This window comes from Anas platyrhynchos, chromosome 2, assembly GCF_047663525.1.
Source record: "Anas platyrhynchos isolate ZD024472 breed Pekin duck chromosome 2, IASCAAS_PekinDuck_T2T, whole genome shotgun sequence".
NCBI lineage: Eukaryota > Metazoa > Chordata > Aves > Anseriformes > Anatidae > Anas > Anas platyrhynchos.
In genome coordinates, this window is record NC_092588.1 from 138,532,641 (window position 1) to 138,767,482 (window position 234,842).

General features: G+C 37.1%; 5 protein-coding genes and 1 long non-coding RNA gene across 12 annotated transcripts; 5 read left to right on the forward strand and 1 right to left on the reverse strand.

The window, feature by feature from the left end:
* The first annotated feature begins 5,799 nt into the window (after window positions 1-5,799).
* On the forward strand, window positions 5,800-66,172 carry MRC1 (mannose receptor C-type 1). Of its 2 annotated transcripts, none has more exons than XM_027450673.3 (30): window positions 5,800-5,996; window positions 9,857-10,258; window positions 11,679-11,852; window positions 16,594-16,758; window positions 18,845-18,958; window positions 21,311-21,457; window positions 26,607-26,789; window positions 33,139-33,296; window positions 36,708-36,821; window positions 38,080-38,195; window positions 39,536-39,684; window positions 41,074-41,273; window positions 41,758-41,882; window positions 43,079-43,166; window positions 44,105-44,249; window positions 45,781-45,822; window positions 45,941-46,104; window positions 47,287-47,354; window positions 48,492-48,592; window positions 49,096-49,238; window positions 49,981-50,095; window positions 51,963-52,132; window positions 54,026-54,128; window positions 54,984-55,213; window positions 56,246-56,411; window positions 57,148-57,300; window positions 59,850-59,966; window positions 61,914-62,081; window positions 65,438-65,491; window positions 65,825-66,172. In XM_027450673.3, exons 1-30 carry the CDS (start codon window positions 5,930-5,932, stop codon window positions 66,073-66,075), a joined length of 4,392 nt encoding a protein of 1,463 aa, XP_027306474.2. In that variant the 5' UTR covers window positions 5,800-5,929; the 3' UTR covers window positions 66,076-66,172. The 2 variants fall into 2 exon arrangements, with proteins under 2 accessions (XP_027306474.2, XP_027306475.2); XM_027450674.3 differs by having other exon boundaries at window positions 5,855-5,996; window positions 9,857-9,971.
* A 5,015-nt stretch (window positions 66,173-71,187) lies between these two features.
* LOC101801190 (macrophage mannose receptor 1) lies at window positions 71,188-102,085 on the forward strand. The gene is made up of 30 exons (XM_005013176.6): window positions 71,188-71,378; window positions 73,076-73,474; window positions 74,341-74,514; window positions 75,211-75,375; window positions 75,535-75,651; window positions 76,574-76,720; window positions 78,046-78,228; window positions 78,436-78,590; window positions 79,509-79,622; window positions 80,341-80,456; window positions 81,225-81,373; window positions 81,816-82,015; window positions 82,403-82,524; window positions 83,275-83,362; window positions 85,189-85,333; window positions 85,794-85,829; window positions 85,922-86,091; window positions 86,990-87,057; window positions 88,615-88,715; window positions 89,102-89,244; window positions 90,652-90,766; window positions 91,804-91,952; window positions 93,457-93,559; window positions 94,603-94,835; window positions 96,497-96,662; window positions 97,983-98,135; window positions 98,817-98,933; window positions 100,368-100,535; window positions 101,189-101,230; window positions 101,653-102,085. The coding sequence occupies exons 1-30, from the start codon at window positions 71,303-71,305 to the stop codon at window positions 101,895-101,897; spliced, it is 4,359 nt and encodes a 1,452-aa protein (XP_005013233.3). The 5' UTR covers window positions 71,188-71,302; the 3' UTR covers window positions 101,898-102,085.
* A 17,653-nt stretch (window positions 102,086-119,738) lies between these two features.
* LOC101801378 (macrophage mannose receptor 1) lies at window positions 119,739-157,873 on the forward strand. 3 transcript variants are annotated; one of them, XM_027450680.3, is made up of 30 exons: window positions 119,739-119,926; window positions 121,741-122,142; window positions 123,544-123,717; window positions 125,279-125,437; window positions 126,333-126,446; window positions 127,076-127,210; window positions 128,047-128,229; window positions 129,965-130,122; window positions 130,789-130,902; window positions 131,235-131,350; window positions 131,680-131,828; window positions 133,154-133,353; window positions 135,206-135,333; window positions 136,360-136,447; window positions 137,675-137,819; window positions 139,359-139,394; window positions 139,512-139,687; window positions 140,267-140,334; window positions 141,837-141,937; window positions 143,524-143,660; window positions 144,783-144,897; window positions 145,543-145,739; window positions 146,987-147,077; window positions 148,318-148,550; window positions 149,167-149,332; window positions 149,976-150,128; window positions 150,556-150,672; window positions 154,464-154,625; window positions 156,767-156,799; window positions 157,570-157,873. In XM_027450680.3, the coding sequence occupies exons 1-30, from the start codon at window positions 119,869-119,871 to the stop codon at window positions 157,722-157,724; spliced, it is 4,263 nt and encodes a 1,420-aa protein (XP_027306481.2). In that variant the 5' UTR covers window positions 119,739-119,868; the 3' UTR covers window positions 157,725-157,873. The 3 variants fall into 3 exon arrangements, with proteins under 3 accessions (XP_027306481.2, XP_038030182.1, XP_071889778.1); XM_038174254.2 differs by lacking the exon at window positions 150,556-150,672; XM_072033677.1 differs by lacking the exons at window positions 154,464-154,625; window positions 156,767-156,799; window positions 157,570-157,873 and having other exon boundaries at window positions 150,246-150,672.
* Window positions 157,874-160,533: 2,660 nt separating this feature from the next.
* On the forward strand, window positions 160,534-197,465 carry LOC106015064 (macrophage mannose receptor 1). Its single transcript, XM_027450681.3, has 29 exons — window positions 160,534-160,694; window positions 161,776-161,949; window positions 163,115-163,276; window positions 164,209-164,322; window positions 165,437-165,583; window positions 166,395-166,577; window positions 167,404-167,558; window positions 168,800-168,913; window positions 170,071-170,186; window positions 171,054-171,202; window positions 171,783-171,982; window positions 173,291-173,418; window positions 174,804-174,891; window positions 175,491-175,635; window positions 178,171-178,209; window positions 178,290-178,453; window positions 179,188-179,270; window positions 180,182-180,282; window positions 180,633-180,772; window positions 182,135-182,249; window positions 183,407-183,588; window positions 184,345-184,447; window positions 186,024-186,253; window positions 187,499-187,664; window positions 190,892-191,038; window positions 192,205-192,321; window positions 193,748-193,915; window positions 195,709-195,738; window positions 196,350-197,465. The coding sequence occupies exons 1-29, from the start codon at window positions 160,634-160,636 to the stop codon at window positions 196,589-196,591; spliced, it is 3,963 nt and encodes a 1,320-aa protein (XP_027306482.2). The 5' UTR covers window positions 160,534-160,633; the 3' UTR covers window positions 196,592-197,465.
* A 1,609-nt stretch (window positions 197,466-199,074) lies between these two features.
* Window positions 199,075-233,376, forward strand: LOC101803217 (macrophage mannose receptor 1). Of its 4 annotated transcripts, XM_038174251.2 has the most exons (30): window positions 199,075-199,269; window positions 201,295-201,693; window positions 202,202-202,375; window positions 203,993-204,157; window positions 204,962-205,075; window positions 207,343-207,489; window positions 208,468-208,650; window positions 209,222-209,379; window positions 209,745-209,855; window positions 211,450-211,565; window positions 212,022-212,170; window positions 214,072-214,271; window positions 214,586-214,713; window positions 215,375-215,462; window positions 216,055-216,190; window positions 217,267-217,305; window positions 217,400-217,563; window positions 218,577-218,644; window positions 219,188-219,288; window positions 219,937-220,079; window positions 221,297-221,402; window positions 222,203-222,399; window positions 224,256-224,358; window positions 225,047-225,279; window positions 227,079-227,244; window positions 228,799-228,951; window positions 230,194-230,310; window positions 230,565-230,729; window positions 231,939-231,974; window positions 232,338-233,376. In XM_038174251.2, the coding sequence occupies exons 1-30, from the start codon at window positions 199,200-199,202 to the stop codon at window positions 232,535-232,537; spliced, it is 4,329 nt and encodes a 1,442-aa protein (XP_038030179.1). In that variant the 5' UTR covers window positions 199,075-199,199; the 3' UTR covers window positions 232,538-233,376. The 4 variants fall into 4 exon arrangements, with proteins under 4 accessions (XP_038030179.1, XP_038030180.1, XP_038030181.1 ...); XM_038174252.2 differs by lacking the exon at window positions 230,194-230,310; XM_038174253.2 differs by lacking the exon at window positions 208,468-208,650.
* On the reverse strand, window positions 201,700-206,734 carry LOC140001613 (uncharacterized). Its single transcript, XR_011807024.1, has 3 exons — window positions 205,346-206,734; window positions 202,693-202,797; window positions 201,700-201,868 (listed from the first exon to the last, which is right to left on the reverse strand). It is a non-coding gene; the product is annotated as an uncharacterized lncRNA (long non-coding RNA).
* Window positions 233,377-234,842: the final 1,466 nt, after the last annotated feature.

A 234,842-nucleotide genomic window follows, 5' to 3' on the forward strand; every position in this document is an offset into this window, starting at 1 on the left:
GATTATATCAGGAAGCTTTTAAGAACCTTCCTTCTACTATCGCCTGTATTGCCTGACTCAGCCTTAGCTACATATAAAATCAGGTGACTGTTGGTGAGCATCCATAGGTTTGTGTTTTGGTTCTTTCAGTTCATACATGATAGTTCTATAATCTTTCCTTGAAGTGATAGTTATATTCAGTTTGTCTGTCAAGAAAAACTCAGAGAAACATCAAAATTTCTGCCCATTTTCTGTGATTTTCTTCTTAGTTTTTAATTCTTGACATCTGAAAGATTCTGGTTTAAATACAGCTAAGTTCTATGACTTTATACTATTTATATTTGGTTTAGTTAAAGTATAGGATAGTAAAGTTCTTAAAATGATCTTTGTAAATAATGTTTTAGAATGTCTTTACAACAATATTTTACAACAATACAATCTTCCAGAAAGCTAACTTTCTGAGTTCTTTAAATATTGTGAGAATGTTGTTTAAATACTCTAAAATGACCAGTGAACTCTTGCAAAGATTATAGTATTCCTGTGTGTTGACAGAGTAAGAGCATGAGGTCTATATTAAGAGAGAAAGCATTTACAACTTTCTCACAAGTAAATTGTGATGCCAAGCATTCGAGAAAAGACACTGGAGACAAATAAGCTAGAGAGAAGTCATCTGCCTCTTCTTCCCCTGCAGAACTTACAGACATCAGGGTCTTAATGCTGGAAGGCATCTCAGTGCATGTGAGAGAAATCTTTCAACACAAAAATCTTTGGTATGTTTGGATTCTGTTTCAAGTAGATGGTTTTTTCTTGGTGGGTGGATAGAAAGTGGCACAGTTTATAGCAGTGTTCCACCTTGTTTATAAGCAGGCTGTCTTTACTTTCTGGTCTTTTTTTTTTTTTTTTTTTTTCTCTGAAATGTATGTACCTTATGAAGTTCCTGGTTTTGATAAAAATCATATACACGCTGAAGCGGTGGCTTGCCTAAGAAGAAAGACTTACTTTCAAAGTAAGTCTGTCTTGGCTGTGTTTACCTGTCTCCTAGTACATTAATTTTAAGATGTGAACACCTTATAACTAAGGACCTCTTATCTGAATTACATGATATGAATCTGATTTACAATATATTACACAAACTGGATACAATATTACAGTATATTACACAATCTGAATTACACAATACAGTCCCTCCACACAATCCAATGTCTAGCTGTATTTCTGAAGCAGGACATAATAAAATACCCTGGAAAACTGAATAAGAACTGATAAGAACACGACATGATCTATATAGACACACTGGGTACTTTACAGCCGTGGGTCTTCTTTCCTTTGCCTCTTGAGACTCCTCTATGATGACAGAAACCAAAAAACCTTCTCAAATTTCTTTACTTGACATAAACATTTGAAAACTTTTGATTGCATTTTCTGTGTCTTTTAACTATGCAGGCAACACTTATTTGTATAAGGAAGCAGAAATGCAAGGGCATGTAAGTTCCTCTTTATTTTCCTAAGGTAGGTCAGGCATAAACCAAACCTGACATGTTAGAAATCATGAGAGTATAAATAAATTCCCAATATCCATGTGTGTTTATAAAGCAATTAAAATGTATGCAAGGAATAATGACATTCTTACTTTACAGTAGAGATGGTATGCTGGATTATTTTATTTGTTTTATATTTAAAGCACAGATAAAAGTTTGCATTAGTTGAACTTCAAGTGAATATTGCACATTACATTAATGGTATCTTCAAGGGATCATTGCTACGTAAAAAATTACAAACGCCAAAATCAATTTCTGAATAACATTTCAAAGCAATCTGATTTGAAATATGAAACATTAATTTTGCCAATTCCTATTTTTTTCAGTGCCCAATAAGTTATTCATATAGCTCCTTAATATAGTGTAAGTATTGTCATACTAATGATGATGAGCTTTTTGTTCTTAATTACATGTTTATTGTAGACAACAATGCAAATGTTAGAAGACTACTGAAAGCCATCTTTTAGATACAGACTCACACATGAAATGTCAAAAAAACATCTTGGATATAAATGTGAAAGAATGGTCAATAATCCAGTTGTTTTGCTTCAAAACAAACAAAATGGGGGTATTATGTTTCAGCTCTGGATATGATTTCATTTATACAGAACTTTCCATTTTCCTGTTGACTATCAAAAGTCAAGAGCCACTGCAACTTCAGGTTTTCAGGGTATTTTGCCAGGAACAGTCACCAGTTGCAAGTACTATATGTGCCAGAACAGGAGAGGGTCTGACCTGTTTTAGAGGAATTTAGGCCTTTGTGTTCCAAATGTAAATGGCAGCTGGCTTGCTACCCACAGAGAAAGATGAAAACATATGTCTATCTAGGGCGCGTTTTAAATAGTATCCTGTCATTAGTTATTTAGCAGATTGGAGTTCTGGTAACTATTTGCTTAAAATCACTATAGCCTAAGACTTTGCTGAATCTTTTTGTCCAAAATAGAAAAATTCTTCCCCTTGCACTACAATCAGAATACACTGTTTATGTACTTGTACACTGATTCCCAAAGAGTAAGCTAGACCTAGACCTAATTGTTGAGCAGGGTGCTGCAGATGAGACACGGAGCCTGAATAAACTCATCCAGACCTGGATGACTAGGCAGGGCATGTGTCTATATATACATACATGCACCATAATCAAAACGAGTTTGAAGTGACAGTACCTCCAGTGTGTGCAAGGGACAATGAGGAAAAGGCATTTTTTAAGAATTAGGAAAAGAACCAATTCAGTGATGCAAAGATCCCAAGAAAGGCTGGAATTCTAGTTTTACAGAATCACAGAATCACAGAATTTCTAGGTTGGAAGAGACCTCAAGATCATCGAGTCCAACCTCTAACCTAACACTAACAGTCCCCACTAAACCATATCCCTAAGCTCTACATCTAAACGTCTTTTGAAGACTTCCAGGGATGGTGACTCCACCACCTCCCTGGGCAGCCCGTTCCAGTGCCTCACAACCCTTTCAGTAAAGAAATTCTTCCTAACATCTAACCTAAAACTCCCCTGGCGTAACTTTAGCCCATTCCCCCTCGTCCTGTCACCAGGCACATGGGAGAACAGGCCAACCCCCACCTCTCTACAGCCTCCTTTAATGTACTTATACATAGCAATAAGGTCACCCCTGAGCCTCCTCTTCTTTAGGCTGAACAAGCCCAGCTCCTTCAGCCGCTCCTCGTAGGACTTGCTCTCCAGGCCCCTCACCAGCTTCGTCGCCCTTCTTTGGACCCGCTCAAGCACCTCGATGTCCTTCTTGTAGCGAGGGGCCCAAAACTGAACACAAAGAGCTACTACCTTTAGTGGTAGCTCTTAGTAGCTCTTCTCACTTTGGTTGGAAGGGACCTCTGGAAGCCATCTGGTATGACCCCCTCACTGAAGCAGGCCTACCTTGACATTTAGATCAAGTTGCTAAGCTTGTACAGTTCAGTCTTGAGAATCTCCAAGAATTGTCCGATACTGTTTATTCTGTTACCTCCAAATATAGGTCATTCCTGTTGTGGCCACTGACTGCTTCCGTATTTCTATGACGCATGTAGGCACTTAGGTTATATGCAGCCCACTTTGCTATTTGAATTTAAAGACTTTTGTGGAAGTTGTACTTACATGGAAACTGAACTTCACATAATGTGTCCTTTCTTTTATTATTCTTAGCCAAAAGAATACCAAGGATTCCCAAACTAAATGCGGATGATGGTCTGCTGTTGGGACATCTGCATTATTCTCCATGGTCTGACTCGTTCCTTCTAGCACTAGGTGTTTTCCTAGGCTTCCCATAGTTGCTAAGTGCTATTAAAATAAACATGAATAAATATTAAGGTGATTTAGGAAACTGTTTTTCCCTCCACATCTAAAAGCACTTTTCAATTCCTGAAGGTTTTGGAGGTGGAAGTGGTAGAATATGAAGAAACTCTTCATTTCTGAGTTGTGCTATGATTATTTGAGTTGGCTGTATCTCCTCAGTGGGAGCACTTGGATCTTGTATTTGTTCAGCATAAAGGTTATTGCAAGTAGTTAGTGAATAACAAGTGCCAGATACTGCAGCAAGAGAATTCGTATCAGTTGGGGAAGGAGTTTCCCAGATGAGAATTCATCAACATAACGATACATAACTCTGCTATTTATGGTTGAAATACTTCTTAGCTCCTGTTTACATGGGACCACAGATGTCAATACAAATTATGAAAAGTTTCCTCTTCACTTCCCATATGTTGTCCATTGTAGGGCACAACAGAGCTCAGGTGCCTGGCTGGCATCCCTGCTTGTGTTACCGGGAGTTTTGTCATGGAATGCAAATGAGCTTGGATTTCATCTCCATTGTTTCTTCTCCTGTAAAAGCACTGTAAAAGTATCAGTTCTCTCTGCCCCGTTTCCTTCCATACTAATTTCACATGGCTGTTTGCTCTATTTTTCCACCCAGAACTTCCAGCAAAGAGGCTTTAAAAAACTTTCTATACTGACTGGAGATTTCTGAGTGCATGATGGTACAAGAACAACTGCACAACATGCACAACACACATGGCACAATTCATCAGGCATGTGTATGTGTATGCTCGGTAAATCTAATATGTTACAAAAGCCTCTATATGTAAGACAGCACTAAGGCTTATGTTTTCCATCAATTTGGGACCCTTCAGACCAAATATTGGTAACAGCCTCTAAGCAACAATGTGCTGCTCCCCACAAAAAAACAAACAAAAAGAAAACAACAAAACAAAACAAAACAAAAAGGTCCACTCAGGAAGAAGCTGTAAAAATCTCAAGACAGATTGTGCTCTAAAGGCACCTTTTCAGAAAGATTACTTAAATTCCACAAAGATGCTTCAGCTTGTGAAAACCCAGCTAGCAAGTTTCTATTTTTCCCCCCCTCACACTCTGATTGTGTGAGCAAGATTTACATCATGTTAAAAGTAGATACAGCCATGAAAGTCAGAAGAACAAAAACCTATTGAAATTTATCAGAGCTCAGAAAAAGCTGGAGAAATATTTAATGAAGTGCTTCAGTCCTTCTCTTTTCTTCCTCCAGTATCCACGACTCCCAGTAATTTTACTCATGTAGGCAACAAATCTGCTTCTGATCCTTGGCATTTAACGTTGAAACGTGGGTATTAGTGCAGACAAGAAAAATAATAACAGTTATCAGGGCTTGTTTCCAAATGATGCTGTGAAAGCCAGCATTTACAGATGTAAACCTAATTGCTCACGGCAGCTGGTGGGCAAAAAACAAGTAAACACATGCGTGGCACATTTTCATGGAAAGCCGGTGTGCTCGTCTGTAGCTTCGGCACTGATGGCTGGTGTGAGCTTGCAGCTCCGTGCATCCCCACTGGGCACCTGCCACCTGAGTGAGGGGGGGACAGTAAAATCCTGCTTTCCAAAAAGCAGGGCTCTCCTCCTGCAGTTTGGGAGAAGCCGGGGCGAGGTGGGGTTGCTGGAGGTGCGGACTCCCCTCAGGAGGCAGGAGGAGCCGTGTCCTGCTCGCTCACGGTGGACGCTCCTCTTCCCCGTCCTCCCCGGAGGGCTGATTTTCTTAGAAAAGCGAGCAAAAACCCACGTGCAGCACTGACAGGCTCACGCAGGGGATAAAAAAGAAGAAAAAAATAAAAGAAAAAAAAAAGAACGACAACAACAACAAAAAAAAAAACAACCCATCCCGCCCCTCAGCTATCACCACTTTATCACCTGCATGTGCCTGGAAGGAGGCTCTTCCATCCGCCGAGGAAAATCAGCTTAGGAAAGCAAAGTTTGAACAGCGAATTCCTGTTATTTCAAAGCACCCCATGTGACAGGATATTTCCTTATCATCTCGAGCCCAGAGCTTTCCCCCGATCCACCAGCCCTGCACAAGTGCGGAGGACCTGCCCGGCGGGGAGCCTTCTCCTCACAGCGGAGGGGCGCGACGGGCGAAGCCGCGGCGATGGCTCCCTCCCCGCTCCTGCTTCTTCTTCTCCTCGGACTTCTGCCCGGGGCTTTTCCGCTGCTGGGTAAGTGCCCGCAGGGGCTGTGCACGATCCGTCGGGAATTAAGAGGGGTCTCGGCAGGCTGTGTGCGGGGATAACCCCCGCGCAGGTGGGGGGCAGCCCCGCGGGACGGGGAGAAGCCCGCCGGCATTTTGCCCCCCTCCGTGCTGCCCCCGGGGAGCCTCGGGGTGTCGGGGAGGGCCGGAGGGAAGGTGGGCGCCACCCGTCCGTCCCTCCCTCAGCAGCCCCCTCCCCGTCCTCACCCTGAGGTGATCTGTGGGTGAAGCTGCCCCATGAGGCGGCCTTTTGGGTTTCAGGTTTTTTTTTTGGGTTGTAGTGGGCACCAAGCAGGGCAGCTTCTGGGTGTTAGAGTACCCCAGATATTGTCATAGGGTTGTTTGGGTGAAACGCGGAGCTTGCACCTCAGAATTTCTCTGATCTCCAGTGCACTGCTATATTCCAGCAAAAGTTTTGCCTCAGCCCCTCCCGAAAGCCTCCTTGGCATCCTTTGCAGTCCAGTTTGAGGTCTCCTGAAGCACAGGTTTCTAACACCAGCTTGTAACCTTTTTTTTTTTTTGCTCCGTGTAGTTAGCAGCAATCAGTGTAGGCTATCCAGTAAGCAAGAGCCTCCGTGGAGAAGAAGACAGTCATCCTACCTGCTGGCTGCCTCATTTCTTGCCCCTCTCTTGCCTCTGGCCTTTGGTGTGCTGTTGGGGTGCTCTCAGTAGGTGTTTGACACTGGTAGCCCTTCACTGACTTCATGAGTCACTTCTTAATTTACACTCATGTAATCTGTGATAGTTTGAGAAAGCTGCAAAATCTGAAGCTGTGTTGGCATAGTGGAACTTTTAAAATGTAATCTCTACTTTGGAGAGGTACTTGGTCAGTAACATTTTACAGTACCTGCCTTCTGGGGCCAGAAATAGGCAAATCAGCAGTGAGATGGGTAAAGAAAATGAAACCTTGTGGGAAAAAGACTCTATTAGGATATGCTTGGGACAGTTGAAGTAATATGCTAGATGTCTCTGGATAGGTTATTGTTGTGGTTTAACATTGACAGGCAGCTAAATACCACACAGCCACTCTCTCGCTCCCCCTCCTCAACAGGACGATGATGGGTGTGTGGGGAAAATAAAATGGAGGAAAACTTGTGGGTTTGAGATAATTTAATGAAAGAAAAGAAAATGGAATCATGGAATAAAAAGGAGAAAAAAATAGTCTCAGCTACCCTTTAGCAAATGATGTCCAGGTAACTGCTAGAATGTCCTCCCTTGTTCTTCCTTCCCTGAAGTGTCAAGCACGACATCTTATGACATAGATTATCCCCAGCTATGCCCCCTCCAGCCTCTTGGCCACCCCTAGCCAAGTGGCCTTTGGGGGGCTAAGGCCAGAGACGCAGCCTTGATGCCATGCAACCACTGCTCAGCAACAGCCAGAACATTGGTACGGTATCAATACCATTCTAACTGCAAAGCACAGCACTGTATGAGCTGCTGTGGGGAACGTTAACTCCATCCCAGCCAGACCCAGTACAATTATAAGGGTGGGATGAGTTGGTACTTATGCCTGGAAGGTTTCTATGAACCTTTTTCCAAGAGTAATTTTTGTTATATGTTACATTATATGTTACTTTCTTAGAAACTGCCATAATTCAATGCACCAGTACTTGGGATGATGCTCAGGTGAAACTTCTTGTGTACCACCTCCAGCTCATCTCTAGTGAAGAATGGCCCCCTGCTTTGGGAGCTATGACAAATGTTGCTACAGAACAGTGAAGAAACACAGTTAACAGTTGCATGAATAGTTCTGCACAGCCCATTTTACAGATACAACTCAATATATTGACAAGAAGTGATATCAAGTTGTTACAGAGAAGAGCTGGCAGGGTTTCACAGATACCTGACTTGTTTGATATTCTTGTAGACTCTAATATATCATGCAAGAAAGTATTGTGTGGGAATCTGCTTTGGTGTGCAAACAGGCAGAACAGACACTGCAGTAGAGCCATAACCTGGAGCAGCACAGGACCATGATACAAGTCAGCTGTATGGTCATGGATGTATCAGGAGCAACTACAAGGAAAAGGAAATTTTCCAACTACAGTCTCAGCCACAGTTCTTCTGCCTTAACCGCTGCCTTCTTCTACCTCTTGTTCTTCCATCCTGCATGGTGCTAACTTCTTTTTAATGCCTACTTGGCCATGTTGGCACTTTATCTGCTTATAACTCATAAGTATTATTTGCTGTCAGATCCCTGTGTGCACTGGGGCCCTTGTAAAAGCTGCTGTGTTGCATTTAAATACCTCTTACACTTTGTAAAGATACAGTCAGAAAAGCAGAGGACCAAAGATTTTATTTCCCCCCTACAGACCAGACCTCTTTATTCAGCTTTCTGACTTTGTCTCTGAAGCCAAAACTCCCCACTCTTTTGGGCCTGGGTACAGCAGTCCAGGCTTTTGACTTTGGGGTACATTTTTCACATGCCTAGTGTCCTCTAACAACACGAGTTGCATAAAACTTATAATGTTATATTAAGCCACAAATAAAATTTTAGCAGCTTAAAAGATCAAGCAGTGTTTTCCACACTTGTGAAAAAGTGTGACATTTTCTTTTAACCGGAAGCTTTAAATAAGATTTCAGGAAAAGGAGAGTTGCAAGCATTGCATGTATCATTGGGCTAAATTCTAGTACAAATGCAGAATTAAAATAAAGTTATCACCAGAAGTGATAATTATATATTTCCTTGTATTGTCTATGAGTAAAGCTGATTGGCAAAAGGCAACAATTTTTGTCTCCAGTGCTCATCAGTTTTATACTGCTTCCCAGTGAGTTGGAAGCCAAAGGACAGGAGAAGGAAACTGAACCATGGGTGAAATAAGTCTAGGTCAGCTCTTTCTCTGAGATAGGGGTTATTTGTTCCCAGATTGTTCTCCTGTAGTAAATTATGATCATTTCCACATTGGAGCCTCAGCAGAGACAGGAAAATGTTTTGTGGTTAACCTGTTTCCCGTTAAATATTTTTTTTCATTGTAAAATTTGTTTAATTTGGTAATCTAGCATTAAATAAATAATATTTCAATTAGCCTCAATCCTCGGAGTAATATAAATTAGTCTTTTTCCTAGGTTGTAGCCCAGCTAAAATACAGTTTTAAGACCTTGTGCAGTCTGTTAGAATATCAGTGAACTGTTAACTTACCATCCTAAAATGTATCTCAAGGGGATCAGAGGAAGGAGGAGAAATTCTCAGTCACTGGAAAAATGTAAGAAAGGACAAAGTAATCACCGATTACTGCAGTTGGGTGAAAAATGAATATGTTGTTCTAGCCCTACAAGTAGCTTGTTTACAAAGGGTAAAAAATAAAAATCCTTCCACTCAGTTAAGACTTCAAGGATTTCAGCAGAGCTTATGAGAGCAAGAATCTCCATCAAGGGGAAATGGAGCCTGAAGAACTTCTGCTGTAGGCATCTTCTCACGCTTGGGAGCCAGGATCAAGGAGCTGAGTGCTCAGTGCCAGGATCTGCAGTGCATGGTGTGCGTGCTCCCTCCTCCCATTAACTCCCATGGCTGCAGCTTAGAATGAAATAGTGAGTGGGCTTTTTTCCTTAGAAGGAAAAGATAAACTTTTTTTTTTTTTTTTGAAAAACAAACAAACAAACATGTTTTAAAGCTGCAGGAGACACTAGATCTGTCTCTACTGCCTTGCTCTTTTGAGTATAGGTGCTTTCACTGATGAAAGATAGTTGAAATGTCCCAAAATCTGAACTGTTGAACATTGTCTAAACAGATGATGAGATTTTAACCTCAAGAGCAGCATCCAGACTCATATTTCATTTAGATAGTAGGTAAAATTACTTCAAATAATTCTGTTGCTTTTTGCCTTACAGATACTAGCATCTTTTTAATATATAACGAAGACCACAAGCGCTGTGTACTGGCTCAAAGTTCTAATTCAGTGACTACCGCTCCTTGCGTTCAAGAAAATGAGTCACAAAAATTCAGGTGGGTCTCAGATCACCAGCTTATGAGCATAGCGTTCAAATTGTGCTTGGGAGTGCCTTCGAAGAAAGACTGGGTTCCGATCACTCTGTATCCTTGTGACAAGGCTAGCGAACTTCAGCGATGGGAATGCAGAAATGAGACTCTCTTTGCAATCCAAGGGGAAGATTTGTTTTTCAACTATGGAAACAGACAGGAAAGGAATGTTATGCTGTACAAGGGATCTGGTTTTTGGAGTAGGTGGAAAGTCTACGGAACCACAGACGATCTGTGTTCTCGAGGCTATGAAGGTAAAGTTCTATACATTCATTTCTGTATTCTAAGCTCATTTCTATGTGTATCTAATTAAACTATTTAGAAGTGTAGGAGAATTACCTTAGTCTTGTTGGTGATCAGTGAATGTGTCTTCTGGTGAAATCAGCAACACTTGAATGTGCTTTATGTTTTCTGAGGGGTTTGTTTTGCTTTTCTTTTGTCAAAGTTATGATAGATAATTAACCATAGAAGGCAGTGTTTCATTTTGAGGAAGAGGAAAGCCCGTGGTTGTTCAGAACATGTGTAGCCATTACACAACAGTTAGTGATAGCTTTGACTATTTATGTCTACAGAAAAACATAGTATCAGTGTATAGTCTGTTGGTTATGTTCCCCCCTCCCTCCTGGAGAACAACTATAAATTAGATTGTGAGGATTTAATTAACTCATGATATCTTCAGGTCCGGTATATTTGAAGGTGCATTTCTGGGTGTTTGAATTGCCTCTCAGGGTTGGTGCTGAAGTGTTAGACAAAAAAATAGGACACTTTAAATAGTTAAATATGAAAATGTACATACACGTATGTTTATGATAGTACCTGGGAATACATCTGGCCTCCCTTTGGTAAACAGAAAGGGGCAGAGGAAGGGAAGGATGCATTTTCTAGGGTTAGCACAAATGCTGATTACAGTATTAGTCCTTGACCCAGATCCAGAAAAAAATGAACCCTAGCAAGGCAAATTATCTGAAAGGAGGCAGGGAGGAGATAGAGTTATGGCCCATCTCTCCTTTGCCTTTGTTTTCTAGCAGCTCTGTGGGACAGTGACCTTGGTATGTCAGCTCCACAGCCGTCCCTATCAAGTGGTGTTCCTCTGTACATCCTCTCACCGAGGCACATATGTTGTGTGAGCACACAGAAAGCTGCTTTAGTTACTTTGATAAGTTTCATCAACTTGTCTGTCTGATGAAACAAAATTGGCCTTTTGATGGAAATTTTATTTGGGCATAGTACGAAGGAGTCACTCTCTGGTATATATCCTGCAAGTTTATACCTGTGTGACGTTGTATCTAAAACAGACAGTAATTGAGTGAGTTATCAACACAAGAACAAACAGTTGGTTGGGCATAAAAAGAAAATTGGTTAACTTTGTGGATTTTATATTTTTGATTGTTATGCATGTAAAATTTAGCATGAGAAAGCACCTGTGTTGGCTCAGTCAGTTCTGGTCAGTAGTCTTTTCTGGCCAGTGGTCTCCTTAAGTGACAAAAATTTGTCTGATTGTGCAAATGGGTATCAGCTTGGACCTAGAGAGTAAAATCTAGCAACATCCCATTTCAAGTACGGATTGGATACTAAGCTATCAAGCTTTGCTTGCTATAATATGGTCATAAAGTTGAACTGATACATATACCATGCTTATTACATCTTTATTTTAAAATTCTTGTGTCTCCTTAGATACCTACACAGTGAAAGGAAATGCCAATGGAGCACCTTGTGTATTCCCTTTTAAGTTTGGTGGCAAATGGTACGCTGACTGCACAGATGCTGGCCGATCAGACGGCTGGTTCTGGTGTGGAACCACTTCCGACTTTGATGTTGACAAGATGTATGGATTTTGCCCATTGAAATGTGAGTTTTGTATATTGAAGATTCTGCTGTGCTCTGTTACTCAGCTGCCTGTGAATACTGCTGTCCTTGTGTGCTTTACTGTACAAAACACAATCTGAAACTTTATGTTTTTTCTGTCTTCATGCAGCTTGCTATTTTTTAGGAACAACTTAAATATGAGAAAATAGGGCTCAGCATACAAAAATTGTCTGCCTTTATCCTGGTGAAAGCATGTTAATCATACACTGGAATCTGAAATTGCAGCATTTGCTCAAATAGCAAGTTAATTAGATATAAAGATATTACATTAGTACATGCAAAAGGTGGCATAGAAGTTTGTGCTGCAGAACTGGAAGCTAGAATTTAACAACTGAAAAATGAGACTTCTTCATAGAAATTAATTGCCTTGTGAACATAAGACAACTTATGTGAACTTTTTACTAAATCCTAGTAAGTGCTACATTACTTACTCTTCTGCATTACTTTTCTGTAATTAAAAGCAGTAGGAAAGGTCTATATTCTAAATTCCCTGGTTTGAGTATAGCTAGATTTTAACTTTAGTATTATGAAAATGCAGAACTTCATGTAGAAATGTTACCATTCCTTTAAGTAACTTGGAGTAATACGCTTGTATATATTTGAATTATTTTCAGTTTGAGTAAAGTTTCTCTGAACTTCCATAAAATAGATAAAATAGATACTGGGAAATTTGTCTGCAAGTTTTGTTTTTTTTTTTTTTTTTTTTGGTCATGCTGGGAAAGGTGGCACTTTTCCTTTCCTTCTTCTTTACGATTGTGTTTGGCTGTTAAGCTCCAACTGACCACAGTGAGAACAAAAGAGAAAAACATATCTTTCCTTTGATGTGAAGAAAACAGAGTGGGTTGATCTTAACTGATCTGATGATGAAGTATCAGTGTCCTCATATGATTTTCATGAATGTTGCATTCATTATTTCAGAAAAATGAAAATTGCATGCTATTTTTTCCCTAGGCCAATATACTTTTCAAGATATAAAAACATGTTGGAAATATCAACCCCATAAACAGAGCACATGCAAATCAGCTTAAGTATGCTACCTGTCTAGCATTCTTTGAGCAAGGCAAATAGGAGGTATTAAATTTTTGTTTAGTTCTCTGGCATAATTCAAGGAAATCCATTCAGATGACTGTGATTGTTTTTGGAAAAAGCTGCTTTATGCTGATTGCCTGCATGTTTCCTTCCTAATTCTTCAGTACTGGCTATAAAATATTCATGTTTAGATCATATATTTTAATGAGAGACAGGCTGGGGTAGAAAAGTTTTAGCCAGCTGTATGACTGAGAACTGCACTGCATGAGAGTGGTAAGTTGTTAAACTTCAAGAGTGCTTTTTAGACAGAAAACATCGAAGTCTTTTGTATGTTAAAGTTTATTTAATCAGATTTATGCATTGTTCTTTTTCTAAGCTATCTGGGGGGAGCAAAGGTGCTGATATGAAGACCTTTACAGCTCTTCATAATAGGGCCTGGGCACACAGTGAAATTACAATTGAACCAGTCACTTTTTATTGTGAGCAAAACCCAAACATTTTCCAGTATGAAGAGGGCTAAGATTATGCTTATTAGTAATTATTATACCCAAAAGAAATGTGGAAATTTTACGAGGAGAGGTAACATAATAGTGAGTATGAGCCCTTTAGTTGGAGCTTTATAAAGATGCTGATACACTGACAGATGAAACTTAAATCCCACAGGAAGAAACTGAGAAGTGTTTCCGCCACTTCAGACAATTTTTAATACCCTAGGAAATACTGATTCTTTCCAGGTTACACTGTGTATTTTTGAGCTGTATGTTACATTGCAATGTAAAACTAGGCACTGAGGAAGAGAACAGGTTGTACAAGGTAAGATCACCAGGAGATCAAGTCATGACGTATGCCCATAGCTGTATTGAAGTGGGCAAAAGTCCATTGAGGCTCCTCTCCTGAGAGCTGAAAGAGCTAGAGCTTCTGTAAAGTAGTAAGCCTAGAAGTAAACGAAGAATGCAGGGAGTAAGGAAATATTTAAATAGTCTTAGTCTTGCATATTAATCATTGGGCAAATTACATCCTTGCATTCATTCAAAAATATTGATTTTAAAAAAATATTACTTTTTTTTTTTTTTTTTTTTTTTAAAGTCAGGCTTTTCCCCCATGCTGGCATTTCAAGGTGTTTTGAAGGATTTTTCAGTGTGGTTTTATTTCTAGTTCAAAATACCTTGTGAATTGACCAAATAAGTTACATAGGGTGATTTACCATGTTTCTTCTGATTTACCGGAAAGTCATAATCTGAGTTTGGATCTCACAAATTTATCTAGGAAAAAAAAAAAGAGAAACACTTCAGGAAAAAACATCTAAGAGAAGATAACTCTGTGAAGGAAATTTAGTGTACTTTAGATTTTCTTTATTACTATTGACAGCATTTAGTTATATCATAAACTACATTATAAACTCATATGAAGTCTTTATTATGGGATTTTTTCCTGACTATCTGGTCAGAGAGGAAGAGATGGCAGTTATATTATGGGCTGTCTAGCAAGATTTATATTCGGTTTTCTTTTGCCATGATTCTGTTCATCTGGTTTCCAAGAATATTGGACTGAGACTCCAGCATGTTTGGGATGGCTAACTAGGCAGACAAGAACACTTGTGTTGTTACTCCTAGTCAAAGGCAAGATTTCAGCTTGCAATTTTGGAACTTAAACTTCTCAAGACCATTACTGATTTCCCGTTTCTTTTGTTTGCAGATTCAGTAGAAATACTGTATGTGATAAATCTATTAACATTTTATATATATATATTATATGTATATATATATAATATATAAAATATATATATATTTTAATTGTAATAAATATTTGCACCGATAGGGCAATTTTTCTTTCCTATAGGTTTTAGCTTGTTTGTCAAGGGCTATGAGTGAAATTCAGTGCAGTTTTGGTCTGCTTCACTTTGTTTTAAAGACTAAAGATAGTAGTCCTAGTGGAAACACCTAGTTCTCGCTAATTTCAATGTATACAAAAATGTGTGTTGAGTTCATCAGTGTAGGGATAAAGTTGAGCTCTTAAAAATTCTTTTTCCAGTTATGCAATTGTATTCTAATAAGAATTAAGCTCAGATGCTAAAATATATCATTCTAGAAAAGCGATTCCTCTTCTGGTTTCTATGGGGATACTAAACTTTAAACAATAGCATGTAGGTTTCCTAAAAACTGCTTGTACACCTTGTACTTTTTTTTTTTTTTTTAATGTTCAGAAATGAACTTTATTTTGATGAAAGACCAAAGTTCTATAGAGCAGCACCAAATGCAAGTCATCTATAAATTAAGAGAACAAGGGAGGGAGGATGAATGCCTGAGACTTGTTTTTCTTTTCTTCTGTAGTAATGGTCTAGAAAAACCCTTTTGTCAGAGACAAATTTCTTTACTTAATTATAGACTTTTAATATTACAGTCTCTATTTTATCCCAGGCATGTGCTTGTGCTCAGGAATTAAAGCTTTTGTAGAACTCAGTGTAGCGAAGCAATTTTGGCTTCTGGTAGTCATGAAGTACTTTGGATAGAAGTTATTTTGTGGGTAATGATAATTGGATGAAAGTTCCCATATTTAGTGTCTGTATTACAGTATACAATGTATTTATTTTGTTGTCTAAGGGTAATTTGAAAAGAAGCACTTCATATTGTCTATCGGATTTAATACAGGAAAAAGTGGAACTGGTTACTGACCTGCTGACATTTAACATGTACCATCCTTTGTCTTGAGTTTTGTTTATTGTACTGCTTTCCTCTTATTTACACTCTTACGTTTTCTGAGATCTCTGAATTCGGAAAAGGAAAAGACTCTTTTCTCTTAAATTTTCACAGCTTGCAACTTAAGGAGCTGATAGAGGCTGCAGGAATTTCAGTCCCTTTCCCATTGTCAGCAGACCTTCAGTGACCTCTACTGTATTCGGCTTTTGTCTTGCAACATATGGAGTGATATTTTAGTTCAGTGTTGGGACCTACAGTAGATCCTGTTTCTAGCAGAGCAAGATCATACTGTTGTATCTTGTGTTGTGGAGATTCACCTGACATGATCTAGGAAAGGCTGTGGCAGTTTGAGGAGTGTGGTTACTTCTAATGTCGGGCCCTGATAGGTGACATTTTCACTGGTTTGACATTGCCAAGATGTGTCAACTGCAGGTTTTCAACAAGATTTAGTCAAGTCATGGGACAGAGAAGAATACATGGAAGTATATCACATACATGCATAAGACAAGTGAGGAATTGCAGAAAAGTGTGAGATTGATGCTGATAATTTAAATTTTGTGTCTGTTGTCTGGGTCTAATTACCTCTATCTCAGAAAATCCACAGCCACTTTATATAGCACCCAACATTTGTAAAATAAACAGGGATTTCTTAGCTCAGAACAGTGGGCAGCTTCATGTACATCTTAGAGTCCGTCAGGTTTTAGCATTTTTCTCCATAGTTAAAAATCAGTTCTTTTGGAATGACTTTAACCATTCATCTTTCGTTTTAAACAGAAGCTTTGTTATACCAGAGAAAATAGTGGGATTGTTTCATAATGTCTGACACTATTGTCATTGTTTAGCTCAGGCCTGATATATTAGAGAACATTGGGACTCCTTTTAAACCAGTTCTGTACTGCAGTGGTTGGGTTTGTGTATTTTTTGCCGGGCAATTCATTCTATATTTTATCTGGCTTAGTCTTTGTGATCAGTTTCAGCATTTCTTTTTCTCCCTGCAGTTAATAATATCGATTCATTGTGGAATACCGATCCTCTAACAAACGTCCAGTATCAGACAAATTTTGATGCAGCGCTGACGTGGCACCAGGCAAGAAAAAGCTGTCAACAACAGAAGGCAGAGTTATTAAGCATCACAGAGTTGCATGAACAAACATACCTGACAGGTAGAGTAATATCATCCAGCAGTTTTTTAAAAAAGTGAATTATTGTAACAGTGGCACTTATATAGCATGTTCCATCTCGAAAGTCGGTATTTTGTTCAGTTCTTTTAATTAGTAGATTTAAATTGTTGTCTTGAATAATTCACCTGGAAAATTGGAAAGTTAATGATTATTTTATCCTGAATCAACATAGCCAGAAACTTACAAAAACATGAAAAATAACAACAAATAAGTAATGCAAGCAATAAAGAAAGAATTTTGGAATGCATGAAAATTCAAAGTAGTTTTCAAAGCAAAAAGGCAGATACCAAGAGTGTATCTTTTTTAAGCTACACTTGCTGTGTGTACTAGTAAGCATTTTGGCCTATTTCATTAAAGCTCTCATATCATCACTATGTGCTGAAATATGAAAAGAATGTAAAAAAAAGCAATATACAAGAGGACTTATAAATAGCTTGTTTTAATTTCAGTCTCTTTCATTATTTCCCCAAGTCATTCTCAAACTTCTCTCCTGAGAAAATTCACTCCTGAATTCCAGCTTGAATGCATTTACATTCTATAAAGAGACAGCCTTGTCTTCACTACCTTCTGAGCCTGTGCACACACATGAAGCAGTCCACTATATTACATCTATTAAGTAGATTAGAAAATACTTTGAATATGTCAAATCAATTGGGAGATAACTTTGCTATGATATAACATACATGTTGTGCTTTGTAAATTCAGAGGATGACTGGGTACTCAGTAAATGCATTTTTAACGTGATGCATAGCCTTTTCTGTGTAAGCTTCTGTTTTCAGTTTAAGTATTTTGTCAAAACCTGAGTCTTATTTACTACGATAAATTTATTGTAAATTTATTGTTAAAATTAATGCTCAAGTGAGCATTGGAATTTAGGAGTAAATTACTAGTAGGCATGTTTGAACTGCAGACTATTATATATTGCTGCCAAATGTATGTGGAAATCCATTTTTCATTCTGCAACTATTCTGGCAGGACCAGGATTTCCTGTCATGCTCATTTTTTACTTCTCTTAACCTCCACTTGTTTGTACAGAAGTAGTACTGGAATACATTACCGTGTTGTTGCCAGATCAGGCTCTGGTATGACATTGCAGTCCTTTCCAGTGTTTAACTACCCTTGCTTTTAACCTGGCCATGCTTCAAGTCCAGCTCATAACCACAGTGTCAAAGACAACTAAAATACATGGAGCAAAATTGCTTACTGGCATGATGCCACCAGTAACAGCAGAAATTAATAATATATGTTGTGCAATGATTTTCTGTAAGCTATGCAGAAATAAATTAAGTCAAAAATAATCAGCAGTCATCCAGCTAGGCATCCAAGACTTATACATAAAGCAGAGAGAGACAATTGATTAATAATTACTATAAATAATACCAGAGAATTCAGTAGGACCATACATGAGCATAATAAGTGGTTTTCAGATGTGGAGCAGAAGGTTGAAACAGCATTTGGAAACCTGACTTACAGTTGGCTAAAGAAGTGAAATCAGATGAGTCTGAAAATGCACAAGGTGTGCTGTTAAAAAGATGATTTTTGGAATGATCATGTTTAAATATAGTGTGATAAAATATTAACAGTACAATTACAATATTAGTTTACAATATTTTGTATATTTGAAACTGTTGGAAAATACACAGCAGGAAACAATTCATATTTGTTTTTTGGAAAACTGATTTTAGAAGGTTTTTTTTTTTTTTTTTTTTTTTTTTTTTTCTGACCTTTTAAGTAACTTCCAATCTTATATTTTATAATTATGCACCTTGCTTCATATTTATGATAATCAGCTTACAAAGAGCACATATGTCATTTTGTTTTCCATTCCAACACAATTCCCTACACCTAGAATTGTGAAAACTGTAAAGCTGAAATTAATCTTTTTGTATGGCCATGTAAGACTACATGTTGTGCAAGTTTAGCATAGCCACCTCAAAAGTATATTGTTAAAAGTTTAAAAAAATTGTACCGTGAAAAAGGAGAACCAAAGAAGTTTAGCTTTCAAATTCTAAATGAGTGTTTCTCTTGCCATGCACTGCTAGTGTTTGTCTTTGTCTCTGTTACCTAGGTTTGACCAGCAGGCTGAGTTCGGCTCTCTGGTTTGGTCTTAACAGTTTGAATTTCAATGGTGGATGGCAGTGGGTTGGTGGTGCTCCTTTTCGATATTTAAATTGGGTTCCAGGTAAGATTAAATGTGTTGCTAATAGGTTTAAAAGGAAAAAAAAAAAAAAAAAAGTCTTTGTGTAACAGATTTCTTCTCTTGTGCTCTATTGTCCTGCTGCTATTCATCTTGTTTTGATATTGAAAGATTCTGACTGTGGCTATAAATGTTGTTAATGACAGCCCTCATGCTAGGGATAGATTTATTATTTAGGTTTGATTTATTATTTAGGATGAAAAATGTAGCCTCCAAATTCAGAGGAAAGTTTCAAGTCATCTGTATATCTTACTTTGCTTTATCTCTATGTAAATACAGAGTAAATCTGATGCTGTAGGCCTTTTCATTTGTGTGCTTAAACTGGTCATTTTTTTGTTTCCTTTCTTTTCCAGTTTGTTTTGGTTATTTGCTTAATGATTCAATTTTTAATTTCATCTTGGATTAACCAACCCATGATAGCATGTATAGAAGCGAACATATTAGGCTAGCCTGCTTTGAAGCAAAAACGGCTGCTCCACACCTGGAGACAGCACTGTATTGAGCTCTGGTGCTGGTGTTAAGAAGCTAGCCTCCTATGCCTCAGCAGAGAAGAGGTGATTTTCCGGTTTACTATTTGGAATGTCCGTGTTAAGGTGACTTTCAGTAAGACCTTTGTTTCCTTGCCCTGTGTATTCAGGAAGTCTTTGGAAGCTAATATAAAGTTGAGGTTTGAAGTTATGCAGTGGGAATGCTCTTCATCTTCACTGAGCATGCCCCACGTATTTAATCTGCAGTAATGGTGTAAATGTACACTCCATCTTATCACCCAGTAGATTCCTTGTGTAGGTAAGCCCAAACTACATTTTAGGTAGAGAAAACCTCTTTGTAAGCTTTGACATGAATTGAACCACTGTATAAATAGCTCTCCAACAGAGAGAGCACATGAGGAAAACAGATGGGCTGACCTGCAAGTTGCTGTGAGGGTATTTATAGGTCTGTCTTCTAAGAGCACAGGTGAGAATCTGCATGTAACGAAGAGCAGAGGAAACCTGATTGTAAGATAGAGCCAAATCAGCAAGGGAAGCTGTTCATGGTTGTTAAAACTGCTGTCAACTCTCACCTATCCTGTAAAGAATTATATGAGTTTTGGCATAACCAAAATGGGCTCCATTTTTCTTTAACCCTTTAAGTTTCTTAATTTCATTCGAAGGTAATACTCTTATGTCCTTTTAACAAATTTTATGTTTGTAATGTATCCTTCACATTTTGCTTTGGTTAGCCTATATTTGTCTCATCTCTATTTTTCTGGATGTTCAGGAGTTGACTGGTCTCTCACTAGTACATTTTAAAAGAATTTGTGGAAGCTTCACATTCTTCTGTCTCACTAGCCCTTAATAGATAACAGGAAAAAACAACAACAACAAAAAGCAAAACCACAACACAATAAAGGAACTAAGTTACAAACATTTAAACTAAAGTTATGCTGGTTAGGCATTTGGGAAAGCTAACTGCCAACAGCTGAGCTTTTTTCATGCATTAAACCAATTAAATTTTTTGTTCTTGAGATAAAAATATTTTTCCTCCCATGGAAAGGACTGTAATTTAAGGTAATGAAATCATAATGACCCAAGACAAATTTCAGTGAATCTTGCACACTAAAAATTATTGTTTTGCTGTGTTTATTGTTGAGCCATTCTGACACTTCCTTGTTATGCAGTGTAGTGACTTGTTGAGATATGAAAGAAAATCCATGTTTAGTTTAATCATAGACCAGATCTTGCAAAGTTCATCTAGTTTGTTGCAGAAATGTGCTGTATGCTACAATTTCTGATTGCCTTCTAGATGTTAGATGTTAGAGCTAATTCTAATCTTCAACTGAAGAGAGCCAAATAACTTGCTGTTGTTGTGTTGTTTAGACAAGTGGACAAGAAGTTCACACTAGCAGCATAACCACTTACTATTTTTATGTCTTTTATACTAAATGCAGAATTTCACTAGCTTACCGAACAGGTTTTCACCTAAATAATATACTCCAGAGCTCAGAAAGGGAAAAAAGCAAATGAAATACGTGCACTGTAATACCTTACATTAAGACTTTGAGCGTGTGAAGAGGTCATTAAAATTGTGAACTGGATAAATATCTCAGCTTGTGGTTACTATGAGAAGAATATCTGCTAAGAGAAATGAGCTACACCATTTAGGCAAAGGGACTGTTGAGAATTGCAATTGCCAATATATTAACATATCTTGTAATTAATTAAAACATGGAACAAATTAGAATATGTGAGCAATTGGAAGTGTAAGCACGAGGTGCTTATACTTGGTTATTGTTGTTAAATATATATTTTTGAATTTCTATCTTTTTTGTTTTTGTTTGTTTGTTTGTTTTTATTGAAGGGCATCCTTCTCCAGAACCTGGAAAAATCTGTGCAGCATTAAATCCTGGCAAAGGTGCTAAGTGGGAGAATCGGGAATGCAATCAGAAACTTGGCTACATTTGTAAACGAGGAAATGCTACTTTAGAATCTTTCATTGTTCCTACAGGTGGGTTTGGTAATAATCCCCTAACAAATAATTAATGGCCAGTGTTTTTTTTTTTTTTAAATCTATAATTCTAATAGGTATTTGTTATTACAGATGGTAAAACTGACCAAAGGTCATGTCTATGCAGAATGTTGCTTTGCCGAGATTCCCTGCAAAAGTGAACAGTGTGTACTTCCCCTTTATTTTGGCCTCCCTAATTCCTGTGTAGGCATCTTTTTTTTCAGTAAGATGCAGAAGTGGTTGAATTCTCTTTCCAAAAACAAAAAGAACCGTTAGATTTTGTAGTGTCGTGGTTTAACCCGGCCGGCAGCTAAACACCACACAGCCATTCTCTCACCCTCCCCCCTCCCTCTCTGGGACAGGGGAGAGAAATGGAAAGTGAAGCCCGTGAGTTGAGATAAAGACAGTTTAATAAGACAGGAAAATAATAATAATAAAAATAATACAATGATGATAATAGTACTACTACTAATAATGTGTACAAACAAGTGATGCACAATGCAATTGCTCGCCACCCGCTGACCGATGCCCAGCCTAACCCCGAGCAGTCCGACCCCCTCCCCCGGCTAGCCACCCCTATATATTGTCTAGCATGACGTCAGATGGTATGGAATACCCCTTCGGCTAGTTTGGGTCTGTCCTGGGTCTGTCCCCTCCCAGCTCTTGCTGCACCCCCAGCCTGCCCGTTGGCAGGACAGAGCAAAAGGCTGAGATGTCCTTGGCTTAGTATAAGCACTGCTCTGCAACAATTAAAATATCGGGGTGTTAGCACTCTTCTCATCCTAAGCCAAAACACAGCATTCTACCAGCTACTAGGAAGAAAATTAACTCTGTTCTAACTGAAACCAGGACAGTAGATAGAATATAAAGGTAAATTATTTATTTATTTTTATGTGTGATTATCTAAAGCCTCATGTTCTCATTGAAACAAATCTATTTCTTCTTGTCATTTGTTCTACTTATGAAACAGAATAATTTTCACAGTGCAAGTTGGTAGTGGAATTTTTAAAAACTCTTTTAATATTTATAAACACATTTTAAATATACATACATATAAAATTATATATATATATATAAACTATTTCACCTGATTATAAAATTATTTAAATTATATATATATAAAGACACTTTTTCAGAAGAAATGTAATTCTGGCATTTGCTTAAAGTACACTGGAGAAACAAACCAGCGAGAGGTTCTCATAGCTTTATTTAGACCTGATTCCCTATTTCTATAATTTATCTTGTAGCTTCTTCCTTCGTTTCTTCACTCTTTCCTTCTTTTATCCCTTACTTCCAGGTTTATTTATTTTTCTAGAACATACAGGTGTCTCCTAAATCCGTTGACATTGTTTTGCATAGGTTTTAGAAGCAGACAAACTACTACCATATTTCCACTCCATTTATTAATATACATTATTGGCAAACCAGATGTCAATTGCTGAATTTCCAAAATATTCAGCTTGAAAAGATTTTAAAATGTTTTCTCCTGCCATAGCCAATATATAACCAGCCCAGTCAAAACCATTTAGAACAGCCTCCTGGCAAACCTGTTTTGCTTTATTGCAAATAGAAAAGAACACAAGAATGAGCTAGTGTATCGTTAACTAAATATTGAAATAACTTAATATTAATTAAATAATACTTCAGTATTGAAATCAAGCATATTTATTGCCTGAGTTGGGAAAGACTTTAGTGCATATTTTAATGCTTTCCTGAATTAAATTGCAAACTTTTGTTAGTATTTGTATACCTCTGATGACCAGATAGCTTAATTAATTTGGGCTGTCTTAGTTTGTTTAATTAGCTACTGCTCAGCTTTTCAGATTCATACATCCGTCTTTAAACACTAATGCATATAAATAAACTACTGATTCAGTTCTGGCTGCTATTTTATTTTGTTTTAAATTCAGTCTAAATTAAGTGTTAATTCAGGGCTAATGGCCATTTCCATTTTATGCATTAGGCTTTAACTCATCCCTTCCCTCCCCCACCCCAAGTGTATCAATACTTTGGAGGAAGAACACCATTGAGACAAAAGTTTTCAGTTATTCAGAAAATTACTGAGTAAACATGGTGAGGTGACAGATTAAACAGAGATTGGCCATGGTTCACATCAGAAACTATATTCCCAAATGTCCTGTGGGAGGAAGTCATAAAAAGAATGTGTGCAATCATGCAAGGTGTTAAGTGCCCTCAACTCCTAATGATGTAAAGGAAAACTCATGGCACACGATGTTTTCCTGACTAGGGTTCCTGAGTCAAAATATAAATTAATCACAAATTCATGCATGCACTTAGCAGTGTAAGCATTAAATGCAAAGGCAATCCATTGATATTTTAACACTACAATTAAGCACAACAAATCAGTGTAAATAATGTGGGATAAAAGAACACTTTAAAAACTCAATGTAATTATGCTTGTATTCATAAGAAAGTAGAGAAAAATATTTCTAGAAACTTTATTTTTGTAACACATTTTGCACTAAGTCAATGGCTTTTTTTTTTTTTTTTTTTTTTTTTTTTTTCCAGAAAAAGTTTTTTTCCAGCAGGGGGCCACATCATTATATATATAAAGTCATGTAGAATTGTAGGTTTTCAAAGCATTTGCCCTGTAGTACAGCAAAATGGATCACTAAAAAACTATTAATTTCATTTGCATAACTTTCCTATTTTTTAATTTCATTTTCTAAAGAAAGGCTGGTCGAGTGTCTACCTCCACCAAGTGACTGACAAAATAGATTTTATCCCAATCGGGCAATGTGCAATGATCTTAAAGTATTAAGTTCCCAAATATTTCATAAAATCAAATATCCATGAGAGAATTAAATGCTCTTAGTGTAACTGTTGTTACTGCTCTTTGAGCTCTCTCTTCCACAGAGAATGGATGTGTGAGAGAGAAATTTTAATGCCTTAATTAAAACTTCAGCTAGTGCTTTCATCCTTTAAACACACAAGTCAATCACTGGGAGATCTTCAGCCTTCAGGAAGCCAAGATTATAGGTTACAAAATTATTTGCTCTCTTTTTGAGGGAAAAAACAACCTCTGTTTCATTTCTGTATGTTGTTCTACAGTATACCACAGTATTCATCAGCTTGTCATCTGGGATAACATTTTTAATATATTAGCACGATTCCCTTTGTTACATCTTATTTGTTTCAATTTGCCTTGTGTCTTTTGCTTAAGTCAAAGTTCAAGGTTTAGTACCTGTTTCCTTTAAGACAAAAAACATACCATACGGCCTCGTATTATTGTGCGTTGTCTTTAAAAGAAGAGGGAAGCACAGAGTTCATTGCTGACTAATGGAAATGAAGAACTGAAGGCTTTCTCTTACTGAGAAATGCCCAGCTATGTCATCCAATAAAACCAAAAGAAACCCAATAAGACCACCAAAGTAACTGGACTGTCATACACTATTCCTGTTTTTCTGTCTGCAACAAATTCCCTGGTATTTTTGGATTTACAACCAAAAGAGTCTCCTAGCCTGTCATGGCTGCTTTAGTGTTTACAGTAATAGACTTGCAGCGTCCTTCAGTCTGGCAGAGAGACTCTTACAGATTTACTGGGGAATAAAGACCTTTGTGATTCTCTTTGTAGCCCTGTCTGAACTGCTTATATCTGTTCTATTCTGTTTACTGCAGAAGGGTGCACAGAGTGTGTTGAAGGAGCATATAAACCTAGATTTTTTTTTTTTTTTCAGAGCTGCTCTCTGACTGTTATAGCAAACCACTGTAAAATGCATATGCTCAGAGTTGGCAGCAGACATAAGACAAATCAGGCAGCTGTTTAAAGCATTGGACAAACCTCTCCAATAGTATTTGTCACCTCTGTCTCATTTCTCTGAAAAACACCATGTGCAATCAGTTTGTCTTTCCACAGTTTCCCTAGTCTCTATTCCAGTTCTTCATTTCTGTGGCAGGAGTGACAGGGCACTGACCATGCACTGAGCCCTGGGGTGACAAAGTTCAATTTTACTTGAACTTCTCATAAGATGCTGGCAGCCAACTAGTTTATAGCTGTGCTAGAAATTGGGTTCTGACAATGAGTACCTACTAATTGTCAACATATTCCATCTGCAACAGGGTACATACTTGCAAACTGGGCATGACTGATCGTGACTCAGATGCCTACTTAAATATTTCCGTGGAATATACTCCCCTGTCCTACAGAAACTCATTGCTTCTCCTTCCCCAACACATATAAGTTTATTTTGCCAACAGAATTTCTGCAAACCTGCTGTCCTTGTTCTACTCTATATATTGGTGTTTGCTAAACCCATCTGCAGATTATAAAAATGCTGCAAGAGTCATAATTTGTTTCGGTAACAGTGGTATTCTGTTTATTATTCATTTGGATGGCACTTCTCCTCAGGCTGAATTGTTTGCTGAACAGCAGTGTGGTTGTTGGCAGTATTCTGCTTTGTTCTGCTGAACTCCTAAAAGCAATTTTTTAGGCATAGATCATTTACTTTGACACTGTAATTTTCTCAATGGAGCTTTTAAAAAAGACTCCTAAAGTGGTGTTCTTATCTGGGTTTGTGCACAATCCTGTAGAATCATTTTTTTGTTTGTTTGTTTGTTTGTTTTTTGTTTTTTTTCTTCGCTAATCTAGAAAATGTGGCTAGATTAAGCATAAAATGCTTAAAGTCTGCTGACAAAAGGAAAAAAAAAACCAACACACACAGACACAAAAACAACCAACCAACCAAAAAAACACCAACAACGAAACCTTCATATATACGTTTTGTAAGCCCAGGTTCTTATCAGGTACCTATGCAACATGGAGACATGGAGAATGAAGAGTTGTGTTGATGTGAGTGCAGGAAAGTGATAGAGCACAGCTCTGTAAACTTTACATTTTGGTATACATGTGTGCTTATAAAAGTGAAAAGTGTGTTTTTGTGGTCAGTTTAAATCTGTCTTTTCACAAGTTTCAAGCACTTGTTTTCAACTGTAGTGTTCTTAAAAAAAATCTGGAAGTTTTAACTTTTGATCATACTTGTATATCATTCCTTTACATATATTTCAACTCTGCTGTTCTTCGTGAAGAAAATATATAATTTATTCATTTGTTAAATTTTTCCTTATGTAATTTTCAGTCTTTAGTTAAGAATAGAATCCTGAAATTCTTCACGGTTATTTTTCTTTTCAGAGACTAATGTGCCCATTAGATGTCCTGATCAATGGATATCATATGCTGGTCACTGTTACAGAATTCACAGGGACCCCAAAATATGGAAAGATGCTTTAACATCATGCAGAAAGGAGGATGGGGATCTGGCAAGCATCCATAATGTTGAAGAGTACAGCTTTATTATTTCTCAGCTTGGGTACCGTGAGTATTTTTTTGCAATAACATAATGACTTCTATACTAAGGAAATAATGTTCTAAATAAGTCTTACCTACTAAGGAAATCTGTTTAAAAAAACAGTCTTTATCACAGGTACAAAAGGAGAATTTTAAACTTCAAAAATATTTGGAAGGAAAATATCAATATGAGAATTAAAACTACACAGACTATGCTGTCATGGAAAAGTTGTTCTCAGTGTTAAGACTTGCATCAAACACAAGCTCCTATTTCTCTGGGTCTGCTTCTGCCTCTTTTTATACAGATTAAGCAATTTATAACCTTCTCAGAAGTTGGAAGAATTTTTACTATTAGTCTGCAAAGATAGGTGAGGGGAAACAATGGTTTTTTGGTCAGAATTTGGGAAGATGTGGATCCTATTACCAGCACTGCCATGTTCCTATATTTCATGTCATGTCACTTATATTTCTTTTGAAAAAGGAAGCCGTCTGTCCCACTATGTGGATTCAGATGTGCCCCATCTGAAATGTGGTACTTAGGTGCTCACATACTCAAGTTGTTGCAAGGCTAGTTAAGCTACAGATGCTGTGTGTTCCTTGAGTCAGAAACAACCATTCTGATGCTGAGGCAATTTTGTAGTTGCTATTGCTTTACGTGGACCTGATTTTGCATTTAGTATCAGACATGACTTTTTGATGGGGGAAACGTTCACAGCTGTGTCTGTTTCATTGCAATAACTGATCCTGTGTGTGCTTTTAATGCCAGGTAAGTTAGTTTATCCTCACTAAAAGTACAGTAAGCTGCTTTGGGCAGCATAACAGCAGTCTTGGAGCAGCAATCATAAAACAGCTGGTATGCTTTAGTTTTGTATCCTGTCCAACTCCATAGCAACTTATGCTTGTCCTCACGTTCATAGTATCATAGAATATCCTGAGTTGGAAGAGACTTACAAAGATCATCGAGTCTAACTCCTGCTCCAAATAGGACCACCCAATAAAAATCAAACCATGTGTCTGAAAGTGTTGTACAAATGCTTCTTGAACTCTGTTAAGCTCAGTGCTGTGACCACTTCCCTGGGGAGCCTGTTCCAGTGAAGTGGTCAGAAGAAGGTCCTGTTCTTTCTCAGTGAAGAATATTTTCATAACAACCAGCCCGACCCTCCCCTGTCACAGCTCCATGCCATCTCTGTCACTTGAGAACAGAGCTCAGTGCCTGCTTTTCCACTCCCCTTGTGAGGAAGCTGCAGGCTGCCATAAGGCCTCCCCTTGGTCTCCATTCCTCTGGGCTGAACAATCTATTCGATTTCAGCAACTCCTCATATGTTTTACCCTCTGCACCTTTCACCATCTTTGTAGCCCTCCTTTAGACACCCTGTGATAGTATTATGTTCTCCTTATGTTGTGGTGCCCAAAACTGCACACAGTATTTGAGGTGAGACCACACCAGTACAGATCAGAGTGGGACAATCCCTTCCTTCAGCTGACTAGCCTTGCTGTGCCTGATACACCCTGGGGTACTCTTGGCCCTCCTGGCTGCCAGGCGGTACACCACTGACTTATGTTAAGCGTGGTATTGGCCAAAACTCCCAGATCCCTTTCTGCAGGGCTGCTCTCCAGCCTCTTGTCCCCCAGTCTGTATGTACAGTCAGGGTTGCACCTTCCGAGGTGCAGAATCCAGCAGAATCTTGTTAAACTTCATGTAGCTGGTGATTGCCCAGGCCTTTAATTTGTCAAGAGCTCTCTGCAAGGCCTCTCCACTCTTGTAACAATCAACAGCTCCTTCCAATTCAGTGTCATCTACAGATTTACTCAGTCTATCTTCAACTCCTGCATACAAACCATTTAAGAAAACATTGAAGAGAATTGGCCCTGAAATGGAGCCCTGGGGAATCCCACTAGTGATTGGCTGCCAGCCTGATGTAGTCCCATTACCTATAACTCCTTGAGCCTAATCTGTCAGCCAGTTGTTCACCCATCATATTATGTATTTGTCTAGCTGTATGCTAGACCTTTTGTCCAGAAGGATACCATGAGAAACAGTATTGAAAGCTTTACTGAAATCCAAAAACATTGCATCAGCTGGATTCCCTTGGTCAACTACATGGGTGACCTTGTCATAAAAGGAAGTTTGTTGAGCAGGACCTTCTCCTCGTGAGCCTGTGTTGTCTGTGAACTATGACTGTGTTGTCCTTCAGGTATTTTTCAATAAATCCCTGAATAATTTTCTCCATAATTTTACCAGGTACTGAAGTCAGACCGATAGGCTTGTAATTACCAGGGTCTTCTTTCTTGCCCTTCTTGAAAATCGGAACAACATTTGCCAGCTAGTCAACAGGGACCTCTCCAGATTCCCCAAACTGCTGAAAAATAATTGAGAAAGATTTTGTGATGACATCAGTCAGCTCTCTGAGGCCCCTGGGATGAATTACATTGGGTCCCAACCACTTTTTTGCATGGAACTTTTATTCTTTCAAATGAGGCAATTAGGAAAGGTGGGACTTCTTGATGAGGCATTAGACATTTGAAAGAAGTTAGGCTCTAAAGGAAATTAGATATATTTTCACCATATTCCTTGGAAGCTGATCATTTCACAGATAGATTAATGCCTTTTCCAAAGGCTTTTCCAAGACTGACTGCACTGGTTTTGTAAAAATGAATGTTTCTGAAAGGCATATAGTCCTGAAGGAAACCAGGCCTCTCACATATGGCACACTCACTGCAACAGACTATTTTGAAAGTATTTTTTCCAGAGGGGGAAAACTGGAACGACTGAAGAAGCCTTTTAAGGCAGTTGTAACAGTATCAGATTGCCATTGCTCACCACTGAGATGAGAACACTGTGTTTCAGTGCATAGAAAATCCTGTCTGCATCAAACTCTGCTACAAAAGTGCTGTGCAAATAGAAAAAAGTCCATCTTTGCACCAAGCAATTCACAGTCCCATGATGAAACCAAGCAGTAAGGGGTACAGTGAGATAAGTATTGATGCCAAACTTCTTCAGTTTTTTTTTGGGATCACCCCCAAAGGAGAACTTTAGAGAGGAACATGAAGAATAAAAGAGAAGTGCATTGTATATGTTTACACAGAAGTGCAACATCTGATATTGCACAAACGTGGCCCAATGCATATCTGAGAGAGGGGGAAATAACTCAGTGATACTGTTGTTGTGGAAAAAAATGTTGGTATTTAGTCACCTGGCTTTAAAGAAGATCGCAAGTCTCTGACAACATTTCTTCTTCAGAGGAGAAAATGTTAGGTAGGAAGAGGCTTCAATAATTCTTGGTGATTTCTGATTTACATGGCTTATTTAGCTGACTTAGATGTAAATATTTTGTTATGGATTGCTGTTTTTTGTTGCTATTACCGTGGTATGAGTCCACCACAGTAGGAGCTCTTGCCACCCAGCTCTGTTGTGCTGGGTGCCAAATAAACACAGTCAGATTTTTTTTTAAACAAATAAACAAAAAAAATATTAGAGAGCATGGAAGACAGCAACTAAAGAGGGAACAAGACATTAATGAGCATGATGGGCAGTGAAATAAGAAGAACCTTCAGTTTTGGTATCAGAGGAGAGTTTAAAGGATGGTACTGAGGTGTGTTGTTGGGGGACTTCTGAACATGAAGTGCAGTCTGGAAGAAGGGGTAAAGATGACTGTTGAAGACGGAGCTGGTGTCCTGTGAGTCTGAGCCCTCGGTACTGGGGGAGAGATCATAGAATCATAGAATCATAGAATATCCTGAGTTGGAAGGGACCCTTAAGGATCATCAAGTCCAACTCTTGACACCGCACAGGTCTACCCAAAAGTTCAGACCATGTGACTAAGCGCACAGTCCAATCTCTTCTTAAATTCAGTCAGGCTCGGTGCAGTGACCACTTCCCTGGGGAGCCTGTTCCAGTGTGCAACCACTCTCTCTGTGAAGAACTTCCTCCTGATGTCAAGCCTAAACTTCCCCTGCCTCAGCTTAACCCCGTTCCCGTGGGTCCTGTCGCTAGTGTTAATGGAGAAAAGGTCTCCTGCCTCTCGACACCCCCTTACGAGGAAGTTGTAGACTGCAATGAGGTCTCCCCTCAGCCTCCTCTTCTGCAGGCTGAACAGGCCCAGTGCCCTCAGCCGTTCCTCGTACGTCTTCCCCTCCAGGCCTTTCACCATCTTCGTAGCCCTCCTCTGGACACTCTCCAACAGCTTCATGTCCTTTTTATACTGTGGTTCCCAGAACTGCACACAGTACTCAAGGTGAGGCCGCACCAGCGCAGAGTAGAGCGGGACAATCACCTCCCTCGACCTGCTAGCGATGCCGTGCTTGATGCACCCCAGGACACGGTTGGCCCTCCTGGCTGCCAGGGCACACTGCTGGCTCATATTGAACTTGCTGTCTACCACGACCCCCAGATCCCTCTCTTCTAGGCTGCTCTCCAGCGTCTCATCGCCCAGTCTGTACGTGCAGCCAGGGTTTCCCCGTCCCAGGTGCAGGACCCGGCACTTGCTCTTATTGAACTTCATGCGGTTGGCGATCGCCTAGCTCTCCAACCTATCCAGATTCCTCTGCAAGGCCTTTCCACCCTCATTCGAGTCCACAACTCCTCCAAGTTTGGTGTCATCGGCAAACTTGCTCAAAATACCCTCTATTCCTACATCCAGATCGTTTATAAAAATATTGAAAAGTACCGGCCCTAAAATGGAGCCTTGAGGGACCCCACTAGTGACCCACTAGATGGAAAGGACAGTATGGATGAACGACGAGGGCTGATCATATTCAGGTATAATAAAGACAGGAAGGAAAATAGAGGGAAACAGAAAAGAGGTGACTCCATAAAATTGACAAACTGGGAGGATGATTTTTGCAGGAACTTGATTTGTCAAAATGGGAGGCCTCTGTGTTCCTGTATCTAGCAGATGGGAGAAATGTCACAGGAGAGTTTTAAGTTGTGGGGGTGTCTATTAAACCTCCACCCAAAAAGTATTATCAGAAAAGGATTGCCTTAAGGGAGATGACTTTTAACAGTGCTTTACAGACTTCTGTTGCTAGTGACAGCAGTAACAGAATAGAAACAGCTCCAGCTTCCATTCAGAGACCACTCTAGCAGCAGATATCTTTATGGGGGGACTCACAATCCCATTTTTAATTTTCATGAGTGACTCCATTGTCAACTTGACTGTGGTCAGTCTGGACAGAAGATAATAGAGGAAGACTTCTTCAGAAAGAAATGTGGGAATAAACTGTGAACAGGAGAGTGTTGTACAAATTTTGCACAGAATGAATGCTAGCCAACGGAAGGACTATGTGTAGCTGGTCAGTGTGATCTGATTCATAGTGCTGTGGAGCAAAAGAGACATCTATATTGCCTTTAGTCTAGGCTTGATGACAGATTATATGAATTCTATAGCAGGCCTCAACAACAGGGACATACCAGAAGGAAAGCAGGCCTTTTACTAGTCATATTCAGATATCCATCAGTCTATAATTTCTTCTCTCCACAAAGGTACATTTACTTCAAAGTACAGTTCTATCACGCTGCTAATAATGGAATTAAATCTCTTTTATGCTTCTCATAATAAATGCACTTAACAAAGTCATAAAATCAGTACTACAAAGGAATTCCCTTTGATGATGATTGAGTTCACATTCTAAATGCCCATTTTTTTCCATATTCAAATAGATTTTTATTTTTTTTTTCAGAAGAAAATTAGATAATGAACATTATAGTAGCAATATGGTAGAGTACAGAATTTTAAGCACCAACAAATAAACCTCTAAGATACATCTGCTGTAAAGTAAGATAACTGATTATTCCTGCACTTCCAACTAAAAACCATCAGTTTACCCCGTTGTGAACTAAAAAAAGTCCAACAACTAGATGAATTTCATTTTGGTCTGAAATTAACAAAATTTAGGAACATGTAATGGAAAGACTTGCGAGTGCTCTGACTGTCAACTCTAAAAGACAGCACTGGGTGTGTAAGCATTAGAAAAGATGGCACTTCTACTTTCTTTGCTGTACAAAAGGTAAGAGGAAAACAGAAGGTAGAGTTTTCTTTACATATTGTCAAATCTTGTTGTTTATGTTATACAAGGGTTTTGAGCCGGAAAATGAGAACAAACCAAATTGTGCTACAACATAATTGAACACAGAGAGTAAGTGTGCTGTTTTGTACAAGGCTAAACACTTTTATTGCATTTCCACTAGAGTGAGTGGTCCTTCCTGATGACTAGGGTAGGTATGTGAAGAATGGTGTGTTGTCTTTATGAAACAGGGAGACTTAATTTCCTGTGACTACCTTTTACCTTTCTAAGAATAAATTCTTTGCTGTTCCATGAAGACAGAATTTCCCATCATATAAAAGGATTGTTATCAATCTTGTTAATCTTGTTTTAGAGCCAGATGATGAGCTGTGGATTGGGCTGAATGACTTCAAGGTTCAAATGTATTTTGAATGGAGTGATGGGACACCTGTGACGTACACCAGGTGGCTTCGTGGAGAGCCCACGCATGCAAACAACAGGCAAGAGGACTGTGTTGTTATGAAGGGAAAGGTAAAGTCATGTTTAGCTATTGATCTAATTATCTTATTTAATCTATCTTTTGGGACTTTTTCTATGCAAGAATACAAGAGTGGGGGATGTTGCTGTTTGAAGCAGCCCATTTTAGACTCTTTTAGTTGTTACTTTTTAGATGAAAGTTCCCTGTTCAAGGTTGCTAAAAGTTTTCCATTGTTGCTTCTTTCAGAAGCAAGTGGTGGCTTTATTTCAAGGTAAATGACCTGCAAGGTCCAGAGATTTCAGTATTTGCATGTGAATTTTGGAAGAAACTTGTAATTACATCGTGAAGCACGTGAACATATAAATTCTTCTCTTCAGGAATCTACAAAGATGTTTTAGATGCATTTTATTTTTTTTTTTTATTTTTTTTTTTTTACGCTTTAACTGAATATGTTGTATATAGCTACTTTAAGAAAATGCATTAGCAATCACTATTTGATGCTAAAGAAAAACGCTATCTTTAGAAGAGAAGCCTTTGTTTTCTTTTTCTAGGCAAAATAATAAAACCTGGGTCTGGGATCTAGATGGATTAGATATTGTGTTTGTGTCTGCACTGAATGTGAAAAGCTGTGAGGGAAGTGTTCAGCAATGCCATTAGAGGAGGCCTTTCCTCAGTGACTATGTGCCTACAGTTACAAGGCTGTATTTAAAAAGGCTTCCTCTAGGAATATTGCAATGATCAGTATCTAGGTGTACTGTAGGAACAGAGATAATCATCTGGTATAAAAGTCAATCAGTGCGATGTTGCAAAACAATATTTTTCCTCTTAGCGATAATTAAAAATATTGAACTTAGCACCTCCTTTAGGGTTTACCTATTTTACCAGCAGAAAAAAAGAGAATTTACCCATATCAAAGGCATCTTCTTATTTAGCAAAATTAACACTTGAGGGCTGTACTTTTGGTGAGTGCACTTCAAAAAGAGAATAGCTACACTTTTTTTCCCAACTGGCCTGAAAACTATACAGAGCTTACCTCTGTGTCGGCAAGCCCACGCTCAGTAGCAAAATTAAAGAAAACAAACTATAGTTCTTGCTTGTAGTTCCCATATTTCTCAAAATATCAAGTCTTAGAATATTCTATCATACCTAAGGAACAAATACACAAATATAGCTTGTTTTGTATTTGTATATTTTTGTATTTTTCATTGACACTGGGGAAAAAATTTTTTTATTTTTCAACTCTTCAGTATACTTCCTGGGAAGTACACTATTTAATGACATAAATATATTTAATGGCAAATATCCAAAAAATCTGGAAAGACTTCAGTGTTTATTACCTCAAAATGAGAAGCTGTTTGAGAGACTGTTGTGGTTTATCCTGGCAAGCAGCAAATTACCCCACAGCCATTTGCTCACTCCCCTCTCACATAATGGGATGGGGAAGAGAATTGGGGGAAAGAGGTTAAACTCATGGGTTTAGAGAAAGGAAGTTTAATAAGAAAGAGAAAGGTGGGAGAGAACAAAAATAAAAGAATACACAAAACAAGTGATGCATAATGCTATTGCGTACCACCAGCTGACTGATGCAACCCCAGCCTCCTCGCAAAGAAGGGCGGTATGAGAAGCTGAAAAGTCCTTGATTTAGTATAAGCACTGTTCAACAACTACTAAAATATTAGCGTGTTATCAAGATTATTTTCGTACTAACTCCAAAACATGGCACCCTACCAGCATTATGAAGAAAAATAACCTTCTCCCATTCGAAACCAGGAGAGATACTCTAGATGGAAGAAAATTGGAAGGAAAATGAATCCAAAGGTGTGAGCGTAGCAACATGGACTAATGGACTCAAAAAATGAGACTTCATTAATTTAGGGAATTTATTTATTTATTTATTTATTTTTTCCCAAGAGGTTTAGTGCCATCAAGAGCAACAGCGGTGTGTATGCATGTAGCTGATTCCGGTGTCTGCATCGTTCTGGTGCACAGACACACAGGTTCAGAAGGTGACACTGAGTGCAGAGGGAGCCAGCCCTGTGACACTTCTGGCTGTGAGGGGCATGGAGGAGTTAGCAGGTGGAGCACTTGCAGAAGGTGAAGAAGAGACTACATCACCAGTTCCAGGAAGGAATGAAGAAGAGAACTGGAATAAGAACCTTGGGAGAGCAAAGCCACAGTAATTAATATTAAAGAGGAAGGCCTGCATAGGCTACAACATCCAAATCTTCCCAAATTGAGAAGAGCTATATGTGTTTATTGGGGTTGTTCTCTCTGGGCCAAAGTTGAGATTTACAGTTGCATTGCTGCATTAAGAATTCAGCAGGGAGAAGGAACTTCACATGCAGTTAGATGTGTCTGGAAGCTTAGGATTTGTTAGGTATTTTCGTGAAAAGTTTTGCAGTGGTTAGAAGCTGGGGTGAAGTTATAATCTTTCTAAAATTCTTCTCTGTTGCACTAGTGGTCACACTCTGGTGCCAAGGGTGTAAATGCGTATTTCTTCCACAACAACCAGACCATGGTTTACATAGTAGCCGACTAAACAGATTCTTAAGGGCACAAGGATTTTTGTACTTCACTTCCTGTGTTTCCTGGGCAGTGGCTATGACAGTGTTAGACAAGTATGTAGATGCTTTGTCCAACTTACAGAATTATAGGGTCGTATGAAGTTCCATTCTTTCAGTATAGTTTCCATCGTATGCCATTGTTTCTTCTGAGAATCTGTAATATGGGGAGTAACAAACTTAATACTAGCTTTACAAGGATTTTTTTGCATCTTCTAAGGAGTTTTTGCAATGAAGTCTTCTGTTTTCTGTTATAACTGCATTTCTGCAATGAGAGATAACATCTTCCTTCCAGTACCTAGAGGGCGTCTACCGGAAAGCAGGAGAGGGACTCTTTGTCAGGGAGTGTAGTGACAGGACAAAGGGTAATGGTTTTCAACTAAAAGAAGGTAGTTTTAGATTAGATAGAAGGAAACATTTCTTCACTCAGAGAGTGGTGAGGCTCTGGCACAGGCTGCCCAGAGAAGCTGTGGATGCTCCATCCCTGGAGGTGTTCAAGGCCAGGCTGGATGGGGCTTTGGGCAACCTGGTCTGGTGGGAGGTGTCCCTGCCCATGGCAGGGGTTGGAACTGGGTGATCTTTTCCAACCCAAACCATTCTATGATTCTATGATCTCCCTTTCCTCCTACATGGTTATTAAATTAGTAGTCTTTGTAAAGATAGTGTATTGTCACCTCAAAGCATTCACTTTTCAGCAGGGTTAATAATGAAGGAAAGTGTAAGTCAGTGGCGAATCAGCCTCAGTAGAAGAATGGAGGTTGGAATGAATGGCTACTACTGAAGTTACATGTAGGTTTTACTTCCTTTAAAGGTAGCAAAAAGTTGTTAAATACTTAAAAGCATAGAGCACATAATTTGAAAGCTAAATCCAACTTGACTGTGTTGTTGTGTTCTAATGTTCAGGATGGATTTTGGGCAGACCATTCTTGTGAAAAGAAAATTGGCTACATCTGTAAAAGGAAACCCATGTCAGAAGCTCCAACAGAAGAGGAAACTATTGACACGGGCTGCCAGAGAGTAAGTAAAGGAAAAGTTGTCAGAGCTGAGCAGGCTGCTAGGGATGACTAAGAGGAGAAAATAGCACATGGATGGCTCTGCAAGGACAGACAGACAAAAAATGAGTTCTGTTTTGTCACCTTAGAATAGCTGGCTTTCTCATTTCTATGACAGATGGGTGAGGTGATACATATTAATAAGTCTAGGCTCTGACTGTCATTTAACTCTTGATGTTCCCTCTAGATTTCCGGTGCTTCAAGCAAAATTCAAACATGTTGTTCCTGCAGTAGACTATTTTTCAGTGATTGGCATTCAGGCCTTCATAAGAAATTTGCTTGCACCAGCAGTTGCTCTTTAGCTCTACCTAAAATTTTCTTCAATATTATTCACAACAGTAAGGGTGTGCTTGTCTTCATGCTGTTCTGGCAGTGCTCCTTACTTTGAAGAATTTGTTACCAGTGCCTAAGCAAAATAGATCCACTGTGCTCTTTCTGAACTGCTCGTGGATCTACCGCTGATTTGGAAACGTTCTGTTGACACAAGTGGTTCCAAAAAACTGACCGTAACTTGTTATGTCCTTTTCCCCAAAGTCTGTTCTACACAGCCACAGAGAATTCTTTGATATGAATTCCCTGTATTTGTGCAAGAGGCCCTGGGAGAAGATAAAGTGATCCGAATGCTTGTGTGTGCTGTCCTTGTTTAGAGAACTAAGTGCATACTGGTAGAAAAAGAAGTCTCCTTGGTGAAAAATTTAAGACCATCTGGGAAAATTTGTGTGAATTGTAGCTGGGTCACAGCAAACTATTCCTCCATAAGCATATTCCTGAGCTAATGACATTTGAATGACAAAACATTAGAAAAGAGTGTTAAAGGTAGTTAATAATAACCAAATGTGTCTGAGGTGCCATTCCCTTTCTGAAAAGCCAAGCTGAAATTTACTTCTCATGAGCGTTTTCATGATTGCATGCTCATGTGCCAGACAGTCCAATAGTGAACACTGAAGGCCTACAACAAAGCCTCTCATGCCTTTATAGAAGTGAAAAGCACCGATTTATTAATTCATTATATACCAAAAATTATTTTATGAATCAGAACTTTAAAAACTGTTTTTGGCTATTTCCAGCCTGCCTTAGCCAGTTCAATTGTTCCTTTGTCCAATGGTTAGCTGACAGTGTCATACATCACTTTTTCCCCATATTTTTTACATTTTTCATTTATTTTTGATAAGCAGTTTAGAAAAGTTATAACATATGTGATCACTTCATATTTATTTTCACAGGGCTGGAAAAGACATGGCTTTTATTGTTACTTCATTGGAAATACATTTGTGTCATTTTCTCAAGCAAATCAAACCTGTGAAAGGCATAAGGCTTTTTTAGCAAGTGTTGAAGACAGGTATGTGAAAACGGCTTGCACGAGGGTCCCCCTGAGGGTTTAACATCTAACATTATCAGAATATCAAAATAAAGATTTTGATTGGATGAAAATCTTGCTTGAGAGGACAGCTATCTGCAGATAGAGAATTTCTAAAGGTTTTTGCATATGCATTCAAATCTAGGAATTCAGTTTGTAGTAAAAATAGGCAATGGCTGTAAAATCATTGCTACAGATGGTTAGAATTATTATAATATAATAGAATTATATTTTCTTTCTTTAATTGCAGTGGTTTGAGCATGGATTTACTTGAGTGTAGTACACAGAATGATTCTGAATTCTCAAAAGTTAGTTTAAATGAGCAAGAGAACATCACTTTCACCTATCTGCTCTTCTCAGAACTGAGCTACTTTTTCAAAGTTAAAATGAGAATCCGAATGAGGATAGAAGGGCTTGGTGCCTGAAAATCCATCGCAATTCCATCAGGGTTCGGAGTGTGCTAAATTTGTGAGCAGCTGATACACATTATCAGATATGGCATATTGTGAAAATGAGATGGGGTTAAGAAACGAAGCTCACTGCACCTGCAGTCGACTCAGTGCTTTGTACTTTGGCTTACTTGCTTCATTGTAATTTAAATAGGTGTGTTCTAGCCTGAAAAATCTGTTGTGGATTGTAACTCTCTAAACGTAGGTAGTACTGCAGCTGTGTTTAAATTGTTTAACGATAATGTTGTAATTGTTTAATGATAATGTGGCTATACGTTGTTATGGGAAAGCCTTTTTAAAATTTGCTCTGATTTTGCAAAAACTGATTGTTTAAACACTGTAATAAACTATGTTAGATTTTGCCTCTTCATAGGTTTTTTTCCAACATAACTTTTCAGGTATGATCACTGGATCTAATTTAAGTTTTTTATTAGTTTAGCAGTTTAGTATCTTACTACTCTGGCCTTCAGTTTGTTGTATTTCCCTAGTAGTGCTGAGACTTCTTTTCTGGTTTTGGTTTTGTCTGTAGAAAGAATTCATTAAATTCAATGGTACCAGAAACTCACAGTAATATAGTAATATTCAAGTAAAGTCCTGTAAAGTTTCCTCCTTCCCATATCCTCTCCAATTTCAAGTCAGTCCACCCTTAAATCACTTTCTTTATTTGGTATCAGAAGAGAAGACAGAATATTCTGTTATTCAAACTTACAAAATAAATATTATGACTGTTTTATTTAGTTTGTTCAGGTAAATCCATCTAAAACATTCATTCAAGAAGGTACGAAGGTAATTCTGAGAAAATAAGAAACTATTAACATCTTTTAAAAAAATATTTTAATGGTATTAATTTAACAGTTGTGTTCTTTTGAACAGATACGAACAAGCCTATCTGACTAGCCTGGTTGGGCTGAGGACAGAAAGATACTTTTGGATTGGACTTTCGGATGTTGAAGAAAAGGGAACTTTCAAGTGGACTAATGGCGAATCTGTCTTATTTACACACTGGAATTCTGAAATGCCTGGTAGCTATGACTCTATGCTCTTTAATGAGTGCAGTGCTCAGAAAACATAGCTTGCCACATGTTTTTTTTTTTTTTTTTTTTTTTTGTTTTTTTTTTTTGTTTTTTTTTTTAAATTTCAATCCATAGCCCCTGCTTGATGCTATAATGAGCGATTGCTTTCAAATATACCTGGCTGCTCTGTCAAGCATGCAATGCTGTTGCTAACTTTCTGCATGGTGCTCAAGTGAGTTTTTAATGTGAGCTCAGAAAAAGCTTTAAAGTGAGGACAAGTTCAGGTTTACTTTCATTCTGCATGTCCTACTCTAGAAGATTAATCTCTGCAGACACACTGTGCCTTGCTTGCAAGCCCTGCCTGTGCAGCATATCTCTTAGTACACTTGCTCACTGCATACATAAAGTGTCTGGTCTTAGAGAAAATGGCATTGTGGGAAAGGAAAAGAGGAAGGTTTGTGTTTAGTCTTTTTAGTTAATATCTTTTCTAGATGAGTTTGATTTCCTTATTTACTATGCTGTGTTGATGAAAACCTTGCTATTTTTTCCAGTTCTAATGAAAAAATAGGAATCAATTGGGGATCTCCTCAATGTATATAAATATCTGAGGGGTGGGGGACAGAGGGATGTAGCCAACCTCTTCTCAGTGGTTCGTGGGGATAGAACAAGGGGTAATGGCTGCAAGTTAGAGCACAGGAAGTTGTGCAGTGACATGCGAAAGAACTTCTTCATGGTGAGGGTGACGGAGCATTGGAACAGGCTGCCTAGGGAGGTTGTGGAGTCTCCTTCTCTGGAGATATTCAAGGCTTGTCTGGACGCCTACCTGGGTAGCCTGCTCTGAGGAACCTGCTTTGGCAGGGGGGTTGGACCCGATGATCTTTCGAGGTCCCTTCCAACCCCTACAGTTCTGTGATTATGTGAATGGGAAGCCTTTTTTGTCTCTGACATGGTCACATCAAAAAGAGGACAGTGTCTAGCATTCAAGATTCCGGTGTGTTGTATTTGGCTTTCAGGAAATCCTCTGATCCTCAGTAATTACAGTGCCTTAAATGCTGTTTTAAATGTGTCAGGTGGAGTGCTAAGGCTACATGGACTGTGAAGCCAACAGTAGGTCTGCACATAGCCAGCTTATTTTTGAAAATCATTGTCAAATGAGAAAAATATGAGAAAATAGCTCTAAACATATCTTCAGTTTTAGAGGAGAATTAGTAGAATTGGGGAGAATTAGTAGAATTGCATGTTATAATGTTGCTTGGAGGCTGGTGTGATTTGATGTGAGATATGATTCCATATCTCACATATGGGTGAACAACAGATATATATATATATATTTTTTAATTTTTGTTGTTTGCAATGACCCCTGAAATGCTGCTTTTATGCATTCCTGTTTATAACCAGGAAGAAAGCCAGGCTGTGTTGCCATGAGAACTGGAATTGCAGGTGGATTATGGGATGTAATAAAATGTGAAGAAAAGGCAAAATTCTTATGTAAAGTGTGGGCAGAGGGAGTGACACCACCACCTGTTCCTACAACTACTCCTGTTCCCAGGTGTCCAGAAGGCTGGGACTCAAACAATCGTATCAACTTCTGTTTCAAAGTAAGTATGTTGCTTAGTTCTGAGTTAAGGTAGTTTCTATTTGCTGTGCTTATATGCAATAAAAATTGTTTTACAGAAGACTTGCTGTTTCATAAGCATCTTTATGGATTGTATGTGGAGGTCTTGTTCCCTTTTATTAAAATGCTTATGGTTTTGTTTACTCCTCTGAAGTCTGATCTTGAGGTCTGATCTTCTGAGCTTAATTTCCCATCCTTTGTCTGTTAAAATTGAAAGTACCTTTCTCTGTGTGTTGTCTTGGAGCAGGTACTGCTGTCAGCAATGCAGTCTGCTAACTTGCCTCGAAGACACTCATGTGAAATCTGTTTTTCACACAGATGAATGCTCATTAACCTTATATTCCAAGTTTCTGTAATCCCCACAGAACAAGTTAATTGTAAATGAATTGCTTTTGTGTTGCTGGTGTTTCTTTTTCTTGTGATCTGTATGGTCTACTATATCTGATTGCAAAACATGCTCTCTTTAGCCTTTTTCAAAAGGAGAGCAAAAGAAAACATGGCTTGAATCTCAACAGTTTTGTCGAAGTATAGGAGGAGATCTGGCCTCCATTAATGGTAAAGAAGAACAGTACGTGATATGGCGTTCTATTGCGTGAGTATCCGTGGCATGGTCATCCATCTGCTTCAATTACCCTTTTGATCTTTCTGAAATATTTCATTTTAGGTCTGCATTTTTACTTTAGTACATGTATAAGGTAGTCTTGATTTATTATCAACACCTGCATCAAACACACAGCAAAAAAACAGAGCTGATGAAATAGCCGTTGTAGTATGACTAGTGGCAGTCACCCCAGAAGCTAATGCTATTGTGAGATACCTCGCTGAGACAACATTTATGATCAGATATAAAAATATTTCCTGTGGATTTGTGAATATTATAAAATTACCTCAGATGCCAGTTGGTTTAGCATAAGCAAATGTACAAATAGGGAAACAGTCATGATATAAATCTGGTCAATGTTTTGTTTCATTATTTTCTGGACAAATCAGGAAGCAGAGGCAACTTCAGATTCATTTTTTTTCCATAGACAGAATGTAAATAAAGTTTATAGGTCCCTGAATTGTAAATAAATAAATAAATAAATAATAGGTGAAAGATTTCTGAATGTGTTCAAGTACTGTTAAAAAGTATGCACTTGTGATATGACCTGAAGAAGGTGGGCTCAATGAGCACATACATGTGTTGACAAGTGTGTCTAGAAAGCATGACTGAAACATGGCAGCCTTGTAAAATATTGCAACCATACTAGAATCACAGCTATGTACTTCTGGAAAGGAAGAAGTCTCAGATGCTGCATTACCATATATTGACTCAATAAATTCTGATAAATCAGTAAAGTTTGTCTGCTTACAAGAATTCGTTTAAGATGATTTTTATTTATTATTTTTTTTAATGCAGTTCAACTGAAGCAAGTATTTTTCAGCTTGGATACTGTAAATGCCTTTAAAGAGAAAATGAGAAACAGTAGGCATTGGACTATTAGAGAAAAGTAATAAACAACCTTATCAGATTTTCAGCAGTTGGATTGGATTGACACTTTCTGAATAAAGTCTTGGCCACTGTTTCAATTTATTTGAGTTAATGTATAGTGCTAAGAGCTAGAAATAGTTGTATTTTAATTGTTGTCCTCCCTCGTTATTGTTTCTAAGAGTTTTAAGGATTTTTACAGAAGTTTATCCGCTGTTGTGGATGATAGATTTTAAAAATATTGTAATGCCCTTATTAGCTTTGTTTTTATGTTTAAACTTCTTATAATTTGGATATTTATTATTTTTCTTTTTGTTTAGGAACAATGGTTATTACCACCAGCATTTCTGGATGGGTTTATATTATTTGAATCCTGATGATGGCTTTGTTTGGAGCGATGGATCTCCAGTGAGTGGTTTAATTATTCACAGGTGTTATTTTGCATTCCCCATGTTTCTCAACTGTGTGTGTTGTAGACGTCTGTGTGTAATTTTATGTTTAATGATAATCCTCTCTTGTGTCATGCTCTCTTTAGGAAAGCTTATGAATAACAATTTAATGGCTTGATTTTTTGTCTAAAAGTACTGATTTTTTTATAAGAAAATGTGCATTAAATTATTGAAAAAGTTAAATTCATGTAGATGAAAAAAGTGTGTATATATATATATATATATATATATAATTGAGTATATTGAGTAAATATAGTTTATTATCAATATATATATACTCCAGTAAAATAGTTCATCATTAGTATTTCTCTTCCTGCTAATTAGCTCTTGATCTGAAATGACCTTCATTCCATGGAGCTGAAGGCAATTTCTTATGCCAGCGTAGAAAACTGTAGAAACAAAAGTGATTCTAGAGATGTGATTGCATCTCATTCAAGGTTGGTCAAAATGTATTGATAGAATTTTACCATAGAGAAAAATGAAATTGGTATTCATGCAGGAAAATTAGAATATCAGTATTTTTGTGAGTAAAATTCCAACATTTTTGTTGTGTCTCAGCAATGTCCTACTATTTTACTTGTATAGGATATGTAATTAATTTAATAGCAAAATGTAGCATCATCATTGTTGTTAGATGAATTTTACAGAATTTATATTCTAAAAAAAGATTTCAATATTCTTCCAAGTGTGAAAAGAAACAAGTTATCTAAGCTGTGGTCCAGTTGAAATCTGAAAACAAATTTGAAATGTCAGCATTTGCAGGGGGAAGTTCTGATTTCCTTCTATCTCATAGACTGACAGTACGAACAGATTTTAGGTGTCTGATGCCGTATCTTTCCCCTCTCTCTTGTTATCTGGCTGTACAACAGAATCCTCACAAAACCTTTTCTTTTATAGGTGAGGTATGAAAACTGGGGCTTTGGAGAACCCAATAATTATCAAGGAATTGAACTTTGTGCAGAGATCAGTGGCGATTCCAGCATGCTTTGGAATGACAGGCACTGTGATTATCTATATGGATGGATTTGCCAGATAAGAAAAGGTATTATTGCTTCCTTATGCATATAATAATAATAATATTCTTGGTTGATATTTTTTTTCCATAACTTTGAGAAAAAAAAAACTTTCAAAATGTGTTTCTCAGAATGGTTCCCTGTGGAAGGTGAAATATGAAAGTGGCATAAGGATTTACCTGTCTTCAATGCATCTGAAGATACAGAGTCCCTGTGGCACCCTGCTGGGAATTCTCACAGATCTTTGTGATTTCAGAAAGAACAATGTGATTCCTCAAAAATAGGAAATGTTACTTTGAATATTAATGCTTACGTCTCAATTCATACTTACTCCAACAAATGGTATTTTGGATTCTTTTTTTTCATGAGTTGAGCTTCTAGTTAGAAGAAAATGGTTCACAAATCAGTTCACATACTTGAATTTTTATGTGTGAAAACTCCCTCCTTTACTTGGCTTAAGTACTTGGCTTTGGTCAGATAATTGAATCTATAATTGCAAGATGCAGCCTGATTTGGGGATATTTTATTTTACTTTGGCTGGGTTTTATATTCCTTTGTTGGTTTCTTGCAAAGTCTTCTTGAAATCAAATTTTGGATTCTTTTAATTTTCTGAAAACAAGACAAAATTTGTAATTTTCTTAGTTCCACAAACAGCATATCTAACTACCTTTGAGTATTTTGGAAAATGTTTAGTTAAGCTTTTTGCCACATTCATATACTGTGAGGACAGGGTGCAAAATAAATATGCCTCATTGGGCTATGGACATCAAACTACCAGATCTGCTTTATGTTGGTAAAAAGGATTTATTGGACGGGGAATATTTTATTAAGTGCCAATATCTATAAGACTCTTTTTACTACAAAGTAAATTGGTAAACCTATAAAGTGAGAGAGGTCCTGTTTTAGAAATTGTTTTCCTTAGATGCTGATGACCTCCATGATGCTATCTCTACCATGCCATAACCAAAACAATTAGGGGAATTCTTTAGCATGACATCCTCTTGCTAGAAAGAACCAGTTAATTTCTTGGGAGCATATCTTTTTCCAGTAGGATATTTTCTATGGAATTTTTTAAGAAGCTCTTTCTTCTCAGAGAAGATGGAAACAACATTAGTAGCTATGGCACCATGGAAGAAGATAACACAGCTTCATTCCTGCTATTTCTGGTTTAATCCAGAGTTCTTGTATACAAGACCTGGGGAAAGGAGGGAGGGGAAGATACAGGGCAGTCTTGATAGCGTTAATGCTTTGGGACAGGAGGTTTTCAGCATCCATCAAATACCAAATATAATTACTCAAATCAGGCAAATTTCAAAGTAGTTCATAATAGCTTGTGCTTTAGGAGTATCTTATATTTAGAGCCTCAAGGAATAAGAATATATATTTAAAAATACATATTTTTAAATGGCCAAAAAAAGATGTGGGCAACTTAGTTCCCTCTAGATTTTGTTAAAACCATAGCTAACACTAAAATTCAATGTCAAGAGAAAATCTTGCCCATGAGTCATGGTAAACACTTTCTCTTACGGCAGTCCTAATAAATATTTTTTTTTCTTACAGGAGCAAGTGTAAAGCCTGAACCAACAGAATCTCCTGCACCCAGTAAGTGTTATTGCTTATACTCTTTGTGTGTGTGTTGTTTAAATGCATTTTTAATATTCTGTTAATGAGAATATCTCGTACCTCAGGAGCAATAGTTAGCTTAGTATTTATTTTACAGAGTACACAACTACTGAGGATGGATGGATTATACATGAAGACAAACATTATTATTTCAGCACAGAGAGTGTTCCTGTGGAAAAAGGTCGTGAATTTTGCAAAAAGAACTTTGGAGACCTTGCCGTCATTGAGAGTGAAAGTGAAAGAAAGTTCCTCTGGCGATATGTAAGAAAAATCACTAGTATTATGGAATAAATTATCCAGAACAAGTGATTGTGGTCAGAAAACCTTTTCAACCTGTTGTACTTCCTACAAGTTTTATGAAAGGGAAGTCAGTGAAATTCCAATAACATTAAGCCAGATGAAAATGAAGGACAAATCCAAGTCTTTTTTTAGATTGTTTCCTATCTGAAACAGGGCCTAGGTTGGTCTAGGATTTTTTATAGAAATAACCACAGTAAGCATTAAAGAAATCCTTATCCACATTTAAATTATACAACGTCGCAGTTACAACGTTATCAGAGTATTATAGAATCATAGGTTTTCCTGTGTTTGAAGGGAACCAAAAAGATCAAGTCTGTTATATCTAGCTGTGACTGCTTATGTGTTAAGGTAAATCTTCATGTTTAATTTTAATTAATCTGTGGCTTCATTTTAGCAAGAAGTATTATAATCTTGAGCTACAGTTCTGTAATGCAGGTGAGTTAACTGAAAGTAAAGGTCAGCAGAAAAACTCAAAGTATTAAGTAACAAATCAAAACCAGCTATTAATTTACATGCAACTCTCAGAAGACTGGCTTTTGAGCTTGTCAGTGTATCTGAGATGTAGTCTACCTAGCAGCCTCTTTTTGGTCCTCAGACTTCCCCCTTTGCCTCTTCCTATGGAATATAATTATGAGGGAAGAATCTGAGTCACAGATTATGGGCAAAGAGTTTTTAAATGATGTTTCCTAGGTGACTGTGTGTTAGTTGTTGGTTTGCTGTCTTGAGACCAACTTGTTTAAATCATCAATATCCTTAAAAGTCAGATTTGAACTACTTAAATCTTTCATTGAACTGGCTGAAAAGTGTCAGTGAGATGACACAAGAGCCTATATTAATTGATTGTAGGAGGGTTCATGTCTTGCAAGGTATTTGTCAGATGACATCTGCTACAGAGGTTGTGCAAGATTTGATGATTTCACTGACTTTCAAGTAAGAAATGATGATATAGTAACAAAACTTTTTGGCCAACGTTGATGTTGTCTGAGGACTGTCAGCTGTGAGCTGCTTTAACTTTAGCACTGTAGCTAGAGAATATAGTAACTCATAACCCCTGTTAATAAATAGTTTATTACTCATTATTAACATAACAGATTTCTGTGATAAAAAGAAGAAGTGCATACAATTTTAATCGTTATATTCTAGATCTTGAAAAACGGCAAAGAGGATGCATATTTCATTGGTTTACAACTGAGTGTTGATCAAAAGACAAGGTAGGTCAATGAGAACTATCAAGCTTGCATTGTGCTTTGAAATCAAGAAAGAAGAAATCTACTGAGCAGAGAAAAAAAGATGAAATGCTTGTATGAAATTGTGGCCTATCAAAGTGAATGAGAATGTTCTTGTGTTTTACTCTGAATTCCCTGGGATTAGTATTTCATGCTTATGAAGGTTGTAAAAATGTATTAAATATATCACAGTGCATCATTATATTTAATCGGTTTTATTTTGAATCCCTCTTCTGTTGTTAGGCATACTCACCCTACTAATAATATTATTTTATATTTTTTATAGAATGAAAAAAGCTTGTTTTGAATTTTGCCCTGATCTGTTGACTGCCTTGCCCATACTCCAGTAAAATATAGCTAATATAAGGAATTAAAAAAAAATAAAAAATCTGTGTTGATACTAGTGATTTTTTTTTTCTTTAAGAAACGATCAAATCCTTTTATAGTCACCATAAGATGAGTGCTTAAGTGATGTAGCTGGTGTGTGTGCCTAAAGTTATAAAGGGTTCTCTGGGCATCTCTCTCAGTTGCAGTCTAACAGGAATGTATTTTTACATTAATATTTGATTGCCTGGCTATATTTTTTTTCTTGTCAGTTTAATCTACATTGATGTACAACTTTTTCAGTATTTCTATTTTACCTTGTGGGGAGGGAAAATTGTCACAGGAATTGCCTTGTAGGTGGTTTGTCATGACCTCACAATTTTTCCTCTGCATGGGGGAATGATCAAACATTTGGCTAGTGTTATGACTAATATCTCTGATCTCTGTAATAGGCAAAATGAATGTATGACTTGGAGAGAAATGGTGAGCACCTGGGCTCCCTCATGCTGAAATAGTGTCTGGCTTTCATGTTGGCCTAAATGGTGATTCTGGTTATTATTCCATTGGCTGCAAATTGTCAGTGTGTTGTATAAATCCAGAGTAAGCACAGCTTCAACACATATGCTATGTCTTTGCACAGAGAGTAAGTTTAGTGCAATTAGCAGGGAGGCAAATTGGTCAAACAGTGCACCTTAAACTGTGAGCAGCTTTATTAAACATTGCAGAATAACTTTTTTTCTAACATAGAAGAAAACCTACTTATATGTTAAAGTGTTTTGTTGAATTGTTTTTCTTAAGCTGGATGGATGGCACCCCAGTAAATTATTTGGCATGGGCACCACATGAACCTAACTTTGCAAATAATGATGAAAACTGTGTAGTCATGTATAAGAATTTAGGTGAGTTCTGTGTCATTGTTCCTGAATTTCATTGTTTGTGTGTTTGCGTCATAACTTTTTTCTTCTGAGAGGTGAGAGGTACCCATTCTCTCTTTTTTTTTTTTTTTGTTCTTTCATGAAATGCTGTAGTGGAAGACCATACTATTATACTATCATAAGACTTGTGTTCCTGTGTTTACCTGAAATCTAACATGAGGAAGCTCTAATAGAGGTCTGTGGTTATTATACAGCAGTTTTATATTTTTTATTAAAATTGGCCTAATATGCCACTACAAAATTGATATCTCTAGTACCTATTTCTACTCTGCTTTCAACACCATAATTAAGGTGTGCATGAAGTGGCGTATTTATCCTAGATGCTGTTACAGAATGAAAATAAACTGTGAGACTTTTAGGATTTGATCTTGTCTCTCAACTTTTTTTTTTAGAATGAATGAAATTGTTTTTGATTTAAACAATGCTTACTGTGGTGTCATACAGTTCCCCATTTATCTTACATTCAGGATTTTGGAATGATATAAACTGTGGCTATCCAAATCCCTACATATGTGAAAGGCACAACAGCTCCATAAACTCAACAGTTCCTCCAACAACATTTTCAACTCCAAGAGGATGTCATCCAACTTGGCTTTCCTTTCAAAACAAGGTACCATAACAAATAAAGAGCATGTTGGATGTTTGGCAGAACATTAACTAGAAAGCAAAGGAATGATTTAATACTACTGTTTCTTATTAGAATAAAATATTGTTTGTTCCAGAGAGCTGGTTGTTGCCTACGCACTTTGCTTTATTTGCCCATCCACTACTTTGCTTTCTAAAACTTCATTAGAAGTGGTATATAAGCATATTTACTGTAATTTATAAAAATCATTCTCTAGCCATCTCTTCAAACATTTTGATATGATTTTCCTAAAGAAATTGGAGACTTCTTGAAGTATTGACGCTTTGGTCTTCTATTTTAACAAAGTCATAATGTTCTTTCAATACTGAATGTATTGTGTCTTTCTTGACTTTAACACTGTGATATTTTTTGTAGAGTTAAATTAAAAAAGAACAACAAGAAACAGGCAGACTAATATCAGTTATGCAGAATTTACCAATATTAGTTGACCGTCTATAAAAGTCAGTTTTGCTTGTTTTTATTTAGCAATTTCAGATCAAATCTATTATATGTCTTGTTTAGCAAAACATTTTCTTGAAATACTAAATTTTTATGTAGAAAATGGACCAGCACAAAAAGCTTGCTTTAAGTTGAATGTGGTTTTTTTCTTGACAAATCTGTTATTTTACTGCCTTTTCTCCATCCATCTTTGCTTGAAGCAGTGATTTTCAATCTGTAAGAGGTGTTGGAGTAAAGATAATATATGGAGAATTTGTTCATGTTTTAGTGTTACAAAATATTTGGATCTACAGAAGATGAACGTGTCACTTGGCATGCTGCACGAACAGCTTGTATGAATTTAGGAGGAAACCTGGCCACTATCTCTAATGAACAAGTGCAAGGTACTGTAATTAGTTCCGTAGCAACTAGATGAAATGGCATTTAATCTTTACAGGATGCCTGTTGTATTTGTATAAATATGGGCAGCATTTGAATGATGTCTGCACATCTGATTTGGGTTCCAAAATATAAAATATTTAGAAATTTACAGTGAAATCTACACATGAATCTACAGAATTCTGATGTTGGCTTAGATATGCATGTATATTATCTTGGCAGCCAAAGTAATGCTTTGTCTGCCAGCTGGACCCAGCACGATCCTTTCCAAGTGATGTAGTTTCACTAGGTGGCATTAACTCGCTGCATGTCTTTCCATATTACCTCAAGAAGAAAACCTTTGGGGTTAGAATTTACTGTGTCTGGGCAGTTTGGGGCAGAGGTTTGACTGCTCATACACCTACCCACAACTCAAAGCACAGATGTTCTTCTTTTCACTATAGAAGCTGATTTGAGTGATCGGAAGAGCCACATCGGTGACTGGGGGAGATGAGCAGAGGGAAATTACCCCACATTTGAGTAAACATGGCACACATTCAAATTAAAAATTGGGAAAGATTTTAATAGATGGTAATAACACCTTCTTTTTAGCAATACTGTTTTTTACTTTTATCCTGCAGTGATGAGAAACAGATGCTGCACACCACAAACTGTTTGTGAACTTAAAAGAGCATACTGAAAAATCAACTACTGTAAAATAAATCATTGTTGTAGTCTGAGCAATTAACAAGATTAAATTTAGATTACTAACATGACTTTAGCACTACTGACATTTTCCACATGTGAAGACATGAAGAATCAGATTTTCACTTTTCAAACATATTTAAATCCTTATTTGACATAACCTGCAGAAAAGTTTTCTCAGGTAGTTCATGCACAGGGATAGAATTCTAGATAAAAGAGAAATGACCAATAAAGCTGTTAGCACAATACTATTGTTATTACAGGCAAGATATAAAGGCTTCAATTCCTGTTACAATTTCTGGCAGACTGACAATATTAACATTTGGCAAAGAAATCTATAGGTCTTATTCCTGGAAAGGTAAGTAAGTTGCATTCATTTTAAAAGACTAAGGCCAGGTGAATGGTTGATAGAGCAGACAGCAATATAAAAACGAGTGAGCTCTTAATGTTGACTAGCAATTGGCAAAAGCTGTGATATATTTATTTAGCACAGTGTTTGATATGCTGTGGTTTAGTGGGTTGATAAATACCAGCTGACCTGGCCTGCTCTGTTTTTGAGCTAGCCACACTAAGATGCACAAGAACCTTCCTGGACTGTGCAAAGCTGTGGTAATCGATTCACTTGTGATAAACAGTTCTGTTGAAACTCATTTTAAAGCATCTCTCTTGTGCATTCTGCTCCCTGTTATGGCAGTACCGGCTGTTGCCCAGGTATTCCTTTGTAAGGGGAAACACATTTGCTGTTACAGCTGCAGATGCACAAGTGGTTGGTGCTATGTTGTGTTGTCTGTATGATGCCACAGTGGCATAACCACACTGGTGAAATTATCAGAAATGTGTGGAATCTACATGGCTTTATATTTCTGTATCAGTTGTAGGACTGGGATTTAAAAAAGCATTGAGGCATTTTAAAAAGCATTCCCGTCATGCTTTGGGGATTCAACCCTGTACCAGGTTAGATAAATAGCTGAAGTGTCTAGCACAAAGCAACAGCTTTATATGTGATTCCCTGTTTATTAAACTAAAAAGTCAATTCCTTTTCATCTTATGTGTTTGTGTCATCAACAATAAATTGTTCTGTATTTCAGAAAAATACTTAATCTCTCAGAGGCCTTACACCTGAGTTCATTTACCATTTATTAAAAGTATTTTTTTTTCTTTCTCTCTCTCTCTTTTTTAAAACTATAGCTTTCCTCACCTTTCATATGAAAGATTTTGTTACTGACACATGGATTGGATTAAATGATATAAATCATGAACTGAGGTTCCTCTGGACAGATGGAACAGGAGTTTACTTTACAAACTGGGCTAAAGGCTTTCCATCAGGACATATGGGTTTCTACTCATATGATGGCCAGGTAAATAGCAATCACAAACCAACTTCTGAAATTTGTTTTTAGATTTATTCACTGGAATTTGAGATTTTACTGCTCGACTTATTGGTTTCTTGATTGCTATGATTACTTACATATCTAAAGACTTTAATAACAGCACTGTCCTCACTGTTGTTTTTCTTTGTTCATTTTTTTCCTCCCAGAAACCTGGCATTTTTAAATTGTTATTTAAAGTGTTTTACATGGTGCCACATATCTCATTGATAAAATAGTCAATTACAATCCTTCTTATACATGTCACGCACAAATCCAAATAGAGTGAAGGGCTCTGAACTGTATTAGTTCTTGATGGGATCTGTAGAGTGCTCATACGAAGATTACTTTCAGATTTCAATTCTCTGTGTCCATCAAGGCTGCGTAGCACCTCTGTTTGTCCTGCCTTTTCTAATTAATACACTTTTGAAACAAGATGGTGGGATTCCTGCCTTGTGGCATTGCCCCAAAAATGCACTGAATGAGTGCATTATCCTAGTCCCTTGACCATAGTTGTGCCTGAACTTTGAAGGTTTCTCAGTTGGCATGCAGATTGCAAGAATCATTTACAGGAAAACCTTCCCTACTGTACATTCAAGCAAAATTTGTCATTCACATTTGCAGGAAGGATATGTTTCTGTAAAAAGCTAGCCATTCAGGCTTTATGGGGGGGGGGGGGGGGGGGGGAAGAGCAAAACACTTCCTCTATTTGTCATGCAAACTGACCTGAAAGATCATAGAATCCTTCTCTTTAATCTTACATATGTATAACTTACAGCTGTGCTATGGAACTACAGCATGTTACAACACTAGCTATACATTTCTCTTGAATGGAACTCTCACCATAGAAGTCTTAGTTTTATGTACAAAGTCCTTTTCCTTTTTATCCCTAATGGAGGAGGAAAATCTGGGACAATAAATATAGAAAAGCAACTTTAAAATGTTACTTTTGGAAGGAGCAATATATTTTTATTTTTTATTTTTTGGTGAAAACTAGCAGGGTTTCTATGAAGTAATCTGTGAAAACTTGTAAAGCCCCTATTTTATAAATTTTAAATTTATTTTTACTTGACCTCAACAAAATAAGAAGTTGTCACAGTTAATACAAAGTTCTATGGAACTTTTCAGTTGGAAAGATTTAAGCCTTAATGTATTTCACTTGCAAGTCACGTTTTTCTCTGTGCATCTCCTTCTGGGCAGCAAAAATCACTAACAAAAAAATAAGCATGAATGTTCCATTGCACAAAACCATTTGTAAACAAAAAGCCTTCTGCATTAGTCACTCTTCATTCAAAATGTGCTAGCATAAATTCTAGCCATTGAGTCCATGTAAGAGAAACTGAAATGTACAGCACACTCTAAGGGTGGTATGCACAGATAAGTGGCTGACTATGAGTACGAGCAGTTGTAATTTTGCTGTTTGTGTGTTGTTACAACTTATAACAATAGGTTTAAATAAGGGACTCTGATATATCAGAAATCACTGCCTTTTTTTTTTCTTTTTTCTTTTTCTTTTTTTTTTTTTTTTTCCCCCGGAGCAAAGGTAAACACTCTTTTCTACAAAAGTTCATTTAATTTCTCCTTAACTGGTTTGTGGTTTTCCTTCTCTCCATGTTGTATGCCCGGAGATGGGAGGATGCCAGAATTTCTTTGGTTTGCCTATTCACCCCAGTGTTGTGCAAGATAGAGCAACAGTAACAAATTTGAGAAGTACAAGAGGAACAGAAACTCCATGCCATTAAAAACGTATACTATTCAATATTACAAGGATTGGAGAGTAAAACTACAGTATTATTTTTGTCTGAAGATGTAAAAGGGGGACAAAAGTTTCTTATTTGCATTTTCTAGTTATTTGTAACTGATCTTATATCTTTTTGTCCCAAGGCTGATTGTGTTGTTATGAGAAACAATCCTATTAAGGAAGCAGGGAAGTGGGCTGATGAGAGCTGTGATAACAACAGAGGATATATATGCCAAATTAATGCAGGTACTTACTTGTTTTTTCTTTTAAAATATAATCAAAGCTCATGAGTTTTCGGGCTTTTGCTTGGTTGTTAAGTGCTGTGTTTCAACATCATTTCACTCAATAAAAATACATCCACAAATTGTTTTTCAGGCAGGAACATAAGGGTCACATTTGTCAGACCAAAGGTCCAGTCTCAGCAGACTCTTCCCAGTAACTGCCATGTTATTAACTTCCTGAGTTGGAATCTGTAGCTTCATCTTTGTGTTTAGTATGACCCTTAAAATGACATTTGTTGCATGATTTTGTCTGCCATTTTCTGAACATGTTGGCTTTCAGAAGCCATTCTTTTTCTGGAAAAGAATGAATTGTACACATAGCATGAACAATCTGGAGTGTGAATGTTGCTCATCCATGTTGAACTTGATTTACTCTAATTTACCTCTAGAAATTAAATTAAAACCAGTGAAAACCTGGATTTAAATATCAGATTGATTTGTAAAGGCTGGTCTGTTATGGAGTTTTCCTTTTCTCTGGCAAAAAATGAAAAATCTGTCCAAAACAGCCAGTCTCTGCAAAACACTTATTGAAGAAAAAAATATTAAAGAAATTGTGGCCTATGCTAATCCATTTCAGTAATACTGTGTTATACAGAATGCTCCTTTAGTCCATGTTACAGATTGCTTTAATGAGCTCCTTTCCTTTCAACAGTTCTGTATTTGATTTTTATTACTGATGCTGGCTTAAAGAATTGCACATCCAACCCATGCTGGTCAGGGAATATGAAATCAAGAAAAGAGGCAGGTTGCTTTATCCTATTTGCAACTGCAGCCAAATCATAATCACCTTTAGAACAAATATCTCTCCTTTATTTTGCAGACGCTGAGCTTCTCCCTTCTACAAGTACAGACCCATCAAGCATTTTCCGTTATGGTAACAGTAGTTATTTGTTCATCCATACCAAAATGAAATGGGAGGATGCACGAAATAACTGCAGACGTGATCAGTTTGATCTTTCCAGTATCTTAGACCCCTACAGTCATTCGTTCCTGTGGCTAAAGATATTAAAGTATGGGGTGCCCATGTGGATTGGACTTAACAGTAATGTGGTAAGAACATCAAACTGGCTGAACGTGATGCTGCTCCTCTTATGAACAACTTAGAAAATGCAAAATCTTATTATCTTCTTTTACTTTTAGCTTGTTAGTTAGTCTTGGTCCTAAATATTTTTATGTATTGTCAGATTTAGAGGTTGGGGTCTCCTCTTCCATTACTCCGATTAAATTGTATAGAGTAGACATATTTTTCATGCTTGTTTTATGACATTAAACCCTGTGAACTTCCAAACAATACATTTTAGGCTGGAATTTGGAAATATTTCTTTATAGTGCAACGTTTGCTTTTTGAGATAAAATCCACAAATTTTAAGATGTACAGTGAGAATCACTTATTCTAAATAACAACATTTATTTTTCAGAAATAGTTAATTGCTTAATTCATTTTATTTTACTTGTCTGCCCTGTCCTAGTTCTTTGATACATTAATACTTTCTGGATATTAAAATGCAGCACCTTTTCTGCTTGGCACAGGTTCTAGTCATGCATTCCCTCCATTTGGCTGTGCACATGAAAGAAATACAAATTAGTGAACATAATACACTCCTTTTTAAATAAATAAAACATCCCCCAAACCTAATCAACTGAAAGATTCCATAAAGTTCACAAGCTTAGGTGGGAGATAATAAAAGGACGTTTAAAAACGTCCTTTAAATTTAAAAATTTAAAAATTTAAAAATTTTACATTTCTTGCAAAGTGGGGGAAAACAAAAATTACTAATCAGAATTTCACTCCTAAAAATATTTATGTGAAATGATTGCAACCAAATTAACAGTTTTGTTAAGTTCAAAATTAATTCAATGTCACTTCCTCTGCATTTCATTTTACTGAAAAGCATTTGTTGCTCTGCTGTATTTCTCAATGAGCAGCTGCTTGTCACAACATAAATTTAAAAGTCTGAGCAATTTGCATTTGTTATCAATTTCTAAATGAAAACTTCTGGCACAAGCATCTACATAGACATTTGACTAACAAAGAAATGGTTAATGCTTAGGGTTTAATCATTCCTGTTGTTTTGTTTTTAGACTAATGGACGTTATGAATGGATTGATAACTGGAGAATGAAGTATACTAAATGGGCTGAAGGGGAGCCAAAGCAGAAAATAGGCTGTGTCTATCTAGACATTTCTGGAGCCTGGAAGACAGGATTCTGCAATGAAAGTTACTTCTCTGTTTGCAAAAAGAATGATGGTAAGAACTTGAATTGAACCATCGTAATTACAATGACGAACTGTTTAGAGTTCATTGTGCTGGGTGGTATGCTAATATATATTTAGATGCCGTGTTTCATTTAAAGAACTAAATAGATGAAGTGATTAAAATTTAATTAGTTTGAATGGGGCTGCTTTAAAATGAAGGCCAACACTTACTAACAAAGCTAGATTTACTGTTAATAGCCATCATTTTACATTATTAGTTATATTGTTCAATTTTATTCCAATATTGTGTAAACATGTAAAAACAGCAGTCTTCAAAAATCCAAATGTAATGAATGTAGTCACAATGGTATGGTGTTGAGGGAGGAATGGCTGAATGACCAAGACATAAACTTACAACAGTGTTTACTCATAGCAGCTTTCCAGGTTTTCCCTTTATAACTGAGTAACAAATTATAGGTAGTACTGAAATTTTCAAGGACACTCCTTCAGGCCTCCTCTTCTGTTTTTAATCTGAAACTCACATTGCTCTCATATGATAATGCATTCTGCATTCCATGATAGTAGGTCCCAACCTGTATAATTAGTCATTTGGTCATATGGCTCCTAATTCAGCAAAAAGTCAGCTGTGATTGTGGGTAAAGAGTAGAGCTCAACTTAAGAATGTGTCAAAAGATAATAGAAATATTACCCCCTCTCTCTCTCTTCTCCCCCCTCCTCCTTCTTTCCTACCTTTCTTTCTTCCTTACTTCCATCTGTCATTTTGATAGTTCAAGCTCCCACTGAGCCCCCTCAGCTTCCAGGAAAGTGCCCTGAATCAGAAGGACACCAGTCATGGATCCCTTTTCGAGGTCATTGCTACTACATTGAATCTTCATCTACAAGGAACTGGGCCCAGGCATCTTTAGAATGTCTTCGTTTGGGTAAGTATCTTCAATCAAAATCACATCTTTCGGACATGCTTTTCCTCCTGTGGGAAGCTGAACATGGGGTGTGCATTTTGTGACTTTGAGGGTGGTCCAAGTGTTAGCCCACAGCATAGTTCAATGCAATTATTGCCTTAATTTTGAGGAAATGGAGCTACTGTCTACCTCTGGCACACACCGTCTTTCATGTACATGTATATGGCACCGGGCATTATAAGAAATGCGTGGCCTGCAGTGAAGATCACTAAAATGGAAACTAGGTCCTTTTACCCTGCTAGGAGGTAGTCGAGCTCATGTGTAGCAATTACTAAATCTTGTTTTAATGACATTTTTTACATTTGCATTTCTAATCTGATTTGCCCCTTGATTATTGCAGTTTTATGCCACTGGAATGAAAAAGTTACAGCTGTCTAGGCTGGATAATGTATTAGTCAGCTAGGGCTGTTGTTTCATTCTTGCAACTTCCTTCCTTGGAAAAGTGATGTAAGGTTCATTATGCCAGACTTCATATGTCAATAGTATTGATGTCTGTAGCACTGGTGGCTAAGTGACTTAGGTGTTTAGCCTCCTAGTAAAGTATGCAGAGACCTCCTTACTTCAGTCAGTGGAACTAACTACATATTATTCTTCACCTGAAGTATATTTTGACATTTGGTCCAATGAATTGTACACAAAACTCCACTGAATGGATTGTGTATGTCTCTGCTGGCAATAAACCTACCAGTGAAATGCCTGTCAAAGTACAGACACTGGAGTTGGATAAGAAGAATCTCACTCTTTCTGCTGGTAGTCAAGTTCTTTCTTGGGTTCTCAGGAATTAGTACATTACCAGCTTTAGTTTGAGAAACTGTAGTATTTCTGAGGGAAGGCTAAGTTTTGGTATGGGTTCTTTAAGTCTTATTATATTCTCCACATCAAGATTTGCATAACATTTGGATGAAGATGTAGCCCTCCTTTGGACACTCTCTAACAGTTTTATGTCATTCTTATATTGTGGTGCCCAAAACTACATGCAGTGCCTGAGGTGAGGCCACGGCAGGGCAGAGCAGAGCAGGACAATCCCCTCCCTGCCCCAGCTAGCTACGCTGTGCTCAATGCACCCCAGGGTACCCTGTCCCTTTTGGCTGCCAGGACACACTGCTGGCTCATGTTCAACTTGCCATCAACATGTCTTGGTGAGTTTCGTGCCTGGACACTTGGACTGATGCTGTCCTGCGACAGTGCTAGGAAGGACCAGAACAGGATGTCCTTTTCCTGAGTCCATAATTTGAATTCTTCCCTTTCCATTGTGCCTCTTTGCCCCTCTGGGCTTGTGGGGAATGACCTTTGATGGGCTGATGGCTCCTTTGATGAGCCTGGAGTAGACAAAGAAGGGTACTAAGTGGGGTCCCTCCTCCTTGTCTCTCTGTACTCCTTTGTGGATGTGCGGAGGATCTTTTTACAACAAACATAACAGTAAACAAACATCTGAATCATTCAGCAAAAGAGGAACCACTAAAAAAACATGAAGACTGTAGTGAAAAAAAGAGGAACATTCCATGTTCTCCTGTATTCTGCTGTCCCTACTTGCACTCTGGGTTTTGTTTGCAGTTGGGCATTTTCCAATTATATCTCGTGCATAGTAGAATTCTGAACCATAGTAGAATTTATCACTAGATCAGCTGTGATCCAAATTACTTCTATGTTTTCACTCTCTGTAACTGTGACTTCTTTATCTGAAGAAAAACACCTTCGAAAATTCAACAGCCCAATCAAAACAGTGGATTGTCAAACACAGCTGTTGCTATATACCTATTGACTGGATTTCAGTGTCACACAAGATAAGTGAGGATGCTCTTTACCCAGTATGCCACTCCATACAAAGTTGTGTAGCTCATTCTCTCTGCTGGCACACTGCAGGCTCCATGCTGTGACCTCATGTCTGCTAGAGCATCAGACAGAATGAATCATTATAGCAGAATGCATAGTGTTGCATGTGGATGACTAACAAGGTATGACACTATCTGGACAACAGATGATCAAAATGATTTTTCTTTTTTTTTTGATGGGTACAATAAGGATGTAGGAAAATAAACATGACCTATTTGAAGAGTTACACTAATGATTTATACTTCAGAAAGCCAGCAAGTGTGCTTGCTATATGTGATCTATACATAGGCACAGAAAACATGTAATCATCAATATGTAAAATTATATTGCACACAGACTAAAGGTATAGCTACTGTTTACTAAAAAGTTGTAATTTTGTTTAGAGACATATTTATAGTAAAACATCAGTAGAAGTTTATACTGGATAACATATTCGCCTGTTGTGTTGTTCCTTAAGTTGTTAGCTGCGTTGCTATTTCCCAGTGAATGAGAAAACAGTGAACAGTGCTAGTGCAATGTTATGAAAATGGTAAGAAATACCTAAGTGACAGTACAAGCTTGGAATTTGACACAGATAATCAGTAGTGAAAATAAGACTGACATCTCACAGGATAACAATAATGCATTCCAGTATGAAACTTACATCTCTAAGAGATTTTTCTCTTTTTGTGTTGCAGGTTCTTCTTTGGTATCAGTTGAAGACTCAGCTGAGGCCAGCTTTCTGACATACACCATTGAACCACTTGAAGGGAAAACATCAACTTTTTGGACAGGAATGTACAGAAATGTGGATGGTAATTTCTTTTCTTTTGACATCTTTTTGTTTGGTGAATAATTGTTACAAGCTGTTTGATGTGGATGTTTAAGATTTCATGTTACACTTCTTTAATAAATATCATGGGAAATTAGAAAAGGTTGTAGGGTCATGAAATGAAACCGGTCAATTGTAACCAAGTAGTAACCAATAACGTATAACAGAAAGACCATGCTCAGAAAGCTCGTCTTGAAGCAAGAAAAGTACTTCACAACAAAGTAAAGTTCACAGGCGCGTATAGCAGAGCATAAACAGGACCATGTTGGAAGTTAAACTAAAGTCAAATGGTTCTCAAATGGAGAAACTCTAGGCTGATGTGTTTGTCACTCCAGTTTTAGAGAGAGAATAATGTTTCTAACATTACCTCCTGTCTTTGGAATCACCATCCTGAATGACTAATCTCCCGTCTTTAGTTGTGGCTGGCCCTCAGAACTTTGCTTTGAAGCTGGAATTGTTTTTGTCTTCAGAATTTTGTAGCGTAACTTTTTCTATTTTCTGCCTAACCTGTCAGAAAGGGAAGGAAAGAGACAGCAGACAGTAGGCTACTTTAATGAAATTACTGATTATAAAAATAAATTTGCTTCTTTCTGTTTATTTATTGATAATAATAATACTCAGTTATATAGTTACTTCTGTCTAATTGATAGACCTAAAGGCTACTTCAGTTTTGTGCTACTCAGGCTAAGACTCCAGTTTAACAATGGCTGAGACAGGACTGCAGAATGGTTCACAGAATCACAAAATTGTAGGGGGTTGGAAGGGACCTCAAGAGATCATCGGGTCCAACCCCCAGTTCATAGTGCTGCCTGTTTGTTTGCTTGTTTGTCTGAGTTTTGGATTTTTTTTCCTACCATTGCCTGCTCAAATACTTCAATACACCAATTAAGGGGAAGAAAAATATTCAATTATATTACCTGAATCTTAGACAGGAAACCGGAAAGTTGTCACCAGAGGAAAAAAGAATTTGAATAATAATTTATAAGTTGTAACACATCAAGAAAAGTTGAGATTTACTCATGTGATTGATTGATACAGAAAATAGTTTTGGAAAGTAGTTCTAGAGTAGGTGTAAAACAATGCAGTTCCTACAGCAATCATAAACATGAGAGCAGCTACAGCAGGTATATGCCATTGTATAGCTATGTGGTATATAGCAACTTTAACTAAATTTAATGATTGTATCAAAATATCATACAGCGGAAAAAAGGCAGGTATTTAAAACTAAAACGAGTAAAAAATGAAGACTTATAAGAATAAAACAACTATCATGCTGAAGCTAACCATTTGCTTATCCGAGTACAACTTAAAAGTCACATGGGGGACATTTGTTTTAAATAAATAATGCTATTAAAAGAAAGTAAAGGAAAAAAAAAGGAACAGGAAGGATGAAACAGAAAGTCCCAGCATACTTGAACAACAATGATCACAAGATTTTTAAAGCAGATCTTCAGAAATGAAAATTGTGTGTGCAAAGTCAGTGGGAAGGAGCAAAAACTGAAAACCAAATGGGAAAAATTAGACTTAAAAGGACTTTAGTGGGAGCTTTGAAAAGAGTTTGAAAAATCTCCCTACATATTACTGAAATAAAGCACATTTTGGTGAAGATAAATTATGTGTTTATTTCAGGCATTTCTATAAACTGAATAAAAAATGTTGCTACACCAGTGCAATAAATTATGGGAACTTCATAACTTTGTAACTTTATTAGCCAGATTGGTCTGCAATTTCACCAAAACTGATGCTTTATCACTGGCATAATAAATCAAGGGCAACCATGATGTGTCAGGCCAAAAACCTAAATAGTCTAGTGGCCTGTCTCCAAGAGTGGCCACAAGACTTCTTAGGAAGGCAACAAATGCAGAACAGGTGGCAAAGATGGAAATAAATACTATCTTGTTTCTTTCCATATTCAATGTTTCCCATTTAGGAGAATGGCTGTGGCTAGACAACACTGCAGTGAATTTTGTCAACTGGAATGTAGGAGAACCTTCCCCTCAACAAAACGAGCACTGTGTCGAAATGTATGCTAACTCTGGGTACTGGAATAATAACTATTGCTCTTCCTACAAAGGCTATATTTGTAAAAAGCCAAAAAGTAAGTGCTACATTTATAATTTTGTTTGATGTTTTGAGTATTCTTGTGTGCTAGTAGATGGCTTTTACACACAGTGAACTTCAGCTGGGTGTTTTGTGCTTTTACAAATGCCAAAGGAAGTACATTTGCATACCAACAGAAAGAAAGGCTAACTCTTGCCAGAAAGAATTGCAGACTAGTGTTCAGATTCCTCAGAATTGTTTCAAAAAGACTGTTTTCCATTATTAACTCTTTCTAGTGTAGACATTTTACAAGATTGCCTGTCCTGTATTGATAATTGTTCAGTAATCACATTGTTAATACTGTACTTTGCATACACAAATTAGTTCCATCTCTTTGAATATATTCCTCGGGGAATCCCTTCTCAACACAGGGAATACCCTTAGCTTATTTCCCTTTGGCAGGCTCATGTGTGTACTATTTGTGAGTATGAAGCAGTGCTTCTGTAAATTGACTATTCATGAATTGTAAATGAACAATTTTGGACCTTTTGTCTCTATATTGTCCTGTTTTGAGATGATGAATACGTGAAAAGTGAAACAAATAGCATAGCTTGAATGTACTCGAATGTACAGTATAAAAAGGACATGAAACTGTTGGAGAGTGTCCAGAGGAGGGCTATGAAGATGGTGAAAGGCCTGGAGGGGAAGACGTACGAGGAACGGCTGAGGGCACTGGGCCTGTTCAGCCTGGAGAAGAGGAGGCTGAGGGGAGACCTCATCGCAGTCTACAACTTCCTTGTAAGGGGGTGTCGAGAGGCAGGAGACCTTTTCTCCATTAACACCAGCGACAGGACCCGCGGGAACGGGGTTAAGCTGAGGCAGGGGAAGTTTAGGCTTGACATCAGGAGGGGGTTCTTCACAGAGAGAGTGGTTGCACACTGGAACAGGCTCCCCAGGGAAGTGGTCACTGCACCGAGCCTGTCTGAATTTAAGAAGAGATTGGACTGTGCACTTAGTCACATGGTCTGAACTTTTGGGTAGACCTGTGCGGTGTCAAGAGTTGGACTTGATGATCCTTAAGGGTCCCTTCCAACTCAGGATATTCTATGATTCTATGATTCTACTAAACTGGAAGTGTCCTGAAATAGTAAAATGTGCACATTTGGCAGTAAAGGCATCTAGTGCATACATTTTCATAGAAGTCATGCTAATAATTTCTTACAGTATATTGCAATATCAAAAATCTACAGTTAGCAGCTGAAATATACCCACTTCCTCTACAAGACTGGATATGAGAGAAGTTTCTGCTATCCTTTCTATAAATTTGCTGTCTTGCCCGTTTTTACTGACTTACTCAGATACTCGTAATGATGACTGTATCTTGCACAGAAAATACCGCAGAACTGTCAGATATAGCCAGCCATTCAGATTTTACTTATCTGTCTTTTTACATTGTGATTGAAAAAAAGAAAAAGCAATTTATTTTCATTCTTTAGTTGAAATAGTCTTAGCAGTAGATAAAAAGTTTTACAATCAATAGCCATCATTCCTTTTTGACCATTCAGCTCTCCTCTTTGTTCTGGCATTGTTATTCACCTGTTTCAATGCCGAGTCAGTTCAAGGACCTTAAACAGATGGAAGACAGTTACATTTTTTAGAACTCGCTTCGGCGAGTCTAGAGCTGGAATGCTATGGAGTCAGCAAAGCATCAGTGTCAGCGCAGGGACTGTCAGCTGCTCTCTCAGGGGCAGGACTCAGTTGAGTCTTACAGTGCTGTAGAAATGCAGCTCAGGTTGGTGGAATTTTGCTATGATAGTGCTCCATTTGCAGTGTTGAAAGGATGTATTGAATAGCTAAATGAAGTGTTAGAAGCATCATTTTATTTAGTTGCACTTTCTGTGCCTTGCTATGCTTGCTGTTTTCTGAAGAGGCTGCAAATGCAAACCTGTGATTGAAGTTTTCTTGTAAAATAGATGCTATTTGCTGTTCCACTTACTGAGGTAATTTTTACCATAGCAATTTTAAATTCTGTAGCTGGTCTATTATATAAATAATCTAACTTTGTTTTGTAAGTATGTAGGTACTTCAAAGAACTGTTCAACAGTTCAACAGGTGCTAGTTGACGGTGCTACAAAATAGTGGCTAGGAATATTATGTTCATTGCACCTCATTCTCACTTCTTAGAAATAACAGATTTGTACCAGTAAATATAATGCTTGTTTAACAAGTAGGTGAGTTTAAAATGCAGTCATTTCATAGCAAAACCCAACCATGATGTGCATAATACACATGATCAGTGGAACACAACACTTGGTCAGCTAATAATTTTTGGCTGAAAAAAAATATCTAGGTTATTATATTCCACTTTTTCTCAGTCAAATGAAGCCATGCAGCCAGAGGATTATTTGCCAAATGTAAATTATTTCCTCCTCTTTCTTGCCAAGACTGTCTTTTACACTGTGATTTCAGACAGAAGGTAGCATTATTGTCACAGAATCACAGAATGGTTGAGATTGGAAGGCATCTCTGGAGGCAAAGATCTGAAAGCATCCAAATAATTGTGTCGAGTTTACTTTAAAGATGTAGAGCAATGTAGGTTTGTCTCTAAATGTAAAACTAGTAGTGCTGACAGTCCAGCAGTGTTTTAGAAAATCTTTGGAAGCAAAGGTTGTTGGATTATTAATTAAATCAGACAACATAAGCGAGGAGGTTGGCAAAACAATTTAACTTCCTGGGTTCACCTTCATCAGAATGAAACTTTATGCATTGATTCAACATTTTAATTGTGTAATGGTTTTATGTGCACATAACAAAATGTGGATTTTATCTTTTATAATCACCTACTTTTCCCAGCAAGCCAGATTTCATGGTCCAAATACTTAATTTTAAATGGACTACAGACATTTTAGTTTGGATATGATGAGTGCTAAGACATTTTGGAGTTCAGAAATGGATTCAGTTATCTGTTTAGGCTGGTCATCAAGGTCTCTTAGCAAACCAAATATATCACATTTGCTACATTTATATAGAATGACAAGTACAGCAAGAATTTATAATTGTATTCAGGATCATGTCTGAGCATCTCTGCCCTAATCATGTTTGAGCATCTCTGCCCTGAAGAACTTTCTTGTGGTTTTTCAGCAATGTAGGGACTCGTCTCCATGGTGGTTCATTGTTGCTTCTAGTAGTTGATATAAACACATACATAAGAGACAATAGCACAATAATCATCGTGCTGTGACTTTTGATAGGTATATGTGTGCTCCAAACCAAGGTGTATGGAGCATTTAGAGATCTGTATTACCATACATTTCTCAGAATATGATTTTTCACTATGTTTCAAATAATGTAATTAACATAAATAACAAAAATACAATAATAACATCATTCTTTTTCAATGTTTTGAAACACCAGCAATTGAAATACCGCCATCAGCTGAAATGCCACCAGCTGAAATGCCTACAAAGGGTAAGAATATTTTCTTTCAGGTAGACAAAATCTTTTCCAGTGTAATATCATAAACAAAATAAATCTTATTCTGTATTATATATCTTACATTTTCTGATGTATCTGAGTACCAGATCTGTTTCCTATGAGCATGTTAATACTTAATGGAATACAATGTACTCATACATTGTTAGCCTTTAAAAAATCAAATAATTTTATTCTATTATCTCATTCTCTTATTATTTTGAAGCAAATTAAACACTTTGTCTTCAAACATAGTGGAAAAAAAATTGCTTCCAGTGCTCAAATAGGAAGTGTAGAATAACCTCTTGATTTCTTTTTATTTGTTTTCAGCAATGACAAAGGATGAGAGGGCTCCTACTCTGAGCCATGGAAAAACAGGAGTTGTGGTTATTGTTGTCATCCTCGTCCTAGCTGGAAGCAGCCTTGTGGGCTATCTCTTCTACAAAAGAAGAAAGAATCGTTTGTCAACAAATGACAGCTTTGAGAACAATTTGTATTTTAATAGTGATGCTGTTCCTGGAACTAGTGACACGAAAGATCTTGTGACCAACATAGAACAGAATGAACATGCAACACTGTAATGTAATAAAATGAAATGTAATGTAATATGTAATGTAAAATGTAATGTAATAAAATAAAATGTGCCTTGTTTTAATAAAATTATGCAATTACAATTAAGCCAAAGCTATTTTTTCATGTGCAAATACTATATCAGCCTCTTTCACTGTGTGCATAACATAGAGCAGTGTCTTTATACCGTAACCATTTTACGTTGTGTAAGATTTCAGACCTCATGATCTGAAGACCCATGCTGCATTAGAGATAATGCAAACTAATTATTAAATGGAACGATGAAATGGCTGCAATAAAGAAAGTGAAATTTAGGTAGATCCACTTGAGAAAGCTTCCAAGGTTTGAAGTTTCTGCACCAGATTCATTTCAAACCTACATTTCATGTCATAAGGGACAGATTTACAAGCAGTTCAGCAAACACTTCACTAACTCAGCCAGCTTTCAAGTACTCCTGGAGGCTTAACTGCAGCGGTAGTTGCTAGGTGACAAGTCTGTGTTTAGGCACATCCTCTTTGAACCAACAGATGAAAAAATCCTCTCATGACAAAATTTCAGTTCCAAAAATTTCACACAACATAGAGAACCAAGAATTTAATTCTTTAGGCTAGGATTTGATCTGGTAAAATCTGTGGGCAGGCCTTTGAAATAGAAAAGTGTGGTTGATGTTAATTGCCAGAGTTGTGGCTGGCCACAAGTGGATGTGTCTGGGAGAGGTGGTAAAGGTCATGGCAAAAGTTGCTTCTTATAAGAGCAGTTATAAGGAGGGGAGGAACATTACCTATACATGTTCTGAAGGCTTATTGGAGTGCTGGGCTGTGGTGATCACATGTTGGTGCTGCTCTCCTATACCCTCTGAATAAATGGCATAGGTTTGTGAGGTGTGTGCTGGAAGTCAGGAACAATTTAGCTTTACCAATGTATCAGTTAATGCTGATTTGTTTCCTTTCTAGATCAGTTACGATTTATGGAAATCTTAGATTCCGAAGTGTGGAGTTTATATTCCTAATTTTTGCAAATCTTGTAAAACGCAAATCATACATGATTCCTCACTCGCATAAAAAGATGTGCGAGATTTAATTTTGTGGTTTCATATTTTGTTCCATGAAATAGACAGTAAAATTTGATTTATTTTTTTTTAAAAAACAGTTTTGCATTGTATAGTCTTGACAATGTAAGACTGTAACAAGATAAAATGGAGATGATCTGATCCTGGAGACATTCTGTCCTAAGCTGTTATCTTCCTGAATTTGTCTGTGGATTATGTACTCAAACAATGCCAGCTGAGTGATCTAGAAAAAAATCTGGAATTATGTATGTATGCAGGTAAGATGGGGAAATTTGTTCTGGAGTGCCCTTTCTCCTTCTGCTCTGCTCCCTTTCTCCAGGTATTTCCTTGTCTCTGTTCCTTCTGCCGTCTCTTTTTTCAATGCACAGCTAGCTGTTGGAGCATGTCTTTTCAAGCATTAGTACTTCTAATGGTCCTTCATCCCACCTGTTGGGGTTCATGAACCAGAAACTTCATAACTGGTTAATGATGTTGAAGGTGATGCCATTTCAACTAAATGGTTGAAACAGAAAGCTATGTCAAACGGGCAGTGAAATGCCAAGAGGCCCCGATTGCAACCCCAGCCTCATTGCACTGGCAGTTGTGCAAAAACCAGGCAGGTGCAATCGCTTCCCTAATGAAGTTCGGCCCTGTTCTGAGGCCCTGCACAATCTTAAGGTGGTATCTGTGCACTGAATGGTTCTTCCAGATAATAATTTGTCACATGTACATGTGACAATGGTAGCTGCTTCTGTAAAGTGCTGTGTCTGGTCTGCTCTAAGACTTTAAAGGTTTTCAGAAGATGAAGTTTAAGCCACATGGTTTACTGTCCCTCCAATTGCAATAAAATGGAATTGAAACACATCTCCCATTAAAAAGAGAAAAAAAAAAAGAAAAAAAAGAAAAAAAGATAATTATAGTTCCATTTAGTAAGCTTAAGATGGGCACTGATGCTCTAAACACAAACTTTAATGGCAATTTTTGGATGGAAAGCAGAGAAACTAACATGCTTGGACACTTACTATCTAAGTATATAATTAACATAAGATTAAATGGAATGCTAGGAACTTGTAATTGCACACACACAAAAAAAGCACCAATTTTTTTTTTTTTTCTCTTTTTCTTTTTCTTCCCCACATAGAACCTTTCCCGATGGCAACTCGTTCCTTAGGCTGTCTGAATAAAGAGCCTGTTTTTTTTTTTTTTAACTATCATTATTCTTTTGGTCATACTTGTGACAAAACTTATCACACATCTTCAGGAAGGATTGAGAGAGTTGTCCAACTGCTGCTCTCTTTCCACACCCTCATGTTATTTCCAGCATCCCTGGGCTGAGCTGGAATGCAATGGATTTACCAAACAGCATTAGGTGATCTGGCACTATGTCCACTTTTCCTGCAGCTATGCTATAATGCTTCTACCAAGTGATGGCTACATAGAGAAGTTTCTAAGATTGGGCTGCAGTAATTATCCATGTTGCTCTGTTGGTCTGAATAAAATCACTATGTCTTCCTGGGAATGATTCATATTCATACAGATGCAATACAATTTGTATCAACTTATTCTAAACCTCCACCAATTCTTGCAGCCATTCTCTACGACCAGCTGCTACTACTTCTGGGCTCAGTCAGTTGTCTTAGAAGCACCCTGTTGCTCTTCTGAGTTCTTATTTTGTCTCCTGAGTAGATGCCACTACTTGGATTTTGCTTTCCTGAAGTACTCTTGCTATAAAATAATAACAATAACAAATTTATTGACAAGATGAAAGAGAAGGGATGAATAGAAAAGCAAAAGAAACTTTTTAATAGATCCTTAAGAATTCAGATCCATAATCCCTAATTCTGCCAAGTTTCCCTATATTTCATCTTGGAGGTTTAAATAAATGAAAAATAAAAAAGTTGATGCTGTACCATGAAACTTTGTGATTATGCTATATATATGGGGTTTCTGTGTTGATAATCACAAAATTTCTTTCTGACTTTTATAGCAATTTTTAAACTTCTGTATGGAAGCATCTGGTGGGACTTGGATGGGATCGCCCATTCATTTCTGCAGGCAGATGAAGAAAGACTTGGTGGTAATAGTCGACAGCATGTAAGCGTTTGCCTTTTTGCCCATTGCTACATTTCTTGATACACTTGCACTTTATTTCTGTTTCCCCTTTTCTGCAGAAGGGTTCAGACAACAGAGAAAAGTTGGGGAATCTGCACACTGTGAGTGTAACTTCCTGCCTGGGAGCAGAGATTGCCAAAGGAACAACGCTGACTCAACACAAATCCCAAAGCCAAACCCCTCCTCAACACTTCTAAGAATTCAGACTGCTTTGCCAAGTGGAAGGTGCTGGACTGCATATCTGCCATCTTCTGATTTTCTTTTAAATTTCTGGGCTGTGACAAGGTCTTCTCAGACAAACATGGTGGAGAAGCTGACCTTTGTATATTTTACTCTCTTTCCGCTTCTCTCAGCAGATCCTTGATAACAGTCCTTTACCAAACACCAGTCCTTCTTTGGAACAGAAGTGGATTATTTTCGCCTGTTACAATTGCATTTGGTGCCTCCTGTTAGCTTTGGAGATGCTGGGACACTGTTCATAGCAGAACCACAGGATGTTACATTTCTCCTGCCTAAGTAATAAATGATATTTTTCCATTGCACATCTGAAGCTCCCAAAAAGGAAGCAAAGAAAGTTGGAAAGCTGATGTAGCAGGGTCAAGCATTCCCATGCTGGGGAGTACTAGAACACTATGTCAATGTAGTCATCTTGGCATATGCGTCATAATTTACAGAACAATTGTCCATCTGTTTCTTTGTTGAGGCAGTCCTCTCTCTTTCCTCTTTCCTCAGCTCTCGTTGTCCTTCCCAGGCTCCCATATTTTCCTTGTTTTCAATCACTGATCTGCTGGTCCCACTCTTTTCTCTTAGCATTGTGATTCTTAATCTACTCTAATTCTTTGTGTATCTTTTTAGACCAAGTATGTCATCCATCTGAATCTGAATTGGAACAATAGAAGTAGGATCCCGGTTCGCCATGTAGGTACACAGAGTTTCTATTGCCTACAATAGCAGCAATTTTCAGGGAAAGTCTTATTTTGGCTTCCATATTTCATGGAAGACCTCAGGTTGCTGTTAATAGAATATTAGGGAAATTATCCCAAAGCAGCCCCTCCTGAAAATAAGGAGACTGAGATTTTACAAAGGCCATATTCGAGGATACATAAAGCATTGCAAACCTACCCCAGGAATCAGTGCCTTTTCTCTTCCATCTCCTCTACGCATTTCTAATTCTTTTACTTGCCACAAAGGAGAGAGGTTTTTTTTCAAAGTAAACATCAAAATTTGTCAGTGTCTGAACAGTGTGTACTGCAGTGGGTACAAGCTGTCATAGACTAGATGGGTGAAAAATATGGCAGCATTCCTAATCAGTTTAGTTTTCCTCTCTAGCAATAATTGAAAACCCACCATTTTCCGGTGGCAGATTTTTTCCTCCCCTGTAACTGTGTGGTTTCTTTTCAGAATTTCATCAATTGTTGCTGTCAGTTTGGGGACGTTGCTTCTGCTTATGTCAAGAATGGAGCAAAGGAAAGCACAGGTGCTTCCTGTGGTACACAGAGTCTTCTACAGATTTTCTTTATGGAACTCCAGAAACAGGAAATTCTGGTTCTTTCTAATTCCAAGCTCATAGTTACTTGATTTGCATAGTTTTCTCAGCCATTTTTTCACAGTATTGCATTGCACTATTTTTTTTTTTTTAATCATTTATTGATCCACACAAGTCTTTTTTTCTTTTACTTTTTTTGTTTTCTTTTTCTTTTTAAAAAATATTTCCAGTAGAGAGACATTCATGTCACCTACTTCTCCACAACAATGTTCCTGAATTGCAAGGTACCTTGCAAAACTCTTCACTGAAATGTGACTTCTTAGAACTAATACATCCATGGAAAACAAAACTCTTTATTACAGTAAAGAAATTAGCTTAGAAAACAGTTTCATCGCTACAGTCAAAGGAATCATTACTTCAAAGTTACGTACATGACACAATCCAGTTCCTTATTTGCAGACCCGAACTTCCCTGTATCCGTCAAGTCAGAAAAGCTGAAAAGGATTTGTTAATCTGGGTCAGTGCAGAAGGGTTTTCTTACAAGGCACAAGCGTGGGCTTCAGCATCACTTTGAGGTGAAGGGGAGAAAGGAATGAAACACCTGGCAATGGCTGTCTGCCTGCTCCTGGCTTTTCTCTTTTCCTTTAGTACAGCTCTTCAAGTGCCTGGTAAGTCTTTGTCCTCTGTGGAGTGTGAGGGTTCGCAATTGTGCTTTCTCGTGCTTTCCTGACATCTTTCTTCATGGAGAGATAGTGCAGCTTAGATCTGATTGCAGCATGTGATTTGGAACAGTTTCATTCAGCTCCTAAATCCAGTTACCTGTATAGGCACTCTGTTTCCCTAATCTAGTTTTCAAGGAGGTGTTTGAGTGAAAGAAATATGCCAACAGGTGCGGGCATAACCTAAGGAGTGCTGAGTCTTCGAAATCAGCCAGCTGAATGGGGACATAGCTGACCTGAAATTAGTCCACTGGAGGGCAAATCCGCTCAGAGATACAAGACATTGTCCTCTCAGCAGGCACAGGACCACTGGCTGATGTGTGCATTGACTTTCTTAGCTCACATAACTATGGCATGAGTTGTTTATTGGAATCCCATTTCCAAGCTGATGTCTTTAGGAAGGACCTAGAAAGTTGCTAGTAGATTTCAGGAGCTCCTACTGCTGAGAGGCAAAACACAATCCCGTATGTGCCATGCTTTCTCCCGTGAAGCTCCCAGCTGAAGGGCTGCTGGGAGCCCGGTGCTCTTGCATAACCAGCAGCACCGATCTAACCCACAATGGGAGAATTTCCTCTGTGCAAGTTTTTGGACAAGACCAAGCTGGCCCTAACCCATCCCCTGCTAACCTGCTGAAGCTCCACTGCAGCAGAAGAGCTGTGCCAGGGGAAATGCTGTCTGGTTGTTCTGGCCTTCAGCCCTTCAGAGGAATGTCACCAAGGCTGTTTGATGGCTCTCTGGCAGCCCCGGGATGCTGGGGTTCTGAAGCCCCATTTAACTATCTCACTCCTGGTAGAAAAGTTTGGGTGCCAGTAAAGCTCAATGGCACAGCAGAGCAAGCTAGATGATGTTGCTGTCGCTTACAGGGGAGCTGAGAGTTACAAGACCAGAAGCAAAAATATTCAAGGTTTGGTGCAGGCTGAAATCTTGCCCTGTTGTTGCAGGTGGTCTTTGGAAACAAAGCTGTGCTGTGCTGCACTTCACATTTCTATTTACATTGCAGCTATTAATGGCATCTAGGACGCGTGGCTTAGCTGTGCTCAGGACTGAAGTGATGATGCTGCAAGTTGTGGTTTCCCTCCTGAGAAATGCACAAGCTGAACTCTGTGAAGAAATGACTTTTTGCTCTGTTGCCAAAAAGTTCTAAGATAAATAGCTAAAAGTGAAAATCACTGCTTTTGTTTGATGAGCTGCAAACCATGATGTCATTCTTGGCCAAATATAAAAATGGTTGAATCTTGAGTAAAATCTTTTTAATAGTTCTAAAGCAAGAAGCCCTTTTACTTGCAAAATTAAAACCTATCTAACATGCTGTGTGGTGATGAAAGTTTGAAACTTAAAAAGTTTTTTAATGGAAAATAAATGATGACATTTTTGATTAGCATTTGGAGAACAATGTGCTTTAAGGAAGGATGTGAAGATGAAAAAAAATTATTATGAGTGTTATATTTCCAGCTTCTGTGTTGCATGTATCTTCAGAACATTTTGATGAATGTCCTTGATACTGCTGATCAAACTCCCTGGATTTCTTTCTCTATTTACTCTGAATATTCAATTTTTTGTTGTAGCAAGCTGTCAAATAGCAAGTAACTGACCTTTCTCCTACTGCATCTCTCCTCAAATATTTGCATTCTGATTTTGCTTTATAGATAGTGGAAAATTTCTGATCTATAATGAAGACAGCAAGCTCTGTGCCCAAGCTCAGAACACTAGCTCAGTCATAACAGCTCCTTGTGATGAGCACAACGAGTTCCAGCAGTTCAGGTGGATATCTGCCATGCATCTGCTCAGCATGGGGATGAAGCTGTGCCTGGGAGCACTTGCCAAGGAAGACGAAGTTGCCGTCACATTGGAAACCTGCAACAGGACGAACGAGCTTCAGCAGTGGGGATGTAGAAATGAAACCCTTGCAATTAAAGGCAATGATTTATTTCTCAACTATGGAAAAGGGAGGGGAAAGAAAATCAGGCTGTCCAAAGGAACAGGCAAAGGGAGCAGGTGGAAAATCCATGGAACCACACACAGTGTGTGCTCCCAGCACTATGAGGGTGAGTAGTGAAAATTAATCTCTATTTTTAGGTAACTTAGCTGCTCCTATTTACAAAAAGCATTCCACCCCGTTTGTCATGCAGCCATCCTTATGGTACAGTGACACCAGTAACAAATGACTACAGAGAGTAACAATGCAATGCAAATAGGATTGTATACTTTTCTGCTCACCTCAGAAAGCGTGTTTTTGTCAAATGAAAGAATGAAATGGCAAAGGCCTATGATGAAATCAACAGAGAGAATGGGAAATCTTTTTGTACAGCATCACTGGAGGGAATCTGTGACTTTCAAAATCAATCTGATCCTTTTGTGGAAGAAATGGTGAATTCTGTTATATTTAAATGTTTATTGTTGTTCTGATTTGGTTTGACCATGTGTTGTCATTTATATCAGCAAGCTAGCCTGAGTAGAGATAGGACTGTCACTTTCCAGCAGTCACTTCTGAACTTAAAATATACCTTCCTCTGATTTAGAACAATAAAAAACATACTAATAGCTTTCCAAGCCTCTTCAAACAGACAGGAAAAAAAAAAAGAAAAGATCCTAAACATCATCTGAGGACAGAAATATATGTGCGATGAGCTGAGTCATGAGCACTACTGAAACAGCAGTCCAGATAGAAATGAAATGTTTGACAGAAATTTGGCTGAGGGCCAAATCAAGGCTATTTGAGAGTTAATTTTGAACATCTCGCCCCAACCATACCTAATTGGCATAACAGCCTTGTAAAACGTTGTAGTAATGAAGTATTGACCTGCTTTCTCCACATCAGCTCTTGTACAACTTGGCAGTGTCCATGGAGTGCTGCACACACTGGTCAACACCAGATACAAACTGAGTGCTTTTGATCTGTTTCTCTCCACAGATATGTATACACTGGGAGGAAATACTTTTGGTGCTCCTTGTGTATTCCCTTTCAAGCTCAATGGTAAATGGTATGCAGAGTGCATTGCTCGGAGTGATGATGCAGACTCTCTCTGGTGTGCAACTTCTTCGGATTTTGATAAAGACCAACGCTTTGGATATTGCCCATTAAAAGGTAATTTATTCAGAAAGATTTCAAGAAAGGCATTCAGTAAAATTTTCATCCTCTCTCATGGTCAAAATCTGCTCAGGATGTGGCAGTGGTATTGGACAGCAAGCTCAGTTCTGGCTAGCCTAGTTGAGCGGTGCGATATGACCTGGAGTGCCTGCTCTGCCTACTCATTGCTTCTCCAGCTGAGGAGTGGGCTTACCCTGCCTCCCAACACTGGTAGATGTGGAGAGTACTGTGAGGGTGCGGACTGGGACTGGTGGAAAAAGGAAGAGAAACCAGAGGCCTGGATGAGAAGAAAGTTAGGGCAAATGAAAGGCAGAAAGAAGTGCAAGGGATGAGGCATGTGGGATATGGGGTAAGAGGGCTCCCAAGAAATGGATGTGGAGACCAAGATTTTCTGTATGCGGAATAGGGAATAGATCAGTGAGTGGGTTGATGTGGACTGAACTGTGAAAGATGTAGGTGAGATATAAATGGAGAGGGACAGGATGAATGTAGAAAAATTAGAATTGTAAGGAGAAATAATTCATTATGTTATTAATGCATTATTAATATTGAATGGATAAAGCATGTACAAGGTGGAAAACCTACCTACCAAAAGTTACACTGTTTTAGTCAGTAATATATAAATTATATATATTTATACTTCTGTATTAACAAGTGCCATTGTCTTGTCAAATTGCTTTTTCATATTTATAGACACCATCCACAAAGACTTTTGGAAAACAAATCCTTTGACAGGAACCTACTATCAGATAAACTCAAACTCACTTCTGACATGGCACCAAGCAAAGCAAAGCTGCCAGCAGCAGAATGCAGAATTATTAAGTGTTACGGACCTTCATGAAGAAATGTTTTTATTAGGTAAAGGAAAAAAAAAGTGTTAACACGTTGATGCATGTGTTTAAAATGAGCTTTAACATGGATACATATATTCACCCTATGAAAATAGGTCCAAGTGACAAGTTTTATTTGATAACTTATCAGAGGCCTTTAATAACTTCATTTCTTTTGTACATGTAGGGCTCACTAATGATCTGGGTTTCAATGCCAAGCTCTGGACTGGTCTTGTCAACACACTTAATGGTGGCTGGGAATGGACTGGGGGTAGTCCTTTCAGATATCTAAACTGGGCTCCAGGTGAGTGTGCTTATTTGAAATGATGAAAGGCATTGGGCCAAAATTCTCTTCTCTTCCCTAAATTTCTGTTATCTAATTCCTTTGGAATCACAGAATTTTCACAGGTTACAAAAGATTATGATAAAAGTAGGGTATTACAGTAATAGGGGTCACACCTGAGATGGATCTATGTATCATCATTAATTCTGAATTACCCAGAAAAAGCAGACAGCTCATCCAAAAAAGAAAAAAAAAAAAAAAAGTGTTATCGACAAGTATTTGCACCTCATTCAATGTTTGATTTTCCACCTACAGCTTTCTCTTTGCAAGTATTGTTCAAACAAAACAAAAAACTCATGAATATTGATATAAAGAAAAAAAATAAGATAAACATCATATAAAATGCACTTTAATTGTCTTTCTCATGTATCAATTATGACATTTGTGTGATAAGTTTTGGTATCTTAACATTTCCACTATATTTCTTAGGATCTAATTCATCATTGTTCATGTTGCCACATTGTGTACTTTCAGAGTAGCAGTTGTGGCTACTGGGAAATTTAAAGGACAAGCACTCACATGGAATTAAATATGCATTTCATGTCCAGTGTTTAACAGCACAGGATGATGAGTTTTAGCAATACTACTACCCCATGGGGAATTGTGCTTAGCTGAGTTTTTATAAAGTGTTTTTCTGTACTCTGCAGTATTTCAAACATGTTGAATTTCTGCTTAAACAGTGCATGTGATAAGAGGGGTAAGTCTCATTAGTGCTGTCTCATTGTTGTCCCCTCATCACCTCTCTTGGGAATTATCACTCTGAAGAATAATACACCAGCGGCTTTGTTGCTGTGAAATACTTGCCCATTCCCTCCTGTGGTGAGACAAACATTTTCAACATTAACAGAGGGATTATCTGTATATTTTTGACTCTTTCCTAAAGGAAATCCGTCTGTGGAACATATAAAAATGTGTGGGACATTCCAAGGCAGGAATGGCAAATGGGAAAACCAGGACTGTGATCGGAAACTGGGATATATTTGCCAGAAGAGAAACTCCTCTACTGTGGATTCCTCCACTATTGCCCCAGGTATGATGGAGGATAAAGAATTCTATTTTTAATTGAGTGAGAAATACCAGGAAGGTGCCATGTATGAAATGACATGGTCCTCCCTGATGTGGGAGGACTTTCATTTTCCAATTCATTTTAAAGATGATGCCTAAATGTTGTTCAACCAAAGATACTTTTGAAAAGATCCCAGGTTACCAAAAAAGGTAGGGTCACGCATTTAGTCATGCGATCCAGATGTCAAAATACTGCTGAATATTCTGTGCTTTGCAAAACACACTAATGACAAGTCTTGCAAAAAGGTGGCGAGCCAAAGTTCAGGCTCCCTCTTCTCTCTCTGAACATTCCTGCTCTGTTCCAAAAAGAAAAAGTTGGATCTTGGGACTGGAACTTTTTCCCAATTGAGTTCCCTTTTTACCTGAGGTAAGGTAGTCTTATCTATGGGAAAAGAACAGTTAGCAGTTACTTCACCTAGGAATTCCCAGCAAGCTACTAGCTCTATCATAATTCCCCTGACAATACATATAATAGTATACAAGCTATTCACTGGCTTGGGGGATGAATGGCACATCATCCTATATACTAGGGCTGCATCCAGACAGCTTACTGACATATGCTCACCTCCATCCATGCCAGGATGTTGTCTAGGGGAATGCAAGCTTTCAAAGGGCAAAAATGTGTTTGGGGACTGTGATTAAAATTGAACAACGTGGCTGATCACTTGCCAATACTGAGCGCACACCCTGCCCTCTTCAATATATGATATAGGTGTAGACTATGTGAACCTTCAAGGAAGTGAAAGGTACTTGATGACACTAAATTCATACCAAGACATAGCTTCTGAAGAAAGTGCACTGCATTTGTGTTTGGCTGGCATTTCTAACACGTCTGATATAACAAGAACACGTCTGGGCCATCTTGTATGTGGTTTGGGCTATTCAGGAGTTCAAAGTGGTTGCCAAGGACTTGGTGTTTGCAGAGAAAATCAGAAAATCTCCACAATTCATCAAGACCTCTGTCTGGGTAGAAAAAGAGGCCCCATGTTGGAAAACATGGCTGTACCCAGCACATCATGGATTTAACATAGAGTTGTACCCTGCAAGTTTCCGTGCCAAATTAATTAGTATTAATGTCATTTTGTAAAAAGAGCTTTTGGGTAGCTCCCAACACAATATTGTACTGATGGAAAAATCTGTTTTGCATTCTTTGTGATCCTCCCAGCTTTGTTTGTCTTCTTTACCATTATGTACTCCAATATCTCAGATATCAGTTCAGGAATTTTCTTTTTGATGGACAGAAAGCACTGAGCATGGCTGCACACAAATTGTTTGAAATATTTTTTTTAGGTGATGTTAAACCTGTTAAGTGCCCCAGAGAATGGGTGGCCTATAGAGGCCATTGCTACAGAATTTACAGAACACCCAAAATATGGAAACAAGCCCAGTCATCTTGTAGAAAAGAAGACGGAGACCTGACGAGTATTCATAATATTGAGGAGTACAGTTTTATAGTGTCTCAGCTTGGGTACAGTGAGTATTTCTATTTTTTTTTTTTTTTTTTTTTTTTTTTTAATCTGGAATTATACTGTTTCTACTACTCATTTTATTCATGAAAAATCATTTTATTCATGATTTTATTTATTTTTATAAACTCCTTGTTCAGTCAACTGTAGATGTGAGACAGGATTGCTCCATTTTAAGACAAACCAATGCCAACAATTAACTTTATGTTTCCAGAGCCAGATGATGAGCTGTGGATTGGTCTAAATGACTTCAGGTTTCAAATGTATTTTGAATGGAGTGATGGGACACCTGTGACGTACACCAGGTGGCATCACAACCAGCCGACCCATACAAGGAATAAGGCAGTCTGCATTGTTATGAATAGAGAGGTACTACTTCTTCTTTCCTTCTTTTCCTTCTCTCCTTCATGCTTTCTTTAGTCTTTTGTGCCCCCCAAAAGGGAAAAGTCTGTGACAGAAATAATAATAATAATAATAATAAATAAATAAAAAAGGACAAAGGTTTTAAATGTTTTTAGGAATTTAGTTTGATTCAGAATGTCTTAGTGAGGAGGAAGACAGATGACTGGAGACCAGATTTAGAAAGACGGCATGGTGAAGCACAGGAAGTGACACACTGTGCTGAGACATGGGCTGCTTTCTAATAGTAGAAACAAATCTCCCATCCGAAATTCGTTGAAGTAACTCAACTTCTGCATTCAGCATGGATGATCATAACTGTATAGTGTTGTTATTGGAACAGGGACTTTCTTATGTTTCCCCTAAAGCATCAACACATACAGTTTTCAGCTAATCTGGAAGCTCATATTACTGGAAGCACAAAAAAATTGGTTCAAAAAATTGCAGCCTGTTTTATGCTCACTTTAAAATGACATATCATAACGTTATGGAGAAAGACGAATAATATATTTTTAATATTTTATTTTTAATTTCTCTTGCACTTCTTGCTAGTGTAGTCTGGGTAGATGAACATACTGTTTTTATAATCCTACAGTGGTGAGAATAGGGTAGAATAGAGTATTTCCTTACTTTTCTCATTAGCTGCTGAACCTTTATTATTTATTAGCCGCATGCAGCCCTAATTCTCATACCTCTGAGGAAATGTGGCCCTTTGTTTGTTGTGTTCCCTGTTTGAGAGGTTTGGACAAATTTTCAAGGTGTAGACATGCTGAACCAACCTTAGCCATATGAAGATAGAAGTGGTAATGATAATGGTAAAAATTCCTGTTGGATCCAGATTTTCACTAGATTTCACTTCTCTTTATTGTTTCTTCTTACTATGCTCAGGATGGAGCTTGGGCTGACAGTGCTTGTGAAACAAAACTTGGTTACATCTGTAAAAGAAAACCTTTGGCAGAAGAATCAGGGGAGGCTGAGGTTATTTACCCGGGCTGCCAGAAAGTAAGTGTAAAACAAAAGCAGTGAAGGGTAATTGCGTCTCACTTTCACTTCCATGATGGTAAGTATCATAGACATCAATTATTTTGACTGTTCTTTGTGGAACCCTAGAAAACTGTTAATTCATATTATTGGTACTTCTCAGATTAATGGGGATGCTTTTATTTCTTTATTTAAATAAAATTTAGAAACATTGCTCTTTTTTTTTTTTTCTTTCCTTTTTTTTTTTTTTCCTTGATTATACATGCACTTCAGTCAGCTCTCTTGCCGTGCAGAGCTGGTCCCTTCACCCATGCCAGCATGTCATTATATTTTCAGGCTCTATCTCATGGGTTGTACACAGCCATCTCAGTTCAATCAACCCATCCTGTCAGAAGGGAGGAATATCAGAGCCAACTATGTTGCAGGTTGTTTGCAGCATGGCCTTTTACAATAGCTGCACTTACACAACATGACGGCAGAGCAGGCTTTACAGGAGGAGCTGCACGGTGACTGTGAGCATGCTCTCCAGCTCCAAGCTGTAACAACCATGGCCCATTACTCACAAAGACCCCTTTCAAGGGGCAATGAACAAAGCTGTATTTGATTAGCCTCTTCATTTTGTCTCATGGCTTCTGAGGCTGATTTTGGCTTGGGCTCTGGTTTTAATGTGGCTTTTAGAAGTGCACTGTGGTGGGCAATGTGACATCCCCCCTTGCATCTCTGCTGTTCGCACTGACAGGGCTGGATGAAGCACGGCTTTTACTGCTACTCCATTGGGCAGTTACCAGCAACATTTTCAGAAGCAAAACAAATCTGTGAAGAAAATAAAGCTTACCTGGCTACTGTGACTGACAGGTATGGAAATGTAATTCTTGTCCTTTCAAACGTGCAACCAAGCCAAAAAGTCATCTCTTCCCATTTTGCAGTTATTAACAGTGTCCAGTGTTTTACCACCCCTTTGGTGGAAAATATAAAGTAGAACCAATTTACAAAATGAAACAGGGGATGGTATGTCATAAATATCAGTGTTCAAGCCACAGCTGCTACTCCCCTACACTCTTGTGGAACCCAAGAATAAAAAATTTGAGTCAACCCCTAGCAACCCAAAGCTGCCAGACTGTTTTAAAACTCATTGAATTAAAACTAAACAGATAAACGTGGAACTATTTACTTCTTGAGGATATGAACTTTTCAGACTTCTTTGTAACAGAAAGATCTGAAAAATTACCCTTTTTAGAATAAAAGCTTTTTTTCCTATATTAAAAAAATTAAATATCTAAGCCTTATGTTGAAGCTCAGTAAAACATTGTATTACTTATTTGTAAAGAATGAATAACACAAATGCATTAACCCAAGTATCATTTGGTTTATGCTGTTAAATGTACACTACAAAGAGAGAGTAGAATCACTTTAAATTCTAAACAGATTTACATTACCAAATTGTAAAATAATTTATGTAATAATAAGACCTATAATATTAAGACCATTATGCTGGCTTCAACCCATGCTTATTTTTCCAACATATTAACAATTCTTCTTAACTTTACCACATTTGCTACAATGAACTGTTCGAAGAAATGTGAAATTGCATTCGTACATTACTTTAGTGCTTATTCTTCACAGATATGAACAGGCTTTTTTGACTTCTGTAATTGGATTTAATCCAGCAAAACATTTCTGGATTGGCCTCTCAGACACGGAAGAGGAGGGGACATTCAAGTGGGCTAGTGGGGACACGGTCATCTTCACCCACTGGAACGTAGGGATGCCAGGTAGGCACTGCAGGGCAGCAGCACCTCCATGACCAGGGATGCAGAATTTCTGCTATGGCTGGCCAGAAATTTGGGGTTTAGAAGCTATAGGGTGGTTTTGAAGCTCTGCTGCCATAAATGTGCAGAAACAACCAGGCAACTTCTGTTTGTGCTCAAGTGGTTGAATTGGGAATCATGGTAGCCCATTCAAGAGGTCACCTGAGACTGTAGGTGTCTGCTGATATCATTCACTCTTTGTTGTCTGGTGGTTTAGATATTTTGGTGAGTCATAGTAAGTCATAGTATAATATAGAAGAAATCGGATTATAAATTAATTCAAGTGCATGTAGACTACTGACATCCAAATGCAGTGGGAACAGATACCTTTTAAGTAGATAGCATATGCCTTGAAAAGATGCAGCTATTTATCAATAAGATTTTAAAAAAATTGTCTTTCATGAAGGAAAGGAGCCAGGCTGCGTGGCCATGAGAACAGGAACTTCAGCTGGATTATGGGATATTCTCAACTGTGAAGAAAAAAATATGTTTCTGTGCAAGCAGCTGGTGGAGGGAGTGACCCCTCCACCCCCTGCAACGAATCCCCCACTCCCGTCCTGCCTGGAGGGATGGCATTCTGTTCCTCAGAGCAGCTTTTGCTTCAAAGTAGGTGTTTAACGTCTGAAGGAAAGCACTTGTCATGTCAATAAAAAATGTGTTTTGTCTGTGCATGGAAGGGGGATTTTACCCTGCTTACCTGGTCAGTAGTCTGCTGTAACACATCTCCAGCCATGCATGTGTGTTGAGGCTGTGTTGTGCTGGAACTGGTGTATGCAGATGGAATTGAAGTTTGGACCACAGGGACTCTGAGATGATGGGAAAAGCAGAGTTGTGACAACCAAATTTGTTAGGTGACTTCACAGTTATGGTGGCACGACTGAACTAAAGGGCAAGTGAAAAAACTTAAGGCTGGGAGACCAGAAGAAAGACAGAATGCTGTTTCCAAATTTCTGTTAATATCCGAGACAGTGTTTAACTGCCTACTTTTCACAGATTTTTCAGAGAGGAAGGGAGAAGATGGAAACATGGTTTGGAGCAAGAGATTTTTGCAGAGCCATTGGAGGAGATTTGGCATGCATTCACAGTGAAGAAGAACAAACTCTAATAGCTGGCATGTAAGTATCTGCAAAATCAACTGTTTAGGAAGGAAAGCATTTTTAATAAGTGATCTTTCTATAAGACATAAAGAATTTCTGGTGATTATTTTCTACTTTGGAAAGACAATATATGTATCTTGTCAAATTGGCAGAACTAAAGAGGTAGAGAGAGGCGAGAAAAGGGTTTCTTGACAGGCCTCTGTGTAGATGCATCTCTGTGTGGAAGTAGCCTGAATATATAAAAATGAAAGAAGCATCAGCAAAATTGGTTTAAAATGAGTTTAGTTCAAAAAGAGAAACCTGATCTTTTTAGCTCATTTGTAACAGACAAGTAGATTAAATAGTCTTGATTAAAAGAACACTTTGTGCTGTGAAAGGTGCAATTCTTTCTTTAGCTATGGGAAAAACAATGGAGACTAAGGGAAGCCAGACCTATTGATGTATTTATATAAATGTTTAACTCAAGCATATGACTACAGGCAGGTCTGAGTTTGGATGCCTAAGTTTCTTTGGGGGACTGAGACCTTCAAAAATATTTTCACTTAACTCAGAATTTATGGTATTGTGTTATCTATGATCCTCCCCGTGCAACTCTTCGTGTCCCTGTTTCCTGCCATGTGCAATACCAGGGTGTACATAAATGGAATGATTACATAATATGAATGTCTTAAACGGTACTTCAAGTACCAAAACACTGATAATGTAATGATATGTATTTTCCATCTCTGTTTTACACTGTGATTGTGGTATTTGTGCATAATCATTCAGGAAGAGGGATTATCTTCACTTGTCTTACTGGATGGGTTTAAGTGCTTTGGACTCTGATGGAGGATTTACATGGAGTGACGGCTCACCAGTGAGTAAATAATCTCTTCCAGCTTTTTTGCTCATACTCCATATATATCTTGGCAGACAGACCCACAAGTGAGTATAACCACAAGTGAGTATAAATCCTAACTTCCTAGTCCTACTCTAGGAATTAGTTTTTATCTTTTGTTAGTTTACAATCCCACACAGCAGTATGTTTTTTATAACAATGAAATAACATCACCAAAGATGGTGATACTTTCTTATAAGAATACTCTTATTTACTTATAATAATACTTATATACATATACATACTTAGAATAATACTTATATACATATACAATACAAATCCAGCTGGAGGCTGGTCACTAGTGGCATCCCCCAGGGCTCAGTACTATGGCCTGTCCTCTTTAATATCTTTATCGATGATCTGGATGAAGGGATCGAGTGCACCCTCAGTAAGTTTGCAGATGACACCACGTTAGGTGCATGTGTCGATTTGCTCAAGGGTAGGAAGACTCTGCAGGAGGATCTGGATAGGCTGCACCAATGGGCTGAGGCCAATTGTATGAAGTTCAACAAGGCCAAGTGCCAGGTCCTGCACCTGGGGCACAACAACCCCAAGCAGCACTACAGGCTGGGAGATGAGTGGCTGGAGAGATGCCAGGCAGAGAAGGAGCTGGGAGTATTGGTTGACAGTTGGCTGAATATGAGCCAGCAGTGCGCTCAGGTGGCCAAGAAGACCAACAGCACCCTGGCTTGCATAAGAAGCAGTGTGGCCAGCAGGGCTAGGGAAGTGATTGTCCCACTTTACTCAGCTCTGGTGAGGCTGCACCTTGTGTACCGTGTTCAGTTTTGGGCTCCTCACTACAAGAAGGACATCGAGGTGCTCAAGAGAGTCCAGAGGAGGGCAACGAAGCTGGTGAAGGGTGTGGAGAACAAGTCTTACAAGGAACAGCTGAGGGAGCCTGGTTTGTTCAGCCTGGAGAAAAGGAGGCTCAGGGGTGACCTTATTGCTCTCTACAGGTAAATTAAAGGAGGCTGTAGTGAGGTGGGGGTTGGTCTATTCTCCCACGTGCCTGGTGACAGGACGAGCGGGAATGGACAAAAATGTTGCGCCAGGGGAGGTTTATGTTGTATATTAGGAAGAACTTCTTTACTGAAAGGGTTGTTAGACATTGGAATGGGCTGCCCAAGGAAGTGATGGAGTCACCATCCCTGGAGGTCTTTAAAAGACGTTTAGATGTAGAGCTTAGTGATATTGTTTAGTGGAGGAATTGTTAGTGTTAGGTCAGAGGTTGGACTCGGTGATCTTGGAGGTCTCTTCCAACCTAGAGTATTCTGTGATTCTGTGATTATTGTCTATCTTGGTTTTAGCAGCTCTGGTTGTACTGATCTTTATATTCCCATTTGACATTCACTGTTAGAAATAACTGTATATATCTAGTCAAGCTAAGCTTTGTGGCCCTTGCTCTCTGACAGAACAATGCAAGGCCCAAGTCTGTACCACAGAATTTATAGATTTCTCAGGCTGAAACATCAGAGCTGAATAATCAACCTGGGGATCATAGGAAGATTATTAGATGTTTCTTTCTAGACCTTAACAGGACAAGTTCATATCTCCTGATAAAAACAAGGACAACAACTTTTCTTACTAGCATAGCTTGTAGATACACACAGCATGATGACCATTCTGTACAATGGTCAGGTCCTTCTTACAGGGTCTGGCACCAAAGCATGGATCATGAAATCAAATGATGTACTTCTTTACCAAGATGTACTTGGTACATTGTACTTGGTTCTTCTTTAACAAGATAATATAAGACAATTGTTTTGTTTCAGAAGAGTACTAATGAAGCTGTATTTCCACTATAGGTAAATTTTGAAAAATGGGCAAATGGAGAACCAAACAATTATGATGGAAATGAAAAATGTGGAGTGTTTAATGGCTACAATGATATGAACTGGAACGATTTATTTTGTGAACATATGCAGGACTATGTTTGCCAAATAAAAAAAGGTAAGATGACTTTTTTTTTCTTTTTTTTTCCTTTCAGAAGTGTTTAGAAAAAGTTAAAAACATCCTCTCCATGTCAAACCACAATGTCTGCATGCTGTAAAGCTAGTATGCCATCAAGTACAATGAAACACAGTACATTTCAATTTAAATAAAAGCAGCTGAAAACAACAAATTCATTCATAAGATACATGTGTAAGTTTACAATGTACATGCAGCATGTTGAAGAAGTGAAATCAGGTAGTCTAAATCATGCATAGTTTCTGTAAGCTTAACTTGTGTTGGCTCTAACACTGCTGAGTGTAACACTTTTTTTCCAGATATTTTTAGAAATTCTCTGAAAAAAAAATAAACAGAGTAACCTCTAGGATTTGTTTTATTGATAGGATTTTAAATCCTAACAATGTAATAGATATATTTAATTGAGAGATGTAATATACTCAGATATTGATTTATATTGCAGGAGCATCGTTGAAACCAGAACCTACATACACATTCGGTAAGTCATGTACTTCTACTAACAGAAAGAAGTTTTCATATGATGACGGTAATGTCTATTACAGACACTCTGCTTAATGATTTATCTTGCAGATTATGAATATATTGTTAGTGAAGATGACTGGATAATATATAATCATAAGGAATACTACTTTAGCAAGGAAGCAATGGCTATGGAAAAAGCGAGGGACTACTGCAAGAAGAATGGTGGTGATCTTGCCGTCATTGAGGGTGAAAGTGAAAGAACATTTCTTTGGAAATATGTAAGAAACTTGCTTTACTTCAAAAATGCACAGATCTGTCCTGCACTGAAGCATCTTTTTCACCTGGCTTTTGAAATATTAGAAACTGGTCCCCATCATAAAAAATCAGTGACACTTTTCATGGGTTTATCTACTTAGAAGCTTTACCATGATCATTATTTTGATAAAAAATTGCTACATGTAGACAAATCCTCAGTTTCTTTGTAGGAGCACTCCCAGAGTGTAACTTTCAAAAATCCCATTCTGTTTATCTGAAAGCTAGAGCTAGCTTGTTTGTTTTCCACCTCATTCTCTTCACAGAATTTCCCCCCCCTCCCCCCCAAAAAAAGAGCTTTTTCCCTCTTGTTGCCAAAATGGATTTTGGAATTTCAATAAAATATTTAAGCCAGACTAATTTCTAACAGGAAGTGAATAACCTGGTTAGGATAGTCTTTTGTAAACAGTTTTCATACTACTGAAAACCAATGATTCCTTCCTGTCCTCCACATGACTAAGTACTAAACTCCACCATTTACGTATAACATTTTGGCAAATTCTCACTGTATTTTCCTAAAACTCTTTAAAATAATGCTTTATTTTATAACCTGCCTGAGGCTTTTTTTTTTTTTTTTTAATATTAACACAGTATTTTACTCCATTTCTTTTTCATTCCATTCTGCTTTTATTTTTATTTAAATACTAGAAATTGGATGAAAATTTTACATTTTGCAGTTCAAGCACATAATCCCAGTGAATCCATGCACACTGCATACTATGTAACCGTACAACTAAAACAAAAGTATTTTTAAGTACTTGTTTGTTTGGAATCTGTTATTTTTACATCTCATTGAAGCTTTTTATTCTCTTTATTCTTATTCTTATTCTATTCTTATTCTTATTTTGTGTTTGTGTATTTTAGATTTTTTATAAAGATTGGGGAAATAACTTCTATATTGGCTTAAGTGTGAGCCTTGATAAGACATTCCGGTAAGTGAAAATATTAAGTTTGTCAGATTTATACATCAAGTGTGAATATTTGGCATGGCTGTCTGTGAGACTTTTTTTTTTTTTTTTTAGTGAGGGCATGTTCACTCAGTCAGTGCAGTGTCATTCCCTTTTCCTTGTTAGACAAGACATAAAATAGGTTGGAGATCTCTAGGGATGTGCCAGATGGTACTCGAAGACATTACTAAATATTCAAATAATCAAAACCTTCCTCCCCCTTCACCTTCTGCCTTTTTCTAGTGTCTTTTCCTGGGATTTCAAGCTTAGTAAGATGAGTCTCAGCCTCTTCATTTCTCTTAATTTCAGCCTTTCTTCTAACCTCTTGGGATGTCTTTCTTGTCTACAAGCCACAAAGACTCATCTCTGTGGAGCTGAGACAGTCATATCCCATTCTTCTCTCCACTTTTCCTGTAGGCCTCCTTTAGGTACTGGAAGGCCACTATAAGGTCTCCACAGAGCCTTCTTTTCTCCAGGCTGAACAACCCCAACTCCCTCAGCCTGTCTTCATAGGAGAGGTGCTCCAACCCTCTGATCATATTCATGGCCTTCCTCTGGACGCATTCTAGTCCATGTCCCTCTTGTGCTGGGGGCCCCAGAGCTGAACGAAGCACTCCAGGTGGGGTCTCACAAGAGCAGAGCAGAGGGGCAGAATCCCCTCCCTTGCCCTGTTGGCTATGCCGCTTTTGATGCAACCCAGGATACAGTTTGCTTTCTGGGCTGCAAGTGCACATTGCTGGCTCATGTTGTCTCACATCATTTGTTTTTGTATTATTTCTCCCTGTTTATTATGCACTGTTTATCCTGCTTGACTGAGGAATACTCAGGAATTCAAACTAGAAAAAACACCGGATCAGGTGTTCTCTGAAGTCTTTCAGACTTGGCAGATTCCCCATTTGACTGTGCTCCCACCAGCACTCTGAAGCTTTTTCATTTTGTTTTCAAGTTGTTGTTTTTTTTTTTGAGAATAAATTTGTGAATCACCAAATAGGAATTGTGTATTACAAAACTGAAAGCAATAGGTATATAATATTAAAGATCTCCTTTGTTTAATAAAATGGTTCCCAGTGTAAGGTTCAAGGATCTCTCTTACACTGAAAGATCTTATATTACATTATTATTTTTATTATTATTAGTAGTATTATGTTATAATATTATATTATATTATACCTTATCTTACTCTTTTTGGCCCCAGGAAATTACTAAACTAGGCTCATGTTTCTGCTTCTGTATTCCAGGGAAGGTGAGGTCCAGTGTTACACTGGTGTGTTTTCTTTAAGCTATCAATGCTCAGAGGCCAAGAAGGCTGCAACCACCAGCTGATTAGTTGAGACCAGTTCCAGGTCAACAGAATAGGTAGCTGACATAAAGATTTTTTTAGTGATTCCAGGTGAAAGGTCTTGCTTTCCTTTTACCAGAGAACAACACATGTTGGTAAACTAGGATACAAGAAACAAAATACCAAGCTCTAGTATGTCCTTTACAAAGAAATACTACTCTGTTCAACTAAGAATTATTATTCCCCTAAATTGCTTCTTTCAGATGGATGGATGGAACTCCTGTCAACTATGTTGCCTGGGCTCCAAATGAACCCAACTTTGCAAATAATGATGAAAACTGTGTGGTCATGTATACCCAAACAGGTGTGTGCTGTAACAACATTCAGTCTGCATGGTGTGATATAGGCTTGGGAGAGCTGAATGTTTAAGTCAGGGTCTTAGAGATTTGCATCAGATCTCAGAGAGGTGAATTAAACGTTTGAACTAAAATTCCCCTTTGGCAGTGTTATGGTTTGCAAACACTGAAATATTTCTGTTCTCAGCCAAAATATTAATATTCTCAGTTTTGCTGGAAACGTGAATATTTCTAAAGAAAATGTACATAAAAAATTACTCATTATTTCTGGCAGAGAGAAATATAAATATGGTAGTCAGTTCTACTTCCTGTGATGGATTTGTTTTAGGAAAGGATACTCTTTATCCCAGTCTCTGTTTTGTTTTGTTTTTCTTTAATTCTAATTTGTTTTCAGGTACATGGAATGATCTCAACTGTGGCAGTGTTGAATTATTCATCTGTGAAAGGCTTAACAGAACTGTTCGCCCAACTATTGCTCCCACCACACCACCACCAAAGGGTGGGTGTCCAGAAGACTGGCTTCTCTTTGATAACAAGGTGCAGTATGAAAAGTCAGTAAACTGTACTTAAAACAGACAAACAAAAATACAAAACAAACATATTTGGTTCAGTTTTTAAGTTGTAGCAGGGTTTCTAGTTGTCATAAAATATGTTCTGATCATGTAAAAATATGTATAAATGACTCTAAAAATAAGTTTTCTGATATCGAGATTATCGAGATAGTCTTTATCAGGATAGTCTTTATTGGGCTCACAACAGTTCTGAAAGAGGTCATGAACCATACAAGAACAAAGCTTCATCTTCATCTATTTTTTTTTTTTTTTGCTATGATTTAATGTTACCAAAGATGGTTGAGTTGAGTGGTTTTCCTTGTGTGGGAGAAGCAACTGCAAAGCTGTTGTATGTTCTTATTTACTTTGCTGTGGTTATCTGGCTGCCATTTATTGCCTGGACACTGTTTTGTTCCTTGCCTAACATGCACTGGCTCTTACACCACTAAAGCACCTTCCTTTGAAAATATTTTTTAGGTTCTTTGTGCAACTAAATATTTGTTAAAGTAGACCAGTTATAAGATTCACCACAATTTATGACATGAGATCATTCTTGGTCTTTTCAAAAGACAAAATTTCAGGAAAAAAGAGTATATACATTTAAAACCCAGATATTTTTGTCAGTAATACAAAGCTATAAACAACCAGTGTATGCTGTTAAGCATACACCTAGCAGTAAAGATAATCCTTGATTACATTGCCTCATCTGTCTCTCTGTCCTTCTCTCCTTCCCTCCCTCTCTTTCTTCTCTCTCTTTTGGCTAAGCCAAAACAGGATTTAAGTTTGATGGAACTCCTTCGTGTGAGATGAACTGTCTCCTCTGATAAGCTGTCTCCTCTTTCCTTCTCTCTCTCAGTTCCAGGGAAAAGAGTCACAGACAGAGATTTTTCCCTTTTGTGATGCTCACTCAACCTAAATGTTTCTCCCCTTCTTACCTCCTGGAAGGGGAGCTTCCAGGCATTCCTCTCTGCATGTTTAGATAGCATTGCATTGTCTTTTATCCCCATTTTCTCCCAAGATTCCTGATTAACTTTTCTATTGCAAACTTTAATTAACACATTAGGGTTGCTTGACACTTGATATTTAGCTTCAATAATGTCTCATCCGTATTACACATTGCTTTTTGAGGTCTTAGGCATTCCCCTGAAATGCTGAGGAACCATCACTTTGGCTTAATTTCTACTGAAAATGTTAGACTGACATATTCGTTATTTTAAGGAGATGGTAAAATATGGAGCTTTAAAGCAAGCTACAGAGGACTGTTAAACCACCTAATCTCCCCTTTTTTGGTGTAAAATATCTAACTTATCTCACTTGTTACAAACAGAAATGTTTTCACTGGAAACTCTGAAACACCATCCAACTATAGCTTTGGCACACTTCTCTTTTTCAGTGTTTTAAAGTATTCGGCCTTGATGAAAATGATACACTGACGTGGCATGCTGCACGGAACAATTGCATTAATTTTGGAGGAAACTTGGCTACTATTTCAAAAAAGGAAACACAAGGTATAAAGTACAAGTCTTTTGGTACTGAATGAGACTTCGAATAATCATTGAGAAATAGGTTAAATTAAATATTAAATTTTCTGAAATATATGCTACATTAATATCAAGTCATGTTCAATGAACAAATTGCATGTTGGAAAAAAAAGTTTGTGTAGATATTAGTGTCCGGATTAACTTTAAAAATCATATCTTTGGGGACCTATAGGACCCACAAAGGAATTTATGCTGTTCAAATATTTAGATTTTGTATTAGGGGCTTGTCATACAATAAAATGCCCCAGTACTGGAGTTCCCATGTTCCCCTGTTCCTTCTGCTCTTCTAGACCTCAGCCTGCTTGTCTTGCAGCTCAGCATATTACATTTTTTATTTTTATTTTTATTTTTTACTGAGGCCTCAAACTTCAATACTGATTGTAAGGAATGAGAAGTAATGCATATAATGAAAGGAAATGTCATGCCACAGGTCTGCTGAGGGCTGCACAGACCACTTCTTAGCTCACTCCATCAGTGTTTGTGGTTTATCCTTTTTATCTATAGCAAAGGAAGGACAGTCTTTGAATGTCAGTCTAAGCAGGAGCTAAGGGAAACAGCATTTGGCCTTCCTACATGCTGAGGTCTTAGTACATACATACTTAGTTCTTAAATAGTTTTATTTGCATTGTATCTGTTTTGAAACCAAGTCTTTGGATCTGGTTAACAAAGAAATTACTAAAGAAGAAAATGGACTGCAGTCTGTAGACTCATTTTCTGTGTGACAAGGTGTACTGTCCTGATGGTAATTTCTGTAATACCATTAAAACAATTTTCCCTGCTTCTTCAGATGATCAATAACACAGGAGAGTGGGCACACAAATTCCTCTAAAAATGTTGAAAACAACTCTATGAATCAAACCTTGTCCATATTTTTATTTTCATCATAAAATTACCTCTTTATTTAAAAAGAGAGAAAAAATCATCATCCCTTTTCCAGGCACTGCTCTATTTAGGGAAAGGTAAATTCAGTTTCCCTCTTTGTGCAATTAATCTTTTTCCTTCAGCTTTCCTCATGTCCCTCTTAAAAAATGCTGCAACGGATGCCTGGGTTGGACTGAATGACATAAATCAGGAGCATGTATATTTATGGACAGACGGAAGCCCAGTTTACTACACAAATTGGGCAAAAGGTTCCCGAAGTTATTATAGCAAGGTAAACATTAATTTATGGTTATCACTTATTCTTAATAGCTTTGGTAGATTAATAAAATGTATGTACCTACAATAATATTTTTGTAAAGTTACCTTTATAAAGTTTTTTAATGATCTTGTTGCTTCTGAAGGAAAAGCAGTCATGTGAAAGATCTACTTTCAGATATTTTCTTCAACTTTGTTTTGTCACAATTTATAAATCCAGACAGACATTTGGAATTATTGTGCAAAACTCAGATAAACAAGCAATTTTCCTTACTTTACCGTGACCGATCAGGAGATTCAAATAAACCATAGTATAGCAATACCTGCATAATTTAGTGATACAGAGAATGTCATTTAGACTTCTCTAGGAAAATATGAACTGTACAGTTTACATTTCATGGTGCTGAGCTTAGTAAGATAAATGCATTGAATGCAGCCCTCAAAAGGAGAATCTGGGTCTTCCTTTCTTATTTTCTTCCCCTTCTATACTTTCTATTAAATTTTCTCAGTTTTACAGAAACTTTTCTGCATGCTTTGAAGCTTTCAGCACTGCTATACCGTTTTGTGTTTAATTGCAAGAGAAAACTGAGTGTTTTTCAATAATTTTAAAAAGCCTAATGAAAAATACTGATTGATAGCACCACTTCTTTGCTCCTTTGCTAGCTTTACCAAGTTTCTCTTTTTGTGACAGAATTGTTTTGAGTCTTGCTGAAACAGGAAACAGCTCTGTGAGGTCCAACCTCCACTGCCACCCAGGCTAGAGCTCAGTTTTAAGCTCTTCAGGACTTCCCCATCTTACACACATGCTTTTTGTAGAAGGCTATGCCCATTTCCCTTCACAAATTGTTCCCCATGCACTTTCCTTCACTTGCTGCTGGGCTATTTTCTCTGAGGGGGTCAGAGACAGCATGAGGTTATGCTGAGATGAGGGAGGGAGAGCTGCTGCTTCCTGCTGCAGAAAACTGGAGGAGGCAAAGGAGGAAGCAGAAGAACCAAACCTGGGGTGCAAAGGGTTGGGAAATTGTCCCTCACAAAAAATTGTTCCTGCTTGCTACCTATATGCTACTGGGCTGTGGCAACATCTTTGGTTTCTAGTGCCAGACTGGTGCAGAATGAGGGTTTTAGCTCTCTAGGCAAGCTATAGTCCCGATAAGAGTTTCTGTATAACCTCCAGGAAAATAACAGAGCTCAAATGTCCTGTGTGCCATATCTAGCATATGTGCATCTACCTGTATGCACACACACACACAGATCATGTGGACAGGTAGTCCCAGATGCTTCTCCCTACCTCAGAGCTGTGATTTGCAATCCCTCCATCATGCAAGCACAAACTGTTCTACGGATGAGTTGTAAATGACTGTTGTCGTATTACTGCTTCTGACTATTTCTAATGTGAGTTCATACAGATTATCTTAATTTTACTCAGGTATGTGTGACAGGTGAGTCTGTATATCCTGTAGGAAAAGGAATGTTTCCTATTTTTCCACATCTTTTTCTTATTAATCTCATCTCACATGTAGGATGACTGTGTCTATATGATAAAGAACCCTATTGAACAAGCAGGGAAATGGAAAGACGAAGAATGTAAAGCAAGCAAAAGCTACATATGCCAGAAAAACACTGGTGAGTTTTCTTTCAATACTTTCTAGTACAGGTAATTTATTGTGGTTAATTTAAACTGGTGGTAAAATTAACTTCCCATGCTCAGTGCTATTTTAACTGAATTTAATTTAACAGTGTCACTTGCACTAGAAACCATTTATACAAAATGAACACACATTTTATTTTCTGGAGAAAAACTCTTGATCTTTTTAATCTTTCCTATTTTAAGTACCAGACCAATACATTATTATTATTATTATTATTATTATTATTATTATTATTATTATTATTATTATTATTATTATTATTAACAACAACAACAATAAATAATAATAATAATAATAATAATAATAATAATAATAATAATAATAATAATAATAATAATAATAATAATAATAATAATAATAATAATAAACCTCTATGGAATATCATGTATTTTACTATTTTTGGCAGTCAGGAGGGGGAGAAAGAGAGAGAACAGTGAAGTACTTTGCCTTTATATGGGAAAATTCTTTAAAACTGAATTCTACTGTTATATTTAAAAGCACTGAAACAACTTTGTTTTGAAAATCTGCCCTGCTTGATTTTCAGTTTTCAAGTGCCCTTTTACAGTGTTGGGAAATTTCATCATCAGCACTATCCCTTTGCTCACAGCATGCCAGTTTTACCCTCTGCTATTTTCCTTACTCTTTTTCTTATCAGAAATACACCAAATACTAGTATATCACAGAAAAAGTGGGAGGATTGTTCCCTTTAATGCCTTACACAGTCACTTTGGGAAGGTCTAGAGTTTATTTGGCACGTTCCTGGAAGTGATACAGATATTTATGTTAGAAAGTAATTCTAAAAAGAATTAGAAAAGTTTATTACAGAATGTGAAAACATGGCTTCATCACTGCAGTGTTAGTTGGGAAACATCTTAATTTGTTATTGCAGCCTCCTTTAATTACTTGACTACCATGGTAAAATAGATCCTCTTTCATTGTGATATGTCTGGCCAAGATATAGCTATGGAATTTCTTTTTATTATTATTATTTTTTTATTTTTTGTTTGTTTGTTGCAGACCCTAAACTACAAAACTCCCAACCTACGGTCCCGATGTTCGGCTTTAACAATTACGGTGATGACCGCTATGCAGTCATCAACTACAAAATGAGCTGGGAAGAGGCACAGAAAAACTGCAGAGACCAATATGCAGAACTTGCCAGCATTCTGGATCCTTATGCTGAATCCTACCTGTGGTTACAAATATTAAAGCATGGAGAGCCTGTATGGATTGGTCTTAACAGCAACACAGTAAGTCCATCAAACGCTTGTGACAATCAAACCTGTACTCCAGATCAACATAGATCAGCCAGTTTCTTGCTCAGAGGTTTTCAGGATCCACTCTTGCAGGCTCTAGTGTGAATGCTCTTGATCAGATCTATGACTGCTTGGCAGGAATCAAAGTTTTGCTAAGGTACTTGACTTGGCTCCACTTCAGAGGTTTTAAATATCTAAACATTTGGCCAAATTGTAAGTCAGAACTTCCACAGCCTGCATTTCAAAGGCCACCAAGGATACAGCTGCAGTAGCTAGTGGCTTCATTGGCTTTGAATTTTTGCTTGCTATGCCATGGCTGGGCCACGCACTCACATGTGGCAGCACAGCTATTTCTCAGGACATTCTGTGGAGCACACCATAGAAACAGCTTGGCTTAAAAGTAGTTGTTTCTTTGTGAGGTTATTTTAAGCTTGATTATTTCACTTTACAGACTAGCAGTACAAGAACATGAACTGTTGTCCAAGCAACAGGAGAGACGGCAAGCTGCAGCACAGAGGAAGGAGCAGGCCTCTGGCTGGGGGGATGCATTAGGTTGGTTTTCAGAGATGATGCCAGTGCCTGAGGGAAAGCTGCCAACAGCCAAGAGCATGAAGGCCTGAAAGGGGAAGCACTTACTAAAGGCATATAAAAAGGACATGAAAAAAAAAAAGATGCAGCTGGATATTTGTGGAAACAGAGTTGTGAGGAAATAAAGAGTGGAGAGGTAGAGCTAGCTGGAGCTTGGTGAGACATGGGGCAGAAGGAGGGCACAGTTCATGATGTGGGAGGAACCACAGTTGAACTTCATTGAGAGCAGGCACTGGGAACCCAGGATTAGATAGGAAACTGGGATGACACTTGGCCAGGGAGTTCAAAGGAAAAAGGACAGGAAAGCAACTGTTACAAAGAACAGAATAGGAGCCTGCATCTAAAAGGTGGCAGGAAGAAGGGGTCAGACTGCACAGGACAGGGTGAGAGGAGCCATGGATGTGACTGCTGTTAGTCATGTTTTGGAAATAATCATGAAATCTATTGAAAAAAGAATATGTTGTAGAGAGAAAAATACTTATAGTTAGTAGCTGGTCCTTGCAAGAGCTAAAAACCTATTACAAGTCCTATTAGCACAAGTGGGCAAGTGGCAGAGGTCTGTGGCATGTGTCACATGAAAAACAAAGACAGTATGCTTGTTTGAGTGGAACTTCTGCTTTTTTTTTTTTTTTTTTTTTTTTTTTTTTTTTTTTTTAAATATAGAAGAGCTTGTGTTAGAGGAAAGCTAGGAATAGTTTATCTGCAATCTTTATTTGATCTCTGTGTGTATGTGGAGTCCATTGATAATTTCTTCTGTGACATATTTATATTTGTTACCGCAAGGCCCTTTGTCCCTTTAGTGCACAAGCCAGATGGTGTGAATTGAACAATGCAGGTTGAATAGTGAACAAATGTCAGTAAGATCACTGTATCTTACTGTAAGATCCACTGTAGAGAGTGGAAACTTGGACCAGACTTTTATATAATCATGACAGAGGAATAATAAATTATGTGCAGGAAACTGTGATTCTGACCTGTCCTATCTTTTACATACTTGCAAGCAATCTTAATATTCTTTTAACCTAATTCATGTATGTGACATAATCTTTATTGTCATTTGCTTTTAGACTGGTGGCCGTTACATGTGGTCAGATAGAAGGAGGAGCAGGTATCATAACTGGGCCAGTGGAGAGCCAAATAAAAACAGAGCCTGTGCCTATCTAGATCTGGACGGTTTTTGGAAGACAGCATCTTGCAATGAAACCTTTTTATCTGTCTGTAAACAATCTGATGGTAGGTTATCAGTAGGAGAAATGTGATTAGGGAGGCTGGAATTTAAATTCTTCTCGTTATTTGAATTTAGGTTTTGCACATACACAATGATTGTGAGAGAAGTTTTATGCTTTGTGATAAACTATTGCTTTTGTTAAGGAAGAACACCTAGATCTAGTCTGTCTTGAACGATTTCCAAAGACCTTCACATTTCATTTCCCATGCCAGTCAATACATGCACATAATAAAGTCAACTGCAACATTTCATGCCACAAGTGGATATTTTCTGCATCCTTATTTGTCAGGGATTGCAGAATTGGTCAACCTTAACCCAACCGTAAATACATTAAAAATATATTTTACATTTCAAATAATCTTCTGTAATATTGGGAGATAAGAAACTTCACTTTGTAGAACCAATAAGTGCAGATAGAAAGAGGACCAGGGGGTAGACAAATATGGAAACATCCAAACTGATGAATTTATATTCAAGAAAAGTATAAGATCCTGCGAAATTTTGCTTGAAGTACTTTTACTGAAGTACCATAGGGGTTCAAATATTACACCTAATTATCAAATATGTTTTAAATTATGCATGGAATTTATGATCACTGTACCAGACTTCACTGCAAATGTTTTGCTCATTTAAGCTCTACTTTGCCTTTAATCATGTCATTCAATAGGTTGCTGTTTCTACTTTTACATATTTTAAGATGTATGTACAGGGACAGATACAGACAGCTTCTGTGACCTTGCTACAAAGCAGCTGGACGCAAGCCACTGGCAGTGTGACCAGACCAATACAGTCCAGCTATGCCCAATACCATGCATGCTTCTGCTGCTGTGGAGTATTGCTCATTGTGCCTTCTCTTTTCATCGTTCCTCACTCTTGCATTTCTCAGAAGGGTGCTGCTTGGTAGCTGTATTCACAGAACAAAAAATACTTAAAAAACATAGGAAATCTGAATGCTGCAAAGCACACCTCAGCAATGAATGAATGGCACTTTGGGAACCCATCCCCATGTGGTGGTGGTTTTGAGATACTTTAGGCATACTGACTAATTCTTTTTTGTAAGTTTTGAAGTTTTAAATTGCCTAGCTAAAGACAATTGCAGTTAGATTCCAGTAAGCCTTCTTTAGCACGTTGGAGAACAGCCCCATCCAGAATACATTACTATTTTACCATGATTAGTCCTGTTATTTATTTATTTATTTATTAATTGAGCCTATGGAATATTCTTTTACTGGAATCACTGCCAAAATGACAGGATTGATACGTGGTGCAGCAGTATGTTACCCTTGTCTTCTACAGCCCTACTGAAATCTGTCTCTCCTTAACAGAGTTAATCCCTAGTGAACCACCACAGCTTCCTGGAAAGTGTCCTGAACCGAAGCGTGGTAGATCTTGGATTCCCTTCCGTGGCCATTGCTACTATGTTCACACCACTTCCGAAGAAAGTTGGCCTGATGCTTCCATGATGTGTATTCAGATGGGTAAGTGCCTTTTTTATTAGTCAATTCTAAAGGTTGTTTGTGCCCAGAATAATGTGACAGGTTGCAATCTAAATTTCATTTTTGGCTTATTGTTCCATTTTTCCACTAGTTCTTGTAAAAATTCAAGCATCTCAGAGACCCATGTGGGTAGGTTTTAATCCTTTTTTGATTTGCCCATTAGGGTAGGTGGCTTGAAAGTGTCCACTTGCCTTTTTCACTCCTTCTCTGTTACACCTTATGCCTCCCTTTTCAATCCATCACCACATTGATTTTCTTGTTTGTTTTATCTGACCTTTTAATGTCTGTTCTGCATTTTGTCTTTTCTTCCTCATCTGAAGTTCCTACCCTTGTTTGTAGAGTGTTTGTATTCTTGGTCTCAATTTGTTGCAGTCCCTATCAGGTTGAAGACAGCTCATAAAAGGTAGAAATATATAAACACATCCTGAACCTTGGGAGGGACTTTTATTTTTATTATTTTTTTTATTTTTAAATCCAGAACCAAGAGATAATGTGTAGATTTATGTGTGTATATCAATTTTAAGCTAAAGTGAATTTACTCTCAAGCCTCTCTACTATATGAAAAATCTGATCATGAATCATATCATGTTTTTTTACTGAGGTAAATAATTTATAGTGGAAAATATTGCTGAAATTATATGTAATATTTAATTTATATTTTAGGTGCTTCTCTAGTTTCCATAGAAGATCCAACTGAACTGAACTTCCTTTTACTGTACCTGTCTCCACTTGCAAGTGACTTCAGAAGGTTTTGGATAGGATTATTCAAAAATATTGATGGTAATTATTTCAAAATGCATAGTGAGATGAAAATAAATACTAACTATACTAACTAAACAGGAGAATTCTAAGTAACTAACATTAAATACTAATATGTTAAATATTAAATGATTAAACAAATAAATCAACTGTTAAGTGTTTAATAGCTTTTCAGCTAAAATACTTACAATATATGCCAGCTAAAGGCCTATATTTTTTTGTATCTTTATCGTAGTTGGAGTATAGTTCAGTCTGTAAAAGATTCTAGTTTAGCACTGCTTACTAACTAAACTGCTTACTAACAGCTTACTTACTAAAATTGCTTGACAGCCAGAGTTAGTCTTAAAAAAAAAGAAAAAAAAAAGTCTAACAATTGAGAACTGAGGCAGCTTTTAACTGAAATTTATTTCTAAACAAAACAGAGAATAGCAGAATAGGAACTCACAAACTGCCTAGCAATATTTCTTAATCTATTCTTTTAAATCTTTTTCTTCATCAATTTCTGGTGGAACTTTTTGCTTTCATCCAAAAATATTTCAGCTATTTATTTGGAAATGCAGTTCAAAATTTCTCATTCAAAATGTCGGTAAAAACAAATTTAATAATGTTTTCTTTATAATTGTAATCCTAATCCTGTTTTTCACAGCAGTCTTTGAAGGTAGGGCTCCAGAACAAGTGGGCTGCTCTGGCCTTGGCTGCGGCTGCCCAAGTCTCTGTCCCTCCCCATCAGCAGTGGTGGGCACCTTGTAGTATGGTTGGCCAGGCTGATCTGTTCTCACTGAAAACTAAAAGTGTTTTTTTCCTGACCTGGCCCACTACCTTTCCACATTGCTACATGCCAGTGAAAGCAGAGGCAAAGGAAAGTGCAGCTGCAGACAGTGGGATGGAGATGGTGGCACTCAGGTGGCAGTGAGCAGATAGGATATCCTGACATGAAAGCACACCCTGAGGGAGCAGAGATGGCAATTATTTCTACTTGATGGCCCTCAGCAGGAGATGAGCAAAAAGTTATTATTAAAGAGATCTGATTCAGATTGCAAAGGCAATTGATCATGGATCCACAAGTAAAGAAAATTTTCTGAGCAGTCTGGATCCTTAAACTGCAGAGCATGGCTCACGTGGACACTCTGCTTTTCTGAAAAAAAACACAATAGGTGGGTTCTGGGCACAGACTTCAGCTCAAAGTCCTCAGGCAGCTTGGGCATTTCTTTCTTTCTTTGTTAACAGCCATGGCCCTGGAGGGTAATGGAGTTAACTTTGTCTGTGTACAGCATATGAGCATTACATTTTGTGCATTCCCATCTGAACATCTCTGACTGTTAAAAGAGTGAAAAGTGAATCCTCTGTGATGATAGATTAATCAATAATAAATTCGGTATGCAATGTCATTGGGCCTGGTAGACTAGAACTGATTCCCTACTTCATTCACTTACAATTTAATACTCTTAATTTTAGGGGAATGGTTATGGGCAGACAGAAGTGTGGTAGAATATGTCAACTGGGAGAAAGGAGAGCCTACAGTAATTTTTGATGAACACTGTGTTGACATGGATGTCTCAAGTGGAGCCTGGAGGAACTATTACTGCTCTGTTGACCAGAATTTTATTTGCAAAATCCCAAAAAGTAAGTTCTGATTTATGTTTACCACGTTATTTTAGAAGTACCAATTAACATATACCTGGTCAAACTAATCATACACTGGATACTTTTTATGTGTTGATGTTGATGCATGTGCATCTGTATTAAAGCCAAGAGTAACTTTTGTTAAGAACAGAAAAATAATGTTGGGGATTTTTTTTGTTTGTTTGTTTGTTTGTTTGTTTGTTCTCCACATGTTGTCAATGGAGTAATTCACAAGCTTTGTAGGACCCAGCCAGCCAGACCTGCATGGAATTGACTGAATCATAAGCAAGGGAGGGAGGAAAACAAAAGTATATCTTAAATGTTTTCATGTGTAAAAATGCTTTTCAAGTATAAAAAATTGAATTCCTCTATGTGAAGAATGGGTACCGTGGAGGTGTGAAAACTTTGAACAGTAAAAGTGCTCAAAGCAATTAACAGTGAGACAAAAGTTTGGGGTTGTTATAACAAACATTTTAAACAAGAATACTTGATTAAATTATTGTGAATTCTCAGGGAAAATGCTTTCATATATTATTAATCTGTATTATGTAAAATCTAATAGGAACACAAAGTAATAACTATATACTGTGTACTTAGTCTTTGAATGGTTGTTTGTGAACAGTGTATAATATATCCATATTTTAATTTTAAAGTTATTGAAGTTGAACCAACCCATGATTCATCCATCAATAAAGGTAGGTTGTTTTTTATAAGCATGTTAAAAAGAAATTTCAATATATTTCTATGCATTCATTATTTACAAGTAAAATTGCCTCTAGATGAGTTTCATTGAAATACCCATCTAACTATCACTGATGATTTTATTTTAAACTTGTTGAAAAAAAGATTTTTTTCTTTCAAACTGGGTGGCTTATTGATATTTTTGTTATTTTCTGAATAAAGTGGGGTACAATATAATGCTACTTTTAAGAGAAATGTAGGACAGATTGAGCCCAATTTTGCTCTGCCCATTGAGACTGGGTGTTGATTTTAAGTGTGGTTATGATTGTTCTGTACTTTTATAGTTCACCCAGCTGGTTTACACAGGAAAATGTTTGTTGTACACAATAGCAGTCTCTGTTCATTTGTGGTAACTGTTCTGTTTTGTTTTTCATAGCATCAAAAAGAGAAGCTGCTGCTTCATCCTCACATAGTTTAAGTGTGATGATTGTTATACTGATCTTCCTACTGCTAGCAGGAACTGGCCTTACAGTCTATTTTTTCTATAAGAAAAGACAAGAACAGAAAACAATTACAGCCAGTTTTGACAATACTATATACTGTGGTGATGCTGACCCAGGAACTCATGAATCAAGGTGTCTTGTGACCAATATTGAAGAAAATGAACAGGCAATGGTTTAATAATCAGGACAAACTTGGAAATGAATTACTGTTTCATACTAAGGACTGATTTGGAAATGAATTAAAGCACTGGAATATCAGAATTCTTAAGTTAAAGTGATTTTCTTCTATGGAAACTCTAGTTCATTTTGCACAGGTTGCTTCTTGCCTTATGTACTAGCAGGAATAAACAATCTTGCAACACTCTGGATCTGCTCTCAGACAGTATTACCTGGCAGGACTGTAGGACATGCTTATGACCCTGGAGCTACGCTGTGTAAAGGAACGCTCGGGCTGTTCCAGTCTCTGTATGGGTCCTGCATCACCTTGGGGCATGAGGAGACCCATACTCGTCACAGGCAATTGTGAGAATAAATGTCTTAACAGTCTCCAAAAAGTACCTCCAGATCTGTAGAAATCCTGAAAATGCCACTACTGATGTCCACTGACTGATCACAGGCTGGCAGAATTGCATGGGTCAGATGGGATCTCCCAGCTCACTTCACGCACATCCCTGCTTGAAGCAGGACCAGTTCCCCGCCCCAGCTAGGGAGCCAGCTCCCATGGTTATCCACACTCTTGGTGAAGATTGCTTTCCTTATACCATATTTAAATTTCCCTTGCCTTTTCACTTTTGCACAGCAAAAGACTGCAAACCTCTGAGAAAATTTTGGCTGCATCTTTTCTCTAACCCCCTTATAGTTGAATACAAGACTCAGGTCTCCCCTTAACTTATTCTCCCTGCTCTTTCACATTCTTACTGTTACCACATACCTATATATCAAGTCCCCTACTCCTCTCAGTGGCCCTCGGCTAGACCCTTCATTTTTCCACCATCCAGTTCCAGCACTTACTGCTTCATGGAGTCATACCCCTTCAGGTGCAGGATACACTTCAAATCATTGGCAATATATTACCCTTTAGACCTGCTGGGCCAAGCAGTTCTTCACCCAACTTGCAGTCGACCCACTATATTAAGACAGAGGATTTTGAAAGTCCTGCTGAGATCAAGGTAAATGACATCCACTACTTACTCCCTTTTCTGGGGACTGCAGACAATAAATTGGCATAGGAAATAATTGTTTTGGCCAGGCATAATTTGCCCTTTATAACTGAGTTCTGGCTATTTCCATTCCCCCTTTTTTGTCTGTTTTGTTCCTGGAAATCACTTCCAAGAGAATTGTTCCATAATTTTCCCAAGGACTGAGGAGAAGCTGACTGCACTGTAGCTCCCAAATCCTTCATCATTCCTGTTTTGAAGGTGTGACATCTGACTTTTCCAGTCACTGGTGCAGTCACCGTGACTTATCAGAGGTGACAGAGTGCAGGTGCCCTGTGACCACAGCCAACTCCCTCGGTATCCTCAGATACATTCCCTCAGGTCCTGTGGATGTCTATAGGTACAGCTAACCTTATCCCTAACTCAATCCTTCTGCACCATGGGTTGTACTGTTCTTCCCTAACATCTGCTGCTAACTAGAAACCTGGGAAGTGTGAGAAATGGTTGATAGCGTTGAATACCTCAGCCGTATGTCTTGCAGGTCTCCTGCCCCATTCAGCTATGGGCCCGCATGTTCCTTTTGCTGCTGAGGCACCCACAGAAATCCTCTGTGTTACCCTTCATATTCCTGGCTAGTCTGAACCCCAGCTGAGCTTTAGCTTTCCTCACTCTGTCCCAGTGTGTCCAGGACATGTCCCTACTTGCATTCTCGGAAGCTTGTTGCCTTTTTCACCTTCCATACACTTTGAGCTCTTTGATTTTCAGCTCAATCAGAAACTCCCCATGGGGCTAGGCCTGCCCTGCCTACTTTGTGTCTTGCATATTGGCAGAAACCATTCTTGAAGTTTAAGGAGGTTGTCCTTGAAGATGGAAAAGCTATCTTCGGATCCTTGGCCTTTCAATAACCTCATTCAGATTTGATTTTTCTTTGGGTCGGTGTTGTATAAATTCAGGTCAGAAAGCTCCAAAATGCAGATAGCATGCATTCTCATACTGGGATATTACAGGTATGTGCTGTAGAATTAAATATAGGAATGATACGATACTTCAGAGTATCTCATCACAAAAGTATTATTAAATCTTATTCTGTTGGTCTTTTGTAAAATTCCAGTCTTACCTGAATAAACACATTTTCCTCTTTATATAACTTATAAAGTTGAATTGAATGCATTGAATGATCAGCTATGATAAGAAGCATGAGTGTATTGTGAATAGAAATACGTTCTCATTTAAATAACAGAATAGGAATTTCAAAGAAAAGGGGGAGAATGGGCAGGATACTTAATACACAGCTGACAAAACTGTGTAAAATTTGTTCTTGATATCTCCAATACCAGTGAAGATTTTGTACCTTTTTAGGCTGTTTTTCTTTTTTTTTTTTTTTTTTTTTTTTTTTTTCCCAAAGTCTAATGAAGCTTGTTATTAGAAAGGCTTTCATAATTTCTCACTGAATTTTCCCTGTCAAAGTCTGTTTCAGTCCTGTAAATTTCATTCCAGACTTCCATCAGGACTGAGCTGATAGCACTGCATTTTATATGAGTGTATCCTCTGTGTTCAGAAAGCTTGAAAATAAACAGTTGGTTCCTATATGTAAAAATATTTTAAACATTTTCATTTTTTTTGGTGCCAAACATAAACAATCAAATGACTCAAAGATCGTAGTCTCAAGAATATATTTAATTTGACATTTTAAAATATTGTAATCTTTTGACAATTTTTAATCATGTTTAAATTAAAATATTTTACTTGTATATGAAATACATGTAAATAAGTTTTTGTTCTACTTTGATTCATTAAATAGTCATTAAAAGGTTGGTTATAAGTAAAAGTTTATGTCTTCTTAAATAGAACAATTTATCCTAAACGTAACATAACAGAAAGGAGAGATGGGAATCTTAAGGTTCTGTACTCAAAATAAGCACCTATTTTTCTTAGTCTACCATGTCCTTAAATTCTAGTAGTGATTTGTGTTTGCCATCCCATGAAAGAATGTCTCACTGTTTCTTTATTCCTGACATTTGAAAGTTTGCCTCAATAAAAGATAGTGTAGTTTAACATTGTTCATGTGCTGTACTGAATAGATAGACAGTTGTGAAATTAATTTGTGCCTTCAGGTGAGATTCCAGTGGGCAAGAGGCAGATTTTGCAGGTTTGAACTGCTCCATAAGTATAAACTTTCCCTGATGTCACCATAAATGGACACAGGAAAAGTTTGGGTTCATTTTCTCTGCTGTGCGGTTATCTGACATATCCAGCCTTCTTCCTTCTCTGATGTTCTGTGGGGCACAACTTTTAATATGATATTTGATAAATAATGGCATTTAAAATGTTTTAAGAATATGCTTAAAAGTTCTGGTTCCTCTGAGAAAATATTTACTCCCATTTCAGGAGAATGCACACAATGTGAGTGTTATACTGTATTTTTTTTATCCAGCCTTCTCACTCGAGCAGTTAGATGAAATTAATTTAACCTACTTTCAGAACTTGTTGACATAACTCTCCTTTGTAGTCAATGCTCAGGAACATACTTGTAGGGTTATCTGTTCCATGGTCCACCAGAAGTGGCTAATGATGGGACAGAGCTTCCAGAGGTGGGAGGAAGTAATGTTCAGTAATGGGAAGAAGAGGAGTTCATGCAGTGAGAAACGTAGACTTGGGTTGATAAGAGGATGGATCTGACCAGCTGGGAGAGCCAACCTGGCCAGTCCCAGTGTCTTGGCATGGCAGGGATGTTGGAAATGCTGGAGTGCAGAGAGTTCAAGGGTTGTTTTGTTACTGCAATGGAATTGGAAGACTCCTGGTTATGGAGAAGCAGCAGGGGGAATGAGCATGCTTTAAGCAGGAGCTACCCAAGATATATTTGTGTTTGTTCCCAATTTGCCTGAGTACTCTATGTTCTTTGGAAAGGCCACAGCTGGGGAAGTGAGGCTCCCTCCATACCTTGCACTGGCTCCTGATGTTATCAGAGGGCAGAGCCATCTGGAATGATGAAGAAATGGCTTCTTCATTGAGAGCAGTGAGTGTGCACAGGTTGGGGGCAGCACTCTGTAGCATCGTAACAGAGTAGAGACAGTGGGAGGGAGTCTTAGTACAAGTAGAAACCTGGGCTTTTGTGAGAGAAACAGAAAGTAGATTTGTGGGGAAGTCTCTGGAGTGATGTCAAGGAACAGATTTCTCCTAGAGAGGTATAGAGAAATTGTGTGGGCTTTTCTGCAACACATTTGGTGTCCTGGGACATGCTTGATCTGAGGAAAAGTTGCCGGTAATTTCACCTACAAAATCTGGCCAGTTTGGGTTCTACCTGCTGGGTGGGGAGAGAGCAAGATGAACAGGGAGATGAAAAGGTATATTTGGTGTATGAGTCCTGTGTTCAGTGGAGGGAACAAGAAGGATGAATCAGCCATGAGGAGGCAGGTAGGAAAGTCCATTGTAAATCCTCAAATAGACAATTTTTAATGTGCAATAAATGTGAGGTGATATACTATGATTTGCATGGAACAGGAAAAAAATCCACATAGAGACTTAACAACAGGCTAGAAATACACTCAGTGAATTCTGATACAAAAGTTTGCTATATAAATAAGCCAGCAGAGAAAACAAAACAAAACAAAACAAAACAAAAAAAAAGCAGTATTGAAATAGAAAAGCATTTAGTATTTCTTCAGCATGCTTAATTATATGATCTTTTCTTTCTTTGGAATCTTTTTGGATGTTCTGAAACTTCACATGTATCATAACAATTTCTGACAGCAGTCCTGTATGTTTTCCTTACAATTCCAGAATTTCCATTTCTATTCTAACAACACCTGCCTATTAAATGCCTGACAGGATGAACAGCTTAGGGCAGTGTAGCATAGCTTGCAGAGTGTCAAAATATTAAAAGATTTTCTAATGGTCATAAGAGGGTAGAAATTTGGCACCTCTGAAGAGGCCTATTGTTTTCTCCCTCACATTTAAAGACATTCCATAATCTTGCTGAATTCCCTGGCTCATGCCAACATAGCTTGACTCACAGTTTCTCAGCTGACAACTTTAAAAAGAAAGCATTTTTCATGAAAATATACTTCTCCTTTTGTAAGTATCCCCATGGCAGACTATTCTGGTTAAATCAGAGTTTATTTTGAGTTTAAAGAAATACAACCCTGAGTCACACCTTTTCATGAAGAAAAGTGGTACTTATACATATGTATTATACGTATAATTTACTGTTGGTTTCATTAGAGGAAACTTTCTCTGATCAGTCTTTCCTTGCACAATAGTCTTGTATAGTTTTGTATTTAATTTCAAAAGCCAGATACTATATACTCTTTATGAAGTTCATTCTGCATTTTAGTTTATGGATGTTTCCTGCATCACTCTCTGCATCAGTGTTTGGGCTTCATCAGGAACTGTAAGTGCCAAGAAAATGAAGAACTGTGTCTCTTCTAAATATTAGTAAAAATAGTCCTTATAGAATTTTGTATTTAAAAATACCTGAAATGAAACAACTGCTTTAATGCCAATTTGAGCAATAAATGCAGTTACTGATAAAGAATGCCAGAACTTTGTAATCATACCTACAATAGCCAGTCTATTTCATGAATTTGTTTATGTATACCATGAGCTAAAGATCTAGTATGGGAAAAACCCCATGCAGCTCAGTGAATGCTAAAAAATGTTCAGAGATAGTAGTGGGGTAAAATAATTATTTAACTCATGCTTTAAAATATTCTTAAAATTTTTACCATGTTTCTTGGAAAGCTGTCTGTCCATTCAAGCTCACAGTCTGCTCTTGATTAGGCTCTTGACAGAAAGTGAGTGTCATTCTGCTACGTGAGTTTGCCAATGAGAGCAGGTATGGATGTATGCAGCCCCTTCAGGTGCAAGAGGTGTGAAGGCATGGTTCATGTGGCAGCCTTCTCACTGATTAACACAGATTAACCTGGTCACAAGGCATTGGCTTACAGGTGGGAGCAAGGTGGCTCTGGGCCAGCTCAGATAACTGGATCTGCTGTGCAGACCATAAGTGGCTCTCTCAAGATGCTGATGCCCTGAAAAGCTGCAGCACCTTTTATTTGCCACTGAGGGGAGTGCTTATCAAGATTGCAGATGTGCAAGGCTCGATTCCCAGTCTGCTGCACAACATTTTGCTCAGAGCAGCTTGGCAGTGAAGCCATACCCTGGATTGTTCAGGGCAGGGCTCATACAAGAGCCCTTTTGGGGCAACACTGTCAAATCTATAGTTTCTACCAATGGTTTAAAGCAAGCAATTTTTATGTAGCAAACGAGAGTTCTGGTTATAAAAGAATATTAATTTCAAAATACATATATCTTTACCTGTTAGGGATCACTGGTACTTTCTTACCTGCATTTTCTGGATTCTCTTCTATGGCCATGATTACTATTTCAACCAACATGGAAAGCTGAACTGATGCTCCCATATTTTCAATGCCTATGAGTAAGTAAAGGATTTTGACTGATCCTGCAATCTAGATAAATTATCATCATAGCTTAGGGTGGGGAGAAGAGAAAACACACACTCTAGAAGTCACAAGTGTTTTATTCCTATTTTTTTAATAATAATTCAGTGGGAATATTTAGCATCTCAGCATTCTGTGGAAGCCTAATGTTCTGGAAATGTGCAACAACACAAAATCTCTCTTCAAAACTACATATATAAGGCTATTGAAGAGCTGTTTTATTTTATGGTTTTCTAACTATGTAGGAGAAATTTCGGATTGATTTAAATATACTTATTACTTCAGAATGACATCTCTAGCGTTTTTGTGATCTGAAATATAGTGAGTCATTGCAATAATTAAGTTTGCAGCTTTTTTTTTTTTTCTTTTCTTTTTTTTTTTTTTCAAGCTGTATAATTTGTGGTAAGTGAAGTTTTAAATATTCTAAATAGTATCTGAAAGTTATGGTGAGTGAGCTGGCTTGAGAACTTACACCTAAAGATGTCCTATTAATGATCTAAAAAGACACCAAAATATGCTTGTATTTATTGACATCAAATAAAATTAAATACAGAAATTCAAGAAAATATTGCTGAAGTTATAACTGAGATTGTTACATCTCCTGTCTGTCTAAAATCAAGACTCTTCAAACTTGATCTCATATAGACTTCAAATTAATTAATTATTGTTTGAACATACACAATACATTTTACCATACTATTTTTTGTAGAAAATATACCAGGAAATATTACTGATTTTAAAATCAGATTCCAGTCAAGGAGGCCTGATTTTCAACTGAGCATTAGTAGCATTAGTTTCAGAAGTCTAGAAGTTAGATTTTTCAGAACTTCGAAAATATCATTCTTTCCCATAGTCAAATATGATCTTTGCACTTGTCTAAAGCACTCAGAAGAAGCATAAAGTCATTGATACATCTTCATGAGATCAGTAGCAGTAAGTAGTTCTTACTCTCAAGAAGTAACAAAGCCCTGGTAGACTTCAGTCATACACAGTAATCTAAATGAAATTGCTTCTGAGAGATTGATTAGAGAATATTTTTGTCATTAAAAACAAAGAAAGAAAAAAAAGGAATATCATTCCATGACAAGTAAATAAAGCTTCTGATGGATGAAGGTACTTGTACTATGAACAGTCAAAAACAAAGTGCTTTTCTCCTGGAAGAATTTGTTCATTTTGCCTGAGCAGTTTTACAGTTTGCATGCTAACCGAAAAACTATCCCTATGATTATGTTACAGGATATTGAGTCTTATCTAAGCTTAATCCTGGGATAAATATTGTGAAACCCACACACTATGTGAAGCAGTTACCCACCTATTCTAGCCTGTACACAGTAGTAACATCACTCAGAGAGAGTCAAATTGTGAAGTTCATCTAGATAACTTCAAGAATAGCAATTATAATTCTGAATACACAACATCTGTGAAAATCTTTTGTAGTGCTGGAAATGTCAAGCTCTTAGCTGATAACGTTGCATTTCACTTCATAGTCCTAAAAAATCGGTATATAATTCTTTCATACAAAAACACATTTTGTTCTTGTGCTGTGATCTGTCATTTTCATGTCACACTAGCTCTGTTCTGTGTGTCACTTCAGGTTTTTAAGCTTCAAAAAAATCTCATTTTAGATTTTAGGATAAACATACTCTCTTTTGTTCCGGACATGACTGAAAGAAAAGTGTGAAAGGATTTTATTCCATATAATGCCATGGTAAGTGTTAGGCAGCATGATATAATTTAAAGGTCAAAGATCTTAGAGATGTATATATTCTACCAATATGAACCCGTTATCATATTCATAATAGAAACAGGGAACTGAAAAAGTCCTGCCCAAAGGCAGTGTCAGCTAAAACTAAGCAGCTGCTGACAGATATAAAATCATCTTATAAAGTTTCTGACAATTATAGTGATTTCACACGTCCCCAGGCAACATATCCAAAGCTTATTTATTAATAATGTCAGTGTGCTTTTTAATGTCACCAGCTCCTTGGGACAGCTGGGCTAGAGTGGTCTCGATGTATGCCAGTAATAAACTTGTGGTTGCTGCAGACTGGCAGTGGCTGCATTCAAACGGCCTTGTGGGAACGGTCTCTTGAATGCTGTACATGCCAAACTGGGCCTAAAAAGCCCTCTGGAAGAACGCTTGCTGGTGTGGGTGAGGGACATATGCATCATCCACTCACAGGATAGGCAGCTCTGCAGTAATGCCTCTTCATGGGCACTCTTTAATTTCAGTTAATAACTTATCAAGTTCTCATTTTGCTATTATCTGAATAGTTAACATTTAAAATAGCACAAAATTTTTCCATAAGCGTGCTGTCAGTACACCTCCCCATTCTACATAATCTTAATTACCTCTCTTTCCTTAGAGCTTGACGGTGATGCCTGTCTTTTCCTTTCTAGAAATTTAGGTTATGCCTGAATTCTTTGGTTCCTCTTTTTCCTCATTCTGTTTTTTGATATGCTGAAACCCTATCCTTTATAAGGTAGAGTTTACTGAGAATTGTACATGTTTCTGAGTACTTCAGCCAATTCTTAAAGTGCTAAGGCTAATCAAATAATAATAACAATAACAATAATAATAATATTTATTTTTATTTTTTATTTATTTTTTAAAAAGCTATATAAAGCTATATACAGTTTTGAAAATAATGCATGGAGTTGTTCTGCAGCCCACATATCATGTTTCATTTTAATATTTAATCCATACTGTTTTATGCAGTGTTGTGCACATCTTTTGCAGAGCTAATCAATGTTCATGGTATAAGAAATGATCTTGCAACTCTTTGCCCATCTTCAGGTGTTTATGTGTTTATATAGTGAAGCAGCTGACAAAATGTTACTGAAGTGAAAAGTACTTTAAATAGTGCAAGCATTTGTTTTATGTGAAGAATTATGTTCATGAATGCAGTGACACTGTCTCATGCAAAATAACAAGAAAATTAATTCTTCACTGAAGTTTTCCAAAACAGACTTACATTTGATAGACTGTGCTGCTGCCAACAAAAAGGGCAAGATTTCTAAAAATGTGGGCAGGAGCCCAAACTGATTTTGCATGCACATTGGCTTTGGAAATATGGAAATTCAGCTAAGTTAAAAGCACCCCATATATGCAGCAAATGTTTACAGATACAAATAGCATCTGCAAACGTATTTCTTGATGACGTGCCTGCTTAGGTGTGTGTTTAGAGATAAGTGTTAGTTGAAGACATTGGCTGCAGAGTATGTTGCCTTGGATAGTCCTTTAGTTGGGAACCGGCTGTGGTTCAAATCTAAAGTTTTGGCCAAGGCTTACCAGCTTGCTACAGATATTTCAGGTCAGCTGAGTAATTCTGTAATTCTAAGTGTCATGACATGAGGCCTTATATTTGAGGAGCTGAAAACATTTTTATAGATGTCAGTTAGACTTTGCAACACCATCATTTTATGCAGGTGTGGGAGTTACAGGATGTGTGGTTTGCCTGGAAGGGAGGAGGGCCTGATAAGTTGCATAAGTGCAGGTGTAGGAACAGAAAGACTAACCTTTCACTTTTCCTGTGTCCGGATAAGTTGAAAATCAGGGCAGCTTTGTGCAGTAAAAAATTTTCTTAATCACTGTAGTGATTCTAGTATGTTCATGGAAATCTGGTTGGAGACCACCAGCTCATTTCACAGTTATTTGTCAAATGCATGTTTCTACATATAGCCAGTGGCTGCAGGTTACTGTCCATCTTGTTTGTAACGACTGAGATGTTTGAGAAAGACCAACAGTAGGTAAAAGAAGTTGAAGCTACACCTCTTCAAAGTTCCCAAAGTGCTCAGTTTATCTTATCTGAGGACACTCTCCATCTCTCATCTCTTGTCCATGTAGCAAGGAGTAGAAAAGGCAAGAGGGAGGCTGGTCTAACTGTGTGCTCATGATCAGCACTTGTCCTGCAATTCTGAACCATAAATTGAAAATACGACCATGACCGCTGCAGCTCTTTTCAGGCTCATTAGTGAAGCTCAGATCCCTGGCTGCCTAAATATGGATTGCTTTAGGTATGGGTTAGGTGCCTTTCCCCAAAACAGACAATTCTGCATAGTGACCAAAGTTGTGTGCCCAGGGTAAGGTCAGGCTAAGTAAAGTAATACATTAGACAGTCCTGAGAAGTAGGTAAACTGCACTGATGGCTGAGCCTTAGGCAAAACATCTCCTGTTCCCAGATGGTTATAAATTCAAACCCCAAAAAGGCATCAAAGAAGAATAAACTGCATTGCAGTGATATCGCAATTCTCAGAATATGCCTGGAAGAACTGTGATAGATTTAGATGCCCCTCATAACAAAGAAATCTGGAAACCATTTCAGATTAAAGTCATTCCTTAGAGCAGCTCACTCTTTCACTCTTTATAGGAACTCTCCTGTGTGTAACTGCCCAGGAAATAAAAATAGGAAAAAAAAAAAGGGAAAAAAAAACAAAACAAAACAAAAAAAACAAACAACTGAACCCTACAGATCTTTTTATCATTTCACAGTTAAAAAAATCCTTTGGTAACAGCTCATGTGAATGTCTGCTGTCTTTGTCTTCTTCTCTACTGTTAATTATGGAATTTCCTTCCTCTTCCAGAAAATAGGTATGATACAATTGCAGATGGCAAGTGTGTGAAGAAAGGACTAATGACAGAGTCTTCTTTTCAGGCTGATGAAGAAAGAAGAAACTTGAATTACTACAACTCTCCGACCCCCATATGGACAGACAGATTGGTCAGGGCATGAATCAGTGTTGGGCATCTAGCTGACCTAAGAACTTTTTTCAGATGACATATACCCTTGTTATTTAATATTTAATATCAAGCTTTGGACTTCATCAATCTACAGTTAGTGGGGGAAGAAAACAGCCTTAAATACATCTTTCTGCCAACCTTCCTGCTTCAATGAGTTTCTCATATATTCAAGTCAAATCCCACACTTAGATATGGTAGAGAGCTAACATAAAGAGAAAAGCTTTAAAAGGTGTAGAAAATAGAAGTATTATCCCATGGAAAATATTTTGAAACATTTCTTTCTGGAAAGCATTTTTTAAATTTTTTTTTTAATACAGAAGGAAAAAGTGATAAAGCATGGGAAGAAAACAATGCCCATCACAAAGATAATATAAAGAACAGGGATTTTTCCAGTTATTTTTAGAACTATATACTGATATCCAGGAAATATGACCGGACAAGTTAATTTTTCTTACACGAGCTGTGTATTTAAACAATAGTCCAAAGACGTATGCTGATTATTTCCAATGGTTACTGAGGTTCAGTTAGTGAGAAGCTGCTAAAGGGTAGTACAAAAGGTTGATGAGTGTATCTATAAATCAGCAGTCATGGAGCATATGTTAGCCTTTTGTACCTCAGCCAAAATATTGAGGTTCAAATGCTCTTGGGTCATTGGGCTAGGCAGCTGTGATATGACCCTTGGGTGCAAGCCTCCCATGTGGGCCCTTCCATCCCTGAAACATGTTGCCTGCAGCCCCAGCGCTGGGACTGGTTCCCTCAGATATCTGTCAGTATAGTAATGACTTTGGCTCTGCAGTTTACTCTCTCATTTTAGCATGCCACTCTAATTTTAGCACCCTAAAACTGTGGAAAATAAAAGTTTCCATGAAGTCAGCTCCTTCTTCTCTCCATTGAAGGCTTGGGTAGGTCTCACCAACCTCTGTGAGCCCAAGGCCAATACTGCATGAGGGACTTGGTCTTCACACCAGAGATTTTTGGGCCTCACCCCTACCTCCCATGCACTCTGTAGCTAGAGTAACCTTGTTATGAGCTGCTTTGGCACAGTAAGGGGGAAAAGAAAGGGCTATATTTCGGTTGGATTTGTGTTTTGAAATGGTTCTGTACAGAAGCTGGCAGATTCAGTCCTATTCCTGGGGTGAGGGTGGCCCTGCCCAGCTGGTCATGAGATGCGGTGAAGCCATTGCAGGCCTTGGCAGATGGACTCAGGCTGTCAGTGAAGCCCAGTCCCAAATCTTCTCTTTTATTTTACTCACATCGCAAAGGATGGTTGAGTTTGTTTTTCACCACATTTGCTTGCTTTTTTAATTGATCCTTGGTCCCTTTAGTTATATGATTGATCTGAGGAGCTACAGAACCAACTTCTTCCCCCAAACTAGGGTAACATTAGTGCCCAATGGGCCTGGTAAAGCAGCTGAGAGGCCACCACAGTGGAGGGGGCACCCATGACAGCTTCTCAGTGGCAGTCACACATCTGTTGTCATGGTCTTTCCCTGTGTTCTGTGACTGCCTGAGACTTAGTTGAAACTGCATGTCGAAACCCTGGGACTTACCAGTGCCACAAACAGAAGGAGACGGAGCAGAAGAGATTAATGGTGTGATTTTTCATACATATCTGAAATGGGTGACAAATCCTTTTCCAAGTCTCTTGCTAAATAATCTGTCCAAGTAATTAATTCTTAATTAAAAAGATTTTTTTTTTCCTGGTATCTCACCCTCCTCTGCTAAACTGATTCCATTGTTTATTTTCCTGTACTTCTTGTCCTTTCCTGAGTAGATATGTAGAGTAATATATTTTCCACATAGAGACATTTTACAGCTTCACAGATGACTATTGTGTCCTTCTCCAGTCTTCCTTCCGTTGGTCTATGTTCCTCCAGCATCTCCTTGGAGTTCATGTAATTATTCCACATCCTTCTGGGTTTATGGTATTCTTTTAAGAGGAAAAGAAAAAAAGTTTTAAAATGTTAAAAAGTCTTCTCTCTCTTTTAAGATTCTTGTTACAAAAAGAAAACAGATGTGTAAAAGTCACAGACAGTAAATAGTATTCTTAGTTTGAATAACAAAAAAAAAAAAGAGAGGAGCGTTGAAAACAGAAGACTGCTTATGGTTTTATGAATTAACAAAGTGGCCATATAGAGAATTGAGGAGTTAATTTGCAGTATGCTTAAGCAAGGTGTAGAGATGTTTTAGCCTTGGAAATCCCTACAAATTCTTTATGAAATCAGGCTGGGCTGATACCAAACACTTGAAGTGAAACACTTCACAATAAGTGAAGGTCTGATGAAGTGGCTACCTATGTTGAATGTGTGAATGTACATCTTGGTCAGTAGAATATGTCACTCAAAACATATTTTGGGGTATATCATCATACAGAGTTCAAAAAGGAATATATAAATTAGATGGTTCTATCAGATGAAGAGAGCCTTTTTCTCTGAAACATATTTCCTTCACTCCTACTCAAGAAAAGATCACTCATATTTGTTACTTGTGCTTGCCAAATCTAAGTTAGAAGAATGATAAGGAGATTGTCAGAATTTTTACACCAGTGAAATGCTGTCTTGAGTTGACCAGTAGCATTATTTTTACATCTTGCTTGTTTTTGCTTTGGAAGTGTACAATGTATAACAGGTGTACAATGTTAGGCAACAGGTCCAACAACTTTCTGGTTACTCCTAAAGTAAAAAAGACTATTAGAGAAGTAGGTATTTAAGGAATATCTCCATACATCAGTGAAAAATCCATGCTATTTATCATTATCTTTCTGTTGAAGTCAGTGTAATCCAGAATTTCGCCTTCTTATAACAAATAAAATTTGTTGTTAAATCTGATTTAAGCATGTGTAACTCTCTGCTCCAGTATTCTAAGACTTTATACACACATAATTTCTTGGAGATTACTGTTAATGGTTTAATATTACTTCCGGAAATATTTCAGTCCTTCAGTCATAATATAAGCCCAGAAGGTAAGTCTTATTTAATTTTAGTATGCATCCTTTCCTTGCTTTAATTTCCATTCTTTCTTTCTCAATGTAGTTAACACTGTTGACCATTCTGTCACAATTAACCCATTTTGTGAAGATTAAAATAACAAAAACTTGGTGTATTTTTTACTTCTCTGTATCATTGCAGTACTTCATGGAGCTATGCTTTCTTTGCATGGTGTTTTCCTTGTTCTAGTATATTAATAGAGCACATGAAATTTTCCTAATTTGTGATCAATTCTAGATGTGGAAACAATATGGTCATTTTTTATTATTAACCGCATTGTATTGTTGCTAGTATAATACAGACCGGATCATATGGAGCAAATTATTCATCCCATTAAAAATATTCACAGCATTTTTTGTAGAAAATGTAAATCAATTGTATGACAATAAGACAATTGTTTTTTCATTACCTCAGAAAAAACTTGCTGTCATTTCAAAATTTGTGTCTAATTTAATACTTCCTACTCTGGATAATAATAAAGTGCAGACTTTTTATGAGTTCCCATTCTATTTAGTGAAGATTCGTTTAATAATTCTGTATTAGGGAAATGTTTTTTCATTTAAAGTTTCATTTTTCATTCGTATGTTGCTAAATTTGCTTTTAAAATGTCTATTTTCCATGTAGTACCCACACATGTAGTTTCTGGCAGTGCATAATGGACTTAAGATGTGAGGATGTCATAATTATGGTCTTCTGAGATGAAACACATGTAAATCCCAATTCTTTAGAAAAAAAGTAAATAACCAGACAATATTCCTCCTCAAACAATGTTAAAATTTGTTTCTCCCCAGGGAAAATTTTTGGTCTCCCTTTCATGATGAACTTCATGATGATGCTGCCTTTCTGCTTGATTTCTTCTTGCTTTCCATTTGCTTTCAACAGACATGCAAAAATCAAGAAAAAGAATGCATTAGCAATAGTATTTTCAGTCCAAGTGTTTGTTTTCCTTATTCAGTTTTTATTTTGACCTGTGTGGATTTTATTGTTTGAACTACTGATAAACAGCAGCTTTAAAGTGATAATTTTATCAGCCTGATATTTACAATGGATGCCAGACAACACCTGTCTCCGCTTTCTGGAATTGGCCCAAAAAAATAATGGGTAACAAAGGCTCATCACATCTCTATATCAAAATATTCAACTAAACATGGCACAGCATGACTAATTAATGCTGTAACACATGAGAGCAATCTGCTCACAATCAGTCCCTAATGGTCAGGACTGGACTACAAGCACAGGAGCGCATCAGCTGCTCTCAACCACTGCATCTGAGTGTGTGGGAAGACTTATGCTGGGACTGATACTGGGACTCTCTTCCAGCAGAGCAGATCCTAAAGCCTCTTTGATGCCAAAGGATCTCAGAGCACTTTATGGGCTCAACAGAAAGGTCTTTTTATGTCACTGTAGCTGTCAGTGAACACCTGACATCAGTGTCTGGCAGATTATTGCCTGAAAAGCAAGCATCATTAGGTCCCTCCTTTTTTTCATTTAGGCACATCAGATATACTGAGGTACAGGGTGCTGTTGATATTGCACTGTTCTTTTTCTCTCAATATTTGAGTAAGTAAAAGTTTATTGAACTGATTGTGATTTCCAGGTGAACCTCTAGCAAGTCAACTTCTACTCTATTAGTGATCAATCTCCTTATAGGATTAGTGTCTTGGATGTAGATCTAGCAACTAACACTGCAGTCTCCCTGAATTTGAAGGAAAAGAGAATTGACAAATTCATGCTAAGGAGTATAACTCTGCTTTTAACCCAGCTTCTGATCTTTTAGATCAGGAATGGCTAACCTGCACCCGCACAAATGCATCTTGGTGGGATGGTGGGGCTACCCCTGTGGACAGAATTGAGATGAACATCAGGCACGTGATGTTGCCTGATGACCTAAGTGCAATGGAGGAATAAAACAATGCCATCTTCTGCCTGGCACTCACCAAGGTCTGGTGACTTGCAATGTCAGGAGGTGTCAGGCACAGGTGTGACGATGCGATAACTTCTGGCTTTACTTTTCCTCAGAGTCTGGTCCTAGGGATTTTGATGGCCTTGATCAGCCATCCCCTTCCAGGAACCAGCACAGCGCCTCATAATTCTCCATCCTGGGCATACTGGGAAAGGTGTAAGAGCATTCAATCTGTTAACGAACCAGTGTTTGTTATACTGCCAGATGTGTCAGTCAGTGGATTGAGGAGCTGCAGAGGGCAATGTAAAGGGACCATTCCCCTTTTACTTTTTTTTTTTTTTTTTTAATTTTGCAAGTACAAAGAGAAAAAAGAGGACTGTCTCATGCTGTATCAACTCCTGAATAAAACAAGGCTGTTAAAACTCTTGACAGAATAAGTGACAATCTATCTTTTATATAACTAGGCCACATGCTGTAAGGAAGTGCTGTCTATTTGAGAGATACCAGTTCAGGCTAAAGAAAGCTTTTAAAGAAATCTTTCCAGGCAAAATGTTTGGCAGCTGATTAAAGGACTTAAAAAAAAAAAAAAAAAAAAAAAAAAGTTCTAGAAATCTCAAATGTCTTTTCCAGGAAAAGGTATTGACTTAATTGTCATTGTTAATATATTTTGTCACTGTCTGAAAAAGAAAATTCAGTTAACTTTGTCCTTTACTTCCTAACTTCTGTACCTCCTGTGTCCTTGTACTTTCTTATTTCGCAATTCAATTTCTCCTTTTTATTTTAATCTTGCAGACCTTCCCAGAGACTAACTCTCTTTCTTATATTGTCTTTTTGCTGAGTAGCCAAGTATAAAAAAATCCTGTACTTAGGAAATGCAATCGTCATGGCAATGAAGAGGAGACAATGCCAAATTTCCTTGCTATCACACTTGCTACAGGTAAAGAATAAGTATGTTGCTACACTTTGAATGATATTCTCATGCTGTAGTTTGATTTTTCTATTTAAAAGTTTTTCTAAATAGAACAAAACATTTACCTGGTAGAAATCCACTGTGCTAATGTCAGAATTTTATTCAGTTATAGGGATAGTTTATTGTGGATCAGACAGGAACACTGTGTTTTCCAGGTTTCCACCAATATGCTCATGAGTTTGGTTCTGTGATCTATATAAGATCCCAGATCTTACGCATCTGTAGATCTGCAATGCATCTGTATACATGGCATTTCATGAAATTGTGGCTGGCTCTTGGGATCACTGTCCAACAAGATTTGCATTTTCCTGTGCATTTTCATGGGAAAAATGGGGACTGTTTTAAAAATTAGACATTTTTCAGGTAGATTTGGGTCTTGGTCTCCTAATTGTATTTCTACAGAACTCGAGGTCAGTAAGGTAATGGGAATCTCATGTAGAAGGAAACAAATTTTAATAACATCCTACACAGTGAATTTCACTGAAATCCTGGTCCTTTAAAATTGAGTTCTGACTCATCTCACACATGAAAACATGAGACTGACATTTTCCTGATGGTGTTTTTTCACTGTGTGATTAAGGTGTGAAGGTGTTAGATAGCTGTTAGCTCCATGGATGTTTCTTCAGGAGAGAGAGCTACAAAGTGTTGAGATATAATTTTCTGTCTATCACCTGCTTTCTCAAGGCAGCACAGTTTGCCATCAGTTAGAAGTCCAAAGGCAAAATTGTGCTGTGTGGTCATTTTTTTTTTTTTTTTAAATATGGCATGTGACAGAATATTTCCCTATTTAGCACCCAGAGCTTTCTCTTTGACCAGCCAGCCTTTGAAACTGAGAAGGACTGATCACTGTCCTCTCTCCAGAAGGACTTTATTATCAGCAACACTCATTATACATCTTCTGGTGGAAGAAAGAAAAGAAAGTAGCATTTGCAATGTTCTCTGGCTTCTTGGTTGTTCTTTCTGTCATTCACAGTGCTTTGCAGCTGGCGGGTAAGTGCCTCCCGCTTGTCTCCTGTAAAACTGCGTGAAAGTGCTTCCGTGTTTCCTGACATTTCAGAGTTCTTTACAGTCCTGCAATAGTGCCTGTATGTACATTATTAGTTTGGGACATATAGATGGGGAGTTCTTCAGGGCAGGCAAAAAGCAAGGGCGGGATCTAGGAGTTTAAAAAAGAGAACAGACATGGAAACAGAGACTGAATTCTTAATGCCTATATTCATGTATAGTGGTAGTATCATTTCAATGACCTCAGAAGATCAAACCTAGAGAAAATTATAAGATAATTTTAAATGTCTATTTTTTACATCTGTCTTCTTATTTTTTGAACTGTTTTGAGGTGTTTGAGTAATGTTTAGCAAAATCGGTCAGGAAAAACTTAAGGGGTGGTGAAGTGTGGGATTATTTGGAGGACATTAAGGTGTTCACAGTTGATGGCTGGGCAATCCAGTGTTTACTGGATTATTCCCCTTCACTCTTTTGAACAGACTTTCTGAATTCACTGATACTGATAAAATGAATGAAGTAAAATTTGTGTGAAATAAAGTTGGAATACCTTTGGGAAGTTATTGTAGAACTGTAGCGATAATAGTACTTCCATTCCTTTAGCTACACTTCTATTGTAGATGTTAAGCAGACAGCTTTGGAGAACCAGATGTCTCCTGAGTAAAACTAGTTGTTATTGATTGCCTCAGAGTATCTATTTTTCTTAATTGTGCATAGTATCATTGTACATAGTATCACTGCAGGGGCAGAATAGTTATTTTATCTGTGTTGTAAATTATCAATTAAATTGATTTAATATTTTTGCAAGCTTTTTTTCTCTTTTTTTTTTTTTTTAATTTTTTAAGAATATATGACCCCCAGTGATAAAAAGATGTATCACTGACCAAATCAAGTTATGAATCTCGCAAACTTTGGAGGGAAATACAGTTGTATGTGTCACAAGGTACACCATAAAACAGCAGAGCACACTCATAGATGTGCCTGTATTGATTCACTATTGCTACCAATAAACTCATTGTGGGACTGAAATTAGCTCAACTATTTCTACTTTACATTGATGTCAACACTGTGGACATGATCAGTGACACTACCCAGAGAGCTGAAGACCCAATTCCTGTTACAGGTGGACCTTCTAAATTCCACCAGCCTTTTCCATATTGCCAAGTGGTGGTCAGATGCCCCTGCTATCCAGTCCTTGCTACGTTCTCAGACTGTTTGGCTTGTCAGTGCCATTCCTAGTTTTACATTGCCTTGGCTCATAGTGGATACTGCAGGTCTTGTAGGTCAGTGAGGCCCATAAACCTTCTTTGAGGCCCAGAGTTGTTCACCCACATTTATTCAGTGAAAAGGAACAAAGATATAGCTTCAGGAGGGAAAGGATAAATGGCTCAGCAAAGATGGCTGTGACCCTTCTAGGACACCTGTAAGGTCTGGCAGCATTAGGAAAATTTGCAGAGGTCAGAAGGCCAAGCATCTGAGAACACATGGAAACAGGGCAATGGTGATAGCAGTGTGGTTGAGGGAATTCACATAACTAATATAAATAAATCCAAGAAGATGTGCTTAGCTCTGCTGTTGCTACTGGCTGCCACTAGTCCACAATACAGTGACATATAATAAAGAAACACATATTCTATTGTCTACCTTATTGCTTTTTAACCAATAAAATTGGTGTTGCAACAGACTCCATTCAAAAGCATCTGATAAGAAAGCAATGCTTTCTAGTGTATGTGAATGGGAAATAGACTTATCATGTCACTTATCTTGATTACATATATTCTTTGCATTATTTTGTTTTACAGACACTGAAACATTTTTAATGTATAATAAAGTCAGCAAACTCTGTCTTCAGGCTTCTATTGCACAGTCAGTTAGAACTGCAACTTGCCACCAAGACAATGAAGCACAAAAATTCAGGTGGATTACTGATCATCAGCTCATGAGTGTGAGACTGAACCTATGCTTGGGTGTGCCACTGAAGGAAGATGAGTCTCTTATCACCCTATACCCATGTAACCAAACTAGTGAGCTCCAGTGGTGGGAATGCAGAAATGAAAGCCTCCTTGCAATTCAAGGAGAAGATTTGTTTTTCAGTCCTGGCAATGGAGAATATGATAATGTTATATTAAAGAAAGGCCTTAGTCCAAAGAATAACTGGAAGATGTATGGGACCATGGATATTTTATGTTCCCAGAGATATGAAGGTAAAGAAAATCTATTCTTCAATCCATTGCACTAATTTCATTGTGTGTTAGAGTGTTTTGGATCTTTGGTTCTGAATATTCTGATTCCTTCAGTAACCACCAGAGCTTTAGAAAATCAGTGCACTGGTGAGAGCTTTGAATTTAATTCCATATTTTTTGCATTATATAATATATATATATATAAAACATGAATTCACATATTTTATGTATATAGTATACACACTATAATATTACAGTATATATAATATACTCTATTAGCACTATTAGTATTTTAAGTATTTATATAAGTGCTGCCTTAATATAATAACATAATTGAATAGTTAATTGTGTGAATAATGTATTTCAATATACTATTATTGAAAATTATATAATCAACATATTATTAATACACCATAATATTATTCAATAATATGTTAAATAAATTAACAGTATTAAAAATATTAATATTATATCATATCATTATTAAATACCACATAATTATATATTATATTATATTATATTATATTATATTATATTATATTATATTATATTATATTATATTATATTATATTATATTATATTATATTATATGTACATATGTACATATGTACATATGTACATATGTACATATGTACATATATACTTAATTGCTCACTCACTCTTATTTGTAAGCATTCTCTAAATCACTATCGCTCGCCATACCCTGTCAGTACATTGTTGGGAGAGTATAAATACTGAGAATTTTCTTATACAGCAACATGAAAATGAAATTATACCCTCGAGAGAAAAGCACAATATGGTTGAGCTGGGAAAAGGCTCACTGTGGGTGGAGGAAGAGTGGCTTTTGTGACTCAGAAGATAAGGATGCTCATGGCATGATTATAATTACCAGTGCAATTAGCCTTTCTAATTAGCTGAAGTCTGATTGTTCTGAATGGCTTTCCCACATCCAAAACAAATGTTCTGAAACCACTAACTCGTCTTGCAGAATATTCTCAGTATTCACCCCCCTGCCTTGTATATGGGGCTGCTCCACTGTGTGTGAGGTGATTAAATGCTCACTAAAACAAAAACAGAGAAGAACCTGATGTTTACTTTTTTCCAGGAAGTAGAATATCCAAATATTAATTCCTGCTCTTGTGCATTTTATATAACTCTTGACATTGTTTAAAGTAGTACTACCTTAGGGTAGTGCTCTGGAGCTTTATTAATAGTTTCTGAAAGCATCTTGGTCAGAACAAAGAACTAGTTTTAGACTTAGCTGTTATTACTTCAAATAACACTGCTCTACAACATATATCAGCCATTTAAGTTTGGAAAGGTTCAGGTGCAATTCTGCCATTGGCATAGACTTCATATTTTTCAAACTTTTTTTTTTTTTTTTTAATTTTCCATATTGTCATTATCATTTTGTCTTCTCAGAGACTTTTACACTGCTAGGAAATGCTTTTGGGGCACCCTGTGTGTTCCCTTTCATGTACAAGAAGCAATGGTATGCTGAGTGCACTGATGCTGGCCGATCAGATGGCTGGCTCTGGTGTGCAACAACTGCAGACTATGATGCAGACCAGCGATATGGATTTTGCCCATTAAAAGGTAAGATATCTGTTCCCACACAAGCCCCCAAGCCCTCCCTCCCCCCTCCCCCCCCAGTGTGGCCTTGTAAAACCAGCACTAGCAGAGCATCAACGTCTTTATACTGATGGGTAGTTTACATGAATAGATTTAAGTAATATAGCCACATCCTACAGCACTCTACACAAAGAAATAACGTGTTGCATAAAGATGTGGAGGAAACTGTGACTGAATAATAAAATAACATGCAGTTCCCACTAATTGTGGTGGTGTTGCTGAGCAGCAGGGTAATTTTGAGTTCCTCTCTGTTTCCCAGGCAGGATGCAATCTGTCAGCATTGTACAACCTGTATAATCCCTTTCTGAGGATCCCCACTGTGATGGATGTGGGCATAAAAATAAGAGCTGTAGGAAGCTTGATGACAAAGTTAACAATTCAGTCTTTTTGATTTTCATATGGATATATAAATATTTATAAATATAAATATATATATATATTTGCTTAAGTGGTACATGTCCATTTACTGATCTTATTAAGACCTCTTCACATTGTCTGGAAAGCTGTCTTTCCATTCCCCTGACAGCTGTCTCCCATCCCTGGCATTTCTCTACTACTACTTCAGTTGCTTTCTGAAAATTGTCCTCCATTTCTGTGGTCACCTCTCTCCATCTCCCTTTATGGCTTGATGCTTGACAAATAAGCTTTGGACATCTGGCACTTCTTAGCTCTCCTCTATCTTTGTCCCCATTGCTTCTGATCAACGTTACTTCTATTATTAAAACACTCCTTTACCCCAGTCCATTCAAAATGTGCATTTGGTTTGACTCAGATCTATAATCAAATACATTTTCCAGGTCCCTGCAATGATACCTATTACAATGAGTCTAAATGGCATGTGACATAGGGTCAATGAGTAATTTTCAAATCCTTTGAAAGCCAATTCTTAGTTCTTCTTTTAATTTAACTTCATACTGGTTTTTGAGACTAATCAAGCATCTGACTCAATTTCATACTGCACTTTATTGAGCATGTATAGATCCTCAACAGATCAAAGAAGCAGAGATAATCAGGAGAGGAGCGCCACACAGCTCAGTACTACTGCAGTGCCCCAGATCTGAAGCTGTGTGGCAGGCACATCCAGAAGCTTTTAGCAGGGGAAGATTTATCTAAAAGCAGTCTGATGTTAAATTCAGTTCTATAGCTAGGTCTCACAGATCTCAGTAGGAACTGCTGCCAAGAACGAGAAGGAGATCTTATGTATCTTTTTATAGATTTCAACTACAGTATCTGCCACAGCACTCCATGCAATATATTTCTCCATGCAATCACTTCTCTTGTAGTAGTAACTCCTGAATTATGTATCTTCATGCAACAGGAGGGAACATTTGCCAGCACTACCTGTCAGATTACAGGCCTTAACTTCTTCCTTCCCTATCCTGCTTGTTACACTTCCAGTGCATTTGAAAGAATAGCACAGCCAACTTCCCAGCATTAAATGAGAATGTCATGCATAAAGAGAACCTTCAACTGGTTTTTCTGTGAGTGAATTACTATCACCTCATAATAACTATTTTCTCCACAGATAAAGAGACAACCTGGACTACAGATCTGTCAACAAATGTCCGCTACCAAGTAAACTTGGAATCTGCTCTCACTTGGCACCAAGCAAGGAAGAGCTGTCAGCAACAAAATGCAGAGTTATTGAGTATCACAGACATTCATGAGCAAATTTACATTAAAGGTAAGGAAATAAAGGAAACCCTGACATTCCGGATCTTTTCAGTCTATCATCACAGCTAAGGACTACCTGGTACAGTTTTGGCTAATGCCTATGGGCCTCAATATACAAAAGTAATAAACAAAATCTTTTAGAAATTGCAAATTTATCTCAAAATCACCGTCAACTTTAAACAAAATTCGTAGTATTCCAGCATCCTGCTAGTGTGGCAGTTTGACTTTCTATTTAGAAATATCTCATTTTATAATCTATTTTTTTTTAAGAGAAAAAAAATTCCTAAATGTAAATGAAAATTTCCTTTTTTTTCATAATACGTAAACTTAATAAATTTTGAAAGTAAGAGAAATGACATATTTATGCAAAAAGAAAGATATGTTTTCTGTCAAATGCAGCCTGGCACCTGTTTATTTATTTATTTATTTATTTAATTTGACAAATTGAAAAATGTCAGTTCTTCATACATCCCGTATCATGTCTCTAACCACCTGTGTATTTCTGGAGGAATTGCATGGAAGAAAGTCTCAGTTGTTATTCTAATGATGAATTTAAATTATAAGACTTTTGCTTGGGAGTTTACACTTACACTGCACCAATATTTCCACTTGAATATCTCCAATCTTTTAAAGTGTTTGGGCTATTCTACAAAAACACTTTAATTCTGAATTTACTCTGTGGCAACTCATTTTGCAGTAGGTGATTGAAAGAATAAGTTGTTTACATTTTACATTGATCAAAGCTTTGGAATATTTCAATTTATCAGATATCATAATATCTAAAGACATTTGTAAATAGATATTTAAGAATTGCAAGTCTTCCTATAAATACTATTAATGAATAATAATGATTAATATTATTTGCTAATAAAAAGCGATTTATAAATCTTCCTTTGGTTACTTAGAATTAACAGAAAGTACAGATTCTATGCTATGGATTGGGCTCAATAGACTGGACTTGAAGAGTGGCTGGGAGTGGGCTGGAAGCAGCCCTTTCCGGTATTTAAACTGGGCTCCAGGTAGGTGTGACTTTCCTTGATTTTGTATTTCTGAAGACAAAAGATACATACCTCAAATACTTCTTTAAATTTTATTCTCAGTTTACCTGAGCATGAGAAAAAAATAGAATGTTAACATTAAGCCACCAAAACAACATGGATTTTAACTTTTATTGTGTTAGATTTAGAAAAGGTTTTGTCTGTATTTTTCTATAGCTTTTTCTATACTAGTAGAAATCAGAAACTTCTATGTATTGCAAAATTTTTTTGGGGCCGAGAATAATAATACAATCCCCATAAACACATATTCTCCCATTTCTGGTGTCTAGCAACAATATTAATTTACTATATTTTAGTATAGTTATAGTTAGTATACTAGTATAGTTATAATTTATTATATTACTAGCAATATTACCAGCAAGTAATATTAAAAGTCAGAAGAATGAGTTACCTGTTCACGTACACTTAAATGATGATATATTAGACATCATGGAGGCATTCCCAGTACCTCAGTTCTTGTTGAAGGTGGAAAAAGCTTGATCTTTGGGGCTGTCACTTCTAGCAGTAGTAATTACTTCTGTGCATTTTAGGGCTTAGAGTTCTACTTGGCTTTCAGAAAAGTTCACTTTTTTTTTGTACATTTCCCAAAGGAAGTCCCTCTCCAGAATCTGGAAAACTCTGTGTGGTTTTGAATCCTGAAACAAAAGCTAAATGGCAAAATTGGGAATGTGATCAGAAACTTGGCTACGTTTGTAAAAAAAGAGACACTACTTTGGTACCCTCAGGTATGTTAATCTATGTTGATAATTAAAAATAAAAGCCATTATCTGAATTGCTTGGTATTCCTAATGGCAGAGACAAAATTAGAAATAAGATCTAATTTTAACCAGTACTGTTTTTGTTGTTATTGTTGCTGTTTGTTTTGTTTTGTTTTGTTTTTTCTAATTCATTTTTTAAAACCTTTGCACCCTTTCTAGGCTGTTCTCCAGTCCACAATACACAGAATGAAAGAGTCAGGTCTCCTCTTTGAATACACAGAGTACTAAGCATGAAAAAAGAGAACAAACCAAAAATTATTTTTGGAAGAGGGAAGTTAGTAAATATCTTTAAAGGAAGGAGAATGGACACATTGCAAAGATAAAAGATATTTTAAGTGAATAAGTATTTTGTTGTTGGTATTTCCCTTTGTATATATCTAGCTGCAAATTTTTCTAGATGATTTTCACTCTACCAACATACTTATCTTTAGAAACTTGTAAGCAGTCTGTTAAGTGCAGATGATGACTTCTGATTTCCCTTAACTGCTAAATAGCTACTAAGTAATGCAGAAGGTGTTAAAATTTATACATTAGTTTATTTTATTCACACTTGACTATATAATGACTCTAGAATTTGTGTTAATTAATATCTGTATTAAAACTCTTTAATTTTCCTAATTAAACGTGCCATCATGGAATCATGTTTGTGTTTAAGGTTTTCCATCCATAATTTCACTATAATAAGAATCTCCAAAGAAAATTCTTAGTTTAGAGCTTTTACAGAGAATGAGTGAAATAATTTTCAACTTCATGTCTTTTGGATAACATTTGAACTCTTCTAACACAATGATGTTTATTTCTAGGTGATACTGGGTTTATTACTTGCCCAGATGGATGGGTACCATATGTAGACCACTGTTACAAAATCTTCAGGGAGACCAAAGGATGGCAAGAAGCTTTGACCTCCTGTCAAAAGGAAGGGAGTCACCTGGCCAGCATCCGAAGCCTTGAAGAGCACAGCTTTATAGTGTCTGGGCTTGGGTACAGTAAGTGTTTCCAGGTTTATATTTGCTTGCTTGTTTTTTTGCTTGTTTTGTTTTGTTTGTTTGTTTTGTTTGCATGAAAGAAGTATCAGCTACCTCAAATGAGGTATAGGAATTGTATTAACGTGAAACATTGCAGCCAAAGACATGCAAGGACACACAAATCTGCTAGTGTTAGTGCAGTACTATCCTTTCTGCTTCAACACTGATGCCTTCATCTATGCAGCAACTTGCAGACTTACTCAACAGTCCTGATGCGTTTTGCCTTGCACCAGTGCAGGGGGCCAGGCACCCAAGTAAGAATCTTTCTCAGTGAAGTATTGTGAAATATAACTGTGAATCTGTTTTCTATGGACAAGCAACTTGTACTGCTTTCAGCACATTTGGGGAATTTACAGTGTGGCTCTAAATCATTTGATGTGCTTTGCTGGTCACCCAGCACCAAGATCAGCAAGATCAAGAGTTTCTGCAGAAGCAATGGAAGGAACCACCTACTGAAGAAAAGTGATGGAATTTGCCAGAAGGAAAAGATCAGCAGAGCAAGCCAAGGGGGTTTCCAGGCAGACAGCTGTGAAATTGTTTGGGCTTCTTGAAGAAACCTACTTAGATGACTGGATCTAACATCATGATCTCACCATGGCCTATTTTAATAATACTGACAGAAATGTGTAGAGTCTGTAGACATGTTGATACTTTTTGACCCTGACAACGATTTTGCTTTTTCCTATGCATAGAGGTAGTGAAAGCCCTAATTAACTATTTGGAAAGTGCAAAATCAAGACAGAAAATTTTTGTTTTTCATCAAAAGTAACTTATCTGCTTAGTGTCCAACCATTCTCACAACCAGCTCCTACAGTGAGATATTTTTGCTTTTGTTTACTTTTTGGTTCTGGTATCATCCCTCAGTTTAATTACTACTGAGAAAATTGTGAATACCCTTCCAGAATTTTTTCTATCTTTTCTGAATGCTGCCTAAATTTACCATTCATTTTTCTCACTTTCCTTTAATTTAGAATGCCTAAAACCATTGGATCTTACACTGATTTAGGCCAGAAGGGACCCTGAATGTCATATGGTCTGGCCCCAGCTTGCATGGCTAGCTTGAAAGTTAGATCTGGTTGCTGATGTCCTTTCACTGCTAAGTTTTGTGTAGTATCAGAGATTTAATTTATTGCCTAAAAAAATGACCTAGGCCTTGGGGGATGGACTTAGGGAGGGTTCTCTGCTTTCCTTTCTTTTTTTTTTTTTTTTTTTGAAAGACAATTTAAACATTTATATTCCAAGTTAGATCAAAACAATATTTTAAAATCTGACCAGTGGAATAGAACCTGAAAACTAACTATTCACACAGTTCCACCATTGTACATCAGCATCAGCACTCTTCTTCCAGTGCTATGAGTAAAATAAGTGATTTATTTATTTATTTAGATTAAGTACAGTGATTTTAGGTAATCCTGCGTAGACCCAGGAGTTGGACTTGATGATCTTTGTGGATCCCTTCCAACTCAGGATATTCTATGATTCTGTTATTTCATTATATCTTATTTTTGCAACACACCGAACACACTGTATTTATTGTAATATGTGTGAAAAAATTAACATTTAAAATGATCATGCAACAAACTAAATAATGTTATGTTTGATAAATTAAGGGATTATGTGTTCTAGAGCTTGAAGTTGCTAAGAAAGGGATGCAGCACCGTAAGAGGTCCTTTCTAGTTCTGTTTCCGTGTTTTAGAGCCGACAGACAAGCTCTGGATTGGGCTGAATGACCGTAAGGTTCAAATGTATTTTGAATGGAGTGATGGTACACCAGTGACATACACAAAATGGCACCTGGGAGAGCCATCCAGCACCAACAACAGACCAGAAGATTGTGTACTGATCAAGGGCCAGGTAACATTATTCAGCATGGATCTGATTTTAACATTGAAACTAAATTCTTAGCAAAAGAATAATGTGCCCTGCCATTTCATCAACCATTTAGGGCCGGGAAAAAGGATGTGAGGAGAAAAGATGAGACTAAAATATGACCATTCATTTAAATTAATAAATAATTAAAATGAAAACATTGCTGCATTGTTAAAGAATTTTTCTCTTCAAGTTCATCTAAAAGTCACCACTGAAACTGGGGCCATAAAGAAGGTCTTTGAATGTCATTTGGATATATTCTCCTCTTCCTTTTCTTCTTGTGGCAATGGTGTAATGTGGGGATCCCTGCTGCTGCCTTTGTGTCTGCTTGTTTGCCTGTCCCTGTGTGGCACAACTGCCTGTGCCTGCTCCTGCAGAACAGGCTGAAGACCAGCTCCAGCTGAAAAGAGGACAGGAAACCCAGCACCCGTATTCCCACTCATCACTACTGGCCATAGCAGTACTACCATAGACCACTCTGCCATTTCACTGAGTGTGAGAAGATTTAGCTTTGTTATCAGCTTGGGGGACTGCATAAGAAAAACAGTATGTTTCTGTTTCAGAGTGAAAGGAGAAAGAAAATTCTATACAATTTCTTTAAGTTATTCATCTTAATCTCATTGCTATTTCTTTCTTTTTCCTGCCTCGTAGGATGGCTACTGGGCAGACTATGTCTGTGAGAAGAAAGCTGGTTACATTTGTAAAAGAAAACCTGCATCACAAATAGCTGGAGAAAAGGAAAGTACTGATGTAGGTTGCACAAAAGTAAGTAAAAAAGACTGAAACATTAATTTTTCAGATCAAATAAGGCCCTTGTCTGAGAATCATCCAGAAATATTTGAATTTGCATCATTTAAATATAGAAACAATTTTTGTATTTATTATGGAATTTATCTCTCTCTCTTAATGTTACTATAAACTTTATTAAGCTACTTACAGAAGCCATTTAGAAAGAATCTAATTTCACTGCAAAATTTTGCTAATTCATAATACTTATGATTATTTTGCTTCAATCACTTAAAAATGGTATAGCTCACTTAATACATGACACTACAATTATTTAAAACTCATAAGGAGATTCTATAATTATATTACAGGGCTGGAGACGATATGGGACCTACTGTTATTTTATTGGACATGCACCAGCAACATTTTCAGAAGCAAACAGCATTTGTGAAGGAGAAAAAGGTTACTTAGCCACAGTTGAAAGTAGGTATGATAATCACTTTTCTTTGTCTTTTGAATAGGTAAAGGTTGTATGTTCCTAAATTACTCATGGAACTACTTCACAGTTCTCACACAAGGACAGACAGTAAATTACCCAAGTTACAGGTGAGATCTGTAGCTGAACAAAAAAAATCCTTTTTTTTTTTTTTTTTTTTTCTTCTGTTGTTGATTTATGTAGTGCCAGAATGCCCTTGTAAAGCCCTTCCTCTAATCCAAAGCAAAAAAAAGGAGAATAGGATTCATCATCAGACCACACAATTAGAATTTGGATAAAGGCTTTTGCTTCCACTTGTGTTACTGTGATCTCCCTTACAGGTATGAACAAGCCTATTTGACTAGCCTTGTTGGGCTGAGGCCTGAAAAATATTTCTGGCTCGGTCTCTCTGACATAGAGGACCAAGGCACCTTCAAGTGGACCAATGGTGAAGATGTCTCCTTTGCACACTGGGATGTAGGAACGCCTGGTAGGTGCTGTGACTGTTGATGGTGGATGCACTCTGACCCCATGGTCCCTATTCAGGTTGGCATTGGCAACATCCACTGAATTTTATCATTTAGCCCTTCAGTATATTTCAAAGGAACTGGAAGTTCCCCAAATCCAACTTTTAATTTTAAAGGAATAATTTGAATAGCAGTTTTATATTTGGACATCTGATATACTTAAGTTTAACCTTTTGGCTCGTCTTCACAAAGACAACCATTATCAGAATCTTGAAAATTGCCTGCTTTCTGATAAACAGGCTACAGGCAGTTCCTGAGACCATTCTGCAGTCATAAGAAAGAACCTGAAATGGAACAATTGTAGTAAGATTTTAAAGTTAGAATTACAAAATCACAGTATCAAAAATGATCAAAAATGATCATACCATATATTTTTTACTTGTGATGCTAAGAAAACTGCATTCACATCACCATACTCAAAACTGTCTTTCAGCTAATCTGACCTGACAGAAGAAAACTCTTTAATGAATATAAAATTTGGTTAAAAGACAGGTAATGGAAAAGGCTAGAACTAATGTCTCATTTCTATAAGGAAAGAGTGCTCACCAACAGAGTTCTGTAATGATCTGTGCCAAAGCCCATTGTTCAATATACTTACAGATGATCTGGAAAAGGTGGCGAATAGTCAGATGACAAAATTTTCTGATGATACTAAATTATATCTGATAGTGAAAATTTGCCTGTGATAAAATGCAGGACAATCTCAGGCAAATGAGTGACTGAGCATGATCAGAAAAATGGCAAGTAAACTTTGATGCATGTATAGTGATACATACATGTAGGAACAAAATGTCTTGAACTGGCATAAAATGATGGTCTTATAGCTGACCATTTCATTTCAGGGGTGAATTATTGGCCATGGTAGACATGTCCATTAGAATTTCAGCTCTGTGCTCAACAGAAAAAACAACAACAACAAAAAAAGAAATGCTAAATAAACTCAGAAAAAGAAGAAAGAACACAAATATGCCATTGTATAAGCTCATTGTATGCATGTGACTACATCTTGTGCTGTGTGTGCACTTATGAAAAGCACTAGTAACTGAGGTTATACCACCTGATATAAAGTATGCTTAATGTAAGTAGCAATGAAGTCCTCACTTGCAAACAAATGTTTTACCTATTAAATATATATATATAAATTATTTTCTACCATTTAATTAATTATGAAGGACATTAAAAAAAGTAAAAAAAAAAAAAAAAAAAAAAAAAAGCAGAATCTTCAAGTAAGAATTAAACAAGTTAGACTGTATAAGATAGCCAAAGTGTTTTTTTATTTCTCATAAAGGAAGTAAACCAGGATGTGTTGCCATGAGAACTGGAACTACAGCTGGATTGTGGGATGTTCTTGACTGTGAGACAAAGCAAAAATATATCTGTAAACAGTGGGCATATGGTGCAACTGCCCCACCTATTCCAACTACTGCTACAGCACACACATGTCCTGAAGGCTGGGTGTCAAGCAAATATAGTAGTTCCTGTTTTAAAGTAAGTGCTTAAATAGTTAAAAGAAGAAAGGCTTTGGAATGTTGGGTTTGGGGAGAAAAAAACAAAACAAAACAAAACAAAAACACAAAGGGTGGAAGGACAAAGGGACATCTTCATCTGGCAATATTTGCAGTGAAGGGCGCCTATAAGAAAGCTGGAGTGACACTTTATTAGGGAGTATAGTGAAGGGAGGATGGCTTTACATCCTCACAAGGGGGAATGGCTTTAAACTAAAGGAGGGTAGATTTAGATTAGATATTCAGGAGAAATTCTTCTCTATAAGGGTGGCGAGGCACTGGCACAGGTTGCCCAGAGGATGCCCCAACCCAGGAGGTGTTCAAGACCAGGCTGAATGGGGCTTTGAGCAACTTGGTGTGGTGGGAGGTGTCCCTGACCATGGCAGGGGGGGGTGGAACTGCATGATCGCTTCTAATGTAAATCATTTTATGATTCTATGAATATCTGAGATAAGAACAAGGCCAAAAAAAAAAAAAAAAAAAAAAAAAAACAAACTCCAGGAATCATCTGTAATCATCTGTAAGGGGGAAGAAACTTAGGAAGGAAGATGATGTTTAAGGAACTGGGCACAAGGGGAGGAAGAAAGATGCAGGAAAGAAAATCAGGAAGTTTGTGCCCCAGGGGTAGAATAAACTGGAGTAGAAAATGGAAGAAGGGGAAGAAATATTGAGTCTCTAAAAAAAAATATACATGTATATGGAAAAGATAAGAACAAAGATGAAACAACATAATATTTGCAACATTATTAAGACAGCAATGTTGAGAGTTTGCATTAAATAGCAGTAGCAGCAAAATTTGGCTGTAAGCATGGCTCTTTATATCAGCTGTGGTCACTAGGTTGTGCAAAAGTCCTATGTTTAGCCAAGGTATGTGAGAGCTCAGGGAATGAAGTAAAGAAACAATAATGTCCGCCCACACACAGCAAAATGCCTAAGGCTTAACCTTGCTAAGAAAACCATGTTACTCCCAAAATAAAGGATAATACATCACTTGAAAGATTAATCAACCAGTTTTTGTGAAGCTTATGAACATTTATTAGATAGCTGTAGCAAAGCTACAGGTAACTTTTACTTGAAGTACACTCAATTGCAACTATCAGGCATATGAAAGGACTTCGAACAACAAATGAGGATAGAGTGTAAATATTGATTTGGGATCCTGCAGAACAGCAACATTCTAAGTAAGTGTGAGATGTTAGTATTTCTTATAACTTTATTTGAATTAATGAGGTCTTGTCTTTTAATTGTTGTTGGTTTTGTTATTATTATTATTTCCATTTCTTTCTTTCACTCAGTGCGAATGATATTTACTTGGTCTCCTTTATCCCCATATCATCATTTTTAACTTTGGTCAAACTCATGCTTATTCTCTTTTAAACTACCAAACTGTTAGATATCATATTGCAAATGCAAAGTGAGACATATATACCATGAGGTCAAACTTTTGCCCATGTCTTCAGAATCCTCCATTCTGCCTTGGCCACAACTAATCTCCTTTACCTTCCTTTGGAGGGTGGCCTGGGCCCTCCTACAAGCAAAGCAAGTTAAAGTGAATTGTTTTCTCTTCTAGCAACTCCTCCCCTTTGCTTGTCACTCTATTGCAACTAATTAAACCACTCTAATGCAAAACTTTTATGAAAAATAGCATAATCCATGCTATTTCTCTTGTGGGCTATGACTTGGCTTGTATATTTGAGAAAGAGTACATTTCTTCATTTTTTATTTTATGTGTATTATACATACTGTGTATTACATTACATGTTATGTATGTATATGTGTATATCTCTATTATACATTTTATGTGTAGAATATGTTTTAAAGTAATTTCTCTCCAGAGCTTTTGCCGATCAGATATTAAAAAGAAATCCTGGCTTGAAGCTCGAGATTTTTGTAGACAAATGGGAGGGGATCTAGTGACCATTAACTCTGAGGAGGAGAAAGAAATGTTATCAAGAGCAAACATGTGAGTATCTGCTCTGCGTTTATCCTACCAAGCCTAAAAAAATATTTAATATGAGCTATTATAAACACTTTTAAATGATTTCTGAAACAGACTCCTCAAAAGCCAAAAACACTGTGATAAGCTTGAAGTTTTATCTACACATTAGTATTAACTGTTTCATGAAAAAGGAATTGTTTATATCCAAGAGATTGGAAAATATGTATCATGGCTAATAGATGTCATTCAGGAATACATAAAAATATGGGGGCTGGTATTTTTAGCAGGATAGAAAATATGACCAACGTATTTACTTTTGTCTCACTGTGACATAGTCAAAGCTGAGACAATTTTCAAGAGGATCAGCCTCTTTGAATCAGTGAAGGCTTTTCCATTCCTAAGAAAACTGAACACAAAAACAATACTACCAATAATTTTGATAAATAAGCCATTGGCACTAAACAAGTGTACAGTGGCTTCTCACATGACAAGTAGCAGGGCTAAAATATGAGCTATTCTTACAGCACCATAGTTAGGGTATTGATGATTAGTTAGGGACTTTCTGATCTTTAACATCTTTACCAACCTAAATGATTCTATGATTCTATTATCTTTGTTCAAGAAACATCCATGGTCTAAAGTATGCAACAATTACTAATGTTTTTAATGACCTTAGTTACACTTCTGAGTTGATACAACAGTCTTTGCATAGCTCATGATGTCAGAGCTAGCTCTTGGCAAGGTGCTCTGCTGGTTACATTTGTTGCACTAGTACAGTCAAACTGGGGATACTTGTTGAATGTAAGCTCTTGTACATTCCAGAAAAACTGTACCAAAGAGTAAAAGCAAGCAAAGCAAGTAAATAAGCAGATAAATAATAGATATTTCCAGGGAGAATATAAACATCTGTATGACCTTCATGAAAGCTAATAGGATAATTATTACAACTTCAGTGCACTTTGGAATCTGCTGTAGAAGTTTTCAAGATGTGTTCCTGGATGTTGATTGTTTTGGTGTTTACACACTGTTCTGTCTTGTAATTTGTGTTAGGGTTGGTCGCTGTTCACTTGAAACATTTTGGATTGGTATATTTTCCTTGAATCTGGATGAAGGATTTGCCTGGAGTGATGGCTCTCCAGTGAGTATTTTAATTTTTCATCAGATTTGTTTGCTTAAGAAGTCTTGGGGTTTGTACACGTGGTTTCTGGGTTTTTACTCCTCCTGTTGAAAGAGAACTCTAATCCTGCAAACATTTATATGGTTGTTAAACTTGATAACCATCAGTAAAATCACAGCAACACATCTGAATACATGGAAATGATGTGCATTTCACTATGATCTGCAGCTTTCTGCACAGCATTCCAACATATTTTCTTTTTCAAGAGTAAAATATGAACACATAATGTCAGAACATTAGTCATATCAGACCTTGTATCCTGTCTTTGGCAGTGGCCAGAAACATCTTAAGAGCTAAGCATGCAGCAAACAGATTTCACAGTATTCTCCTGTATCGCCCAGAAAGTGATGCCTCAGGGTCTTTCAGAACCAGAGCTCAGAACTTTATTCTTAATTCTATATTTCCATTAATTTATCCAGTAATCTCTTTAGCCCATGTAAATAGCCACAAATGTGTGAAATATTCCTGCAGAATTCCACTCATTACCCTCCATGCACTCCTACTCCCTATTTCCTATTTTTGACCCAGGCAAGGAACTTTCCTCTTATCTTGTAACATATTTACACATTTGTTTCCTTTTTTTTTTTTTTTTTTTCCTAAAGAGATCTGGACAAAAACTTTTTGAAAATCCCAAGCAGGTTACAGCAAATGGATCACCCTTCCCATTTGGATCTCAGTTCCTTAAGGTAGCTCCACTAGGTTTGTAGGACAAGACTTCCCTGCTAAAAGCCACACTCCTGTCCTCATTACCCTCAGTAAAGGGAAGCCGTGAATGCTGAATTGAGGCACAGTATGGTCACAGCTACCACAAGGTTGTTGGACAATATCATTTTGAACCAGGTTACAGCTGATGAAGTGCAAACTACCTTGCCTGCATAGGATCAACGTGACTGTGTTGGGGCTGTGACTGTGTTCTGAACTAGATGGAGGCCATTAGAAACTGTCCATTTGCATGTTTTTATTCTGTCTGTGTTCAGAGCTTGAGGTACAAACAAGACAAAAAGCCCTCTATGTCAAGACAGCCTGATCTCCCAGTCAGTGACATTTCCCCACTGTAAAAATTCTTGCACCTATTGTTTTTCCTGTATTTATCCTAGTGAGAGATGGATTCTTTCAAATACCCTTGTTTCTTTTTACCAATGGAGAGTACACCTGCTGAAACAGATGAAAATATATTTTCTTCTATAGGTTAGGTACACAGTCTTGGAGGATCGTTCAAGAAATTCAGGGCGGTACAAGTTCTGTGGTGTGCTGAATGGTGGGTCATATTCTATGAAGTGGATCCTTTCAGAATGTGAAGCACTACATAACTGGCTTTGTCAAATAAAAAAAGGTATTTTCATTCTTCTTTTTAATCAGGAAGCTTAAATAATTTTTAAAGTAGAAGTTTTCTAATGTAATTTGCTGGAGAAAGGTACAAAATTTTGAAAACTGTACTTCCAAATGCATGCCAAAATAATTATGTAGCATTATGTAGGAAAGGATTATTCAGTGATAGATGATCAGAGTAAATGAATTTATTCGTTGGTGTATATTAGGATGTATTAATAACCCATATATTTGTGAGGGTTACATAGATTGTAAACATTTTGTTTATTAAGAACTTTTTGTTTGTGTGCTTGTGGTGTAGGAAGTAAGGAGTTGTACAGTCCTTACAACACTTTTATACTAACACAGGTAAAGCTAAGAAAAATAAATTAATATTTGTACACCAAACGTATTTTTGCTTTAAGATATAACTAGATTTACCACAAATCCATTAAACGGGTTGAGACAAGGTGATGAGAGATGGACGTAAGCAGAAAGATTTGTCTTGCCTTCCTGCAGTGCTTCAGCTCTGATGCTGAGCCTCCTGGGGCTGGCTGAGACCCTGCCCCATTTTTCATAGGGTAAGTGGCTGAAGAGTCAGACATGCCATGTCACTTGCCATGCAGCCCAGCTGGCCATGGAGGACAGTCAGGAGCTGCACAGTATTGGAGATTCCAGGTTCCCTGTCTGACATCCACCAAATCTTTGGAGTATTGAAACATTTGTCTGGGATATTACATTTGTCTGTGATGTTTTAGTTCGGCCAGATCACTTTTATTTATTTTTTTATTTTTTTCCCCAGTTCCAGGAGAAAATTTTCTGCTGTTTTTTGTTGTCTGAATCCACTTAATGAAAGAAAAGTGTTCAGGATCACAGTTGTGTTGGTATGTTTGGCAGTTGTCACTGAAGCTAGCCATAGCTTTAACAATATCGTTAGAGAAAACTGATGAAACAGGTCTGTAAGCAGTGCTCCAAGCTCTCTTTTATAATTATTCAGTAGACATCTCTTTCTAGAAAAGGAATGGTTCAAAACAGTGGTATTTCTTTTTCCAACCAGAAGAAGAAACAACTTGCAGTCAGTATACAAAGTCATATTTATTTTTGCTTATGAATATTTGGGACTGAGAGAATATTTGAAAGAGTTGAAGAAATCTAGTGGAAATGTTCTGCCTCTTGATGAGAAGATCTTTCTGGAAGTTTATGATATATCTACTGGGGTTTCACTAAAGGGCTACAAAACTGAAGTTTAAAGAATTTCAGATAAATCTACTTTATCTTAAAGACTGGAAAACTGATTTTCCTTTATATTTCTCTTCACAGGTATGTGGTCCAAGCAAAGTTATGAGTCTGCTGGAACAAAGCACAGTTTATGATACAAAATTATAAGTAGATGACCATGCATATTTCATAATGTGTAGCTGAAATGTGTGATTAAGCCTGCTTCTTTTCTAGTCAATGGCAAATGGGTACAGAATTCTGCCCTGGTCCTCACTTGGTTCCTTGAAGTCAGTCATAAAAATGTGCTATATGGACACATTATGCCTTCTGTTCTCTTGTTTTGCAGGAGTGATGCTAAAACCTGAACCAACTGACACATATGGTAGGTTTTTGCATACATTTATTTGTTTTGTTAATTATTTTTTATCAAAATCGTTACTCTAAAATTAACTTTTATGTCTTATTGATGAAGAATTTAAGAACCTTATTTATCTTCCAGAATATAAAACCACTGTGGATGGATGGGTCATATATGAAGATAAACTATACTACATCAGCAAAGAACAGGTCTCCATGGAAAAAGCCCAAGAGTTTTGCAGGATGAATTCTGCAAACCTGGCTGTTGTTAGTAGTAATAGTGAGAGGAGGTTCCTACAGAGAGCACTGAAACAAAACGTAAGAATCAATACAAAGTAGAAATGCTTTTGATAGCCTGCTTGCAAAATTTGAATTGTCTCAGAAATAGAGCCATCAGCATTTTTATTAATGAATTCTACCTGAAATTGATGAATTCGCCCCCCCTCTCCCCTCCCTTCCCCCCAAATGTCCTTTGTTCCTGTGCAATTTGGTCTCTCTTGTTTGGCACCAGGCATGCTGAGGTGGTGAGGAAGAGCAGTGGAAAGAATGAGGTGGTAAACTGTGCTGGTTTGGGAAGAAGTTGGTTTCAGAGAGGATTGAGGTTGGCACTAGACAGTGTTGCAGCCACAGAGGGAGGAGAAAAGACATGTACCAGTCTTTGCCTCAAACTCTGCTTCCCTCTCCTCATCCTAAGGGTCCTCAGAGCTGCAGGTCTCTGCTGCTCCAGCTGAAAAGCTGACGTCTGCCCCTTAGCATGTAAACACAACTGTGTTTAGCTGTAAACACATGCCTATTGCTGATGACTTCTGTAATTAATAACATATGCATTTCTGCTTGTTTTATTTCAAAGACTTTTTTTAATAAAAAAAAATAATAAATAGTTGCTTTCTGTTTTAGGATGGTTACTGGAGTGAGTCAAGAGATTACTTCATTGGTTTAAAAGTGAGTCTGGATAAAAAGTTTAGGTAAGTTCAGATCATCACAGCAGCTCTTAGCATGTAGAAACAAACAGTATTTTATGTAGCTGGAGGTACTAAATGTGTTGTTTTACAAGGACTGAAGGATGTACATAACAAGTACAAAGTAGGATCCTAGAATAGTCTAAGTCCCAGTAGCGTAGCTTTTCCCAAAAAGAAAAATGAAATCAACATTTTTTCTTGAGTTGATACTTAGTCAAGAAAAGCTTGACATCCATACTCTCATGCTTTGTCAAACCTGTTTCAAAGATTGGCCCCGTAAACTAGAGAGATGTCTTTCTGTGCTGGATTTTATGCCTACAAGCACACACACATACATGTATGCATGCACACACAAAATATGTTTGATTCCTCAGAGCTTCATTCTTCATCTACTTTCGACCTCTATACTGTAGCTCCAGAGAAACCCTCCAGAATTAGGAAGGACTGCATAATGAATTCAAAAGCTGCTTCTGATTGAGGTTTTCAGGGTAGTCTCTGCATACTCCCACCTCAGGAGGAATACATGTATTAGCAGAAGTTTACACTACAGTAAAATTAACAAGTGTTTCCAAAAATCATCAACAAACAAATAAACTTAAAATTATAGTAAAAGTTACTAAAGAGCACAACACAGACAGTGCCTACCTTCTCATCTGCTAGTTAAGACACTTATGGGAGGTGACAGACTGTGGTTTTAACTGACCTGAAGCAGGGTTAGAGGAATTTTTAGTAGAACCTTTCTATATTTTTCCTCTGCTACTGAGTGTCTGTAAACCACTAACCATGGAAAGAGTGAAAGAGAAGCACAAGGTTATGAGTGGCTGAGCCTGTGCCTGACTGTCTTCCTGATTTAGGACAAATCAGGGGAGAAGGGCTATTGCGTGGGTCCAGTGAACATCTCATCTGTATAGATTTAAGGGCAATACCCTTCAATAGCAATTTATTAAGTAAAAAGCATGCAGGACTAAAGAAAAAAAAATAATTTTGATACTTCAGAAAGAGTAGTCTTAAAGGTGACAATGTATTTCTGGACACATGACTTAATTAACCTATTGAAATATTTCTCTTCAGAGTAAAATTTACAGAAGAATATTTTTGTCCTTAATTGCATCTATGGAAACATCAGGAATACTTAGACTGAGGAGCATAATATTATCTAGATGATAAAATGTGATCAATTAAGATAAATATTTTTTTTTAATATTCTCTCCTTTACTTATTATGGATAACTGAATAATGGTTTCTGATATTAAATGATGACTGATCACTCCTGCCTGTCAATGGAAAATATTCTTGGTGTTTTCTTCTGTTTTGCAACCAGCAATATTTTACACTTCAAATTTGGATAATCAAGTAAGGAGAAAAAAAATCTGTAACAGCCTTTCCAGTTTTAGCCAGTTCCCATTAATGCTCTTTGACATTGTCTTCATGTCAAGATGTTCATTAGAATTTTCATCTAGTGACTGAAGTGTACTAATTAATAACTATTTTTGTATCTTTTCTTTAAGCTGGGTAGATGGGACTCCAGTAACCTATGTGGCCTGGGCTCCTAATGAACCCAACTTTGCAAATAATGAGGAAAATTGTGTGGTAATGTCATCAAAGCCAGGTAAGTAACAAGTCTAAACTGTTAGATTTTACTTCTCTTTGTTTGGATTATAACTGATGGTGTCAAACTTCTGCCTTTAGCTGCGATACAGTCTTTTACAGCTGTTTTCGGGAATTTCTGAAGAGGGACAACCTAACAAGATATGGTAACAGGCATAAACTCCAGTCATGGAAGAGTCGATGTCTTTAGAAGGGGGAGACTTTAGAACCACGTGTAATTTAATGTGGGCATCTGTTAACATTTATAAGATTGACATTACACATTATAGGGGCTTTTACTACTTCCCTAAGTAAAAACCTAATAGATGAGCAGAGCCTATCTTTACTCCTATGAACTTGAGAAAATATTTATGATTCAGCTATAGAAGAAAGGGAATTGAAAGTAAAACCAATGAGTAAAAAATATCAAATATTTTATAATACACTCAAACAGTATAATGTGCTCTCAGATTGATCCAGAATTTCCTGTTTCATCCTTTTTTTATCTGTTTTCTTTCAAATTTGTTTTCTGGTGTATTACCACTGCTGCCTGCAATGTAATGATGTCATGGCTTGAACCAATCATGAACAGGTAAAGACACTGTGGAGAGCCCTGGAAGAGCAGCAGGGTCAGGCATTCAAATTAAGCACAAAGTGCTACAGCTGTGGTACTATGAGAACTTCAACTGGCTCAGTCAGATCTGCAGTGGTTACTTTGCTCTCAGATCAAGCTGAAACCTGAGATATAAAATGCAGCAGATTGTGTTCTGATAAAAGAATATTCATCAGATTTTTTTTTCCTCATCCTCTGTCTTCTGTAATTCTCCTACTCAGTTGTCTTGGTGTGGGTGGGGGTAGGGAGGGTGGAATGGAGTTAACTGATGATAGAGCATCTCTTCTGAGTCACTTGCCCTTTCTTTGCAGCCCTTTATGTTATTTATTTATTCATTTTTGCAATTGCTAGTCAGTAGCCCACAAACTAATAGTGTTGAGCAGCAAAAGTCATAGAATCATAAAATCATAGAATGGTTTGGGTTGGGAGAGACCTTAAAGATCACCCAGTTCCAACCCCCTGGCATAGACAAGGACATCTCCCACCAGACCAGGTTGCCCAAAGCCCTATCCGGCCTGGCCTTGAGCATTTCCAGTAATGGGGTATCCACAGCTCCTCTAGGCAACCTGTTCCTCACCACCCTCATTTTCTTCCTCATATCTAATCTAAATGCACCATCTTTTAGTTTAAAACCATTAGTCTTTGTCTTATAACCACACCCCATGACAAAGAGTCCCTCCCAAGCTTTCCTGTAGACTCCTTTTAGGTACTGGAAGGCTCCTATAAGGTCTCCCCAGAGCCTTGTCTTCTCCAGGCTGAACAACCCATCTTCATAGGAGAGATGCTCCAGCTCTTTGCTCATCCTTATGGTCTATGAAGACCTTCTGTTTGTAAACAATAGCTGATTGCATAAATATAGCATGCATGTCTTTTAATCACTTCGATGGTCTGAGAAACAGCGATTACCCTCTTTCTTACTCAAAACAGGGAATTATATATTATTGTTACAAATGTTATAACATCTTGACTTGTTTACTCAATCTAACTATTTTTAGGTTTGTGGAACGATGTGAACTGTGGTTCCTCCAATAAATTTGTATGTGAAAAACATAATAGCTCTATTAATTCAACGTTTGCTTCTCCATTGCCTCCTGGAGGATGTCCAGAAAGTTGGCTTCTCTTTAACAACAAGGTATGTCAACAAGCACCTTTAGTGAGTTATGTATGACAGTGGGACTGAAAAAAAGAACTGCAAAAATATGTTTTTATGGTTATGAAATAAATCTGCAGTGCAGTTACCCAGTCAGTACATGTTGGGTTGATAGCTGGACTTTTCTGGAAGTAACTAAACATCTAACTTCGCAGAGGGATACAGTAAAAATAAGTGTATGCTGAATAACTTTTAGAGAATATAGCCTGTGCAAGCTCAAAATACATTGTTACTGTTTAATAATACTTCTCTCCTGTGTTATGTATTTATGTTAGGAACTGAAGTTTATAGTGGTTCATCTCAAAAAAAAAACAAACAAACAACAAACACACACAAAACATACCACCACCACCAAAAAACTCTTCAGGTGAAGTGATTTAGAAAGAATGCATTTGAACAATCCTGTTGGCTTGTATAGGAGCTCCCAAAGCTCTGAGTTCAGAAACATGATGTCAAACTACAATTGTTTTGAAAGCGATTTCACATACAGTCCTAGTCTGGAAGTCCTCATTGCTGTAACATAAGAATTTGTACCAACTGGAGGTGAAACTCCATTTGCCAAGGGCTGTTTTATCTGCTGTACACACTCTGCACTGCACTTGCATCCTCAGAGTGTTAGGTCAACATGTCAATGATATTTCACACAGTTTGGCAGGATGAGCAGTTATAATCATAGTCATTAGAAGCAGGACAAGGAGCAGTGGAGATCATTTTCTGCAGCTATGTTACCCAAAGCCACATTTTCTTGAACTTAAATGATCCTTCTGTTACTGTAAGAAGCAGGCAGAAGAAAATGTGAAGCAGATTTATAGACCTGATGTCATTATGATAAATTTAGATGACACTCAATTCCTGGGTTGCACCTTATGTGCAAAGAGAGGCCAAATATCTACTTCAAAAGATGTATGTATTTTGTGCAAAGATCTTGCACGCCATTAATTTAGCACTCTTGAAATCTGTCATTTATTTTAGCCCTGATTTCTTCTTCTGGAGAAATAATGTCCTATAACTGCTTGATACTATTCATAAATAACAGTTTCCATGTTTGTTTGAGTAAATTGCTTGCTTTTTTTTTTTATTTTTATTTTTTTTAATTTTTCCCAGTGTTTCAAAATTTTTGCTTCCAATATAACAAGAAAACTTGTGTGGCATGATGCACGAGATATTTGTATTAATCTGGGAGGAAACCTGGCTACAGTACCAAATGAGCAAGTGCAAGGTACATATACAAGCTTTACTGAAACATGTTACCTCTCAAAGAAAAATATTCATCTCCTACTAAGGAAAATACTATACTTTCCAAAATACATAAGCAAATTAATTGCTGAAAATGTCTTATTAGCCAGGTCAGTTTATACTTCGTTTTAATTCTGAAGTGTGAAACAGTAGATAAATTATTACATGTAAGAAATAATGTGTGTTTCTAGTTCTTTCAGTTGCTCAGTTTTCATGAAACTTCCAGTCTGTTTTGAGTGTGGTTGCACAAATCTCTCAACCTGACATCTGTATTCTCTGTCTGTCTCTCTTGCTCTCACTGGAAAACTGGCAATATGATTTTCTGAAATGCTACATGTACATATGTAGTAAGCAATAGCACATTTTCTAATTTACTCCAGTTACTCCAGTGTCTTTTTTTTTTTTTTTTTTTCTTTTTTCTTTTTTTGGCTATTTTTTCCAACCTTAATGCTTATTTAGTGTAAATTCCTGAAGATGCTTTTCTAAAAGTTACTTAAAAGTAGATGGGTTCTATATTGGGAAATGTTATGCTTTTAATATGGCTCCCATTTCATATTTGTCCACATCTTTTCATGCTTTGGGTGAGTCATGATGAGCTTTCCTTAATGAGTTCTTTGCTTCCCTCTAGCTTTCCTCCACTATCATTTAAAGGATGCTACAACTAATGTTTGGATTGGGATGAATGATATCAACAGAGAGTCCACATTTCTTTGGACAGATGGGAGCACTGTTTCCTATACCAATTGGGATAGCGGTGCACCAGAAAAGGCACAAGCCTACTTCAACTTTTATGACTTTGAGTGGTTGACAGACAACACTGTAGAGGTACAGAAAATTTAAGTAACCTGTATATCTTAGACAGCCAGATAATTTTTCTTAACGGGAAGCTACAGCATCAATAACAAGATGCTGAAACAGGACTTTTTGCATCAGAATGGGATAGCAAAGTACCTGATACCCGATCCAAATATACCAAGAATATTTGGCAGAGATTCTGAAGAAGGACGTTGTTCTTTTCATCATTTTTATACTGTAAAATACCGATTCTGTAAAACAAGCCCAGGGAGGAATATTTTAAACCAGTTCTTGCACAAATCACATTACCACTGACATTAAAGTTGCAGCACCAAGCAGAGAAAAGTTACAATAAACCAAAATTAAGGTTATTGTTAAAACATTTGTCTACCTATGTGTCCCATTTCTGAATAATATGATCCCACATAGTTTCATTAGTTTCTAATGGTAAAAAAGGACATTTTCAACAAAAGGGAAATCATTCTGCTGAAATTAAATCTCCTTCCCAAAGGAAGGACATGCATAGTTTCTGCAGAAATGGTAGGCAACTGGAAAGCTGGACATGGAAAGCTTGTGACAATTGCCATCAGTCAGAGTTTTGAGTTTTTATGATTAAAACTTGTTTAAGTCAGTATAGCAGAGAAACTTGGATATGCTCAGAAATGCTGAAAGATGGACAAGGCCAATCCTGAAACTAGGAGAGCCATCTGAAGAAAATCTTGAAGAAATTAAGAATAAGGAAGTAAAGGGAAATTTTGGTTGTTCCCCAAAATACCTGATAATGATATCTTGATAATGACTGCAAACAACTGATAGCGAGTTCATGCTTTCTGCAAGATAGACTACTTCTGTTAAGATAAATCCAGACTATTGTTTTCAATAATAGTTCATATATTATTTTTTTCATACGTGGATTTTTTTTTTTTTTGAAGTATCTGTACATAATTGTAAATCAGAATTAAGACATATTGCAGGTGCCCTAATAAATTCTGTAGTCATTAAAGGATTCTTAATAAAACTAGTGGGACTGTTTTTGTAGACAGTTCTTTCAAACTTTGACTGGTATCAGTGAGAGCCTAGGTCAAATGGGCTGTTGAAAAATACTGGGTCAAGCCAATTTGAACTTAGGAAAAGTGAACTGTTTACAAAGGTGCTCAACGAGTTCCTCTCTTCTCACCTCTCTTTTCTGTCATCAGGCTTGCATTAGGAATATAGGAGCACCTCACCACATCCTGTTTGCCGTTTCTAATGATTGCATACATTGTCCTCTCTTTCAGACTGATTGTGTTTTCATCATACAGTCAGATGGGAAATGGCGAGATGATAGCTGTGAAAATGAGAGAGGTTATATATGCCAAATGAATTCACGTGAGTTCTGTTTAACCCAGTCTCATAAACAGGATAAGTAGCTCAATTAGACAAGCATAATATGAAATGCATGGAAAACCGATATGATTTTCTCTAGATTTGAGCCTCATTCTGAGTCTCTCAGGTTTTCTTAGCACCACCAGTCATAAGAGAAGTCTGTTTTTAAAGTACTTTTTATGCTGCAAATATTACTGGAGAGGATCCACTATCTCAGTCAGGATTATGTACCTAAATCACAAACAATACTAGAGAATAATATCTGAAAACAGATTTCTTAGTGAAACAGAAGTCTTTTTGGCATCCTCTTTAAGTACAATGTAAACCATGGAGTTGCATGCTCCTGTCTATCTCTGAGTAGAGCATGTAATCTTCGTCTATGAATGTCATATGGAGTCTATTAAAATGTACAGCCTCTTGGCCGTGTCTTAATTGTTGAAAAACATTTTACACCAAAGCAAATAATGAATGTTTATTCTCCTGCTATAGATTTGTAATCATGCAAATTGTGTCAGCCCAGCTATGCAATAGGAATAGAGACAAAGTATGGGTAAAAAAACAGTTTTACCTCACCTTTACCACATCATTAGTAAAAACTAGCTGCCTCATTTCAATTAGCTTCTGCAGCTTGTTCACTCTCAATGTAGTCTGTGAGAAACCCATCTCACTGCACAGCAAGTAAGATTTTCAAGAGCTTTAGAGAGGCATTTTTATCTCATATAATCTCACATACAACTGTTCTTTACACATCACTGATTCACATGGTAGAAATAGACCCTGCTTGGCTCAAATGTTCAGACAGCATTCACCTTATGGACAGGCTAATGACTTAGGGTGAACCAAGAGTGGTGGTCAATTAACATCAAATATTAAAGTCTCAAGTTGTGATAATAGAGAACACCAGTAAATGCCTTTAAATACTAGCCCTAAAACCTCTGTACCAGTTACTCAGATATCCAGATTTAGTCAAAATATATAGAAGTGTAGGATGCCAATATTCAATTTATGAGTCAGGCACCTAGCAAATATACTGCCTACTTCATGGGATTTTAATCTGCTTTTTACATTAATAAATTTGGTTTTAATTTTTTTTTGTTTGTTTTTCATTTACGAATTGCTCATGAGCTTAAATGAATATTTTGGCCTTTTGCTATTTTGCAACTTTTTTCTTTTATTTTAATTTCTTGTATGCTAGATAGCCATGGTATGTTTTAAATTCATGCATTCAGATTTCTCTCCGTAGTTACCACACAGTTTGAAGTACCAGCAACAAATCCATCATCTGACTTTGTCCGTTATGGTGACAGTAGCTATTTAATCATCCCATCTGAAATGCAATGGGAAGAGGCTAGAAAAAACTGTCAAGATAAACATGCAGAGCTTGCCAGCATTTCAGACGCCTACATCCATTCCTTCCTGTGGATTCAGATGTTGAAATATGGAAAGCCAGTATGGATTGGTCTTAACAGCAACATGGTAAGTGCTGGACAGATGGGAAGTTCAGGTGGTTGGTGAGCTCTCCTGCTTCTTATAGTCCTGCTGTATGCCCAGTTTGTAAAAGTGCTGAAACAATCATCATGCTAATGGTTTCACTGTGTGTGTAATGATTTTATGTCTGATTTTGACTGTTTACTGTCAAATAATCTTTACTCATCAAATTGCTCACAGACTAAATTTAAACAAAACAGATTAGAGGGGGTGAGTTATTTTTAATTGCTTCTCTTAGGATGAGATTTGATACATGACTTAAGATGAACTTATCCGATTTTCTTGTGTTTTAGAAGTTTGTGTTACTTCCAAAAAACCTTCCAAAAAGTAATGCACTGTTGAACACTATTCATATGTAGACTGCATGTAACTTGTACCTACAGCATTCAGTGACATGGCTTAGTACAGTGAACAGTGTTTTAAAAAAACAGGACAGCAAAGGGCTTTAAAGGACTTCCCCCCCCACCACCTTTTTTTTTCCTTGGAAAACTCCAGTAAACATGGAATGTCATGTGTCAGAAATTTTTATGTGGAAAAAATGAACCAAACCAAAACACAATGTTACCAAAACTTACCAAAATTACCAAAACTTAACTGTTTTCAGACTGGGAGCTATTATAAATGGATTGATAACTGGAAAACCAAATTCACTAAGTGGGCAGCGGGGGAGCCAAAGGAGAAAAATGCTTGTGTCTATCTAGACCTTGATGGTACCTGGAGAACAGCATCCTGCAATGAAAGCTACTTCTCAGTTTGTAAGATATCAGATGGTAAGCAAATTAATGTACTCACAAATTGTATGATTTTGTAGAAGTGTGTTGTTTTCTCTCCTTGGGGATTTAAGGTTGCATGACATAGACTGTTCCATATTTGAGATTCAAGGGAGCTTCCAAGTTAAATTTTCTAGCTGTAAGTTTGGTCATTGTATGCAGTTCAAGACCTGCAGACCAACAGAAGTGAACAGGAGTTGCACTGATTTGGTGAAAGTATGTTCCACTGATGGCACCTTCCTATAGTGACCACACACAGACAGCAGGCAGTTGTATGATGTGGGACTTCAGTAGTCATTAGACTATGAGAGCCTGCTGTGATGTGAGAATACAAATTTGGGATGGGTGTCAACATTTCTCAGGGTTTCTTTTCCTCACAGTACTACTAGCCACTTAGTTAGGTATTGCAGGATGTGTTTTGCTTCCTTGTCCTGAGAAATGTGATTGGAGAAGTAAGATGTTTTGCACTGCTGACTGCCTAGCTTTCCCCAGTGTCTGGGCTGGGGGCCTGAAGGAATAGTCAGGAGCAGAGGTCTAGGAAGTTAATGCTTAGTGGGAGAAATCCCACCCTACTTATGCACATGTCCTGCTTGGTGGGTTGCTCATAATACAATACCAATTTCAGCCCATATGTCATCTTTAGTTGTAGCTCCTACTGACCCTGCTCAGCTGCCTGGAGACTGCCCCGAATCAGCTGGTCTGCAAGCTTGGATCCCTTACCACAGCCACTGCTACTACATCGAAGCATCAGTTGTGACAAGCTGGGCCCTGGCTTCCCTTGAGTGCACTCGGTTCGGTGAGAGGCTTCTCTATCAAGTGACAAGATTTGTAGAAATTTATACAAAACACACAAAAATGTAAAAAGATTGTTTTAAAAAGATCATTTAAATACTTTATTTACCTAAATCTGCAGATTTAGATGGGGCACAGCAGCTCCCTGTCAGTCTCTGGCCTCTGGGGCTCCATCCTGAGTGAAGCAGTGGGGAACCATGGCCACCAAGCACTTGCAGGGCTCTGTCCTCCACAAGAATCATAAAATCATAGACTTTCCTGAGCTGGAAAGGACCCAGAAGGATTGTTGAGTCCAACTTTTGGAGAAGAAATGAGTGAAGCCAGCACGCATAAAGCTTTTGAAAGTTTCCATTTTTACAGACTTAAAAGAGGAGATCATTTTAGTAGTTGCTCATATAGGTTATGGTTGTTTGCTTGTTAATGCCTTTCAGGTGCTACCTTGGTTTCAGTAGAAAACATGGATGAATCTGACTTTCTGATCCATATGATACAACCACTTGTAAACAAAGTAGGAGGCTTCTGGATAGGACTTTACAGAAATGTGGATGGTAATGTCTTATTTTCAATGTTTAATTTAAAAATGCTTTTCTAACATTAAAAAAATGAGGATAACTTTACTTTTACAAAAAATGTAGCATCTAATTTTATTTTTTTAATGCTTAATGTCAATAAATAGAAAGATATAATTCATGACAATAGGATGGTCCTTTTTTGGTACAAAAAGTTTATCCTACTACTTGAGCTGGCAGATAATTTACACTAATGAAATGAAGTGAATAGGATGATGCTTCTGCCTCCCGGTGAACATCACTGAATGCTTTGGGAGGAAGTAACCTCCCTGAACGTCCATGAAGAAAAGAAACTTCCTGCCTCTCTGACAAAATCTTCAAATTTTAGTTAGCAGATTTGTTGAGTTGTGCCTTACTCAGGACGTCTCTTCTGGGTTTTTGACCTCAGCTGACGCGCTGGGTGGATGAGGGAAAGGCTGTGGATGTGGTCTACCTTGACTTCAGCAAGGCTTTTGACACCGTCTCCCACAGCATTCTCCTCAAGAAACTGGCTGCTCTTGGCTTGGACTGGCGCACGCTTCGTTGGGTTAGAAACTGGCTGGATAGCCGGGCCCAAAGAGTTGTGGTGAATGGAGCCAAGTCCAGTTGGAGGCCAGTCACTAGTGGCGTCCCCCAGGGCTCGGTGCTGGGGCCGGTCCTCTTTAACATCTTCATCAATGATCTGGATGATGGCATTGAGTGCACCCTCAGTAAGTTTGCAGATGACACCAAGCTAGGTGCGTGTGTCGATCTGCTCGAGGGTAGGAAGGCTCTGCAGGAGGATCTGGATAGGCTGCACCGATGGGCTGAGGTCAACTGTATGAAGTTCAACAAGGCCAAGTGCCGGGTCCTGCACCTGGGGCGCAATAACCCCAAGCAGAACTACAGGCTGGGAGAGGAATGGTTGGAGAGCTGCCAGGCAGAGAAGGACCTGGGAGTGATGGTGGACAGTCGGCTGAATATGAGCCAGCAGTGTGCTCAGGTGGCCAAGAAGGCCAACGGCATCCTGGCTTGTATCAGAAACACTGTGACCAGCAGGGCTAGGGAGGTGATCGTCCCCCTGTACTCGGCTCTGGTGAGGCCGCACCTCGAGTACTGTGTTCAGTTTTGGGCCCCTCGCTACAAGAAGGACATGGAGGTGCTTGAGCGGGTCCAAAGAAGGGCGACGAAGCTGGTGAGGGGCCTGGAGAGCAAGTCCTATGAGGAGCGGCTGAAGGAGCTGGGCTTGTTCAGCCTAGAGAAGAGGAGGCTCAGGGGTGACCTTATTGCTCTGTATAAGTACATTAAAGGAGGCTGTAGAGAGGTGGGGGTTGGCCTGTTCTCCCATGTGCCTGGTGATAGGACGAGGGGGAATGGGCTAAAGTTATGCCAGGGGAGTTTTAGGTTAGATGTTAGGAAGAATTTCTTTACTGAAAGGGTTGTGAGACACTGGAACGGGCTGCCCAGGGAGGTGGTGGAGTCACCATCCCTGGAAGTCTTCAAAAGACGTTTAGATGTAGAGCTTAGGGATATGGTTTAGTGGGGACTGTTAGTGTTAGGTTAGAGGTTGGACTCGATGATCTTGAGGTCTCTTCCAACCTAGAAATTCTGTGATTCTGTGATTCTGTGATTCATTGTGAAAAAAATGTATATATTGTGTTATAAATTCCAAGTCAATTTAGCTTCATAACGTTTATTCATGGGGCAAGTCAATAAAAGGCAAGTAAACAGAGCTGTGTGCATGGGGAGTCTGGGTTCCTCCAACACGCATGCCCGTTACATCAGGCGGTTGTTTTTTATGCTCCTAGGCTAATACATATTCATTACTACTTCTAGAAAAGGCAGGTTTATTATAATTAGTTCCCAGAATCCGAACCCTCCCACTGGCGCATGCGTATCAGTCTCCACTGGTCCCACTGGGGTTTGTTTGTGCTGAAGGCTCGTAGTCTTCCTCCCAGGCTTTGTCCTTCAGTCGTCCTTCAGCTTCCCCTTTCTCCTTAGTCTCTTGGCTATCAGAGACTTGGATATCAGAGATCTGCCCAGCGTCCCATGCAATAGTTACAATAGTTAGCAGTTATTCTGAAACCCCTTTGTTCTCTTATCCCTGGATATCAGAGACTCAAGGTTTACCCTTCAAACCCTCTGTTGACATGAATTGGTGGACCATTCCTTACATATTGTAATTAATTAGGCTGAATTATCTGGCTGACTTCCAGATCATGTTGCTCACTGCCACCCTGGAAATGCTAGAAAAAGCTCAGACCCAGGATGTGAGCTAAAATCAACCCAATAGTCAAAAAGTGCAAAATGGTCACGATAATCATTGTGACCTGTTACTGTCTCCACAAAGAAAGGTGAGACCCTACTGGCATTGTAACTGTTTGAGTATAATTTCCTCTAAAAACAGTGTTGCTTGACATGGTGACTTGACCTGTCTTTGGAAAGGACCTGGCTTCTTCCTAAGTGAGAAAAATAAAAAAAAAGTGCAATAGCTATCAAAACTTGGATGATTCAAATGTTCTCTTATAAATTTGGTCACCATCTGTATAAATAGCTATACTAATTTCTCCCCACCTCTTTACCTCTCCTTCTCTCTAGAAATATCTTATGTGCATTATGTTGATCTACAATCTGTTTCTAGTAGTGGCCAGAAGCTGGTCAACTCTCAATCTACATAGATCACAGAGTCATAGAATGGCTTGGGTTGGAAGGGACTTCAAGGATCACCCAGTTCCAACCCCCTGCCATAGGCACCCACTAGATCAGGTTGCTCAGGCCCTTATCTAACCTGGCCTTGAACACCTCCAGGGGTGGGGCATCCACAGCCTCTCTGGGCAACTTGTTCCTGTGCCTCATGACCCTCTGAGTGAAGAATAGATCCTGGATCCAACAATTTACAGCATGACTGTGGAAAAGCACCAAACAGAGCCTGTCTGTTCATAATTTCCTACAAGAAGGCAGTGCTGGAAAATTGCTTATCTAGTCAGTATCACTCTAATGCAGGGTGCTCCATGTGCATATGTCACAGCCCTTCTTCAATATATATGAACTGTTCAGGGCATAAAGTAAAGATTTATGGTGTTTCTGGAGATTTATTGATAGCCAGATGAAACTGAATGAAGGGATTACTCCATTTAGTTAAGTGATATTGCAGGTATGGATAACCTGACCAATAACAAAAAATATCCTGCAGCCAATTCTATCTGGAAGATAATTACATAGTAAATGTAAAGCAGATTTCTAGAAGAAGCATACAGAAGCGTGCAGCATACAATCAAAAGACTTATTTTGCTATTAAGTAGTATTTTATTAAATGAATTAACTGTGAAAATAATTAATGAATTATCTCTCCTACAATAATCCACTGCCTTTTTATAAGGTCTTTTTTCACAAATGTGAAAAAACTCGCAATGAATGGCACTCAAATTCTAGCAGAGTCTCATTTCTAATATTCCGTGCTGTGGCACTATTTTTGTAATATGGACAACTTTAACAATTTCCAGAACTCAAATGTTTAAAAAAGTTTTTCAGTTGCAACTTTAATGAAGGCTGTTGCACTCTGGAATTTCTCATTCTGTCTATAGCTATTTTGGGTGCCAATTAATGAAATACTATTATACCTATAATAATTTTCTACTGTTTTGGTGTAGCATTTCCTGAGCCACCTTACTTCAAGAATCTTCTAGCAAGAAAAATGATGTGGTCTTCTAATGAAAAAATGGATTCACTAATTTTTTCAAGTAATTTGCTGAGAAGTTACATATCTCATGGAAGTTTTTCAAAAATTTATTGCTCTATATGTTGCTCTTTAGACCAGTGGTTGTGGCTAGACAATTCTGCAGTGGACTTCGTTAACTGGGAGGAGAAAGAGACCAGTGTGGAGCACAATTGTGTGGAAATGACTGCACCATTTGGTTACTGGGCCAACACTGATTGCTCTTCTGAAAAGGGATTTATCTGCAAAAAAAACAAAGGTAAATCTTTGGGAATAGAGCAGATCTGTTTACTAGTAGCAATTGTACTCCTCTACAACAAGTCTGTAAATAATTTCTGATGGTTTGGTTTGGCATATCCCACTTTTTCAGATATTTGTAATTGCCTGTGTTTGCAGTAATGTCTGCTCTCACATGGGAATATGGTAACATGCTGTATACACTCTAGATTGAGAATGAGACTTTTAGAAGACTTTTGAATACCTAACACAGATATTAGTGTGGCATCTGTCAAACACTTGTCCAAACTTATAACTTTTCCAGGAACTAAGTATTGTCATAATTGTTATAATCTTGCAAGGAAGATTTTGTCTGAATATTCAAGCTTCTTTTTCAAGCTTGTTGTACAGTAATTACATTACTGCCCAACATCAAAAAACAGTGTAACATTGGACCTGATTCAACAACTTCAAAATGCCTCAGGAATACAAAAATAACAGCTGGTTGTGTTGCAATATGAAGCAAACTTTCCTGTTAAAAAGAAGATTTCAAGAAAGTCACTACAGAACCTGTCAAATCAGTATTTCTGGAAAATTTGGGCCAATAGTTGATATGCCAGACCAAAGTTTTGAAGGTGAAAAAAAAAAAAAAAAAGCAAATTGCTTTTTCTTTCGTTTTTTCTTTTTTTTTTTTTCTTTTTTTTTTTTCCTCTTGTATTCCCAAGTGGAAATACAAAAATACAATTGTCTTAAAAAAAGCACTATCATGCTCTTTTAATTTAGGTGCTAAAATCAATCTTAAATGGTTGTTGCTGTCTTAAAATCAATCTAAAAATGGTTGTTGCTGTCTTTAAAACTGTGTACTTTCTTTTGTAGTACCTGTGAGACCAGGTTTAATTTTAAAAATTTTGTTTTTTTGTTCTGTCCTAGGCCTGGCATGTAATACTTGTGTCAGTGTCTTGTCAAGGAGTCTTGTGCCAGTCGATAGTGAATCGTGCAGAATGCTTAATAAAAAAAAAAAAAAAAAAAGAGAGAGAGAGATTAAAAATACAACCATGAAGCAGTTATCCTCAATGCACTTTTAATTTTCATCTTTAAATAACCCTGTCCTTGGCAGTAAACTCAATTAAGATTATTCTTATTCTTAATATTCTTTCTCTGTATGCAAATAACCAAAAGAATTAATATCAGCAGTTAATGTCTTAGTTTCTGTGAAAAAATATAAAATAAATATTATCAGCAAATAAAAGCTAACCACATATCTTATCTAATTAAAACAGTTAGAAAGCACTAAAATCTTATCCATGGAATCATAAGATATTCTAATATACATATATAGCTATTCCCTGCCTAAGTAGGGAGTTACTGTTTCTTTGTATCCATTTATTTTAAGTTCAACTCTGCTTTTTTGTTGTTGTTGTTTTCTTTTACATTTTGCTTTAATAACTTGTCCCTCAGTAGTGAACTTGTCCAAACTGTAATGCAAAGGAACCCTGAGGAGAAACACTTTCTTGATAATTTAGGAAGTCTTTTTTCAGAGTAATTTTTCTTGCTGACTAAGAACATCTGGTATGTTTTATTTTTCCTCTTTTCTAAATTTAGTATATTTTTTTTACACCTCTTTCTTAAACAACAACAATAACAACAAAAGATTTTTTATTTTTTTTTTTATTTCTCTCTGTTCCTCTCTTTCGTATAGCCACATTGGATGACTAAAGCCTTGGTTCACAGGGTATTTTCTAGGGAAGATATTTAAGAATCTCAGACTTCATTGTAACAGTGGCATCCCACCGAACATGAGGAGCTTCCTAGAATATACTATGCGAAATTAATCCCCAGTGTTGTACATCATGTTCTTAGTAAATTAAAACTAATATTAGAAGAAAAATATGAAATGATTTTTGAATGAACATAGAAAAAAGTCAATATTTAAGTGTTATTAAATATTAAAACAAAATAAAGATTTTAATGAATTTACTAATGTTACATAGGAAGGTAAAACCTTAGCAACTTATTTTTTGCTTAAATTATGATGCCTTTTATAATAGACATATATGACATTAACACAATGGTGATACTTCAGGTTTTTGTTGTTGTTGTTGTTCCTGTACAATTTTAGTGAAACAGTCAAACTTATGAATTCTAATGAAGTGTTAAATTGTTTCTCTCTGATATTCATTGAAGTTGAGCCAAGTGGAAGTCCTCTATATGAGAAAGGTAAGAGCTTTCATAAGAAAATTAGAGAAAACTTAAATAGGAAAACAAACAAACAAAAACCTTAAAATGAGTTTTTCTCAATCATCTCTTTTTAGAGAACAAGCTTTGCTGACAGTTACTGAGATTCATGGTTATAAATCTCTCAGGATAATCCCACATACACATGAGTTCTTGGGTGACTGGATTGCCAGAGGGCTAACCCTGAGCTGACAAGCTCAGCAGTGATCCAACTAGTGACTAACACTGAGAACAGAGAGCTTTAACTTGGCTGTAAAAACCTGTATAGGTGTATATGCAAATTGATTCCATAGGTATTATTGTAAATAATCAGACAGAAAAATATTGTAAAATTGACTTCCGAATAATTAGCACCCCTTAGCCATATATAAAGTGTGACCTAACGCATGACCTAAATCATGACTGTTAAAATTGTGGCTCTCAAGATCTGCTCTTTATGGAACAAAGGTCTTGAGTTTTTCCCCCATTCCCTCATTAAGGCACTGGAAGATGCTGTAAAAATGATACTTCAGTGTATCACTGTAGTCCAGATCCACTGAGACCATATTAGCATTAGCAAAAGTGATCAGGCTACTGATCAGCAACAACTCAGGGCTCAGACATACTCTGAACTGACTCCAAGTTCAGACAGGAGAGAAGAGCTCCTTGTTTTTCATGTTGTACATTTAATAATAATAATAGTAAATAAATATAATAATAATAATAATAATAATAAAAAGAGTGTGTCTCACAGTAATATGCATTCATTTCAGACAAGGAAAGGAATGAAGAGACTCATCCACCTGTTCATCTCTCTATTTGGCTTCTCCTTGTCTTGGCTATTCTCACTCTTCTTGGAGCTGGCATGGCAATCTACTTCTACAAGAAAAAAAAGGCAAAAACAACTATCAAGAGATACAGCCAATGAAACACTTCTAAAATTGTGGGTTTAGTCATTAAGGAATTGGTGAGATTGGTTCTGTGGCACCTACTAATTTATAGGAGCAAGTTACATGCTGAAACTATATCTGTTGAAACTCTTCAGTGAAGACACCTGTGATTTTAAATCAAGCCCTCTGTCTCTTTTTGTGATAGCAGATTATTTTATCATGTATCATTACAAAATAAGAATTACTGATTTATGTTGTACTTTTGTAAAAGTCAAGATGTTACTCCTAAGCATCTTAGCAAAAACACCAGTGTGAATAAATTGTCAAGAAGAAACTAACATACTGAAAAAAAATAAATGTGAACTGCTGAGAATAAAAAGTTATATAAAATATGATTATTATTTAGAACCGGATTTCTATTACTTTCTGAATTTGCAAAGAACTCAAAAAATAAGAAGAGCCCAACTGTGTTGAAATCAATAAATCCTTTTGTCCGATAAACTTTATTCCACTTGTTTTATTGTTCCTTATAGCTGTATCCTCTTCAGCATAAAAATGGGGCTTGGGGCTTCATATACTTGTCTCAGATAACTTTGTCATATAAAACTTTGCCAATTTCATTTTCTCCAATGGAAAACATTTCATACCCCATACCTCTCTCTCTTTCTCTTTCTCTCAAGCTCAGAAGTAGACTTCTTTTTTTTTAATTATTATTATTTTATTTATTTTTGCTGTCTGCTGATATGATTGTTAACAGTAATACATTCAATAATGTGAATTAAAATATTTTGACTTTTCCAAAGGGTTTAACATTGCATTCCTCCTGACTGTTACTGTTGTAGAAAAAAAAAATACAATTTTTATTAGTATAATTTTCAAAGAGTCCTCTCAGCTTTACATGGTGCTGGTAGATCCTTAGTGACATACAGCACTGCTTCCCTGGATGTAGGTGTCTCCTCTCCCACATGTACAATGCCCAGTTTCCCAGTACTTTCCTTCCCATGGGCCGGGCCTGGCCTTGCCTTGCAGCCTCTCGTGCATATGTGATGGCTGTGCTCAATTTAGCTCAATAGAGCCAACTTTCGTCTACGCTGATCGTGTTAGGTACTAATTGCCAAAGGCTGTCTCTCAGAAGTGTCACAATATTAAACAGGAAACAAAAATAAACTAGAGTATAAAAACACTTGGCAACACTTAGAATATCACTTCAGCTGCATGCTGCTGAATGTTACCAACAGGCAAAGCACTGGGACCATCACTAGGACTATTTGTTAGTCATATGGATGCAGCAAGAAGCCACAGCCAAGATGCTGAGTACCAATATGGTTGCTCCCAAGCACCTTGGGGGCCATTTGAAGGAAAGGGAAGGGAGGTGCTCCCATCTGAGCAATGACTTTTTAATAAAAGGAGGGCTTCTCTCCCCATATCTTTGAATTCAGCTTGAGTAAATACCAACTTGCAATTTTTAAATGCAAGAAAAAGGAACTGAAAATTGAGGAATGCAGCAGATTATATGAGGAATCTACAAGAAGATAAACTTTAAGCCATTAAACAGCAGAAATCAGTACAAAATAAAATTTAGGTGAGCTGCAAAAACCAATTAGTCACTAACCACTTTGTGGGGAGTACTTAGCCATAGCACTTACCATTTTACACACCACTTGCCTTCTCTAGGCTATGGAGAACAATCAGGAAATTTAAAAGCAATAATAATAAAAAGGAATAAGTTTTCCTTTCTAGGCACTGGAACCCAGTTTTCTTAGCATAAATAAAATTGAGACTTTAGCACACTGATACATCAGCCTCTGGCACAAGCATAATGTGGCACTCAGAACACTCCCTGAGGCACTGGTAACCAGCATCAGTTCCTCTGTTAACTTTTAGCCAGTCTCAGTGTCTGCACTGAGCTTTCCCAGTCGGTCTGCAGCGTTGGGGAGCTGAACCCTTACAAGCATTCATGCAGTTTCACTGATACAAATAAACAGAAGGAACAGCAGGATTTGTCTGCATGTGAACATTTGCCAACAGAACTTTGTCAGCATAGTTGTACAAGAATTGCCAGGCCAACATAAGTCTTCGGGTGAGCGCTTTGGGCATAAATTAAAAGGACCTTTTTGATTTTATCTTACTTTAGTTTAGTTCTAGAACAAGATTTCTCCCTCGTTGGGAATTTCTTAGATAAACAAATATATAATTTTGCTTGACAGAAGTACTGCAGGCCTTAGTTTTCTTCCTGATGCAGGGAAACTTATCACTAGCCTATGGCATTGAACATATTCACTTCTTTCAGATCTTCAACCAGTAGTTTTAAACAGCCCAGCCTCAACTATGATCAAACTGTAATCAAAGCAAGGAGTGTAATAGTGCTGAAAGCAAACAAACAAACAAAACCTCTAGAATTTTAGCCCTCAAAATGAGCAATAATGCACAATGCACTGAATACTGCAGATTCTGTAAACTATGCTGTCTTCTAGACTTTTACTGTGACACTATAGTGACGTACTGAACCTCTGGGGTCTTGTCTCCCTCTTCTTCTAAGGTGTAAGAGTAAAAGCAAAGGTTAGGTTTTTAGTCCTTGATATTTTGCTGCAGGTTTCTCATCAACACTTTTCATCACAAGTTGCTTTTTTACAGACTTGGCTCTTGTAGCACCTCAGCATCTGACACATTTTTAATATTTGCAAAGTCACAGAAAGGACAAACGTCTCCCTTCTGATTATCATCTCTAGTAACAAGGATGGAAACTAGTTTTGGAAGCAACTTGCTCCTCAAAGAGAGCAGTGTTTGCTATGTGCACTTCAGTTATTTCAAAATGCCATGTGACAGGATATTTCCTTATTCAGAGTACATCAGCCATTTGACAGAGAGAAGGACTTGCACTAGCCTCACTCAAAAGGATTTTATACACTACTTTTGGTAGAAGATTGAAAGGAAAACAAAATTTGCAATGACTCTCACCCAGTTGCTGTTTTTTCTTTCCCTCATGCATGGTACATTACAGTCACTGGGTAAGTCTCCTGCTGGTTTTGTGTTAAACTAGATATGAAAATTCTTTTCCTTGGTCAGCTTTACAGTGTTGATTATTTTTATTTGTTATCAGATTTGATACAGGATGTAAAGAGTATGTTAGGTACTATACTGGTGGCTCTCAATTCAGAGAATTAAAGGACGGATATTTGGGAATGTTGAGGGGAAAGCAGGTATTTAAACTGGTGTTTCTGTGAAAATACTAAAAGAGATAGGAGTGAACAGGAGGGTGTTGGGAGATGGGGAAAGCTCTCTCCATTTACCCTCCCCATAATCTCCATGTTGCAGTAATCAATCACAGGTATTTAGAGCCATATGTTCATGTTAGCTGTAGAAGTTTCTCTTCTACTTCAAGAAGTGAGGTAAGAGCAGAAAGAATTGGCTCCTCCCCTCCAATCTGACCGAATTAGAAGAGTAGTTCTAGTCTAAAGACATATGTCAGTCATTGGGTATAGCCACAGAGAAAGAAATAGTAAGACAATAATGTATGTAGAAAAAAAAAAGTGGATGGCTTTGTTTGCATGAATGTGAGATTGGGAGCAAGTGTCGGAAATTTCAGGATAAAATAACTCTTCTGCAATACTGTGATAATTTAAAAATATGAAGCATTGCTACCCTTAAAGAATCTGAGTTAAGGGTGAATGTTCAGTAGCTCTACAAATACGGAAATGTGCAGTTGAAAATTAAACTTTTTACTGCGTAGTGATGTCTGTCACAACCTGACCAACTGAGCTACACAGAATACTACCATGCAATGAACTCTTTTATTATCTGAGATATACTTGAGGCTTTTCTGTCTTCAAGAGCCACAACTTATCATCACAGGGCATAATTAGACTTTCCTACAAGGTGTATATAAAACTCTAAAAACAGCATTTAAAACCCAAAGCAGACTGATGCAACATTTTATTTAAAATCTCTAGCTAAATTAAATTAATAAAAAGGATGGTATGATCCCTCAGTTTAGATAGGCAGAGAGACTGATAGATCTATTGCTAGGAAACCAGATTTATGAGTTTATGATTATTTTCATATGTTCTCTTAACTCCTTCTTCCCCGTAGAAACCTTTACATTAAAAGGAAATGCCAATGGACAGCCTTGTGTATTCCCTTTCCAGTATGAAGGCAAACAATACAATGAGTGCACAGATGCTGGTAGGTCAGATGGCTGGCTCTGGTGTGCAACAACTGAAGACTTTGATGCTGATAAACTGTATGGATTTTGCCCACTAATAAGTAAGTCCTGAATTTTATTTATTAACTTGTCATGAAATGGTGTTGAGAAAGCAATTTATTGAGCTAGCAATGAGGTTTATTATCAGATACAAGCTTCACAACCTCATATCAAACCTTTTCAGAGTAGCCCCAATGAAAAACAACTGTCTGAATATTAGCTCCTGTAGCCAAGTGCTCCCTCTAAAGTGAATGGAGGGGAAGAGTTCCCTCCAGAGCATGGTTCAGCTCAGCCAGGTTCTGACTTTCCTTTGGAGGTGCTTGTTTCTCTTCAGGGACTAAAGAACTGAGGAGGCTCTTAGATGTCTCACTTTGTGGCTTAAGCATAGCATGACCAGCTTGAATCTAGACTGTTATCTTCCTTTCCTCTCATTACTTTTTATTCCTCAGGCGCATACTGTATCAATTCTTACTTACATTAGTGTATGTATATATATATATATATATATATATTTTTTTTTTTTCTCCCTTAACATACATATCCTATTTTGTTTTCGTCTTCTAAGCCAAGCCTACATGAAAATGCTGTTGCTAAAATTATCCTCCTCTGCCATCTTTGTACTAAAACTATGTTTGGGATTCCTCTACCTCAGAACACAGACTGCTTTGCTTTCCTTGCCAACTGCTTTCCCAATAGCACAACAATTTCACAAGGCTTTGAGTTGTTCTGCAAACAAAGATTGCAGATGATCTATAGATTGGTGCTACACAGGCCATTTTTATAGCTCCTTGGACTGTCAAGGGTCAGGTACTCCAATGTCTGAAGAAGCTACTTCTTTTGATGATGAACTAAGAGGGAATTCCTCTCCTGGAGAGCCTCCAGTGTCACAGTTCTTCCTTTGACTTCATCCAGGATTATTTTTTTCTTTAATATACAGACATGTCTGGTTTACCTAGTATTAGTACCCATTTTGTGAATAAAAACAAATATCGCATACTGTCTCATACCTTCTAAAAACTTACAACATTTAAATAAGCTTTTAATTTAAAAAATACAGTTTTTTATTTGATGACTAGTCCAATTTCAATTTTTTTTTAGACTTGATGACACCATACAGTTAATACTGTGCATTTTTATAGCTTTTACAGCTTCACATATTTCATTTGCTTTTAGTTGATGCAATGCCAATCCTCTAAGAACAGCATTCAGTTTCACTTCTTCTTCCAGATGACACAGAAAGATTTTGGATAGAAGATGCTTCAACTGGCATTCACTATCAGATAAATTCAGAATCATCTCTAACATGGCACCAAGCAAGGAAAAGCTGTCAGCAGCAAAATGCAGAACTATTAAGCATCACAGAGACACATGAGCAAGCATATATAGGAGGTAAAATGATAAAGAACAGGTCTGTAAAAACGTAAGTTATGCATTGGAGTTGTGCTGCCCCAGAGCTCTACAGGGCAAAGTTGGCTGCCTTGTCTTCTTCCAGCTCAGTGAAGAAGACAGGCTGTCAGGTGTGGTTTGGCAGGAGACAGAAGGGAGGTGCTCTGTGCCCTTACATTAGCAGTTTTGTTTGTTTGTTTGTTTGTTTGTTTTTGGGGTAGGGGGAAGGACTGGTCATGAATCAGTTCAGGGAAGAAAGGGGCCCCATTCCACCTTTGCACTCCAGGCAGGAGTTGCCAAATCTTCTGCAGCTTGCTCCATCAGGGAAGGTTTCCTCCACTTGCCTTCTTGCCTTCCCCTTTAGTGCACTCATTCCCCAGCAGGACTGTTGACTGTTCCTCAAATGTACCTCTTACATCTGTGGTTCAAGGATTATTTTTAATAATATAGAGGATATAAATGATAACATATGATGGTGGCTAGATTTGTGGATACATTTTCATACAAAACATTGCTAGCGCACTGTCTTATTAAGCTTTTTGATGTGTTTACTCCATGAAATCTGTTACAGAAATATTTTAGTGTAATACTCTTATGAAAATATTTTTTGTTTTTGTTTTGTTTTGTTTATTTAATATCTCATATTTTGTAATGAAACAGGGACTTGTGGCAGAGTGAGAGAAGTAATTACTTAATAAGTAGTAAAATCAGATGTTAATTTTTCATTTTTGCTACCAAGATGGGATCTTTGCTATCTTTATATTAACTCATTTGCAAATCTTACTTTTTTAATCTGTGAACTTCATTAATGGGGAAAGCAGTATTTTTAGTCTAAACTGGCTTAAGCTAAGAAATGTACTTTTGACTTTACTTCTTTTAGATATACTGTGAATAATGAGAATAAGGAGGTACCATGACTTTCTTTTCTCGTTTAGAGCTAACTAAAAAATTCAGTTTTGCATTCTGGATTGGATTGAACACTTTGAATTTCAACAGTGGATGGCAATGGGCTGGGGGCAGTCCTTTCAGATATTTAAACTGGGCTCCAGGTAAGAACTATTTTATAATATTTGAATGGATTCTGATAAGAAACCAACTAAAAACTACCCCAGCTGCTTTTATTTCAGGGAAGTCCATGCTGATTTTCAAAAGCCAAAGACCTAACACTTTATTTTTATAGTGCACTTTCAAATTACAAAGTTCACTGTGGACATCAGTTATAGCTGGTTCTTTTATTTTCTCATATAAGCAAAGAGCTTGTTTATGAATGGAGAGTCTTTTTTGGAGTGATGTATAACCCTGCAGATCAGAGATCAGAATTTTTCCATAACATCTTATCCAAGAGTATAAATTTAAATCAAGCCTTCCAAAAGTAGCAAAGTGTTTAGGAAATAGTGGCACTATGCTGTCTGGTCAAATTCTAAATATTATTGAGAGCCAGCTCATAATTCCTCAACACTACATGCAAAGCAGCACTGGGCCACCTGTAAGAATAGAGACAAGGGTGGACTTGTGATGCTCCTCACACGGGGGTAGAAAGATCACCCAGAGAGGAGGAGAAGCAGCCCAGAGCTGGTGGCAGAGGTGTGGGTGGTGGGTGTGGGATTTGCCACTGCCAGGGCAGTGAGGACTGCAATTTGGCCAATACCCAGTTATGTTCATGTTTTGAAAACTCTAAGTTTTCAAAAATTCTCTATCAGGCAATTTCCTCTGCTGCTTATAGATGTTCATTCACACCACAACAGAAAAAAAGAAAAACTTTTATAGGAAAGTAGAACTGGAACTTCTTGAGATATACTGGAGATATATCATTTAAAGGTGAATATTTTTAGTTAGGAAGTTTTTGAAACAGAATAGAGGCCTAGTTTCCACTGTTCTGTCTATGAGCACCAGGATATAATGAAAAGATCTAGAAAGTTCCCAATATTATCCTATGATGAAATCAAGATAGAGTCATTCATCTCACTCAGTGTACATACTCCACTCTCAAAACATAGACCAAAAACAGCATCCTGCAAACTACAACAGCAGTTATCTTGTGGGGGATGGCTTCTTCATATCAAGCACAGAAAAAATCAGAATAACCTCATGTTTCTACTGATCTTTTTGTTGATCTTTTTGTTTATATTTTTTGTGAGATACTATTTTCTCTCCTACTCAAAGGAAATCCTTTCTCAGCCCCTGGGAAAATCTGTGGGGTGATGAATCCTAGACAGAACGCTAAATGGGAAAACCAAGCATGTAACCAGAGACTTGGCTACATCTGTAAAAAGAGAAAGTTCAGTTCAAAACCTGACAGTATACCCAAGGGTAAGTTAGTCAAATAAAAAGGAAGATTTTTCTCTAACTTCCAGAAAGAGCAATCTATAAACACCTGCAAGACACAAAGGTACGCAACATTTTTTTTTCAACCTCTCGTTATGTATTAATCATCCATTGGAGAATATTATTATTTTGTTCCTTCAATCTATCATTCATTTTAGTGAAACTGATAGAAGTTGCTCTGTCACAGTAACCAGTGTCAACAATCATAAATACAGTAGGAATTTTATGCTTCTCATTTGCTTCAAATTAGCAATTACCATTATTCCAATATTTATGTAAAAAATTTCCTCAACAGCAGTGTGTTACTCGATGAGTTCATACGCACAGAGCAGGAGGAGCAGCAGTATTCATGCAGGCTGCATTTCATCCGTGGGCCATGGCTTCAATGACACCACCTTGTGTCTATGGACATGCCCCATGCAGGAGGGATCTACCAGAGGCTGTCATCTGGGAATGTTATAAAAACTACTCTTATAGCAGGAAGAAAACAGAGCTTTGGTCTCTCTTTCCTCCCAGAGTATAATTTTAAGTTGCATCTCTGACATAATGTGGGTAGTTTTCAGTGATGCTCTACTTAAGATACGAAGACTTATCATTCTTATCACTCTATTTGCATATTGAGCATACTGTGCCTTAATGACATTTGTTTTTCATTTGAATGTATTTGCATTTCTAACTGCAGCTTTATGTTTATTCATATAGTACTACTTGTAAAAAGTGCTAGAGAGACCTCATTCTAGTGTTCTTTATTTTTCTCTTCATGAAATTATGCCGAAAATGTGTGCTTTTATTTTAGAGGAACTGAGACTTATTAAATGCACAGATGGTTGGTGGCCGTATGCAGGTTACTGTTACAGCATTCAAAGAAAACCCAAAACGTGGAAGGATGCTCTGACTTCATGTAAGAGGCAAGATGGAGATTTGGCAAGTGTCCACAACATCGCTGAGTACAGCTTCCTAGTGTCACAGCTTGATAACAGTGAGTACGCATGTAGTTTCTTTGCCCCGTCTGTAATAAAAAAGCTGGGCTTCATTAAATATTAATGTTTTCTCTGAAATGTCACAAGCTGAAGGCCATATCTAACCTGTGTTCTGGTTGCTGCAGTTACGTAAACAATGATATATATTTATCAAGATATAATCTACATTTTAAAACATTTTAAAGCAGGAAAAGAAAAAAAAATATTCCTAACAGAGACATGTAAAAACCTCCAATAATCACAGTATTTGTTCCTTTTTGCTATGTTAATTGGTTCAGAAATGAGCTCCAAATCTAAAAGAAATTTAACTTCTTGCTGAAGTTAACCTCTTGATATATCTTCTTCCAAGAAAATAAAATTTTTGATTTTCCTTGGATCTGTAGCAACCATGTGCTGGACTTGGTGACCACCACTGGTTGGCCATTACAGACCCTCTCATGCTCCCCTGTTAAAGACATGTTTTGACAAATGTCTTGATGGCTTGTGTTCAGTATGATCTCCTGACTGGCAGGACACACACAGCCACTCCCTGCTCCAAGTATTTTGTTTTACCAAGTCATAGGCACTCAGAAAATTTGCAAAAATCTTCTGCCAGTCATAAAAAGCCATATGTTTATTTATTTCAGAATTCTTGGATGGCATCTGAGGCCAAGATACATACACTCTTACAGATCTGAACAGAAACCAGAGCTTTTGTTGAAGCACAAAATCAGCTGTCGCGTACCACATCCCACCTTCTATCAGTCACTGTTTTTTATGGGTTTAGAAGTATTCATGGTATTGCATAGCAGACCATAAGCAAACCTGTCTCTTTTCATGTTTCAGAGCCAACAGAAGAGCTATGGCTGGGTCTGAATGACCTGAAGGCTCACTTCTATTTTGAGTGGAGCGATGGGACTCGTGTGACATTCACCAAATGGCAGCGCAGACATCCCACCTACATGAGTGGTCTAGAGAACTGTGTTGTTATGAAGGGGCAGGTATAACTATGCAGTCATTGTGTAGAAATGCAAGCTAATAACTGCCTCAAACTGAAGTCACTTGTCCCTACATACTTGTTCAGGAAACTTTTTATATCTTAGCTTAAAATAATTTTCCCGATAAATTTGGCATCAGCCAGATGAGACTTCAGAGTACAGTGGAGATCAGAAACAGAAAGGCATTATTTTCCTCGGGCTACTTTTTGAAATTTCTTACCTGGTACAAAGCCAGGTTCAGAAGTTTTACGTTAGCCTTATTCTGCTGGCTGCAGCAATGAAAAAGGTTGTAGCTCTGGAGAGGGAGGAGAATGATCAAGTAATATGTTATGCTATCATAGATGCTATTGGCATACCTTGTCTTCCAGTCTGATAGACCATTAAGTTCCTCAGTGTCATTTCATTAAGGCATGAAGACCTGGCATTAGGGCATGGTTCTTCAGCTGTAATGTGAGTTACATCTATCTGCCAAATAATCTAACCTAAAACCCTATAGTGTTTCTCACAGCTTGTCTGTCAGACTTTATTTTCATGCCACATGTGGTTGTTTGGCTTATTAGATACATGGACACACAAGTACCCACATACGCGCACACACACAAAGGCACACACAAAAAGTGTCATGAACTTTAAAAAATAAATAAATTGAAAATGCACAACTGATATGCTGTAGAACATTATTAATGTTTGTCACTATTAGGCACCAAAAGAATTGACCCTAAACCAGATTTTATGGAAAAAAAAAAAAAAGCTTTATATTCAATTTTATTTTTTACATAATTCTATTTTTAAAAGAAAGCAGTCATTTTCAGAGTCTCTTCCTTGATGAATGAAATAATAGGTTTTACTGTCACACACTTAGATATGCATTATTTCAGTTTCATTGATCTCTTGTCCATAAGTATAGTGAAATAATGCCTCTGTAAATGCAGATCTATCAGGCCCAGATGAGATATATCTTTACAAATCCTTTCATGAAACAGATAGTTATAATAGGCAATAATGCTGAGACTTCAAGATGTAATTTATTTCCTTCTTTCATCTCAAAATATCCTCAAATGAATGTTAAACCATTCCTCAAATATATATATATATTTTTAAATAAATCTCCATTGACAATTCTACAGTCTTCTTATGTAATACATTTCAGTGAGCCTTGTAGTGAAGAAGGAGGGAAGTAGCAGTTTTCTTATGTTTATGAATGCCAATATTTTTACATGTATTTCTTTTTCCTGCTATTCCAGGATGGATACTGGGCAACTGATGTTTGTGATAAGCAACTTGGTTACATCTGTAAAAAGAAGCCTTCACCACAATCTCTTGAAAAAGAGATGATCATAGACCCAGGCTGCCAAAAAGTATATGTTCTCTCACAAATAATTTATGTTGGGAAAAATGAACAGGAATTAATTTACTTGTTGTTTCTTCTTTTAGAGTCTTTACATTTGTATGTATCTTCTCCTCTTGAGGAAACAGTCTTTTCCCATAAGCAAATTACTAATATATGTGCATACTTCATTTGTACTCTGAAAATACTACAGAATGTCAAGATTCATTTATGTATATATTAATACTTTTCTTTCACTTCCAGGTGACCCACCTTGTAACAAAATCACATATATCTTTGAAATAATTTCATTACTATTCTCTCTACTTATGCTTGTAGCCAAACATGCAAAATTACCAAAAGGCACTTTGTCCCTTCTTTCAGATCTACTATTTACAGTCCCCATAGCAAAATCTTTACAATAAGAACTACAAAAGAAATAAAATATTTTAAAATATAAGATTAGCTTTTCCATACCATGTTACTACTGATGGACTACTTAGTTGGCCTTTCAGTGATATCAGAAGGTTATTTTTTCCAAACTAGTATTTTTTCCAAAATTCACGTTTTATTAAATCTATACCAACCAGCATAGATCTCTCTAACAACAGGAAAAAGCATGGGTGTTTGGGTGATATTCCTTCTTTCCACCCTCCCTACAAACAAGCACCATCTGGAATCCTCTTGGCTCAGAAAGTTTCCTTACACATTCCTCTAAGGGTGCTAGGGGCAGCTTTGGGGAGCTGTGCTTATAGCTGAATTAATTTCAGAATCAGAATATTTTTGCACTTCATTATGTCAGATCCTGTAGCTCTGGAAGACTTGGCTGCAGCTCCCTCTGAATGAAACACTGGTTTATTATGGTGAGGTTTGCATAATCTCAACCTTACAAAATACTGGAATATGATAGCAGAGGCAAAATTTTCTTCGAAAATTTGAAGAGATGAAGAGTAATATCATGATGTCATCCTTTAAATAAAAAGGTCTTTGAAGGAGCAAACAAAAACAAAACAAGGCTTTTTTTTTTTTTTTTTTTTTTTTTAATCAACAGAATTGCCTAGTGTTATCTTGTTTTTAAGCCTATCTGCAACAAACTAAACATCAAATATTTACATACAAAATAGTGGAGATAATTTCTATACTGAAGTTTAATTCAATTTCAAATTAAGAACCTCATGTTTTTCACAGGGTTGGAAAAGATATGGTTCTCACTGCTATTTGGTGGGTTCTGACCTTGTAACGTTCTCAGATGCAAATAAGAAATGTGAACAAAGTAAAGCCTATCTAGCCACAGTGGAAACCAGGTAGGAAAAATACCTTTCTTTCTACTTCCAAGTTAGTACTTCTGATGAAAAAAAAAAAAAAAAAAAAAAAAAGCATATTTTAGAAAGCTTTTCAAACCATTTCAATAACAGTTTTCAAAAATAATCAGCTACATAAAATTATCTATGTAGTAAAAAAAAAAAAAAGACATTTTAGGGCATTTTATTTAACTAACTAAAACAATTTTCAGATTTTGAGGGTTCTTGAGTTCCATTATCTCTTAATTTTCAATTCCTAATTAAAGAAACCTCTATTTTATTTTTGCTTTTCTGTTGAAAAGTGGTTACTACTATTTTCCTTTATTTACTGATGAATGTTATCTGATTATTGGAAATCTTTAAAAATATTCCCTAAAATACCACTTAAGCCAAATTTTGAACAAATATAAGAATGCTTTCTGTACATTCCTTCCATAGCCAGAATGTGTCATCTCATGTATCTATATCTCAAATGGTCTTTGCAGGCTTCATGGTCTCTGAGGAAGATGAGTGCTTTGAGAGACAATGTGTAGCAAAGCTAACAGTGGTTTGGTCCTGACTTGCTGGTAGATTTGAGGCATCACAAAGTCTTGGACAATAGCAGCATACAATTTTAAACTGATGTGAGCTGTGATTTGTGATGTTTCACAGAATCAGATGGAGAGGAAAGAAGATACCTTTGCCTAAAGAGGAAAAGGTGTCTTTCACTAAATATTTCTGACTACACTTAAGAGCTTGCTGAGGTGTTGCTTGAACTTCATTAAGGACCAGTTTTCTTGGGGCTGTGCTGGCATGGTAGAGATACATCTATTTGTATCAGATTTATATTGCAAATAGTATTTTGTGTTTGAATATTGTTTTCCATTTCAGAAATGAGCAAGCCTTTCTGATTAGCCTGACTGGTCTGAGGTCTGAAAAATATTTCTGGATCGGTCTCTCTGACACAGAAGAACAAGGGACTTTCAGGTGGACCAGTGGTGAAGCTCCTCTCTTCACACACTGGAACTCAGCAATGCCAGGTAAGCTCTGCATGGGTCTTCTTTTTTTTCAACGTTTTAAACACCTGTTTACAGCAACTCATCAAATTGAGAAAAATGACTATGAGCTGAGTATTTGACCCACAAGGTGCCTGTGTGAGAAATGGACAGCAAATGTCCTGCTCTACTGCATTTCAGCAGAGCATATGACTGGAAACCGTTGCTTTCTCTGTAGCTAGTTATGTTTCAAGAAAGTCTTGCTGTAGTTCATATCACCTTTTCTGAAATTGAATTACTCTGATATTGAGAATCACAAAGTAATTGACAGTCCATTTGCTGTAAATGTAAATAAAATCAAGTGCTATTTGTCCTGTGATTTGCCTGGGGTTGGCAAGATGAGGAATATTTGTATCCTAAATCCATTTTTGGGAAAGGTGGGTCTCTGAGACATACTGACCCTTATCTCAGCTGTGGCAGGAGATACTCAGAATAATTTTATATCCAGGATGGCTTTTAATCTGCATCTTCCTTTTCACAGTTTCATATGAATAAAAACAAATATCCATTTTCTTATAAAGCAATTAAACTTTGGTTTCATTCATTTCTTTTCTATATCACAAAGGAAAAGAACAAGGCTGTGTTGCCATGGGAACTGGAACGAATGCTGGATTATGGGATGTCATTAGCTGCCAGGAGAGAGCAAATTTTCTTTGCAAGCAGTGGGCAGCAGGAGTTCCTCCCCCTGCTCCTCCTGCACAGGTGCCTGCAGCTGCCTGTGCTGAGGGCTGGGATGGAGCCTCCCAGGGAGACTCGTGCTACAAGGTCAGCGTGCGTCTCCTTCCCTGCAAGCCTGAGCACGGGGGAGCCTAGGGGTCAGTGCCCTGCTCATCCTGATGTGCAGGGACCCAGTGCTGGGACATTTTTGGAGAATTATCTTCTCCTTGGAAGAGGAAAACTAACCCGTGAGACATAGCCATCAAAAATAACAAAACTCAACAACAAAAAGCTTGCTACAATGAAAATAGAGAGCTAAAAATGTGTTTTATTTTATTTAAATAACAGGTGAGAACCTCACTCCATTTGTTTATGTCCAAGAATTTTGGACTTCAAACAAATGTATCTCAAGAGCTGTCAGTGTCACTTGCCTATGACATTATTTTCTAAGAGAAAACTTATGGGAGCCTGGTCCTTCAACAACCTTTTATCAGAGCATGTGATACTTTTAGATCCAGACTTAGTTTGCCATTGGTGACACATCAGCAAGTAAAAATTCTGTGCATTCCTTTCATTCCTTTGTTTTAGCAAAAAATGCCTAGAAATGCTCTCTCTCTCTCTTTTTTTTTTTTTTTTTTTTTTTTTTTAAGAAAAAAGCAAAAGCAAAATAGTACAAGGAAAGGTTAATAATCTGAAACATTGCTTTTCCAGATCTTTACATAAGTTTCTTCTCACTTTCTCTCTTGAGACTCTCCGCCTGTTCGAAGGACAGAAATGATTTTAGCTCTGTATTTAAATGTCTCTCAACTTTTATGTCACACCCAGTTAATTACTGTTACTCACATTATTGATTTTGCCATTTACCAAATTGCTGCTTTCTCAAAAATGCCAAGCATACAATTCCTTACTTCATGAATGTGTGTACTTCACATCAGGAAGCAGAGCTATATGTATGCTTGCACAATAGAAAAATCTCTTCCTCACCCTGTAACAGCACCTTGTATTATAACTCACTGTTCATGCTATGTTTTCTGTTCTGTTCTAACATATTGAACTACCCACCACCTTCAATTTCTCAATAATTTCCTCCTTTCTACTGCACAATGCTAAGACTGGACTCTTCTATTTTTCTTTGAGCCTTTCAGTGGTCAAAGTTCCAATTAAGTGATAAATTATTGTGACAACTTTTGTTCTCCCTAGTCTCCTACACTACTCTTCCCTTACTATTTTAAAATAGAGGAAAGTAAGAAAAAAATACAGTCTACATTACTAACATTTAATATTATAGGTCTTGACAGATGTTATGTTGCCTTACTCAAGAATAAAGAGATGCTGAAGTGGTACTGATCTTAATTACATAGTTAATTATATGTTATATTATATTTAGTAATTTATTATCACATTTTTTCTCAACAGTTTTTTGTGAGGGAGAGAAACCTAAAGAAGTCTTGGTTTGAAGCTGAAGAATTCTGTAGAGAAATAGGAGGAAATCTGGTCACAATCAATTCAAGAAAAGAGCAAACTTTAATAAGGCAGTTAGCATTGTGAGTACTTGCACAACATTTCATTTTCATGTTAGTGCTAAATAAGAATTCTATCAAAATGTATTGGGAACTGGACAAGCGAGTAAATAAAAACAAGCAATTTTTAAAAGAAAATGGAAAGATATAATTTGGAAATATCATAATGAATTATATTTTCAAAAAATATGTATATTTCAACCTGAATATTTCAAATATTTCATTTTTTGATATTTCTGAAATTTTCATAAGTTTTTCATCAGTGGCTTTCTCGAAATTTGCTCAAGCGTGTACATGTTAGCCCTCTTCCAAAAGGGAGGCATTAAATGGTTTGGCTCCAATTGTGCCTTTTTTTTTTTTAATGACTATGATTCATATTTTAAGACACACATTCAAAAACCAAACCAAAACTAAACTAAACAAAACAAAAAACAAACCTTGAGCTAATATGTAACATAAACTGAAATGCAAGGATTAATGTGGAAATCTTCAGACTATAAGCTGAAGACTTAAATCAAACAAACAAGAATTCGTCTTCATTCTTTTATATAAATGCTGTAAATGCCACATTACACACAATATAGAAATTATAGCATTTTTCCCCCCAAATCAGACCACTGCTCTTTGATCGCATTTCATATTTAATATTAAGACATCTCAATGATAAATAATATATAGGTATTTAAACAAAAAACTGTGTTTCACATAGTGGTGAATTCAGGTGTAATTTCTAAAATTTTTCAAATAGATTTAAAACTATTATATAGCAAAGTGTTCATGATCTCATCCATTTTCATTTTATTATTTTTTAATATTGTGAAGAAAATAGCATATTTTTCTTCGTCTGCTAAAGCTCTTTGATTTAGCCTATTAAAATTTTGGGAAGGGAAAATTTCCTGCTATATAGTGAGTGAGATAGGAACCTATTGTATCTGATTCATAAATATGAGGAGATAAACAACAGAAACTTTTAAATAAACTTCAATTGAAGTGTCAAGAAGGAAATCAGAGAAGTTGAAAAATATATATATTTTTTATTTTTTTCATTCATATCATATTACATCTCTCTATTCGTGCTTTACTTTTACTAAAACCTTTCCTGTGAACTCCTGCTACAAGCAAGAACTATGCTTCTGACTCAAGGATGGGAGCCCAGACTAGTGCTATGCCACTCCACTTGCATAATTCAAAATAAATTCAAATAAATTCAAATTAAATTCGAGTGCAACATGCCTTGTCTCAAGAAAGTACACTTGGAAAGGGTGCAGTGAGCCTGGCTATGGGCCAACAATGAACAAGCAGCTCCCAATTCAGATATGACAGAAAAGTGTATGATTTCATGCTTTTTAGCACTTATACCATAGCTCCTTTTTCTACACTCATGCATTGATATTGTATGATTTCTTTAGGGATAAAGGAGTGCACGTGCAGGGATTCTGGATGGGTTTGTTTCTCTTAAATCCTGATGAAGGATTTGCTTGGATTGATGGCTCTCCTGTAAGTACTTATTTGCTGAAGGTTAATTGCCCTTCTGACTTTTAGAATATATAGATTTTCATGTTTTTATGCTTTTCTTCCAATCTCTAAAATTTTGGCAGGTGCAGGGCAGCACTTAACACATCAGCTGAAGAGCTGCAGTGCTTAGTGATGGCACTATCTTAGCACTATCTTAGCACTCTAACGGAAGCACAAAGCTCTGTATTGTCATTCCTGGTGCCATGTTATACCCCATCTTCCACAGTACAAGCTCCTAGATCTTTGCTGCATCGCAGACTAGGAAGTGCTGTGTGACAGACAGTACAGAAAAATCAGCTTGCCATCTCTTACAAAGCTAGATAAACATGACTTTCTCCATCTATCTATTTTTCCTCCACGAAAAACATGCTTTACCATAAAGTGAAATTTTTCCACCTTCTCTGGGGAGCAAGGGGTAAAGTGAGCTGATCGGCATGACTTCCACAGCCCTCTGAACTCCTTTTAATCCCATAAAAGAGGTGCTTGGGATGATGAAACCCTGAAATTGTGTGATGATGACAAACACAGTCACTTCCACACAGTTTGAAACACATGGTAATTGAGATGTATTTCCCACACAGGTAATTTATGAGAACTGGGATCAAGATGAACCCAACAACCATGAAGAAATTGAACATTGTGCTATGTTTAATAGATCACCCCAAATGCGCTGGAATGACTTGTACTGTGAACACTTACTTAATTGGATTTGTGAAACAAAAAAAGGTATGATTAGTTCACTATTTAAATGGAGTGATAAGCACAAGTTCAAAGGCAAATTGTATGGATTTCAACCAATTGAAAGGAAGAAATATATTTGGTATTTTTCATTTGCATGTTAGAGTAGTGAATGCAACACAAAAGGAGAGGAATGAACTGAGCTATTTCAATTGTACTCAGATGCAGGAAGATATCCCTCTTACTTTATCTCTGGCTTTATCTCTTCCTGTCACAAGTTGAATAAATTTGCAAGACAAAGATACTTATCTCTTTAGCAAGGATTTCTCTGCTTTTATCTCCTCCCTCAATTTCTATCTGCTCTGGGTTTACCCAGGAGACCTAAAGATGGAAGGGACTAAGAGTTCCCTGTACAAAAGATAAAAAAAGCTTTGGTTCCTGTTGTGAAACTAACAATGGGAACCAAACAGAGGGAGATGTTGCTATAGGAACCAGCAACTCTGAAAAGCTGATCAAAACCAGAAGCTAGCGTAGCCTTGAGGGACTCCTAGAACCACCTTAAAAGCTCCCTAAAATTAAAAGAAAGCTGACTTCACAAAGGGAATGAGTAGGAGGCATGATAGTGTGGGCAACGGAGAAGGAGCTGCACAAACAGAACTGGGTATACCTCATATACTTCTGCCAACAAACAGCTATCCTTAAACAGTGAAAAATTACTTACTGAGTAATTGAAAAATTACTTATGCAAACAGGAAGAATCACTGTTCCCTTGTGGGTAGATTAGTCTTGCAAATACACCACCAAACCCCTGACTTCTGTGCACCAGCCTGGAGCAGCACATTCTGTGCAGCCCTTTCTGGCATGCTGGGCATGCTGCTTCATACAGATGTGGCTTTCTGCTCTTGATGGGATTACTCAGGGGGAGTTCAGAAAATATGACAGAGAGACTCTGATCAGTTTATCTTGACCCTAGATGATCTTTCAGAAGTTAAAAATAAATAAATACTTAAATTAGACCTTGTTATTGTGAGTCTAGATTAGACGATAATACCCATGAGAGGGGAGAAACTCAGCCGTTAATTCTCATTTTTCAGCGCTTAACCCCATTGTTTGACCTGGTGTGCCTTGAGATCCATGCATAACATTGTTCACTAAATGTCTTACCATACTGCTTTTGAAAGAAGGAGTTGCACTGAGCATATTTTTCATAAATTATTCACTGTTGGTCACTCCCACAGCATTGCAAATGGCAGCAGGCAAAAGGCAGCACAACTGGAGCTAAGTCCAACAGAGTCAGTCACCAGCCACTCATGTTGGTGGGTGCTGCCTGTACAACCACTGTCTGCACCAGCAGCAACAGTTCACCTTTAGCAAGGCTGCTCACCTGGAAACCTTGTGGTTTCCAGAATTTTCCAGCTGCTTCTCAAGGAGTTAAAAACAAAGAACAACAACAAAGAAAAAAAAAAACTCATGTTATGACCATTCTATTAAAGTCTCTTAGATGGTATGACATTCATGAAGACAAATTTTTTGTCGAGATGAGAACAAGGGTACATATACAACAAATTATTTTTTTTTTCCTTTTTGAAAAACAAGGACAGTTATAGTTAATTAGGATTAAAAAATAAAATCCAAACTAGGTGAACAATGTAAATTCACTATGAATATATTTGAATAAACCTAGTACTATTCTTCATTATCTGCTTAAGGAGAAAATATTTAGAAATTTCCAACAGATTATTATTATTATTATTATTATTATTTTGCTTCACTCTCATGTAAACTGTTCTTGTTCTTTCTTTAATAATGTGTTCCTCTATATCAAAGCTCAAAAGAAATGAAGAAGGCTAATAACTGAATGAGTAGAAATGGTGTTTGTGAAGACAAACAAACAAACAAACAAACAAACAAAAACAACAGGCATCCTAGCAGAGCTACCTTTGAGGAGCTACAGCTAGCCATGGGTATAGCATCAGCTTCATTGCTTCCTCCTGGTCTGTACTGTAATGAGGAAGTGGGATATATACTTCCTCTCCATACATCACCTGGCTCTCTCCAGGACTCTCTTAAAAACAAACTTGCCAAGTAAAAGGGAAGCCATCAGGATAGTAGGAATATATCTAGACAGTGGAAAATATGTGTGGTGTTAAGAAAATTATGCTCTCAGTACTTGTGAGTAGTTGACTATTTGATAGGTAAGCTTGAGAGTTGAATAGATGGATTATGATGTCTGGTACTTGTTCCGTGATTGTAAAGAAATATCAATAGCATAATAGGCTTAAAATATAAAATACATTTTCAAATGGATGTAAGTTTCATCTACAAAGTGTTTGCTGCATATCCTGACTTATTTAATATAGTGTTTTTGGAGATACCTATGTACGCATTAAACATATGTGTTTTTCACTCGCTAAATGTTTCTAAATTATCATTTAATTTAATATGGTGGTATATGCCCTAAAATTTTGAGAAGTTTGTTAAATAATTCATATTTGTATTTTCTTTCTCTGTTAATAAAATAATATTTTTTTGTTATTGTTATTATTAATAGACTATTGCTCATTATGATGTTTTATTTTACAGGTACACTGCTAAAACCTGAACCAAACTACAAGCTACAAGGTAGGATTTTTTCCTCTTTCAAAAGAAGACTCTTTACAAACCAGATGAGAATGTAATGTATATGCTTCTTTATCTTCCAGAATATCAAGCCACTGATGATGGATGGATTATACATGAGGATAAACAGTATTATTTCAGCAAAGAACATGTCCCTATGGAACAAGCACGGAGAATTTGCCAGAAGAACTTTGCCGATCTTATTGTCATTGAGAATGAAAGAAAAAGACAATTTATATGGAAATATGTAAGCACTGTGTCTATTAAATATTTCATATATCATATATTAATTATTTATTTATATTTATGTCCTAATTATTAGTTCAGAATAATGAGTGTGGGCACTTTTGAACCCATGATCAATTTCACTCTGTTTTACAAGTAAGCAATTTGATAAGATTATATTGCTCATGGATTTGTCCCTTGGATTTGTTTTTTTCTTCTCAGCATCCAATACAAAACAGTAATTTGCACCACACATGCTCAGGCAATTCATAGGCAGCATGACTTATACTGCAGCCTTCCTGTAGGGAAAAGGTCAGTGGCCACTAATGCTGACTTTTAACAGAAGAGCAGCTTAAAAAATAAAGAGAATGGTCTAGCTGTTTAGCTAGGCTAAAATCCTGAGCTACTGCCCTACATTACTTATTTGGTATATTTTTTCAGGACCTGTCAAGAACTAACATTAGGTAAGTAGAGAAAAAATGCATGTGAATGTTAAAGGAGTAGCAAAGGGCAGATCAGGGCCAGGTTGCTTATCTCTTCTAAGACATGTAGCCTACAGAGCAGTTACTATTATTTTCCTGTCCACTGGGTTCCTCCCTCCAGGATCTGTTTCTCTGTAGCCTTCTTGCAGTTCAGGTCTGAACCTACAACATTCTTGCCTGACACTCAAATAATGTAAAAAACAAGCAAGCAAACAAAGAAACAAGGAAAGCATAACTGTGGAACTGTTTAGTGATTAAATTGCTTTTGTTTTAGATTAAGACAAAAGAGATGGCAATATTTCTCGGAGTGGAATCATTTTTCATTGGCTTAGTTGTCAGCTTTGATCATAAGTTCAGGTGAGTAAAGGAAGAACATTAAAGATAGTAATGTACAACAATGATGGCAATTTCATGTCAGTCTGTGGAGGTATTTGTGTGTGCTTTCATCTTACAAGTTAATAATTCTTACGCATTTATCCTCTAGATAGATTTCAGAAGTTTGAGATTAGAAGTACTAAGCTTTCCTACATTTAAGCAAATAATCTTATTTATTTATTTATTTATTTACATCTGGGAGAAAAAATCCAATAGTATTTCATGGGTAAGGGTCATTTCATTTGATGTCTTACACTGAGAGATCTGAATTAAAGACCCAAGCAACCCTTCATAAGTAGTGAGGACAAGCAGCTAAGTTTAGGATGATGTTCACCTAGTTCACTTTAGACATCCACTTTAAGATGAGATTAACTCTGATTTAGGCCTCTAATGGCTATGTAGAAGCTCCAGAGGTTTAGACATAAGCATTTAACCATATGAATCCCACTTATTGATAAATAAATCCCGAGTTATGTGAGCCTGAAGCATGAGCAATATCTCACCCAAAAGCTTTCTGAAATTTCTGGCAGAGAACCTGTTTTAGCCTTCTACAAATAGATTTATTTCTGGAGGATGCTTTTCTGGAATGAAAGAGAAATTCAAACTCTGGTGTTACAGTCTCATCCAGACTGTAAGAAGCTGTTGAGTATGACATTGTTTATCTAGCCTTTGACAAAATGGGACACTGATGGGACTTGAATGTGATAATACTAAATAGGTGAGAGGCCGTAATATTTGCTGTGGAACTGTCCTTTCAGTTTTAGAGCCTTTGCCCTCTAGTCACTATTGATACCTTGATACCTTGCTTAGCCCATTTGCTGAAGAGACCTCATATCTCTAAATGGCTGCTGGAGATATCTGCCCTGCAACCACTCTACCTTTTTTTCTTTCAGCTGGCTGGATAAGACTCCAGTGGACTATGTTGCCTGGGCTCCAAATGAACCCAATTTTGCAAATAATGATGAAAACTGTGTGATAATGTCAAAAGATTTTGGTGAGTAAAATAGCAAAGTGAAACACTTGGTTGAGCATCTTGAGGAGATAATGGTATCAAAAGCTAATATGTTTGCCACGTACTTAAATCTGCAGCTCCCCACATAGCTGAACAGCAGAGACAGTTTTTCATAACAAGTACATTGAGGTTAAAATCATGCCTTCACTATTGGAAGACAAACACACTGCAGTGGAAGGAGGATTGTATTTGGGCTAATAGTGTATGTGGCAACTGTTTCGCCTACCTCTGGAAGGTTTCATTTGTGCTTTATGAATATTGTCTGTGTTATCCTCTGTAATGGTGGTACAAGAGTTTCCATGAGTGTTTCTATGTATTTCATTTATTTACAGGCTTTTGGAAGGATATAAACTGTGCTTTGAAAAATGCCTTCATTTGTGAAAGGCACAATTCAGCTTACTCAGGACTTGCTCCTACTGTACTTCTGCCTTTGGGAGGATGTCCTGAAACTTGGCTTTTGTTTCATAATAAGGTGAAGTAACAAATCTCAGTAGCTCTTAGCAGATTTGCTATAGGTAGAGAAAACAATTATCCCTTTTATCTCACTATATAAATGCTCTTCTTTTATACAACAGTCTTTTATGTGGTATTCTAAAAGTGAATTTTCATGTTTTTAAATCCGTATGTAAATCTCAAAAAAGTGAACTTGAATATTTTGTTATAATTTGGACCAGATTATCTTGAAGGTCTATGAAAAACATCTGTTCCTGGAATGGATTGTGGGAGTTGCTCATTTCTATTCTATGAAATATTAAGGTGTCCACGTTGTTACCTTCACAGAATTATTAAGATTGGAAATATCTCCAAGATCATCTGGTCCAACCATCCCCCTACTACCAATGTCATCTCCTAAACTGCGTCCCTAAGCGCCACGTCCAACCTTTCCTTAAACACCCCCAGGAATGGTGACTCCACCACCTCCCTGGGCAACCCATAAACTTTCGCAGTTTCTATATTTTTTTTCCTGTTTATATTAGATGTACTGTACAGAATTACTGTTCCATTATCCCAATGTATAATTGTAACCCCCTTTATATGAGTGACACTGAACTGAAAATATGAACACACTTTCCATACATAATCAGTTACCACATTTCATCTTAAGTTGAGTAACACAAGCAGCAATTAAAGTTAAATTAAAAGTAAAAAACAAGCAAACATTGTTTTCCAATAAGTCGAGCATAAGTATACTTGGACACATAGACACTAGAAAAACAAAACAAACAATAAAACAAAACTAAAAATCACTCCCACAATGCAATCAATAGGAAAAGGATTATTTTTTCTTTCAAAGGAGGAAAAGAAAAAGGTAGAAGCAGCATGTCAGTTAAAAATACGTCCCTCAGAACATACGCAACTATGGAAAAAAAATGTACACCAGTATTAATAAAAAAAATATGTGATACTAATATACTGTACAAAACAGCAGTTCTCAATGCTGCTTCATTCATGTTTAATGCTAACCTAAGCACAGGGTTTAGTAATGTCTGTGGCATACAATTGAAAGAACTTGATCTGAGAGTTACCTGTCCCAAGTAATAGTCTCAATCCAGCAATAGTTTGTCCTTCAAAAACTTTACTTTTCAGCAATGTGACCCCAAACCTCTATCTTGATTATCTGCTAAATGTTTCAGTAGCTTTGGGAGGTTGAGAGCTCTGCATGTAAAATTCTGTTATTAGCTCTGTCTCCTTCTTGCTGGCTGAGTGGATTGGCATTTCAGCAGCTCCAAAAATTGCTGCTCTTTGCATGCAGGGACTGGAACTGAATTAATCAAATCAAATTTAATTCGCTTTGACACCTGAAATTTTGCCTAATCCTTTATTCTCCCTACAGTGTTATAAAATATTTGGATCCAGAGAAGAAGACAGACTGACTTGGCACTCTGCAAGAAGTGCTTGTATAGAATTAGGGGGAAATTTGGCCTCTATTCACAATGATCAAGTGCAAGGTATGAAATCCCAACCTTTTGGTGTTAGGTACGATGCCAGTAAATGTCACTAAAAACATCATAATTATTAGCTAAAATTGTAACAGTGGCTGCTGCGACCAAATATAGTCTTCCTAGAGGTTAACAGCTTCGATATTTGAGCACACTGAAGTGACATATCTGAACTACTACTACTATCAGGCTCCCCAGGGAAGTGGTCACTGCACCGAGCCTGACTGAATTTAAGAAGAGATTGGACTGTGCACTTAGTCACATGGTCTGAACTTGGGTAGACCTGTGCGGTGTCAAGAGTTGGACTTGATGATCCTTAAGGGTCCCTTCCAACTCAGGATATTCTATGATTCTATGATTCTATTCTACTTATTTGCACTGGATCACAACATTCAGGTCCTGTATATACTGATGACGGTGCACAGAACCTCGTAGCAATACTGGTCCTGGGGAAATAATTGTAAAATAAATCACATAGTGACAATAAAGATGAATACTCGTGATTTCATTGCAATATAACCCCTCTGCGCTCCCCCCCCCCCCCCCCCACAGTAGGTTAGGTTACTAACCTAACAGTAGGAGAAACCTACTATCCACATCCATTTAAAATCTTAGTGCCTTCTTTGTTTCCTCCTCACCCGTCCCTCTCCTGAATCCCTCTGACCTTCCCCAGCACCTTTCCTTTCCTATAAAACTCATTCTTTGAAGCCACTAAATGAGTTTTTGGCCTATCTAATGGTCCAAAACGGACTCCATATCTAAATAGCTCCTGTGAAGGAAGACCCAGAGCTGCTTAATCCAGACAGCAGACTGGAGTGAGCTATTATGGCACTTCTCATCTCTTGGCAAAACCATAGGGCGGAAAGAGCAGAAGGATCTGTTCCCTGTGGTTTTGGAAGGTAGGATAAATAGCAATGGCTTGAAATGGCCCCAGAAATTGAGGTTTGACAGTAAACAAACATCCATCAGAAATGACATATGGACAGTTTATGCTACCTTTAGGAAGGTTGATTAATGCTTTGAAGTCCCTTCTAACCTTAATTTCTATAATATTTCTAAGAACACTGTGAGTAGCATTTTTATCTTAAAAACTATCCCTTTCATATTTTTAATAGAATTAAGATGCTTCTGTTAAATTACCCATTTTTAAATATCTTTTGTTTTAGCCTTCCTCACCTTCAATCTAAAGGATGTCTCCAGTGAAACTTGGATTGGATTAAATGATATTAATAATGAGGGCAGTTATCTGTGGACGGATGGAAGCTCTTTTGACTATTCACATTGGGCAAGACAATTCCCTTTTAGGGATAAATATATTGAAGTTAATGGGAGGTATACTACAATACAGGTAAACAGAAACAAAAAAATCAGCAAGTGCATAACTTAGATAATATCCTCTAACTTAGTGTAACTGGCCTGAATTCTGAATTCTCTCAGCTAGGATCTCTATACTTTAATGTCTTTAAGTAGAAAAAAAATGAATAATATTTCAGAGATCAAGTCTTTAAAGATGTACCCAGTGATTAATAGGTCTGTTAAGAATATACATGTAAACTTATTGTCATCCCTTTGCAGAAGTTTAGAACTGCAGAAAAAGAATGCTCTACTATAATTACTGTTAGACTTATTTAGAATTATTAGATTTAGGAGATTTAAATGAAAACATTCTATTAATATAAAATATATTAACATGAAATACATTATATTAATATCTGTGATATATTAACTGAAAATACAAATTCTACTAAATGTGCTGGGTTTCTTATTTCATTTTATTACTTCTTCTTGACAGCATGAATCCAAATGAAAGTTCAACAAGTTAAGTATTGATTACCATAAACCATATAGCAAAAATAGCTTTGGTGCACTTCAAGAAATTTTAGTAATGTGACAAAATTTCCTACAGTAATCTGCCAGGGAAAATACATTGGCTTATGATGTAAACCATGATACATTTCTTTTCCAATAAATTACACAGTAGAACAAAAGAAAAAAAAATCAGAGAAGAAAGCTATTAATTTGGCCTCCTCAGAACTTCCTCTGTTAATTTGCCAGACATTTTGTTCTTTATCTACTATAACTTTATTTTTCAATTTTTCCCTAGATTGACTGTATTGCCATGACAAAAAGATCTGTAAATGAAGCAAGGCGCTGGGAAAACACTGACTGTCAGGACAACAAAAGTTATGTTTGCCAGATGGACAGCAGTAAGTTTTATTTTTCATCTTCTTTTTTGGAAGACTTACTGAACAATGTGAGTGTACAAGTCCTCAGTTACAATTGCCTGTCTGTGTCTGTAGCAATTGGCGTGAAGGAAGCAGGGATCCTTTCCCAACTCAAGAATTCCAGATATGAAACCTTCTCTAGGATAAGGATCACAGAAAAGTTTTTGCTTTGTGGCCTCTCCCCACCGACATACACAGCATTCACAGAGTCTGAATACACCTACACGTCAGATCTGCATTTAGATCTGGTGCCTGCACATGACAGGTAGACACTTTGAAGGCAGGATTCATCTCATCCTGAAGGATGAGATTAATCTAACACAGGTTAGAAGACCCATGCCTTCAAAATCCCATTTTTATCTGTTGACTTAAAAAGGAGTTTAGCCATCTGTGAGATAGTCAACAGGCCCAGATATATGTATCTGAATAAGGTGATTTTGTAAATGTAAATAGAAAGCATGGAGAAAAGTCCATCAATAACACCCACCATAGGTACATAGGTATCTCAGCTAGCTTTACAATACAGCAAAAGCCACCCCCACCTCCAGACATCAGCCCTTCTCTCTTACCAAAAACCCTTCCTCACACATATCACATATTCCCTTGGGAGGAGATTGTGTGTGTGTGTGTGTGTGTGTGTGTGTGTGTGTGTGTGTGTTAATTAAGGTCAGTTACACTCCCTAGCAATGCTTTTGTAACACAAGACTAAGGATCAGAAGGGCAAAAGCTCCAGTTTTCTTCACATATCCTCAGGGTGGGAGACACATCCGGAACATAGCTACACTGCAGAGTCTGCAGGAAGAGAAATGGGAACTGCTAGGTAGCAAGTCATGTTCTGCAACTGAAAATACAGGAAGAAGGCACATCTGGACCACATGCTTCAGGCTCTGTCCCATGCAAGTGCAGAAAGCTACACAAAGGCATCACTAGCAGAAACACTTTCCAGGGCATTCTCAATACCACATGAACATGTATGTCCTTTTTCTGCACCCATCATCATTTCTAGGTCTTTGTCTTCTCCTTCCACATTTAAGGCAGAATTATATATATATACATACATATATATATATATATATACATATATATTTCATTTTATTCTTCATTGAAAAGAAGCAGTAGAGTCTTCTTAGACTTAGAATGAAACTTGTTCCTGTTGATTTGATCCCCAAATTGATCCTATTTTTAAACTCAAGTGGAATGGAGATTCTGCACCATGCTTTTACCTGCACTGCAGGAAGGGAACCTAGAGATAGGAGGAGAATTCCTGTGTGACGAGTATTCACATATTTTATCTGGTGAGAGTGTATGTCCACAAACATGCACAACACTTCCTCTGCTTCTCCCTAATCTCTGAATGCACTATAGTGCACTATACATAGTAGACTATAGTGTAACTATAGTATATAACTATAGTTACAAACAATTCTGTTACCATTAAAGTGTGTCCTGCATTTTAAATACAAAATATTTTACTTGATGTTTATGTTGCCACACAATATTAATCTATTACTTAAAGGTTTTCTTGTCTTCCTCTCAAATCTATATCTCTTTCCTGCAGAGCCTGAACTCTTTCATTCCACAACTGCTCCAGATTTTGATTTTGTCCATTATAGTAACAGCAGCTATTTGATTATTCCTTCTAAAATGAATTGGGAAGAAGCAAGAAAAGCCTGCAAAGAGAAATCTTCAGATCTTGCCAGCATTTTAGATTATTACAGTAATATATTCCTGCTGCTGCAGGCAGTGCCATATGGAGAGCCCTTATGGATTGGGCTCAAAAGTAATGCGGTAAGTTTAATAAGTTGAAGGGTGATGTGGTTAAATGCTATGGCTGGATTACTATCAGAAGGAAGATTTGTAGCACGAATAGGGACCTAGGACTGGGGGTCCATTTAACTTTATTTAACTTATTTAACTTTAACTTGTCAGCTCCGTGACTGAGTGCCAAAATGAGTCTCAGCTTCTCTGATGAATGAAATTGTCCAATGTACTTACATTACGTACTATCTTTACTGTACTTTATTGCATCTTTGAGCTAAATAAATTACATTGATATTAAAAATTAGTTCTTCCATCAGTAATGATTTTCTTTACTAGTGTTTTTTTTTTCTTTCCTTTTTTACTAATTTTGTTTCTGCATTGATATATAACATAGCAAAACATGTTTGAAACACAGTATCCCTATGGAGACCTTGCAATAAATGCTTGATGTAGATCCTCCCAGTTGCAGAACTCCACAGGAGATGTCTATCCAAAACAAATACTAGTGTTTAAGTACACTTAACATCAAAGTTGGCTGATATAACAGTTGTAGAAATGTGGTTTATAAAGCAGTCAAAATTCCATTGTGATCAAGTTTAGATCACCAGACATCATCTTACCAGACTTCTAAATAAATGAGCTGGCCCTGCTGGTGCAGAGTGAGACTCTGAGCTTCTTCCCATTCCTTTGGCAGTGATCTTTCTCTGATTATGCTGAGCTCAGCAGGAGCTTGTGTACTTGTCCTTTTGACACTTAAGGCTTCTGTTCCTGTGTTGTTCTTTTGCTCCTAAGAAACTTCCACTTTTCTGAGATTCTCATAGTAACAGCTGTGTTTTACTCCTGGATGTTTCTCCTGCAACCTGTACTTGAGCTTAGAGTCCTCGTTTGATAGCCAGCTTCAGAGCTCCAGTTCCCCTGAACTCTCTACAGGCTTTGTGTTCCTGGTGCTCACGTTACTCTTTGTGGTGACCTGACTCTTCTGCAACAGTGATTCTACCTCACAACATTGCCCAGCAAGGGACTGAGCACCAGAAGTACCTGGGAAGCCCCATTTAGCTTTCAAAACACCTTCATGGGTGGTGTTCTGCTGTTGTACTGTTACATTGCTTTTACATATTAATCAAATTAGAATTTGATTAATGTTCTAACAGGGCTTGCACAGAAATACAAACTGAGCTTCTAATATCATTGCAAGAAGGTGCATTTTATAAATCAGCTTATCTGAGTTTACAGTGTAGAAAAAATATATTAAAAAGTCTGTTTCAATTTTAGGGTTACGGATATTACAGATGGACTGATAAAAGGAAAATTGATTTTTCTAATTGGCACTACAGAGAACCAAAAGAGAAAAAAGCCTGTGTCTACCTAGGTGTCCACGGGACCTGGAAAACAGCACCTTGTAATGAAAAACATTTTCCTGTCTGCAAAATGTCTGAGGGTAAGATGATTGATGGATGATGACATTTGGTTTTAAGGAAGAAATCTTGCTGGATCTGTTTCAACTAAAGTACATATCTTTAAGTAAATATTACAGAATAATAACCCTGTGTGTGCAGTGTCAATACCTTTGTATTGCATGAACAATGTTTTATTTTTAAGAAGTTATTCACGGGCAAAGATCCTGCCATTTTATTGGACTCGGGTGATAAATGCAGTAGGATTTCAATGCTGCAGGCAGACAGGAAACACAGATTGTGAGAATACTAAACTTTTTACTGCTTTAGAGTATAAAACATGAAACTTTTTGCTGACAGAGATTTTGTGGGAAGGATTAGAGCCAATAAAGCCCATGAAATATAAAATAATTTTTGTTCCTTCAATGTAAGTAGTGTTCAATACCAGCTTCACTGTTATTGTATTCTAAAAACTGGGGAAAGGAGGACTAGTTATGTTTGGTTATTAATAAAATAGGAAGTCTGGTGACTGCTGATCATGTATGACAGTATTAGAAAAATAAAGTCTGTTACAGGCTGAAACAAAAGTTCTTAATTCACAGTGTTTCTATGGACCTCACAGAGGAATACTACAAATTAAAACACAGGCAAACTCTAGGATGGGAACTTTTTGTCCTTCATTTGTCCTAGGTCAACTGCTGTTAGCTGTAGTAACAGAGTTAATGGAAATTCAGAGATTCTTTTGAGCTGTTTTAGTGTAGTTCAGCTTTAATTTCTTCTCCAGGACATGTTCTAAGCTTCATCTCCATTCATTTGCAACTTTCATTTTACTTTAAAATGTATGTACTGACTGAAACTGTACTCACTGTTTCACCCCATAATGTCATTGATTGTGGGAAAATGTGAACCTTCTACACAAATACTCAATGAGCTTCCAATTATTTCATGTATTGTCAAACTGTTTAGAAACTTTATGTAAGAATTATCTCAAGGAGAATATTAGATTGGAAATTAGATTAGATTAGATTGGAAAAAGGAGAACTAAAGAATACATAGGGCCGCTCCTTGATAGGGAAGGTCTCCTCACAGACAATGACATAGGCAAAGCAGAGATGCTTAACGCCTTCTTTGCCTCTGTCTTCAATGCCGATGATGGGCTTCGGGACCCAGGGTGCCCTGAGCTGGAGGACCAGGACGGTGGGGATGACAAACTCCCAACCGACCCTGAACGTGTGCGGGATTTGCTACTCCACCTGGATCCCTACAAGTCCATGGGTCCGGATGGGATTCATCCCCGGGTGCTGAAAGAGCTGGCGGACATCATCGCGGAACCTCTCTCAATTATTTTTCAACGATCCTGGGAATCTGGAGAGGTCCCGGTAGACTGGAAGCTGGCAAATGTTGTGCCGATTTTCAAGAAGGGTCAGAAAGAAGACCCTAGCAATTACAGGCCTGTCAGTCTCATGTCAGTGCCTGGTAAAATCATGGAGAAGATGGTTCTCGAACTTATTGAGGCGCACCTGGGGGACAAAGCAGTCATTGGTCCCAGCCAGCATGGGTTTGTGAAGGGTAGGTCCTGCCTAACTAACCTGATTTCCTTTTATGAGAAGATCACCCGTATGGTGGACCAAGGGAAACCAGCTGATGTGATTTTTTTGGACTTCAGCAAGGCTTTTGACACGGTTTCCCATAGGATCCTACTGGACAAAATGTCCACCATACAGCTAAATAAAAACATCATACGATGGGTGAGCAATTGGCTAACGGGCAGGGCCCAAAGGGTTATGGTGAATGGGGCTGCGTCAGGCTGGCGGGCGGTCACCAGTGGGGTCCCTCAAGGCTCCATTTTAGGGCCGGTACTTTTCAATATTTTTATAAACGATCTGGATGTAGGAATAGAAGGTATTTTGAGCAAGTTTGCTGATGACACCAAACTTGGAGGAGTTGTGGACTCTGTTGAGGGTGGAAAGGCCTTGCAGAGGGATCTGGATAGGTTGGAGAGCTGGGCGATCGCCAACCGCATGAAGTTCAATAAGAGCAAGTGCCGGGTCCTGCACCTGGGACGGGGAAACCCCGGCTGCACGTACAGACTGGGCGATGAGACGCTGGAGAGCAGCCTAGAAGAGAGGGATCTGGGGGTCGTGGTAGACAGCAAGTTGAATATGAGCCAGCAGTGTGCCCTGGCAGCCAGGAGGGCCAACCGTGTCCTGGGGTGCATCAAGCACGGCATCGCTAGTAGGTCAAGGGAGGTGATTGTCCCGCTCTACTCTGCGCTGGTGAGGCCTCACCTCGAGTACTGTGTGCAGTTCTGGGCACCACAGTATAAAAAGGACATGAAACTGTTGGAGAGTGTCCAGAGGAGGGCTACGAAGATGGTGAAAGGCCTGGAGGGGAAGACGTATGAGGAACGGCTGAGGGCACTGGGCCTGTTCAGCCTGGAGAAGAGGAGGCTGAGGGGAGACCTCATCGCAGTCTACAACTTCCTCGTAAGGGGGTGTCGAGAGGCAGGAGACCTTTTCTCCATTAACACCAGTGACAGGACCTGCGGGAACGGGGTTAAGCTGAGGCAGGGGAAGTTTAGGCTGGACATCAGGAAGGGGTTCTTCACAGAGAGAGTGGTTGCACACTGGAACAGGCTCCCCAGGGAAGTGGTCACTGCACCGAGTCTGTCTGAATTTAAGGAGAGATTGGACTGTGCACTTAGTCACATGGTCTGAACTTTTGGGTAGACCTGTGCGGTGTCAAGAGTTGGACTTGATGATCCTTAAGGGTCCCTTCCAACTCAGGATATTCTATGATTCTATGATTCTATGAAATTTCCTTAGTTATTTATGATTTGTGTGGTAACTCATTAAAAATCAAATTATTTGAAACTCTTGAGGGTTTTCTAGTTTTCTAGTTTTTTTATTCTTTTTACTGTATCTCTTATTTGTATGAAGTTGACGGTCATAAGAAATAACTGAAATTAAAAAACTTGAACACCCATATATTCTTTGGGCAGCCCAAGTTTCATTTAACTGGTAACACTGAAGAGTTCAGGCTCATATTGAACTGCTTATCTGCAACTGAGCAGTTCTGCTCCTTATCACTCTCCCCATAGTCACCGATAATTCTAGTAATTCAGAATACTTAGAATACTTTAAGTAGTTTTAAGAGTTTTTTTTGTTTTTGTTTTTGTTTTTGTTTTTGTTTTTTTATAAACTCGATTTCATATCTGAAAAACTGCAGTGCCTATTGAATGAAAGCATCCATAATATCACATTTCTTTTAGGTATACTTCCTTCTGATCCGCCACAGGATATTGGAAAGTGTCCTGAATCTGATCACATAGCTTGGATTACTTTCCGAAGCTACTGCTATTATTTCAATGCCAATGAAATGAGCTGGGCTCAGTCTGTGACTCAATGCATTCAGTCAGGTAATTAGTTTTACTCAAATGAAATTTCAATCTTGACATAGAAAAGAAAATCACATTTTAAAAGTCTTGAAAACTACTGCAATATCTATACATATGTGTATATACGTATGTACACACATATGTATATATGCTTATATAAAATTTCACTTACACTGAAATAAAGGTGATCAGATTTTTGTTTTGTTTTCTTTCTTTTTTTTTCTTTTTTCTTTTGTGTTTTTTTTTTTTTTTCCCCTTACCAGCTGTGTTTAGTTCTAACACTGTAATCTTTGCTTACAAATATATATATTATATTTATTCACAAAATTTCTACTTTTAGTGAGATTTTAAAGTAGGTGAACTTCTTTCTGGCTGTATCTCTTCTTTTCTGTATCTCTTCCTATGAAAGGACAAAAGTAAGTGTTATAATAGCAATCATTTATTTTTAACTCGGGCTGTGTGATCTGAAAAGGATTGCAAGTACTGCCTGACAGCCCTTGCTTTACCAGCGATGGGCTCCCTGGCAGCCTGCAGAGCCAGGGGATGCTTTCTTCCCTCCTCTTGGAGGTGTCTGGACCTGGCCAAGACCATGAGCTTTGTCCGTCCTCCACCCACACTGGTGAATTGTCTGGTAGCCAGGTACATCATCCATGTCTTCAGAAGGCTGTGAAAAAGAAAAAGAAACATTATGCTGTCCAAATTAAATGTGTCCTGTTTCACTTCATTAGATCCTCTTAGCCCTCTTCCTCCAGCACTTGTAATTTGCAAACACTTTCAGAAAAATTAATCCTAGTTTGAATTACAAACATGCTTGCTGTGCAGTTTTACCTGCTACATAATAACCTGTCAAGGTCATGAAGAAGAAATAAATAACAATCTATAATAACCATCCATAACAAAAATATTATCCAAGCACTTGAAAAATAATGTGCTCTTTTATTATTATTTTTTTTTATTTTTTTTCCTGGTGTTTCAAAATTGCCATCCTTATTGTGCTTTCATGTTTTTTATTACAGACTCACAGTCTGTGCTTTAAGCAGTCTCTGCTTAAACCCTTGCTTACTCCTACTGTCAGGAAGGAGTTTTTATAGTTAATCTTGTCCTATGTCAAAGGCTGAAACTTTGGATGACTTCTACAGCAAGGCATATCTCCAACCATCTTCTGTTTGTTTTCTTATGTGCGATAGGTGGCACCTTGGCTTCTGTAGAAGACTTGGCTGAATCAAACTTTCTAGCAGAACAAGCAGACTTATACACAAGCAAGACCAGTGGCTTTTGGATAGGAATATACAGAAATGCAGATGGTAAATATTTGTATTTCTACATATAATCACAAATAGGATTCATGAAATGAACAGAAATACAATGTATTGCTGCTTTTGAGGAACTAATTCAAGGTAAAAGGTAGTTAAAACCAAACAAAAATAGATTTATAGCATACTAATTTAAAAACTCTTGGAAGTGTGTGGGTTTATCCAATAGGTGTGAAAGGCTGTAGAAAAGAAGTCAGCTTGGCTTCAGTTATGGATCTTGGCTATTCTCTGGATCCACCAGAGGGGATGCGCCTTCTTGCCAGCATGGGCACTGCCTCCATTCCAATATTTTTATTGTATATCTGGTTTAGTAGCAAAGGTGTGGATAGGTGTTGGGAATATCTCTCAAGAGGCAAAACACAAAAGACACTATTCTATGGGAATGTAGGATGCAATGTGTAATTGAGACAATGACTGGGCCTCATTCCTAAATTCCACTGATTGGGAAGTGCTGTAATCCGTGACAATTTTGCACGGCTGCTAATTGGCTGCCATGTAACCAAGACTTCACAGAAGATACCTATCCCTGACGCATACCATTGATCATTCCCTCTATCCTTAGCCCTCCCTGGCGATGTGTCTCCCACTCCTGGTCTGCAAGAAGGCAATGCCCTCCCTGATTGCTTTGTGCTCCAGTTGGGAATGCATCTCAGCAGGCCCCACCTTCTCCTGGCCGGGCAGTACCCATTGAAAGGACTGTGGGTGTCTGGTTGGAGCTCCATCACACTTCTCTGAATGGAGAAAATTAGGCTACTGGCTACCAGAGAAATCATCCAGTAAAAAACATGTAACTGCAAAAAAAAAAACCAAACCAAACCAAACCAAACCAAACCAAACCAAACCAAACCAAACCAAACCAACAACAACAAAAAAACACACACACAAAACACAACATTAGTTTCAGCCCACAATCATTCAGAAAGAATTTTTTTTATGATTCTGTTTAACTCATTGATAATTCAATATTTTTATTTTAGAGCTTATGCTAAACATAAATATTTTAATTTTAAATAAGTGTATTTCAAGCTTTGCAATAAAAGTTCCTTAATTTTCAGCAAGTGCTGCTGAAAAAAGAATTTAGAAGGTCAAAAAAAAGAAAAAGTCTAATTCTACTTTGAAAAGTAGAACTCGAACTCTAGAACTCTAGAGAACTATAGAACTATAGAACTCTAGTTCTGTTTGAAAATATAGTCCACTAGACAAGAAAACATGGAGATATGTAAATTAAGTGTTATGATTAGCAAATCCATAAATCATAAAGCTGAAATGCAATTATATTTTTTTTAAGATGAGAATTGAGAGAAATAAAATGCATTAGAAAATAACCACAGAGGGGATTTTTGAAGAGGAAAAATAACACTAGTGAAGATCTTTGATGTGAAACTATTAGTATTGCTACTAACATTTGCACCACCAGGGCTGCTGCTTTGGCAAGACAACAGTGCCTTTGACTTTGTCAACTGGGGTGAAGAAGAGCCCTCAATGGAACAGCTTGATTACTGCGTGCAACTTTCTGCCTCCTCCGGGTACTGGAGTGCCATTCCTTGCTCTTCTGAAAAAGGGTTTATTTGTAAGAAACCAAAGAGTAAGTGACTTGTTTAATAATTGCTCTTGATGGTTATGGCTTTATTTCAGTAGTAATAATATAATTTACTACAAAAGACCCACAATTTATGTCAAATAAAATGCTCTATTTACAGACTTATCCTATCACTTGTTTCAACGTTCAGCCAAAAATATTACAAATACATAGAGCTGTATGTACTGTTCATGTTTTATTACTTTATAACTTCAGATTTTCTCACATTCTGTAATGAATATTCAATTAGTAACCAAAGATTATCAATGTTTTCCGGAAAATGTTTAAGCTCCTCTGTGGTTTTTCTCCCTTCCAACATGCACACGCATTTTCCTGGTAACATTAATTCCTGTTCTATGGAACAAGAGTTGCATCAATTATTTGCTTTTCTTCCTCTTGCTGCACTGTTACATGCTGTTCCAGCAAGAGATGGATGAAGCAATTTCATTTAAATAATAACAGAACGGAAGCAGAATCCAGAGCACGTATAGTGACCTTTGAAAATAGTTGAAGTGTTTTGGTTAGCATTTATTTTTTTAATGTTGTGTTTCTGTGTAACTGAGCACCATCTGCTTTGGTCAGGAAGTAGAAATATCAGAATATAGTGAGCCAAGCAGCCATGTGGTATTTTTGAGTTCAACTGTTAATTTTGAAAAAGATTTATTTATTATTTTTTTTAAAGTACAATTTCCTGCCCTATTTCGCAACCCCCAAGCTTCAGCACATTTCTGAGGTTCTGTCCTTTCTCCTAGCAGAGCAAAGCTGCAGCTGGTGTGGCAAACAGCTGTACATGCTTTGGTAGTGGCAGAGCATTTTCTGAAATGGAAAATTCCTCTTTTAGGGCAACTTCAAGTTTTCTTTGGGTAGTTAGAGAAAAAGACACTACAGGAAGGTAATGCCTTGTTACCAGTTATATCAGAAAGCACAAACTCAGGATCTACACATAATTTGTTTTGAGGGTTTGATTAGGAGTGGCCCTTAAGTGCCATGCCAAAGTGCTGATAATATTCCCTTGATAATATTCCCTTAATATTCCCTTGACACCAGGCTCTCCAGCAGAACATTCTTTCTGAATAAGCACCCTTAACAACACAGCAAGCCCTGCATCCTCCCAAGGGACAATTTAACAGTTGTATTTCGTCCTTGCCCATGAACAGGCCAGAGCTTAATGTTGTGCTGTGCTTCTTCTGTGGCTGCACAGCTCCTTTTGCTTGCTGCACTGAAATGCTCAGGCCATAGGCCAGCTTGCACCCAGCTTGCACTGTCCAGTGTGCGGAGAAATATCTTGCAGACAGCGCCCTCTTTGCACAGCTGGGAAAAACTGCATAAGAAAGCTTGAGCTGATAAATGTAATTACAGATGCAAATGGATTACAGTGAATTAAAAATCTGCTGGGTCTCAAAGGAACCGTGTGCTGTACAGGAAAATTGTCCTATAGCCTTAGCATTTGATCAAGTTGTTCCCATCTGCTGATGTGCAGACCCAACAATGACAAGATTTATCAGCCAGAGGGGAAGGGAAAGCCAGCCTGATGCAGTCAGGAGCTATCTGTGCTTGGAGATTATTTGGTTACTAATAAAGGGTCAAGAAGGAGGCTTTGAAATGCAAAACATTGTAGTTTCATACGTTGAATATCAGGTTGAAATCAATCACACATTTTCATTATTAATTTAACAAATGTGTTTCTAGAAGATGCGTTAAAGTAACCTTGGTGTGCAGGTTACCAGATCTTTAGCTGAAAATGGTCTGTCAGGATGGGAATGTAATTTTGACAAAACATCTGTCTTTCTCTTTGACAGCTATTCTTAAAGTAACTGCAAATATGAAAGGTAGGCTATATTTTTCCTTCCCAATAACTTCAAAGTGACATGTAAACAAACACTTGTATTTTTTTAATGTATTGAATTTATGAAATTATGATTTTTTATAATTTCATATGATTATGATTTCATGAAATATAAAATTTATGAAATATACATATATTTGGTTTATATATTTATTTATGTTTTTAGTTTACTTAGTTGCCATTGAATTAATTGCCATAATGATTTAGCAGTACCTAGAAGACACACACAGCATCCCAAGAAAACTAAATGCTTCGGTAAACTGATCACCCTCTCTTTGCTCCTTCATATGCTCTAATGTCTGTGAGGGGGCTGACACACAGACACCGCGATAGATTTTTAATACAGCTCTCATCCTAAAAAAGCATGTGAGCGTATTTACACCTTAACAACCACAGCTTCTTTGTCAACTTCCTATACTTGCCTCAAGAGAGCAGTTGAAGAAGGCCAGGGGATGTTGGAAGTTAAATTCCACTTCCTTCATAAACATGGGTTCCTGATTAACACCACAGTAACTAAGGGGAAAATTAGTCCAGTAGTCTACATATTTTTGGCTCTAATAGGCACGCTTCTAATAACTTTGTATTCATTTACAGATGCCAAAAAAGACAAAGAACATGGTCAGAGCACTGTTTGGATACTTACTCTGGTCGTCATCATTTTAGTAGCGATGGGTTTCATGGCTTATTTCTTATTCAAGATCAAAAACCAAAGGGAGACTCAACGAGCAGTGAGGCAATATAGCACACTGCTAGAGCACAGCAGTAACCTACCTGGAGGGGACGATGATAATGATCCTGCCAGCAACAAAGAAAAAGATGAACACAGCATCATCTAATGTGATTACATAGCTAAACTGTAAAGTCGAGCTTAAAAAATAATTTAGCCAGAACAAAAGAAGTCATAGTAAATGTTACATACACCAGCTTACATTATGAACTAAAGTAGCAATTATTCCTTTTGTATGGATGAAGGACTATTGCTCTATGCTTTTCAAGACATTCTCTCAGGACTAAGACTCAGAGTACTGTGTAAAATCGCTAAGTAAACAAGCATGACAAATAGAAGATCCAGTGTGTATCTGGAGTTAAAAGATATGGATCAATAACCTAGTGTTTGTTTTTTTTTAGAGATCTGTGGCACCATCACACACAGAACAAAGTACAGATACACATTGAGCGTTCGACACCACTCAGCCCCAAAGCCTGCCTTTTGAGGGTGCATACTGATACTCAAATGAAATGGTGTTTGGAATAACCAGAGATTTACATGAATTGCTTTCCTCCATTATCACACCTTTATTACACACTAAACAAATAAAATTGCCATAATATTGTAACTTGCCATATTGCCTTTCTTGTCATAATATTGTAGCTATAAGTGAAATATTTGTCCTGCATTCATGGAGTTTCAGAGCTTCAGTTTAGATTAGTGATATTCTTTGACAATGGACATTTTGCATCAATTAAATATTACATTATATCAATAAAGGATCTATATCTTACATAATAATACTTCAGTGCTGTTGAATTAGCATGCTAATGCTCAACTGTGTTATATGAATTGGTGACCAAATGAGTCATGTACGTTATAAGATTATAAGGAAACACAGAAACATGAACAAGGCATCAGAATAAAAATAAATGTAAATAAACTATAAAATAATGTGAATGCCAAATAAAGCTGGAAGAATCCTTTCCTGTTTTATTTCACTTGACATCTCATTTTTCTATGCCTTCTCGTAACCTCCAGCTCTCTGACAATTCAACTCATGATAGGACATTGTATTCATGCTTAACCTCAGATGGTTCAGGCCAGTAAGGCAGTGGGGCAAAGAACAACATCTTGGTAGTGTATCATGTGTACTGTGCTGTTTGTTTATTCTATGTTGTCTACGCAAGACTGGGAAAAATAAAAAAATAAAAAAAAAGAAAAAAAAAAAGAAAAAGAAAAAAAAAAAAAAGAAAGACCTTAAGGAAGTCCTCTGGTAAAAACAGACCCTTAAGAAGTGCATAGAAACTGTACAGGTGAGGTTGTTGGGAAGGAGAGATTCATATGATGTTGGATTGGTGGTTGATGGATATTGAAGTCAAGAAGAAAATATTTCAGAGGCCAGGAAATGAAGGGCATTCTGTGCTAAAACTATTTTTACTGTCAGTCCCCTTGATCTTACAATTTTTTATTTATTTTCCTTCATGAAAGTTAGAAAATGTACCAATGTTTATGTTTTTGTAAATACTGACATTGAACTGAATCCAGCACTCTTTGGTGGCTAGTGATAAAGCCAAGGCAAATGAAGAGTAAACAGACGAAGAAAAACAAAACCATAAATATAACAGCTAATAACATGATTTATAATTTTGGTATTTTGATAGCTGATATCATTAACACAGTTCTGCAAGACCCTATATTCTGTAAATGGATTTCATCAAGTCTTACATAAAGTGATGCATCACTCTTGCAGAATATACTGGGGGATTTGTTTTCATAATAAAGCTATGAAAACTGAGACAAAATTCTAAAGGTAATTTTTGCTGAATATCTTTTTCCTTCAAAAAAAATAATGTATATATTTTTTTGCCACATAGCTAGAATTGATTTCTGCTTAAGAAAGGGCTACAGCTTTTTTTTTTCTTTTTTTTTGAGAATATTTCTTTTTGCTTGTCTCACACATGGTGCAAAGAATGAATTTTAAGCGTTAAAATTCATTCATATTTTATGTATTAAGTAATTCTGAAAGGTAGCTTTCAATCTGTTTTGTTGTCAAAATCATCAATTAGCAGAAAGATTTGTAAAGATTTGTCTAATTTGCATTGGTTCTCCTGAGTCAAATTCACATGAAATTATGACACAGTAGTGTCACCCATTGATAACCTGAAGACAAAATGAATGTATGTACATAGTATTCTCTTTGTCAACTTTCCAACCAAAATTAAATCATCTTGTTCCAGTTAACTTTTCACACTGTGATAGTTAGCAATGCTTGGCAAGCCAAATTAAATACATCCTTTATTGCAGTGACCTGCTATATATACCTGCATATACCTGTACACCTGGTCAAGAACTTTTTTTTTTTTCTCAGTTTCACAGGCATGAGATTTAAAGTAAATATCCCAGAGAAGAAAAATCAATAATTAAATAATAATAACAACAACAACAATAACAATAAAAAATAGCAGAATTATGTCAAACTGTTCAAACTTAGTCACTTGCATCTGAATGGAAGGAAACTTAATTTTCAGATGCAAAGTTTGAATTTTGTAATCGTTTTAGAATTCAAAATACCACACGTGACAGGATATTTCCTTATTTACAGCCCAGAGTTTTCTCTTTCAATTAAAACTCTCCAAGGAAGTGTTTTAGAAGGACCCAGCACCAACAACTCTTTTGGATCATTACTTCAACAATGAATTTCTGTTCATCTTTTTGTGAATAAGAAGAAAGGAATGAAACCCTTGACTTTTTCTACAGTCTTAGTTTTCCTCTCTTTCGTTCATACTGCTTTTCAGACACTCGGTGAGTTTCATTCTTTATCCTCTGCAAAAATGCATGTGAAAGTAGAAGCTTTTGTTCTCTTGCTCATTTCTTAAGCTCTTTAAGATTTTCATGCAGCTTGATTATCCTTTATTTCATATTCATCCTAACTGGAGTTACAATCAATACAGATAGAGATACTGGTTCACTTTTAAAGAGAAAGGAAAAGTCTGGGTAGGACAAAGCTAAGAGTCAGAAGTCAAGACAGTCATGCATTCAGTTAATGATTTCTTTTGGATGCATCTTAATTACTGGGTATGTCTACTATGTGAAGTAAATGGAAAGAGTTGTGAAAAATAAGAAAGCGTAAAGAATGAAAGAGTGCTTTATGTGTATATCGGGTCCTTAGGATGACAATGTGTAAGAAGCAATGGAGTCTGTGCTATAATATTGGGGCAACTGAAAAAATATTGTAAAGGTCAGAGTCAAGAATGGCCCAGGAATAGCCACTGCAACCTTTACTGTAAGGCAAAGAGATGCAGTGAATGCTCTGTAGCTGACTGTGAACAGACTTCAGCTGGCTTTCCCTTTTGACGTTAAAATAGTGATAAGGTTCAAGGATATTTTCCCTATCCATCCTTCAATTCATTAAATTTGTGGAGGATCAGGATATGAATTACAGCTTCTGAAAGCAGATACTGTGTCATGTGAGCTGTGCCAGCACCAGCCAGTGAAAAAAGGATGTCTACCCTGCACTCTGCCAGATCACATGGGCCAACCCCATGTGATGGCCCAATCACAAGCATCACAATTATTGGTGAGAATTCCTATTATTAGACCCAATATGATTCAATTATGAGGGCAATGGCTGAAATTTTGTATATTACACTTTGCACTTAAGTAGTAAGCTGTAATAATTAAAAGATTTAATATAAGATAAAACTTATAAAAAACTAAACGTATAAAACTTATAAAATAAACTTATAATAAAAATAAACTGAAAACTGTAAAAAACTAAAACTAAACTAAAGGAAAGAAGAAACTGTGTTGTAATTCTGAATCCAGATTTGAAGAAGTGAAACTTTCATAAATTACAAAGCTGTTAAAAATACACAGGACCTTCTGTGGAGAGAGAATATTGAACACAGATATAACAAGAATTGTCATAAATACATTAATCAAAATTTCTCCCGCACTTTCTATTCTGCTCACAGTTCGACACTGACAGTGCCCCTAACATCCTGTCCCTAGCTTAGGAATTTACTTTAGTGTTTGGAAGGGTATTGCATATTCTGTTGTGCTGTTACTCTTGGACAAATAGAAAGATGTTACAGGAATGCACAGACACATGCCTGGTATCTCTATATACTGCCCAGTATTGGTTCTTGTAACAATTGTTGAGTGATTTGGTTGTGTTTATATGTATTGATTTCTGATGATAAATGAATTACTAAGAGGATACTGGAAGAGGGCAAGGTAATAAGTCATAATTTTTCACCCTTAAAAAACAAACAAACCCCAAACAAACAAACAAAAATCAAATAAACAAAGGTCACGTGAAAAACAAACAAACAAACAAAACAGAACACAGCAATTACAGAAGGCAAAGGTCAAATAAACTTAACTTATTAGCTTTATTAACCACAATTATAGTCTGGTGGAAATGTATGTGCAGGAAGTGATGGCAGCCTTCTGAATATTCAGTGAGGCCTCTTTTAGAAATCTTGAAAGAAATGTATATTTCATCACGGATGTGGAAAAACAAAATCCAGTATACTCATGAAAATTCTATTGTACTGATATTTTTGAAGCTACGTCATAATATAATTTATGTATTGTTATTGCTCTGCACTATATTTATATAAGATGCATTTATTTTTCCTTACCAGAAAGAAAGAAAAGGCTTGAAAATGCTGTCTGATGTGACAAAAGTGACTCAAATTTTGTCTTCTGACATGAGTCAGGAGATTAGCATAGAATTGTCAACAAAATACATATCTCTCCTTACAAGGTCCCTCATAATATGTTCACCATAAATACATTAATTCTGATTATTTTGTTTTACAGATGATAAAATATTTTTAATATACAATGGGGATAGCAAACAGTGCTTAACTGCTCAGAGATCTCATGAAGTCACAACAGCTGCTTGCAACAAAAATAGTGAATTACAAAAATTCAGATGGGTGTCTGACCAGCAGGTGATGAGCATGGCATTTGCACAATGTCTGGGAGTGCCTTACAAGCAAGACCAGGCTAAAATTTCTTTGTATCCCTGCAACAAGAAAAGTGAATTCCAAAAATGGGAGTGCAGAAATGCAAGCTTGGCAATCCAAGGGGAAGATTTGTTTCTCAGTGCTGGCAAAAAGAGAAAAGACAATATTGTACTGAACAAGGTGTCAGGTACAACAAATAAATGGAAGATCCATGGAACCAGGGATGACTTGTGTTCTCAAGGCCATGAAGGTAATGTTTGAAGATTAATCCTGACAGTGTCATGTTCTCACTTGTTTGCCATCACAGACTTCTTTTATTTCTGCTCCCCTTAGTCTTAGCAGCTGTTCCCCCTGAAGCAATGTTGGATGATCAGTTCACACACTCAAGCTGCCATTCCTCCATCCAGAGACGCAGAGGTGCTTGGCTACAGAGTGAAAAAAAAAAAAATAATAAAATCATTTTTTTCTTCTATTTCTTTACTTTAAAAGCAAAGGTGGTTCTAAGTTATTTTAGTGATTAGCTTTATTCTAAGCACTTTATTTAATTAAACAAGCTTAATTAAATAAACTAAAGCAGTTTACTAGTACTAGTGAAATTGTATTATCATTCTTGGATGAAAGACAAAAATCCTTAAGGTTTTTGCCAATAGTAAACATAAGGAAATAATTCTATACATGCTACCATTCTGTTACACAAGATATTTTCAGAAAATAGAGATTCCTATACATATATTATCATTTCTCTTTTGTCCCCTCAGATCTGTTTACACTGCTAGGAAATGCCAATGGAGCTCCATGTGCCTTCCCTTTCAAACTCCATGGTAAATGGTACACTGGGTGCACGGCTGCTGGCCGGTCAGATGGCTTGCTCTGGTGTGCAACAACACCTGACTTCGAAGTGGATCACTTGTACGGATTCTGTCCAACAGTCAGTAAGTCTCAAATGCTGAAATAGGTGTTATCACACAGCGTTGTTAGGTAAATACATCAATACTGAAATGCTGTTACAAACATGGAAAGGAAACTTCTTGTGGTGGCTTTATTTTACTAAAAGATGTGTTGCCATGACATAATCTTCCTTACAGAAGAAACAAAATACATCTCCTGTGAGTCTACAGTCAAACTGAAGTTGTCTGGGTATGTCCATCAGTAGTTAATACCTGAGAAAATACCAATATGTTTTAAATATGACCACATTTAGCCAAATCTCAAAATAGAGATGCTACTCACAGTCTTTAATTTTCCCTACCTCATTGCTATTTGTGGTAATGGTAGTACAACTGTCTCCATCCATGCAAATCTCTATTCTGCATGACAGTATTGGTCTACAGTCCATGGGAAGATAGTTTGTTTTCTGAAAACAAAAAGGAAGAAGATTGGTTCACAGGTCTTACTGGAAGAGCTGCATCATCAGCCTTTCCCCTGTAAAGTTTCCCACGTGACGGCTTCTCCCTTGCTTTGCTTCATGCTACACTGAAAGCCAACAGATAAATGTATGTGCATCTGAGAACAGACTCTGAAGGACAGCAAAATATAGCGTTACTGAAAATAATGAAAATACTGCCTAATATTTCAGTGTTATACCACAGACTCATTTTTCAATCAAATTTGTCATTTTGATAGATAGGAGAAACAAGATTCAGCTCATAATCAGCCAACAACCACCACCATCTTTTTCACTGACATTACTGAAGATGACTACCTGGTGCAATATTACACACAATAGCTTAAAAGAGGCCCTGTACACCCTCCCTGTACAAACTGGGAAACAAGAAGTATTTGGCATTATATAATTGTTGGACATTGTCATCAATACCTGAGTCTACAATTCAAAATGAATGTTAAATATTGAAATGGATTAGCAAGAAAGAAAAACAATAGAAAAAATAGGAAAGCTGTTTTTTTTTTTTTTTTTTTTTTTTTTTTCCTGAAGAATGGTTCAAGAAATCCAACTTATTTTCCTTAACAAAAGAAAAATCTAAGGGAAGTTGTAATCACAGTGTATTAGCAAATACCCGGAGATCAGTTTTGCTAAGAAAAAGCTCCCAGAAGACAATTTCTAAGTTCTAGTGACCCACAAAGAATAGAAACAGGATGTACAAAAAAAAAATTTAAAAAAAAATAAATGATGACATAACTTAAAGAGTAAAGTTTCCATCATTGAAAATCTTTGCATTTCAGCTGTATTTCAGAGAAGAATTAATTCAGATATAGCTTATGAGCTTCTGAAAATCTGAAAAGATTTTCAGAGTAGATAATGGCTAAGGTGTAGTTTTGCTTTATTGCTTTATTTTTTTTTTTTTAACCTGAAGAGTATCAGATTTGGCAGAAAATTTGTAAATGAAGGATAAAAGATCATCTCTGTTAATGTCAATAGCAAACCCTCTTTTACTTAATAAAGAGCACACTAACTGAAAAGTATGGGTTTTAGGGGTTTAGGCTTGTTTAGAATGATATAATTTCACAAGTAAATTTGTAGTTAAATTTTCTCATAACATTTTTTATATTTCTAACAAACTGCACTATTAAATATCTTTTCTCTCACACAGGCAGTGACAATGACAAATTTTGGAGTGTAGATCCTTTAACAGGAACCTACTACCAGATAAACTTCCAGTCAGCTCTCACATGGCACCAAGCAAGGAAGAGCTGCCAACAACAGAATGCAGAGCTGCTAAGTGTCACAGAGATACATGAGCAAATGTATCTTAGAGGTGAGCAAACAAGCAATGAAAAGAGTGTCAAGGAGTTTTTGTCTGATTAAAAATCTTTTGGTGCTTTAATCACATCACAATGAATAATTAAATTATTATTAGCATTTCCACTGCTAGGAAAGTATTGACATTACTGTAAGTAACACTTTTAAAAAGTGGAACTTATAAAAGCTGTGGAGTTGTCAGTTAAGATTAGTTTTATTATTATTATTCTTTGCAAATAATTTAAAATTTTCCAGTTAATTAAGCAAGATTTGGATCAAATTCAGTACATATGAACATACCAGTCCAAGAAAAGAACCTTATAACAAAATCATTATAGTAGATAGTCAATATATGACTTTTGTACTAAGAAATCAGTATTCTTTTTGTAGACCTAATAAAACAGATTTTTTAAAATAACATAAAAATTTTGTACAAAACACCAGTGAAAATCTGCATAAAGACTTTGTGGCTTTATGCATGGACTCTGTAGAATGAAGACCCTGAATTAATTTCACCAAACTTTACTAAACTTGTAAATGTTAACAGTTGCAATTCAGTAAGCCCCTTTTTAGGGCTTATTGCTTACATACAACCATAGAATAATATTAAATTCAGATAAAGTAATATGTCAACTAATCTTTTCCCATGCTCTACCTTTCACCTGCAGAATAAAGTCTCTGAATTTATTACTAGTAAACACAGATTCTGTGCTGAACTTGGAAATCACTAACAGACATTTATTATCCTCCTCTGAAACTTGAGGTCATGGAGCATTTCATAACAAATGTGATGAGAATTCCCACTCTTTTGGTTACCTAGATCTGATTGACAGCAAGAGATCCCCCCTCTGGATTGGGCTTAACAGTCTGAATCTCAACAGCGGCTGGCAGTGGAGCGGTGGCTTTCCTTTCAGATACTTAAACTGGGCAACAGGTTGTAATCTTATTTTGTTAACAGATTTTTGAATGAATCATTCCTGACAGAATGTTGAATGCATATTAACTACAGAACTGTAGTATTCCCCATGAATACAATGAATTAAGTTTGAAAGGTTTATGAGACATGAGATTAAAAAACTGAGAATGATGATTTTTTTTTTCACTGTGTATCAAAAGGAGTTTCTAACAGAAGGGTTAAATAAACTTATGCTCTACCAGATGTAACTAAAGTGAAAAGCGCTGAGTTGTAGCATACCATACTTACCTTCAAGCGAGCTAAAACCCATGTCTCCAGCTCACATAAGGGTTATCAGACCTTGCTGCTTGCAAGGACTCAGCTGTCCGAACATCAGCCTTTCCCTTCGCCTCCTACACTTTTCTTCCTTTCTAGTCTCCTCTTTAAAATTCGAGAAAGGCTGTAAATGGAGTTCACAGCACTGGCAGTTTGTCTTTGAAGATCTCCTGCTGGTTGTCATGGTAGCAGTGTGCAGCAAATGCCGAATGTTCGTTTACTAAGTCCATCTTTTGGCTCTCCTTACGTCTCAAAGGCTCCCCTGCACCACCTGTTTTTGTCTGGCACAAAGAATGGGGGGAAAGCTCAGTGCCACTGAGCCTGATAGAGGGTTTTCTACCCTCTAGTCAAATCCCTTCAGGCTTGCAGAGAAGAGGAGAAGCTGGTCCTCAGGTTAAGCAGCCCACACCCTGGAGTTCCTGTATCCAGACAAAATGACTACTATATATTTCCAGTTTAATGCATAACTATTGTAAATTGTATCTTTTGTGAGAGGAGAGACTCACTGAACTATGAACCTCTGTGAGAAGAGGAACACTGCTCATTCCCCTAACACAGTGGTCCTAGAGAACCTCCTGGAGGGCAGGACGCAGAGGCAGGCGGGGCAGAGACATGCACCCAGCAGAAGGGCATGTGAGAAGACCTTGCTTGCAGCAAGGAACAAATCTGCAGTTCTCACTGAGGGGGCATGCAGAAAGGACCTTTCTGAAGGGCCTGAGTGGACATTTTTCATTCCAGCACAATGCTGAAAGATGCTGGACTGGAAGCTAACATACAAAGGAAAGACTACCCTGCAAGGGCAATGTGGAAACAGGGAGATTTGCTTTCCCATTTTGTGATTTGGCATGTCTCATCCAACTGATTCGTTATTATATTTTAGGAATTCCATATTATGGTTTTTGTGCTCCACTGAACACAGTTGTAGGAACTTGAAACCATTTAACATGCTCCCACAAAGAAGAATCATACCCTGCTGGACTTTGATCAATTCACATCACTCTCTGTTCAACTGCTAGACAACAGATCTCACAGATCAGTTAATTTTTCTTTTTACATTTTCTCTCTTTTTTTTTTTTTTTTTAAATAATATTCACTCAATGAACTTGGTTTTGTTCTATAATACAGACCTAGAATTCTAATTTTCATTTTTTGAAACTTCTTTTTATCACTAGCAGATCATGGCTCTTACTCTGAAGAACATTTTTCTCTCTTCGCATCTGAAAAATTCCTTACCTGAATATCAATTAAGAAAAGACGCTGCCTTACTGTTTTCCTGCTCCAAAATATTAGCTCAAACGGTGTCCTTTGACTTAGGGCTTTAAGCTCATTACTAATTAGTTCTATTAGTATAACAGGGTACTGACTGCAAAATGTACACAAAACAAGATGTTTCATGAGTTATGAAACCATGAGCTCTGATTTCCTACAGTTTGAGTGCAGCATCACTACCATGGCAGTATCAGATACCCCTTCAGTGTCTGGAAGGGGTCTTCTGTCCAGTATCTACTGACTGGGCAAGAGCATTAGCTGTGCTGCAGCTGGTTGTGAGCTATACATTTGATGACTTTTAATGGATCTATGGCTGACACTCACGTACGGGCTGATTAAATGGTCAATGGGACAAGGAGAGAACTTGCTGCACCATTTCCATCAGTGTGGGCTCTAAGTTTAGTCTCTCTTTTGTGCAAACTGACAACTTTCACAAAACTTATAGGACCATCATATTTTTGAGACTGTAATTCTGCAATCAGATATGGCAGAAAATGTGAATTATGCAACAAGCATCGAAAAAAAATGTTTTGATGGGTACTTTTAAATTACATTTCCTTATCTGCAGTAGAAAAATAAATGTAGCAATGAAGTCATGAGTCTATAATTGACACATGAAAAGGCTGGAAGTAAATTGTTCTTTCAGCTGCTGACATAAAACCTGTGCTACATAAAAATAATTTGTTTTTCACTTTATGAAGGAAGTCCTTCTCCTGAGCCTGAGAAACTCTGTGCAGTACTAAATCCCAGAAGAGATGCTAAATGGGAAAACCAGCCATGTGAGAAGAAAGTTGGCTATATCTGTAAAAAGGAAAACTTCACATTGGATCCTTTCAGTCTTCCATCAGGTATGTCAAGCAAATAGAAAACCTTTGATAAAAACAAAATTTGTGTCACTTAGATGAAATTCCACGGCTACTTAAAAAAGAAAAAAAAAAAAAAAAAGTCATTTTCACTTGATGTGAAACTGCTTTGTCTACTGCTTTGATGAGTAGAACAGAACAAAGCATGTTTTATTTCTTAAACCAAGTACATTTAAATATTGGAAATGTTCCTGAAACTTAGGAACCACATAAGCAATTTTTAATTCATGCAATTTTTAATTCATGCAATTTTTAATTCATACATGATTCCAGACGCAATGATCTAACCCATGTGTTATCACAGATGTACCAAGACTGTACATCCTAGTGTGAAAGAAAATAAAGTTAGGTATGCTTCACCATCCCTGAGGCGTGTTCTAACAAAAAAATCTAGGCTTCTCACTGAAATCTGGGAGATGGCACCAACAGGCTAGAGCCCTTCTCTATGAGATTGTATGTGACCTGCAAAGACGGCAAAATAGATCGACTTCCTTCAGACCACTTTTCCACTGCACTGTTTTATTTTCTTGTTCTCTGGTGATTAATTTAGTGACAACTATCAGGGAAAGCCACGGAATTACTTGTGCTGCAGTAATAATGCCTGTATGAAACTTGCAAAATAAAATTGGATGGGATATATTGTATGAAAACACCGCATGTACCGCATGTGCAATTTCAAAATATTTCCCCATCCAAAAGTGAACATTTCACACTAGTGAAGACCAGTTACCATGGGCTCTGTTTTTTATGATTTTTTTTTTTTTTTAAATACAGCATGTTTTCTGTAAAAGTACAATGTGCAACAGCAAACAGACTAAAATGTTTTACACATCTGAGGAATGAATAGAAGTACTGCTTATTTGTAATCACTCAGTTTTCACTTGAATTAGCTTATTATTTGATTTCAAATGTCATTGTATTGTTTGCATCATTTAAAAACTTGAAATATGTATTTATTTTGAGGGGATGCGCTGCCAGTTAAATGCCCAGAAGGATGGTTGCCCTATGCAGGTCATTGTTATATGGTTCATAGAGAGCCCAGGGTATGGAAAGAAGCCTTAACTTCCTGCAATGAGAGCAATGGCAATCTGGTCAGTATTCACAATCCTGAAGAGCATGGCTTCATACTATCTCAGCTTGGTTACAGTGAGTATTTATATAGGGAGGTGTTTATGACAAATGGGAAATTATATTATTCTAAATTTTACAGCATTTAAAAAAAGTTTCTTATTTGTTTCATATGATTATTTACAGGGAAACATACAGATATATAGCTAAAAATAAATAAATAAATAAAATAAAAAGAAAAAAATATCACAAAAATCCCCATAAACACGAGTGGAATCTTTAGCACTCTCTCTTTTATTTTTCATTGTTTTCAGTTTGATTTTCATTTGTTTTTGATTGCATAAAATCACTTTAAGGAAAAAACAGCTCTATTTGGGCTACAGTGTTTAGGCTGATTTTCTGCCTCAGATACCTTGTAGCTATAGCTACAGGGAGCAGCTTTTACTGATAAAGCTAAGGAATTTCATTTCCTGCTGGTATCTCACTTTTTAACTTCTTGAAAGAAGAATGTGAATGAGATCTTAAAATACACTTCCCTGTCATTTAATCCAAATAAATTTGTATTGAAACATGACAATATCAGCTTATCTCCTAGAAATCTTGCTCCTGTCACAACAGGTGTCTCTCACAGGTGAATTTTTGTTTTTAGAAGCTACAGATGAGCTGTGGATTGGCCTGAATGACCTCAGCATGCAGATGTATTTTGAGTGGAGTGATGGGATTCCTGTAACATACACCAAATGGTTGCCTGGAGAACCAACCCATGCAATCAATGGACAAGAAGATTGTGTTGTTATGGCAGGAGAGGTAAAATTATCCCACCTTTCTGCAGCACTATACTGTTTCATTTTTGTTTCTAGTATGAGTGCACGGAACTAGAGAATGATGTCTTTATTCACTCAAAGGATGGTTGTTCTAAATTAAATTAGAGATAACTAGATAAATGCTCATATCTGACTGTGGGTGTACATTATATGCCAAGCAAACCTTAACAGACTGCCTATGACATTTAACACAACCTCACATTTAAGCACGAATACTTGGAATTAATTCAAAGAACACAGAACTTTATTTTCCCACTGAAGAAATATTGTAAAAAAATAACCAATAAAATTTCTAAAGGAAACGCATCCTGTCCGGCTAATTTTCACCTCTTCCTAAATTGCACCTAGGATGGATACTGGGCAGACATTCCTTGTGATAGGAATTTAGGTTATATCTGCAAAAGAAAGCCACTACAGGGAGTTTCTGGGACCCTAAAGACTGATCCTGCCTGTCTGAAGGTAAAAATAAAATATCTTCAATAATCTGGTTAACAAAACTTCATTGTCTTCACAAGGTCCACTTGACATCGAGATCATCTTTTTCCTCTAGTAAGTGTGTTTGTAAATCAAGAGTGATAATTTTCAATATATTCTCTTACTTACAGTAAAGCTATTCTTAATTTTGTTATTGCTAATATGAGTCATCCGCATTATTTTCAGAATGGTCTGCGAAAAAGGCTAAAGCCATTACTGTGGTTTTGTGCATATGTTATATTCTTCTACTAACCATCTGTGGTTATCTAAGATGTAGTAGAAACTGGGAACAATTTTTGAACAATGACGTGATGTAAGATGACAAATCTAATTGCTAATGAAGTCAAATCAAAACAATCTTTTTTTTTTTTTTTTTTTATAAATGAATTTATTTTTAGAACAAGTTATTGTATCCTACTGCTTTTATTCTTCTCTTTATTTCTTCCATTTACTTTCCTGTTTACTAGTGCTCAATAATTAGTAACATTTCCCACAGCCCTATACAGGGAACACAGCAGAGGCTCATTGCACTAACTGGAACTAGGCAGATATAAAATATTGAGCACAGATATACATATATATATACATTAACCGTTAACCTTTCTTGGGCACAGCAAGTATACCTTGAGCTGGTAAAGAAGGGGAAACTGGAATTCAGCTGTATGTATGTAATTTTGAATATTTTCTTTCTCAATATAGAATCACAGAATGGTTTAGATTGGAAGGGACCTTAAAGATAACCCAGTTCCACCCCCCCTACCATGGGCAGGGACACCTCCCACCAGATCAGGTTGCCCAAAGCCCCATCCAGCCTGGCCTTGAACACCTCCAGGGATAGGGCATACACAGCTTCTCTGAACAACTTATTCCAGTGCCTCACCACCCTCATAGTCAAGAATTTGTTACTTCTATCTAATCTAAACTTCACCTGTTTTAGTTTAAAACCATACTCCTTGTCCTATCACTACAGTCCCTGACAAACATTTCCTCACCAGCTTTCCTGTAGGCCCCCTTTCTGTACTGGAAGGCCCCTATAAGGTTTCCCCAGAGACTTCTCTTGTCCAGACTGAACAACCACAACTCCCTCAGCCTGTCTTCATAGGAGAAGTGCTCCAGACCTTTCATCATTGGTAGTTTTTATGCTATATCTTCAGTTGGACTTTTAAAGTGAACTGATGGGTTAAATCAATTAATTAGTCTAGTTACAGTTCTTTTAGCCTAGAAACGTAAGTACATTTGACTCAGTGTCTCACTATAACACAGACCATTCTCTGTGGTTCTGAGCAAAGAAATGTTTTATTCATCTACATCTGAATACACTCCCCATTCTACATGCCTCTGACTTTTCTTAGTTAAAATGTACGATTTATTAGTTGTTGAAAGAGAGGGAATCATGTAAATTAAATCTCTCTCTGTAGGCTCACAAAACTTAATTATTATGTCTACTGGATTTCAAATGAATATGTTATCACATTAACTTATGTTAAAAATATGTGGATTTAAAACTGTACATTGAAATTCAAGTACTAAAACATATGCTCTTTATCTACAAGTGTATTACATGTGCTCTTCTTGACAGGGCTGGGAAAGGCATGGCTTTTACTGCTATCTAGTTGGACATACACCTTTAACATTTTCAGAAGCAAAGAAAACCTGTGAAAGGAGTGGTGGTTATTTAACAAGTATAGCAGACAGGTATGAGAAGAATCTAAACATTGTACTTCTGGTGGAAAACTTATGGCATTTTATAAAATAGTTGAGAATGTCAGGGAAAAAAAAAAAAAAAAGTGGAACCATAAAAGAATGACCTTTTTCTGGAGAAAAATATTAAATACAGTACATCTTGACTAACCAAATGTTCATTACTCCTTCATGTTTTCCAGTACTCAAAGAAAAGATCACAGTTGCTTCTTCTCTGTGTGGAGCAGTTTTTCAGTATATCACAGCCTTGACTACTGTTGAAGCTAGTTCCTCTGGTATCCACTTAAGTGAGGCATTTCCACAAAAAAGGAAACCTAAAGGGGTTTGAGGGTCATTCCCTAAAGGGAATGACTCCATTCATTCTGGTCTTGTGTAGTTTAGGGTGCTGAGAAACAGCAAACTAAAGGATAACTAAGTTTCATCCTCATCTAACTTCTCACCTCATTTCAGATATGAGCAAGCCTACCTGACCAGTTTTGTTGGTCTGAGCACTGAGAAGTACTTCTGGATTGGTCTCACCGACACAGGAGAGCAAGGGATCTTCAAATGGGTGACTGGTGAAGGCGTTTTCTACACAAACTGGAACTCAGCAATGCCTGGTACTCTTTTTCATGTGCAGTCTTTGTAGTTTGTGTTTAAAAGCAGGATCTTAAAGTCCTGTGCTGGAGAAAAAGGACACAGAAGTTACAAGCTTTCAAATGTCATTTAGGAAATGGTGTAATGGTTAGGCAGATCTTTGTACCTTTGCATCCTCATCGATTTGTCCACAGCTGCTCCTCTCTGTCCCCAAGATATCATGCTTAGGGTGTGTTACATATATATGCTTTTGGAAATAAAGGCATGAAATCTTGCAGTTTTGATGGGTTCCCTGCCCTGTATGACAGCATCCAACTGTAAATCTTTCCCTTGGAACCCAGCCTTGGTGACATATGGTCAACACAATGGCCTTCTTCAGGCATTGCTTTATTTCACCGTGTGAAAAATGTAAAGGAAAAGAGACTTACACGAAGTATATGTATACCTTTGCCCTTCTCACTGCCTCTTCACTTCTCAATAGCAGCAAAGACAGAGTAGGCACTGAGGACTGAGATCTTTGTCTGGTCTTGCCAGTAGCTGTTCCCCAAAGACCAATCCTTTTCCTGTGATGCTGCACTTAGTAGCATCCCTGAAGTCAACCTGCAAGATTGCTGAAACTGCAACTGCAAGTAGTCAGTAGTCATTCCTTAAGGTTTTGGTCAAAGGAGACTATCTCAGGGCTTCCCTTCTGTAATCCCAGACAACCCTCTGAGTTACTGCAGCAAATGAAAACATTTCAGTACCTGAATCAACATAAAGAGGCATAAATTACAGTAGGATAATCACAAATATGTCTCAGCTAGTGTCATTTCCAGCTCTGGGTTTGCCTCTGGACTCTCCTGGGCTGTTTCTTGGTGACATCAGTTTAGTATGCTATGACAGCACCTGGAGGCAGTCAGGGCTTGAAGGTGCTCTGCCAGCACCTCTAAGTAAGCACTCCAAGCACCAGAGGGTTAGTTGCATAGGTTTGTTTGGTTGTTTTCCTTCTTTCTTATATATATATATATATATATATATATATATATATATACATATATATATATATATATATATATATATATATATATATTCCTTTTTCATTGCAATTAACTTTATTTAATCTACATTATAAGGACCAATTTTTAATATAGAAAATTAAGAATGTGACAGGACAGCTTGGCAGCCAGATGTACCCATGCTCCCCACATGCTGGCAGGCAGATTGTTTTTCTCTGGCTCTGAACCCAGCAATATAAGGACTTTCTCACTTGCAACTAATTCCCTGCCCACTGGGTCCCTGAAAAACTCTCCTTGTTTTCATAATAGCTGACACATGGCTAATACCCGACACCCTGTTGATGTCAGCCTTGGACACCTGCTGATTCTTTCAGGTCTACCTGCTCTTTTCTTCACTACAAAACTTCCACCCAAGTAGAAGAGGAATGAGTTCTCTGTATGTGCACATTTGGGGAATACAGAGGCAAGGAATCTAGCAGTTTGGTTAGGCTAGGAGTTTAACACTGAGGTGTATGCAGTAATCTTAGAAATTAAGATTGATAGCAATACACTAATAGCAGCTCCACAATTGCTTTGTGGAGAGTCACAGACTATTGTTCCACTGATTCTGAGAGCAGAGAATGAAACTCATCAGGTGACGGAGATAACATTTCAGAAAGATGCGTGCTCCTTGGTGGAACAGGCTGCCAAATCCTTGCAGTGAGTGGCATAGGAAACAGTTAGGCAAGTGAGTGTTCATGCATTTGGGCTACAAAGCTTTTCAGGGGACAGTGAAGATAGTGAAGTACTCTACTTGCTGGTTTCTTCTTTACAAAGCAGACACTACATATAATATTTCAAAGACTTTTGTAAATGAATTGTATGAACTGTAAAAATAGCGGGTGAAGCACTTTAAAACACATTTTAATTTTCTTTCATATCTCACAAAGGGAATGAAGCAGGTTGTGTTGCCCTAAGGACTGGAAATGCAGCTGGACTGTGGGATGTTCAGAACTGTGAAATAAAAGCAAAATTTCTCTGCAAAAAACTAGCTGAAAAAATGACTCTTCCTCTCGCTCCTGAAAGAATTTCTTATTCCAAATGTCCCTTGGGTTGGGATACAAGCAATAGCACTAATTCATGCTTCAGAGTAAGTACTACTTTTTCCAATAATCCTGCTCATGAGATAGAAGAGTTCCAAATTCATAGGAAGTCTGAACTTCAGAGAATGGCACATTATTGTACCATATTGTAATAAGCTTTTACACAGACTACTCATGGAAATCTCTGCAATGATCACTATCACTGCATCAGTAGGGTTATCCAAGTAGCATATTGTTTGACCAATGTTATATATGATCTTTTTAATGGAATGTTTTCCCTATTTTTGTCATACATGGCAGTCAGCAGATATATTTTTAACACACTGTAAACATAAAGTTCTACTCTAAAATTTATCTACAGCTTTTTATTAGAGAAAACAACCAAAAGAAAACATGGTTTGAAGCCCGAGATTTCTGCAGAGAAATAGGAGGAGACTTGGCTGCCATTAATAGTGAAGAAGAGCAAAGAATGATAGAAAACTTAATAATGTGAGTAAAATAATATCTATAAAAGAAAAAAAATATAGGTACCATCTCCAAATACATCTTTGGAGTTGCTAAAATTAATCAAAATCCACAAACTATTAAAATTAAAAAAAGAAACAACAAACAAAACCAACAACAAAAAAAAAAGAATCAGTTGAATGTTTCTCCTTCAGACTCATTTATAACTTTATTCATTGAACCATTTTGAAAATAAATTGTCACTTCAAGTAAATATAAACATTTCACTCTTCAAAGAACACAGTAATTAGAGCATCAATGAATAAAATCAATATACTGTATATTCAACAAAGCCATTTGCAAAGTGGAAAATTTTAGGTGGTAAGCACTTATTTGCTAAAGAGAGTTAACTGACCAACATCATTTTCTTTTTAAAATTTCAACTATAATTTCTTTTTAGTAATTCAACAGTTTAGTCTTTAAATCCTCAGAAGAACTTATCCTACCCCACCATTACAGACTGAGTACTTATCAGCCAATAGTTGTGACTATTACTTATATTACTATTATTTATACTCTTGGTTTCAAAGTTTTGACTACTCAAAACCTTCAGTAAGTGTGAGTTACTGTCCCACGCAACTTGCAAAACTTAAAACAGCTAATGTGTCCTTTTCTTCCTTAATATATATATTTTTTCACATTCTAGAAAAAAATCTCCATCATCTCAGCCTTTCTGGATAGGTTTACATCTTTTGGATCCTGATGGTGGGTACTCCTGGAGTGACAGATCCCCGGTGAGTGCTCAGACTTTCCAGTTTCTCTTCTGGCTTTTTCAATGTTGGAGTTGTTTACATTACTGGCACAGATGAAGGCTGTATAAGAATTCCCAGAAATGGCTGCCTTACCATTGGGTAACTCATGGTCATTATTCTTCATACTGGTTTGGAAAATAAAAAGACTGATAAACCCCGAGGTAAAACCATCAAAACAGTGCTAACATGGAGTGCTAGTTACAGAGACAATTATCTAGGTGACAAATATATGAGAATGGTTTTATTTGTCTGTGGTGATATATTGCAATGTTCCTTTCCCCTGCTTTTGATTTATAGCCTCATTCAATTCCACACCACAGCGAAGAGGTTTCATGTGACTTCTGGCATCAATTAAACGGTCTATTAAATGCTGTGTAAGATGAGAGACTTTTTTTTTTTTTTTCTCCTACAAAATGCTATATTGATTTAATAGCCCACATAGACTCATGTGAAGCCACATGAGGAAAGTAAGGAGTGGTTTGAAACATTTTGGTGCTACCTCTTTTTCCTTCCAGAGTTCAGCTCTTTTACCTGTAAGATAAGAATAAAAATCAAAGCTGTGTTTATATTGTAGGTGAATTATACAAAAAAACTTTCTTTTGATGACACTGGATTTGAACATTGTGGAGCAATCCATGAAGAGTCTTTCAGGTTATGGATTACCATGCACTGTGAATACAGTCATGACTGGATTTGTGAAATAAAGAAAGGTAGGCTATTTCATAGAATCCCGAGTTGGAAGGGACCCACAAGGATCACTAAGTCCAACTCCTATTTTTTACTCTAAGATCACCTTAGAAAAAGAATTTAAGTTGCATCATGTTGTATCAAAATAGGAAATTTTGCAAGTTGCATGCTTGTAGAAAATTCGGTTGTTTTCACAGAAATTTTACAGAAGGAAAAATAGACCAATATATATCAATATTTTCAGAATACAATGCTTCAACTGATAACTATCAACTTTGTTTTAACATTAAAATGTATTTTTCTTGGATCTCTCAGTTGGCAGGAATTTCCTTGTAGTTGCAGATCTTATGTAGTTACTATCATTTAAATCTTTTAACCAACCAGCAAGAGAATATTTTTATAACGTGACATGATGGTTTTTTACTCAAGCATATATGTCACACACTTCATTTAAAACAATTACAGATACAGCAACACAAAAAACATGATGAAGTCCTGCGGGGAGAAAAAAAGTTACAAAGATGATATTTGTTTTACATTTGTGTAGCTCCTGGCCTTGCATGTTTAGATACATTGCTCCAGTGTCCCATTCACTGTTATATTTTTCCATTTAAGTTATTTCTCAATGGTTCATGGGTTTTCAGTCAAATGTCATTCTCCACAAAGTAGTGGCATGGATAAAAAATAAGTTTCACCAACTTATGAATAGTAAAAAAAAAAAATAAAAATATTTGAAGGATAAATTTGTTTAGTATTTGATTTTCTTGCTCAAATTTGACAGCATCTATACAGAATCTTTTATTGTTGTGCAGAGTACACCCACACTGAAGTAGTTTTACTTGTTTGTTTTCTTTCAGAAACAAGAAAGTTTAGCCAACCTTCAAAAGGCACTTACCAAAAGTTTACCAAGACAGAGATGTAGGGCTGAAACACATCCCAAACCTTCCTTCTTACTTTGAACCAAAGATACTGAATAAATATATACTGTATTGATAGAAATTTGAATGTCATTGAGATCATTTCCACTAATTGAACACTTAACATTGGTCAATATTTGGGAAACAATTTACATCTTCATTTCTTTCCCATTTTGTTACAGGGACACCCTTAAAGCCAGAACCTGTGGGTCCTTCTGCCAGTAAGTTTCTGTTTTATTTCCTTGCATCCAAAGGAACAACAGCAACTTTCGTAAGGACTGTGCAGAATACAGAGACTCCTCTTCTGTGTTGCAGTGTATGAAGTCACAGAGGATGGATGGATTATAAAAGGGGTCAAACAGTATTTCTTCAGCACAGAAAGTAGCTCTATGGAAAAAGCCAGAACATTCTGCAGAAACAATCATGGAGATCTTGCTACCATTGGAGATAATAATCAAAGAAAATTTTTGTGGAAATATGTAAGGAGAAAATTAATTTTTTACCATATACATCATATATGCACCCTACTGCATATGTTTGTGAAGTACAGGAGGACATGCTTGTTGCATAATATTACTACATTTTATCAGCAGTAGATTTCAATGTTCAATGAGTTTTGCCCATGACCAAATGTGTATAAGGAGCAATGAACAGGCAGATATTGACAAAACTGTCCTTTTGTCAGGATAGTTCTCATCTAAATCCCATATTCAGAAGTGCAGTGTTATGTGCAGATTTAAGGCTACTGCCAGGGTAGTTCTGATGGTTACATACCAAAGAAAGATTTGTCCTTCCTCAGGTCAGGGATTGACTTGTAAAAGAATCTGTAACTTCATGAATTAATTTTGCTGCAAAACATATCAAAGCCACCCACATATTTCAAGAGCATTGCCTGAGATGATGCTGGTGGGCACATGGTGGGCCATGGCAGGGTCATGCTAACAATCAGGTAGCATAGACATTGGTTCAGACTTCTGCCAGAACTCTGTTTGGTTTATCAATACCAAAGTATTCCCACAACCTCCTTTCTGTGTCACGTAATTAGATGTTTTCTTTTATTATGTGTGGGATAGGATATGAAAGGAGTAGCGGACAGACAGCTTGAGACACAGGAATTACACAACTGCCTAACTACAGAAAAATTTACGTTTACTTACTGCTAAGTGCCAAATTATTTTATACTGTTTATTTATTTAGTTAGTTTTCTCAAGTGTTCTGTGTGTCTTTCAAAATTGAAAGCACAAACACATTTTGAAAGCTTTGATTATACCACCAGTACAGCAGCCAAAACTAGGGAATCATCAGTAAAAGCAACAAAGCAGTATGTGATTTATTATATTTATTTCAACAAGAGTCCTCTCTGGTGACTAGTCATGATCGTTCATAAAACATGTATTCATCTATTTGCTTCAATAGCACAAAATATACACTTTTAAATATCAGATAACTAAGTAAGAGAAAGCACTAACAAAACGTATATTTTTGTGTTTAGATCTTAAAAAATGGCAAATTGGAGTCATATCTCATAGGATTAATTCGGAATGCCGATCAACAGTTTAGGTAGGTATTCAAGTGTTAGACATTGAAACGGGCTGCCCAGGGAAGTGGTGGAGTCATCATCCCTGGAAGTCTTTAAAAGACGTTTAGATGTAGAGCTTAGGGATATGATTTAGTGGGGACTGTTAGTGATAGGTCAGAGGTTGGACTCGATGATCTTGAGGTCTCTTCCAACCTAGAATTTCTGTGATTCTGTGATTCTGTGATAATTCATAAAATGAAGTTTTGTCCTGCCAGAGTTCCTTCTGCAGGGACACCTGCAAGGAAGTTAAAAGCAGTTTTGGAGAGATATATTGCATATTGAAACGTGTGCTCTCCCTTGGCTTAACTATTTTGTAAAATCACTGGTTTAAATGGCATTTTTATAAGGAATATCCATGCTACAAATACATAGATAAGATCTGTTAAAGATGAAGGTAATTTTGTTCTTGGACTTGGCAGGCAGGATTTTTTTAATCTATTTTTTTTTTAATCCTAGTTTAAAATCGAATTATAGACAGACTCAGCTGTAAATATGTGTGGATTTTTATTTTTTTTTTTTTTCAGTTGGATGGATGGGAGCCCACTGTACTATGCAGCTTGGGCAGCAAAGGAACCCAACTTTGCTTATGGTCAAGAAAATTGTGTAGTGTTAAATAAAAAAACTGGTGAGTTACACAACTTTTAAAAAATATTTTTTTTATCGGTGTAATTCTTCCCATGTTTGCTAAATATATTTTGTCAACTTTAATCCATTCTGTCCCAGTAATCTGAGGGAAAATATACATAATGAAGTGTAGTCATTATAACTGAGGTTAGCTGAGGGGCAACATTTGCCATAAGAGATTTGACATCAATAGGGATTCAAGGATAAAACGGTCATTAATTTTTCAGCTGTACGAGCAGTATGTTCTATTCAAATCAATAGCATATTTTTCTTTCAAAAAAATAATCAGGGAGTATTTAGCAAAAGAATAGAATATATAAGCAAGGACCTAACAGACATGTGGAGTTTCACATTTAGTTGTGCTTTCACTGTGAAACTGTTACTTTCCACTAGAAGGTTTGAATATAACAAAGCTGTTTGTGGGTTCACTCAGAGTCACCATGTCAGCCGTATCTTATGGCTACTACAGCCACAGCAGGATCAAAGTCCTCCTGCAAGCAGTGATGGAGGTAGAGTCTAGCTGAAGCACACAGTCTTACGTTCCCAGACAGAGTGCCTTCAATGCTATAAGCATGGAAGCGAGTTCAGTTTTCCACAAATTTCTGTCTTTGAATCAATGTCTTATTATCTATATTTAAACTGATTTCAGGTTTGTGGAATGATGTCAATTGTGGTTTTTCAAATGGCTTTATCTGTGAGAGGCATAGAAGTTTTATAAATGCAACACTTGCTCCAGCAGTAACTTCACCTCCAGGAGGATGTCCTGAAGATTGGCTTTTATTTAAAAATCAGGTATCATAACATGCATCTAAGTGCAATGATATTTGTCCTTGAGAAGATACCTAAAGCTACACAAGGGGTCTTTTGTATTCCAAATATCTTTTGACTGGGATTATCCAAAGTCACGTTAAAAATTTAACCAGCTACCTAATTCTTACAAAATTAAATCATAATTATAGTTATAGATTTTTTTTGAAGAGTATTAATCTGAGATACAGTAGAAAACTGTTACATAGTATATACTAAAAACTAACAAAAAAACCCTACAACTGAATTCAACTGAAAGCACTAATTGTAGTGTACAGTCAATCATTTGAGCTGGGACAAATCAGAAATAGTGCCTGATTTTTCCAAATTAGCTTCAATGTAATATACTTTCCTCTCCCTAAAAGGGAAAAACTCTGACGAGCTTACTAACCAAGGGCTCTATTTTCTAACATAAAGAATATTGTGTTGAAAGCACCCATATGCCAGTACAGTGTTGGTTTTTGTTTTTTTTTTTTTTTTTTTTTAATTTTAATTTTAATTTTAAACTTTCATTTTTATTTTTATTTTTACTTTTACTTTTACTTTTATTTTTATTTTTATTTATTTTAACAGTTGTCAGAGTTATTTTCCACAAACTGAGTATGGCATTCTCTGAGAGTGCTACTGGTACAGCAGAGAGGAGAGGGCACATAGGGCACACTCATAATTGCCAAAACTATACCAGGGTGAATGTTTATTGGTAGTGTGGTGATTACATGACTATGCACTTTTAAAGAAATCATAATATACATTTATTTTTAAGAAGCCATCATACATCTCCATTTATAAAAGAGCTAGTAAATGGGAAAGGCTGAATACACACATGAGAATACCATAGGCCAAAACTACTTTTCAGAAAGTTCCGATGATTTCACATGGAGTCCTGGGCTGGGCTTCTCCAGAACAGTTAACACATTAAGTTCTCATCAAGCTCCTACCATGAACTATAGTTTATAAAGCTTATAGTTTATAAAGGTCTGTTTGAATTTTGTTGTGACATTCAGAGTTCCTTTCAAAAAGATATGGTATGGAGTAAATTTAAAAATTATGAATGGTTTTGACTTGGTTACAGAGCTGAGCCCCTGCTACCTCTAGAAAATTCTCTTCTTGTATGATGGGGCTAATTTCTACTTAAACTGGTGCAATGCAAACCTAAATTCCGTTTGGTGTCACTCACTGATGGCCTAACTTGTTTTTCCTAGTGTTACAAATTCTTTGGTTCTTCCTATCAAGATTGGTATACTGCAAGTAGAGCTTGTATCAGCCTTGGAGGACACCTGGCTACCATAACAAATGAACAAGTACAAGGTATAGTACAATGACCCTTTAGGTAATAGCATTTATTCTGTAGACACTGGTCATTTTCTGCAAATAAGAACATGGCAAAAAGAGACAGCATGTAAATACAAGTATTTTATAATACACATACTTAACATGAGTTATATGGCCACAGCACAAAACATTTTTTGAAGAACTAGAACTATCTATTTCATGCTAATGATGCTAAAGGTTGCTTCCTCCCATTCCATGCAAACTGCTTTTTGTTATTTGTAGGGTATTAATTACCACAAAATAAAAGATCCAGATGTAGTGTTCATAGAGTTTGACACCAAGAAAAAGAAAGGAACCCATGGTCTGCTTTTGCCAGAAACAGAAAAAGATACTTTATTATACTTCTCTGAAATGACTGCCTAAATTCTGCGAATTAATTCAGCAGTACAATGTCAAATGAGGGCACTTTTTCACCTTAAGTACATTTCTGGGCTTCCATTTGCAGTTCTGTCAGTCAGTCAGCTCATCCCGAGGGTTGAACTAAAGAAACTCATTAGACAAAATGGCAGTCAGGCAACTTTCTGCCTTTCTGATCTTGCTTTATAGTTCCAAATACTTTCACTCTTTGAGACTTTACATGGGCAAAGGACTAGTATAATATTGACATAATAAATTTTACATAATCAAATCGGGTACATTTCTGATCAAATGCTAATTTAAATGCATTTAAATTACTTCAAAAAAATGAACAAAATGCTTAAAGATTTGTTTATGAGCTGATGTCTTGACTGATGATAAGACATGTTCACCTTTTTTCTATTTTTTTTTTTTTCCAGCTTTTCTCACTTACCATTTGAAGGATGTTTTTTATGATCCCTGGATTGGCTTGAATGATGTACTCAGTGAACTCAACTTTGTTTGGGCTGGTGGAAGGGCTGTCTCATATACAAACTGGGCTCCAGGTTCTCCAAAACGTGTAGAACCCATTTTGTTTGACAGCCTACATCCAGAAGATGGTCACAATCGGTTACAGGTAAATATCACTCAGAGTTTACCATGAAGTTAAATCTGGAGAGTAATATCACTTCAAGTAAACATCTCATGTTGCTTCAGACTTTGCCTCAGCCTTTTCTCCAAATTGTATGTTTATCTTTAAACTGGGATTAGAAATACAGTGCTTTAATTTTTGAGTCTACAAGCTAACTCAGAGCACAAGAGAATAAGATATCGTTGTAAGATTGCCAAAGAATTTGTAAGTATTCTGAGACAGAATGACAGATAGAATGTTCTTTTTTTTTTGTAGTAATTTTCTGTTTATTTTGGAGAAAATGTAAATGTAGAATTCAAATTTTAGAAGTTAGCATGTTAGAAACATTTTCACGTTTGATAAGTTAAATCATGTTTGAAAAAGGAGAGCATGCAAGAGTTCATTTTTTTTTTACTTCTTTCACATTTAAAATTGTAACTGAATTGTGAAGGGTTAATAGGTATAAACTATTTTTAGATATCAACAAATTTCTAAAGCAGTTATTACCTAGGTCAACCCCATAACGTTGTAAACAAATTAGCTTTCTACAAATTTGAACCACATTTATTTCCATACCTTCCTTTCAAAACTTACCTTTCACTTTCTATGTCACTATTCTACTTGCTGTCCAACCATCCTTCATTTTGCTATTCACTCCTGCAGAGAAGTCAGACATAATACTAGAGAACCAGCTAAATCTGCACCTCAGCCAATTCATTCTGCTCCTGCTCATTATGTTCTAGTCAAAGGTGTTCAGAAAGACAATAGGATACAGCACAATACATTGACTAAACTTCACTACAGCTCTAAAAATACTCCTGGGAAATATACAGAAAAAACAAAACACACTCACACACAAATAAACAAACCAACCAATCACCACCACAACCACCAAACAGAATACACTAAGTTACATTCTAATTCTCTTCTTCACCTTGAACATATTATCTCCTTCAGAAAATCCTCTTCTGAAAGATCCTGGAACAGGTTCCCCCGGGGAACTGGTCATGGCACCAAGCTTTCTGGAGTTCAAGAAGTGTTTGGACTGATTTTGGGGTAGTCTTGTGTAGAGCCAAGAGTTGGACTCTTTTTGTGTCCCTTCCAACTTAGGTTATTTTTTCATTCTATGATTTCCAAAGGAGTGAAATATTATTGAAAAATAATACTTCAAATATTATTGAAAAAGTTGCTCAAGCTTAAAAAGCAATTGCCCATCTTCTCTACTGTTTCATGATCGGCTTCTTTTCTTCTACCTAATCTTCTTCAGAGTAAGACCACAAAACCAGGCATCCCTAAACTTTTTGTATGGCAACATAGCAGGCTGTTGCAGATTGTAACTAATTTGAAGTTCCAGCTTCTAAAGCACTCAGCACCTGATCTTCTATAAATAAGAGATATTCTAAGAACTAAAGTTGATGATAACTTACTGTAAAGGATCAACAGTTAGACACATCTGTAAAGAACAAGCACTATTTGTCTTTGCAAGCCAAATACAAATCATGGTCTTCAATTTTATTTTATTTCTTCATTTTTATTAAAAATATTAGAGCTGTTTATTGAGACAGAAAGTATGATAAAGTTCTTCAAAATAACAGCATCTTTCAAATATGTCTTCTTGAAAATGATTATATGAACAAGCTGGTTGAAAAGATTTGCAAGTACCAAGGTGGAGCTGTCCACCACAGAGGAGGCCAGAAAGGAGAGAAAGGGAAAAACGGAGGGTGTTTCCAGAGCTGTATTAAAAAACCCACAATGTCAGAATTCAAAGGAAAAAAAAGGATTAAACTTCACAGGGTTAGAATACTTTGTTTTATAACTTCTAATATCAATGGATGCTCATACTCCTTCCCTTTCTCCAACAGTATGATTGTGTTGCTCTGAAGAGAGGTCCTCCTGATGATACAGGAAAATGGAGTGATGAGTCATGTTATAAATACAGTGGGTATATATGCCAGAAGAATAGTGGTGAGTTCTGTATCACTAAACTTGGGATTTATATCACAAAGATTAAAATTAACTTTTTATTTAACATGCTTTATGTTACAGTTTGTTTGTTTGTTTTTAGGTAAAATATCAATAAAACAAGAGCCCCTCTTGCATCTCAGTGTTACTTAGCAATGTTGTGGAAAAGGGAATTTAGGAAAGCAAATCAGAAGTTAGAAAAGCAAAATGCTCTTATTTTAATAAGTGTAATTAAATAGCTAAAAACCATAATTACACAATTTAATAATAATCTATAGATATGTAAGTGGTAAGCAAGTTTTACATTTATCCAAATAAACCCAACAGTCATGAAGATGCTAAGTCACAAAGAGTATTTTGAAAAAGCAGAGCAGGTGTACTATTTTTGACTCATGGTATAAAAGTTACCTCTGCTATGTAAAATTCTGAGAATTTACAACAGTACCAAGTTCCCAGAAGCTGAAAATGTATTTCTTTCATCCAGAAAGCTCATTGCTGTTTTGAAGTTATCTGTTACTTAAAAGGAATTAATGAGAAGATCTATTGAGAACTACTATATGAGGTGTATTCAAATTAGCAATTTTCTAGTAGGTTCATAAATAATATTGTTATTCATTTGCTCAAGTCAAATATATGTTCTCCAGATATAACTGTTCTTGTGTTTTGTTTTTCTTTTCCTTTATTCCTCCAGACCCTAAACTCTTTAAGTCTTCATCAACAGTGTTGGACTTTGCTTTTGACCATTCTGATGGCATTAGCTATTCTGTCACTCGTTCTAGAATGAACTGGGAGGAAGCACAAAAATCCTGCAACAACAATGCCTCAGAACTTGCCAGCATTTTAGATGCGTATAGCCAGTCACTGTTGTTCTTAATTGCACAGGAATATGGAGAGCCTCTGTGGATTGGTCTTAACAGCAACATGGTAAGAACACATGCAATACAGATAGTTAAGCTGACACAGAGGCTGAACTTACTGTATGCTTTCATCTTGAAACCTATAGGAATTTCTGCCACTATACTGCAGAAAACAGCATATCAGTGCAGTACCCATCTACATTGGCATTCACCAAAAAGGATGCAGTGGAGACTTTAACAAACTAAGAACTTTTTAAGTGTTTTTTAAGTGTTTTTTAAGTGTTTTAGCACAAGGAAATACTCCTGCAAGCTGGTATTTAACAATGCTTTGTATGGTTTGTAGTCATTTAAAGTCTCTTCTCATGTGTTTTTTTACCTGAGTCATCAGTGACATAATATCTCTGGTTGCATATGAGAGATCTGTGAAGTAATGGTTTTGATATGTGTATCTATGTTCACAAATAATTCCAGAGTAGCATTATTTCTAGTCGCAATAGAAAAATACAATTCTGGACAGAATCAAGGCAAAAATTAATTAAGGGAATCTTTAGTCTATATGATATAACTGTACATATAAAGCAATGGATATATGTTTTCATGGTGTAATTGCTCCCAAGAAAAAATTAGAATATAATGGGAAAAAAAGAAAACAACAAACTTTTCCATCTTTGAGACATATAGACCAGCTGTATGACAGGGGAGGTGAACATTTGGATGGTAGGTGTTATTTTTGACATGCTACACTCTTCCCCATGAATCACAGTCATGATAACTACAACCAAAGCAATGGTGATCAGCACTGCTTATTAAGAACACTTCCACCCACACCATCCAGGCCTTTTCATGGTGGTACCAACATGACGGTGGTAAACGAAACAAAAAACTAATTTATGCCTTTACTTATGTCCCCTTTTTATTCACTTCCATTTCCCCAAACTTGAAAAATTGTTCTGAAAACAGTATCTGTTAGATACTTTTTGTAGGGCAGAAAGAAAATTTGTTTGTGTTCATATTTGTGTATAACAGACACTGCAAATCTTCTTGCAATTAGTGTTTACAAGCACATAAAGGTGGCAATAGTAAGCTGCCAGGCGGAGAAGGACCTGGGAGTATTGGTTGATAGTCGGCTGAATATGAGCCAGCAGTGTGCTCAGGTGACCAAGAAGGCCAACAGCATCCTGGCTTGCATAAGAAGCAGTGTGGCCAGCAGGGCTAGGGAAGTGATCGTCCCCCTGTACTCAGCTCTGGTGAGGCCGCACCTCGAGTACTGTGTTCAATTTTGGGCCCCTCGCTACAAGAAGGACATCGAGGTGCTGGAGCAAGTCCAGAGAAGGGCGACGAAGCTGGTGAGGGGCCTGGAGAACAAGTCCTACAAGGAGCGGCTGAGGGAGCTGGGGTTGTTCAGCCTGGAGAAAAGGAGGCTCAGGGGGGACCTTATTGCTTTCTACAGGTACCTTAAAGGAGGCTGTAGCGAGGTGGGGGTTGGTCTGTTCTCCCACGTGCCTGGTGACAGGATGAGGGGGAATGGGCTAAAGTTGCACCAGGGGAGTTTTAGGTTGGATCTTAGGAAGAACTTCTTTACCGAAAGGGTTGTTAGACATTGGAACGGGCTGCCCAGGGAAGTGGTGGAGTCACCATCCCTGGAGGTCTTTAAACGACGTTTAGATGTAGAGCTTAGTGATATGGTTTAGTGGAGGACTTGTTAGTGTTAGGTCAGAGGTTGGACTTGATGATCTTGAGGTCTCTTTCAACCTAGAATTTCTGTGATTCTGTGATACCAGTTACATGACAGTCCTCTGAGTATCTTGTGTAGTGAATATGTCACCATCAGCAGCCTTGAAATTACAACATGGATTTTACTTCCAGACCAAGGGCACATATCAATGGACTGACAGATGGAGATCAGTTTACAGCAAGTGGTCCAGTGGAGAACCAAAACAGGCATTAGCATGTGTCTACCTAGATACTGATGGAACCTGGAAGACAGCTTCATGCAGAGAAAAATTCTTTTCTGTCTGTAAAAAATCAGATGGTAAGCATACGTTTTAACTACAGGGTGTGGAGATTTATCAACTGTGTTAATATAATTGTTAATATAACCACTGGAAAAAAAAATAAATATTTGTTTTGCACTAGTTTATAGGAAGGCATAAGCAGCTAACTACTAGATCTAAAAATTGTCTGGAATTCTTCCCAGAAGTAAATCAACCCATACTAATCATTACCAAAATTTCAAGAAAGTGAGGACTCAATGATTTCTTATCTATTCAGTCTGGGAAAAGTCCTTCATGAAATTCTGTATCCAGTTTAAGACACAGAAAAGTTTGAAAGTAGGGTTTTCAGATGACTTGGAAACAAGAATTATAAGGAAAGATTATAACTGGGCTTGTGCAAAAGACTAAGAGAAACCAGGTAATTAATTGTTGGGAATAATTAATTCAACCAGATAATCAATTTTAATTATTGAAAATGAGCCCTAAAGAAATGGAATTAAATTATTCCCTATGTCTGGTATGAGTAGGAAAAGGAGTGACAGACTTAAAGGAAAGGAAACAGGAAGGAAAGCCTTCAGATTTTAACTGTACAAAAACCTTTAACACAGGACAAAAATATACATAACACAAAATAAAAACAGATCAGGGAGTCTCCATCTCTAGAGGTTGTTAAGAACAGCCATGACAAACATCTGCTAGAAATGATGATATTATATATCAACTTCTTGTCACCTGTTAGCACAAGGATGAATTAAATAAACCTTTGAGGAACTTTCAAGTACAAACACCCAAACTTTCTGTGGAAGTTAGAATAAATACGATTTCACAATTCATCTAAGTATTCTTATGGTTTCTTCAATACTATGAAGATCTTGAACCATTAGAAACATTAAAATTACATACCAAATTACATCTCAAGAAGCTGTAATTTGACAAAAATCATCAGAATTGATATATAATATCTCTGTCTACTACAATATTCTGGAAATCTAATTTGAGAGCTGAATGTTCCTTAATGGGGAAAGAAATAGACTGTGGAAGACTCACAGGAAGAAAATGTAATTTGGCAGAACATTTAATTTTCATTCCATCTGCATTTATCTTCTCATCCAAAATCTTCCTATTATATCAGTCACTATGGAACTTATTCAGGATGCAGTTTAATGAAAAATCCTGCAAGCCATGTTAAGTCATATCAACACTTTCTTTCATAATCATAGTTTCTGTTATAAGGTTTTGATGTTGTCAAAAACTGAGACCATAGTATCAAAAGCCATTTTAAAAATAGTGGTTTTAACTAATTAGGCAAATATTTATGCCAGAAAACCAGACAGATATTATATTGATTAGTCACTATAAAAATTGTCATAAGAGAGAATCCATACTTCTTATAGACTAGTGCATCTTCCTAATCACCTTGATTAACAAATATGAAGTAAAATATATTCACAAACAAAGCCATATGAACCCAACATGCTTCATTTCTTCTCTGATGATAAACAATGTAATCTTTTTAGTTTTGCCTTACTTATATAATGGGAAACACAAATCTTATAAAATTGTTGGATTCCAACTACCTGATCTCTTACCAGTAACGGCTCCAACTGAGCCCCCTCAGCTTCCTGGAAAATGCCCTGAATCAAAAGGACACAAATCTTGGGTACCTTTCCATGGTCACTGCTATTACTTTGAGGCCACCAGGAAAAAAAGCTGGTCTCAAGCTCATCAGGAATGCATGCGACTAGGTGAGTATTGTGTTTTAGAAAGATTAAAGATGCAATGAAATAGATGAAATAATGGGTGACATTGCTAAGAAAGTCTTAGATTACTTTAAAACTTCAAACAATGCTTTTAGATTGCTTTTCTGAGAAAACCATATTTATGCTGTCTCGCAACAGAGCTAAACCTTGTCAGATACAGAGGCATCTTTGATTTCTCAATTACCAGAAGAAAAAAAAATAAAAAATAAATCCCTACTATTTTTATGAGAATTTGTGATTGGGTAGAGAGAAACTTAATATCCCACAGAGGCACAGACTGCAGTTACCTTCCTTTCCCTAAACAAGAGGGAATCCACACTCAGCGTGAACTAGGATATAAACTAGGAAGGTTTTTCTTGTTATTTCCAGGGCACAGTTTATTAATTGGATTTGACTCGCTGGGCAACAAATGAGATAGAAGAGTCACTTGGCTTCCATGAACCAGTAAAACACATTCAGCTGTTCAGCTCCTTCTCTGGAAAAGTCCCCACTGCTATGTGTGATCTGGGGAGAAGAGATGTAGATTAAAGGAGAGATGACACTACTCCACATCTCTGATTTCACTGTTAACTGAGAATTACTGTGAAACAGAATATATTTCAGTGCGAGTAAGAATAGGAAACATCCCATATATCAACACCATATTTCTGAGTGATACTCTTTTAATTGCAAATACCCTGGTAACCAGAATAAAAGATTGTAGTTGGATGGTCCATATTCTAGATTCCTATGTTTTTGCCTACACACTACCTGGGCAGGCCAGGAAGGTGATTATTTTCTGATGAACACAACACAGCTTTGTGCTGTTAGGATATATGACAAGTATAACTCAATTTCTAGACATCTTCACATTTCTAATAGCACAGTGCTGCTAAAATGCTGCCTAGCCACTGGCATGTGACAGCTGGATGCATGGTGCTGACAACATCATATGTATCACATTCAGCCTACCTGCAGTTTGTGGTGTGCTTGGACCTGTCCAAAAGCATTGTAGGAGAGCAATTTTTCTTCTCTAAATTACCTAGAGACTAAACAAAAATTCCTCTCTTCATACTGACTGGCATCCACACAGTTCAGAGTCCTGCTCAAAATACAATTATAGGGATACAATAACCATAAAAAGATTACCGAACATTATGTGTAAGAATCAGTAATATCTTTTAAGAGTTTTTGACTTAAGTTGCAAGAAAATGAGACATTGTGATGTTTTTTGTTAATACTTTTCAGTTGCTGATTTGGTATCAGTAGGAGACTATACTGAAGCAAACTTTCTGGCAGAAACCATTAAGATTCTTCATGGAAAATCTCCGAACTTTTGGATAGGGCTAAAGAAAAATGACATAGGTAGTATCTTCAATATTTAATCATATATTCATATTTCATACAAAATGACTATTCATTATATTAAGAAAGCAAACTTGTGTATTTGAAAATATAAATATATATCAAACGTATGTTTATTTCAAAGCAGGTTTACATGCACTTAGAACTGTAACTGAAACATTAATCTATTCATACTATATATTTTTATTTTCCCTATCAAAATCTGTTCTGTCTAAAGCATTGTTTTATATGTATATGCTCATTTTAAACGTCAGGACAATGGGTATGGACAAAGTCTGCAGTGGATTTTGTCAGCTGGCAAACTGGAGAGCCTTCAAACGACAGGTATAAAGACTGTGGAGAAGTCTGTGCATTGACTGGGCACTGGAAAAGCAATGTCTGTTCTTTCAGAAAAGGATATATCTGTAAAAAAGCAAAAAGTAAGTAACATTTCTAATACACTGTGACTATTAATGTCTTGTAATATATTTAAATTGTATATTGTAGAACGTGTAAAAATGTAAAATATTATAGCTTTATGTGCAAAACCAATAAACCACAATAGCAACATTCAGTTGCCAAATACTGAAGAACAGGATACAAATACTTGTCTCAGGAACAGCTGGATATCCCATGTGGCTTCTGACTGCCTCCTCACAAGTCTGCAGCTCCTGCAAGTCCTATAAAATCACTATCAGCCCCGTGCTACTCTCATGCATACTTCAGGTATCTATGTTTAGCAAAAAGAATGGAGGGACACCACTCATTTTTAATAAAAAGAATGCTTTCCTTACAATTTTCCATTAATTATCATGCAGTCTAAGTTCAAAAGCAGTGAGTTTTCTTTCATTTCAACTGAATATATTCTCAGAAAAATCTTGTTCTGATGAGTGCAACGAAAACTCTGTCTGATAATAAATGCCAGATTTGGCGCTTATTTTCATTACTATCGTTTGAACTGATTAAATACCTTCTTGTGGCACTTATCATGTAGAAGAATTATATGTGACATCAGTGTGGCAGAATCAAGTTTAATAAAATGCTAATAATATCTTGATACCAAAATGATCACCTGCAAGAAAATTCAAGGGTTTTATTACCTAAGGAGACTAAATGAAAGTATTCGAGAACATGAACATTTTGTTTGGTAAACTACATATTTCTGTTCCTCTTTCCCTTACTTGATACATTTAGGAAGTACAATTGAAATACGAACCAAATCCACAAGGAGTGGTTGTTTCCAACAGAAGAAGATAAACTCCTTTTCAGCTCATGTAAAGTTCCTCATGATACATTCCTAACTTATAACACCTTAATTCAGGAAATGTTTCCTGTTCCAGAAAACACCTAAAAAATAATATAGATCCCATGTTTGTTTCTTCGAAAGAAACATATTTGAAAACACTTTTGGAAGTAACAGAAAACTGACTATAATTTCATTTCTTGTTGGGTATCTTGACTGAGGAGGTCAGATGCTTTTAGAAGAAAGTGCAAAGCATTGTATTAGAGGTTACACACGCTTAGCTCCATTGCCCTGGGAGAGCAGGTGGATTTACGGGTAATTCTCAAGAGCATCCAGACTTTGGAATTTTAAATTGCCTCATTTTTCTAAAGCATTCAGAATAAACATTTTCTTTTCCTTCCAAAAGCTTCTGAAAAGACAGAGATGTCACCAGAAAACACAGGTAAGTAGACTTCCTTTTAAGTAGAACTAAGGAGAAACTCAAATATAACAAGAAAATAATTATATAGTTTCTAAATATTGTTTTTGAGAGTATTTAAAAATAAAAATTCATAAACTTCATCTGTATCTTGGTACAGGAAATACAAGAGATTCTGAATTAAATTGTTTTATGAGTAGACATGTTTAATTATATCTTATTCAGTTTTGATGGTAACAACAACTTGTTGAAGGGAAATTCCAAGGCTTATTGCATTCTTCTGACTTTTAGTTTAGTGTTGTTTTTTTTTTTTTTGTTTGTTTGTTTTTTATGGATTCTGAAATCTCTTAAAATAAAAGGTATTGATTCCATTTCATCCACTTACAGGAGAGAAAATGGAGAAAGCACTTTCCACTGGCATTACATGGCTGCTTGTTGTACTAGCCCTTTCTATAGTTGTAGCTGGAATTATAGTTTATTTCTACTTGAGGAAGAAAAGACAAAACCAACCATATATTTTAACCAGAATGAGTGGATCAGAAGCAACTGTGGATATACAAGGAAAAGATGCACATACCAACATGTAGTCTGACAAAATACCCATATGTCCCAAATAACGAAAATCAATCTGTGCAACTCTCAGTGGAATCTTAGGCCAGCTTTGCATTTTCTTACCCAAATAATAGTCTTCTCCCTTCACAGATATAAATTTCATGGATTTATTTAAACATATTCACATATATATACATTCCCTCCAAAATGCCCTCCAAAATGTTTCTGCTGTTTCTTTAAGGGGGAGTACAAATACATTTTTCACATAAATGAGCATGGCTAAAAAGCTGGCTCCAGAGATGTCAGGGCAAAACTCTGACTGATGTTTAATATGTGAAATTGCTTTCTTTAACTCATTTCTCCTTTTTGTATAAAGAGGAAATCATTAATCATATCTTTACATGATTTTTCCTGCTGTGTTGCTTCAGTTATGATGAAAAACTGCTCGTTTCAGACTTGCAGCTTCACAGCTTATGATACTATTTTTCATTCATGTAAAACCCACTATAAAACCTGCCTTGATGAACTCAATATTGCTTTGTTACCAGAAAATAAATATATATATGGAAAACAATTGAAAAGGCTCCTGTATTCCTACTTCTAGTCTGAACTTTGAGAACAATTATGTCATTTTCTACAGCCTTGCATTTTTGCAGTTTTCTGTAAATATAAGCATTTTTCCAGCAGGTTCAAATTAATAATAAAAATACAATATTAGATGATTCTGTTGGGTATTATTTTGGTAATGATGCTTGCAGTATGCAATGGAGATGCATCTTTTTAAATCAAAGAATGTATAACAAATGGCTATCTTATACTGCATTACATAACTCTCCAGTTTAGAGAAATAAAATCACTTGTGTATTTCTTGAAACTGAATTCTTACATTTTTGTTGTAATATCATTTGATAATGTGCTCTACAAGATTCAGAGTTTCTTTAACTGTACACAATAGAGGCATTTTCCTCAGGGGCAGACTATTATATCATATTTTAAGACATGCAACAACTCTGCTGAGATACAGAAACACCTTGCTGCAAGAAACAGATGCTCTCCTAGGCCCATCTGTAAGAGCTGTTGTCAGGATTTCTTAAGCTTAAAGTCTCTGACTGACAAAAAGATGATGCAATTAAGGCTCTCTTTTAAAGAGAATAAGTTGTATGTGTGGAATAGGTTTCTACACCTATGTCTTCAGAACGCATTTTATTACCTCTACTATTTACCTTTCATCTGGATAGCCAGTAAACAATAAAGTCCCCTAAGTAAAAATATTATTGTTAGCAACTTAGAATGGAAGTAGCTCCATCAGGAATACTTTCTTGAGCTGTTTTATCATGAGCAGTCTTAAAACATGGGGCGCCTCTGCTAACTTATGTTTCCTTCTCAGCTTTCATTTTTTCCCCCTGCACTCCTTTGCTGGATAGACAAACCTTACTCTACAGCTCCGTCTGAGTTTGTAAAGGGGTCTTTCCAATCATGGATATTGAAGGATTTCTCAAGACGCTATGACTCTTCCCTTTCTGTATGTCTGCATGACATTACTTATCCAAGAGACGTGATAAAAAAACTGATACCACTACCACCAAAATTATAGGTTATTTAAAGTAAAGATAAAAATGCAGTAAATAAAAAGTAATTTTACAATTACTTTTAAATTTTAAAATTAAGTAATTTTACAATTAAAGCCCTTTGAACTCTTTGTAAAACTCTGAGATAAAAACCCTTAAAAATAATAACAAACTCCCTAAATTACTACAGCAAATCCCATAATACCAACTCACTGCTGTTCTCAGGAGGAAATAGGAAATAGCTCAGAGAACTTTGGATAAAACTGGAATGAGAAAAACACCACCTGCTTCCCATTTAGATGACTGAAGATTAAATTGTTTCCTGGTATGTGTTACATCAATCTGGGAATACAGTTACACTTGCCTTTTTGGATGAGCAAATAGGGAAAGTGCTTTTCCTGTTCTATACTTAAAACCAATATAAGCTGCTGGGTCTTAAATTATCTTTCTTAAAAGAAAGACAGCATTTTTAAGAAATGTATAATATAGGGCTCTATTTGTTTTTTTTTTTTTTTTTTTTTTTTTTTTTTTTAAGTTATTTGCAGGTTTTATGGTCTGTACCTGTGAAAATTAGGAGCTCATAGTAGTGGTGTTCTGGTGATCAAATTCAGCACAGTCTGGGAGCTCCAGGGAAGAAGCCTGGCTGGTATCACCACCACATGGGAAGAAAGAAAAGCTTGATAGACATGCTGCTCTGCTTATGCCAGCTATCTGTGTATTCACATGAATATCTTTTGATATAGATTTTTACACATTTTCATGTACAGATACT

Bases quoted from the DNA above. Each gene is read 5' to 3' on its own strand.
- LOC101803217 (XM_038174251.2), top strand. From the start codon at position 199,200: ATGAAACCCTTGACTTTTTCTACAGTCTTAGTTTTCCTCTCTTTCGTT. The intron at 212,171-214,071 runs GTACTCTTTTTC...TATCTCACAAAG, and splicing joins CTGGAACTCAGCAATGCCTG to GGAATGAAGCAGGTTGTGTT. The intron at 214,714-215,374 runs GTGAGTAAAATA...TTCACATTCTAG, and splicing joins ATGATAGAAAACTTAATAAT to AAAAAAATCTCCATCATCTC.
- LOC106015064 (XM_027450681.3), top strand. From the start codon at position 160,634: ATGACTCTCACCCAGTTGCTGTTTTTTCTTTCCCTCATGCATGGTACA. The intron at 167,559-168,799 runs GTATAACTATGC...CTGCTATTCCAG, and splicing joins GTGTTGTTATGAAGGGGCAG to GATGGATACTGGGCAACTGA. The intron at 170,187-171,053 runs GTAGGAAAAATA...TTTCCATTTCAG, and splicing joins CTAGCCACAGTGGAAACCAG to AAATGAGCAAGCCTTTCTGA.
- LOC101801190 (XM_005013176.6), top strand. From the start codon at position 71,303: ATGAAACACCTGGCAATGGCTGTCTGCCTGCTCCTGGCTTTTCTCTTT. The intron at 79,623-80,340 runs GTAAGTGTAAAA...TCGCACTGACAG, and splicing joins TTTACCCGGGCTGCCAGAAA to GGCTGGATGAAGCACGGCTT. The intron at 83,363-85,188 runs GTGAGTAAATAA...TTTCCACTATAG, and splicing joins CATGGAGTGACGGCTCACCA to GTAAATTTTGAAAAATGGGC.
- LOC101801378 (XM_027450680.3), top strand. From the start codon at position 119,869: ATGTTCTCTGGCTTCTTGGTTGTTCTTTCTGTCATTCACAGTGCTTTG. The intron at 131,829-133,153 runs GTAGGTGCTGTG...TTTCTCATAAAG, and splicing joins CTGGGATGTAGGAACGCCTG to GAAGTAAACCAGGATGTGTT. The intron at 147,078-148,317 runs GTGAGTTCTGTT...TTCTCTCCGTAG, and splicing joins TATATGCCAAATGAATTCAC to TTACCACACAGTTTGAAGTA.
- MRC1 (XM_027450673.3), top strand. From the start codon at position 5,930: ATGGCTCCCTCCCCGCTCCTGCTTCTTCTTCTCCTCGGACTTCTGCCC. The intron at 33,297-36,707 runs GTAAAGTCATGT...TCTAATGTTCAG, and splicing joins GTGTTGTTATGAAGGGAAAG to GATGGATTTTGGGCAGACCA. The intron at 44,250-45,780 runs GTATTATTGCTT...TTTTTCTTACAG, and splicing joins GATTTGCCAGATAAGAAAAG to GAGCAAGTGTAAAGCCTGAA.